Source organism: Macaca thibetana, chromosome 10 (genome assembly GCF_024542745.1).
Source record: "Macaca thibetana thibetana isolate TM-01 chromosome 10, ASM2454274v1, whole genome shotgun sequence".
NCBI classification, from domain to species: domain Eukaryota; kingdom Metazoa; phylum Chordata; class Mammalia; order Primates; family Cercopithecidae; genus Macaca; species Macaca thibetana.
In genome coordinates this window covers 41,530,624-41,818,981 of record NC_065587.1, presented here as the reverse complement: position 1 = coordinate 41,818,981, position 288,358 = coordinate 41,530,624, and the positions used below count along the sequence as shown (strand labels likewise).

At 44.3% G+C, this 288,358-nt stretch overlaps 5 protein-coding genes across 10 annotated transcripts; 2 read left to right on the top strand and 3 right to left on the bottom strand.

Annotated features, from left to right (window-relative positions):
* Window positions 1-43,422: 43,422 nt before the first annotated feature.
* LOC126929375 (60S ribosomal protein L39-like) lies at window positions 43,423-43,588 on the bottom strand. The gene has a single exon (XM_050745625.1). The coding sequence runs from the start codon at window positions 43,586-43,588 to the stop codon at window positions 43,433-43,435; it is 156 nt and encodes a 51-aa protein (XP_050601582.1). The 3' UTR covers window positions 43,423-43,432.
* Window positions 43,589-68,121: 24,533 nt separating this feature from the next.
* Window positions 68,122-78,473, top strand: C10H20orf85 (chromosome 10 C20orf85 homolog). Its single transcript, XM_050745624.1, has 4 exons — window positions 68,122-68,252; window positions 70,791-70,872; window positions 72,643-72,744; window positions 78,006-78,473. Exons 1-4 carry the CDS (start codon window positions 68,185-68,187, stop codon window positions 78,165-78,167), a joined length of 414 nt encoding a protein of 137 aa, XP_050601581.1. The 5' UTR covers window positions 68,122-68,184; the 3' UTR covers window positions 78,168-78,473.
* A 52,632-nt stretch (window positions 78,474-131,105) lies between these two features.
* ANKRD60 (ankyrin repeat domain 60) lies at window positions 131,106-141,628 on the bottom strand. Its single transcript, XM_050745602.1, has 4 exons — window positions 141,199-141,628; window positions 136,502-136,632; window positions 134,783-134,948; window positions 131,106-132,309 (listed from the first exon to the last, which is right to left on the bottom strand). The coding sequence occupies exons 1-4, from the start codon at window positions 141,626-141,628 to the stop codon at window positions 131,999-132,001; spliced, it is 1,038 nt and encodes a 345-aa protein (XP_050601559.1). The 3' UTR covers window positions 131,106-131,998.
* Window positions 141,629-141,900: 272 nt separating this feature from the next.
* Window positions 141,901-228,639, bottom strand: LOC126929359 (serine/threonine-protein phosphatase 4 regulatory subunit 1-like). 5 transcript variants are annotated; one of them, XM_050745585.1, is made up of 20 exons: window positions 228,493-228,639; window positions 227,510-227,554; window positions 197,209-197,341; window positions 183,144-183,250; window positions 181,740-181,882; window positions 176,019-176,165; window positions 164,717-164,824; window positions 163,843-163,908; window positions 161,143-161,301; window positions 160,259-160,443; window positions 158,719-159,188; window positions 156,413-156,606; window positions 153,400-153,495; window positions 152,542-152,727; window positions 152,122-152,283; window positions 151,089-151,189; window positions 149,016-149,136; window positions 148,106-148,240; window positions 145,658-145,799; window positions 141,901-144,855 (listed from the first exon to the last, which is right to left on the bottom strand). In XM_050745585.1, the coding sequence occupies exons 3-20, from the start codon at window positions 197,304-197,306 to the stop codon at window positions 144,698-144,700; spliced, it is 2,778 nt and encodes a 925-aa protein (XP_050601542.1). In that variant the 5' UTR covers window positions 197,307-197,341; window positions 227,510-227,554; window positions 228,493-228,639; the 3' UTR covers window positions 141,901-144,697. The 5 variants fall into 5 exon arrangements, with proteins under 5 accessions (XP_050601542.1, XP_050601546.1, XP_050601545.1 ...); XM_050745589.1 differs by lacking the exon at window positions 228,493-228,639 and adding an exon at window positions 227,703-227,868; XM_050745588.1 differs by lacking the exon at window positions 197,209-197,341 and having other exon boundaries at window positions 228,493-228,638.
* On the top strand, window positions 227,848-287,857 carry RAB22A (RAB22A, member RAS oncogene family). 2 transcript variants are annotated; one of them, XM_050745621.1, is made up of 7 exons: window positions 227,848-228,158; window positions 229,206-229,285; window positions 262,691-262,772; window positions 273,617-273,688; window positions 273,778-273,884; window positions 274,501-274,610; window positions 279,957-287,857. In XM_050745621.1, the coding sequence occupies exons 1-7, from the start codon at window positions 228,123-228,125 to the stop codon at window positions 280,052-280,054; spliced, it is 585 nt and encodes a 194-aa protein (XP_050601578.1). In that variant the 5' UTR covers window positions 227,848-228,122; the 3' UTR covers window positions 280,055-287,857. The 2 variants fall into 2 exon arrangements, with proteins under 2 accessions (XP_050601578.1, XP_050601579.1); XM_050745622.1 differs by lacking the exon at window positions 273,617-273,688 and having other exon boundaries at window positions 227,868-228,158; window positions 279,957-281,020.
* The last annotated feature ends 501 nt before the right edge of the window (window positions 287,858-288,358 follow it).

Genomic DNA, 288,358 nt, shown 5'->3' with positions numbered 1-288,358 from the left:
TGCCATCCCAATAAAATCAATGTTCTACTACTAAAGAAGAAGGATGGAGATGGAACTTGGAAAGCAACTAGAAATCTTTGTGGAGGAGGGGCAAAAAGAAGCCATGTAAATGAGGAAATGATAGTACCATAGGGAAGAAAACTACCCAGCCATTAACAATCAGGTTTTTAGAAAACTCTGACTAGTGCTAGAGAATATCTACGATACAATGTCACCAAAAAAGGTGGGCTCTAAAACTGTGGAAGACCTCTATTTTTGTAAACACATTTCCCAACCACACATACATGCACACCAAAGACTTAAAAGAAATACACCACAAAGTTCATAGTGTTTTCCTCTAATTAGGCAACTACAGGTGGCTTTTATTTTCCTTTTATGCTTCATTTTTCAGAGGTTTTCGACAAACATATGTTGCTTAAAAAACATTTTTTTTTTTTTTTTTTTTTTTTGAGAAGGAGTCTCACTTTGTAGCCCAGGCTGGAGTGCAGTGGCATGATCTCAGCTCTCTGCAATCTCCACCTCCCGGGTTCAAGCAATTCTCCTGCCTCAGCCTCCCGAGTAGCTGGGATTACAGGTGTGCACCACCACACCTGGCTAGTTTTTGTATTTTTAGTAGAGACGGGGTTTTACCATGTTGGCCAGGCTGGTCTCGAACTCCTGACCTCTGGTGATCCATTCTCCTCAGCCTCCCAAATTGTTGGGATTACAGGCGTGAGCCACTACACCTGGCCACTTAAAATTTTAAGTAGCAAGTAGAGTGAGTGGCATCCCCGTTCCTGGTTTAGCTCTGTGCCATCTCACGGTGGGGCAGACCCAGGAGGAAGAAGAGAAGAAAGGAGAGGGAGTAGAGTTGGGAAAAGGCAGAGAGAGGGGAGGGAGGAAAGTGATCAGAACCAGCAGGACGGTCTGGGAGGAGAGGAGAGGGGAGGAGAAAGAAGAGGAAAGAGTCCAGAGAGGCCGTGCTTTCTGCTAGGAAGGGCTGGGAAGGACTTTAAAAGGAGCACAGGAGTTGGGTTTCCTCCAAAAAACCCAGAGTCCTCGCCCACCCCCCACTCTTCCCTGTACCCCACCCCCTGCCTCCCACCACCACCAAGGGCAAACTCTAAGAGGATCTCTGGTGTTTTCTTTGATCACAGAAGCCCAGGGAGCAAACCCCACAGCTGACACTGACTCATGCCTCTTCCATGCCACCCCCTGCCCCTGTGCTCCGGAGCCTCCTTTGGTTCATTTTTGGCAGCCCTTGGTTCCTACAATTCCTGCAGCTGCCTTGATTCAAACTCCCTCCCCAACTCCACCCCAGGCTTAAGGGTGGACTGGATGGGAGCTGCAGGTCTGCAGCGGGGGTTGGGGAGGCATCTCCAGCCAGTTACACCCCAAGGAGATGGAAATCAAAGCCAATAGAAACTCCTGTTGTTCACCAGCCCCTTCAAACATCCTGCTTGGAGCAGATTCAGGCTCTGGAAAAGTTCACAGGAAATCCTGGAGATCAGATGCTTGCTCAGCAACCACAAGCTTTATCTTGTGTCTGAGTCCCAGAAAACAAAGACAAAAGTTTCTTCTAAGACTCCCTTCTCCCTTCGCCAACCGGTAGAGCACCATTTCCAAATAAGGCGGCTCCAAAAGCAATCCTAAAGCAGAGCTTGAAAGTCAAATCACATTCTCAAAGCTCGTGCAGTTAAAACACGGGTAAAATGCCCCCAGAGTTTCCCAACCATAGCAGACAGGGCCCCCCACAGCCCGCCCTCCCACAAGCTGCAGAAAAGCAGCTAGACTTGAGCTGTTCAATTCAGTAGCCATTTAAAGTTTAATAAACTTAAACTTTAAAACTGAACGGCAAAATATTTGTCCATGAAGACAATTTGTTGTTTTGTAGAACTACCTACTGTATTCACTTCCAATTGCTACTGTGACAAATTACCAGAAACCTTGTAAGTTAAAACAACAGGCTGGGTACAGTGGCTCAGGCCTGTAATCCCAGCATTTTGGGAGGCCGTGGTCGGCGGATTACTTGCCTGCAGGAGTTCAAGACCCAACTGGGCAACATGGCGAAACCCCATCTCTATTAAAATTAAGAAAATTAGTTAGGTATGGTGACACGTGCCTATAGTCTCAGCTACTCGGGAGGCTGAGGTGGGAGGATGGCTTGAGCCCAGGAGGTCAAGGCTGCAGTAAGCTGTGCACTCCATACTGGGGGACAGAGTGAGACCCTGTCTCAAAAATAAAATAAAGCAACACACACTTTTTATCTTACAGGTCTGGAGGTGACAAGCTCAAAACGTGGCCTGCGGGCTAAAATGGAGGTGTCAGCAGGGCTGCACTCGTCTCTGGAAGCTACAGGACAGAATCCCTTTGCCTTTTCCAGCTTCTAGAGACCATCCCCATACCTTGGTTCATGGCCCCTTCCTCCTCCGGCAAAGCCAGAAATGTTTAATCTCTCGGAATATCTACCATAGCCACAGCTCCATCTGACCGCAGCCACAAAGGATTCTCTACTTTTCAGGACCACTGTGATTACACTGGGCCACCTGGATCAATGCAGGGTAATCGCCCCACTTCAAGATTGGTCGCTTAGCAACCTTCATTGAATCTGCAACCCGAATTCTCCCTTCTGCAGTATAAAGTCACACATTCACAAGTTCCCAGGATTAAGGCATGGTTGGAGGCCATTATTCTGGCTACTACATTGCAGTTCACTGTAACCTTTGCATTAAATTGGGTATTACTGTGAGTTCTTGTGCGAGTGTCGGGCAAGTGTACCATTTCTAGCATCTCACATAAACACATCACCCACCTAGTTGGTGTCAATGGATTGGTTCCGGTAGGATGATTATTTTTCTATGCACAAATGTAACATTGTAATATGTTTATTTAAATATATTATGCAGAAGTACAAGTTACAGCGATATCTACGTAATTAAATTGAAATTCTTATTATTTTGACTTTGATATAAACTGTTTTTCTAGTTTCAAAAATTAAGTATGGATAAAATTTGAGATTTAAAATACAGGAATGGCACTGATAAGAATCGAATGGAGACGCAGAACTATAAAGAAAATCAGATATACCACAAATTTCATGGTGAGTGGCAATTATAGTTTCTTTCTGCAGGAAGAAAACAAATAGCTTTTTATTTGTTGGATTAAAGATAATAAAGTGAACACTAGTCACAGACATTCTTATCAAATACATAATGAATTTGAAAATACGTTTTCTCTCAATAGTCAGAAAGAATCAACAAAACAAGTCAACTAAAATCGGAAGGAAATGGCCAATAAAAAAATTGTAATGAATTTTCACTTTGTAACTTTGGCCAGCTAGGAAATAGAATGCTTGCTCAGAAGAGGAAAAAACTTTTTTCTTTTTTTTGAGACAGAGTCTCGCTCTGTCGCCCAGCCTGGAGTGCAGTGGTGTGATCTCGGCACACTGCAAACTCTGCCTCCCAGGTTCACGCCATTCTCCTGCCTCAGCCTCTCGAGTAGCTGTGACTACAGGCGCCGCCACCATGCCCGGCTAATTTTTTTGTAGTTTTTAGTAGAGATGGGATTTCACCGTGTTAGCCAGGATGGTCTCGATATCCTGACCTCGTGATCTGCCCGCCTCGGCCTCCCAAAGTGCTGGGATTACAGGCATGAGCCACCGTGCCCGGCCCGAGGAAAAACATTTTTAAATGGAGACTTTAGGAGACTTTAAAAAAAAATTATTTCAATATAAGAATTTTGTTACAGTATAAAGAACAGACTGAAAAAATTTTTCTTGAAAAGTATAAGATCTTCACTTAAACCAACAAATGACCATAGACTCAAAATCTTTCTGAAAATATCAAAAATCAATTGATTGATTATTTGAAAAATTTCAAACACTTTATTTTAGCCTCAGATAGTTGCACTGCCCAATTAACACTCTGAGTAAATTTCGTCTCAAAGGATTTTCAAATTTAAGAGGGAATGTTGTCCATTCACGGCTTAAAATGCTGAACTCGTGGCATAGATAATTTTGTATATTCTATATCTGTCAAAGAAGAATTTCAGCTAGAAATGAGAAAATTAGTTTCTATCACAACAGATCAGCTACCTTAGATCAAAAATCCAGATTTGCTAGAATATTGAAACAAGAGCCTGATATTTCCCTTAATGCTTCATTCCACAGTATGATCCATATTAAAAACATTTGTGTCCAGTCTTCTGAAACAGACTCTAGCAAGTGCCATGGATATAGTGGTTAAAATCATTTAGTATTTATGTGCAAGCGCTATGAATCATCATGACTTTATGGCTGAAAGTAGAAGACAACGAATTTAATGATGTTGTGTTCTTTCTTTGCTCATTGGCTGAGTCATGAAAGAGTTTTACAAAGATTTACTGCGGTGTTGACTTCAATTCAAGATTTCTTTGAAACAAAAGACACACTTGCCAAATATGCAATCAAAGACAAAAAACCCCGCCAGTTTGGTTGAAAGTTTTCTCACTGTTATCACGCACATATGAAAGAGCTAAATTTGAAGCCCCAAAGAATGAAAGAGTTTATCAGTGACCTAGTCAGATGGATAGATGAATTTACGCCGAAATTTGAACCTTTCATATCATAAATCAATAATAATGATTGTCACATTTTCCCAACACAAATCAATATGTAGATTTTCATTGTAATTGACAGCATTATGTAAATTTGCTGCAAAACCTATCGGAAAAAATTGAAGAACACTTGATTAATATTGATAAATTTTGAGTTGCTTTTCAAATTTATGTGATGTCCCCTTTGCATTCAAGGTTAATAATACCGAGTTATCACAAGAGTTAGTTAATTTACTTAACTTGGATAGTTTGGAAACTGATATGCTTTGCTTTCAAAGTCAAATCACCTCTTCTAAAAAACAAGATGAACCAGTTTTGGCAATATGCATGGGAATGTTAAAGGAAAATGGCTTTTTTATGCACAATTCCAAACTTTAAATATGTTTGGAACAACATAAATATGGGAATCCACTTTTTCAATTGTAGATTTCAACTTTACAAAATATAAATATTGGTCAACTATTTCTGATGAAAATGTAGTGGCTAAATTGAAATGTGCTATAACTGTAACATACACCGGATTTCAAAGACAATCAGACAAAAAATATAAACTATGTTATCAATAATCTTTAAATTATTATATATTGAAATGATAATATTTTGGATATAGACAAAATCAATTTTAAAAGTTAATTTCACCTGTTTCTAATTTTTTGCCATGGCTATTAGAAAGTGCAAAATTACATAGTGGCACACATTATATCCCCATTGAACCACGCAGAATTAGACTTTCTTTTCAGAGAAACTGAAGCTTGCAAAAAGATGATCTTTCCTTTGACACTTCATTTCCAATCATGGGTCCAAGTCCATTTTAATAAAGCTTACAAAATGATGACCAAATCTATCAGCAAATTTGGTGTTATCTATGTTAAGTTTAAAAAGGTGTTCATTGTTGGCATAGAAAAATTAAGAAATTATATGAAACATTCAATTCTTGGCCCCCCTTTAAAAAGTCAGGTCTGACCAGCTTGAGCCCATATTTCCAAGCATTGATACCTGCTCAGGGTCCATCAGTCCCTCCCTTGCCCAATGTGGCTGTTTGCAAGCCAATTTATCACAGTTGAGTGTTCAGAGTTTGACAACTTCATAAAATTATTTTAAAGTATTTTCTCTTTTTCAATGGTCTGATAAATTTTAAACAGAATTACCTCTTGTTTGGAGGTTACCTTGAACCTATGTAAAATCAAATTCATTTAAAGGACTTTTTTAAAAAAAATAGATCTTTGATAAACTTTTAAATTTATTCAATGGTTGTTAATCTATTCAGGGATTTCTAAAAATCTTATTGAGTCAATTTTGCCTGTTTATAACATTAGAGAAAGTCATCTACGATCTCCCTAGATTTTTAAATATTTTCTTGTCATTTTAAAATTATTATGCATACCTGTGATGGTAAATCTTTTCCCATTTTTTATGATGCAAGTATTTGTTTTACTCTTTTTATTGTACAAAACTATGAGGTGGTTGTCTATTTTGTCTTTTGAAATAAGCAACTCTTTTGTGTTTGTTTGTTTAGAGACAGAGTCTCACTATGTTGTTTAGGCTGGCCTTGAACTTCTGGGCACAGGCTATCCTTCTGCTTCGGTCTCTTGAGTAGCTGGGGCTACAGACACTCACCACCCTGCTTGGCTTCTGAAATAATCAACTCTTTATCTTACTTATCAACTTTACTATTTTTCCTAATAAATTTCTACTTTACTTTCTAATAACACAACTTGCTGTTTTCTGGTTATAGTGTTTTCTATATGCTTTAGTTCAATTATTAGTCATTCAGATCCCCTCATTCTTGTTTTAATGATAAAAGCATTTTGGGATATAGATTTTCCTCTGAATATGGCTTTGGCTACATCCAAGATGTTGCTGTGATATATCAATATCTTGATAAATAATATTGATATAAAATTTAAGTTTCTATTTTCTCCTCAATTTAAAAATTATTTAGAAGAGTATGCTTTAAAATTTCCCAGTGAAATTATCAATTCAGTAGAGAAAGGACGGTGGTGAATTCATACAAAGGAGTACTATGCAGCCATAAACAATGGTACTGATATACACACAGCATATGTGAATGTCGTCAACACTGTATTGAGTAAAGGAAGCTGACACAATAGACTACAGTCCGTATAATTCCATCTGTGAAAGATTCAAGAACAGACAAAGCTAATCTACAGTGACTGCAGTCGGAATAGTACAGTGGTTGCTTCTCGCGAGGAGGCATTAGCTGCGAAGCAGTGCATGGGAAGCTTCAGGAGGTGTTCCGGGTGGCTGTACATGTGTAAAAACTCACTGAGGTGTATACTTAACACTGTGCACTTTACAGTATAGAAGATATGCTTCCATTTAAAAATCTAGTTTTCTTACAAATATCATACAGCATTATTGGCAGAAAATTTGGCCTGTAAGTTACATCCTTTCCAGACTTTGTTAACATTCTCCTCTTGGCCAGAGTAATGGACTCTGTTGTTCCTATTCAGCATCCTTCTCCCTTTCCTCCTTCTCCTCCCACCCCTGACACTGCTCCAGATCCCCTCTCTCCACGCAGCCCGTGGGGAAGCTGAGCCTGCCCCAGCTCCCCGGGTGGGACTTGAATGGTCTTGGTCAATCATGACGATTCGATCTGTCTTGCCCAGGGGTTCCAGGTGAAACCAATCTGTGCATTCTCTTGGGCAACTCTTCTTGATTCAAGAGTGGGCATTTGATATCGGTAACCCAATCTGACTAAAGAGAAGGATTTTTATTGTGTGGTTGGAGAAGTTCATTTTTTTCTTCCAGTGGAAGAAAACAAGGGAGGCCCTGTCTCAGTTGCTCCACCTCTCCACAGTCAGCCTTAAGAGAGAGGCCAAGGCCCCTGCAGTAGCCCACCCTGGTGCCCACCCTTCCTTGACCTCCTGGACATGGGTTTCTACATTTCCCCATGACTTAAACTGCCTGAGTCAGAGTTTCTGTTTGCGGCAGTAAATAATCTACTCGTGAGCCAAGAACACGACTAATATCAAAACTGTTCCGTGTGCCCAGAAGAATGGGGCTGTTTCTTTGGAACAGAGTTGTATTGATATTTCATAAATCAAGCTTGTTCATTGTGTTGCTCACATTCCTTATCTGCTTATTTGTCCACGTGACCTATCCAATTATGAGAGGGGAAAGTCAAAGTCTATTGCTATGATTGGGGCTTTGTCGAGATCGTGCATTAGAGTCTTTGCGTCCAGTGAAACGCTTGGCAGATTAAGATTTGGGCCCGCTATGTCTGCTTGGTGGATTATAGATTTTGTCAGTAGAAAGTATTCCTCGGCTTACCGTTTCCTGCCTGTGGCCTTCAGTTTTGCTTAATCTCATCGTCGTATTTCATCCCTGCTTTCGGCGTCCCTCGTGCTGTCCCACTTACCCCAGCTCGTTTCGTTATTATGAACGTTTCTGGGTCAGGTTATCTGGGCTGCGTCTTGTAAACAGTTTAGAGTTGGCTTTTGCTTTTTAAGTCAAATCTGATAGACTATATCGCCACCTGTTTAATAATATATATTTACCATCTAATTTTATTTGTTATTTACTGGGTTTTTTTTCCTTTTTTAAAATTGCATTGAAGTTAGTTTTCCTTTTCTCCCTGTTTTCCTCCTGGACCTTGGAAGTTGGATCACTGCTGGCCTTTAAAACTTTCACCAAACGTGTCTAAATCTATGGTTCTCTGTTGTTATCAAAAAAATTTGAAGTTTTATTTCTTTCGTACTGTCCCCCAAGGCAAGCCCTCTGGAAGCTTCCCAAGAAAATTATTTAAAAACGACCCCCTCCTCTCTAGATTGTCACTTCCTACCCTCTTCCCTGATTTATTTTCTCCAAAAAAAACTTAGGGCCAACTGGCCTGCTGTAAGTTACCTTATTTTTTCCTGTTCTTTTAGTTTTTTTTTTTTTAATTTTTCTAGATTTAGGGGCTACAAGTGCGATTGTTACATGGATATATTGCACAGTGGTGATGCCTGGGCTTTTCGTGTACCATACCCAAATAGGTATCCCACAGGTAATTTTTCATCCCTCACCCTTCCCCACTCATCCACCCTCCCCAGTCTCCAGTGTCTGTTATTCTGCTCTGTATGTCTGTGTGCACACATCGCTTAGCTCCCACTTGTAAGTGAGAACATGTGGTTTTTTACTTTCTGCTTCCGGGTCATTTCACATTGGATAATGGACTCCAGTTCCATCCACGTTTCTGCAAAAGACATGATTTCACATTTTTTTTTATCCAGTTGCCTTATTTTGTTTGCTTTCTCTCCACACTAGCTCCATGAGGGTGAGAATATTTATTTTTTTCAGAGCCTGTTATGACCCCAGGGCCCAGCATAATGCCTAGCACATAGTAGGTGTTTTATAAGCACATGTTGAATAACTAAATGCCTTTTCTTCTCTCTTCCCAGGTTATAAGCCATGTGGAATTTCAATCTCAAGATATTAATAATTCTTTCTTTGTTTATGTAACTTATAGGACAAGCTACAAGGTCAGTACAAGTACAATAACCATCCGGTAGATGAGAAAACTTAAACTCAAAAAGGTTACATCATTTCAAGATGGCACAGCTTAGAAATGACCAGGGTGAGACTTGAACTCACATCTGCCCAATACTAAAGTTCACCTTCTTACCCTCCATGTCTGGGTCACACATACACCCCGCATTGTAAATGCTTTCTTGGTATTACTTCCCAGCTCAGGTGGGGAAAACTTGGGGTGAGGCCCCTCAAACCATCCTGACCGACACTACCCCTTCCTCAGAGTCCAACTCAAATGCCTCCTCCTCAGCAATGCTGCTTCAGGTCCCATCAGTGAGAATAAATCTGAACTTGTTACCTTTTCTTTGTTGCCTTCATCAACTTCTGTCTTACATTATAGCTGTGTGCGCATCCTCTGCTCCCCAGCTAAACCGTGTCCTCCATGAGGGGCCCCATCTAATGCCTCTGTCTTGCCCACTGCTCCAGGGGCAGTACCTGGCATACAGTAGGCACTCAAGTAATGCAGGTCAATTGAACTGCTGAGGTGTAATACCAATGGCCCTGGACCATCCAGACCAAGATTCACCTCCTCCAGGGAGCCTTCCTGGACTACTTCTAGCCAAATCCTAGCTCTCTTTATCTGGCCTTTAACTGCTGTGAGATTTGATTCCATGAATTGTAGTGCATGGTTGTTCTTGGATGGAAGAAGAAACACCAACCAAATAAAAGAGTCTGACTGCAAAGCCCCTGGAGAAAGGAACAATGGATGCCTGGGAACATCGTCTCTCAAGTGCTGTCCCCTTGTGGCCAGAGCATGGAATTCCAACCAGCAGGCAACCAGCTCTAAAGTTAATTACTCTGATTTCCTTCCCAGCTAGCCAGCCCAATGTTGGGTCAGTGAATCATTAGACATCGTTACATTCTTTAAAAATCCCTACTACTTTTCACTTGGAGTTCCCCCTGTACTTAGAGCTGCCCAGGTCTGATGCAGCTCAATTGCAAACCAACCAGTGTCTGTAGCATCTGCGGTTGTGACTTCAAATTTGCCACTCATCCTTCAAAGTGCTCTTTGTTTTCTGGAAAATACATTAGTGTGGGGCCAGCTACAGTTCCTGTATCCATGAGATTACATGTTAGTGGGGGATACAGGTACTAAACCAGTAACCCCAGAAGCAAACAAGTTCATTATCATGAGCATGAGGAGACATTCTCAGTGTCCTGTCCAACATCCAGATTCCTTCTTCTTGGAGAACAGATTCCAAGCTGGATTCGGGTAGTAATGGCCCAGCTGAAGTTGTCTCGTTTTTTAATTTATCTGATTTTTCAGCTTTCTCCTGGGCTCCCTGCCCTCAACAAGAATGTAAGGTCTTTGAGGGCAGAAGTTCCACGAACCTGTTTTCTCAGGGCCTAGAACATGGTTTGAAACACAGTCAGTGCTCAATAAATGCTCAACATGTCAATGACTGTTCACATTGGAAAACATGCAAGAAATCTGACTTAAGAAAAGAAAAAAACCTACAATATGCCAGTTACATTTGAATTTCAGATAAACAAATATTTTTAGTATAAGTTTGTGCCATACTTATATTAAATATTTGGGACATCCTTATACTAAAAAAATAAATTGTTGTTGATCTGAAATTGAAGCTTAAATTGGCATCCTGGGTTTTACCTCTGACAACTCTAATCTAATAGAACCATCCATTTTATGCTAAAGAGGAAGTCTCAAAGCTGGCTGAGAAGCTTCAGAGAAAGATCGAGCCCTGGGCTGCACCAGAGGGACTGATCCAGTCTTTGAGTTCGAGTTTATCTGCCTGTGATTCTAATCATTCGCTGAGTTTGGGGATCGTGACGCTGAATCCTCAGAACATACCAACCCAGGGGTAGCACCAGCTCTGAGGAGTGGGGGACTCCCTGCCGATGGGGATAACGTTCCAACACTGGGGGTGTCGGGGGAGCTCTGACTATCGGGGAAACCATGGTCCTCTCTTCCCTCAACAGGGCACAGCAGCTTCAGCCTCATCCAGCCTTGCCTGTCCCAGCGTTGTTCCATAGAGGAGTGTGAAAAGCAGCCCTCAAAAGGCCGTATGCGTGTCCTAACCCCTACAGCTGTGAATGACCGCTGATTTGGAAATAGGCTTTTTGGAGATGTGGCCAACTCTTTGGAGAAGTCCTTTGGATTTAGTGTGTTCTTATAAGAAAAGGGAGATTTGAAACACAGACACAGAGAGAAGAAGGCCATGAGAAGATGCAGAGATTGGCCATCAGCCACTGGGAGAGACTCTGCCTCTGAGATTTCAGAGGGAATTGACCCTGATTTCTAACTTCCAGCTTTCAGGTCTGTGCGAGAATAAATTCTGTTGTTTAAGTCACCCAGTAGCCCTGGAAAACAAACACCTCAACTGCATTAGAAGCAAACTGAGGACACCAACTCCTGCCTTTTTATAAACCACCCTCTCCCAAGCACCTAATATTCTCCAGGGGATGCAAGAAGAGCTGAATAAAGGCCTAAAGGTGAACTGAGTCAAGCTTAGTGCCATTTTCCGTAACACCCTGAGACCTCAGGATTGGGCAAAAGAAAGGCAATGTTGCCATCTTGGTGACCTGGATCACAGCAGGATTTGCTGGAAATTGATCTTTCAGGATCAGGGAGTGATGCCCATGCAGCTAAGCTACCAGGAGGGAGTGGAGTTGTGGTGAGTGCCGCTGTCAGCCTCTCCCGTGAAAGGAAGACTCGGTGAAGTAAGAGGCACTGGGCAGCCTGTTCAGGTGAACAGGTGAGCGTCGGCCTGGGGAAGGGCTTGCAGCTGGGGGTGGGGATGGTGAGCTGAAGTTCTGGCAAGGCTGTGCCAACATGGTACTGGGCAAGTTAGAAGGACACGGTGGCCCTCTCCCCACCATGGGTACGTGGACAGCAGGCTCCTCTCTTTAGAATTGAGGATGGAGAGGAAGCCAGAGCTCAGCAGGCCCAAGGAGAGCAGGGGAGGTAAGACATGGAGTCAACGCCCCTTCCTGGCAAAATCGCCTCCAAGCAGGAGGTGATGGCTGAGCCCATTTGTCAGACAGCTCAGAAATGGTTTATTTGTACACGGCCTTGAAACATGCATCCCAATGCCAGAGGTACCCAAATGATCATCATTCATTGCTAGTGGGGGCTCTCAAACTTGACCTTGCATCCACATCACAGACTCGCCCAGAGGGCTTGTTAAAACATGGATGGCTGAGGCCTAACCCCAGACCTTCTGATCCAGTGGGTTTGGGTGGCACCTACAGATCTCCATATTTTTTTTTTATTTTATTTTTCCTGTTTTCTTCTTTTTTTTTTCTTTTTTTTTTTTTTTTAGTTTTTATTTTTAAGTTTCAGTGTACATGTGCAGGATGTGCAGGTTTGCTACATATGTAAACATGTGCCATGGTGGTTTGCCGCACCTATCTACCCATCACCTAGGTATTAAGCCCCGCATGCATTAGCTCTTTTTTCTAATGTTCTCCCTCCCCAAACCCTACCCACCAACAGGCCCCAGTGTGTGTTGTTCCCCTCGCTGTGTCCATGTGTTCTCATTGATCAGCTCCCACTTATGAGTGAGAACATGCAGTTTTTGGTTTTATGTTCCTGTGTTAGTTTGCTGAGGACAATGGCATCCAGCTTCATCCATGTGCCTGCAAAGAACATGATCTCATTCCTTTTTATGGTTGCATAGTATTCCATGGTGTATACGTACCACATTTTCTTTATCCAGTCTATCATTTGGGTTGATTCCATGTCTTTGCTATTGTGAATAGTGCTTCAGTATTATAAATTAGATTTATATTTATATTTAATATAAATATAAATTATAAATTAGATTTATATTCCTTTGGGTATATACCCAATAATGGGGTTGCTGGGTCAAATGGTATTTCCTATTCTAGAATTTGAGGCCTCACCACACTGTCTTTTGCAGTGGTTGAGCTAATTTACCTTCCCACCAACAGTGTAAAAGCTATTTCTCCGCAACCTCCAGCATCTGTTGTTTCTTGACTTTTTAATAATCACCATGCTGACTGGCATGAGATGGTACCTCATCGTGGTTCTGATTTGCATTTCTCTAGTGGAGATCTCCATTTCTAACAAGATCCCAGGTGGGGCCACTGCTGCCACTCTGGGGACCACACTTTGAGCAGCCCGTATAGGGATTTTGACTGAGCCTCAGGTTGCAGTGAGGCCACGTTTGCTCTGTGTGATCTGCTGCTCAGGAAGATGGGGGCTTCATGCCTCAGTGAGGTGTCCCTCACTCCACAAACCTTGGCTGGACAGTTGCTATGTGCCAGAAACTATGCCCTGCCCTGGGGATGTGGAGATGAGTGCATCCCCTGCTCCCCAGCCTCAGCCTAGGAGGGGCTCCCCGTGACTACTCCTATCCCTCTCAAATCACTCTTGGAGTTGTAAACAGGGTGATCTTTGAAAACACCAAATCCTGCCATGTCACCTGTCCCACTGCCCTCAGCCTAGGAGCTAGGAACTGACCAGTTCCTCCCTGTGCTATAACTCAGAGCACATAGCTCAAATTCCAGACATTTCCTCCAATTACGTCCTCCCCCAACACCTCTGATGTCTTGCCAGGACTCTGAGGGGCTGACAGGCAGCAGAGGAGGTGGGAGGCCCAATGGCAGTGGGGAGCAGAGGCCTTGGCTCCAAAGTGACCTCATTTCAGCACTGAGTCCTCACCTAGGACTCCCCTGGGAAAACTGAGACCCTTGGCCACGCTACCTGGTTCCTCCTACTTCCTGAGTGATTTGGCCTCAGCTTCATGGCCAATAAACAAGAACAGAGAGAGGCATATGGGAGCATTTACACACGTGCTCTGGAGCCACGTCCAAGCTGTGGGACCAGGATGAGCTGCCTGGCTTTTCTGTGTCTCAGTTTCTTCACCTGCAGAATTGGGCGTGACAATAGTTCCTGCCTCAGAGGAGTGCTTTAAGAATTCAATGATAAAATGTATGTAAAAATGCTTTAAACTGGATATGGCAGGTGGTGCATTGGCTATTATAAAATTAATTATTTCTTTAAACATGCATCTAAAACGGCTCAAGCCCTCATTTTTCCAGCAATGAGAATGAAGGAAATTTAAAGTCATTTCAGTTGAATCCCAAAAGAACATCTGCTAATATACTGCTTACAACAAACACTCTTACAGTCAAATACCATGCCCACCAAAGACTGAATATACCAAGATTTGGAAAAAAAGATATGTAAAGATACATGCACGTGTAGTGTGTTGGGTGGGTGGGGGAGAACTCAAAGAAACAGCCATGAAAAAAATGATTGGAAATACTAAGCAATTGAATTCAAGATATAAACATTACAAAGAGGTTTACTTCACATTTACATATACAAGAGCTATCTAGTATTCACAATGATGGTATAATAGTCACGAACCTTTATGCTTTAAGTAATATAGTGCTAAAATATATAAAGCAAATTGATCTGAAATGTCATTAAGCTTAAGTATTTCTTCCTGAAGAAACCCTTCCAGGGTCCCTCACGGACTCTACAGGGGACTCCACTTGTCTTATCACAACATTTATGGTTAGTATTTGTCATCATTCACTTAACCTCTCCACCGCCCTCACTAGAACTGAAGCCCTGAAAGCCTCAGTCTGTCTAGTTTATTTGTTGTGTGTTCTACAACTCACGTGCATTCAATAAATAATTGTTGAATGCATGACAAATAGATATATATTAAATTCTATATCCCTAAAACAGAAAACACACCTTTTTTTCAAATATTCAATGGATGTTTACAAAAATCCATCACATACATTTGGTCAAAGGAAAATTTTAATAAATGTCTAAATGAAGAAACTATACATTACTAAATGTAACAAAAGCAACCAACAAAAAATTCCAACCTGCTGCAATTAAAAATTACTTTGTGAAATAGCTTCAGTCAAACAAGAAATCAAAATCAAAATTATATTATTTATAAAGTAAAATATAAACAACAACAATCCACATAAAAATGTATGAGACGTGGCTAAGTCTACACTTGGAGGAAAAAATGAGAGATTGAAATGTTTTCGTATTTAAAAAACAAATAACTAAACTAAATGAAGGAAGCAGTCAAAGCTAGAACTAAAAAGAACCTAAAAAAGAACAAAATAAACCCCAGCAGGCAGGAATTAATAGAGATAAAATAAAAGTTTAAGAAATTAGAAAACAGAACAAAACATAGAATTTACAAAGATATTCAAGAGCTTGTTTTCTGAAAGGCAAGCAAAGTAGACATGCAAATGGAAATTTTAATTAAATATATAAATAGTCTCATCACAAGTGATTTTTTTACACTTGATCTTATCCAAAAGGCCAAGAAGCGATATAATAGTTTAAAAAAAAAAAACTACAAAATATTTTTAAACTATAAAATAGGAGTAAATTACGGAATAACTCTGAAAATCTACAGTAAAGAAAATTACAAGATTTTACTTAAAAAAAGAACATTCTGGAAGACCTAAATATGCAGAGACAGACTACACTCCTGGATGGGGAGAATTGAGACTTGTAAACATACCAGCCCTTCCCAGATTAATAAGTGAATTTAATATAATTCCAATCACCATACTAATGAGATCTGGGGGCGAGAGAAAGGCAGATTTTAACAACTGAGTATAAAACTGTTCTGAGAAACAAAATGCATGACAATAACTAAGACAGTTCTGAAAAATAGAATAATGAAGAAAGCCAGTGAAATGGGTGAGGATCCTTCACCCAGGCACCCAGGAGCAGGGATCTAGAACCAAGAGAATAGGGACTCATGGTTGTGGGTGCCCTGTCCTCTTCCCCTCGTTCATCCTGACAGCCTGCCTGGCCAGACCAACACCCAGCCGCTCACCCCAACACCCAAGACGCTTAGACCACCCACAGTCCTTCACCAGACAAGGCCAGACTAATACCTAGCCGCTCACCCGAACATCCAAGATGCTTCGACCACCCACAGTCCTTCACCAGACAAGGCCAGACCAACAACCAGCCACTCACCCCAACACCTAAGACGCTTCGACCACCCATAGTCCTTCACCAGACAAGACCAACATCCATTCCCTGGCCCTCACCTGCCTTGGATTTACACCGAAGACTTAAAATTTGGTGCCTGTCTGAGTCCTAATGCTTCAAGATGTGATTCTGTAGCTGTTGCTATGGGACTAAACAGAAGAAAGATAATTATTAAACAAAGTGGGGGCAGGCAGACCCAAAGTAATAAAAGATGGTGTGGTCCTTGCACAGACAATGGACTTAAAGGACAAATAGATGAACGTCAGTGCTAAGCTCATTCAGGACACTGCCATCGGCACAAATGAAGAGGCCAGGATGGTGGCACCGGGCTCTGTGGACAAGGAAAGCTGGCAATGTGTAGTCCAGTGGGCTCCAGGGGTGGGGGTGATGGAGGCCGCCTATGCTGTGACTGTTGAACTTAGGAAGCAGCCTGTGACAACTGAAGAAGGAAAGAGCTTGAAGAACTTGCTCAGACTACAAATGGAAACCAAAAGAAAATTGCACAGCATCATTTCTGGTGTGAGGAGAAAAGGTCAGAAGAAAGACAGCCTTTACAGTCAAGAGTGTAACGTCAAATGACTGATTAGAAATTATTGAAAACACAAAATTCAAGGGACATTTTCCCCTCCATATGTTATTGACATGTACAAAGGTCTGAAGTGTGAATTCCAGGATGCTTGCAGTGAGAAGCAACATTCTAGTGTCCAGTCCCAGAGGAAAGAGCTGTTTCTTCCACAACATCCCTATCAAGAGTCCAGGTTCTGACCTCTCTTTGATCTGAACTTGGTCATGTGCATAGCCCTGAGCCAATTGTAGTGGGTGTGGGTTTAGAATCGAGATTCCTGCTGCAACTGCACCAGACCAATCTGGTTCAACTTCGATGTAGCAAAGTTGTGAGTTGTTTTCCGTTGCCGTGGGCTCCCAGGTTGAAGGTCGCATCATCTGAGCTTGTGACGAACTTTTGACCTCCTCTTTCTTTCAGAATGAACCTTCTGGAGAACATCAGAGATTTCCCAGGACCCCATTTTTAATTCTGAGAAGTGAGCTTGGCACCATCGGGTGTCCAGTTATTCCAAAGCAGTGCTTCCCTTCCCTCCCCTGCCTCACCCTATGGTCACATGGCTTCCAGCTCATCGATCCCTGGAGGAAAGACACATCCCATAGATGTGGGGATCAACAGAGAAAAGCCCTGCTCTGCTGTGGGATCTCAGCTGTCTCTACCCCGCAAGTTGCCGTCAGCAAAGACCCCTTCTTGGGGCACGTCAGCGGGGAAAGGGGTGGGCAGGGGTGCTTGTTCTTGGTGAAGTCAGCATTTCCAGTTATCGTGTAAAAATGCCTTCAGAAAAGACAAGCTGTCCAAGGGAAATAGTCCCAAGGACATTCATTTCTGGAAATGTATCCCCCATTCCCTCCCTTGCAAAGTCCTGAGGGCTGCTCTTTCCAAGACGGTGTGGACCTGGATAGATGTTGGCTAAGGGCTGGCTTGAATGCTCTATGCTGAGGGGATCCAGCTGTCTTCCTCTGGGCCTCCATATCCTGCTTGTCGCAGTAGAAACGAGATCATTGTCCTCAAGACAAAACAATAGTAAGTAGCATTCATATTGCATCTTATATTTTTAAAAACACTTTCATTTCCTTTGCTTCACTTCTGAGTCAGGTACTGTTCGATCCCCATTTTACAGAGGAGGAAACCCAGGCCCACAGAGCTGATGGATCTCAGAGCATCATCTGGAAAGTACTGAAGTATTGCTATCCAGCCCTTGAAGAACATGTGCATGTTGTAATTGCACAAATTCATTGGAAAATAATAGTAATAATAAAGGTAAAATTAAGCACTCGCCACCAATGGTGCAAATCTCATTTCTCTGTTTCAGTGGTCATTTCCTTTTGAGGCTGTGTGGTTATTCATTTAACCAATCCTCTGTTGTTGGCTATCGAGGTTGTGTTCACCTTTCCAATTCAGGCTTTCTGAGGCAGATCCTCAGTCCTTTCCAATGTACTAGGTGGCTCTGCCGTACAGGAAGGGACGGTTTAAAAGTCAGATTGACTTAGAAATCCTTTGCAACTAAGTGGAAAATCATAATTAAAATGACCACCTGCCTGACACGCTTACTGCACTGTCGCACCCCCAAAAGCACAAGAGAAAATGGATGGGATGATACAGTAATGACTCTGAAGACATGGCTGCCCACATTCCCACAGCCTCTTCATTTTCCTGCAGCCAGTGCTGCCCTGCCAGGGCACGGGTAGGCCAGGGATTCCCAGTGGCACGCTGGGAACACTTAACAACAGGGTATCTACAGGAAGGGGAGTCCTGATTTTAGCGTTTGCCAGTTTCCATGGTGTAAATACTCCCACCATATCAAGCTCCCAGTGTGCGTCACTGGACACAGGTTGCTGAGTGTAACGGGATCCCATGAACTAACAGGAGCTGGAAGTACCCATGGGTTGGAATGATACCTTACACACCGAGAGCTCCCCAGCCCAGCTAAGTTCCAGTTCCCACAGCGATGAATTGCTTGGTAACACTTTGCTTCCTTCCTGCGCCTGTCTTACGTCCTGCCTTGCTTACACCCCTGCTGGAGTTGCCTGGGATCAGCTTCAAAATAAACTCTACACTCAGAGCTTGCATCTGGGGGAGACTCACCCTAAGGTGCTCTATAATACAAACTTCACAGCAATGGCAATTTTGAACTTCAAGTCCCAATAAGAAGGCAGGAGTTCAAGGTACGCGTGGGAGTTGTTTCCCACAAACATTCAGCGTCAAGAAAACGCCACTAGAGTAGGCTGCTGCAAGGAGGTGCCTGTGACATTTGGGGTTGGCTGCAGGCTGAGCAAAGAAGCGAATACGTCTCAGCTGAAGCAGAGAGGAGCACTTCCCACGGTTTAGAGCCCAGGGAAGAAGAAAGGATTGCCCGGCCCTGTCCCCTCCTCTGCATCTGCCCAGTTCAAGCCTCCACTGCCTCTCACTTGGACCAGCAGAGGGCCACAGTGGGTCGGTCCCCTCCACCCACCACCCTTGTCACCCCATCTCCCACCCTGAGCCCGGGTGTCTGCTACTGAAACGTATGGCCATGCTCACCTCTTTCTTTCTCTGCTTACAACCCTTCAAAAGCCCCTAAAGATCTCGTCTTCCACACCATGGCCTGTGGAACCTGCCATGATCTGGCCCTGCCTTCCCTCCAGACCAGCCCCAACCCACCCCTGCATTGCTCCCACCTGCTTACCTCTCTTTGTGCTGTGTCCATTGCCTGGAATTCTCTTCCTTCTCCTCTTTGTCCAAATCCTGCTCATCGTCTTAAACTCAGCAAGGAGAGTCTCCTCCTCCAGGAAGCCCTCCCTGACTTCCCCTATCCTGGATTAACTAACATTCACTCCCAGGAGTCCCCGGCATAGCGCCATCACTTCACTCATCCACTGTATTGTGATGACATGTTCATGCCTGTTTCCCCTAGGAGACTGTGACTTCCCTAAAGAATCCTTGTCTGAATCATCTCTGCATTCCTGTAGCTTTGGCATCTTGTTTGGGAAATGGCGGGTGCTTTGTAAGAATGTTAAGGCAATTCATTCATGCATTCATTCGTTCATACACTGCTTCTGGCTGCAGAAATGCCTGCATTCTCTCTGCTATTGATGGCTAAGTTGTGAGGAGTGGTTGGGGGGCAGCAGTTAACCAAATTGATTAGGTATGTATACTAAATAAAGTACTGGTAGGGCTCTGGGTCTTAAGAAGTGGGGTCCCTGACCTCAAGGCACCTACCAGGAGACAGGAGTGCACATCTAATGTGCTGGACCAGGGCACTTCAAATTTTAACCGGACCACAAACCACCTAGGGACCATGTTAAAGTGTAGGTTCTGATTCAGCTGAGCTGGGCTGGGGCCCCAGGGTCTTTATTCGCTTATTTATTTATTTATTTATTTATTTATTTATTTATTTTTGAGACAAAGTCTCACTCTGTCACCCAGGCTGGAGTGCAGTGGTACGTTCTCAGCTCACTGCAACCTCTGTCTCCCAGGTTCAAGTGATGTTCCTGCCTCAGCCTCCTGAGTAGCTGGGATTACAGGCATGTACCACCACGCCGGGCTAATTTTTGTATTTTAAGTAGAGATGGAGTTTCATCATGTTGGTCAGGCTGGTCTAGAACTCCTGACCTCGTGATCTGCCTGCCTTGGCCTCCCAAGGTGCTGAGATTACAGGCGTGAGCCGCCGTGCCTGGCCCAGAGGATCTTCATTTCTAACCAGCTCCCAGGTGACGGTGCCCTGCTGGTCCTGCACCACACTGGGTGCTTACCGGCGATGTGTCTCACTCTGCAACCAAATGGCGCACATCCTTCCCTCCCGCCCCACACACTAGCGTGTTCCTTCAATCAACTCTCACTTTGTTTCCTAAATGTATTTAAAGGTAAATTTTAAATTCTTATCTTAAATGAAAAAGAAACATCAGTTTTGATACACAGAAAATACCCATGAGATAGAGTAAAATGTTCTACACACAGTGGCACATCCTAACCTGAAGGTTCTGAGCCACGTCCAACTCCCTCTCTGTTAAAATCAACTTCAAAATAAACTCCATACTCAGAACTTTCATAGTCAATGGAGATGGTCAAGTTAGCGGGGGTTAAAGGCATATTAGCACTAAGCTGGGACTTTCTCTTTGAGATCACTAGAGGGATTCAGAAGAATGGAAAAAGGGACCAGGCATTGTGGCTCACGCCTGTAATCCCAGCACTTTGGGAGGTCAAGGCTGACGGATAACCTGAGGCCAGGAGTTCAAGACCAGCCTGGCCAATATGGTGAAACCACATCTCTACTGAAAATACTGAAAAATTTAGCCAGGTGTGGTGGTGGGTGCCTGTAGTCCCAGCAACTTGGGAGGCTGAGGCAGGAGAGTCACTGGAACCCAGGAGGCAGAGGTTGCAATGAGCCAAGATCGCACCACTGTATTCCAGGCTGGGCAACAGAGCAAGGCTCCATCTCAAAAAAAAAAAAAAAAAAAAAAAAAAAAAGAAGAAGAAGAAGAAGATGATGACGAATGGAGAAAGGGATGAGCTTCTCAGTTTGTGGTTCTCTGTTACTTGGCACCACACTGTGTGCTGCAGGCAGTGTTTTGGGAGAGCCTGGATTGAGAACTCCAGAGGCCACTCTGTCCAGCCCAGGCGTGCTCTAAGTGCCTGAGGTCACTGGCAAATGACCACAGCTGGGCTCTCTTTGGCTCAAGAATCTCAAGATTCCATGCATTTTCAAGGCCTGGAAAATGCCTCCAGTATTTGAACCCCTTGACAGCTGGCCTCACTATGGCACCATTCCATGGGAGAAGAATCTCACCGCCCTCCACCCTATTATAATCACTTTAGATAAACCCTGCTCACAGGCGGCAAGAAATTTAAAAAAAAAAAAAAATGTGGGAATAGATGTTATTTCACAGGCAGCAGAGATTTAGCTGTGTGGCTTTCTCTTCCTAATTGTGGTTCTGTCCAGGGAGCCCACAGCAGGGGATAAATCACGGTGATGGTTGGCAAGCCACTGTTTCCACACAGCTACCCGAAGAGTTACAATATTATCTGATACTGAAAGGTGGGGACTGGGGAAAAGGGTGAATGGATGACTCAATCACAGATGGAGACGCAGAGATGAAGCCATTCATTCCCACCCACCACCACCACCACAAAAAAGAACATCTGAGCCCCCACCATGAGTCAGGGATGAGCTGGTGCACCTGCCCTCAGGGGCTCAGCCAATAGAAGTTGCACCCCCTACTGATCTGAAGAAACTTGAAATCACAGAGTCATCCTACCCAAAATGCAAACTCAATGGTTTCCTCGCCTACTCAAAACCCTTTAAGGATGCAAAGGACATCTGGTTTTGCTTGCTCCATTCCCATTTTCCCGCTGGTAACAACTTCCGGGGCTTCTTAGAGGAGACCCTCTCCTCCCCATCTTTGGTCTACATGGTCTGGCTGACGTGTGCTCCTCTGTCCCTCCACCTCACTCAGTGGTGGGCAAGCTCCCAGAACCCTGACTACCTAAGGGTGGCATATGACCAAGAGAGAGTCCAGGACAATCCCGGTCTTCAGTTGACACATCCTGAAAAGCAAATCTGCTTCTGCCCTGGGCTTGCCAGGAGTGTCAGTGGGGACTCTGGACCTGCCTCCAGAAAGGGAACAGGATTCGTGATGGTTAACTGGATGGGTCCACCCAAGTGCGCAGGGCTGCCCCAATCAAATGTTGTTCTGGGTGTGTCTGTGAGAGTGTTTCCGGATAAGCTGAGCGTTTCAATTGGCAGACTCGGTAAAGTAGATGGCTCGTCCCCTTGCGGCTGAGCATCTTTCAAACCACTGAGGGGCTGAATAGAACAAAAAGTGCAGGAATGAGAAAGTCACCCTGTTTTCTTCCTGCCCTCCTGCTTGAGCTGGGACATTGGGCTCCTTCTGCCCTGGGGCTGAGGTTTACACCACCGCCTCCCTTGCTGGTCAGGCCTTCGGACTCAGGCTGGAGTCACTCACGGCAGATGGCCGGACTTCTCAGCCTTCATCATCGCATGATCCAAACCCTCCTAATAGATCTTCCTTTACGTAAATATATATAGTGACGATGAAGGTGGTGATGTTGGTAAGAGGATGAAGCTTCCCACCTCCCAGAGCAGAGGAGGCTTTTCGGTGACCAGGCACTCAGAGAGACTCAGTACCTCTGTTCGTTTCTGGCACTTCCAGAATGAGCTTTTAGGATTCATGATGAATCAGACCTCAGCTGGTCATGGGACAAAGTCTTATAAAATGTCCTCAGCGGCTCCTTCCAACCTTCCAGTTCAATCTCACGACGTGTGAGATTCCCACCACTTGCAGATGCGTCACCTGTGGGGAGCCGTTCTGAGAGGCCACATGGCACGGTGGTTGGGAACACACACACCGGAGCCAGACCGCCAGGTTTGAATCCTGGTTCAAATCCCAGTTCTGGCACTTCTCTTTCCAGGTCTCTGTTCAGCTCTGATTCCCATCTATAAAAAAGGATACTGATAACCCCTCTGTCATAGGGCATCTCTAAGGGCTAATGAGGTAATACACGCAAAGTGTGTAAAACGTGAGAAGCTGCTGATATCATGACTTTCACGTGTGCATTTCTTATGGCGTTCAGCTCATCCACTCCTCACAACCAAAGAGTAGAAGTAAAGGAGCACATGTCTTTGGGGAGAGCAAAGCCAGAAATTTGAGGCTTTAAACAGTGATTCCTCTTAACTGGAGACACACACAAGATGTTGATCCAGTGCTAATATTTATGATAGCAAAAATTGAAAACAGCTTAAGAGTTCAACAATAAAGGCTTATCTTTATATACTTGGGTACATCCACATAACAGAATTTCAGAAATCATGTTATAAAATCATGTTACTAACATTTATGTATAGAGAAAGGTATTTATAACTGGATGTTAAATGAAAGAATATACAGGCCTGAGCTGCAGGCAGAGTATGATGCCAACTTTACAAAATACATAGGAAAAAAATGAAAAATACAGCAAAATGTTTACAGAGGTTGTCTTTAGGAGGTGAGATTAATTTGCTTTTCTCTATTTTTCTAGTGGACCCATATTACTCTTAGAATAATAGAAAACCCATGATAAATGTTATCAAAATGTTGAGTGTCAGTTGGAGGAGAACCATGTTTAAAAGAGAGAGGGAAAGATGAGTTTCCTCAGCCAAAGCCCTTGAAAAAATTAAAAACAGCACTTTCTTCATCCGATTACTTCCAATAATTTATTTTAACAAATCAAATTGCCCCCAAATTCAACTTTATTACTCATTTTTTTTTGTCGTTGTAAAAGGAAATCCTCAAGAAGCAACAATCTTCTGCCCTCTGCTTGACTAAGCCATTTGAATCCTGCCCTCCTTGCTCCTTTTATGCCTGCCATGTTAGTTTGAGGAGGTGGGAGCCCCAGCACCACTGCATGGCTTCTCTGAAACATGTAGTTCAGGGATTTGTGCAAGCCACCACTATGCTCCAAGTTCAAGCAGTTAGAAGATTCTTCTCTGCACATGCTCTTCCTGAGACCTTCCCTCTTCTTGGTAATTTCAAATGAGAGAGTAGCCAAGACCATAATGTGAGATGGAGAGCAAAGGATAGCACAAGTTGGCAAGGTGGCACTCTCACCCCAAGTGAGGCTGTCATTCTTTGATATCATGCAAACATGTATTTACAGGACCATCAAGGAGGGTAACATTTTAACAAAGTTGACATAAGCCTCAAAGACTTTGGGGATATTTGTTACCGCAATATACCCCAACCTCTCTGACTGACACACTACTGGCTCCCCTTCTGCCTCACCTCACCTTGACCCTGCCAATAAAACCCACTCCTTTAAAAGCAGCATGTTATTTAAATTCATATGTGACACTGAATCAGGACACATTTCTTACAATAGTGAGGTGAAAGAAATAGAGAGATTAGGATTAGGAACATGGACAGAAAATCACAGTTTGAGATCTCACTTATCAAAACATTCAAGAAAATAAGAATGAAGCCAAATACACATGGGTAAAGCTAATCAAGCTAGAGGCAACACAGGAGACTGAGACAAGCCAAGAGAAATGGAGAGCTGGGGGAAAACCACAGAATCCCTGTAGATTTATATGCAATGTGATTAGGCGTCATTTGCTGCCAGGCACAGAGCCTGGAGTCCACAGGGAAAAGGAAAGGAGTGCCCCTCTGGAGGGCTTCTCTGCCACTCAGATTATTCCCTCACTTGGCAGATGTGTTAACTTGTTAGGGCTGCCACAACCAAGTACCAAACTGGGTGGCTTAGATTCTGGAAATGGATTGTCTCGTGGTTCTAGAGGCCAGAAGTCTGAAATCAAGGTGTCAGCAGGGCCGCTTCCTGCTGTTCCCAGCCTCTCTCCATGGTTTGTCGACTGCCATCTTCATATTCACATGGCTTTCTCCCTGTGTACCTGTCTGTGTTCAAGCTTCCCCTTTTAATCGGGACAGCAATCATCCTGAATTGCGACCCACCCTAGCAACCTCATCTTAACTAGTTTCATCTGTACAACTTTATTTCCAAATAAGGGCACATCCCGAGGTAGTGGGGGTTAGGACTTCAACATACGAATTTAGAAAGACACGATTCAACCCATAATGGAGGGTCTCGTTCTCTGGGTACTGAAGATACACAAGGGTCCCAGGAGCTGCCAGGGGCATGATTAAGAGGCCAAGGAAGGAAAACAGAAGAGCACAAAACGTGGGTGATGGTGTACACAGGCAACAGACGCCAGGGCCAAACAGAAGCCATGCACATCCTAAACAGGAAGCTTCTTAAAATTTGGGGCTCTGCAAAATGCCAAAGTAGAAGCTAAAAAACTAACATCAAGCTCATTTGTGGTCCTCCGATTGCTAATTATGATGGTAGCAATCCCAGTTGTGGGAACCACCAGGACTGCTCATGAGTGTCCTGCCTCACTCTCCTTCCAGGTACAGGCTTTCAGCTAGGTGTGGACACATGACTTGCCTTCCCAAGGTGAACAGAAGTGACGGATGTCTCCTCTGGGTGGAAGCTATAAAAGCCAGTCCTATTTTCTGTCTTCTTCTGCCACGGTGAGAAGCTGCTCTGTTCATCTGGGCCACAGAGAGAGGAGGATCATGGCATGAGTTAGAGTCCCTGCCAGTGGATGGTCCCATTTGAGGAACAAATCAATCACCATTGTCTTAAGCTTTGGAGACTTCAGAGCCATTTGTTACTGCAGCATAACCCAGCCTCCCTGACTGATTCACTTCCATCTCTCCCACTGTTCCCACCCCCCCTTGTCCCTACCAACAGTACCTGAATTTATCTCAGAAGGGTGGACCCATCCCCAGCCCCAGAGATGAATTAAAACCATTTCTTCCTTTATGTGTAAGTGGGTTTTCTCCCTTGGTTTTCTGACTATCATGTCACTTTCCCCAAACCAGAAACTTCCCCTCTTCTTGTCAGCTTGGTCCTGGCTGTGAAGAGGCCCCTCATCCCTTCTCCAGTCCCTTCCAATTTAATCTCCCCAGAACCATCTCTGAAAATGGCCTTGGAGTCCCTCCATTTGGAATCATCCAGTGGCTTCCCTAATACAGCCCGAGAGCCTGGCCTGCCTGGCCGCTGCTGACCCCTTAGCCTCCTGGCCTGGTCTCCCTGCCCAGCTCCATGCACACAGCCTCTGGTGAGCTTCAACTGAGCCCCCTCCCTCCACACGGTGGTGGCACACACTCTTCCCTGCATCTGGGATGTTCTTTACCCTGCCGTCTCTTCTCAAGTCCTTAACTCAACTCTTGCTCAATTTTCTGTCTCTGGTAAACTCCACTCTCCTCAAAAAACAGCTCTCCTATCCCTCTGTCCTCTACAGAGCATCTACCTGCCCCTGCTACCTGGCAAGTCTGATCAGGCAAGGGCTGCAATGGATGGAATGCTTGTGTCCCTTCCAATTTTTCCTATCCCCTAATGTGATGGTTTTAGGAGGCAAGAGGTGATTAGGTCATGAAGGTAGAACCCTTATGAATGGAATTATGTTCTTATTAAAGGAACCCCAGAGAGCTGCCTTGTGCTTTCTTCCACCATGTTAGAGTACAGTGAGAATATGGTCAACAGGAAGAGGGCCCTCACCAGATACTGAATCTGCTGACACCTCGGTTTCAGACTTCCCAGCCTCCTGAACTATGAGAAATAAATTTATGTTGCTTAAGCCACCCAGTTATAGCAGCCCAAACTCATTAGAACAGAAAAATACCAAAAAACAATGTGTTACTGTAACAAATATCTGAAAATACAGACAGCTTTGCAACTGGGTAATGGGTAGAGGCTGGAAGAGTTTTGAGGTGCATGCTAGAAAAAGCCTAGAATTCCATGAAGGGAATTTTGAAGGTGATTCTGATGGGAGTTCAGAAAGATGAGTTTCCATCTTCTTCGAGAATACCTAAGTAATCATGAGTAAAACGTTGAGAGAAACATGGATGGCAAAGGCTATTCTGGTGAAGTCTCAGATGGAAATGAGAACCATGTTATTGGAAACTGGAGGAGAGACCATTCTTGTTATAAAACAGGAAAGAATGTGGCTGAATTTTGTTCATGTTCTAGCGTTTTATGGAAGGTAGAACTTGTGAACAATGAAATTGGATATTTAGCTAAGAAAATTTCTAAGCAAATTGTTAAAGAAGTGTCTTGATTCCTCCTGACTGCTTATAATAAAATGTGTGAAGGAAGAAATAATTTGAAGATGGAATTATTAGGCAAAAAGGAACCAGAATTTAAAGCATTGGGAAATTGTCAACCTATCCCTACTGCAAAAAAATGAGAAAGCTTGTTTGGAGGAGAATGTTAAGAATGTGGCTCAGTGACTACTTGATAAGAAGATTAGTATGGATATGAACCATGGGCTTGATCAACCATCTCAGTAAAAGCCAGGAGCAAAGATGGAATTGTACCAGCAGAAGCACTGCTATCTAGGACTAAAGGAAAAGAGGTAACAGGACAAAATGAAGATTATAGGACTTCTTAGACCCTACAGGACCAGATCATAGAATTCTTCAGATGTGAACATGCAGCTTTCTTCAACACAAGGAAAGAAGGACCCCAAAGGTGATTCCGCGGTCACCAGAGCGGCCACTCCCACTACAGCCCCAGAGTGCATGGCCTCCACCTCGACTGCAAAGGTGGAGAGGGCTGCCTTCATCTTGATTGCAAAGGATAGAACCAACACCCAGTGAAGCCATAGGGGCCCAGCAGGATCCCCCAATCCCAACAGACAGCTGCATCAGGAGGGGGCCCCTCCTGAGAGCCACAGCATGGGAAGCACCCTGCTAAGCTGGTAGGGACAGTGCTGTTGCCACCCCAGTGGGTCTAGAAGGCAAAGCATTGAGCTAACAAAGATTATTCTTGATCTTAAGATCTCATGGAGCTTGCCTTACTAGATTTTGAACTTGCTGAGGACCCATCTGACCCCTTCCTTCTTTGCTATTTCTTTCTCTCTTTTTTTGAATGTGAATGTCTGTCCTATGCCTCACTCACCATTGTATTTTGGAAGTACATAACTTGTTTGGCTTCACAGGCTCACATCTGGTGAGGAATTTTGTCTCGCCATGAGTCATACCTTGAGTCTCACACATATGTGGTTTAGATGCTATTTAGGGAAGACTTTGGACTTTAGACTTGAGTTGATATTGGGACTCTTGGGGCTACTGAGATGTGGTAAATGTATTTTGCATGTGAGAAGGACATGAATTTGGGGGATCCAGGGTGGAATGCTATATATAGACTGAATGTGTGTGTCCCCCTAAAATTCATTATGTTGCGATCTTAACCCCTAGTGTGATGCTATTAGGAGGCGGGGCTTTGGGGAGGTGATTAGGTCATGAGGGTGGGGCTCTCATCAGTGGGATTAGTGCCCTTATAAAGAGACCCTGGAAGTGTTCTCTCTCTCTCACTCTTTTCTGTCATGGGAGAAGACAGCCAACTGGAAGGAGGACGTGGGCCCTCATCAGCCATAAAATCTGCCACCTCCCTTATCTCAGACTTCCCAGCCTCCTGCACTGTGGGGAATATGTGTCTGTTGTTTCAGCCGCCCCATCTGTTATTGCAACAGAAGTGACTAGGACAGGGGCCATGGCTGTTTTCACTTGTACTTGCTGGGGATGCACGGGTACCCCCACGCAGTCACCTCCAGATCTCTTTCTCACCTCTGTGTGCCCACCCCTCACATCCCGAGCTTTGCCAAGGAGACACAAACTTCAGAGGAGTACCCTGTGGGCAACCTGCATGCTGCCCCACCATGCCCACGGTCAGTGACTGACTGGTGAGGTGAGACCAGCAGCACCCACGCTGATTAGGCCAACTCTGGAGGGGGGTAATTTATATGCCAGGGCTCTCCCCAGGATCAGGCAGGAGAATGGGAGTCACTGAAGTCACCCCCTGCTTGGCTTCCTCTCCATCCCTGTTCTGGTTCCCCTCCCTGAGTGGCAACTCCTGGGACATGTCCTAATCCTCACCTCAGAGTCTGCTAGGACAGCACCTGCCCCAAATGCCACTGTAACCCTGGGCCTTGCATGGTGCCAGCACCTGGAAGATGCTGAGCAAACATCTGTTCAGTCAGTAAACATTTCCCAATACCACTTTTTTTTTTTTTTTTTTTTTTGAGATGGAGTCTCGCTCTGTTATCCAGGCCGGAGTGCAATGGCGCCATCTTAGCTCACTCCAACCTCCGCCTCCCTGGTTCAAGCAGTTCTCCTGCCTCTGCCTCCTGAGTAGCTGGGATTACAGGTGTGCACCACCACACCCAGCTAATTTTTGTATTTTTAGTACATACGAGGTTTCACCATGTTGGCCAGGCTGATCTTGAACTTCTGACCTCATGTGATCTGCCTGCCTCGGCCTCCCAAAGTGCTGGGATTACAGGCGTGAGCCACCACGCTCCAACCCCAAAACCACTTTTGTCCCCACTGGCTGAGAGCCCCTGTTGCTACACACTCTGCCCTTCCCTATGGGAAATAGTACTATGTCAAAGCTGTGCTTGGGGCCCTCCCTGGACTGTCAGTGTCCCCTGAGGGTTAACTGGAGTCAGGAAAACTTACAGCCTCTTTTTGATCACTACCAGAAAGGCACATCCTTTAGAAACAAACTAGGACAATATGTTCTCAGTGTTTCTCCAGTTTGTTTTTTTTTCAACCACAATCTTCCCTTTTTCCCTCTTGCTTTTGATTTGGGGTGAAAGGCGTGCATACTGTGGGGCCTAGAACACAATCCAAACCCCAGCCCCCGGCTGCAAAGCATCAACCCTTCAGCCTTTGTTGGCTGATAAATAGAAACTTCTGCCTCTCAAGACAAGCCCGAAATGAAGCGGAACCCTTGTTGCTAAGAAAAATGACACGTGAACGGCTCCCGTTTGAGCTTCCAGAAATGCCCTGGCTTCCCAGGGCTGGCTGCACGTCACGATGCTGGCAGAAGGGGACCGTGGTCTTGGTTGACCCCACAGCGCTAGCAGGAAATGGTTTCTAAACTTCTGCCCAGCTAGCGGCCTCTTTCCTGACCTCTTTCTCCCCTTGAAAGCAAAATAGATCCTAGGAACTGAGATGGAGTTGAAGTTTATGAGTTAGTGTTTCCAGAGAGACAATCAAGACTGGGATTCCTCCTTCTAAGGTTGATTGGGTCACAGTTAAGAAAACTCCATCCATTGCAAACTCAATGGCTTCAGCGGTCAGGTTGGTGACGTCACGGTCAGTGGGCTAGACATGAGAGAAAACAGCAAATGGTGGTAAGCGGTGCAGTGGGGAAGCTCAGGCCCCATCTAAAGTGGAAACTTCTGCCCAGCTCCAGATAACCGTTGCCACATGGAAATACAGCCCAGCACTGTCAGCTCTCTTGATTTTTCAATAGAAGTTAAATGGTTGTCTTCTGGGTTGAAATTTCTCAATGAGGAGACCTATTCGCATTTTTTAAAAAGCACTAGGCAGGTGCCTGGCCCAGTGAGTCTCAGACTCTTCTAAACAAAAGAGTTTGACCAGTGAGATTTGGAAAGCAGGCATTTGTCATCAGAACAGCAGGTGTGGTTGTGCCTAGAGCTCCTTCTGCTTCCCCTTAATTCCAGGGTGGTGAATCAGAGTTATCTCAGTTATTGAAAATATGTATTTCAACAAACAGTGGCTTGACCAATTCATCCTGGCTTGCCTGGGACTGTCCCAATTTTAAAACTTAAAATTCTGCCTCTTGGAGTCCTCCTCAGTCTCAGGAAAACCAGAATAGCTGGTCACCCTCAAGAAGGGATATTTGGTGAGTCATTTAGTTGTGCCCCCTTGGGAGCTCATTAGCTGGAAGAGGAAATGAGCCCTTTGTGAAATAACTGAAAGTAGCAATGGGGACTGTGCCCCTCAGAGTCAAGATCAAACATCCGTTCTCAAGACCTTATCTTGTGAAATCCAAGCTGTGCACAGCCACAGCCGTGCTTTCAGACAAAGCCTGTCCAACTTCCCAGTTTACTACAGACAGTTGCTCTGAGGGCCTGGATCCCTGAATGGCTGCGTGAAGCAGCACCCCTGCCACCACATACTGGGCTGTGATTGTGTTCAGCTCTGAGATTTGGGGGTTGTCTGTCACAGCATTTGGACTCCCCTGACTGGCACACTATTGGACCCTTAACTTTTTGGCCAGCATTGTCTAGCATGAGGCTGGTCTCCTTGTCCTCTCCTAGGAATATGGATGTGGTGTTCAGGGCCTAGATGGTCTCTGTTGGCTGCTTGAAGGTATGTACAAAAGGCACCAGGTTCTCAGAGGAGAGGACAGAACTAGTGTGAGGGGTCAAATTGTGCCCCCCAAATTCTTATGTTGGAGCCCTAATCCCCACTACCCTAGAATGTGACTGTATTAAGGGATAGGGTTTTACAGAGGTAATTAAGTTAAAATGAGTGCATATGTGTGGGCCCAAATTCAATACGACAGGTGGTCCACACAAGAAGAGGAAATCTGGACACAGACACACACACAGAGGGGCAACTATGACAGACACAGCGAGAAGACAGCCACCTACAAGCCAAGGAAAGAAGCCTCGGAAGAAGGCAATCCTGCCGACTGCAAAAAGCAAGGTAATGAATTCTCCCCTAGAGCCCCCAGAAGGAGCACAGCCCTGCTGACACCAGAACTGTAAGACAACACATTTATGTTGTTTTCAGCCACTCAGTTTGTCGTCATTCATTATAACAGAAATAGGAAACTTAACACAACTTTGAATAGTGTATTCTTCATGAACCCCAGCCCTAAATTTGTTTAAATGTCTGCTTTCTTTTCCTCTCAACTATTAATACTGAAGCTGGGTCAGTGAAGGAATGCACCTGAGTTTTGAACTCTGGTTGAGTTCCAAACAATAAGCAATTGATGGAAAGAGCAATTGCACATAGAGCCAAAGTAGTTAAAACCCTCGTGGACGTGTGAATTTTCAAAAGCAAATTGCCACCCCTCCCTCTGCTGCTTTGTGGTTTATTTGATGGAGTGTGTATTTAGCCAGGCAGGGGTAGTGGGGAAAAGCAAGGCTCCGTCCTGATGCTCCCACCCGAGTCATGGACTGCTTAGGGACACCCACTTCAGCAGGGGTAGGGCACGTGCAAGGGACTCCAACCCCAATGCCGGTGAAACAGCGAGAAAACTGTCAGCTTTGCCAATTGCCTATCCTCTGGGGTGTTTCTCATTCTCGTCTCACAGCAGGTCTCATACCCTCCTCCCTTTAAGTGGCATGGTGGGTTAGGAGTGTGGTGCTGCAGGAGAGACGCTGTGCTGGAGAGACAAGTGCTGCCGACACGGTGCTATGGTTGCAGTCACACGCCCCTCAGGCTGGAGAAAGCAGACAGCTGCACCCACGGGCTCACATGTGCCGGCTCCATCTGCGAGATCATTAAAACCGAGCCTTGGCAGAGTCTGCAGAAAAACACATTTGTTTTCTTCGTAAAGAGGAAGAGTAAACTTTCCTGTCGTCCTCATAAGTTTCTGCAATTACTTTAATGTGCAAAGCGCCTTGTACAAAAGCAGGAAGCTGTTACCCAGACTAAGGCGCCAGGATGCATGCTTCCCTTAAATTATACGTGAAATTACACGTTCTCCAGCACTGGTGGCTTACTCGCCATTTAACAGTAATAAGACACACGATTCCAATGCTCACAATGGTGTTCAGGGGCTCGGCAATTTGCTTCTCATGCTGTCACGCATCTAACCAAACCAGGTAGGCTCCAAGATGATCATTCAGAGAAAACAGACTTGAAGATGAGGAGAGGTGTGGTCCTCACAATCCTGGAGTCACCACGAAGAGACTGAGCCCAGGAAATCTGCAAAACAGGAGTGCCCCAGCTTGCGAGTTCAGAGAAGAGCTTTTATGTTCATCCTTTTAATATATGATAGAGATGCTGTCCTAGATTCACACCCCATTACATTCCCAACCCACCTGCACCCACTCCCCAAAATGAAACGGACTGGAGCCATTCAGACAGCCTGAATCTCTGCTCTGTCACTTCATATGTGACTCGCTGAGCCTCAGATTTCTCATCTGTTAAATGGGCATTTGATTACATCTTCTTCTAAAGACCATGCAGATAATTGAGATAGATAATATTATAAAGTACTTGGCACAGTGTTTGTCTTATAATTGTTATTACTGCCAATCATTATTTCTCTGCAACTATTCTATTAAATACTTTCAAAGATTTAGTCACCCCTCCAGTGCAGCCCTTAGCCCTCATCCTAAACCTAGCACTGAGTTCTGTGAGGTTTTGAGCAAGGGATGGCCCAGTTGCAGCTTGCGGGCCAAATTCTGCAAGCCACCTGTGCTTGTGCACTTTTTAAGCTAATACCAGTTTAATGATCAAGGAAAAATCAAAAGAAGCATCAGACGCAGTGGCTCATGCCTGTAATCCCAGCACTTTGGGAGGCCAAGGAGGGCAGATTACTTGAGGCCAGGAGTTCGAGACCAGCCTGGCCAACATGGTGAAACTCCATCTCTACTAAAAATACAAAAATTAATCAGGCATGGTGGTGGGTTCCTGTAATCTCAGCTACTCAGAAGGCTGAGGGAGGAGGTTCACTTGAATGGGGGAGGCAGAGGTTGCAGTGAGCAGAGATCGCACCAAGGCACTCCAGCCTGGACAACAGAGCAAGACTCTGTCTCAAAAAAAAGAAAGAAAGAAATCAAAAGAAGCATATTATTTTGTGATGTGTGGAAATTAAAAGAAATATAAATGTCAGTGTCCATAAATGGTTTTATTGAGTCATAGTCATGCCTATTCATTTACATATTGTCTATGCTTTTGTACCCAACTATGGAGTTCAGTTGCCACAGAGACCATGTGACCCACAACACTGAGGATATTTACTATATATCCTTTACAGAAGTTTGCAGATCTCCATGCCAGGGAATAAAACCAATATCTTTGGAAGCCTTGGCCCAGTCTCACAGTTGATATTGAAAAACCCCAAGATATGACCTGCTAGGCTGGACGTGAGGAGCACCTAGAAAGGTGGTCATTTTTATTCGTTCAGTGGCATCTCAACCAAAGACAATAGTGAGAGCAGCTAGTGGCTTAGATTCATTGGGATGGCCGTGACATTTGAGCCAAGAAAGCCATGTTTAAATCCCAGATTTGTCACTCACGGGCGGTGTGATTTTGGATTTTGAGCTGATGACCCAACCTCGCTGAGCCTCACTGGTCTCTACTATTGGCTGGGGACGTCAGTTTCTCTGGCAGAGAATTGTTAGGACAAATGAAATAAATGTCAGCCCCACCACAGAGGATCAGACACTCCACTGCTGAATAATGTTTGTTCCCTCCCTGAAAATTTGTCTTTGTGGTCTGTAAAAAAAAGAGAGAGAGAGAACACATCAAAAGAGAAAAATCATTCTATGATATGAAAAATACATAAACTTCCAGTTTCAGTTCTGTCACGTAAACAGCTTGGAAGTTGTCACTCCCGTCCATACAACAACAACAACAACAAAAAGCTGGACAAACTGAAAATCAATGACTTTTCATGGACCCATCAGAGAACTGAGTTTTCAAGGTAAATTACCAACCCCAAATCTGGAGAGACAGATGAACCTAGAGAGTAACAGCCAAGCTCCACTTACCCAGAGCAGAAGCTGCTGGAGCCATAACTAGTAGAACAGTTACAGGGCAATTTTGACAAATTGCTAACTGGTGAATATAGACCAGCTCTCAGTGAGAAACTCCCAGGGCTGCAATCTTAGGGGGACTCCACAATTTCATGGGCTTTGCCTCCAGGAATCCCCAAGTTCTCATTGAGAAGATTCTAGAAAGAGCCTCTCCTGGCTCTAACAAGGAGAGGAAGAGTAATTCTTATAACAACAACAACAACAACAAAAAACCACCAGAGCCTTCTCCATAATGAAGGCCCATTCCCCAGGGGAAAGACTGCCCAGCCTTATCCCAGCTTGGGGAAGGGCATTCTCTCACTGCAGCCCCCTCTAGCTTTCCTGTCTCACCTACAGGTCGGAGAAACAGTTGTGAAGGTCACAGGCCAGACACAAGACCCCCTGGAAGGCTGAGATTTAATCTGAAGACTATAGAGAACACTCCCCTTTTCCCACAATTTACCACCTCACCAACAGGGCTCCAGCATAACAGCAGTGAATTCTTAGAATTCTATATCCAGCTAAAGTATCCTTCAAAAGTGAAGGAGAAATAAAGATTCTAATAAACAAAAACTGACGGAATGTGCTGCTCTCGGACCTGCTCTGTGAGAAATTTTCTTCAGTCAGAAGAAAAATGACAGATGTCAGAAAGCTGGATCTATATTTTTTTTAAAATCATCAGAGAGGCCGGGCGCGGTTCAAGCCTGTAATCCCAGCACTTTTGGGTCAGACGAAGAAATCCAGACCATGGCTACAGATGTCAGAAAAAAATTAGCTGGATCTATATTTTTTTGAAACTGCACTCAGCCTGACAGAGAAAAAAAAAAAAAAAAAAAAAAAAATCATCAGAGAAGACAAATGAAAATAAAATCTTTTATTTTTCTTATTCTTCATTAATCTAAATGATAACAGATTGTTTAAAGTAATAATAACATCTTAGTCTGCCTAGGCTACCATGATAAAATACCACAAACTGGGTGTCTTAAACAACAGAAATTTATTTTCCTGTAGTTCTGGAGACTTGAAAGCCCAGCATCAAGGTTCCAGCTGACTCATTTTCTGGTAAGGACTCTTCTTGTTCTTACCAGGAAATGCCAGAGGCAGGAAGTTTCTTGTCCTCACATGACTGGACCTTGGTGCATTCATGTGGAGAAAGAGAAAGGAGAGGAGCTTTCTGGAATTTCTTCTTGTAAGGACACCAGTCCCATCAGATCAGAGACCCATCTTTATGACCTTATTTAAGCTGAATCGCCTCCTTCTAGGCCCTACCTACAAACACAATCACAATGGCGGTTAGGGTTCCAACGTATGAATTTAAGGAGACACAATTTAATAGCAAATAATAACATTGTGTTGGGGGATCATAAGTGAAATGAATGAAAACAATGTCACAAGAGATAGGAGGGAGGACTTAGGAATATTCTGCTGTGAAATAGCTGCATTACACATGAAGTGTAAAGGTATTATTTTAAGGTGAACTTAAATTAGTTAAAAGTGTATATAGCAAACTCTAGGGCAACCACTGAAAACTTTTTTTAAAGAAGCATAATTAATACACTAAGTGAGGAGATAAAATGGAATCATATGAAATGCTAAATTAAAACCAGAGAGGCAGAAAAAATTGTTTCTGGCAACAAATAGAAAGCAGTTACAAACATGGTTGATATTAATCAATGTATATATCAATAAGCACTTTAAATGTGAATGGTCTAATAATACCAATTAAAAGGCAGAGATTATCAGAATGAATAAAAAACAAGACTCAACTACACACTGTCTATTGGAAACAAAGTTTAAATGTAAAGACTCTGATAGGTTAAGAGTAAGGAAGTAGAGAAAAATACACCATGCAAACCAAGAAAGCTGGAGTAGCTGTAATAATTTTAGACAAAGTAGACTTCAGAAGATGGAAAATTATCAGGGATTAAAAATGGATATTGTATAATCATAAAGGGGTCAATTCCTCAAGAAGATATGACAATCCTGAATATGTAGCTAGCAGCAGAGCTTCAAAATACATGAGTCAAAAACAGATAGAAGTGAAAGTAATCACAGACAAATCCAATATTATACCTAGAGATTTCAACACTGTCATGTCAGTCATTGATAGCTCAAGCAGGAGGAAAATCAATGATGTAGTTGACAAAAATAGCACTATCAGTCAACTTGATCTGATTGACATATACATATACAGAATACTCCATCCAATAAAAGCCAAATACAGATTCTTCTCAAGCTTACATGGAACATGTACCAAGATAAAAAATATTCTTGCCCATAACACACCTTAAAAAACTTAAAAGAACATAAATCATACAAAATATGCTTCCACAATGGATTTAAACTGAAAATCCATAGTAGAAAGATAGCCTGAAATTTCCACAAATGTTTGGAACACATGTTGAAGAAGTCACAAGATAAATTAAGAAATATTTTGAGCTAAGTGAAAATGAAAAGTACAACCTATCTAAATTTGTGAGATGCAGCAAAGGTAGTGCTTAAAGGAAAATTTATAGCATTACATGTATATTTTAGAAAAGAAAAAGGATTTGAAATTGATAGCCCAAACTTACACTATGGGAAATTATAGGAAGAATTTAAGCAATTTAGGCCTAAAGCAAACAGAAGAAAAGAAGTAACATAAATTAGGGTCAAAGTCAATGAAAATTTAAATGGAAAAGTAATAGAGAAAAGCAGTGAAACCAAAAGCTGGTTCTTTGAAAAGATGAACAAAATTGATAAATTTCTAACCTAGCTAATCAAGAAAAAAGAGAGAGACATGCACACATAAATTGCCAACGTTAGAAATGAAACAAGGGTCATCCCTACTGACCCCACGGACATTGAAAAGATATTAAAGGAATACTACAAACAACTCTATGTTAATGCAACTCATTTTAATCATTTAGATGAAATAAGCAATTTATGGAAAGACATGGGCTACCAAAATTCCCACAAGTAGAAGTAGACAAGCTAAAAGCCCAATATCTATACAATTAATTGAATCAACAGTTAATAACCTTCTTAAAATGTAATCACCAGGAGCAGATGACTTTACCGATGAATCTTACTAAACATTTAAGGAAGAAAAAATACAAATCGTCTCTGCTGTCATTTAGAAAACAGAATCATCATGCCCATAATCACAGTGCTTTGGAAAGCCAAGGTGGGAGGACTGCTTGAGGCCAGGAGTTTGAGACAGCCTGGGTAACAGAGGAAGACCCCATCTCTACAAAAAAAAAAAAAAAAAAAAAAAAAATTCAATTTAAAAAAATAGAGTAGAAATCAGAGAAAATACTTCTTAACTCATTCTATGAGTCCAGAATTACCCTGACACCAAAACCATAGAAAGATATTAATAAAAGGAAAGATGCAGACCAATCTATCTGATGAATACAGATTAAAATCTTCAATAAAAGCGTCTTTGTTAACAAATGACATAATTATTGATGTATAAAAATTCCAAAAATTGTCCACAAACATTAGAAAATTGAATCCAACAATGTATTTTTAAAATTATGCACCAGGTCCAAGTGGAATTTATTCCAGATATTCAAGGCTGGTTCAACCCTCAAATATCAATTAATGATAATTGATAAAAAATCCACCACCATGACTGGCAAAAGGGGAACAACTATGTAATAATATCAAATGACCCAGAAAAGCATTTGACAATATCCAATGTCCATGATAAAGTTTCTCAGCAACCTAAAAATAGAGGAAAACTTTGTCAACTTAATAAAAAACAGGTGGGCATGGTGGCTCATGCCTGTAGTCCCACCGCTTTGGGAGGCTGAGGCAAGAGGATCCCTTGAGGCAAGGAGTTCAAGACTACCTTCAGCAACATAGCAAGACCCCATCCCTACAAAAAGTAAAAAAACAATTAGCAGGGTGTGGTAGCACAGGCCTATAGTCCTAGCTACTCAGGAGGCTGAGGCAGGAGGGTCACTTTGAGCCCAGAAGCTTGAGGTGACAGTGAGCTATAATCTTGCCACTATACTCCAGGCTGGGCAATAGAGTCAGACCCTAGCTCAGAAAAGAAGAAGAAAGAATAGGAAGAAGAAGGAGAAGGAGAAGAAAAAAGAAGAGCATTTACAAAAACCTACACCTAATATTATACTTAATGATGAGAAGCAGATGCTTTTCCCTTTAGATTGGCAATACGACTGAGATGTCCCTTCTCACCACTCTTATTCACCTCTGTGCCAGAAGTCCTAGGTAGTGCAATAAGACAAGAAAGGGGAATAAAAGATATACCAATTGGGAAGGAAGAAATAAAACTGACCTTGTTCATGGATGACATGATTGTCTATGTAGAAAATACAAAAACATGGTTGGGTACAGTGGCTCACGCCTGTAATCCTAGCACTTTGGGAGGCTGATGCACGTGGATCACGAGGTCAGGAGATTGAGACCATCCTGGCCAACACGGTGAAACCCCGTTTCTTCTAAAAATACAAAAATTAGCTGGGTGTGGTGGCATGTGCCTGTAATCCCAGTACACTCAGGAGGCTGAGGCAGGAGAATGGCTTGAACCAGGAAGTCAGAGGTTGCAGTGAGCTGAAATCATGCCACTGCACTCCAGCCTGGTGACAGAGCAAGATTCGTCTCAAAAAAAAAAAAAAAGATGTTTACCAAAAAATGTATAGAATTAATTAGTGATATCAGGTTTGCACGATACAATATAAATATATAAAAGTTGTTTTCCTATATGCCAACCATAAAGAGTTAGACTTTGGTAATTAAAAGTACACTACCATCTACAATAGTATCAAAAAAAATCTTTAAAAAATTAAAACTCATGGAGAGTGGAATGATGGCTACCAGAGTCTGGGAGGTGAGGAGGGAGGGAGTGGGGAGTTATTAATCAAAGGGTACAAAGTTTCGACTAGACAGAAGGAATAAGTTTTGAGATCTACTGCATAGCAAAATGACTATAGTCAATAATAATGTATATCTTATAATAACTTAGGGAGTAAACTTCAAATGTCTTACCTTAAAAGTGATAGGTAAGTGAGGTGATGAATATGTTAATTAGCTTGATTTAATCATTCCACATTGTATTGTATAAATGTATACAATTATAATTTGTCAATTAAAAATAAAATATATAAATAAAAATGAAAAGATTAGAAGAATTTTTTTAAATAGCACCAAAAAAGTGGGATACTTACGTATAAGTCAAATAAAATATGTACAGGTCCCGTATGTGGAACTAAATATCAAACTCCTAAGTAAATGGACAGATAGTCCATACTCATGCATTGAAAGACTCAATATTGTTAAGATGTCAATTCTTTTGAATTTTTTCCTACAGATTCATTGTAACACTAATTTAAAAAGCAGGAAGCTATTTTCTGAATATCAACAAACTGACTCTAAAGTTTATGTAGAAGCACAAAAGATCCAAAATAGCCAACATGACACTAAAGAAGAGGAGCAGACTTCAAGACTTAAAGCTACAGTAATCAAGACAGCATGATATTGGCAAAAGAATAGGGACACAACTCATTTGAACAGAATAGAGAGACCAGAAATAGAGTCACACAAATATAGTCAACTGATCTTCAGCAAAGAAACAAAAGGCAATTTTAAGGAGAAAGTATAGTCTCTTCAACAAATGGTGCTGGAACAATTGGACATCCATATGCCAAAAAAAAAAAAAAATCTAGACACAAACCTTACATCCTTCACAAAAATTAACTCAAAATGAATCACAGATCTAAGTATAAAATGCAGCACTATAAAACTTCTAGAAGATAACATGGAAGAAAATCTAAGTGACCTTGGGTTTAGCAAAGAGTTTTTAGATACACCAAAAACATAATTCACGAAAGAAAAAAATAATAAATTAGACTCTTTGGTCTAATAATAAATTAACCTCATGCCTGTAATCCCAGCACTTTGGGAGACTGAGGTGGGCGAATCACAAGGTCAGGAGTTCAAGACCAGCCTGACCAACATGGTGAAACCCTGTCTCTACTAAAAATACAAAAATTAGCTGGGCACGGTGGCACACACCAGTTACTCAGGAGGCTGAGGCAGGAGAATTGCTTGAACCCAGGAGGCGGAGGTTGCAGTGAGCTGAGATCGTACCACTGCACTCCAGCCTGGGCGACAGAGTGAGACTCAGTCCCAAAAAGAAAAGAAAAGAAAATTAAAAACCTCTGCTCGGTGAAAGACATTGTTAAAAGAATCAAAGGCAAGCCACAGACAGGGGGAAGATATTATAAAACACTTAGCTGATAAAGGACTTGTATCCAAAACATAGAGTTCTTAAAACAATAAGGAGACAAACCAAATGGGCGAAAGATCTGAAAAGACATCTCATTAACAAAGATATACAGATGGCAAATAAGTATATGAAAAGATGCTCAACATCATATGTCAACAAAGAATTACAAATTAAAACAACAATGAGATACCACTATGCACTATTAGAACAACTAACATCCAAAGCATACTGATAATATTAAATGTTGCTGAGGACACAGGACAACAGGACTCTCATACATTGCTGATGAGCATGCATAATGGTGCAACCATTTTGGAAAATAATTTAGCAGTTTCTCATAAAGGTAAACATAGTCTTGCCATATTATTCAGCAATCATGCTCCTAGGTATTCACCTATTTGATTTTAAAACATCCACAAATTTAAAAAAAACCTGCACACAAATGTTTACAGCATTCAAATGTTTATATCATTTATATTTATAACTGCCAAAAATCAGAAGTGACCAAGATGTCCTTTGATTGGTGAATGAATAAACAAACTATGAACATTTGTAAAATGGAATATTATTCACTGATTTAAAATGTGAACTATTAGGCCATAAAAAGACATAGAGGAACCGTTGGTGTATTTAATAAACAAAAAAGCAAGTCTTTAAAGGCTACATACTGTATTATTCCAATTATATGACATTCTGGAAAATGCAAAAGTGTGAGACAGTAAAATGATTAGTGGTTGCCCAAGAGTTTGGCACTGAAGAGAGGAATGAACAGGTAAAGCACAGGGAATTTGGGGGCGAGTAAAATTATCCTGTATGATGCTATAATGAAGGGTAAATAGTATACACTTGTCAAAACCACAGAGCTTTTCAGCACAAAGAGTAAACCTTAATGTGTAGGAATTTTTTAAAATAACTCATTTAGGATTTCAGAAGATTTTTGGAATGAATGTAGGTTGTGACAAGGGAAACTACCTGTATTACAAATGAAACTACCTCACCGAAGGGAGTAGGGAAATAAGGTGCTGACCTATGTAACGCTGGAAGTAAGTGGAATCTGTAAGATTGTACACTGTACATAATCAGTGTATTCTACTTGATAAAGTTGTTTCCCACTGAGGTACAGGTTAGCAATTCTGATGCTGATATACATGTATTTGTAATTGAACAATTAAGTAAATGAACGGTGAATAGTGAGATCTTGGTTTCCCATTGTTGGTGTGAGAGGTTACAATTAAACAAGAAGAGTAAACTCGAATGATCAATGTGGAAACAACAAGAGTAAATTAGAATGATCAATGCAGTAATGGATTAAATGTGGAGGCATCAACGTGAACTTGTGTTTAGTTTAGTATGGATACAGATGGTTACACACAGAAATATTTATAGATAAGTGTATACACACACATATATCTCCTTGCTCCATCAGCTGAGATGGCCTAGAAGCAATGACAACTCAGTAACAATAAGCAATAATAAGGGAAGGGTAGAGAGAAAATAAACAAGTAAATACACAAAAAGCAATTAATGATATAATTTTTGCATAGACGTATGGTAAGGTAATAAAGTGCTGTGCTAAAAGCAACCAGGGATGAAAGAAGTAGGCTGCACTGACAAGGAAGGCCTCCTTAGGGAGATGATATTTGAACAGAGCTCTGCATAAGACGTAGCCAGATGTGGGAAAATCTGGGTAAGGGGAGGGTAGAACCTTCTAGGAAGAGAGAATAAGACATGCAAAGGCCCTGAAGCAAGTTCCAGTGCTTTCAGTTGAGGATTCAGGGTCAAGTGATTTATTGAAGCTGTGTTGTCAGGAGTTACCAGGAGCAATGGCAGCAACAGAGAAAAGAGGGAGAGCCATCCTGAGGAGTGATTCCAAGTGAAATCCCAGCATAGCCTGGACCCTCAGGGAGCTCTGGGACATAAATTACAACCTAGAGTTTGTTCTGTCTCGAGGTAAAGGAGCTGGATGTTTGTAGTCATACATCAGTCAGTCATTGGCTATGGGACAGAGTTGAAAACAGAGTTCGAGGCAAGTGAAGCAACTACAACCTATGGATCTGGGCATCAGATATATGACAGCTGTGCAGATAGAGGCCCCAGTGCATGCAGTGATGTCTCCTTAGTTGAGGGATAGGCAGTAGGCCATCTGAGGTCTACCAGGTAGTAGATGTTATGTGGTTGAGAGTGGAGATCTATAAGAGGTTGAACAGTACTGGAGATGTAGTTCTGGGCCTCACCGAAGTGGAGAAATCTTATTAACATCTCGTTAACACACTTGGCATCCAGCTGAGAGATCATGTCACTCTTTTTTTTTTTTTTAAATGGAAGGCCTCACGTATTTATTACTGAACCCAGCCAACCAACGCATTCACAATAGATTCAGAGAGGAAAACACGTCAAACTCTCCAGATAGTGGTGACATTTTCAGTTTGATATGGTAATGTGATCGTGACCTTCAGACAGCACAAATATGTGTGCCATCTCATGTGCAATTCCTTATAGACCCAGCTTGGTTCTTCTCCAACGTCTCCTTTTGGAGTTGTACCTGATTTTATTTCCAGTTTTCATCCGAATCCACTGGGGAATGGGACAATTTTGCTTTTGTTTCTTGGCCAGGAATTGCTTAATCCTGAAAGTCTTGTGAGAAGACATGGTGAGAAGCAGAGGCAAGAACACACCACCACGGCGGAGAAACGAAAAGAGGGTGGAGGTGGAGGGGAAGGAGGAGGGGGAGGGGGAAGGGGGGGGGGGGAAGGGGGGAGGGGGAGGGGGAAGGGGGAAGGGGGAAGGGGGGAGGGGGAAGGGGGAGGGGGAAGGGGGAGGGGAAGGGGATGGGGGGGGAGGGGGAAGGGGGAGGGGGGAGGGGAAGGGGATGGGGGGAGGGGAAGGGGGAGGGGGAAGGGGAAGGGGATGGGGGAGGGGGAAGGGGGAGGGGGGAGGGGAAGGGGAAGGGGATGAGGAGGGGAGGGGGAGGGGGGAGGGGCTCGGACATGGCGGGCTGCAGGTACCGAGCCCTGCCCCGCTGGGAGGCAGCTGAGGCCCGGCGAGAACTCGAGCACAGTGCCCTCCCGCCAGCACCCTCTGCAGCTGCTGGCCCGGGTGCTAAGCCCCTCACTGCCCTGGGGCAGTGGTGGTGGCCGGCCGCTCTGTGCGCGGGGCCCGCCGAGCCCACTACCGCACCCGCCGGAACTCCGGCTGGCCCGCAGAGCGCCCGCACACAGCCCTGGTTGTCCCCCACGCCTCTCCCTCCACATCTCCCCGTGAGCAGAGGGAGGCGGCTCGGGCCTCGGCCAGCCCAGACAGGGGCTCCCACAGTGCCGTGGCGGGCTGAAGGGCTCCTCAAACACTGCCAGAGTGGTTGCCGAGGCCCAGGAGGCGCCGAGAGCGAGGGCTGCTAGCACATTGTAACCTCTCAGTAAGGTGAGTCAAAATGTTCATGGAATCTATGGCAGGCCCAGCTGAAATTATAGGAGAATCGGGGTTGGGACTACTATCAGCCCTACTTTGCAAAGGTGAAAATGAATACAAAGAGTGGTTTAGTCATACACCAAGACCCCACAGCTGATAAATGCTAGAGCTGAGTTTAAACTCAATCTGTCTGGCATTTAAGCTCTCAGACATACCCCCACACCGCCTCCTAAGATGCACCGTACACAGTCATTGTCTCACAGGTATACATGGCATGCTCAGACCTCTGCATATACATCCAAGGCCACTGTGTTCACACACACACAGATGTTTCACTGCATGTGCACTGCCATTTTTTTTTTTTTTGAGACAGAGTCTTGCTCTGTCTTGCAGGCTGGAGTGTACTGGTGCAATCTCAGGTCACTGCAACCTCCACCTCCCAGGTTCAAGAGATTCTCCTGCCTCAGCTTCCTGAGTAGCTGGGATTACAGGTGCCTGCCACAACGTCCAGCTAATTTTTGTATTTTTAGTGGAGATGGGGTTTTGCCATATTGGCCAGGCTGGTCTTTAGCTCCTGACCTCAGGTGATCTGCCCGCCTTGGCCTCCCAAAGTGCTGGGATTATAGGTGTGCGCCACCGCACCAGCCTGCCACACTGTTTCTACAGACACACATTCGTGTACACACACACAAAGCCAGGGGCATGTGCATGTCCATATTCAAATCATGCATGAAAATAACAAAAGCATATTAATTAGGGAACCATTCCAGCTTTTTTCTGGCTCTGAAGACAATGTAATTGGGCTTGCCACAGGTGGAAGATGGGAGCTACTCTGCCCGCAGGCAGAAGGCCTCCCCACTCTCTCTTCCTCCCGGCTTGATGTGGTTAGCTAATCACTGCCAAGGATGTTATTCACTTCCCTCGGGGCGGCCCCTCACACAGACCTCTTCTTTGTCTCGCTTACCCCTGGAAATCTGCCCACCTCCACTCTCGGCCTCACATGTGCTTTCCTGAGATCTCCAGCTCTGTCTGTCAGCAGCACAATGGGGATGAAATTCATTATTCTAAACTCTCGAGTCTCAGCCACGCTCTGGCAGCTGGACGGGTGGGGAGGGAAATGCCTTATTGCTGGCTTCATTGTTCACAGAGCTTGGTCATGGCCTCAGAGGTGTAGCCTCTTTTTTCCTGTTGGTTCCACCAAAAAAGGAGCCTCCGCGGGCAGTCCATGTGAGATGGACAAGTGATTGCTCCCAAATTTCCAAAACCCTCCTTTTTCCAATTCTTTGTGAGCTATAGCATGAAGATGGGGGTTTTGTCATGCATTTATTCAATGAACATATCTGAGCATCTACTGTGTAGCAGTCACTGGGGTTCTAGCAGGGTCCATTTATGTTCTTTCATTCCCAGTACCAAGCCCAGTGCCTGGCATATGGTAGGTGCTTAATTTACATTTGTTGGATGGATGGATGGATTGATGACAGACAGATGAATGTATGAATGTGCAGATGGATGGATGGATGGGTAGGTGGGGAGGTGGGTGGATGGATGTGTGGAATAAGCTCTACACAGAAGGGTGTAGGCTTATAAAGAAGATATAGTTGCCATCTCAAAGGTGTCCATTCTCTAGGAAGACTTTGCTTATGCCACCCTAGTTACACAAGCGGTAGAAGCAAGGGATGGGGGTAGGAAGAGAGAGTTAGGGAGGGGGGTGTCACATCTGGCTGGGGCATTTCAGGCAGAACATTGGGGGAAACCCTTCCCAACCACTTCAAGCCCAGTAGGAGGAGCAGTGCCCATCCCGACGCTTCATGAAAATAACCAGCCCAAGCGGCCTTATTAGGGGTGACCACAGGGCCTCAGGGGCCCCTGGGGTGGGAATTGTCATCATCTGGTTAGGCCAAGGTGCCCTCAGAACAGCAGTCCTTCAAGGTGTCCACCGAGGCTGTGGGTCCACTGTGCTTTAGCAAGTCACGGCAGGTGGACACACTTCAGAGTGCCCACTTCATCAGGCCACCCCACTGCAGCATCCTCAGCCCACTGGGCTTCAGCCTCCACACACCGCCTTTCAGCTCATGCACCCTTCTTCCATGTGTGCCCCTCCTTCCCCACCCGCACCCATCCTCAGCAGGGGCACACCAAATCAGGTGCTGTCAGTGCTTAGACCTGCCCAAACCAGATCCAGTACCAGGCCACCCTGGACACAGAAAGCCGGGCCAGATCCACTGCCTTGAAATCCAGTCTGATTTTTAGTAACAGGAACACCGAGGCAGGTGGGTGCCTCCAGGGTCCCCGAGTGTCCCGGTAGAATGGTTGGAGACCGAGTGTCCCCATACATGGACGGCACAGCCACATTCAGCTGAGGATTGGAACCTGCTCAAAATGTTTGTTTCCTGTTTAATCGGTGGGAGTAAAAAGTCATGGATTCCAACCAAAATACGTTCCACTCCTTCAGCCCTGGTTTGTCAAAATTGCTTCTCTCCGAAGCTCAAATCTCAGGGTTGTGGGAGCCTGTGGGTGACTGGCAGGCTGATAGCCCACAATACCGGGTCCGAATCACCCCATTGGCCTCCACCTGCCAACCTTGGAAAGAAATTCAGGGTAAGGACAAGTGAGTCTAAAAATGCAGCTCTTTCTCCCAATCCCTCTCAAAACTCAAGTTTTGACTTCTGAGCTGTGAATAAGGATCTCATTCAGCCAAAGTTCCTAAAGGTTTTTTGCTGCACCCACAGGGGATCGTGTGCCGGCTTAGAAGGTTGCCATGGAACTTCAGCAGCCAACCACGAGGAAGGGAAGGGGAGCTGCCGCCCACGCAGAGGCCCCCACTTCTGGCTGGGGGCCTGCCTGGCCCTCCTCAGCCCTCTCCAGCGCTCTCCTCTCATCTGGCCCATTTCAGGCCTGTGCCACCAGCTGCAGACAGCCTGGCCTCCTGGGGTCCCACTCACCACTCACTCACCTCCATCTCAGAACAGCCCGTCTTGGCGCCACCCCACCTTGTCCCCTGCTCCCATGTTGCCTCCATGACCACATCTTTCCTTTCCTACAACACACAGAGCGCTGCTAGGGCAGGGACTAAGATCTTTTTCCTCTCCCATTGGGGGTAACTGACAAATGTACCTTGGATTTCTAAGCCGATTCCCTGAGGGCTTGTGTCGCCTATATAAATCTGCAGCCAAAATGCCAGTGCCCCCAAACTGTCAGTTTCTTTCTTTTTTTTTTTTTTTTTTAAAGCAAACTAATCTCCCTCTGAGGTCCTGTCTTCGGGAAATCAGACTGCCACCCTTGTCAGAAGTGTCCTGGGATCGGCAGGAGTAAAGAGCCAGGAAAGCTGGCATCTGAGGTGCAGTTCAACCAGCTAGCTGTGGGTCCTCAGGCAAGTCAGTTCACCTCTCTGAGCCTGAGTGTATAAAGTGGGAATTGGTGTGCAAGTATATACACACATGCCCGAGATAATGGGTTACAGTGCTTTGTAGTTTGAGGCAGAGGGTAAGTATGAACTATTGTGCTAATAATTGCAACAGAAAACTGAAGAGTATTTCCACATTTCTGCTTTGGGTTGTGTCTCCTCTGTATTCCCTCCCCCTCCATACGTTTTCTTCTGAAGGTCAGTTCCATGATCAGTTACCAGAAGTGGCTGGCTGCAGGAGCTGTAATGCCAGCTAAGAAGTGGCTGGCCCACGGCTCTGAGTGACGGCTTCACAAACCTCACCACATTCCATTCTGTAACAGTCTCTGAGCTGTGAGCCAGGGCTCTCACCATCCCCATTTCACAGCTGAGCATACTGAGGTTCAGAAGGATGAAAGGACGCGCTCAGGATGCGCCACTGCTAAGCCGCAGATGAAATCGACACTCAGGTCCAGGAAGCGGAAGGGAGGAGCCGCACAGAAAGAAACATAAGCTGCCTTCAGGTTCAAAGCACAGTTGTTTTGTTTTTGTTTTTAGACCTTCTGCGAAATGAGCAAAACTCATCCAGAACAATGTCCACAGGCCCCTGATGGCTTCCCAGGCCTCACTGAAGCAGGGAAGGGTGTGCATCTCAGTCCACTTCCCCTGAGAATCCAAATTCCTCACTGTTTCTTTCCTTTCTTTTTTCTTTGTCTTTACTTATTCCAAATATGTTCAAAATGGAACTATAAAATACCATTATTTTATCCAAATAAGTAATTTTTTAAATTCCATCTTAGAAGAGCTTCTAAACATTTCCAAAGGCCTTTCAAACTTTCTCCCTGTAAGGCTTTGTACCAGGCAACCAAATCCTTCCGGACTTGTTGAATGCAGACAGTGAGAGAGCCAGTGAGTGGATGCTGGCGTTGTCTCTTCGCTTCCTCCTTCCTCCTCCCCGCACTGGCCCCCACCAATCTGTCTGGTGGATGCTGAGTGATCATTTTGCGGATGGCTTTGAACTTGGCTTCTCGAGGGGAAGCTGGTATGAGAAAATGAGAATCTCATTCAGATGGGCTTGCAGTTTTTCTTCCCCTAGCGAATTCTTGTCTTATTTCCATCCCCCTTGATTCCTTTGCAAAAAACTGCAGCCGTCTTTTCTCCCTTCTTTGCCTTAGTTGAATTAACTTAATTAGGGCACTTGCTTTTGACAATGCTGGGAGATTTTTAGATACTGAACTGTCCTCAGGAGACCACAGGAAGGCTGACGCACTGTCTGCAATTATCAGGCTAATCACTCAGAACACACTCGTTTGTTTTATGTATTTATATCTTGGGATATAAACCTTCGTTTCCATTTTTCTTTCATTCTGCTGTGTGTGCCAGGCAGAGTGAGGCACTGTGGGCAAGAGAAGAGCCCTGCCCTTATGGAGAGCAGCTGGCCAGACAGACCTTAAACACATGATAACACACAGAAACATGTAATTACAGGGAGTGAAGAATGCAACAAAGAAATAATACTTTGAAATATTGCCCTCTCTTTCTGGAGTTATTTGGAATACAGCCAATCAGAGCATAGCTCTAAGACCAAGAGTAAGTGATGCCTTTTGAAATATTCTGTTTGAAATCAGAGCCCTTCCCCACTGCAGTCAATTGCGGGCACAAATATTCCTTTTGTTCACAGACCGCATCCTGTGTTCCCCAAAGCCCCACCCTGAGCTGATCCCAGGATGACCTAGAAGAGGCATGTTTTACTGAAATCGTTTCTAAAACTTGCACTAAAGCTACACTACCTGAACACACGGTAAGGACACACATTTTCAAGTTTCTCTTTGGGTCACAGGTGTGCTGCTTTCTACATCAGTTTGTCAGGGAGACAAATCTTTTAGTGTTGGGAAGAAAAGCAGCAAGATGAAAAGGAAAAAAAAAAGATATTTCAAGATCAGATTCTTCATCCTACTTTTCTGACTTGCCAGAAACTAACGACATTTTTCCTAGCAGTGACTGGCAACCACTCCAAAAGCTTCACCAAATTATTACTCCTTCCTTTATTTTTTTGAAAAAACAGGCAAGTGTATTTAGTTGTCATTGGTTACAACCAAATTTCTCTAAATATTTCAGTGCATCTCAAAATACTATATTGATAAGTTCAAGTCATAAAAAACTGCATTGGGAGTTTTGGAAAATTTAGTGGTAGGATTATGCATGTTTTTCTTCCATGTGAGTTCTCCTCTGAAGGCATGTTTATTTAAAGAAAAATTGTGGTATTTGGAAGATTGAAGACTGACTTCTAAACTGTGCTGACTTCAAAAAGACCGACTTGCGGCCAGGCACAGTGGCTCATGCCTGTAATCCCAGCACCTTGGGAGGCTGAGGAGGGAGGATTGCTTGAGCCCAGGAGTTCAAGACCAGCCTGGGTAATACAGCAAGAAAAATTTTAAATTAACTGAGTATGGTGGGTCACTCCTGTAGTCCCAGCTACTTGGAAGGCTGAGACAGGAGAATGGCTTGAGCCAGGGAGGTTGAGGCTGCAGTCAGCTATGATCATGCCCCTGTACTCCAGACTGGGTAGCAGAGTGAGACCCCATCTCAAAAAAAAAGAAGACCTGCTTTTTTCTCCTTCTATGCAGTGCCATCGAATTAGCTGTTCTTGGAAGGGAGGGCACATCCCAAACTGGGGGTCACAAGGTGATTTGGGAGGTACATGTGGCATCAAAACCACAGATACACACACTGACAGAGCCATTCATTTTTAGTCCTTTGCTTGGCCCAGGAGAGTCCCCAGTGGGGACTAGTCAGTTTTCAGCACCTCCACAGTGCTGCCACCACCCTTTTTAATAGAGAGAGTGTGTAGCTACGGCATCAAACTGGAATTTCATAACATCAGCTTTCATTGTTTTTATGACCATTGCCTTCCACATAGGTCGAATGGCACTGGTTTTTCACTGATGGTCATGACTTGACGCTTCCTTTTGAAAATAACTGTATGTTTTCAAAAGTGCATAAATGTAAAAGAAAGGATTAAGTAAATAATGGCACAGATATGGCAGGTGAGATGCAAATGGCAGGTTTGGGGAAAAGGGCAATCAATAAAAATAAAAGTCAGCTTGGCTCTCCCGCTCTCCCAACGCTGCAGCTCAGAGGAAAACTAAAATTAATTCCTTTTGCAGCATGATGGAGAAAAAAGCATCCAGAAGGAAATTCATCAAACCATTAAAAGTGATCTCCCCCGGGGAAGGGGCTTGCAGTCAGGGGGAACACATTCACGTTTCGCTTTAAACACATCTGGATTATTTGAATTTTTGTATTGCATAGAAGTTAACCCTTTGTCTGACATCTTGGTTATAAATGTTGTTCTTGGAATGCCTTTTGTTTATTGCCTTTGTGATCTCTTGGGCAGGCAAAACTTCTCAACTTCATAAAATAAAAAAAAAAAAAGAAAATCCATCTTTTCTTTATAGCGTCTGGGTTTCTAGTCTCAGAGAGGAAGGCCCCTAGATTGGCCCCTAGATTGTAACTACAGTATCACACATTTCTTGCAATACTATTATGGTTATTGTGTTACTTGTAAGTATTTAATTCTTCTAGAATTGATTTCTGTATCCATGGACCATTGGTTCCATTTTCATGTTCTCCCATTTGTCTTGAACATCAGCTCTCTCCATATATACCTTCTGAGTTCTAAGGGCAATTACATATCACTTCCTGCTTCACTAATCTAGTTGCCTGTCATGACACCAATACTGACTTGGTTACAGGACCTTTAGAGCCTGTACTAATACCTGGATAGGTAAATCCTCCATCACTCTTCTTATTTTTCACATTTCCTAGCTATTCTGAAGGCATCTCTTCTTCCATATGAACTCTAAGATTACATTTTTGAGTATGCATTATCTCAATAATTTAAAAAAAATAAAATATTTTATTATTAAAAAGGGGGCCGGGTGTGGTGGCTCATGCTTGTAACCCCAGCACTTTGGGAGGCCGAGGCGGATGGATCTCTTGAAGTCAGGAGTTCGAGACCAGCCTGGCCAACATGGCGAAACTCTGTCTCTACTAAAAATACAAAAATTAGCTGGACATGGTGGCGAGCACCTGTAATTCCAGCTACTCAGGAGGCTGAGGCAAGAGAATCGCTTGAACCTGGGAGGTGGAGGTTGCAGTGAGCCGAGATCGCGCCACTGCACTCCAGCCTGGGTGACAAGAGCAAAACTCCATCTCAAAAAAAAAAAAAAAAAAAGTTGGGGGAGGCGACACCACCAGATACTGGTGAGGACAGGAGCAGCGAGAGCTCTCACTCATGGTTGATGGGAATGCAAAATGGTGCAGCCACTTTGGAAGACGGTTTCACAGCTTCTTGCAAAGCTACACATATTCTTTCCATACCACACAGCAATGGTGCTCCCTGATACTTACCCAGAGGATTTGTTTAGAGCAGCTTTCATCATAATTGCCAAAACTTAGAATTCACCAAGATGTCCTCGGGTTGGTGAATGGATGAACTGTAGTGCGTCCAGGCACTGGAGTATTATTCAGTACTAAGAAAGGAATGAGCTATCAAGATAGGAAAAGATGTGGAGGAAACTGACGGCATATTACTAAGTGAAAGAAGTCAGTCTGAAAAGCACACGCACTGTATGATTCCAGCTCTATGACCACAGTAAGGAGGCACAAAGAGAAGAAAGAAAAGATGCTCAAAAGACACAAACACACACAACTAGGCAGGCGAGTGTCCCGCTGTGGTGGGGGATGTTGATAGTGGGGGAGGCTGTGCCTGCGTGCAGGCAGGGGTTATGGAAAATCCCTGTGCCTTCTACTCAGTGTGGCTGTGAACTTGAAACTGCTCTTAAAAAAATAAGGTCTTTTTTTTTTTTAAGGGAGGGAGGGATCTTTTAAATTATCTCTTTCTTTTATATCAAAAGCTAAGCTATGCCAGCATGTGAAACAGAAAGTGGCTGAGGGTACATCTGTCACTTGGACCTCTTCTGCTCACAACCTCCCTGAACTGGTGGCCAGGGAAGGCAGTGGGAGGGGAGGACCAAGTCTCAAACTCCAGAAGCCCCATCTCCCTGAGGCCAGCTCCTCTGCCAAGCCCCCTCAGGTAAGCCAGCAGGGAGGCGGTGGGGGGCTCTATAAAGTGAGCACTTCTCAGCCAGTTTCCTGGCTAGGAGCCCAGCAATTCTTGCTAGAACCCTGTGGATGTGGTGCCAGTTTGAATAAGAGTCAGCTCTGGCTGATTCCTGCAGACAAAGTGAGGTGGAGCTCTCTCTCTCTGAGGGCTCTACGGCGCACAGGACTGCAGGTGGGAAATCGCTCTCAGGAAGGACAGAGGGAGGAAAATGTTGACAGTACAGATAAAAGGGGTCAAGTTCATGGGACTTTGACCATGTCCCAGGCATTGTGCTGTGCCTGCGCTCCTGTCATCCCCCCATTCTACAGACAGCTATTCAGAGAGATTAATTCTTTCACCCATGACCACCCAGCTTACGGGGGCACTTGGAGCTCACCTGTCCGCTCCAACCCCTTATCACTGCTCAGTGCAAGAGTAAGGCAGTACACCGCCGGCCCCACCCTGGAGGAAAATACTCAGCTGTGAATCTGCACCTCTCCCATGTGGATATTTACAAACAAAAGAACTCAGTGCTTCCAGCCATGAGTGTTGCAAATACATACACAAAAATGACTGAGCATGATTCATCATTTGAGAAGCAAAGGGGATAATGCTGCATTAACTATGAGAGTTTGCATCTTCCAGCAGACAAAACAAAAAATGACAGACACTCTTTCTAAGTGTTTTTGCATCCAACCCAGTTCCGCCCAACTCTTTGCCATTGTTTAAAAGATGTTGAAGCTTCCAAGTGCACAGCTCAGGAAAGTTTTCAGCCCGTCCCATCCTGTGTGTTGCAGCGCAAAGTCCTCGTCCAGAGAAGACAATGGCGAGAAACAAATCCAACATCCTGGGCTGCTTTTCCTTTCCCCACTTTTTAAAAGTTTGGTGTCCAAGTCGCTTGACAAACCCAGACCCTAGCAATGATATTTTGTGCAGAATTCTGGGATCAAAATATAATTTCAAAAATAATATATTTTCTGACATCCCCCACGAAAAAAATTACTGGTTTCTTCCCCCTAAAAGGATTTAGATGGAATAACATCTGTGCTGAGAATATTGTGAATATGTTCAACTGACAGGCAGTCTCTAAGGCACTCCACTCATTAATGTGCTGTGCATAAAATTAAAACTTGAAATATATTTTTAAATCCATTTTGAATCATTTAAGCAATTCTCCTGCAAAGAAACTATTGTGCTGAAATAATATATTTGGAGCAAGGAATATGAAAGCTATTAAAATGTCTTAGACCCCCCCTGCCTTTCATGGGAGAGGAAGAAGGGGGGAAATGCTCTCTCTGATTTGAAACAGGCTCTGCATAAAATATACCCACCCCACCTCACCACCTCCCAAAAGAAAACTCTACTCTGAAGTAGCACTAAGAGTTTGACTTAAATCCACAGGAGCCAAGGAGCAGGAAGTTGGGTCTTTATATTTCTGCTGCTTCCACTGAGCATGGCTGAGCTGGGGAGAAGCTCAGTGAGGGCTGTGAGGGCCCAGATGTGGTGGGCACCTTCCCTGGGTCTGCAGCACTCACAGCTGTGAGCAAGAAACCCTAAAAGACGGAGGAAGGGAAGACAAAGATTCAAAGATAGGGTCTTGTTTTGCTCCTGCCTTGTCCTGATTTCTGCAAACACTTTCAACACTCAGGACGCCAGTCAACTCGTGGGTTCTTTGGAGCCCGCTGGCATGTGTGTGTGCTGGGAACAGCAGCCTGACACTTCCCCAACAACCCCCATTCTCTCACTCATTGTCTCATTCATCTGTCTGTCAAATATTTGCTGAGTGCCAACCAAGAGCCATCACTGTCCTGGACTCTGAGAGTTCCGTGTTGTGAAAACTCAGCTGTGAAAACCCGCTAGGAAGGCACACTGTCAGAAGAGGACAGGGTGGCACAGAAGTGGGGTGAGCGTCTGGCCTGGTCTGGGAAGGCTTCCTGGAGGAAGTGACAGCAGAGTTGTATTCTAAGGGAAGAAGAAGAAACGGAGAGTGTATGCCAGGCATAGGGGTGGCAAGTGCAAAGGCGCTGAGGTGGGAGTTTGCCTGAAGTGTTTCCTAGATGGGAACGAGGCCAGTGTGGCAGGAGCACAGATTGTGAGGAGGGGCTGAGAGAGTGGAAGGGAGAGGCAAGGTAAATGGGTCAGCCCAGGCAGGGCCTGTGTCCACCGTGAGAAACTCCACCTTACCCTAAGAGCAAACATATTGCCCTCAGCAAGCACAGGCAGCTCACGACTGTCCAGCCCTCCCTGCCGGGTGGAGGGCAGTGGAAGGGGTTGTGCAGCCATGCAGGGCCGGGTGGAAGCTGAGCAGGTTGGGGAGGGGGTATGAACTCTCTACTTCCCACCCCAGTGCCTGTGACCATGGTTCCCTCTGCCAGGGCCACCATCCTCCTAGTCGCCATCCTTTGTGTCTCAGATACAGCAGCACGTCCCCTTGACTACTCAGCTGTGCCAGGATAGGGTACATCCTCAAGGAAGCTGTGGGCCCCTCCTTCAATGTCCATGTGGAACTGGACACCACCATCCACCCCACAGGCCAGGAGCCCCTGGAGTCTCAGGGTAGGGCATATGTACCACCATTCCCTCATCACCCCCTGTACCCCTTGGGGCCCACCACCCACTGGGGCTGGCAGAAAGAAAGATTCATAACAATGGGACAATGCTAACTTGCTTGCTGCTGTACATGCACGAGTGACACTCACAAATATTTGTGAATGAATGCATGAATAAATGAAAGGATGAATGAATGAATTTTACTGTGAACTGAACTGGACAAAGCACAGAATTGTGCACCTTTAAAGCTTCCAGAACTGATGACAGCGAGGGTGTCTGACACTTCTCTGGTTAGGAAGCTGAGGTTCTAGGAGGCTGCCAAGTTGCCAGAGCCGCCTGTGATCACCTGACCATACCTGCAACCACAAACACCGAGTGTTCCCTCTCCGTGGCCCAATTCCTCATGCACCTGCTATCACCATCCTCCAATCTCCAGCACCTCCCACGGGGTCTTGTCCTCCATCATCCCCACTCCCCTGCCACTAAGACCCTGAAACTCACTGTCACCACTAGCAGCCCACTGAGAAAGAGATTCAGTCACAGCCCAGGAGGGTGCCCAGAAATTCACCGAGAGATTGCAACAATGTGATCTGGTAGAAGAGCAAAGAGTGGGAGAGATGGGAGGTGCCCTCCTGGGCCAGTGAGGCAACTGGCCAGGGTGGGTGCCTTTATACTTTAGAGACAGGCTGCCTGTCTCACCAGACCTGGGGTGAACTCTTTATTTCACTAATTTTAAAACACACATTATTTCACAATTTAACTTCTCTGAGATTGAGATGCAACTCATGAATGATTGATGGATATTGGGTTTAAAGGCCCGAGTGATGACAGACACCTGGATAGCCTGGGAGGTTCACTTTCTCCCTCTTTTGCGAGGTTAGCAAGGAGGTAGCTCCACAAGACTGAGTTGTCTCCAGGGAGAACAGACTGACACCAGCTGCTGGGCACGAGGCCGCTGCTCTACAAGGTCACTAAGAGTGGATTAGACATCCCTTGGCCTCCATCCCTATGCATGGGTAGAACATTACAGAGCAGGATCCTCTGCCTGAGCCCTTTCTGAGGTGCTCCGTATCCAGCTGTGCCCAGCCCTGAACACCTCCCATGCAGCTGCAAGAGCCTAGGGATCATGTGTGCCTGGCTACTTCTCCACCAAGTCTTCCTGCAGCAAAGTCAACTTTAAGTGCACTGATATGCAAGCCCCCTTTCCATGCCATGGTATTTTTATGGTACATAAGGCAATAGTATCTAATAACCAAAGACATTTTAGATTTCATTATAGGCAGTGATCAGCTGTCCTGGGCCAGTAGCACAGCCATCTTGGGCCTCAGTTTCCTCATCTGCTTTATGGGATAATGTCCACCTTGGATTCATTTTAAAACTCCAGAATATTGCAGGTGCACGATGCTGGCACACAGTAAGTGCCCAACCAATATTGACGATCCTGGATGAAGAACCCTTGGCTCTACTTTAACTTGGGCTGCAGCAACTAAAATTTGCAATCCTGTATAGAAAAGGCCAATGCTTTTTTCTAGTCTTTCCCAGACTAGAATTTTTTTCTGAAATCCCTGTATCCTGGGGAAGCTCTACAGAGAAATAATGTCTGCCATTTTACAAGTAAAATGAATTGCATAAGAGAGCCCAGTGAAAATTGAGATGCTTTCTGCACCAGGCTGGGCAGGTTCCTAGGAAGAGTCGCAACGTTCCAGGCAGATATTTCTGGGAAGATCCCCAAGGCAGGTGAAATCTCACAGTCCTGCTTAATTTCCCCTTGGAAATTAAAGTGGTGCTAGCATTGTGATAATCCCCAAACATCTTCCTACCCAGCATTTCTAAAATCTCCCCAAACCTGTTGAGCAAACAGTCATGCATTTCTCCCCTAACATCTCTATCTTTCAGTCTTTCTATCCTTCCTGTTTCCAATATTTGTACCTTCAGGGAAGACCCATTCATGAAACAGAACCCGTGCACTTCACACACATGAGGCTTGGTGGGGATGTGGCCCTCTCTGCTCGAGAAGATGCTACCACCCTCCCATAGCACAGGTTGGTCTCTGTCCTAAGACATTTCATGCACCGAGTCGCTGGCTCCTCCCTGAGCCCTGAAGTGGGTACCATTATCATGCCCATGTTATGGGGAAAGCCAAGGTTGAAAGAGACTAGGGGGCTGGCCTGAGTGCTCGCAGCCAGGGTCTGGCAGGGCTAGGGTGTGGAGCCAGGTTCGTGAGGCTGAAGGACCCCCCAGTGGAGCCATCAAACCACATTCAGCCCCTCCACGCTGCACCCTCAGCTCCTGGGGGAGGTCAGAGCGTATTGAGCCAGGACCGTTCCAGTCTCAGAGTTTGTCTAACCATTCACAGGCTGGTCACATCCCTCCCAGAGCCTGTTACGCTGAGCATTTGGTTTGTGTGTTTTGTTTGAGGTCTCCTGCCTCAAGGAAGATTTCCTGGATTTAGAAACCTGGACCAGGGGCACCTTCTCACTGTGCCCATGAGATTCTGTCCAGGCACTCAGCAGTCTGTAGTGTGAGTGTTAGTATCCATGTGTGTGCCCCTGAATTGGTTTGCTAGGGCTGCCCTAACAAATTAACACAAACTGGATGGCTCAACACAATTAGCATTGTGATAATCCCCAAACATCTTCCTACCCAGCATTTCTTCCCTCACATTCCTGGGGCTGGAAGTACAAAATCCAGGCATCAGCAGGGCTATGCTCCCTCCATAGGTTCCAGTGGAGGATCCTTCCCAGCCTCTTCCAGCATCTGGGGGTTGCCAGCAATCCTTGGCTTGTGGCAGACTCACTCCAATCTCTGCTTCCATCTGTACATAGCCTTCTTCCCTGTGTGCTTGTGTCTCTGTGTCTGCACATGGTCTCCTCATAAAGACGTGTTACTGGGTTAGGACCCTGATAATCCAGTATGACCTCATTTTAATTTAGCTAATTACATCAGCAAAGATCCTATTTCCAAATAAGATCACACTCACAAGTTCCAGGCGGGAGGAGTTGGGGGAGGGAGCGCCATTCAACCCAGTCCGCCCACTTATAATTGCCTTTTGAGAGCAGAGCCGGTGCTGATTGATCTATGTTGGCTGTCACCAAGTGTTTGATAAATAATTGGATGCATGTGTGCATTGGGCTTAGAAGTGCTGATTCTTACTAGCAAATGTCACAAGACTCTAAACCTGCCCAGCCTGTGAGTGCCTTTAACACCAAGAGAAAATCTTTGCTCCCCTCTTAGGTCTCTTTTTAAGCTGGCAGCAGAAATATCCACCCCCACTCTGGGACTGCTGTGAGTGTTGAATATAACGTGCAAGGGTTCTCAACAGGTTTGGGGAAGAATTTTAGAAATGTTGGGTAGGAAGATGTTTGGGGATTATCACAATGCTAGCACCACTTGGTGTACAAGGGAAAAGGCTTTCCGACAACATACAAGTCAGTCAGGACCCCAAAGCAAAGTCCCCACCCCAAGGACTTGGGAATAACCCACTGGATGTGCCTGTCAGTGAAAATCCTGCTTCAAATTATCTAAGCCTGGAACCACCTTCCCTTTCACATATAAGTACAAGGTCTTCTCACACATAAAAATACACAGTGTTTCCTGTGCCACTTTATTTGGCTTTAGTTTCTCTGAAATAAAACTGCTGGATGCATTCAGTGAAAACCAAGAGTTGTTTCACAAAATCACATCACCAACAGCAATGTCACTGTGGTAGCTGAGTGGCCAATATGCTCTACTCTGAGTCAACGGCGTCTGGGGTGGCACAGTGTCAGGGTGGCACAGTCACGAGGTGGCACAGTCTGGGGATGGCACAGTCAGGGGAATCCCACCCACAGGCCTGGCCACCTGCCCACCCCCCTTGTCTCTTAATGTAGCAAAGCCTGGAGGATTCCATGCCCTTCATTCTATTTTCTTAGTTTATATTACTTCCCTCTTACTTCTCCTTGATTTCCTAGCTAGGGCATTATATTATCTCTGAATGTTATCACAGGACAATGAAGGGGATGATACAGAACATCTGTTCTAAAGCAGGAGTGCCAGCATGGCCAGGGCAGAGAGCCATCTGGACAATGAGTGACAACTGGCAGTCCCCGCCTGGTTCGGCCACAGGGCTCCCGCGGGGGCATCCTGTTTATTTGGGCATCCTGATGAGAGACCAGAGCCAGGAGCAGTGGGACCCAAGGGTCCTCTGAGCCCAGGTCCTTCACTGGGGCCAAAGCAGAACCAAGAAGGTGGAGCTGCCTTCCCTGAGCACACAGTCACATAGAGACAGGAGTGGGGCTCAGGCGGGGCTGCCCCTCCCTTCAAGCAGAGGCCTCAAGGACAACAGGGGACCCTGTGAACTCCAGGAACTCAAGGTCAGTCTTGAAGAGTGAGGACCATGTGGATGTAAAATGGGTTTTGGGAAGAACCAGCAAAGGGCCAGAGGCGGGCCGAGCCTCCCACACTGGATCGGGAGTGGGCTGGACGACTGAGCTGAATGGCCAGGTTGTCTCAGTGCCACCAAGGACAGCCCTGAGCCCAGGTTTCCACAGGCCCCCAGCACAGTGGACTCACCAACAAAACATCTTCTGCATTCAACTCAAAAGAAAAAGATATATATTTTCCTGTAAAACCTGTTCTGATTATGGCCAGCGTGATAAAGCCGATTGTCCCAGGAGATAAAAGCAAAATTGCACTGGGTCACCCTTTTTCCCTGAACAAGGAGCAGTGAACGCATCGTGCTGTGACAGGGTCTTAAATACGAGATAAAGTGGAAGTGACAGCTGAGTTAGAGGCAAACGAGAGTCAGATCATTGCGCATCTATAAATCAGGGAAACCCACCTCAGGTAGAGCCACGGAGCCATTCTGCCTTAATCCAGTCCAAATGTTGTGCTGTCTGCCCCGATCTTCGGGAGGCTCCACTCATGGCATCCAGCCCCAGCCCCTGGTCCCACCTCAGAGCCACCCATGACATAGATTCCACCCCCTCACCCCCGGCCAACGTCCCCAGGCCTCCACACCCCAGCAACACAGGTTTGCCTGCTGCACCTTGGTTGTCTCTTCAGGAACCAACGTGCCTCACTCTGGATCCATGTGGCTGGAGTGGCCGCGGGGCCCCAGTCTGTCCGTCAGCTTCTGTCCTCTGACCATGGTGACCATGGTGGCACAAGACCCACAACAGTGCAGTCAGAGCAAACCCTGAGATGTGCAGAGGAGCAATGGGGAGGACAGCAAACTCCATCCAACTTGGAGACTGGAGCGGCCAGCAGCCACCCCAGAGGGACCTGCCTGAGATGGGCCAGTGCAGGGGAGCACAGAGTCAAGAAGACCTGGTTCTGATGGCATCCCTTGAACCCCTGGATGCAGCCTTACCTGAAGCTTCTGGACTCTTCAAACATGAGAGCTAAATGATTCCCTGTCTTTATGCAAAACTGATTTGAGCTGACTATCTAACCCTTTCAAGTAAGACAGTCCTGGCTGACACATTCTCCTCATTTCTCCCATATCCCCTGTATCTTTCTCTCCAACCCAAATGCTACTTCTCTGGCCTGGGCCTCATCACCACGCATCTAGACATCAGCAAACCCCCATCTAGGCCCCGACCTCCAGTGTTGCTTCCCAGCCCATTTTCCAGGCCAGAGGCACCTATATAGAACAGGTCACAGTGTGCCCCTCCCAGACCAAAGCCATTCAAAGGCACCCAGCTAGGACAAAGGCCCAGCTGATTAGCAGGACAAATGTAGGGTTCTTATATTCAACAGGGGGTCTTTGGGAGACTAGCAGCTGGCTTCCTTTCTTCTTGGAGGTTCCAAATTTCCTCTGATCCAGGAGGACTTGCAACTTCCTTGGGTGAGTCTAGGTAACCCCAAGAGCTTGGAGCTCTGGACCTCTCTTCTATCATGGACAGTGTCAAGGCATCACAAAAATTCATAAACCCAAGAATCTCAACTTGCTCACTCTCTTTTTCTCTCTCTCTCCCAATCACAGAGGGAAAAAAAACCCCACAGGTCAGCGAGGCTGACTGTAGATCACAGCCCCTCAAATCTGTACCTGCTGAAGTCCCCCCACATTCCCATCCCAGCACCCCCGCTAATCCTCTGCAATGATTAGACGGTCAGGAACTGGGAGCCATGGCAGCTGTGATTCTCATTAACTGTGTTTTAAAAGACCTGGCACGTACGGAGCTGCTGTATAATCACAGTGCCAGCAAATCTCTGAAATAATAGATATTTCCAACTTAGCCTTCTGGATTTCATAGAGCCCCCAAGCTTTCATTTAAAATCCATTTTATATGAAGTTATCTGAAAATGAACAATAGGAGTCTCAAAGAGATGTCTCCCCAGACACGGGTGTGAAGGCTGCTGAAAGAGATCAATCCACAAATCCGTTTGCCTTTTAGATGAAACACACAGTGTCTCAGTGGGTCTCGTCTCCACGTCCGTGATAGGAAAAGAGCTCTCCTTGCCATGAAGATGGAGACCACAGTTCTTAACCACTCATGCCATTTCATGTCCTGGGTGAAGTGTCCATCCTCAGAATGGATAGAACAGCCTTCACTGGACAAAGCAGGTACCCACCAAGGGCCCACTATGTGCTGAGCACTCTCCAGGTGGTAGGGCCTGGAGTGAGACTTTGACCCCAGACCACCCACTCGGGGACAGCCTTGCCCATTGTTCACTCTGTATTCTGACCTACACCACACAGGGAGCTAGGCACACAGTAGGCCCTTAACAAATACCCAAAAATTTTCATTTGAAATACCTTTCACTCAAGTCTCAGAGAGAGAGAGTGGGAAAACACAGAAAATAGCAATGCCATTCACTCTCTCTATAATCATTCAAATTGTTGAGACTGTTATTTGGGAAATGACACATTCCTGTCCACTATCCATCTAAGGGGCCTAGACGGATATATTCCAGGCATACCTGAAATTAGTCTTATTGATGACTAAGGGCATCTGGACCTTGGTTTCCATCTTTATAGCTGTGTGACCATGACCAAGTGGCTCAACTTCTCTGATTCCACATCCCCCTCTGCAAAATAAGAATGATCATAGTCTACGTCATTGGGCTATGATGGGGATGAAATGCAATGACGCTTGGGAATTACTTGTTATTGAAAGTGCTTAATAAATTTCAGCTATTACTTCTGCTACTGTGATCATCAGATTGACAGCTCAACCATGTACACAGGAGTACAAATTTCGCTAGTGCCACCCAGTTGAGTAAACGAATGAATGGATTTTGTAATTTTATGGAAAAGAACCTCCTTCCTCCCACTTCTACCCAATGATCCAGTTTTCTTTCCAAACCTTCTGTCTGACCCTCCATGGGCCACAGAGTCCTCCCCATTGCCATCCCAGTTAAGTAAAATGGTCTGGAATCCTAGAAAATTACTGCACTTAAATTCCCAGTCAAGTTCAGTATTTGTGACTGAAACCTACATCTAACTCTTCAGAGGCAAAAGCTCCATTCCCCAACTGTCCACATTTCCAGCCAGGCTCCTTCCCAGGCATGGAAACTTCAGGGCACATGGAAACGGGCTGCCCATTGCCAAAGCTCAGAATACCCTCTCCGCCTTCACCACTAATGGCACCTGAAGAGGGCTCCCGGGCATTTCCCACCTTCAATGGCCAGGACCACAGAGTGGGATTCACACTTGGAAATCTAAGTTGGTTCTTTTCCCCTGGCACCAGCTGACTATCTCTTCACACAGGGGTTGGGCTTTTCTCACCTCCTAAGAGCTGGCTTCAGAGATGTCAGGAGGAGGGAGCAGGATGAAATCCACCCTCAGCTTGGTGTGCAGCCTCTCATTGGGGCAGCATTGGATAATTAGGCCAAATAGAGGGCAGGCTTACGAGGGAACTTCCTGGGTGCAGCAGGAGGGGTGCAGCTTTGTTCTTCTTCAATAAGACCCAGAGAGTGATGCTAATTGTTACTTTAGGTGTGTGAAGTGGAGACTATTTGTGAAGCAGGAGGGGAGTTCGTGGGCTGTGACTAAAGAGGGCATAATGAGTGTGAAAAGAGAAGAAACTCTGGGTCCCTTAAGCTGAAGCTCAGTTAAGCCATCAAATACATTCCCTGCAAATTGGCACTTTCAGCTCCAGCCTCCATGCTTTTGTTGTGCAGTCGAGGTAATGATCACCCGTGCTGTGAGAAAGGCACGCAGGCTGGCAGAAACCACTCACGGCACAAAGCATTCTTTGGTTTAAAAAAAAAAAAATCATGAAATAAAAAAGAAAGCTGTTTAAGCTTAAAAACTAAAAAAGAAGCGGTTGGCTCCAGTTGTCGACATGTTTTATAAAGCAACAGCAAAATGAAAAAAATAAAAAATAAACTGTCCCAGAGAACTGAGAGAGGGCCAAAAATATTAATACATGGGAACATGGCGAACCTTCTGCAAGCTGTAAATATTTTCTTAGTTTCCCACGTGTAGTCAGCAAGTACGGCAGTTCTTTTTCTCTCTCCGCTCTTCCTGTTGGAAATCTATGTGGAATAACAATTTTGCCAGAAAAAAAATATTAGGTTGAAGAAATTGTGTCTGCCAGGGGCTCATGAATTGGTTTCATATATCAGAGGGAGGGGGTTTCAACCCCCAGAGTGAGGAAAATGGAGAAGGTTATACAAAACAAAGAAAAAGACCACCAGAGCTTAAAACTAAAAATAGACTTTGATGTATGTGAATGTCTCAACTTGCTGAGCATGGGGCATGGACCAGTGAAGAAATTCACTGAGGGTGGGGTGGCACCAAAGGTTCAAGATGCCCAGCTCAATTTGAATTTCAGACAAGTGAGTGATTTCTTAGTAGAAGTATAGTACAGCCCCATGCAAACTCGAGTTTAACTGGGCATCTTGTATTTTTATTTGCTGAATCCGGCCCTACCGCCAAGTGGGAGATGTATTTCAGTGGTTGGAAGAGGGGCTCCCGGTGGTTCTGCTAACGAAGGATTAATAACGCACATCCTGATTGGACAGAGCGAGCTTGTGGCTCTGTTCATAGTTGGTTGAAACAAAGGAGTCTCAGGGGAGACCCAGAAGGTGGGCATCTCAGGGTGTCTAGGTCTGTGTGTCAGCTGCAGTGACGTATGGCAGGTTCCAATATGGCCCCACCAGTGCTGCCATAAGGTGAAACTTTGCCTTTTACATAGACACCACCTCAGAAAAAGCTTGACCTGCACTGCTTCCTCAACCCTCACTTACTGCCGAAATTGACAGTCATGCTTCAGCCTTGAAAGTCATCTCGGAAGATAAAGACATCTTCCCTAGTTACCAGAGCGAGGAAGACCCGGAAATGTCGGCTCCCCATCTTCCTCAGGAGTTCTGCCCCTAGGAAGGAAGGAAGAAGGGCTGCCCTCCGAGGCCAGGGTTCCTCACCGAGCCCGTTTTCCCTTCTGCAAAATAGTCACAAAGCCCTCTGCAAGGGGTTGCTGTGACCATCTGTATGAGGTCCTTCTCACATTGCTACAAAGAAATCCCTGAGACTGGGTAATTTATAAAGAAAAGAGGTTTCATTGGCTCACAGTTCTGCAGGCTGTACAAGAAGCACAACGCTGGCATCTGCTTGGCTTCTGGGCAGGCCTCAGGAAGCTGCAATCGAGGCAAAAGAAAAGGGGAGGTAGGTACATCACAGACCGGATCAGGAGCAAGGGCCGGAGGAGGGGCCACACACTTTTAAACATCCAGATCTCGCAAGAACTCACTCACAATAGCAATGACAGTACCCAGGGGATGGTGCTAAACCATTCATGAGAAATTCACCCCTATGATCCAATTACCTCCCATCAGGCCCCACCTCCAACACTGGGGATTAGAATTCAACATGAGATTTGCTGGGAACACAGATCCAGATCCTCTCACCATCAAATCAGAGCAGGCAGGGAAGTGCCCCGCAGGGGCTGGGGAACGCTGGTGCCCTGAGGGTGACCAGGACAGCCTCAGCCTCAGGGCAAAGCCCAGAGGAGCAGTCCCTGGTGAGTGCAGCTCTGTGTCCTCTCTCACCTCTTGAGAAAAAGGGAACCCAGCCTTTGCTGGGGACAGCCTCCAGCCACCAGTCATCCACAGCCTCTCCTTCAACACTGACATGCTCAAGAAGCAAACCCCACTTCCACCCAAAGCCACATTTCCATCTCCCCACATCTTCCCCCAAATCTTAGTGTCTTAGATTGAGGGACCTGCCTGTACCCTGGCGACAAATGTGGTAAACCAGGAGTGAAGCCCTCCATTGTTTGGGAGCCCTACTGTCAGGCTCCTGCAGAGCTCTCTGCCTTTGCTCCTCTCAGCCTCCGCAGATCCCTACAAGTGGGAGGTGTAGTCAGGATCCCCTTTTCCAGATGAGGAAATGGGGGTTCAGAGTTGTTAAGCAATGTGTACAAGGTCATTGAGATGGCACACGGCAAACCCGAGACCTGAGCTATGTTGGATCCCAAAACCTGGCCGTTTATCCAGTACTCTACCCATTTCTAGTCCTGGACTCAGGCTACCCTGTGCAGATATTGCCAAGGAGAATGGAGAAGACCAGCAAACTCTTACTCATCCTTGAAAACGCAACTCATTCATCACCTCCTCTGTCCTCTTCTGTCTCATCTGGGGCTGGCTCTGAATCACATATACCCTACTACATTTCATATATAAGGCTGCGTTATCATTTAGTTGCATTCACATCTGCTTACCTGCTAGATCACACTCCTGGATCGCAGAGTGCTTGCTTCTCCATTTCTGCACCCATTTCATTTCTGTGGAACCCTCCAGCTGCACTGGCCTCGTTTGCATTCTTCAAACACCCCATGCTGGTTCTGCCTGGAGAACTATGCCCTGCACCACCCGCTCTGTGGGAAATTCTTCTGATCTTCCACACCAGATGTGTACCCACATGTCTCCTCCTCAGAGAAACCTTCCCTGACCGCCTGTTTAACACAGCCCCGCAGCCCCTGGCCTGTCCCTGCCCCCGCTGGCCTCATGCCCTGGTGCGACTCTCTTCCTAGCGCATCATGCCTCTCTCCCTGGCACCAGGTCACACGTGCATTTGTTTCCTGGCTTCATTATCTGTCTTCCCACTCGATGTGCCAGCTCCAGGGAAGCAGAGACCTTGCAGGTCTGACTCCCTCCTGGCACCAGACACATCAAAAGCTCTCAACACACATCCATAGGATGAAGGAACCCTCAGTGTCTGGCGCTGTTAATGAATTTAGTCTTAATTAATCATCTTAACAGAAATGTCTCAAAACCTCCCAAGGAGGAAAGCAGAATTTGTTCTTACTACATAATGGATCATTCTTCCTAGCCATCCACTTATTTCCTCCCAGAATATCTTCCCCTCTGTTGTAAGAATGGTGACCTTGGAGAATAGTCCAGGAAGAAAACCCCAGCTTCCTGCCTAGAGATCTGTCCACCCTCTTGCTAGCCCACTAGCTTGCAGTTGGCTCAGCCGTGGGTCTGGGATGTTATATATTCATTAATTAATCAATTCAGCTCCAATGCCAGCCTCTGCTTGCCCACTCACTAATCCAGCTGAGGGACAGTTGGGACCACCCCAATACTGGGCGTAGGCCAGGCATTTCCAACAACCAAGAAAAGCAACATGTGCTATGAGGGAAAACACACCAGCTGAGCCCCCCTCTAAACACCGCACAAAAGTACAAATCTGTTGATAAGGGAAGAGGCCATGGAGATGAACCAGGGAGAGTCTCAGATACCTAAGTGGTGGATACACACACTGGCGTCCTCCCAGACCAGTGCCCTGGTAATTATCTAGGAGGTAACATGTAGCTCAACTGAATCATGCTTCCTCCTCTCTCAGTTCCCCAAGGCAGGCTCTGGATATCTGCTCATCTCATGGCTGCTAAGCCAGAAAAATGTCCCCCTACCTCGTGTAGATGATTCCCCTTGCTGTTGTCTCAGAGCCATTTTCCAGCTCTAGGTCCACAACAATGGGGTATGGCGGAAACCTAGGGGGTCAATGAGTCAATCAACAAACACTGGCTGAGCACCCCAACGATAGAGTGATTACTGCTTATAGGCAGGGAAAAAGAGTGTGGGGTGGTGGAGTCCGGAGGTAACATTATCCATGAATTTCATTTAGGGATTGTTACAAAGAGTGGACGCCAACTAAAATGCATATTTTCTCCAAACACATGTGCTGTAATATTTATAGCAGCACTTTTGTGGTGGCCAAAAACTCAATGCAACGTCCATTAGGAAATACTGTTCAGGAGCAGAAATGAACGCTAGGGCCACTCACAGCAATGGGGATGCTCTGTCAATCATGACATTGGGCAAAGGCAGCCAGGCACAAAGGAGAACATCTGGATGTTTCCACGCACACAAAGTTCAAATCATGGCAAAGCTAATCTTTGCAGAGGGAAATCAATGAGAGCCAGGGAGGACGATGGCTCTGGGGGCCGCTGGGTGAGGCTGGCAATGATTTGTTTTCTAATCTCCAGGTGGTGTTTACAGGCGAGCCTTCTCTTTGACATACTTAATTAAGCTCTGTACACTTGAAAGTTTGTCCACTTCTAGGTGTGCATAATTCCACTGCGGATTTAAATTTTCAAAGAAGGTTAGGGTGTTAGGTCTGAAGGTTTCCCCGAGGTTTTCCGCAGAGGAGCAAACGGGCTGAGAGGTGGACGAAGGGCCCAAACGTGAGCAAAGGATGGCAGCAAGCCCGCACCCAAGCGAGGCAGCGAAAGCACAGCGACCCCACCCTCGCCAGGTGCTGCGCCATCTCCGCCTCCGAGTCCTGCGTTGCCTGGCAACCGGTCTTCCAGGAGACGCGAGACGCTGAGCCCAGGGCCAGAGCTAGCGGGGCGCACGGAGCCCCCAGGCCTCATGGCGCAGAAACCGCTCAGCACAGCGGCCGCTGAACGCATGAACCTTGTGGCTCAGGATGAGATCTGGTAACGCCTGGGATCCGGTAACGCGGTGGGCTCTTGTTCCCACCTGAAGTGTCCACACCTGGGGTCTCAGTTTCCCCACCAAGTCCAGGAGGTGGTCAACCACTAAACTCGAGGGGTGTGCGCTGAGGATGGTCAGGGGCCTTGAGGAAAGGGGTCAGTGTTAGGGACATGAGAGCGACAGGAGTGCCTTTCCTTCTCCCTCTCCTGCTGGGCCCACCAGGAAGACGTGAGAGATTGGCTTTCAACAATCAGCACAGATTTGCTTGTTGAAATCCAACTAAAGTGTTCATGTTTTTTGTTTTCTTTTTTTTTTTTTCTTCAAACCTCAGCATCCAACCAGAATGTGTTCATGTTTTTAGAACTGATTTTTTTTTTTTTTTTTTTTTTTTTTTTTTTTGAGATGGAGTCTTGCTCTGCGGCCCAGGCTGGAGTGCAGTGGCACCATCTCGTCTCGCTGCAAACTCTGCCTTCTGGGTTGAAGCAGTTCTCTGCCTTTGCTTCCCGAGTAGCTGGGATTATAGGCGCCCGCCACCACGCCCTGATAATTTTTTTGTATTTTTATTAGAGACGGGCTTTCACCATCTTGGCCAGGCATGTCTTGAACTCCTGATGTCGTGATCCACCCGCGTTAGCCTCCCAAAGTGCTGGGATTATAGACGGGAGTCACCGTGCCTGGCCAAATTTAAAAAAAAAAAAAAAAAAAAAGCAAAAATCCTAATATTTGTTCAATTTGAATGAAATACATGAAAATTCCCTGATTTTCCTGGGTTTTTAAGTAATATATTTTAACTTTAAAGTACATCCATTTTCTAAAAGATGTATGTCTAGCAGACATTTGTCATGGATATTTTAATTGGCATGTTTTCTGCTACGTATCATTGCATCTCTTTGAAGATTTAACTCATATGGGAAGTTACTGATTTAGATGCAAGTAAGTTGTAGTAACAACAATATATACGTGTTTACCTTCTAAACTTCAGTTATCCTATTTACCCTCTCTATAATTTTTACCATTTCCTTGTAAAACCTATATTAGTCACTTCATATGTGTCTTTCAATTGCTTTCACTTCATAAATTTATTTTATGGAAAACTTTATATCATTCTCATAAATAGAAAAACTTTATCATTTGGCATAAAATGCACACCTATTTTTTACAAAATCTTTATCCAAGCGTCCCAATAGGAGATGCTACCACAGCGAATCTGTTTCCTGTCTGAAATGCCCCTTCCTCTCTTCTTCACCAGACAAACTTCCACTCATCCTCCAAGACCCAAATCTAAATGGCCCTTCCCCTTTCAACAGGGCCCGTGGTTATTGAACACTTAAATTGTAACTGGTCCAAATGGGATTAAACTGTAAGTGTAAATTGCACAACAAATTACAAAGATTTATTTTTAAGAAAAAGATTATTTGAATGACTGTCAGTCGGGTGCCATGGCTCACACCTATAATCCCAGCACTTTGGGAGGCCGAGGCAGGGGGATCACCTGAGGTCAGGAGTTGAAGACCAGCCTGGCCAACATGGCAAAAGCCCATCTCTACTAAAAATACAAAATTATGCAGGCATGGTGGTACACGCCTGTAATCCCAGCTACTCAGGAGGCTGAGGCAGGAGAATTGCTTGAACCTGGGAGGCGGAGGGTGCAGTGAGCTGATCATGCCATTGCACTCCAGCCTGGGCAAAAAAAGGCGAAACTCCATCAAAAAAAAAAAGACTGTCACCTGTTTATTCTTATGTTCTTTTTAATGTAGTTAATAGAACATTTAAAATTGTTTATGCAGCTCATATTTGTGGCTTATGTTACATCTTGATTGAAATAGACTCTGCCTTAGATGCTCATGCCCAGGGCAAAGAGTTGACCAGGGCCTCCAAAACTGGGGGGTGGGGATATGCTGATATTGAATAGAAGAATATCGAATATTCTATTTCTTCCAGAATAGAAGAAACTAGAAAACTCAAAATGACTCAGTGTTTAATTCAATGTTCACAAAATGTGGCACGTAAGCTCGTCAACTGCAATGCCACTCAGCTCGTGGGTAGTTAGATATAAACGACATTAGCATGGAGCAAAAGCAAGGCCAGATCAGGATGGGAAAGTGAGGCACTTGGGCTGCAATATTTAGGGAATGCTCCATGTCAAGGTTATGCAGATGCTGTCTCTGCACTTGCAGGAAGCAGGGAGTGAGCGCCTCCTTTACTTTTGCACCTCCTTAAATTTCATGTCATAAGGGCCTCCAAGATAAGAGGTCTGGTACCTAGAAACCTCCTCAGGCAGAATCGGCCCCAGACCGGCCCTTACCCGGCATACCCTCCCAGCCGTAACAGCCAACCAGCATCTCTCTCTCGTCAGCCGCGTGTCTCCCTTGCTGGCGGGAGGTGCTCGGTGTCAGAGGTTCTCACACTCTCTGGTTCCTCACTCCATTCCTGGTGCAGAACCACTGTCCAGTCAATGTCCGTAGAGAGTGGAAATGTCCCCCACAGAACCCTTGAACCTTTTTCCATGTTGCCCAGCACTCAGAAACTTTCTTTTTCAGGAAATACCGTCTGAAGGCTGAATCGGAAGCACGGCAGAACTGGCCCCAGAAATGGGGGTTTTTAACAACCCCTTTTGAGGAGGTAAACATTTTATGAGCCCCGAGGTTATAGAATCAATCATTTAAAAGAATGAATGATTACAAAGTCTATAATTTGCAAGAATAAAATTAAAGAGCATGTTGTAGGCAAAGATCACTAACTCCGAAACCAGAAGGTTCCTGCCTTTCACAGATTCCTGGGCACTGACCACAGGCCAGGCATGTTCTAGGTGCTTCGGCAGAACCAGCTGATCAAATCTGGACAAGAACCTCGGTGCAGAGACAGGTGCTGTCTTATGCCCATTTACAAATTAGGAAATTGAGCTCCAAGACCTGCAAAGTCACACAACCGATAAGGACCACACTCAGGTGAGAAGCGGCTGGGTCTGACGCCACGGCCACCTGACCTCAGACTTCCCATCTGTAAAGTGGGATGAGAGTCCTCACCTGCCTAACTGAGCGACTGCGAGGTGCAGATACAAGAAGGCCATGGACACCTTGCCCGGCCTGGAAGCCAAGTGACATACGAAGGATTCTTGGGAAAATGCTGTCAGTATTCCCTAAAAATCACAAGTCCAGAAGTCTACAGGGACCAGCTAGGTGACAGAAACAGGAGACAAGGCCAAGCATAATTAATCAGAAGGGGGGGAGACTCAGGCAAAGAGGCCACTGGTCCTGTCCAAAGAGGCAGCCAGCATGAGCCCAGACAAGTGCAACCATATGGGAAGGCCAACTGCATATTCCCATCACTCAAGAGAGTCCAGAAAGCCAGATGTTTACATGAAATCTTCTGAGTCTAGAAATGAAATGCTGCTGTGGGTTCTGGTGGGGTGGTGGCCACCAATCTGCAACCTCTCAAACTTCAGGACAGAACACAAGAGATGCAGAATTAATTAAAATACCGCATCATTCAAAGCATCCATGATTCACAGCAGTGTTAACCCCATTTGTAATTCATCCCACCCGACTAGCTTTGCAATTATGCTGTTCTTAATGAGGTTGTTTTTAATCTTGGAAGGTACCACAATTTGAAATTTTATGCATAGAATGAGTTCTTATTAATATAATATGCATAAAGAGTCTATATTAATATTCTTTATATGTAATTAAATTGGGTTTTCAAAAACTTGACCTTGCTTTAAAAATTAAAAGGGGGAGTGGAGGCTCTCCTCTAATATGTTAAAATTTGGTCCTGAAAACTTTTTGGCATTTTTTGTTTGTTTGTTGTTGTTTGAGACAGTCTGGATCTGTCACCCAGGCTGGAGTGCAGTGGTGTGATCTCAGCTCACTGCAGCATCCACCTCCAGGCTCAAGCCAATCTGCCACCTTGGTCTCCCAAATAGCTGGGACCACAGGCACATGCCACCATGCCCAGCTAATTTTTGTATTTTTTGTAGAGATGGGGTCTTGCTAAGTTGATCAGGCTGGTCTTGAACTCCTGACCTCAAGCAATCCTCCCACCTCTGCCTCCCAAAGTGTTGGGATTACAGGCATTAGCCACTACACTCAACCCTTTTCGGCATTTAAAAATTTGAGTCCATAAATGGTAACATTTTCTCAAATTCCCCCACAGGGGATGTAAATCAGGAGGCTGCAGTGAGCAGCAGGAGGGGACGGAGATGGGTCTCGGCTTTGGGTGCAGCAGGCCTGCATTGAGGTTCCCACCCTACTTTCCTAACTAAGACAAGCCTCTGCCTCCTGTTTCCATGCCTCCCTTCTGTGTCTGTAACATGTGCTTTCTAGGGGAAGCAATGGGGAGGACACTTCCCCCAGCTTCATCTGAGGCTTCCTGTCTCTGGGGATTCTGTTTCAGTTGATCAAGTGTGAAGAAGATCTCCCCACCCCAAAGCCCAAAATCGAGCTTCCTGAGCGTTTCCGCATCCGGCCGGTGACCCCAGTGGAGAAGTACATCAAGGTTCGAAACGTTGTTTTTAAATACTCATTTTCCTAAGTAAGAAATAAGCCCCAAGGGAAACCGATGGCTCCAGATGTACAAAGCCAGTGCTGAAGGTAAGAGCACAGCGGTGCCAGGTGCAGAGTCCAGGTCCACGCCCTTCCCAAACCCAGCCATGGGAAATATTCCAGGCTAAAGTCTACATGTGCGAGTGCCATGACCTCCTGCTCTGCAGAAGCAGAGAGAGGGCAGGAAAACACGGGGTCTTCATGCATCATTTCAGCAAACATTTCCGGGGGGTGGGCAGGAAGGCAGGGCAGGTCCAGGTGGGGGCTCTGGAATCAGACCACCCGATCCCTGTGCTGTTAGGCTGCTCACCTCCTGTGTGGTCTTGGGCAAGTGACTTGACCTCTCTGTGTCTCCCCTGCCTCTCTTATACAATGGAGGTTAATGAAGTACCTACTTCAGGGAGTGCCGCCAGGGTTCAGCGGGGTGCCCAGCATGTTTAGAGAGTGCCGATGACAGTCAGCTATTACTAAGGTGCAATAGCTTGGCTGAGAAAACAGTAATGAACAAGAAGAGAAGACCCCAGCCCACAGGTCTGGGTCTAGAGAACCAACATTAACCAAGAAAATCAACACCATTTGGACATGCTGTGCTAGCACCATGGAGGAAACAGGTCGGTGGTACGTCACAGGATAAGAGAGGGCGAGGTTGTCAGGGAAGGTACCCTTTGAGCTGAGGACTGACGGATGACCAGGCACCCGCCCTAGGAAAAGTATTCTAGGCACAGGGAACAGCATGTATGAAAGCCCTGAGGCAGAACACAGGCTGCTATGTTTCAGAAACAGCAAGGCAAGGTGATGTGGTGGGAGCTTGGGTGGAGGGTGGGGGCAGGAGGAGAAGGTGTGGGCAGAGAAAGGATATGAAGGGATAGGAAGAAATATGAAGGGAGAAGTGGGCAGGCTAGAAGAAGGATTGCAATTGGAGTCCAATTTAGAGCAGAAGCCACTGGAGGGTTGTAAGCAGGATCGTGGAAGGGTGAGACCTGCCTATTGGAAAGATGGCTCCGGTTGCTAAGTGGAGAAAAGATTGTGGGGAGAGGGACAGGAGTGACCGGGCAAACCCAGAGAAGAGAGGTCTTAGACGATGCTCTCACCTGAAGCCTGCACCGTGGTGGACATGGCTCAGATCCCTCTAGAAACTGTTGAGCTCCATATGTCTCATGGGTCTGTCATTTTGGTCGGGGGTTCTACCCTCTGCCCAGCTACGGAGAAGGTGGTTCTGCGTGCTGATGGGGAGAGCAAATGAAAACCCAAGATGAAGGCCGCAAGGCAAGGGGAGCTCAGCTGCAGCCCTTTGCCTGGCGTGCTCGTGGTCTGATGGGGTAGCTGGCAAGCAGTGAGCATTTGGTGGGCAAGCATCTGTGAGCGCCAACGAATGAATGAATGAATGAATGAACGAATGAATGAATGAACGAATGAATGTGCTCCACTGAGTCATGCTGACAGTTTTTCCCCCAAATATAAAGCAATATAGAGCCACTGCTAAAAACTATTTAGAAATACAGCAAAATATAAGATAATTACAACTCCCATATAGATTCTTACCCATGATTAACGTTTTGGGGGTGTTCCTTCCAGAGGTTTTCCTACACGTCCCTCGACCTGTAAGAGTAACCACCTCACCAGCTCAAGCTCTTGTTATTATCTCTTAGCCGCTCACCATGCTGACCGCTTCACATGGGCTGTCTCATCTTATTTCCGCTGCAGCCCCTGATACTATCATCCTCAAACCCATTGTGCAGATGGGAAAACTGAAGCTAAAAAAAAGCTGAATTCCTTTCCCCGGCCACACAGCAAGTGTGTCTGATTCCAGAGCCCTGCTTTTAAATGTTACCCTCAAATATTCCTCAAATGTATGTCCATGTATATGTATGTACACACACTTGTGCACACACACACATATACAAATCAAACTACACAGGCTGCTTTGTAATCTCATTTTTCCACTTAACAACATACCCTGGGCATCTTTCCATGCAGTTAAAAAAAGCACTCTAAATCACTATTATATTAATGGTTGTGTTTTTCTCCACTGTGTGGATCTGTCATCATTGATTTAACCATCCCCCTGTCCCTGGCCATCGAGGTTGTATCCGGCGTGAGATTTGGGAGAATAATCCTGCAAGGAACACCCTTGTAGACACAGCAATTTGCTCTGGGTCTGTCATTTGCTTGGAATTAGTGCCTACAAAGGTGACTGTTCAGATGAAATGCACCCATTTAGGGAGCTCGCTCTCCTGTGGCCTAGAGCACTGGGCTGGCCAGAGAACAGAGGAAGACAGACTGGGATGTAGGTCGGACATTTTTCCAGAGCTAGGCTTTAATTCTGCCAACTCCCTGCCTCCACCTCCATCCCAAGAATATGGTGGGATCTGCTTAGTGTCTATAGTGTCCCTCAGCCACACGCTGTCCCCACAGATCCCTTGCCTGCCCATGAGGCTGGACTTTCCCTGGGCCTGCTCTGCACAACCACAGTTATTCTCTTTCCAAAGAAAGTGCCCCCACCTAGATACCAGAGAGGTGCCCCTCCTGGAGAATGGGAAGCAGGGAGGAACCATTCAGGCACCAAAACAAACCGAAACATGGTTTTTTCCTGTGAGAGACTCCTGTCTAGGAGCAAGGGCCAGCTGTTAAAGCCACACTCACCAGACAGAGCCTGTGGGGTGGCAGGGGTAAGGAAAAGAACTTTGATTCAGGTGAGAAAGGTCCCCAGCCTCTGCTTCCCTCCAAACTTCCTTTCTTGCCCAAGAAATGGTAATGGTGGCCGGACGCAGTGGCTCACGCCTGTAATCCCAGCACTTTGGGAGGCCGAGGCGGGTGGATCACGAGGTCAGGAGATCGAGACCATCCTGGCTAACGCGGTGAAACTCCGTCTCTACTAAAAATACAAAAAATTAGCCGGGCGTGGTGGTGGGTGCCTGTTGTCCCAGCTACTTGGGAGGCTGAGGCAGGAGAATGGCGTGAGGGAGGCGGAGCTGGCGGAGCTGAGATCACCCACTGCACTCCAGCCTGGGCGACAGAGCAAGACTCCATCTTGCAAAAAAAAGGTAACTGGTTTCTTTCTTCCAGCTGAGAATAGTGCTGCAATAAACATACGGGAATCAACCCAAATGCCACAGTGACAGATTGGATTAAGAAAATGTGGCACATGCCATGGAATACTATGCAGCCATGGGCGTTTGAGTCAGTAGGGACATGCAGCTGAATCCATCATTCTCAAAAAAAAAAAAAAAAAACCGCATGTTCTCACTCATAGGTAACTGGTTTCTTTCTTCCACCTTTCTTCACCTTCCCATGGCCAAGTATACATTGGTGACACGTTAGCAGTCCCTACAACTTAAAAACAATATTTATTTTTTTTAATAGGTAACCTTGATACCTAAAAGGCCATTCGATGAGATGCCTCCTTCCCTCTGGACCCCTGGAGCCACTGTCACCCATTTGGCATGCACTCTTGCATAGACAAGGACATCCATGGGCCTCTGGCCTCATTTTCTTATTATATAGCTTGTCCCATACTTTGAATAGTTTCGTGCACCTCTTTTCTCTTAGAAGTTTATCTCATCCTTCTAAACCATTGCATGACACACCACGGTGTGGATGGGCCATAGTGAATGAGCCTCCATGGGTGGATATGCAGCTTATGTCCAATCGTTTGCTATTACAAACAGCTCCACAAGGCATCCCTTGCGCCACCATGGGTGTGTACGTGTGTAGCTATCAGGATATTTTAGAATGAATGCCTCAGGATAGATTTTGGGTCAAAGGGTGTTTGCATCTGCACTTTCAAAAGATAATTGCCAGGCTGGGCGTGGTGGCTCACACCTATAATCCCAACACTTTGGGAGGCCGATGCAGGTGGATCACCTGAGGTCAGGAGCTCGAGACCAACCTGGCCAACATGGTGAAACCCCGTCTCTACTAAAAATATAAAAATTACCTGGGCACGATGACACATGCCTGTAATCACAGCTACTCAGGAGGCTGAGGCAGGAGAATCACTTGAACCCAGGAGGCAGAGGTTGCAGTGAACTGAGATCGTGCCATTGCACTCTAGCCTGGGTGACAGAGCCAGACTCTGCCTCAAAAACGGAAAAAAAAGATAATTGCCGTATCGCCCTTACTCCTATAATGCCTTGTTAACAGTGGCGTTTTCATCTTTTTGCCCCTCTGCTGGGTGAAACATGATGTCTCACAGTGAATTTCAACTGCATTTCTTTTACAAGTTAGATAAAGACTTGGAAGTTAGTCTGTGTGCTCCCAAAGGCCTGGCTGGACAAACAGAATTGAGAGCTGCTTCCCTTCTGAACAATTCTGCTCGTAGCTGGTTCAAAGAAGCTTCTGGCATTCATTGATGACCCACCCTACATGTAGCCTTGCAGGAGACTAATTTTAGGAGTTCATCAAGAGCATATGTTAAGGGTCTTCATCCACAGCAGCAGCCAGCCCACTTGGGACCATCCCTTCCTGCCACCGCCTCACCGGCAGGTTCCATTAGTAAAAGTGAACTCATAACCCCAAGCATAGTAAACCTCTTTATCTCAGTTCTTCTGCTAGAACAAATGTCCCGTACGGTTGCCTTTGTTCAAATCCCCTTATAAGAGCAGAACAGATTATTTCAAAAGAAGGGGAAAACCTGCCTAAACATTTACCCTCATTTTCCAAAAATGTCAAATCTGTCCAAGGAATTGATAAATGAAGTTGTGTTTTTTCATTCCAGATAGAAGCCCATTTTACTTTTGGTTTTTAAAATTAAATTCAATTGCTTTTCATTCCTGTGATCTCTACGGTTTGGAGTGTGTGTGTTTATACAGACGCATATCGTAGAGCCTTCTCATCGAAACAGAGTGATGTACGCCTGCCACAATGCCATCTGACAATAGTGCCATATATTTTATAAAAGGCAGTGAGAACTGTTGTACTTGATATTTCTGCATATTTTTTTTTTGCTTTCTTACCAAATAAAAATTATTTTGCTGGAGGTCATGAATTAAATATGTTAGACATTACACGATAAAGAAACGTGTTTGATGTTCATCACTTCCAGGAAAGATGGGAGCCTCTGAGTCCAGCCGATTGGAATGTGCTTGTTTTCAGTACACATCAGGGAGGCTGGCTTTTCTTTTTGTCTTTTCCACCCCTGCCTCACATGCCGATGCTGGATGCCTCGTGTCTCTGTGGCCCAAAGTCACTAAATCCCCTGCATTTCCATTCCAGGTCCTTCCATCCCCGCCAGTCCCACAGACCACCCAGGGCTTCATCGGCTGGAGATCTGCAGTGCCAGGCCTGAACAAGTGCCTAGAGCTGGACGATGAAATCAGAAGCTGCAAAGGTGCTTTTGCGCGAGAGCTGTGCTGGCCCAAGCAGGGCGTGCACTGAATCCAGGCGGAGCTTCTGCCCAGGGGTGGTGCATGTCGGTCACCAGGCACCAGGGCCATGCCAGGCAAAGGAAGAGCTCCCCTGAATCCCGAGGACACAGTCCCCTGCGTACTTGCCCATGGGATGTTGCAAAGAACACAAAGTGTGCCTTAGACATTCTTAACTCATCAGCGTCTCCCTTCCAGAATGTTCACGTCCACACCCATTCTTGGCTGATATAAGAATAAGGCTTCTCTCATTTGTTTTTGATACCTTGGGAATTTCTGCGCAGGGCTTTTAAAAAAAAAAGTGATTCAACTTTAAAAATATTTGTTTAGGTCCTTCAATGTAGCTTTCCATTGCACCTATCACCATCCTTATTTGTGACAAACTTGTTGATCAGGTGTTTCTCTATCCAGATATCCCTGGGCTTGTTTTTCAGGAAGAATAAAACACTTAGAGAATCTCTTGGCTCTCCTTGCTCAAGAGATCTGCAGTTATTTAACAGCTTTAAAGGCAGGAATGAGCCCAAGGTTTGCCACTGGGCCTAGATTCACAGGAGAAAATGGGCTTCCCAATCCCTCTAAGAAAACCGCTCCTGCTGACCTGTCCCGGCCGCCCCCAGTCCAGCACAGAAAGCTCCGGGCTGCCCAATTGGGCCATTTTCCTGCCCCAAGTACATCAACCCCACAGTTACCATTTTCTTTCTAAACACTGCCTAGCTGTCTCTCTTCTCCTCCTCCTACAAATGGGGGCTGGGGACATGGAGCATCCACCTGGCCAGAAGGAAAAGTCAGCATGTCCTCAGGCCTCATGAACTGGGCCCCAAAAAGTAGGAGAGCAGAGTTTGCAGCAGCCTGTGGGAGCTGGTTTGTGTTTCATTTCCAAGGAGTAGGGGGTTGGCGCACTCTTCAGACCCGGCGCAGACAGGGCGGGAGGGTCTGTGTTCAGTTACCCGCCCTCCATGGAGGCACAGGCCTTCCTCCCCTTTGTTGGTCAGGCCTCGCTGTTCCTGGGATGGATTTCTCCATTTATGTGGCTGATGGGGCCTGAGGGGACTTCCATTGGGTGGGACCCATTTACAAGGCCCATCCACCCAAACATGTCCTGTTCACCTTCCTGTCCAGCCACGGGTGGGTGTGCTGGAGCCAACCCAGGAATCCCTCCGCTAATCCCTGTGAGAACCTAAGTCCTCTAAGCTCTGAACACTGGCTGCCACCCCTCTGGCATGTTCCTAAAGGGACTCCATGATTTGAGGGTCACTAAATACCAGGGGACAGAATTCCTATGAAATCTGGGCCCTCCCCTGCAAGCTCTGGGCTCAGAGCCCCCAAATCTCAGAAGCCCCAGCAGAAGAGCTTCTCTTATTCAGGGACTCTGTTCTCTATAAAAGCTACCTGCCTTCCTCTTTCCAAGGGTCTGGTTGCAGACACCAACTACTCAGTGCTGAGAACACAGCCGCATAGCAGAAGCCTTCTCCCAGTCACCTAGATGGTGCTGTGTCTCCCCACACCCCTCCTCCAACCCCAAAGTGGGAAACTCCTAGGTTGGTATGGGCTGCCCAGCCCAGAAGAGCTGATACCCAAGAGAACAGCCCTTCAAGGAATCTTGTCGTTACCTCTGAGTATGGTGCCCACACACATCGCTGGGCATAGGGGCCACGGCCATCAAGAAACATCATGGCTCTTTAGGTTCTGAGAAAAGGGGAAGCAAGGTATTTGGATGAATTGTGTCCCCCAGAAAGATATGAAGTCCTAGCGTCCAGTACCTGTGGAGGTGAACTTACCTGGAAATAAGGTCATTGCAGATGTGATTAGTTAGATGAAGATGAGGTCTTATAGGAGAGGGGTGGACTCTTCATTCAGTGTGATCGGTGTCCTCATGAGAAGAGGAGAGAGTGACACTCAGGGGGGACACAGCCTATGGAGACACAGACATGCAGGAGAGGGCACCATGCCACGCCAGAGGCAGAAAGGGGAGGGATGTGTCTACCAGCCACAGAATGCCAACATTTGCAGGCAAACCACAAGAAACCACGAAGAGGCGAGGAAGGATTCTATCCCATAGGTTTCAGAGGGAGCATGGCCCTGCCGATGCCTTGACTTCAAACTTCTGGACTCTCAAATGGTGAGAGAACACATTTCCGTTGCTTTATGCCACCCCATTTGGGGTACTGGGTACAGCAGCCCCAGGAAATGAATATAGCCTTGAGCAGATATTACCTCCTCCTCTCCTCCCCTACTCAGAAAACATCCTTCTCTGACCATGTGTCTTTCATTGGTCTTGACCCGGGCTGAGTCTATAACAGACAGATCACGTGGCCCCGCAAACCCCAAAGATGTTTCTAATCACCCAGAGGTTTAGCCTGATGTAGACTAAACAATTGAATGCTTGGCCAAGCCTGTCCCTATTAAATCCTAATGTTTTGGCATCCAAGTCATTGCTGCAGGCAAAGCATCTGCCCTTGGAGGAACATTTGTCCCTTCTTGTGATCAGACACCTCCACCACAGTCAAGCAGTGGCCGGAAAGCAGGGTTGCTTTGTACTGATCTCTGTCTCAGCACTGCCCCATTGCCAGAGCAGAGACAGCACCCGCCTGAGTGGGGAATGAACCTCCAATGGCAGGTTGTTGTTTGTTCTAATTCTTGATCACAAAACAAATCTAGGATTCATCATTCATGTCATCTGCATGCCCACAACAGGTGGCAGCAAAAATCTAGCCCAAAAGGTGGCTCCCTTGACCTGTCCTGACCCCTAGCCTGGACAGGAAATCAACATGTCCATTTTTACCCTTCTGAAACTTAGGGGTGAATTAACTTTCACCCTGGTTTTCACTAACCGGTGTGTGTTGACCAACAGCCCTGACTTTTAGGGAGACTGGTCAGCAGATCTTGCCAGTGGAAATGATTAGAGTGGAGCTGAGCCAGCCATGCCACTGTGTGGACAGCTGAACCTGCAGAAAGCCAGAAATCCCAATGAGGAAGGCCTCTGAGGCTGGCCCTCACCTCCTGGCCACAGCGTACCAGTGGAGGAAATGGATGTGGGTGTACCCATGTTGGATCCATTTAACTTCAGTTCCTTAAGGACAAAAATTCAAGAGACTCAGATCAAAGTCTGAAGATACACATGTTCTCTGGACAATCAGCAATTGAATAGCTTTCAGTATCTCAGAAATTATTTGATGCTTTTTTGCTACCCTTCAATTTAAATGAAGCTCACTCCAAGTTTATGTACATGTGTTTAATGCCCTTTAAAACTATTCCTACTTAAAACATTACAGTGAAGTTTTTTTTAGCCTTTTGTTCTTGTCAATACATAGATGGTTACATATTTTAAACTAACTGACATCTAGGAAGTCTTAGTTGGTGGGGTTTTTTTTCTTCTATCCCAGTAACGTATTCACCAACTAACCACATAAGTGCTTGCATTTAAAGAAATAAAAATGAGGCAACATTTCTGCAGGTATCAAACTCCAATGCCATCGTCCTCCCTACTGACACCCTCCCCCTGGACTCACAGAATGACCTTTTGGCATTAAGCAATTTGGGCTGCACCTGTGAGTTTGTAACAGAGCACAAATGTCCAGTCAACGGCCCCAGCTGAGAATCGAAGTGGACAACATTCAAGGATTCAATTACCCTGGATGGCTTCAAACTTGACATTTAATCTATGGAAATCAACCTCTTTGTGGGTGTCCAAATGGGCCCATAAATGTCACCACACACTGTAAAATACCACAACATTTCCAAGGTCGAGACGAGGCTGGTGAACCTGCGTCCGTGATGCCGAAATACATCACAGCAATGAACCACCAGACGGGCCTCAGTCAAAATGAACCATCTCTGAAATGATGCAAAACATAATTAGGTTGGAGACTCGGAATAGATGCTGTCACAAGCACATTTCAGCCCAAGACAAATTAGAAACTCTTTAAGTTTGAGTTAGAAGAAAATGACATGATCAACTAAACAACAAAATTACTGGAAAACACAGCTCGTCCCTTACACGTTGACCCACACCTCAGTATTACTGTCATGATGGACTCTGGGTTTTCCGTACCCAAAACCTGGGACCAGATTGTTGGGGAATTTACAATTTTGTACATTTTAGAAACTGCATATGCTATATATTATATATAACCCCTCTGGCAAGGTCTGAGGCAGCCCCTTGAAATGAAATCCACTAATATTTTGTAGCAAAACTTAGGAATATTCACACTTTGAAATAAAGACTCAAAGGAGCCACATATGAGTTTGGTTCAGGTTTTGCCAACAAATGTGTCTTGGTGTCAAACTAATGAGAATATTTCTAGGTTTTAGAGCATTTTAGAAATTGAAACTGATAAGAGATTTTGGACATAAAATGTTTCCATCAACAGAAAATACTGTAAGGTTGGTTCTTTTGGATCTGCCTTTAATTATGAACTTGGATCAGGACTCTCTTGGTTGTAAGAGGAAGAAACTGAACCCCTAGTCTAAGTATAAAAGGAACGTTTTGACTTATGTAACTGGAAAACTCAAACGTAGGTCTGGTTTCAGGCACAGCTTGATCAGGGATTCAAACAATATCACCAAGACCCAGGGTTTTCCTGCTCTCTAATTTCCTTCAGGTTGGTCTATCCGACTGCTTTCAGCTGCAAGTAACATGGCTCAGCATTGTTGCAATGATAAGGCAATTTCTTAGATCACAAAGAGGGAGCCCCGAGGTAGGCAGAGCACCAGGGCTAGTCTAGTAACTTAAAGTCCCAAGGATCTGCATGCTTTTAACCACCTCGCTCAGCCATGCCACTCCCAGCACCAGCCTCGTCAAAGGCTGGCTTTCTTCCTGGCTGGGACACTGTCAGCGGCCCAGGTCACACATGCTTTCTTGTTCACCTCTGGCAATAGAAAGAGGGAAGGGCTTCCCACTCATCCCTGCAACTCCTCTGGGGTATCTCACTGGCCAGAAATGAATCGCGTCCTCATTCCTGAGTAAATCATGGCTTTATCTCCCTTGGGCCGAACAAGCCAATCCCTTCCCACACTGCATCATGACTCTGCAGTAGGAGGCAGTGCAACATCCACCGGAACTTCACATGCCTCGTGGTCACAAAGGTGCAGCAGCTCCCCACTTCTCTTGCCTTCAGCATCAAGTAGAACAGGAAGAACACCCAGAGGCTGTTTCCCAGGATTCCCAACAAAAGTGTCATTGACTCCAACTGGGTAACATGTCCCTTCCTGAACCCATCAATGTGGCCCAATACATGAAGTGCACTGATTGGCTTAGTCCTTGGCTCCACCCCTGAGATGGAGTAGGCCACCGCACACAGGGCACATAAGTCAAACCGGAGGAAGACGTCTCCCCAGATGGAAATCTGGAGGTGGTTCCCAAAAGTAGGGGGAATGGAAGCTGCGTGGTAAAGAGAGTTAACAAAACAAGCCCGCTACAGAACCTGAAAATGAAGTTTTCACGACCTCATGGGTGGTTGTAATTATCAGAGAGCTTCAATTCACTTTGGCCAATGTGGCAGGCAGCCTCTGAGATGGTCCCAGGATCCTCACCTCCTGATATTCACACCCGTGGGTAGTCCTTGCCCCTTGAGGGTGGGTAGGATGTAGTGATTCTTTTCTATGAATAGAATATGTCAAAAGTGATAGGCTGTCACTTCCCAGATTAGGTTACAAAAGACTGACTTCCATCTTGCCAGCTTGCTCCTCTCTCTCTCTCTCTCTCTTTCTCTCTCTCCTTTTCCTTCTCTCTCTCTCTGTCTCTCACCATCTCCCTTTCTCTGATTAAGCCACCTGCAGTAGCATGAGAAGCTCAATGGAGATGTTCCCAGGACAAGGGACTGAGAAGACCATGATCCACCAATATATGAGGACCCGATTTTTACTCATAGGTATCAGTAAAAATTATTTAAGTTTCAAAAAATTACAGAAGCTGGATCAGCCTTCCAGGTGACATTTGTCATTTTTAGTTTGGGGACAGAGCCAGAAAAATAATCCACAACCCCTAGCCCCAAGTTGTCACCTAAAAACTATTTGTAGAGGCCCACCAAGGGCTGGAAATGCCTTCTCTTGAATCAGCGGAAAAGGAGGGGCAGCAGAGCGGGTGGGAGGAGGAGACTCAGGAGTAGAGCTGGTCTGCGTTCAAATCCCGACACTCCCCACTCCAGGGGTGTGGCCTTGGGCAGGTGGTTGGACTTCTCAGACTTCTGCCTTCCCCAGCTGTGACACGGGGACCCACGGGGGTGACGGAAGGATGCGTGGGGAAAGGGCTTGGCAGAGAGCAGATGTGCAGACACAATGTTAGTTTCCTCTCTTGCAGCAAAGCAAGAGATTCTTCAGAAACAGAGTAAAGATCAAAAGAGACGCTGGTGGTAAAGTACCTGCTGAAACATCTAGTGTGGCCAAGAGGTTCAACAAAGGCTGGCTGGTGCTACTTTTATTGCTGCTGCTCTTGTTGTTGTTTTTGTTAATGAATGTGATTCTGCCGCCCATAGAGTTAGGCCGTCAGCAGGCTTTTCAATTAAGTGAACTACATTTATTTCAGCACCTATCCGTGTTTAAATCTGGCCGTTGCCAGGGCTCAATAGAATGCTGAGTGCTCCTTCAAAATAACACAAAATAAATTAAACTTCTCTGATATCCACAGAAAAAATACTGTTTAATATCTTTCTGGGACCATTTGTTTAAACTTTAAAAATGGGTCTCAAAATAATTCTGGATTTTATGCTTGCTGAGCCTAATTGCATGACTATGAGGTGACCTGACAGAGCTTTAGTTTTAGACGATGATCGTGTGGTTAATAAGCTGTGTTCTTCATGGGTGGGTAATGATTCTGATTAGATGAAATTCAAATGAGGGCTCTTGGGTAAGCCACAGACCTGGAATCCCAGGCACCCAGAGAGAGCTGCTTGCTCCCCCTGAGAAATTAAACACAAGTGTAAGCAACTGTTGTCTGAGTGTTTGTGCATGGCCATGATTGATTGATTTACTGTTCAGAAAGCTCCCTTTTAATTAGGAAGTAAATCTTGCTTCTCGATGTGTGACTATAACTGTCCTTTGAGAATACACAGGCAGTGTTGACCCAGGAGGGAAGGAGTAGCCACTCGTGCTGTGGGAAGCATGGCGCTATGGGGCAGGGCCGGCCCCACCAGAGGCCCTGGACGTAGGGTGCCCAGCAGGCGGGGTGCACGGCCAGGGCTGAACCTGGGCTGCTGCTGGACGGCCACTGGGGAGGAGGATACAAAAACAATGGCTCACATTTATTGGGTCCTACCAAATGTCCGCGTATTAAAGAGTCTGACCCACTTTTTCATGTCTGCCTGCTGACTCCTTTGAAATCTGTCCCTCTGCCCCACATTTGGGGAAGCTGGTAAGAAAGCCCAGGTGCTCTTCCCTTTGGCATGATGGAGCCGTTCAAGCCATCCTCCAGGCCCACCCCAGCCCCCGTAAACACCCCAACCAGCCTCTTTTCCCTGTACTCTCCAACCGCTTTCAAACCTGCTGGGAAGTCTGCTCTGCTCTCCCCAGGAAGCCTCATGATGCAAGTAATCAACTTTTCCTACCTCCCGGTGTGCGTCCTGTCCCTCTGCATCGGACAAGGTTTTGGGGGGAGGGCGGTCCATCCGGCATCTGCAGACCAGCAGGCTGCTCCCAGCAGCCAAATACTGTGCTAAACTCATTCCACCTTCACGGCAACCCTGCATCCTCCATCCTGTATAAGTGCCCATTTGAGGGGGAGAAACAGAAGCAATATGAGGTGAAGTGACTTGTTCAAGGTCACACAGCAGTGGAGCCAGATCTCAAATCCTCCTCTGCATGACTCCAGAGCCACCACAGAACCACCTGAGCATCACATAAGTTCACAGGGAACCATGCACAGACGAGGCACAGGCTGCTCCCTCTGCCCAGAGCTCACCTTTGTCCTCCAGGGATCTCTCACACACCTACACCTCTTGCCAGGCATGGGAGGTAGAGTTCTAAAAGTGCCCTCACTGCACACCCAACATTCCACATCATCATCCCCAGAAACTGTGACTATGGGGAGATGTCATTGCCATGGTTATGTTAGGGTCTGTGGCATCTTTGACTTTAAGACACGGAGATGAGCCTGGATTATCCAAGTGTAATCACCCAGTGTCATCCTATGAGCTCTTAAGAGTGGAGCATTTTCTCTGGCTGGTGGCAGAAAGGGAAGTCAGAGACATTGAAGCATGAGAGGGGTGTGACCTGTCATTGATACTTTGAGGCTGGAGCAGAGCTCCTGAGGAGGCAGCCACAGCCTCAGGAAGCTGGAAACACCCCTGGCCAACAACCAGCAAGGAAACAGGGCCTCAATCCTGCAGCCACCAGAGCTGTGTTCTGGCAAACACCTGAATGGGAGAGAAGTGGGTTCTCCCCAGAAACTCCAGCTAAGAAGTCAAGGCAGCTGACACCTTGATTGTGGCCTTGTAAGACCCTGAGCAGAGAACAGCAAGGTCCCTCTGGATTTCTGATCCACAGAGCTGTGAGATGATGAATGGGTGCTGTGTTAAGCCCCTGAATTTGTGGTAATTTATTACAGCAGCAATAAAAAAATGAAAACAAATGCACCACGGGTGCCCAGGATGCGAGTCCCTGACTGCTCTTCACCTGGGGCCCTTTTTCAGGGCTGTGTTTGCAGCCAGCATCCTTTAGGGACAAGGCAATGTTTCCCTCCACACAAAGGGCAGGCCTTCTTCCTGCTTGCTATGAAATGGTTGGTTCCCAAGCTCCGCGTTCCTCAACTGTAACACAAACCCACCACGTCGTCCATGGGACTTGAGGGCAAGGGAACACACATGCTGAAGCGCAGGCTACTTATTGTGCTGTGAGTCATGAAGTCCTTTGTCTCTGATCCAGGAGTCTCGTGTCTTCTGCCAGCATCCATGAATCAGTAGCACTCTAACTTACGAGCTTATATGTAAAGCAAAATAAAATCCCAAACCCCACAACAGTTCCTTCTCCTTTTCACCACCACCCTCCCACTCATCTCCAGCTGGTAGCTGGTAGCTGGTAGCCCTTCCTGAGAGCAGCTTTCTCTGCCCTGCCACACCTTCCACACCACTGGAGCAACAAATACCACTCCTTCATAACAGTTTGGCACCCAGAACTTTTGTGTTTTTTGTGTGATATTTTTACAAATATCTGACTCCCTTAGTAATTTGGTATTCCAGGTATCAAGTTTGACTTTTCTCACCATTACATACACAGTGTCTAAGAAAACGCCCAGACCATAGTAGGTGTTCAACATTTATTAAAAGAAGGAAGAAACTGCTGGTGATGGAGTCAGGTCATTAGCCCTTGAGACAGTCAAGTCCCATCGAATCTCCACAATATCGTATTCTAATAAAATTACAGGCCAGGCGCAATGGCTCATGCCTGTAACCCCAACACTTTGAGAGGCTGAGGCAGGAGGATGATTTGAAGTCAGGAATTTGAGACCAGCCTAGGAAACAGTGCGAGACCCTGTCTGGGCAATAAATAAATAAATAGATTAGATAGGTAAGTAGGTAGGTAGGTAGGTAGGTAGGTAGGTAGGTAGGTAGGTAGATAGATAGATAGATAGATAGATAGATAGATAGATAGATAGATAGATAGATGATAGATAGATAGATAAAATTACAATCACCTCCAATGTTCAAATATAATGCTTTGCTAAAAACATGTACAAAGGTTAAGTGTTGAAAATCCTAGCAATCCTCATATATGTCACTAGGGAGCTTCTCTTCTCATAAAGAGAAAACATTTTGACAAAGTTCCTCATTCCCCTTGCCTTAGATGTAATAGTGAGTGCCATGTTTCAGCTCAACACCGTTCTCTAGAGGTGTTGAATCTGAAGACTAAACAAGAAGCCATTGGATTTGCCTCCCTTGAGCATCCACATAGGCCACGGATATGCCATGTTGTGCAATGACATTCATCATGGGAACAATGACAGTGGTGTGAGACACCTTTACTTATCATCTCTGGTTTTAGCAATTTCTTGTTTTCCCTACTCATTTTTATAAAATAATTATTCAAAAATACAAAGCACATTCCAATACTTGCACCAATGAAAGCCAAAGGAACCACTAAGATGGTGCCAGGCCCATCCCGATCTCGGGGGTGCAGAGACCAGGTGGCAGCTGCACTCCCAGGCGTCAGTTCAAATTCATCTGCTGGCTGCTACAGCAGAGGTTATCCTCCAACACACAGCAAGTGCAAGAAAAAAGTATATGCTGTTCTCCTTTCTTTAAAACATGCCTCTCTTGCACTGTTTTTTTCCAACTTTCAGTAGAGACATGAGTATGGAGAAAGAGTCAGGATTTCTCTCTACTACAAGGAAAGTTGAATCCTGAACAAAACAATAAATGGTAACAGACATGCAAATTCAAGGATCCTGCAGGGTGTGGCAGAAACAATGGCAATTGTAGAACCCATGTCCTGTTGAGAGGGCAGCCGCCCCTCAGCTCCACAGGTCACTGCCTGGGGAAGTAGGAGCCAGCACAGCCAGATCTTTCCAGCTTCCAAAGGAAGCCAAACAATTTGGACTTTATAAATGTAAAATCTCCCAATTTTAAAATGTTTTTAAAATGTTTAATGTTTAAATATTATTAAAGCCAAACAATTTGGACTTTATAAATGTAAAATCTCCCAATTTTAAAATGTTTTTAAAATGTTTAATGTTTAAATTATTACTAAGCCAGGTGTGGTGGCTCACGCCTGTAATCCTAACACTTTGGGAGGCTGAGGCAGGAGGATCAGTTGAACCTAGGAGTTTGAGACCAGCCTGGGCAACATAGTGAAACCCCTCTCCACAAAAAAACACCAAAAAAATAGCAGGGTGTGGTGGTGCATACCTGTAATCCCAGCTGCTTGGGAGGCTGAAGTGGGAGGATCGCCTGAGCCCAGGGAGGTCGAGGCTACAGTGAGCTATGATCGTGCCATTGCACTTTAGCCTGGGCAACAGAGCAAGGCCTTGTCTCAATAAATAAATAAATAAATAGTATTCAGTAAATAAATAAATATTATCCAAGTTAAACCAAATAAGCCAGCAGCCCCCAATTGATAATTTCTGAAATAAACTCATATTTCCAACTGCTTTTGTGACTTCTCCACCTGGATCTCTAAAAGGCATCTCAGACTTGACATGTCAGACTTGACATGTCGAAAATGAAACTCTCAATTCCAGCAGGTGTCTCCCCACCCCACCCCCACTCTCCCCACCCCCACTCCAACACACCTCTGCTTCTCGTCACATTCACAGGCAAGTCAGTGACCACAGCATTCATTCACAGCCCAGCCCATGCACAAGTCTCGGCTTCCTCTGCCCCACCCACCTCCCCAACCATCCTTCAGCATAACTCTGCTTCACCCTCCACCAGCACCATCATCTCCGTGAAAGAACAGGCACTGTGACACTGCGATGCACACCTCTGGTAGAGACAGCCGTGATGGCACACAGTGTGGGCCATGGTGGATGCTGTTGTTTGCAGTGCACAACAGCCTGGAAATGCTTCAGCCTGGAGGTGACATGTATTGCTTCTACTCACATCTCATAGCCCAGAGCAAGTCACCTGACCTTGCCTAACATCAAGGGGACAGGAAATCTTCATCAGCACTTGGAATGTCTACCACAGGGACTAGTAACTTCTACCATTGCTAAATTTTGGGTTTTGCTAGTGAAGAACACTTAAAAATATATAGCCACCACTACCATCTATTAGATCAACAGCAGACGAACGATGGCCCAGAGGCCACAGTCGGCCCAAAACCTCTTTGTAAATTCGGGTTTACCAGCACACAGCTCCTCACTTGTTGCATATGGTCTGTGGCTACTACTGCCCTACAACAGCAGCGCTTAGTTGCAACAGACACTTCAGGTCCTGCAAAATGGAAAGTATTTACTTTGGGCCTTTACAGAAAAAGCACCCCTAGACTCACTCATTCACTGTCACAATTATCTCATAAAAGAACATTTGTACCGCGCAAGGTGGGCTCATGCCTGTAATCCCAACACTTTGTGGGGCCAAGGGGGGGCGGATCGTTTGAGCTCTCCTGAACAACATGACGAAACCCCGTCTCTACTAAAAACACAAAAACTAGCTGGGCGTGGTGGTGAGCACCTGTAATTTCAGCTACTCAGGAGGCTGAGGCTGGAGAATTGCTTGAACCCAGGAGGCGGAAGCTTCAGTGTGCCTGGCTCACGCCAGTGCACTCTAGCCTGGGCAACAGAGCAAGACTCCGTCTCAAAAAATAAAATAAAATAAGGAAAAGAAAAAAAAAAAAAGAAGAAGAAGAAGACCATTTTTAACTGAGAAGGTAGAGAAATTGTATCTCCGAATAGAAGCTCACCCTTAAATCAGATCTTGATGGAAAAGACGTTGTGTCTTTATTTTCTCCATATATCTGCAAAAAGAGGAAACGTCAGCAGAGGTTGCTGTGGGGCACACGGGGGACCCCTGGACTGTGAAATTCTCTAGGGGTTAAAACTCAGAGGCTGGGAAGGAAGCAGCAGACAAGTGAATTGGGCCACGTGGGGCCATGGGGTCAGGATCATGGGCAGAGCTCAAGCCCACCTGAGAGGCAGGGCCAGGAAGCTGCAGCCAATGGTTGCCGTGGGGCGGGGCCCCAGTACAACCTGACCTTCTGATTGGCCAAAAGAAAAACAGATTCTCATCTTGTCACATAATTCCCGATTTAAGAAACAAAAACAAAAACACTCTGAAGGACAAATTTCATGACCGTCGTTTCCCGAAGAGATGACGTTGGGGAACAGAAGTGACCCTATAGAAGAGCAGACTCATCGAGTTTACCAATAATGTTGCATTTATTTTTCTAAAAAAAAAAAAAAAAAAATGACAAGAAGCAAAAATGACGGGAAGCCACTAAAAGGAATGAAGTCGTGATACACGCTAAAAAGTGGCCACGCTCGGAAAAGAGGGCCACCTGTTGCATGGTGCAGTTGATATAAATCCAGAAGGAATCAACCCTTAGGAACAGAAAGCAGATTCACGGTTGTCAGGGGCTGGGAAGCGACCAGGAGCTAGACGGAGAGAGAGAGGCGAAGGCTGTACAACATTGTGAATGTGCTGAAGAACCCTGAATCAGGCACTTTAAAATGGCTCATTTTATGTCATGTTAATTTCACCTCAAAAAACATGACTGGAGGTTTACTAAGTTGTCAACTCTGGGTTAAGTGCGTGAAATTATTCTCTTACATATTTTTCCCAATTTCTGATACACATATTGGCATATATTTTACCCACTGTACGGGTGAAATTCAACACAGTGCGGGGCCAGGACAGGCCCTTGAGGCACCAGTTTGCCGCGGTAGATCTCGATCATCCACGGTGCCCATCGGGTCGCCTGGTCGCCACTCCGCCGGCGGTCCCCACCAGGGAGACCTGCTTATCTTTCCAAGCCTCCGGAAAACTGCTCTGGTGGGATCAGAGATAAAAATAAATCTGCAGAATGTTGGGCCAGACACGAAAGAGAACAGGCTGTATGATTCCATTTATATAAAGTGCAGAAACAGACAAATCTGATCAATGCTACAGAAGCCAGGATGGTGGGGTCGCTGTGGGGTGGTGGTTGGGAGGGGCATGAAGGGGGTTGTGCTGGTCACATCCTGTTTCTGAATCTGGATGCCGCTGGCACAGATGTGTTCAGTTTGTGAACGCTCCTGGGGCTGCACATTCACGCATGCACTTTCCTGTATTACTTCAGCTTTAGAGAAGTTTTTAAAGAAATAATAAATGCATAAATCCATCAGATACATTGAATTTCCTGCCAAGCCTTTGAAATGGAGGCCCAGGCCTTGGCTTCAGGTTGCAAGACACCCGAGAGGTGAGTTTGTGGGATGTTGTACAGACGTGGGTCTCAAAGGCTTATTAAAACTTTTTTTGTGCAAACAGAAATTACCCCAGCACATCTGGAGACCAAGCTCCTAAAGCGGGTGTGAGTGCAGGTTGTCACTGTACCTTCACAGCACGGGGAGAGGAGAGTTTGAAACCACAAAGCTCCTTCCTTGTGGATTCTGAGATCAGGAGAAAAAAAATGGAGGATGGGAATGTCATCAGCCCAGACCAAAGCTGCTCTCAGGCTTAGAATCAGGGAAGAAGAAACATAATTGCAGAGGGCGCACACTCCTCTAATTTTTTGGAAAGAATCTGAATGCACTGGTGTGTTATTGAGTCCCTGGGGAAGCTGCTGCCCCTCCCCATAACCTCACTCCCTCCACAAGTTCACAGACACCTCGGAGGGAGCCCAGGAAAGGCTGTGAAAGGACCGCACCCAGAGTGGCCTTCCAGAGCCCCTGCTCCCCTCCCAGGACCCAGCCAGGCCGGCATACCCAGCCCTTTGAAGGGATCCCACAGCAGCAGCCACATTTTCATGGAGTTTGTCCACATCCACAGCAAACAGCAGGCAGGCCGGGGATTATATAAGCTAATTACCCCATTCCTTCCCCTCAGTGCAGAAAAGGTCAGGTCCCCATAGCGGGCAGACTCAGAGCACGAGTACAGCCCCCACCTCCATCCCCCGCCCCAGGGTGTGGGAGGAGAGAGAAATGAAGGAAAAGAGGGAGGGAGGAAGGGACAGAGACAGAGAGGAGAAGGGAAAGAAAAACAGACAAGTAGAGGCAGAAAAGAGGAGAGAGAGAGAGACAGAGAGAAAGGCAGGCAGAAAAAGAAAAGAAAGGGGGAAGACATTGAAAGAACAGGAAGAGAGAGAGAGAAAGCAGGACCAGAAGGGGATGGGAGGGAAGAAAATTTTCCGTTTTCCTTTCTTTTCTTTCTCTGAACTTCAGCTTAGGGAGAATCTGCATTCCCAGGACAGGAGCACCTCTCCCAGCAGCCCTAGTGTGCGCTGGGCAACTGGGCAGAACCGGACTGCATGGGTTCAAGTCCCCACTGGCCACCTGTAGCCACTCCATCCCATTATCCCAGGTGAACGGTTTCCTCCTGAGTGATCAGGGCCTCGTCTGTGTCCTCCCTGTAGTGTGGAGAGGACATGGATGGACTCCACGTTTATGCCCCGGCAGGCACGCCCAATAGGAGCTGTGCCTTGTCCCTGTTCCTCCAACAGCAATCATCACTTGAGAAGGGGCCACAGCCCCATCTACCCAGGAGAGGCCCAGATGACGCCCATATTCCAGGTTAGCATCTGTCCGAGAGAGAAGCATCCTGGTGTGGTCACTTGTTCTGTTCCTAGGTGATGGGATGGGCAAGGCAGGTGGTGGTGGTAGTTCCTATGTTAGTCGCCAGCTGGGACCTGGCTTGGGTTTAGGTCTCACTTCCATCACTTACTTAGGCTGGGCTGGGGCACCAGGTCCTGCCTTGGCTTGCGCCCTAAGTAGAGCTAGTCCTGACAGTGGAGACCCAGTGCCCGAGTGCCCCCTGGGAAGTCAGTGTCCCCATAAGGGCAGTTGAGTTCAATGTGCAGAGGCCCTGAAGGTGGTGATCCTACTTCTAACTCTGGTCCCCTACTCTCCAGCCATGAGTGTTGGGCAGCCCCTGAGGGGGCCCTGACCTATAAAATGGAGGTCTCATAGCTGACTTCAAAAGACCCTGGGGAGACCCACTCAGATGACTCACAGGGTGGGTTCTCCTAGTGGATGCCAGCTGTCCCCACCTTTACCCTTGGAGACCACAAGCCCAATCTGAGGAGCCTCCTACGAGAGGGGGTCATGAGTCTGGGGCTTACTGGGGCTGTCGAGATACTCACTCCCCACTTTCTTCAAACCCCCTAGAAGTGCCTCCAGCCCCCACGCCGCTAGACGGATGAGAAATTCAGTCCCAGTCAAATGGAGGCTGCTATACGCCCACACTTTCTCAAAGCCCCAGAGGCCTAGCATGGAGCCAAACCCTCGGGAAAGCCCCGAACCCTCAGTTCACAATGGTCAGTCATTACTTAAAAGAACAGCAAGGGCAAGTACTTATTGAGCACTTACTGTATGCCAGGCATTGCTCTAAGTGCTTTACGTGTTTAAACAATCCTGACTGCAGACTACAGACGGGCACCATTCCTATCCCAAATTTGCAGATGAGGCTCGCCTAAGGCCACCAGCAAAGTGATTAAGCCTACTTCAAACCTTGAGGTGTGGCTCTGGTCCCTAGGAACTTGATATACACAGACCCTAAGGGTCTCTTGAGGACAGAGGCCAAGAGGTGGGGACAGAGGGGCTTTGCAGAAGCAGGGGCCCGGGCATCCAGGGTCTAACCTGGCAGGAATTCCTGGCGGCCCTACAAGTGCAGACTCTGCCATCTGCCCAGGAGGCTTCGAGACTGGGCTGCGGTCCCCCCAGCCCTAGGACCCCCTCCCAGCTTGGTGGCTCTTTTTCTCACTATCTCAGCCATGCCCCCGACAAGGCATCCTCCTTTTGAAAATAAAAACCAGGAGTGGGCAATTTCGGTCTTCCACTCCATACCACAAAACCCTGATGAAGGAGTTCCACTGCCTTCTGGGAAGAGGAGAAAGGAGAAAACACACACACACACACACACACACACACACACAGACGAGCAAGTCACAAATTCACCTCGCAGCACATCAGGTAGGCACACCCACGTTTCTGCAGACACGCCTGGGCTCAGGAGCCTGCGAAGCCCCAACCAGCCTGTGTCCTGCCGGGATGTATGTCCCACTTCCAGTGACAGTAGGGCCCTGACATTTAATGCTGAAGAGGTGACCCCTCCGACATCTCTGAACTTGGCCTTGACAAATAGCAGTCACTTCTGAATCCATTTCCCCAAAAGGTCACCAGCCAGACGCCGACAAAACCCAGCCATCACCGTCACCTGCCGTCAGTCTTCCCCCACCTCCACCTTCTCCCCCATCTGTCTGGCTTGTGGAATCCTGTTCTGGCAGGAAGGCACTAGCCAAGACCCCCACCTGCCAGGGCCTGTCACCCTCCTGACTCCCAGAATTCCCTCCTTCCCCCTCACCAAGTAGGGGACTCTCATGCCTTTGTCCCCACCCCAGGGAGGACTACCAGGCTAGTGGGCTCGAACCCTCCCCTGCTGCCTGGGATCAGACACAACCGGCTTGAAGCAGAGGGGCCAAGGGTCCTTCCCTACACCTGGAGAAACCAAAGCCCCATGACCAAGTGTTGGCCCCATACCCTGGGAAAGAAAACCGTCCGTGAAAGTATAGCAATCCCAGCTCCCTCCCTAGTGCTGGGCCCTAATCCACCCCAGATACTTGCTCAGTTTGCAACAAAAATCGCTAAGCAGCTCTCACAGGTCTCATCTCCTTCCCCAAGGCAATCCTCGGAGCCTCAGCCATCACTGCCTTGTGGCTCCCTGCACAGGGTGCAGGGTGGGAGGTGTGGTTTCTCCACGGATCTGCTCCAATCAGCCTCTCAAGTCATCGGCTGCATCTTCATTCCAGAAACCACCCTTGACCAAGCATCCTGCCAGGAGCTCCCTTTAGCGACATTTTCCCATCTAACGTGTCCAACTGTGCTTTTATCTGGGAGTCTTACTTTTTTATGGTTTTCTTTTCAAATTATGGAAAGTAATGCACACTTAACTATGGTAGAAAATGAGTGAGATATAAAGCACACAAAGAGGAAAGTAGGGTTCCCCTGACAGACTTGGCCGGGACTGGGAAAGGGACCTGCCCTCTGTGGGGGTGACTCTTGAAAGCCTTGGGATGTGCTCCTGGCTTCCCCAAACATGCCCACATTCCATGATGTCTAGTATCCATCTTAAGCCACTGTCCTGGGAGGAATCCAGGCCCCCATCACTTATTCACTCCCTCATTTCAGACCTGAGTTCGAATCCTAGCAGCCCTGTGACTACCTTGCCAGCTTCCTCATCACAATACAGGGCTGTTGCAAGGATTTGATGAAGTTCACCCCACAAAGCCCTTTCCACAATGTCTGCATACCGTAAGTGCTCAACAAACAGCACCAATGAATGTTAACATCACCACCATCACAGTGGTATCAAGGGTCTCTGCTTAACAGAGGCATGGCCTGAAGTGAGGATTTGAGGGCAGGTAGTTTATTGGGGAGATGGTCCCAGGAAGTCCAAAGAGTAGGCAGGTGAGACTGAGGAGGCTAATCAAGGTGTCATCAAGGCCAGCTGCCACATGGGCCCCAGAGGAGAGGTGCTGGACACCCTCAGGGTTATCTCACCTGTGGGGCAAGGGAGCTGGGGTATTTATCCTCCACTCCCACCATCATTGGCTGGGGGCTGCTTTGGGGGGAACTTAGCTTCCTGGAATGTGGGTCTGTACTGGAATGGGGAGTACAGTGAACTGGGCAGAATCAGTGCAGGTGCTGTTCAGTGCTAGATCTGTGCTTGGAGGTGGGGACATAGACAATTCATGTTCTAGGCTCTCCAGGGACTCCCCCTGGAGACTGGAAGGTGGACCTGGGAATAGAGACTCATATTGCTGCAGCCGTTCACAGAATGCTTCCTCTTATCTCCATCTTTCTCCCTCACTCTTCATTGCCAAAAACAGGACAGGGGCCCCAGGGGCAGGGTCATACACTCCAACGTGGCTCCTGGTCACGCTCCCACCTCGGCAACCCCCCAGGAGTTCAGTGGAGACCCTGCATCCTGGGTCCACACCAGCCTTGTTCACAAGACAAGGTGACAGAGGCCATGCGTTCAGATGTGGCGCAGGGACACTTCAGCATGACTCACCCTTTTACCTGATGGTCCCAGGACCTCGGGAGGAGACCTACTCTGCTGAGCCTCTGCGTCTACTTCTGCAAAGTGAGACTTACAGGCGTGACCGCCTCTTCAGGCTGCGTGAAGAGTCTGGGGATACAGGGAACATTCAAACACGCTGAGTGCCTGTGTCTGCTCATGGTTTCCCAATTCAGATCCAAGAAAAGCACGCTGCTGCCCCCGCAAGACCAGAACACAGAGCCCCTCCCTCCCCAGGAGCCGGGCCTGAGCAGCAGGGGCTTAAAGAGCAATACCCAGGTCTGTCCCTGGGTCAGGGTTGTTTGCAGGAAGGCAAAGCCGCCAAAGAGGGAAGGAAATGCCCCGGGCCCCAGGCGGGGCCTCGAGCGTGCCCACGCCGCCCCCTGCTGGCCACGCGTGGAGTTGCAGGAACCGGGCGCCGGGCGGGACCTCAGCAGCGGCTCCTTGCTGCTCCCGCGCCGGAGGAGAGAAGTGCCCTCCCCGGTCACGCACTGGGGTCTCACAGGGGCCAGGCCGAAGAGCAATGCACGCCTTAAAGACGGGAGGCCGGGCTGGTGCAGGCTGAGGAACACTGATGGACAACCTCCTGCAAAGGAGTGTCCCCAAACAGAGGACAGGGCTCGGGGAAGCGGGACGGCGCCGCGTCTACACCCCCGCGCGCCGTTGGCCCCCGGAACTGTCCACACCCCTGGCTCCCGGGTCAGCTGGTCACTGCCAGATGCCCCACCCCCACCGTCACAGCCAGGATCGGGGATGACATGGGGTAGGAAATTCAAGGGGGAGCCCAAAAAATCGTTCTTCAAGATAAATCGTATTTTGAAAATTCAAAATCAATGCAAGCATATCCAAGAACAAAACATCAAAATTGTAAATGAAGTCAGGATCAGTACTACCGATTTGTCCTTTTGCCTAGGGCTGCGATACGGCTGGGCCCAGCACTGTTACTTATCGGTTGTTATTTAAAGCTTTGATATTAGGCCAGGCGACGTGGCCCATACCTGTAGTCCCAGCACTTTGGGAGGCTGAGGGGGGAGGATCACTTGAGTCCAGGAGTTGGAGACGAGCCTCGGCAACATGCTGAGACCCCATCTCTACAAAAAATACAAAAATTAGCCAGGTGTGGTGGCCCATGGTTGTGGTCCCAGCTACTCAGAAGGCTGAGGGAGGAGGATCACCTGAGTCCAGAGAGGTCAAGACTACAGTGAGCCATGATCATGCCGCCACTGCGCTCCAGTCTGAGCAACACAGTGAGACTCTGTCTCAAAAAAAAAACAAAAACAAAAACAAAAACTTTAATATTTTTTGTATCATGAATTTTTGGCATTGATTTTGATTCTTTCAAAGTCACACTAAAATATCATCTATCTTGATTACAGGGTTTGGGGAGTTGTGCTTTTTTAGCATTTCCTTAAATTTTGCACCCAAGGCAATGGCATCACCTGCCTCACCCTAGCCGCGGCCCCTCCCTCCTGCTTCTTTCTGTGGTCTCTCCCCCGGGGGCTCTGGATCTCTTAACTCCTCAGGCCTCCCCACCAGGCAAGGTTCGCCACCCCTCCTTCCAGCAGCCTCTAGAAGGTGGAACAGGCAAGGAAATGGATTCTGCCCTAGAGTCTCCCGAGGAGAACACAGCTGGCTGGCACCTGGATTTTAGCCCAGGAGACTGTGACGGATGCTGACCTCCAGAGCTGTAGGGTAGCACAATTGCGTTGCCTTACGCTCCTAAATTTGTAATAATTTGTGACAGCAGCCACAGTGCCTTCCAGCATGCTTTTTTTTTTTTTTTTTTTTTTCTGAAATGGAGTCTAGCTCTGTTGCCCAGGCTGGAGTGCAGTGGTGTGATCTCAGCTCACTGCAACCTCCGCCTCCGGGGTTCTCCCACCTCAGCCTCCCAAGTAGCTGGGATTACGGGCACCCACTACCATGCCTGGCTAATTTTTGTATTTTTAGTAGAGATGGGTTTTCACCTTGTTGGCCAGGCTGGTCTCAAACTCCTGAGCTCAGGTGGTCCACCAGCCTCAGCCTCCCAAAGTGCTGGGATTACAGGTGTGAGCCACTGTATCTGGCACCAGCGTGCTTTAAGGAATCCTGGGATGACACAGGAGAGACAGCGGGGCAGGGGAGCAGGTGGGCCTCACTCACACACCACGGACCCTGGATCAGTCTCCTGGGGCTGCCATAACAAATGACCAGAGACTGGGGGGCTTAAAACAGCACAGATTGACTGTCATAGTCTAGAGGCAGAAGTCGGAAATCAAGGTGTCAGCAGGGCCGTGCTCCTTCCAAAGGTTCCAGGATAGGATCCTTTCTGCCTCTTCCAGTTTCTGGTGGCTCCAGGCTTTCCTGCAGTGTCTTGTGGCTACATCGCTCCCAAATCTGCCTCTGCAGTCACATCAAACTCTCCACCTCTGACTCCAATCTCCCTCTGCCTCCCTGTTCTGACACTTGAGATGGCATGACTGCTTACTCTACCTTAACTGGACCTCATTTTCAAGGGACTACAGAAAAGAACAGGATCCCTGGGTCTTACCAGCTGAGACTGCTGGAGCTGAGAGGCAGTGCTCTCTCAAAGAAGCTGGGGAGCTGCTGAGGGCAGAACCCTGGTGCTCATGACTACCCCCAGCTCCTCTCACCTGTCCTTCCTCTGCCAATGGAAAACAAAAGGAATTGACTGAGCTTGCCAAAGAACTTTGACCATAGGGGATCTTTGGAAGGGTGTAGAATCTTGCTCTCTCTTGATACTCCCTTCTCCTTGTGAGAGCTTTTCCTCTTCAGCTGGAATGAGGAATGCAGCGTTCCACTGCCCATCTAAACTGCTTGCTAAGGTCAAAATATAGAAAATGAAAAGGGGAGGTTATCTGCCGTCACCCAGATGATGCTGGATAAATTCCCCATCCCAAGAACCTTGATTTAATCATTAATGAAAAGACATTTTTTCCCAAATAAGATCACATTTACAGGTTCCAGGGATTGGGACCTCATATCTTTGGGGCCCATTTCTCAGCTTCCCAGGGGCCCTGTGACATGCCAGCTGCTCTCTGGGACAGGCGAGGGACAGGCATTTATCCACATGGTTAAGAGCTCAGCTGCCAGACAGACCTGAATGCCCCCGCCAGCTCCACCCTCACTTACTGGGACCCTTGAGACACGTGACATCGACTCTTTGAGCCTCAATTTCCTCCCTTCTATAGTGGAGAGCTGGTCAAGTCTCATGAAGAGTCCTTGGCACCAGGAAGACACTATATCAATGCTAGTGCTGATGACATGATCTCTATCTAGGGAATCCTGACTGGTGGTGGTTGAGAGCATAGGGTCAGACTGCCCTGCCCACTCTTTGTGCTGCCCATAATGAGCTCTGTGGCCTTGAACAAATGGCCTTACATCTCTGAGCCTCAGTTGCCTGGTCTGTGAAATGGGGGGATGGCCGTGCCCATCTGACATGTTCATTGGAAGGATTAGATGAGATGGTGCATGTAGACAGCTTGGTTCCTTGGAGTGGCTGTCTCCACCTGCCTGTGCCCACTGCCTGCAGGAGGAAGCGAGGGGACGTGGCGGGAGTGCTGGTACCCAGGCCTCCTGTCCTTCTTGGAGGGCTTGGCTGCCCCAGCTCCCTGCAACCTCAGGTGCCGCTGTATCATTTAAACATGAGGTGTGTCACATTTTTACATGGTCAGCTGTCATTTCATGTCATTTCTGGTGACAGGAGCTAACCTCCAGGACACCCCACTCATGCTCAGTGGTTTATGATCCCCACAGATGGAATTACAGCTTTATTATGGATAAATGGCCACATATAATCCCATATTTTATTTTTATTTATCATTATTGCTAATTATATGGGCAAACCCTTGTGACTTAGAGGAACACACAAATTCTCTCTAAATCATTCGTGCAGAGTTGATTTCTAAAGAAAAGAGAGTCAACAGGCCCATCCGGGCTGGAGAGCGATGATACATATATATGTTTTACATACAAATATATATTTACTTAGACACACTCCATACATATCCATATATGTCATATATATATCATATTTATTTTTTTCCTGCCACCTTCACTCTCCTAGGATTTGGGGGGCATATGTTCAAAGGAAGACTGTGAAGGACAATTTGAAGGCAATTTGAATTGCTAACCTGCTGAAGCCTCAGTCCTCTTATTCACCTGAATACTCATCTAGGTATTGCTGTGATGGCATTTGGTGGATGTGATTAAAGTCCATGACGTCAGGTAAAGGAGAAATATCTAGGATGTCCCAGGTGGACCTGATCCAATCCATCAGTGGAAAGGGCTTAGAACTGGGCTGGGGCTCCCTGCAGAAGAAGAAATTCCTCCTGTGACAGCGGCCTGAGAGGTGCCTGAGAGACCCAGCCTGTCCTCACCATCTCTCCATGGATTCCAGACTTACCTGGCCAGGCCCTACGGTCACCTAAGCCAACTCCTCCCAATAAATCCCTCAATATCTGCCTCCCATTTGTTTATTCTCTGGTTGAATCCTGACTGATACAAGGACCCCAGAGAATTACTCCTCACGAAACCTGGCCAAGATGCTAATGCTCTAAGAACTGGCACAAAACACCTTAAATGGAATTGTTGGAGTCCTCGGGACCCACACACCCTGGGAGTCCAGGGCAGCCACAGAGAGACTCCAGAGGCCGGCAGCATACTGAAATGTCCTCAGGAGCCTTTAGTCCACCTCTCTGGGGGAAACAAGGCTCAGAAAGGGTGCGTTACCACCTTGAGACTACCCAGGGACACCTAGGTTGCCTGTAGCAGCTCCTGTTCCCCACTGACTGCTCCAAAGCAGGCAGCCTATTCCTTGCTCTCAAAGCACCCTCCCTGCAGCTGGTGATTATACTGTTAGTGGCTTGAAATAAGAGCCTCACGCTTTGTGTGTCAGAAACCTGGGCAGGGCTCAGCTGGGATGGTTCATCTCTGCTCCACACAGTGTCAGCTGGGGTGACTCAGCTAGGGCTAGAGGATCCGAGATGGCTTCACTCCCATGCTTGCTGTCATGGCTGGTGGGGCTGGAAAACTGGGGGCTGGCTGGGCACCCCTCTCTCTCCCCCTACCCTTCAGTGACCTCCCAACTATTCCTCTATCAGAGTTGTCAGATCTCTTTACATGCCACCTCTAAGAATCCAAAATAGTAAAGGCAGAAGCTACCAGGCCTCTCACTGCCTAGCCCAAGACTGGAATAGTGTCAGACAAATCCCAGGCCAGCCCAGATTTAAGAGGAGAGGAAATAGACTCCACTTCCAATGGGAAGAGTGGCATGTGCACACAGGGACAGGAGGAATTGTTGGTAGCTGTGGGAGGCTACATAATGCCCCCAAAACTGTCTAGGTCCAAATCCCTGTTCCCTGTGAATATGTCAGCTTATGTAACAAAAGGGACTTCACAGATGTGCTTAAGAACCTTGAGATGGAGAGATGATCTGGGTTATCTGGGTGGGCCCTAAATGTTCAAGGGTCTTAACAAGAGGTAGCCAGAGGGAGATCTCACAACAGAAAGAAGAAGGCAATGTGATAATGGAAGCAGAGAGAGGCTGGAGGATGCTGTGCTGCTGGCCTGGAAGATGGAATAAGGTGCCACGAGCCAAGGAGTGCAGGCAGCCTTTGGGAGCTGGAAAAGACAGAGAATCGATTCACCCCCAGAGCCTCCAGAAGGGACACAGCCCTGTGGCCACCTTCATTTCATTCAGTGAAACCATTTAGGCCTTCTGGCCTCTGAAACAGGAAGAAAATAAAATGTGTGCTGCTTTAAGCCACTGAACTGTGGCCATTTGTTACAGAAGCTGCAGGAGGTGAATGCAGCTGCCATCTCTGCAGACAATCACTATGAGGACTTTCTACCTCCTTGACCACAATGCCCTCAATGCCTGGCACAGGGTGCTCAATACTTATGTGGGTTGGGGAGAGCCAGCTTCACACCCCCCAGGGCTCTCTCTCCTCCCCATCAGGCTCAAACACAGGAGGCCAGCTGCCTGGAGCTCTCTGCCACCCAAACTCTCCCCTCAGAAGAGACACATCCACCTATCCGTCTCTTGGACCAGTCCTCTTCCACCTCCTCCTCCCCACCTCCCTGGACCCAGGCCTTTCCATTCACCCCTGGGGCAAGCAAAGCCCCAGGCCTCCTCGCCTCCAAGTCTTGCCTCTCCCTTCCCATCTGATTCCTCCTCATTCTAAGGAACCCATGTTTCTCCAACCAACAAAAAGCAGAATCTTTGGAGTAGCACAGGCCTGGGATGGAATCCTGCCTCTGAGATGTGCTTGTTGTGTGAGCATGAATGAGAAGCTGGATTTCTTGAGCCTCAGTTTGCCATCCCGAAGGTGACCACCCCCCTTGTACTTCCCATGTGTCTGCATGTGCATCCACGTATGTGTGCATACCTGTATGAATCACAAGGACACTTAAAAAAGAAAAAGAAACTAAGCAAGCAAGTAATGTTGTAGTTATTAACCCCAAGGAAAATAAAGTCGGGTGGAAAAGCAAGAATTTCACAGTTTATTACATGGCCCAGTACATTTACAAAGTAATAACACTGGAAACATGGAATATTGATCTGGCAACTTTATCTTATGTCACATGGCTCAGAAAGGAGGGCAGACCTGGGTGGCGAGCACGTGTGTAAGGAAAGAGAGGGAAGCCCTTGTTTCTGAGGTAGGAAGTCCACGGGCCACGCCTGCAGTTGCTCCATCCAGAAGGAGCAGGCCAAGCATGTGGTTTAGGTGCAAAGAAAAAACGGCTGAGATAATCAGGTCAAAGTATGGAATCTCCCTGGTCAGGCAGGTGCAATGGATACCACCTTTTTTTCCCCTAACAACCTTTATGGAAATATTTGGCTCTAAGCATAGTAATTACTTTGATTAAAACATAAATTTGAAAATAAGAGTCCCATTTGGTTCTAAACGGTGTTTCATTTAAACTGTGCCAGCACATGGTAAGCACAGAATAAATTAATGACTATTCCGTCCGAAGCCCTCCTCCCAAGCAAAGGCCAGCTTGGCCTCTGGGAGAGTGGAAGGGGCAGGGCCATGCTTGGGCCAGCCCCTCTCATCCACACTCTCTCATCCTTCCCACGCTGGAGCCAGGTGTCATTGGTGAGGGGAAGGCCGGAGCAGCCCATCCTCATGTTGGTGGTCGTGGTCAGTCCCACAGCTTTTCAGTCATTCCGGCTAGTGGCATCTTGCCACACCCCCCCAACACACACGCTTCTGTGCCGCACTGCAGGGATTCCAAGTAGGGTGAAATCCCTGATCCCATTGACCTTTTGTGACACAGCTCTGGGGCATGCAAGATGAGTGAGCTGCATTGCCTGTTCTTCTCAGGACCATGAGCATTGAGGGGTGGTGATACTGGTCACACCAGGACACTTCTCCCCAGCACCCTCGCCTCCACAAGGGAACAGAGCTAAATAAACATCCAATTGGGGAAAGAGGAGTCAACCTCCCATTTTTTTCAGACATCCCCAACCTTCCTGGGCTTCTCCTGAGTTGGTCTTTTTTCTGTAGGAGGAGGAGAACCTACTGAAATTGAATCCCCCAGGGGAAAAAATGGTATTGAAACCCTTTACAAAATTTCTCATGAAATCAGATGTCCTCAAAAATATTTTGACAACGTGGCTGGGCGTGGTGGCTTGTGCCTGTAATCCCAACACTTTGGGAGGCCAAGGCACGCAGATCACCTGAGGTCAGGAGCTTGAGACCAGCCTGGCCAATATGGTGAAACCCCGTCTCTACTGAAAATACAATAATTAGCTGGGCATGGTGGCTCACACCTCAAATCCCAGCTACTCAGGAGGCTGAGGCAGGAGAATTGCTTGAACCCAGGAGGCAGAAGTTGTAGTGAGCTGAGATTGCACCACTGCGCTCCAGCCTGGGTGATAAAGCAAGATTCTATCCCCCGCCAAAAAATAACATATTTTAACAACAAAGTTGTGTTTGAGGAAGGCATCTTATCTTAAAAAGAAGGGTATTTCAATACATGCTACTTTGGGAAGCTTGCCTTGATGTCATCAACAAGACAGAAAAGGCCCATCGACTTGTCATTATCTGGAGAGTATCTTCACAGAGCAATTATTGCTTCCCATTGTAAACGGGCGTGTTAAGCAGAAGGCTGAGGTGAGCCCATGATTCCTGCCTTTGATGTCCGTACCTTTGCTTGGCCCTTTCCCTGGAATGTGAGCGGAATCTGTGACTTGCTTCTAACTGATGGACCGAGGCCAAGGTGACGGCTATCACGCCCGTGATTGTGTTCAATTATATGGCAGAGTTGAAGGAATTTTGCAGATATCATTAAGGTCCCTAATCGGTTGACTTAAAGTTACTCAAAAGGGAGATTATCCCTCGTGGGCCTGACCCAATCTGGTGAGTTCTCTAAAAGAAAGTGAGAAATGAGAGCCTCTCTCTTGCCCCCTCTCTGTTTCTGTCCTCCTGGCCTCGTAGAAGAAGCAAGCTGCCCTGCAGTGAATTCTACAGCCATGGGGAAATGGATTCTGTCAACAGCTTGAGGGAGCTTGGGAGCAAAGTCTTCCCTCCAGATGAGAACACAGCTTTACTGACACTTCATGAGACCGTGGAAGAGACCCCAGATAAGCTGTGCCCAGACTTCTGATCTGAGAACTGGGAAAGGATAAACAACTATTGTGTTAAGCTACTAATTTTGTGCTAATTTGTTACACAGCAATAGAAAACTAATGCAATGAGCCTATTAAAACCTCTTTAAAATGCAATAAAGCAAATGATTACACTGTGAGATCACTGGCTTACACCTACAGGACAAATGGGGAGAGCCATCCGTGCCTTATGATGAAATGGGGAGTGACAGACTTACGGAGGGAACTTGGAAAGTGCTGTGTGTCCCACAACTTGGGTGGGAGTGAAGATGCTGAGCTGTGGAAAGCGTCACTCAGACATCGAGGGGCTGGTGATGGCCAGGAGGCTGGAGGAGGCCCAGCTGAAGAGCTGACATGAAACTTACTCATGAGATGCGCCAGAGGGAACTGGCCATATTTCTTGATTCACACCTCATGTCGTGTAGTATGCGATTTTTTATTTTCTTCTTTGAGACGGAGTCTTGCTCTGTCGCCAGGCTGGAGTGCAGTGGCACGGTCTCGGCTCACTGCAACCTCCGCCTCCCGGGTTCAAGCCATGCTCCTGCCTCAGCCTCCTCAGTAGCTGGGACTACAGGCCTGCGCCACCACACCCAGCTAATTTTTGTATTTTTAGTAGAGATGGGGTTTCACCATGTTGGCCAGGATGGTCTCGATCCCTTGACCTCGTAATCCACCCGCCTCGGCTTCCCAAAGTGCTGGATTACAGGCGTGAGCCACCGTGCCCAGCCTAGTATGTGATTTTTAAAAATCTGAGATAGGTCTCAGTTAATTTAGAAGTTTGTTTTGCCGAGGTTGAGGACGCAAACCATGACCCAGCCTCAGGAGGTCCTGACGACATGTTCCCAAGGTGGTTGGGGCACAGCTTGGTTCTATACATGTTAGGGAGACAGGAGACTTCAATAAATATGTGTGAGATGTACATCGGTTCAGTCTGGAAAAGGGACAACACCAGACGAAGGCGGGACAACTCAAAGCGGGAGGAAGCTTCCAGGTCCTAGGTAGAGAAGAGACACATGGCTGCATTGTTTTGCGTTTCTGATGAGCCTCTCCAAAGGAGGCGATGAGATATGTATTTATCTCGGTGAGCAGAGGTGCCTTGGATAGAATGGGAGGCAGGTTTGCCCTCAGCAGCTCCCAGCTCAACTTTTCCCTTCAGCTGAGTGATTTGGGGGCCCCAAGATTTATTTTCCTTTCACAAAATGTATGTAGATAACTAGTTAAGTAAACATGATAAGTAGGCATTTGGCATCTACATCTCTCTTTGTTTTTAGATCTTTTTAGAAAATCAGGGAGAGTCTGTTTCAGGTCCCCTCAAATGCTATTTGCCGTAAGTGGATTCAGGGGCATCTGTTTCCCAGATAGGGGGTAGAGTCACAGAGCTTGCAAACAGGGGAGCCAGGACACAGAGCAATCACCTCCAACTCAGAGACATCCTTTCAAGACTACATTAGGCAAACACGGAGAGAAGAAAGTTTCCAGGCCTGGAGAACCAGCAGATGACAGGGAAGTCGAGGTAGCCCTGGGGCGTTGTGGAGCCCTCGGAGTTAGCCAAGACCCCTCCACTGGAATCACAGGTGTCCACGGGTAGCAAGCCCCCGTGCCCCTAGACTCCTAGCAAACTTCCCACCTTAGGTGCTAAAACTCACACCTCTTCTCCAACACCTACTTGAAACTCCTCACCTCCCAGAGATAATAACTTGGCTTTCAGGACAATTTCAGTTGTGTTAATGGAAAAAAAAAAAATCCTTGGACTCAGGCTTTTAATAACCAGCCATACCTTTCTCATTCCCCAGCCCACTGGGAAAAGGATCTTGTCCATTTACTCTCCTGCAAAATGATATCTGGGGTAATGTGTTCCAGGAACCTAACTCTCAGGTCTTAATGGCAGAGAAAGCCCATTTGGGGGCCACACTTTGAGTTAATGATACATACTCATTTAGTGCATGGACAGCTAAAAGCTAAAATGCAGTGGCTACAAAATTACTGTCAAACTCTACCTTTTTGTTTTATTTTGTTTTGTTTTAAGTTCCATTTACTACCAAAAGTTCTCAAAGTTAGATAAAAGCTACACATTAAGTTTGGTTTCCAAACTAGGTCTAGGAAAAGAAAAAGATGTTACCTTTTTAATTATAAAATAATGTAATGAGAAGAAATACACATGCTTTCTGCTCAGTACTTTCCTTCGGAAAACCACCTTTCCAACTCCAGTCAGCCTCATTCCTGCAATCATGTGTCAGTCATAGTACTCCACCCCCAACACACGCACGTGCGGAGAACCAGGTTGGTCAGTTAGAATCCTCCACCCTACAGAGCCACAGGGATTGGTTCCAAGATGTGCATGTGACCCAAACTGGCTAATCAGGGACTTCGCTGAGATTTGATGCCAGGAGAGAGAGTTTCTCCTTCTCTCTGAAGTCTTGAGCTATGAAAACCACATACGCTAGAGCTCCTGCCTCCATTGTTCCCTGACACATGGAGGGACCTGTCTGCAGGAAAAGAGAAAGACACAGATAAATGCAGAGACAGTGGAGATAAGAGAGAAAGAGAGAGCAACCTGATTCTATCATCTGACTCCCTGGAGCCCCTAAACCCCGGGGACCCGTGAACTTTTCAGTGTCTTGAGCCAGCAGTGCCCTCTTTGCACTTAAGCCAGTTTGAGCTGATTTTCTGTCAGTTACACCCAGAAATGTCCTGAGTGATACAGAGAATTTCTGTCAGTCATTCACTTACTCAGACAAGAAAGACATAGTCCCTGATCCATGGCCAGCAGAACTGAGCAGAGGTCACAGCCATTAGACAAATAATTGCACAGAGTGTCAGTCAGAGACAGGAGTTATGGGTGCCACAAAAGAGAAACCGGGGTCTTCAGGGGAGTGTGCAAAGGGGATCCCAACCCCAACTGCAGAACTCAGAGGACCTTCACCCAGAAAGTGACCATGAGATCCAACAACAGCTCCTTCATTCCTCAGTTTTGTTTTGTAGGATTTTCCTTTTTGAGTTCAAGTCTTCACTGATACCACTCTGTGGGTGAAAGACGACATGCACGTGCACACGCAGACATATGCACACGCAGACACATGCACACATAAACACGCACACACACCCACAAGCACAGCCCGGCACACACAGACATGGATGTACCCAGACTCGCACGCATGCACGCATTAACACACGGACATATGCACAGAGACACATGCAGAAACACACCCTGGTAGACACATGCACACGTAAACATGCACACATGCCCAGAAGCACCTCCCGGCACACACAGACATGCATGTACCCAGACTCACACGCATGCATGCATTAATGCACGGACATATGCACAGAGACACATGCAGAAACACACCCCAGCACCCAACCACGATTCAGCCATATTCGGATGCACTGGACAAGTCAGATTCAAATTCTGGCTCCCCTGAGCTCCCATGAGCCTCAGGGTCTCTTCCTGTAAAGCGTGGAGATGGCGGTCCCCCTCACAGGTGTGTGAGCACTCAAGGAAGACGGATGTGAAGGTTTTAGCCCCCAGCTGGGCATGGCACTAGAAGTCGCCCTCATCATTAATAATGACGAAAAAGCCATGTCAGAATTCAAGACAGCAGGTCACGTGGGAAATGGCATCCTTCCTAAGCACTCCATAAGAGTCAGCAGTCAGCCCTGCTGGAGACCCTGACAGCATCCCCGGGAAGGTGGGATCTTGCTCACCCCTCACCCGCAACCCATGGATGCGGGACGCTGCAGCAGTGCCCAGGGACACCAGCAGAGGGCAGTGGTGGCCAATAGACAGACCCATTTATGAGCACTTGTGTGACAAACAGGAACCTCCCCAGAAATGCCTGGGATGGAGAGGACATGGGGGCTTTTCTGGGACCCTGGGAAAGTAAGTGACCAGGACATGACTGAGTGACATCTGGACTATCAATGTGGCCCTATTTGTACCCACAGGTTGGTACAAAAGTGCAAAGCACAGGTCCTACCAGTGACATTCATAATTCCTCCGTGCAGAGGGGAACAAACTGGGCCTAGAAAGGAATGAGGTTGGGAGTGGGGATTCAAAGAAACCCCATGAGTGTGCCCCACGCAGGAACAGCATTCCATGCCCGAGGGGGCAGAAGGCGCTCAACAGTCGAAGGAGAGCCACACATGCCACCAAACACATGAAAAGACCTTGGCCCTGCTGCTTCTCACCCGTCCAGTCCTGACCCCGCCAGGCCAGGAGCACAGGTGGAGAAGGTAGCAGAGCAAGGAGGGTGGAAGACAGGCCATCATCCCAATGGCGGGACCCCGGCGTCCAGTTGGCCTGGTCTGGGGACCCTCTCCCAGAAGCTGTGAGCTGGACATGAGCTTTATGTTTTGAGTTCCAGTCACATAGATGTCTTCACAACTGAGTGTGACTGGAGACCTCGAAGTCTGCCAAGGTGTCCCCAGAGGAAGGGGGTATGGCAAGGAAAAGCAAGGCAGGTCCTAGCCCAGTCACTGTCTGCGGACACACCCTGCTCCTGCAAGACGTGGGACGGGGTTCTCAGCCAGGCTCCAAATTTCAGAGACTGGGCCTCCCACCACCAGGCCACCGGCCTCTGCTCGGCTAGTCAGACACAAAGCCAGGAATTAGATTCCTTTGCTGGCCTGGGGACCCTCAAGTACCCTACCTGAGTCTGTGAGCACCCTGTCCTCTGAGCAGAGAGAAACAGAGGCGCAGTCCCGCCTCGGGGACAAGTCCGGAGGGGGAAGACCTTAGTCCTGGCGCAGTGTGCAGAGCCAGCCCCCTCCACGCTCCAGGCATGCTACACACATACCTGGAGCCCCTCCCTTCCCTCCTCTGCCTGACTGGATTCTTCCTATCCAGTAATGGCCCCTTCCTCCAAGGAACCCTCTTGGACTCCTTCTTTGTGTGCTGCTGAACTGCTTCCTAAGTTAGGCTTGGAAATGTCCAATTCTCAGTTGCTTTTGCTTAAAATCCTTGAGTTCTCTGGACTCCATTGCAGGCCCTCTTCTCTCCTTGCTGTGCTCCCTTCCTTGGATCATTGTATCAGTCAGCTACTGCCATCTCATGCTGCATAACAAACTGCAGGGTGTCGGTGGCAGACAACTGCAAGCACATTTGTAGTGTGTGCACTTGTGGGTCACTGAGGGCCAGCTGCTCACAGGGAGGTCTGGCTAGGGCAGTCAGCTCCGGGTACCTCTCAACCCCTTCCTGGGACTAGCAGAAGAGCTGGGGCGGGTTCTTCTCATGGCAATGGCAAAACCACAAGAGGAGGAGTGGAAATGTGGGCTACTCCTTAAGGCCTACACTTGAAACAGGAGATTATCCTTCCTGCCTTGTTCTAGAGGCCAAAGCATGTCTTATGCCAAAACCCAAGTCACATGACTCCTTAAGGCCTAGGTTTGGAATAGACACATTATCTTTCTGCCTTGGTCTAGGGGCCAAAGCAAGTCACATGGCAAAACCTAAAGTCAAGAAGCTGGAAAATATACACCACTCCATCCAGGGAAGGAAACGGCAGAGTTACCGAAGGGTGTGGACACAGGGAGAAGACCAATTGCTGGAGCCAGCTATCTCCTCCAGATCCGTGATGGCGACTCCCCAGCTGTGCCTCTAGCCCCGGCCTCTCTCCAGAGCCTCACGTTCATCTGGCTGATTCCCTACAGGACACAGCAGTGTAACACTCTGTTCATCCCAATAACAAAACATTTGGAAATGGCCAAATATTTAGTAAGCAGCTGGCTAAATAAATTATAGTTTGTGTGCACAATAAAATTGTTGAAAGCAATTGTTTTTTTAAAGAATAAAATTCATGTAAAAAGATGTGCACCATAAAAATTGTAGCACAGAATGTATAGTATAATCTCATTTTGATGGATGGATAGATAGATAGATAGATAGACAGACAGACAGACAGACAGAAAACAGCCTGGAAAGGCATAGACTGTATCAGTTAGGAAGCTCTTGGCTAGAAATAACAAAGAATCCGCTAATGTCACTTTAAAAATTAAGAGTTTGTCTTCTCACATCAGAAAAAGGTGAGTGGCAGCTGCTAACCCTGGCTCAGCAGCTCCACGGATAACAGCTGCAGTCTCTGCGATTTTCTTGGTCTTAATGATGACAAAATGGCTGCTTCATCTCCAGTCATCACAGCTGAATTCAAGGCCAGGAGGAAGAAACAAAAGGCATCTCTAGCCATGCTGTGCTTTTATTAAGTAAGCAAAAGCTTTCTCAGCAACCCTGGCAGACTTCTCATTGGCCAGAACTTGTCACATGGCCACCACCAGCTGCAAGAGAGGCTGGGGAAATAGGGTTATTTCCACCTGTACAGTGAAATCAGGCGATGCAGGAGGAAGCTGGGAGCTGGGTGGAGGCCAGCCGATCTGCCAAGTCTGCCCCAAACGCAGACTCTTCGTGTGATTATCTTCAGTGGGACAAATGAAGCAAAATCTCTACTTTTTATGTTGTCCTTGTCTGTACCACTTGAAGTTCATTAAGAATTAATATTATTATTATTTCTACAGTCCTCTTCCCAGCCAAACTCCTGAGATTTAAAAAAAAAAAAAAAAAAAGAGTCTTGGGCCAGGAACAGTGGCTCACGCCTGTAATCCGAGCCCTTTGGGAGGCTGAGGTGGGAGGATCACTTAAGGTCAGGAGCTTGAGACCAGCCTGGCCAACATGGTGAAACCCCACCTCTATTAAAAATACAAAAATCAGCCAGGTGTGGTGGCAGATGCCTGTAATCCCAGCTACTCGTGAGGCTGAGACAGGAGAATCGCTTAAATCTGAGGTGGAGCTTGCAGTGAGCAAAGATCAAGCCACTCCACTCCAGCCTGGGTGACAGAGTGAGACTCCATCTCTAAATAAATAAATAAATAAATGAGTTCCCACTTCCTGCCTCAGCTTCTCTCTGCCCACCCACCCACCCATTTCTCTATCCCCTCTGCCTCCACCTCCTCTCAACTCCTCTGAATCCCCCTGGGGAGACCTGCTGTGGCTGCCCTGTAGCCCAGCCCAACCCACCTTCCAATCCTCTTCATCCTACGTCACCCATCCTGGTTAGCACCTCTGTTTTGAAATCCTTGCTCTTCTCTCCCTCTGGGATTTGGCATGCCATGCTACTGTGTAAGCCACACAAAGGAAGGGATGTTGTCTATTTTGTTCACTGCTGCTGTGTCTGCCCAGAATAGCACCTGGCACGTAGTAGGTGCTCAAGGACATTTGATGAGTGGTCGAATGAACAAGTGGACAGCAGAAATCCTGCGCCCCCTCTGCTTAGACTGCCACTTCTCAGTCTTGGGCATCATGGCGGCAGCCATGGAAATGTCCCTGAAGATCTCTCACTGCCTGCAGAGGGTGGAACCAGCCTCGGGTGGCCCCAGCTGCCTCCCTATGAAAACATCCTGGCCTTCACGCCTAAGGCACGCTTTGCCCATCACGGGCATGTCCAGGATGCTAATACGGATCCCTTCTGCAGTGCATTCGAAAATACATCCATCCCCTTCCTTCGCTCTCTCCTTACAAGGTTCTCCCAGCGTCCCTGCCTCCTCCCCATTTCCCCATCTCTTGCATGGATGTCTGCTTCTCTGAGGACCCAGACACCCAGTACCTCTCCCCCTCCTGGCTCTCCAGTGCATCCCGTGGGGTTCTCTCCTTGACCCTCCTCTTCTCATGCCACCAGCTTTCCATGTGGCTTCTCATCCACACCCACGCCTGATGCACACACACACACACACACCTTTTTTTCCAAACCTAGGTTTCTAATCCTGATCCTTTGTGCTGCCTCTGGAGTGTCCCACTGGCTTGAAGCTTAGCACAGCCACGCTGAGCTGATCACCTTCACCTCTAGCCCCACAGGCCCATCCATCTTACCACTACCTCAACACCCAGGCCACCTCCTCTGGCCCTCGGCCTCTCCCTCTCTTCTTTTCTCCTTGCTGGGTCAGCAGATCTAGGACGGAGCCAGGCTCGCACTTCTGTGGCGCTGATGCTGTCCCACCAGCCACTGTCGTAAGCATTCACGATCCATGAGGCTGCTTTTCCACAAAGGAGAATCCCCCTTTCTCTTGAACTCTACAACCTTTCATCTGTTCAATATCTGTGGGTGCCTTTTTAAAAAACACCATTCCCATTACCATTAAGATCACCCATTTAAAATGAAAAACTCAATGGGTGTAAAATTCAATGTAAAAATTCACTGGGTTTGGTCGGGCGTGGTGGCTCACATCTATAATCCCAGCACTTTGGGAGGCCAAGGCGGATGGATCACTTAAGCTCAGGAGTTCAAGACCAGCCTGGGCAACATGGATAAACTCCATCTGTACCAAAACTACAAAAATCAGCCCAGGCAGAGTGGCATGTGCCTGTAGTCCCAGCTACTCAGGAGGCTGAGATGAGAGAATCACTTGAGCCCAGAAGGCAGTCAGCCGAGATGGCACCACTGCATTCCAGCCTGGGTGATGAAGCCAGATCCTATCTCAAAAAGAAAAGAAAAGAAAAGAAAAGAAAGATGAGTTTTAGTATTTTTACAGGATTATGCAACCATCACCATTATCTCATTTTAGACTATTTTCATGATCCCAAGAAGACACTCCCCATTCCCCCTAGCCCTAGGCAACCACAAACAGAGATTTTCTGTCTGCACAGATTTGCCTTTGCTGACATTTTGTGTAAATGGAGTCATGCAAGATGTGTTCCTTCGTGATGGCTTCTTCTAGCTCTGATGCTGTGCTTGAGGGGTCTGCCTGTTAGATCCCACTCGTGAAAGGGAAAACAGCACAAGAGCTGACCCTGCTCTCACCCAGCCGGGGAACAACTCAGATACCACACAAGTCATTGCAGAGTCCACTGGAGACGTCTGGGGGCTCTGAGGAATGGGTCAGGGCGAATGATGGGAACGGGCTGGGAAGGCAACAGGGCTTCAGGATGGGGAGGGGGTGTTGGAGACAGCAGGGAGAGGCAAGAAGAGCACTGGGTTGGGGAACAGCATGAGCAAAAGGTCTAATAAGGGAAGGAAATGAAAGGAAGCCACATGCCAGAGACTCAGAGAAAGGAGCGTGGCCTGGAACAAGATCCGCAAAGAAGCCAGAGGGACAGTAGGATCCTTGACCCTTCCATCAGGGGTTTTGACGTTATCTGAATAGCAATGAGAGCCATGGAAAGTCTGAAACAGAGGGGTGATGTGATCATAAATGTTTTTGGAAAGATCACCCAAAATCTTTTTTTGGGGTGGAGAAGGGAAGGTAGCTGTGTGTCCATCTTGGGCTGTAGGGATGAGAGAGAGAGAGGAAGGAGTGGGTGGCACCATTCTGAGATGGGGTGGGACAGAGCCACAGCAGCCCAGGGGCCGGCAGGGGGTGAACACCCTTTGATCAGTATTCTGCAGTTTGGAGCAAGAGCAGCTGGTGACTTTCAGGCCCCAACCTCATTACTCAAGGCAGCTCCACAACGAGTTTGCACAGGCCCCTCATCAGCCCCATCCGCATTGCCCAGATCACTTAGAATGCATCTGGCTGCTCCCGCGAGCGTCTGCCACCTTTTTGCTATTTTATGTCATCAGCAAACTGGCGCCGTCGTGAAATTATGCTCCGCTCCCAGTCAATGCATTAAACTTAAATGTTTTCTATAACCAGTGCGCCCGGTGCCTGCCTTAATTCCCAACTGATTTATCTACCCAATTTATTACCAGGGCTCAATTCAATCAATACTGGCTGGGATTCCACCCGCAGAGGCATCTGATTTATGCATGCAGACATTCCTGGGGTGATTTGAGAGTCCTCTCCTCCACCACGGAGCCTCCCAGGCCCCTGAAATTGATATGCCTGCCTTGCTCCAGGGAGAACCTGCATCACCATCCAAATGACCCAGTCACAGGCCCTTCTGGAGGCCTCAGGCTCCCCCTCCCTGCCCCAGGGGGCCTGCAGTCCTTGCTCTGAGTGCCCTGGGCCGGCCCTGACCTCAGGGCTCCCTGGGAAAGGAAAGTTCCAGAAACCACGAATGCTCAGGGTTAATCTGGGCTTTAGGCTCTGGGGAGAGGGAAGGCATGCATGCCCTGTATGAACTGTGTCTTATTGCACCAAGGGCAGGGTCTAAATCAGATCCTTATCTTTCATTCTGGACACATTAAAAACAGGATGTTGGGGTTTCTTATCCCCAAGGATTTAGCAAACTTTTACTAAGAAAAACCATATATATATATATATATATATACACACACACACATATATAGCACAAAAGATTCCAGACAAGATTTTTTTTCCTTCCCAAAGGAGGATCATGGGGTCTGAAACCGAATATAAAAGGTCAAAGTCTTCCCTCTTGAACTTGTTCTGGCAAAAGTTCAATAGAACGACATCCTCTGGTTCTAATTCTAAACCTCCCTGGGGGACACAGCAGGGGGCCCACTCCATCGTTCTCAAAATAAATCACCAGCGGCTCATGGCAACAGGAGTTATTAAAATACGAAATTCCTTGGTGTCTCCATGTTCTTGACTTCCCCGTCTCTTTGTAGTCAGGAGGCAAAGCCTAAACACTGATGTATTGGCCAATGCCTCGGGGGCCAGGCAAGTTCTGTAAAAGGGTGCAGGGCTGAGCAGAAGTGGCCAGAAAGGAGGACAGGGGCCTGGGGCAAACTCAGGAGGGGGGCAGCTGCTCTTCCGCCCGCAGCAATCATTGCCAGGGAAGGGGAACTCCAGATACCAGGGTTCTTGGCCTTGCCAAAGACGTGTGACCCCAGAACAGGTACCTAGATCCAGTGCTACCAGGCCACATACCAAGTGTGCTGGAACCACCGATAGCTGATCCACAGCGACAATCCCACCCTTCCCGAGACTGACCAAAGCTCAGTCTCCCGCCAGCCCAGAGACACGAGGCTCTGAGTCAACATCTGCATTTGCATCAAAGTCATACTTCCCCATCTTCTTTTTCCCTTCTGACCCCTCTCCTCGTGTGGGAGTCAAGCCATAGTACCACTGCTCTGGGAAGGAGGGGGCTCCAGGAAGCAGAGGAAAACCAAAGTTGGTTCTTGAATTTTAGGTTTCAGAAGCCTCCTTCTTAGAGAAGAGGTGAGAACTCAGGAAGCACAGAGCTGGGGAAGAACTGATGGTGGGTGGAGCTTCCTAGAAAACTTGCCCTCCCACTGGGAGGCACATTCTCTCTCTCTCTTTTTTTTTTTTTTTTTTTGGAAACAGAGTCTCACTCTGTCGCCCAGGTTGGACTGCAATGGCACAATCTTGGCTCACTGCAGCCTCCACCTCCTGGGTCCAAGCCATTCTCCTGCCTCAGCCTGCTGAGTAGCTGGTATAAGGCGCCTGCCACCATGCCCCACTAATTTTTGTTTCAGCAGAGATGGAGTTTCACCATGTTGGCCAGGCTGGTCGCAAAACTCCTGACCTCAAGTGATCCTCCCGACTCAGCCTCCCAAAGTTCTGGGAGGTGCATTCTAACAGGCTCCCGGGTAAAGCAGGTCTGGGGACTCACTTTGAGAACTGAGGTGCTGGATGCTGTGAAAGAAGGACCCTGAAGGAGGATCCGGAATGCATCAGCAGAATCCCAGCAGATCGCCCAGCTGGAGTGAATGCAGGCCAGAGAGTAAACACCAGCCCAGTGGGGGCTTCTGGTTCATTCTCTACCTTGAGAGTAAAGTTAACTTAAAAAAAACGCAAAATTACCATTTTAAAACGTGAGTCCTGTATTCTCAAGTGGGATTGCGATGATGATTGCACAAGTCTGTAAGTTTATGTACATTTAAAATATGTAACATCCCATTGGCCAAATTTGGAATTACCCAAGCATCAAAAATAATAACAATAACAATGACGGTAATGGTGGAAACACACGGAATGCATAAGTACCCGAGCACCTGTAATGATCAAGAACTAAGCATTTTCCTGCCCCTTCAGTTGGAACTGCCTTTCAGGGAAACCGAACAGCTCCAGAGGATGAAGTAAAGCTCTTTTTTTTACAAAGAATGCCAGCTAACGAAATGCAGAAGAAGGGACAGAATTATAAAATCGCCACATTGCAACATCCATGAACTAATTGGCTCGGTCAGAAGTATCAATTTGATCAAGGGTAGCTGGAGACAGACCACAATGAGACACCAATTCCCACTCACTGGGGTGCTCAAACCGAAGACAGACAATGACATGGACTGATAAGGATGTGGAGGAATCCGAACCCTCGTGCACTGCGGGTGGGAATGAAAAAGGTGCGGCTACTTTGGAAAACAGTCTAGCAGTCCTCAAAAGCCTGCACAGAGCTTTCATGTGACCCAGTAGTTCCACTCCTAGGTGTGACCCAAGGGAATTGAAAACACATGTTCTCACAAGACCCTGTACATACATGTTCACAGCAGCATTGTTTATGTAGCCAAAAAGTAGGGGCGGAAGACAAATGACCATCAACTGATGAACAGATGGAGTGGTCCATTCATACAAGGGGTTATTAATAAGCCATAAAAAGACACGAAGTGCTGATCTCTGCTACGGCCTGGACAACTTCGAAGCCATGATGTTGAGTGAAAGAAGGTCAGACACAAAGAGTGAGTGACTCCCTCTATAGTCCCATTTATATGAAATGTCCAGAATAGGTCATTCCATGGTGACAGGAAGTGAATCAGTGGCTGCCAGGAGGTGGAGGGAGGCAGAGGAGGGGAGTTCTCTGGGAATGATGCAAGCCTATTGGAAATACAGAGAGAAGTGATGGCTGTACCACAACCCGGAAACTACTGAACTGAATACTTTTAATGGGCGAATTGTGTAGTATGTGAATTACATCTCAATAGAGTGTGTGTGTGTGTGTGTGTGTGTGTGTGTGTGTGTGTGTTTGTTTGTTTGTTTTTGAGATGGAGTTTAGCTCTTTTCGCTCAGGATGGAGTGCAGTGGTGTGATCTCAGCTCACTGCAACCTCCGCCTACCAGGTTCAAGTGATTCAGCCTTCCAAGTAGCTGGGGTTATAGGCACATACAAACATGCCCACTTGATTTTTTTTTTTTTTTTTTTTTTTTTTTTTGTATTTTTGGTAGAGACGCGGTTTCACCATATTGGCCAGGCTGGTCTCGAACTACCTCAGGTGATCCACCAGCCTCGGCCTCCCAAAGTGCTGGGATGACAGGCATGAGCCACTGCACCCAACCACATGAATGTACTTAATTCCATGGAACTGCTCTGTCAAAACAGTTAAAATAGTAAATGTTATATGTTTACCATCATAGTAAAAAAGGCAGATGAGAAACAGAATACTCACAGGGTGAGAAAGAATCATCCAGAATTACTTGCTACACCCAAAGGAGGGTCTTCCCCATGGAGGGGCAGCTCTCAGAGCCTCAGGCTCGGCAGGCTGGCAGTGGAACCCCTGGTGTCTGCACCCTGTGGGGGAAACCCTGTGGCGTGCATGTCGTCACCCACAGAGTGGTCTGGTGAAGGATGGTCCACCTGAATCAGATTCCACCTGGAGATCCCACTTCCAGTTCCCAGGAAATCAGGGGAGAGGGGGACAAGTAAAGGGCCCCACGTGAATCAGATGCAATCAGGACACAGGGTCTGCCACCAGCCACCCGGGCTGGCCTTCTCAACAGGCCATGTCATGAGGCGAATCACTGCTCTGGGTCGAAAGAGGCTCAAGAGTCAAACAACCAAATGCAACAGCTAAATGAGAGGAAGCCGGTTTGAAGCAGCTGACTTCACAGGCATTTGAAGAGACCTGGGGAGAGTTGACTCCAGACCAGTTAGCGGATACTGTGGAAGGCTGAAAATGGCCCCTCAAAAAAGCTTGCGTCCCAACCCCCAGAACCTGCGAACACGCCACCTTGTGCCGCATAGGGGACTTTGCAGGAGTGATGAAGGACCTGGAGCTGGGAAGATGATCCTTGCCCAATCTAATCAAGGGAAATTCGTGGAGGTGAGAAGCGGTGATACCAGCAACTAAGTTAGATTGGTGTGAGGCTGCTGACTTTGACAGTAGAAGAAAGGGCCGGATCGGAGCCCAGAAACGGGGCTGCTTCCAGACACTGCCAGCAATGGCCAGGAAATAGGTTCCCCCTAGAGCCTCCCAGGAACCAGCCCTGCAGGGTTTAGCCCAGGAAGATCCGTTTCGAGTTTCTGACCCTCAGAACTGTCAGATGACACATTCATGCTGTTTTAAGCCACTAAATCTCTGGTGATTTGGGACAGCAGCCATAAGACACCAATACGGGTGCACTATGGGAGTTCCTATTAACTCAATAGAGTGCGTTTAGTGGGAGAAGGCTCTGATCTTAGAAGACATAGGTGATATGGTTTTGCTGTGTCCCCACCTAAATCTCACCTTGAATTGTAGCTCCCATAATTCCCACGTGTTGTGGGAGGGACCCGGTGGGAGGCAATTGAACCATGGGGGTGGATCTTCCCCATGCTGCTCTTGTGGTAGTGAATAAGCCTCACGAGATCTAATGGTTTTATAAAGGGAGTTCCCCTGCACATGCTCTCTTGCCTGCTGCCATGTAAAATGTGACTTTGCTCCTCATTATCCTTCAGACATGACTGGGAAGCCTCCCCAGCCACACGGAACTCTGAGTCCATTCAACCTCTGCTGACACCTGGATATCAGACTTCTAACCTCCAGAACTGTTTTTAAGTCATTGAGTTTGCAGTAATTTGTGACAGCAGCCACAAGAAGCTCATACAGTGACTCACACAGAGCCCTTAAACTCCACCATAGGTCTTCCCCATCCCCAGGGACTCCTCCTCGGTAAACGAACCACCATTCTCTCTGTCGCTCCATCCACAGAGCAGGCTGCCTGCTGGGATCCCCAGTTTGCTCCAACCCCACACCCGTTTTTCTGGGGTCTGCCCCCTCGGATCCATCTCCCCTGGCAGTCCCTCTGGCCTGGCTGCCAGCCACTCTCACCTGGACTGCAGCATTAGCCCCTGACTGGCCTAATGACCCCAACTCTTGCCTGCTGCCAACCACTCCCTTAAAAACATGGAGAAAATCACATTGTTCCCCTCCTAAGCCCTCCAGTCACTCTCCCCTGCTCCTGAAACAAAATCCAAGTTCGTTTCTAGGGCCTCTGTGGGATTAAGACGTCGGTTCCAATTCTTCACCCTCTCTGCCTCTGCCCCTTGCCATGGCCTCATCGGAGGAAGGCATCGCTCCCTGCCCCTTGACTTTGATCTTGGTCACTAGATGTGCTTGGTTTCCCACCTACAGCCAGGAGTGACGGCATAACAGGTCTGCACCTGAAGACGCCTCCTACGTCCCCGCTCCCCACGTCTGCGCCCGCACCTCAAGACACCTTCCTCGTCCCCGTTCCCAACGTCCCCACATCTGCGCCCACACTTGAAGATGCCTCCTACATCTCCGCTTACCACGTCAGCGCCCACACCTCAAGACGCTTCCCACGTCCCTGCTTGTGGAGCCTGTGCCCCGGCCGACCTGCTGGTGCCAGGACCGTCAGAGAGGCCTGCAGCAGAGCTGCCCAGCTGCACCCAACCTGGACCCCTCAGGCCTCCACAGACCTGCTGGCCTGTGAGTGGAAACACTCAGTTTTGTTTACGCAGCACGACTGGGGCACTAGCTGGCCACGCAGCCCCTGAGGCACTGCCTGACTGGCCTCTGCCCACCTTTCTAACCCCGTCTTTTACCCCTGTGACTCTCTTTGGTAACCATACTCTCATGCCAACAGCTTCTGGAAGGTTCTAAACCTGCCAGATGTTCCCTGTTCCTCAAGTCTCGGTGTCATCTTACCTCCTCTGGGCAGCCACTCCAGCACTGCACCCACCTAATCCCCCTCAGCCACTTCACTCTGTGGATTCCTTCTGGGTACAGCCTAGCCGCGGTCTTCTCTCCGGCTGTCCTATCACTCCAGCGGCTTTGTGAGGGCAGGAGCCGTCTCTTCAGATGTGAAGCGGAACATCACCTGTTTTCTGGCCTTTCAGCTGAAAGCCCACAGCTGAGAACTATCCGTGACTCCAAAGAGAAGCACTTTACTGGGACAACCCCACTTGCCCAGAGAGACCGGAGGCCACTCTGAGATCCACACCCCTCCCCTCCCCCAGCCAGCCACTACTTGCTGGAAGGTTAGAAAGTCAGTGCAGAGAGTGAGGGTTTCTTGGGAGAGGGTTGGCATCCTGCAGGAATCTCTGCACATTTTCTTACCCTCTCCATCACCACCACCAAAAGCCAAGCAAAGGCCATCAGAGACCCCCTCACAGGGACTGTGGTTATCCCACGAAAGCCCACCATTTCACCCTCACCCAGGGGGTTTGCCGTGTGGGTTCCAGAGCAGGTTCTAGGGAGCAGGCCATGCTTCAGAAATTCCGTAGGACAAGAACAAGGACTGTTTTGTCATGGACCAAATGGACACACGGAAGCCAGGCTAGGTGGCAGTCACCAGTGTGAGCATCCCGAATGGGGGTCTCCAAATACCCGCCAAGTGCCCGAGATCCCCCTGACATAAGGCACTGGATGGTCAGGGGAGAGCCACCATTCAGCACCTGCTCAGCTAATGCCCTTCAGCTTCCCACCTTCTTCCTGCATCCCAGGCCCACCCTGAGGAGGTGGGCAAGTGGAGAGGGACAGGGAAAGCCAGCAGAGCTATCCCAGCCCCTCTGCCATCCACAGCCTGGCCCTGAGCTAAGGGAAAAGGGCCACTTTGGAAAAGCAAATACAGCTTTTATTTGGAGCAGGTTGGATGTTTTAAGACCTGCAAAGGATGACTGTTGACGGGCAGCTGTAAACAGTCCTACCCAGATTGCCTTGTGCTCCCAAAGGCAGGTGTGGGGGAACGTCAGCACAGGTGTGCACGGCAGTGGTGGGAACAATTAGACCATTTTCTGATGGCCCCAGGGGAGCTTTCCAGTGCCCAGAGGAGCCGACTAGTCCGCAAGTGCGCAGACAGTTCACTTGCTGAATGAGTGCGTGGGAGTGAGACTCTACCGCGTTCTAGGGCGCTTATTTGTCTCTTCCTGTGAAGTCCAGCTCCACACTGCAGGGCAGGGATCCATTTCTCCTCAAAACCAGGAGTTTTGGTTCTGTCTCTGTCTCCACCTGTGGGGTGGGAAAAGTAATACCTTGCTGGGTCATTACAAGATTGAAATGTGATACTTTATAGCACTGGCAAAACCAGACTGATGAATTTTCTTCTTTATTTAAAAGTAGTTCTTAAATCATATGTGAGATGAGCCAGGTATAAAATACACTGCAGGCCGGGGACGGTGGCTCATGCCTGTAATCCCAACACTTTGAGAGGTCGAGGCGAGTGGATCACCTGAGGTCAGGAGTTTGAGACCAGCCTGGCCAACATGGTGAAACCTCGTCTCTACTAAAAGTACAAAAATTAGTTGGGCGTGGTGGCAGGTGCCTGTAATCTCAGCTACTAGATAGACCGAGGCAGGAGAATTGCTTGAACCTGGGAGGTGGAGGTTGCAGTGAGCTGAGATTGCGCCACTGCACTCCAGCCTGGGCGACAGAGCGAGACTCTATCTCAAAAAAATAAAAATGCACTGCAGTTTGGTGAAAGTTAGAAGTAAATCATGAACTTCTTTGATGATATAATTTGTTTAAAAATAGTAGTTCTGACATGTGCTCACTCATTTTAAATCTCAGCCCTTCCCTGCATGCCACAGATTATACCCTTAGAACGACCTTTCAGTCCACAAGAGACCACATATATGACAGTGGTCCTATAAGATTATAATGGAGCTAAAGCCATTAAATGGAGTTAAAGCCTGTTGCCATAGCCATCATACAGTTGTAGTGCAATTACTTTTTAAACAAATGTAGTGTAACCTAAGTGTGCAGTGCTGATAAAGTCTACAGTAGTGTATGGTGATATCCTCAGCCTTCACATTCACTCACCACCCTCTCACTGACTTACCCAGAACAACGTCCGGTCCTGCAAACTCCATTCATGCATGTGTCCTACACACGTGCACCATTCTGTATCTTTCACACTGTGGTTTTACTGTACCTTTTCTATGTTTAGATATACAAAGACTTACCACTGTGTTACAACCACCTACAGCAGTGGTCCCCAACATTTTTGGCACCAGGGACCCATCTTGTGGAAGTCAATTTTTCCATGGACCAGAGGGGAGTGATGGTTTTGGGATGATTCAAGCGCATTACATTTATTGTGTACTTTATTTCTATTATTATTACATTGTTATATATAATGAAATAATTACACAGTTCACCATCATGTAGAATCAGTGGGAGCCCTGAACTTGTTTTCCTGCAACTACACAGTCCCATCTGGGGGTGCTGGGAGACAGTGACAGATCGTTGGACATTAGATTCTCATCAGGAGCACACAACCTAGATCCCTCACATGAGCAGTTCACAATAGGGTTCACGCTCCTATGAGAATCTAATGCTGCCGCTGATCTGACAGGAGGTGGAGTTCACGATGGGGAGTGCCTGTAAATACAGATGAAGCTTCCCTTGCTAGCTTGCTGTTCACCTGCTGCTGTGTGGCCTGGTTCCTAACAGAACAATACCGCTCTGTGGCCAGGGGTTGCAGACCCCTGGCCTACCACACTCAATACAGCAGCATGCTGCACAGGTTAAGTAACATGGCGTAGGAGCAACTGGCTATATATCCTGGGTGTGTGTGGGCTCTGCCATCTAGTTTGTGTAAGTACTCCCTATGATGTTTGCACAACGGCAAAATTACCCGAGGACACAGTTCTCGGAAAGCACCCCTTTTAAGCGACACATGACTGGTATCTTGCTTGGGGAGAATGATGTTGAGGATCTTGGGCTTGGAAATACCTAGGTCAGCCTAATTCCTTCTTGCTTTTCTTGTTACAGCCCCTCCTGGGCGAATATTAATTAACATGTTCACTAGGATTGAAAGGAAGGTCCTAGACTTTTCTTCCCTTTAGGAGGACAAGTTTTAAAAAATGGAATTTATCTGTAAAGCTGGCTAGCTCTTATCCCTGACTCTAAAAAAATAGTTCGTTAGCCCCCCGCCCCCGCCCCCGCCCCCCGCCCTCACCGGGGAAGACTCTGTGGACTGGAGGACCGTGTTTCTCTCTAAATTCTTACACTATGAATGGCATGTGAAAATACTATCCACGTAGTTACCTATGTTTCAAAATAGTCTCTACTATCCAAAGATCAACACAGCACAAAAGTACCAAGAGTGGAAAATCTTTGGTGTGTAACGGCCTAATGGGAAAGAAGAAAACTGGGGAATGCAACAGGATCTGCAATTCGGGTGGCGGCTGGTGGGGCGGATGGGGGCGGATGCACCGTCCGCCGGGATCCGCGCGACGCTGCGCTCGGGGAGTTGATCAGCGGTCTCGCAGTGACACCTACAGGCCGCCGTGGCCGCGCACCTGCGGCAACCGCGTTCGACAGCGCCACCTGGCGGGAGCCGACCCCGGCCGGCCCGGGGAGGATTTTCTTTGTGTGAATCCAAGACAGAGGAGAGGAAAGTGCTCAGGACCTCTGGGGTGTGTCCTGTGGGCCGCTGGGGCTGGGGCGCAGCCCAGGAGGAAGTGTCCGTGGGGTGTGCGTACCTGCCCGTCCATCCTGTCCTCTGCACTGCCTGACCGTGCTCAGCCCAATGTGCCTTTCCCAGCTGGACTCTGGCTGGGCAGGGCCGTCGATGCTTTGAGAATGAATGCTGGCATTTTCTGCCTTTTACAAGTAGGGAAAGAGGGGAGTTGGAGGAGTAACCAAGGTCGTAGCCTCCACGAAGGCCTCCCGGACAAGCTGACTCCAGAACCAAAATACTGCCCTGCCTGCCTCCCAAAGGTGGTGGAACCTTTACCTTTGCCGCTCAGAACAGTCACATTCGGCTTCATCCCGACAGGGACTAGAAACTACGGCAGAGGGGCAGGCATCCTCACTCTGCCACCTAGGTGCTGTGTGTTGCTGGGCAAGTTGCTAACCTTCTCTGAGCCTCCATTTCTTCCGTGACAAATGGGCATGAAAGAGAACGTGCTCAGTGCTGCTCAGCATCACCTTCCCAGGGAGTTTGTCAGAAATGCAGTCTCAGGCCCTGTCCCAAACACTGAGTCTCGCATCCTTGGGAGGTGGGGCCCAGCAATCTGTGTTTTAACAAAGCCCCCATGCGATTGTGATACTGACTGAGAACGTCCCCCTTCCGGGGTCACTGAAAAGACCAAATGAGATCACGCATGTAGGGTGCCTGGAAAATACTCAACACATGATTGTCGTAATTCTCCACTCTAGACAGCCTGGCATGGGGGTGGGGGGCGGCGGTTTCTCTTTTCCTTCCTTTTTTATATTGGTTATTATTTTTTTAACACAGTATCTCACTGTCACCTAGGCTGGAGGGAAGTGCTGTGATCACAGCTCACTACAGCCTTGACCTCCCCGGCTCAAGCCATCCTCTTGCCTCAGCTTCCTGAGTAGTTGGAACTATAGGTGCATGCCACCAGCTAATTTTTTTTTATTTTTTTGTAGAGATGGGGGTCTCACTATATTGCACAGGCTGGTCTCGAACTCCTGAGCTCAAGCACTCTTCCCACCTCGGCTTCCCAAAGTGTTGGGATTACAGGCATGAGCCTCCACAGCCTGATTTTTTTTTAATTACAAAAGTAAGATACGCTGTTAAACACAGAATTACCATGTGACCCAGCAATTCCCCTCCTAATGTGCACCCAAAAGTTGAATGTAGGAACTCAAACAAATCCTTATACACCAATGCTCATAGCAGAACTACTCACAACAGCCACAAGGTGGAAGCAATCCCAATAGCTACCAGCTAATAAATGGATAAACAAAACATGATATATTCGTACAATGGAATGTCATTCAGCCATAAAAAGAATGAAGTCCTAAGACATACCACAACATGGGTGAACCTCAAAAATGGTATACTAAAAACCAGGTCCAAAAGGCTACATGTGCCTGGGCACAGTGGCTCACATCTGTAGTCCCAGGACTTTGGAAGGCCGAAGTGGGTGGATCACCTGAGGTCAGGAATTCAAGACCAGCCTAGCCAAGATGATGAAACCTGGTCTCTACTAAAAATACAAAAATTAGCCAGACGCAGTGGTACACGCCTGTAATCCCAGCTACTCAGGAGGCTGAGGCTGGAGAATCGCTTGAACTCAGGAGGCAGAGGTTGCAGTGAGCTGAGATCATGCCTCTGTACTCCAGCCTGGATGACAGAGTGGGACTCTGTCTCAAAAAAAAGGGGGGAGGGGACAGATATGGTATGATCTGATTTATATGAAATATTCAGAATATGCAAATGTATAGACAGAAAGTCGATTGGTGGTCATCTAGGACTGGAGGGAGAAGGTATCTGGGATGAACACAAGTGAGTATGGGGTTTGTTTTTGAAATGATGAAAATGTTCTGGAAATAGTGTGATGGTTGCACAACATTGTGAATGTACTAAATGTCACTAAGGATAAATGCTGTGTGTCTTTTGCCACGATAAAAAATAAAAGAAAGGCCAGGCACGATGGCTTATTCCTATAATCCCAGCACTTTGGGAGGCTGAGGCGGACAGATCGCTTGAGCCCAGGAATTTGGCAACATGGTGAAACCCTGTCTCTGTTAAAATATGTATATACAAAAAATTAGCCAGGCATGGTGAGGCGCTCCTGTAGTCCCAGCTACTCAAGAGGCTGAGATGGGAGGATCACTTGAGCCGAGGAGGTCGAGGCTGCAATGAGCTGTGATTGCACCACTGCACTCCAGCCTAGATGATGGAGTGGGACCCTGTCTCAAAAATGGAGACTTGCCGGTTGTAACAACTCAGGGCTGTGTAAAACAGTTCTCTTGCCCTGAAGCAAGCAATGCTAACAGTTTGGAGGTATACCTTTGACATCATTATTTGTGCTCAAATAAACATATATAGACACTGGATTTGCCTCTTTTTAAAATCGTGCTCATAACATTTCTTGGGCAACTTGCTGTTTTCCACTTAATGACACATCCCAGATATCCCTCATGTCTGTCCCCTGGCCTGTACATACAGATCAAGTCACGTTGTCATAGCTGCAAAATGAGCCACCATCCCTCCCCCTTGTGGGCATGTAGAGTGTTTCCAGGCACCTGCCACCATAAACAGCAGTCACGAATATTTGCAAACAGGTCTCATTTTGTACAGGGGTTTCTGCCACCATTAACAGCAGTCACGAACATTTGTGAACAGGTCTCATTTTGTACAGGGGCTTCCTCTCTGTAGGATGGATTTACAGAAGTGAGGCCGCTGTGCTAAGTCATGGGCATTCTGAATATGTATTGTCAGATAGCAATCAATCCTGCAGGAAGATGGGAGTCGACAGGCTCCCCTCTGCAGTGCGGACATGTTTCCCAGGTGCACACACGTGCACACACACACACATACACACACACACACACCACAGCCCCAGATGTTAGGAGTATTTATCATTTTTCCAATTGTAAATTGGTAATGCAAGCCAATCAAATGGGTAAAGCGTGACATTGTACTATGTCGGTTTCGGTTTGATTACTTTGACAATTGCTATGGTTGAATTCCTTGTTATTTGAGCAGGTTTTGGTACCTTGGGGAATGGGTGGTCCACAGACCCTTTCAGGATATAATGGGAGCTATGAAGGTTCTCCCCAGAAAATGTATACAGACATGCACATTTTGCAGACAATTCCAGGGGTTCAGGCACAAAAGCCCATATGTGAGGCCCATTTTCAAAGTGGCGCAGACTGCGGCGTTTCTGACATTTCCAATGAACACAAACACGATTGTTTGTCTAAATGTTAATGGGTTTCTGTGCCCTCTGCTGGAAGCATCTGCAATCAGTGCGGCACTGCGGAGGCAGAGCCCAGTGACTGGAATTTTCCTCTTGCCTTAGAGCTGTTTTCCTCTCCTGCAGAACTGGCCCTGGAGTTTCAAGTTCAGAACGCACTTTTTTCAAGTAGCTAAGAAAGCCCTCTACTTCACACCCAAATCAGCAAACTTAACAGAATTTATTTATCTCCCACTTTGGGGATTATTACTTCTGGACAGAGACTATTACTGTATAAGGTTTGCTGAAAATGTATGAGGTTATCTGGAGACGGGGGCTGGTGGGGGGGCGGTGTATTGATTCCCAGTAAGTAAATATTTTAAACAAATTAAGTGGTTGTAGCAATAATAATAATAATAATAATGGCTACCATTTTTCAAGCGTCTGCTCCGTGCCAGACATTTAATCCCTCCAATGACAGAGGCCAGGTTTTATTACCTGAGTATTACAGAGGAGAAAACTGATGCTCTGAGAGGTGCCATTGCTTGGCCCGATGCCACACAGCTTGTGGTGGAGGAAAATTCTAAACCGGATCTGCCAGACTGCAAGCCCAGGCCCCTCCCACTGCATCTCGGGGTCTCGCTAACAGGGCCTTGGGTCTTGAGGGCACAATCCACATTGGCAGTCTCCTTTCACCAATGCAAACCAGGTTGGGATGCTGGTGACGAGGCCCACGTGACGGATAAAGACCCTGAGGCTCTTGGGAGGTGACCATTTGGTCCAAGGTCACACAACTAGTAAGGAGGAGAGAAAGGGATAGAACCCTGGCCTGCAGTGCACTGAAAACAAGACAGTGCCGTTAAATCCCAGCAAAAGACGGCTACCTAACAAAACACTGCGCTCTGCTGATGTGTTTTTAAGAGGGAGATTGGTGAGGGTCAGGGTGGTGTCGAAGCCATACTAGCACAAAAAGGAAACTTTCTCCTTGTGGATACAGAAAGGACTGACAGCAATGTCAAAAGGGATTGCCTTTCCCACCCAGTGTTTCAGTGTCACTTAATACAGTGTCAGGGACCACCTGAAGTCCCCTGAGGCACCACCAGTGAGATGCCCTCCCCGCTCTCTGGGAACCCCTGGGTTAGTGAATACGCTTCAGGCAAGGGAGTGCCCCAGGTCTGAGACTGAGTGAGGAGATGGTGGCAAGAGTCCAGCAGGCAGCTGAAGGCCCCGCAGAGTCACCTTTGGAGGGAAACCAGTAAGATGCAAGCCGAGATCTGTGCTGACCCCAAAGCCTCTATCCCCACCTCTGCACAGGCAGCTCTTCCCCTCTCGTGACTGCAAGCCCAGCCCTACCTGGGGATGCCAGATGAGGCAAAGGAACTGGATGTCATGGCCTGACAGAGCAGAGATGTGCCTGACCACCATGCCAGACCACCTCCAGGGTCCAACAAAAATGTTTGAGATTGACCCCCTACACACTCAAAAAAAACTTTGTTGTCTCCCAAAATGTGAAAAAAAAAAAAACTCTTCAAAATAAATGTGTAATGAAATATCTACAAAATGTAACGTCTCACCCAATGGCAACTCAATCCTCCTATGGCTCTGGACTCAATCCTCCTATGGCTCTGTATCACTTATTTCATAAGTGATACAGGATGGAGCACTCCCCAGGACCTATGAGTGTTCAGATGACCCTACCACAGACTGAGCAAAATGTCACCATGAAGAGTTTGGGACCTGCCCAATGTCTGGCCAAGTGTTTAATTGAATTGGAGGTAGATGAAGATAGAGTGCCTGCCCCCAGAATTTTACATATAGAAGTCGGGCAGTTGGTTCTCCAAACAATGAAGGCGGCTGGGCAGAGCTCCTGGCAAATGCACGACTCTGAGTGATGCCACTTGTTAAATTAAAAGAGTGCCCGCGTCACCCCCCTAACACCTCATTAGCTAAATGGATTGCCCCATTGGGTTGGGGTTGCTTAATATCTGCCTGTTGACTTTGCAGAACGTCTGCCAAGAACAAGATCTCAGTTTTGACATAGCTGATGCGAGGTATTTTTTTCCTCGGCTATTATTTGTCAAACAGAGTGCTGAGCTGGGTACAGCCACGTACACTGAGTGTAAAACCACATCATTAACACAGATCTTACTTGCTATGACAGCAGGAAATGCAGCCAGTTAATTTAAAAGCTGACTCCAGTTCTTGGGATGGAAGTGGGAAAGGGGGGCCAGGATACAGTGCCATTTCCCATTCCCAGGAAAACTGCAATGGTCACAAGACCATTGCCACACATTTTGATTCCAAAAGTTGCTTAGAAGGTAGGGCTTTAGAGAAACATGAATGGTCTGTGGAAGGTGGGAGAGTGGACCCCATACGCCACCCAGCAAGACCCGTGGCTACTCCCTCACTGTGGCATCAGAGTTTTGGATTGTTCCAGAGAGACTTAGATTGATTCTACCACGTTTCTCCATGAAATGGAGTTTGACAATGAGAGGCAGTCACATGGGTGTGCCCCGCATCTTCTCACTCCTTTTGTAGCAGACCACATTCTTCAAAAATTCAAGCCAAATTTTAAAAATCAAGAGAGATCTGGCCAGGTGCGGTGGCTCATGCCTGTAAATCCAGCACTTTGGGAGGCTGAGGTGGGCAGATCATGAGGTCAGGAGTTCGAGACCAACCTGGCCAACATGGTGAAACCCCGTCTCTACTAAAAATACAAAAATCAGCCAGGCGTGGTGGCGGGTGCCTGCAATCTCAGCTACTCAGGAGGCTGAGGCAGGAGAATCGCTTGAACCTGGGAGGCGGAGGTTGCAGTGAGCCGAGATGGCACCACTGCACTCCAGCCTGGGCAATAGAGCAAGACTCCGTCTCCAAAAAAAAAAAAAAAAAAAAAAAAAGTCAAGAGAGATCCTTTCAAAAAGCCAGATTTCCAGGTCTGGAGCTCTAGAAAGATCTAGCAGCCTCTGCCTTTCATCTCTGCAGGAATGGAGTCTCAGTGCCCTCTTCCTGGCCCCATCCTTATCTTTCCTTCTTGTTTCCCACGCCCAGCTCACTCGTGCACTTGGCAGGCTGGGACCCTGTGGGAACACCAAGCACATCCTGCAGTGTGGTATAAGGTTTTGTAATGCAGAGACCTGAGAGTTGAGATAGACACTCCAAGGTGGTTTGCTCAAAGGAAAGAAGGAAGGGCTATCCCAGTGCTGGCAGGAAAAGGAGAACACTAGCAAGAGGAGATTGCATGGACCCCTGGGGATGAGACAAAGGAGAAGATGTGGCCAGCCTGATTCTCATCTTCTTTTACACTGTTTCCTCCCCATCTAGTGCCAATGTGTTACCTTTCAACAAAAGTAATAAGGCATCCCTTCTGGAGAATGTGTTTGGAGAGCCAAGCTCACCCAGCTTCCCTTCTGCCCCTGACTCAAGAAGCAGACCCCTCAACGATGGCTCAGGAAACCTGGAACATTAACTGTGGGAGCATTTAGTTCCACAGCTTTACAGACTGAAATTCACAGCCCACACCACACACGACCTCCTGACATTTGCTGGCACTTGTTTTGTACAATAACAATAGTGCTATTATCATTATTGTTATTACTCCTATTATGCCAGTGCATTAGACAGTCCCCAGAAGGGAGAGAAGGTAATTGGCTCCCATCACCCTAAGCAGCGCTATTGGGTACAATGTACAAATAGCTTAAAATTAAAGGCTGGCATCAGAGCCTGTTCAGTCTGTAATGGATTACCAAATGAGCACAGACTTACCTCCTGCCATCAACACCCTCCCGAAATCATTTGCAAACAGGACAGATAATTTCATATCTGATTCAGGTTAATTGCCCTGTTTTCCTGCCTCCCTGCTCACCAAGGACCCCCATGGGATTGAACTCTGCAAAGTTGCCCAAACCAGCTTCAACAGGCAAGCGTTCCCACTGGGAGCTAATGAGGGGTCATCATCTTCACCTTAGACCTAAACCCAGACTTGATCCTCTGCAAAGCATTCTTCATGACCAAGTCGTTAAGATCCCGTATCCCTGACTTCGCTATCTGGTGGAGGAGGAACATCTGCCGCTCACTCTGTGTGTGGTTCAGGCGGTGTGCAATGGAGATGGGGGTCTCCCCCTTGGCATCTTTGTCGTGGATGGAGGCCCCGTGCTGGAGCAGAAGGCTTATACAGTCTGACCGACCCATTGCTGCAGCCACATGCAGGGGTGTCCTGCCCAGGGGGGATCTGCTGAGGCAGCTGGCTCCTGTAAAATAAGAACATTGGCCAGAAGGAAGACATGCGGAAGGGGAACACAGGAGGGGTCCAGGGCTGTGAAGGGAGTGCTCCCCAGGGAGGTCCTGCTGCCTGGCCCAGCTCCAGCACTGCCCTGCCTCCAGTATGTTCCCCTGGCAGTAACCAGTGATTTTTCCAGAATGCCCATATCAAACTCCTGCTCAGATCCATCACTGCCATCCCGCCACCTGTGGGTTGATGTTCTAGGTCTTTCCCGCTCACTCTCACCATACTTTCCCATTACTATTCCAGCATTCCCTCCTGCCATACTCTCCTCCCCAACCCCACCACCAAGGCACCAATTATACCTACCTTCCACCTTCATCCCTTAAATACACCCTGCTCTGCCTCCTGCCCCAGGCCCGTTCACAACATTCTCATTTTATTCTGAGCTAACTCTGACTTTCCTTTAGGTTTCATTTCTTTCCTTGGGAAAATCTTCCTTAGTTCTCCCACCCCGTGAAATCTCCTGTATAAGCTCAATAGACACTCTACATCTTCACAACACTGTGTACACCATTGACTATGGAATTATTTGTAATAATCTACTGATTTCCCCTCATAAACTCCAGGAGGGCAGAAAACACACACATCTGGCTCGTTGCTGTTCTCATCCCGAGCACGTAGCTCAGTGCCTGCAGAAGACAGGCACTCGGGAAATGACGCAATGGGCAGCCTGACTCATGGACAGATTTCACTTCGATTAAATTCCTCACTGCCTCCTGCAGATGGATGGGCTAATGACAGGTGTCCAATATGGAATTGTTGAATTGAATCAAATTCTGGATAACAAATATCATGACACAGAAAACAAGGCAATTCAATTAAATTCAGCTGACATTTCGGTAGCCAGTTTTTATGAGCTCCGGCTGGTTGGTGAGGTAAAGTTTTAAATAGGCTCTTAGAACACCAGTGTCGACCATGACACCTCCCCCCAGCAGCTGTCTTCAGAGGACAGAAAACTTCGCAAAGCTGGCTGTAATTTTTTAACTGGTGCCTTCAAATACATCACAGTTCCATCAGAGTGAAAATGACTTTTTATGAGCTTAAGGGACTGCTGGGCTGTGCAAAGCTCATATTTCATTTTACAACAAGCAAAGAGCAGACAGGCAGTGAAGGAAGGAAGGAGAATATTGTTTAGGTAACCTTTACCCATCACAGAGGTTTATACCCCCGATGCATGGCCCAATCATCCGGCCCAGGAAATCCAAGATGTTTTCCACCTTGCTCGGTGTAAGTGGGAAAAATAGCAATGACTGAGCTGAGAGGCTGGAGCCAAGGCTGTGGGTAGGAAAGAAGCTGTTGTCTAATTTGGAGGCAAGCTGATACGGGAGACCCTTGGGAAAGGCCCCTCCTGAGCCCAAACCATTGACCAAACACCACATAACATGTTCTCCCTTTTTCCAAGGAAGCTGGTGGTCTGAGCTGTTACAGCTGTTCTCCATTGTTCTTGAGTGGTCTGCATCTCCATCAGTGGGCATCTTTTCCCAAAAATATCCCACATCCAGGGAGGATAGAGTGTACACCTATGGAATGTTGTGTAAAGCTCTTTAATTTGAAGACAATGTTGTCTTAGGCTTCTGTTTCTATCTATCAAGAGAGCCGGAGAGAGAGAGAGAGAGAGAGAGAGAGAGAGAGAGAGGAAGGAGGCCCTTAAGTGGAGGTGGGGTGAAAAGAGAGTTCAGCATTAATGTCTTGTGAGAAAATAATAACGAGGCTTGGAGAAGGAAGAGTGGTGATCCTGCCATCCACCACAGAGCTGTGCTGGCTGGAGGGTAGACTATTTTGGGGTTTTTTTCTAGTTTTTTTTTTTTTTTTTTTTTTTTTGTGTGTGTTTTTGTTGTATTCTCCTGTCTCAGCTTCCCCAGTAGCTGGGACTACAGGTACATGCCACCACACCCATCTAATTTTTGTATTTTTAGCAGAGATGGGTTTCGCCATGTTGGCCAGGCTGGTTGTGAACTCCTGACCTCATGTGATCTGCCTACCTTGGCCTTCCAAAATGCTGAGATTACAGGTGTGAGCCACCGTGCCTGGCCAGAGGTTAGACCATTTTGGACCGTTGCAGCATCCTAATTTCATGCGAGGCTGGAAATCACGCAGACAGCATGGGAATATTCCCAGCAATATGTCTGGTTGGAAACGAACCAGGAATCCTTTGTAGCTGCCCCCTGTGTCTTGGGTCCTGAAATTTCTGCCTCACTGAACCAGAAAGAATCTTCTTGAGACCTGGTGAAGAGAAGGAGGGCAGCCTCTGACTGGCGTACCCTAAGACACTTGCCTAGACAGGGAGCGAGTGGTCCCATGGGGACCCTGATTGGTGGCTGACAAGACACAGGTCCAGGAAACCACTGCTGGAAGGACCTGGAACACAAGACACTCTGTCCTTTCTACCTGCAAAAAATCCCAACTCATGAATATAGGAAGCTTTCTACCAGAATTACCGTGTTCTAGAAGGTACTGCACAGCATCAGAGTGACCTCTGTGTGAGGCCACATACAACGCCACAAATGCCCTCTGAGACGTCCACTGCTTCCACTTCTCACCCTCAAAATGTTCTGAATTGGCAGTTCGGTAGAAGGAATCTTCAGTAAGCCCTAGACAAGATAGCTGGGCAAGATAAGAGGAGTCTGAGTTATTCTCAAAAGCGTGGCTACATTCTGTTGGATGGCTGATGGGGCATGCTCAGGGGAAGGCCTGCTTGAATGCCAAACTCAGGCTCCTCATGGGAAAAGAGAGGTGGAAAACCTCCAAGAAAAGCTGAGAAACACCCAGGATAGGATGGGGAGGCCATAATTTAATGCCTTATATATGTTCAGGAAATACGAATTCGCCATCAGTCAGGCTCGGAACGCAGGAAGGTCTTCCTGTCGATGTTTTGAAGAGAGAAAATAGCTTTGCCGGGTGTCCACAGGAAGGTGGTTGAAGCCACTGAGGAAGAAAACAGCCAATACAAATGGCCTCCCAGAGGGTGACAGGCATCTCTTGGAGACCAGCTCTGGCCTTCCCATCTATTTGTGTGCCCATTGTCTCCGTTAGGTTTCAGAGCAAGCTGAACACGCACAGGTGAACAGTCCAGTCGTGTAACCGGCTCGTGGTGAATTAAGTCTTTGAGCCTGGGAGGAAGGCTACGGGTTCCCCCAGCGAGGATACTCTGCCCTGATGTGGGAGTCAGGACTGGGGCGGTGGGAGGAGCAGAATCGAGATGAGGATGATGGCAATTCTGACAAACTCAGACAGCAGGGAGGTGACCCCTGCAGCCAGAGCAAGAGTCAGAAAACCAAGCATGGACCACACTGCTGGTGACAAAGGGGAGGGAGACAGAAGGGGCAGAGGAGCGTGCAGAGGAGAAGCGGGAGGGATTGGGAGGAGGTGTGTCAGGCCTGGGTGCCCCTTCCTGCCCACCCTCCCTGCCAAGGCTGCCTCCTGCTGCACCTGCCCCGAGCCCACCCACTCTTCCGAGAATGCCAATCCTAGCCCCTGCTACACTCAGCCTTCCCTGACCCCTTTCTCGGCAAAGAAACTCTGTCTCCTCTTCTCCAGGAGCATATAGCTTTCCATCCGAATTTCTTTTCTAGAAAGAATAGAGCATTGCCCCTCGTGTCGCAGCAATTCATATTCCCTGTTGGGTATACATCTGGTTTCTGTCCTCCTGCCCCCCACTGCCCACCCCTAGAGCCCAGCTGAGAGGCCAGCAGGAGCCCTGGAGGACAGAGCGCCCACTGCTCGCCCCAGGAACAAGGGACCTCCCGCCGCCCCGGAACCAGGCAGCACCTGACGGAGGCCTGTACCACAGCCCTGAGCTCTGAGCTGTGCATTTCCCAGTTATCTGGAGTTCTCCTCTCAGTGTTAAATTAGATTTCCGACCTTATCACTCATACACATGAATAGAAACGTGCTGCCTCGACTCCTTTGCGGGGCGGGGCGGGGCAGGGCAGTAAGTGGGTTATAAATCACAAATTGATAAACCCAGCAAAATGGTAAACCCAAGGAGTGAAGGCAAACCCTCGGTGCAGTATTTCGTAATTATGACACGGCTCATCGTTCTCTCTTCCCTGCTCTGAAACTGTTACTCAGATATCCATATTAAAGACTAATTTTTCCCCCACAATTTACGGTTGCTTCGTAACGTATAATATCCATTTAAAGAAGCATGAAAACACCTTGCTGGGATCCCCTTCCGCAGCCGCCAAAACAAGTTCTGTCCATCCGTCATGACGCCAGATACATAATGAAATAATCCCTCCAGGAACAACATCATGGAACTTCAGGGTAGTGTCATCCATCAAAACTCCTGCAGGGAATCATTTTTTTTCTTTTAAAAAATTGCGTATTAAAGATAAACTACTACATTGGTTAAGTTAAGAGATTATCTGACCTTGAGTGCCACAAAGATAATTTTAGAAATATCGAATACGAATCTCATTTGATGGTGCCGCGTGGGTCTGTCTGTTGTTGGTAATGCTTTTTAGAAAATTAATTTGGTTCAGCTCAGATGGAAGCCGAACAAAATCACAATGCCAACAATTTATAAAATTCTGTAATTATAACTTGTCCTATTGTGAAAAGGCACATGAGTCAGTAAAATCATTTTATGAGGCAAACTCTACAAATAGAACGACTTAAACTTGAAGTAACCAGTCATTAGACACACGGCACAATGTGGTTAAACAAGTCATATAGGGTAAACCAAAATACTCTCTTGGATAATGTCATTACTTGGCTAAAGAGGTGACAATGCAAAAAATTGTTGGACCTTTCAAATTGAAGCCTGGGAGGGATTTTTCCGCCTTGGCACTGCTGACAGTTTAGACTGGGTAACTCCTTGTGGTAGGGGCCCCTCCTCATTGTCAGGTGTTCACAGCTTCCCGGCCTCTACTCACTAGATGCTAGCAGCATGTTCGCCAAATCAAGGCAATCAAAAGTGTCTCCAGGCTCGGTACAGTGGCTCGCACCTGTCATCTCAGTACTTTGGGATGCCGAGGTGGGCAGATCGCCTGAGCCCAGGAGTTCGAGACCAGCCTGGGCAACATGGCAAAAACCCATCTCTACAAAAAATACAAACATTTTCTGGGCCTGATGGCTCGTACCTGTGGTCCCAGCTACTCAGGAGGCTGAGGTGGGAGGATCACCTGAGCAGAGTTGCAGTGAGCCAAGATTGCACCACTGCATTCCAGCCTGGGCAATAGAGTGAAACCCTGTCTCAAAAAAAAAAAAAAAAAAAAGTCTCCAGATATTGCCAAATGGACTCTGGGGGACAAAATCTCCCCAGCTGAGAGCTGATGTGATGTAAGGAGCTAATGCTGACATCCACCCCAGTTTGGACTTGGAGTACCAGAGCTCCTTTGGCCTCATGCTTTCTTTATAAGCAATGCCATCAACATCGAGTCCCAGCTCTGCCCAGGTGAGACGGTCTACATTCCAAGTCAGTGGGATTCATGAGTTTTCTGGTTTCATGATTGACTGCTTTGTGCTTGTATACTAGGTACTTAGTGATTACTTGGTGCCCAGACTGAGTACCTATATTCTTTCATCCTTAGGACAGCTCTCCAAGGTAGGTTTGTTATGTCCATCTGCTGATGAGCAAACGGAGGCTCACACAGCCTTTAAGTAAACAGCCACCCCAGTGCTGACTCCCTCCGGGGCCACTGGCTTCCCACTTTTGGCTCTATGAGCACCAATTTGCTACCAGAAACTCAGGATGGTAGATGTCAACAGGCAATAGTGATCAGCAAATCTGTTCATTAGTGTCCTATTTGTGGTTCAGACACAGAGGATAACCGGTAATTAGTCTAAGTAAGACAACTTGACTCCCTACAACTTTGAAAATATTGAGTAAAGCTGTGTTTTGCTGAGACGTGCAAGAGTACAACTCCCACATGCTGAACAACCCCTATAGAGATCGGAGTACATCCTCTTTTTATAAACAGGCAGCCACTGCCTTGGACTTAGACAAATACTAATTATCACCAGCTAAATAAATTATCAAAGTTGACGACAGACGTGTAAGGGCAACCCTGGCCCATGGATGTGCTCACCCCTTTTAGATTTGTGTATCTCAAGGTTTTCACACATGATCTCATTTGATCTCCCCCCGCCCCAAATTTTGAGGTGGGTAGGAGAGGCCTCAGAGGATTATTTATAGGCAGTAGCCCAAATTTCTTCTAATAATGAGTAGCACTTTCTGTCTTTCTTGTTTACCACCCACGGCAAGGACTGCAACGGCAGAGAGAGGTCGAGCTTCTAACAGTTGCTAAGTGCCTGTTGAGTGATAGCACTGTGACATCAGTGTTAAGTCACCCCCTCTCTCTCGCTCCCTCTTAGCTTTCTTGAATTAATAGCTCAGCACAGCTCATCAGCGAAAATAAATGAACAGAAGGGGTGCCAGGCATTTGTAGCTGAGGATACATAATTTTCAAATTACTTGTTTGGGAACTCTTACTAAGTCCTTCAACAACTCTCCTCACTTTTAATATGTTAAATACAGACTAGGCTGGAAACACATTTCTTTCCAAATAAGACCTCAAAAATGCCCAAGAGCATCTTCCAAATACTCCTATAGGAAAATAATATGTCATGAAAAATGCTTAACCTATTTTAAAGAGAGCAAAGGAAGGTATTTTGGCCTTCACTGTGCATTTTGAGTTTCCTGAGTCATTTCTGTCCATAGGGGGAAACAGCTCTTGAGAATTCTAGAGCTGGTGGCTCTGTGTTATAGATTAGGAAACTGAGCCCAGAAGGGCAGTGTCTGGCAGCACCAAGCCCGTGGAGGCAGGCTGCTTTCAGATCTGTCTGTCTCCATCGTTCCCCAGCCCCTGCAGTACAGCTGCAGTCTCTCTGCAATATCAGCTGTTCACATTCTCTGTGCAGCAGCTCAGAGATTTTTTCTATATCTTCATTTTCTTGAAGTGTGTTGTGTTGATTTCAACCAGGTGGGGAGATGATGGAGCCAGGGACTTTGATCCTGTTCTCATATCCTAAATATTGTAGGGAATCGGGATAGGGAAAGCCACGCCTTCAGGTCAGGGAAGGAGACTGATGGAAAGAGAGATGGGCTCTAGGGTGCCTGGCCTCCGCTGGGTATCTACCACATGAAACTTGTCTGGAGCGGGGCCCTTGGGGTCCTAATTCAGTCACAGGGAACTTTCGGCTCTGGGTTCTGATTCCGGCTGGGCTAGCTTTGAGCTCCCAACGTGAACAAGGACACGGCATGGAATTTGGGGTTCTGATATGTACTAGGTTAGTTCCAGTATTCAGGTTCAAACGTGGATAGCAGCATTTGCTTTGAGACTCACGTTCCTGTGAGGGCAGTTGACTCTGGATTTGGGCTCTGATTAAAGTAAGGTTTGCCGTCTGTTTGGGGGTCCTGATGTGAAAAAGTCTGTTCTGGGATTCGGAGTCCTCATATGGGCAGGACTTGTTTTGGGATGTGGGGATCTGATGTAGCCCCGAGTAGTGTAGCATTTGGAGGGTAGGAATAGAGCACATCTGCCCTGAGATTTGGGGGTCTTCATGGTGATAAAATCTCCTCCAAAATTTGGGCTCCTGCTATATGAAGTGTTTGGTCTGGAATTTGGGGTTCTGGTATAAATAAGGTTGGCTGAAGGATTTGGGTTACACATACAAGAAACGTTTGCTTTGAGTTTTGGGGTACTCATGGAGGCAAGGTTTGGTTTGAACCTTGACTTCCTGATATGGACATGGCTGGCTTCAACCTTGGAGTGCTGATGTAGACATGGTTTCATGTCTGGGGGTGAATTCAGATGTGGGTGGGTTTGACTTGAGCTTTGGGATCCTGTTGTGGACAGAGTTTGTTTTATTCTTTGGAGCCCTCATGAAGACACTTTGAGGGGATTTGGGTTCTGGTATGGTCATGGTGAGCTCAGCTTTGACCTCTTTGCCTGGACACGGTTGTTGGAGGATCTGGAGTTCTGAGTTATGGTTAGCCTGGAGATTAGGGGTTCAGTCTTGGGCTGGTTTGTTGATTTTGGGGTCCTGAGATGGACAGGGTTTGTTTTGATTTGGCGTCCTTGCAAGACAAAAGTGGCTGGAAAATCTGGGGTTCTGAGGTAGTCATGGGTAGCCTGGAGATTTGGGGTTCAGTTGGGCATGGTTGCTTTGGATTTTGGGGTCCTGAAGTGGTTAAGGTTTGTTCAAGCCCTGGCATCCTGGGGTGGATGTGGTAGCTGGAGGATCTGGGGTTCTGAGGTAGTCACGGTTAGCCTGGAGATTTGGGGTCTGGTGTTAGGCAATTTCGTTCTGGGTTTGTGGGTTCTGAGGTCAGCAGGGTTTGTTTCAGGTTTGGCATGCTTGAGTGGACATGGTTGGCTAGAGGATTTGGGGTTCTGATGTTCTCAAGACCAGCATGGCGGAGGACTTGAGGTTTGCTTTGAGTGTGGGGTACTGACATGGGCAGGCTTGCCCTGGGTTTGGGGGTCCTGCTGAGGACAGGTTTTGTTTCAGACAAGTCTTATTGGCTTTGGGACCTGTGTTCCTTATGAAGACATAGGGAGCCTGAGGGTCTGGATTCTGGGAGGTCCTGGCTTGGACACGATTTGCTCAGGGTTGGCAGATGCAGCCCAATCCAGGCAGGACCTGCTTGTGGATTCGGGTCATGTGGACAAGGTTTGCCTTGATTGGGAGTCCAATTTGAATCCCGTGTGTTTGAGATTGGGAAGTCCCTCTGCGGCCAGGACCCCAAGTGGCCCTTCCATCTGGGTTTCAGGGTGGCTGGGTTTCAGGGGTTTCCTTTGCCATCTGGGGTTTCTCACGTAAGCAAGCTTCCCTTTGGGAATCCAGCTTCAGAAGTGGCCAGGGTGCCCTTACATGTGGCCAGGGAAGGGGTCAGGGCAGGAGCCACCTTCGTCGAGGTATTGGAGCCGCTGGAGGTTGAAGGGGATGCCGACCATCAGGTCCAGTTCCTCTTTGAGCTCCCGCACGGTCATGTCGCCGCGGCAATTTGCCACGCGGAATATCTCCCCCGTCTCCTCCAGCCGCACCCGCAGGAAGAAGACGTCAGGGGCCAAGTCGGGCAACGCGCTCGCGGCCTTCGGGTCACCGACGAGCTGCTGGCTCCGGCCGCGGGAACAGGCCCGGGACTGCGCTGGGAGGGGCCGCGAGCCCCCCGAGCCTGCCCTGGACCCGCCGCGCCCCTGCGGTCCGGCCCGCATACCGCCCCTGCGTCCCGCATTGGGGTGCAGGCGAGGGGCGCCCCCCAGCGGCCCCGCCGCCCGCGCTCCGCCCGCCCCCGCCGCCGCCCGCCGCATGGTCCAGTCGCGGCCGCGCGTCATCCGCGGCTCAAGTGAGGCGGCCGCGCGTCATCACCGCCCCCGCCGGGCCCGTGCGCCCCCCGCCCCACTGTGACGCCCAGGCCCTGCCGTGCCCGCCCCCTCCAGACGCACGGCGAGGCCTCTCCCTGCCCGCCGCCCGAGCCCCCAGGGAGACCGACGGGCGGGCGGCGCCCAAAGGTCCCGGAGTCCTTTCCCACTCCGCGATGAACAAAGACGCGGTTTCACGTGGCCGCGGGAGACGATTCTTAAATAATGGAACAGGACGTAGGCCCTTCCCGAAACAACAGGGAGATTTATTGATAAATACAGAGACATCGCCGGGCGGCCACGCTCTGACGACCCAGTCCCGAGCTCAGGCCCGCTCCCCACCTCCTCGAAGCCTCCAGGCTGCTGTTAACGACTGTTCTTTTCACCAGGCAAATGAAAGGGGGCATTCTTACTGCTGTTAGGAAACGGTTACCACTTCTCCGTGTCTGTTTAAAATAGGATCTTTGCAGAAATTGGGATAAATCACCTGGAGGAATTACCCATGAACAAGGCTCCAAATCACCATTGCATGCATGGCCTGCAGAGTTTTAAAGTGCAGACTTCCGTTATAAAAACACTTCTAGTATGAATGAATAAAAAAACAAAAAACAAACATTTCATAAACCCTGCAGCAGATCTGGTCCCGACTTGGGGGGGTGAATCCCAGAAGTGGGAGACAGCCTTCCATGGAAACTTGCAAAACTGCATCAAAATCTATCAATTCTGAAAATGCTCTTGAATTACTGGCGGGAGAAAGATGCCGATAAACACACTTAAGTGGAGAAACGTCCCCTTGACAAAGGCTGGGCTGGCTCTATGAAGACACCTTTGGAGTGAGCTCTGCCTGGGAGAAACCCATCTGTGCTTTTCCATTTATTCACCGGAGATGAGGCTGAGTGTTCAAGTAAACAGGAAGCCTACCTGTGGTGGTCAAATTACAAACACTCAACATCGCACCCATGAATAATTAGAAAATACAAGCGCTGAAGTGATGGGGGCGGGAGCTAGGAGGGCAAGGTGAAACAGAACAATCTTGGAAAAATCTCGGTTGTTGCAAAAAAAGAATAAAATGTAAGCTTAAAAATTATTTTTACAGAGAAATTACAGCCATAAAAAATATCTCTGCATTGGAAAGGCAAATTATAGAAAAATGTTAACACATAAACTAAAATTGTAAAGGTTAGATTATTTACCAGAGTCTCTACAATCTATCCAAGCATGTTGTGATTCAGCATGCAAATTATACACATCACAACACAAACTGAAGCTCATTTTTTTCCTTAATGGAAAATTAAGCTCTGAATAGAATACAAGATTCCAGTTGAATAATTCTACTTGCTGCTAGATCAACAGATTTTAACAAAACAATCTCAATTTGTAGGCAATAAAAAATAAAATAAAAATTGCCAGTTACCAAAGCAAAACAGTATCTCCATTTACTTTAGGCAAGTATTAAACACACGACGGATTGACCGATTTTTGTTTTAAATATGTAGCTTCCGATTTATTAACTCACTTTTTGCCGATGCTGCCTAAATGCTACCCTGGGGTATAATTTGCAGCTTTCACATACGTACTTTATTATTATTTTGGCGTGGTATATATACTCCTATCTTTCTTTTAAAAGAATCAGTTAAATGGAATTTGGAGGTGGGAGTAACATCCTGTATACCAGAAAATTCAATAACATAGCTTCAAAATTTCATTAAAAAATAAAGACAAGACAAACAAGAAAAAGATCAAAGGGCAGAATAGAAAGCTTACAAGCCCTTAGCAGAGCTAGCTCTTGAACCCCAAATGAGCTGTTTCCTCCTTCCTTCTTTATCCTACCTTTGAGAACATAAAAATAGAAACAAGAAAAATGACATGTGCATACATGTATGTAAAATTTGTTCAAATGGTTAGAAAACCTTGATTTAAAAAACCTGGTTAAATTCTAGAGCAGATTTCTCAGTCTAAATTTGAAACGCATGAAATCTAAGTGATGTGTACTTAAGTCAATTTAAAGAGTATATAATTTGACCCCCAAAGTCACAGGTGCGTAGAACTTGTGGGCAGGTTCTGATCAGAACTGGGTTTTCCTTTTTTTTGGTTAAGATTCTAAAGCATTAGATATAAAGCCAATATTCCATGCATCTCAGTTATCAATTTACCTCCCAAGTTTTTAAACATATAACATATCCATATAAAAATGGAAAAACCTCAGTTGTCCACTTCCCTCTCAAGTTCTTAAACATATGAGAGCATATCCATATAAAAATGAAAAATCTTTCAGCTTTATGCCTCTATCAAAGGCCAACACATACCTTCATGGAAACAGTTCCTGTCAGGCGGGGAGGAGTGAGTGCCTGAGGAATGTTCCAAGTAGTTTATGACCAAGGCACAATATTAGAAAGACTGCCATCAATCATTCTTTAGATTTCTTTATCACATTTTTCAAAAGTAAACAAACTGAACTATATTTGTAGCAACTCAAAGTGGAGCATAGATTTAAATGATGTATTTGTTCAGCTCACTGATAGGGGGCAAATACTACATTTATATATTTTCTTCCTGTCAAGAGTTATTTACATATGTACAGTATTTCAGTTAAAAATAAAACATACCAGCAGAAACTATATTTTATAGGAAATCATAAGGGAAGGAAATATGCAGGTCTATTAAAGACTTAAGAGCTTCTAATAAACTACTTGGCAAGGGTTGGGGGGACTTCAGATCATACAGTCTGCCATGGAGAAAATAACTTGCTGGCAGGCAGCCTGGTGGTTCAGAGGCTCCAGTGCCCAGTTAGCTACATGGTCTGCAATCTTTCCACAGACTTCCTGATCAGGCTTGATCAGGATGGCCCAGCCATCCAGAAAAAGCCCCCATCAGGTTCAGTGCCTTCGGGGTACAGATGGAAAAGGTGCCAGTCAGAGTACACAGTATGAAAGGCTCCAGAATCTCCCCCAGCTGGTATAATACAATCAGCTCCCCTTCAAGTTACTTTAAGCCATATGTGCCAAGCATGAAACAATCAGATTGCAACTCATCACGGAGTAGTTAATTCTGTTTTTCTAGTACAGCAGTGTCTATGATATTCCGCCGCTTTGGTTCTAGGGCTGCAAAGAAGGAAACATCTTGGTCCCGGTCTGACTGCAATGCTACGATGGTCTCTTCAATGACTTCAAGATGAGGGTTACCGGCATTTCTAAAATACGCTAAAGAGAGAAACCATGAGTCTGAATTAGGTATGCCATGAACAGTGTTCAAAACACACGTGTTTTTGTTTTTTGTTAGCCACATGTCAGGACAATAAATCATTTTTCACAGAACAAACACAGATATAAGTCCTTTCAAATGATAAAATGCCTTAATCAAAGAGTATTTCTAAAATGTTAAAGATGGACTCCTAACAGTTATGTATATTTTAAAAATTATAGTAACTATCTTTTTTTCCTGCAACACAAAGCAAATGGCAATGTGTGGAACAGGAGCAGGTTGCAGGTAGGGTGGGGCAGGGGGTGAAGTGGCAAGACATGTACATGTAGGGCAGAGTTCAAGATATTTTCTTATATGTGTGGTGTAGAAATAAACTATCCAAGAAACACAAAGCTTTTATTAAGTCCTGTCCAGGTGTAAATAACCCACTAGTTGGGTTATAAATGTTTTCTAACTGACCACAAAACAATACCATTAAAACGTAATAGCAGTTAAGGCTTCATAATCTTTCATGTCATAACTCAAAATTTATCAGTTTCCCTCATTTCTGGAAAGCTATGTAATATTTTGCATTTTAGTATATGTTTATTAAGTGTGAAGACCAAATTACATTCATTTCCTTAGTCATTTTATAAATAACATAAAATGATGCATAAAAGTTAATATATTCATTTACATAATAAATCTTAAGCATGCTGTCACACAACCTGCCTCAGTTTCCTAGAGGAAATCTAGCTGGGGCCTTTAACAACTGCTGGAGTTTACCTGAAATGTGTGAGTTCCGAAAAGTGCTCCACCTACCCTTTGCCAACAGCATCTGCCTTAGGGCCTTGGCTAGCAGAACCCTCACATTGGGCACAGGATCTGACGCGAGGCTCAGGAGGCTGGGAAGCAGGTGCTCCACGAACTGGTCCACGGGGACACACTCCTTGCTCACCACTGCCTGCCCCAATAAAGTCACAGCCAAAGAAGTGATGTTTTCCAGCAGTCTTCCAGAAACATACACTTCTTTAATCTCAAAGAAGTCATTTCAGAATCTGTATGTTTGAGGCGTGTGTGTGAATTTTTAAATCTCAAGCACTGCATTTGGTTAGAAACACAGTTAATACTTTGTTATAATTCACCACCAAGCAGTGGGTTCCAAGTAGGTTAAGATCTGGTGGGCTCTGGAGTCAGAAAAGTCTAGATTCAAAACCTAACTTGGTTTTAGTAGCTATGTGACTTCGGGTTAAGCGGCTTAGCCTTTCTGAGCCTCAGTTTCCTCATCTGTAGGATGACAAGTCTGTTATGCAAAACATCTAGGACAATGTCATTCACAGCAGCCGTGGCTGTCAAGTGACAGTCAAATCCCAAACCATAACCCAAAGCCCAGACCTCTGTAAACGATCAGTAAACGCCAGTCCTGTAGTCATCCCCAGCATGTGCATAGAACTTCTCCACTTACAAGACTTTACATGTATTCTCTCAATCCTCAGGACTAGCTCTGGAATTCAAAATCAGCCTAGTTTTACAGGTGAAAAAAACTTCATTTCCAATGTGGTGGTGACACCCAGAAGTCTTATAACCACCAAGTGGCAGCAGGGTGGGGACTGCAAGCTGAAGTGTGGGTTCTAACTCCTGTGGCTCTTCTACTCCAGGGTAATTTGTGTTGTGGTGGATGGGCATTGCAGTGGCTGCTGCTGTTCCCTAGGTGCCAGGCGCCATGCTGGGTAGCTTAGCTCTATCAGCCCACGGAAGCCCATGACAACACTAGAAGGCAGGCACATATTCCTGGGCCCCTTTAAGCAGTGTACACGGCACCCAATGTGTAGTCTTTTACCCCTCACCCCCTCCCACCCTTCCCCCCAGTCCCAAGAGTCCTTTTGCTTATTTCAGATTTTCTAAATCTCAGATAAAGAATTTAAAAATAAAAGCAAAAAATATCTCCATTAAGCTTTCTCCGCAAATTGACTTGGAACACTGACTCTTCCTTCACAAAAGTCTGTGCCGTGAAGCCTGTGGTTTGTGAGTTTGTTAGTCACTCCGCCATCCACTGCCCTTTCTCAGAGTGGGAGGCCAAAGCACCCCTGTAATGTCCCACTGGTTCAACAGGGGGTGCTGGTGAGTCCTCTGGTGCCCGTGGTCATCAGGGAGAAAAAGGGGGGCTTTGTGGTCTGGGGTCAGGTACGGTCCCAACCATGGCTTTACTGTACTATCAACAAAGCTGGGTGGCGAGTTCACAGAGGTTCATTACACCAATCCCTCTACCTTTGTATATGCTTGAAAACATGAGTAATGAAAAGTTAAAATGTTAAAAACAATACTTTAGCAGAAAAAAAAAAATCATGGGCTTACACTTCCTGTGTGATCTTGAACAAGTGACCTAACCTCTCTGGGCTTCAAATGTTTCACCTAAAAGAGCTGGTCTAAAGGTAAATGGGTATGCCATGCTCAATACACATTATCTCTTTTTCTTTTTTTTTTTCCCTGAGATGGAGTCCCACTCTTTTGCCCAGGCTGGAGTGCAATGCTGCAATCTCAGCTCACTGCAACCTCCTCCTCCTGAGTTCAAGCGATTCTCCTGCCTCAGCCTCCCAAGTAGCTGGGATTAAAGGTGCCCGCCACGACACATTACCTTTTATTAGAGAATTAAATGTGTGATGTGATGCCTGACATACAAGAGGTATTCAAGAAATGGCAGCCATTATCACTGCCATTGCCCCTAGGCAAACATAAATCACACCCTCATTTCCAAGAGGCTGAGTAGAGAGGGCGATCTGAGGAGCTGGACAGGATGATACGAACTCTACACATTTACTCTAAAGAGGTTAAAGTCTGTGTCCTAACCCACTGCCCAATTCTTCATCCCACCTTCCTTCCAAGGCCACTGGCTAAGGTGAGGCGTAGTGGTGGACACAGACCTGGATAGGGCAGGAGTGGACTGTGGGCCTGGCCCTTACCTTACTGGATGGAAGTGTAGGAGAGCAGAAGCTTGTCCACTCTGTCTTTAGCATCTAGAATCTGTCTGGACCATGGCAGGTACTCAATCAATAGCTATGTGGCAAATGAGTAGGCCAGTGGGGTAACCCTGGGCAAGTCCCTTCACCACACTGGGTTGGTCCCCATGTCCTGTGAGATAAGAGGGCTAGGTGAACTAATTCCTCAGTTCCTGGCTAGTGTTCCAGGGCTGAGATTCTCTGTCTGGTGAACTTGCTTTCATCACGTGGCAGATGTATACCCAGGGTGGATCCCTCCCCAGGTCTTGCTAACCTGACAAATGAAAGCGAAAGCTTGCCTTCCAACCCACTTAGAACAGTGCCGGAACCTTATGATGAGTTCATTGATGAAATTTAACCCCAATGCACTTTCACTGTTGGAATAGAACTTCTGCAGAATTGCCACAACCTGTGAAAAATATCAGAAGAGCACATTTAAAATGCTGCCATCTATTTGAATTATGAATACTACTCTACATGGAAACTAGACATTTTTATGCACCCTTCCACTTTTAAAATGAATTTATAAGCACAGGAGAAAGTAATTTTTGTCACGGTCATCATTAGAACACAGAGAAAAAAGATGTTTAAATATATGGCAATACACACACACACATAAAACCCTTCATAAAAATGAAATTTAAAAGGAGACTGACATTAGAAAAATATATTACTAATCTTAAGGTTCCAAATTTTAGAGCATGTCCCCTTGCTTAATAACTAAATCATTACCTTTCAGAACATGCCATTTTTATAAAATTTTAATACCATCCGAGTATCTTAAAATCAATATTGTCCAATGTGATTTTTTCATCAGCATGCAGCTGGTATAAAGCCCACATAAAAAACAGGATCAGCTTTTCTATAGCAGAGCCTTTGCTCACTAAATATTTTTCTACAAAACCAAGCTGTAAATCAACCTATATTTTAAAAACACTAACCTACTGCTTAAAGGGTTTCATATATAAAAGGATTACTCCACAATTTCCGTCACTGAAACATAACAACAAAAAATCTATCTTACAAATTGATAAAACTATAATAAAGTTCCTAATTTCAAATTTTAAAAGCTAGTTTCATAGGTAAGATGACAAATTAAGCCCAGAAAAATTAAGAGTTAAAATGGAAGATACATCAACATTCCTATTGGTAAACATCACAGAGCAAATGCCCTTATTCCTTACTAGTTTGAAGGAGATCCACCGAACTTCAGAAACTTGATCTGCACACAACTTTAAGGCAATGTGCATTAGGTAATCATAAACATCACTGGGACTATAGAGTTCTAGAATCAGTATCAGCTGTCTGAAATTAAAAGGAAAAAAAACAAAAACAAACAAACAAAAAACATTATTTTGGGGCAAAAAAACAACAACAACAACAAACTTACTGATTTATTTTTACTGTCATTTCATCTTATAGATAAAAATACCCAGGCTGGGAAATGAACAGCAAAAGACCCAGCAAGATTTCGGTCTTCAGTAAAATGCCAACAGCAGCAAGCTGAGCAAAATGACCATGCAAAAAAAATGTGAACAAAAGTTTAATTCTTCATCTCACACACATACAAATCAAACAAAAGGAAACAAACTCCGTAAAACAGAGGCTGAGAAATTTATGAATACAGATTTAATATTTCGATTTTAGGTTATCAGTTGAAAAGCACATAAAACTTTAAAAATCAGATAACATAAAAATAGCCAGAATGTTGAAGTTCACAAAGGTCAACAGATCAAGCGAACACTCTGAGATTGCACGACCGCCCCAGCGTTTCTCCAACTGCAAACCGAACCGGATGCTCCTGCTCGCAGCTCTTGGCAGCACGAGGCGGTTTCACTGCAGCGAGGTCCGCTTGGAGAGAACTGGGAGCGCGTGCTCCTTACTCCAAAAGACAAAAGCATGCAGGAGACGGCTGGCTGCGAAAACCCACTACCAAAGCTTTCACTACTTTCTAAATGGGGATGGGGAGAAGGACATGAAAATAAATGGCATTGTTTTCACCCAGGCAACGAAAGGAAATGAAAAAGAGATGGGGAGGAAGTTAGAACCAGAAGCCAGGAGTGCTGGTGAATACTTTCATATCAAAAAACACTGTTTTCAAAAAAATGATACCAATATCATGGGCACGGGAGCACAGAATTCATATCAGTCGCTGTGCCTTCAATAAGCCGGGAGATGGGAGATGGGAGATACGGCGCGCAGCGGGGGAAGATAACGTGGTCAGGCACTGGGGCCGCGCTACCTCCCGGGGCAGCCCTTCTGGGCACCGAGCACGCCCACTTCCCGTGCGCCGCCGCTAGAGGTCGCACTGCTTTCATGGAAAACGTGGGCCTGTTTTTCTCGACTCAGAACAGGATGCTGGGAACATGGTACAATGACTGAAACCTCAATCTCTCAAATTAAGCAGAATGATTAAAGACCACAGCAAAGAGAAAGGCTTTCGGTTTGCCCCTGGCATCAGCCAAATCATATCCTGAATAGCTGCAAAAGCCTGATGAATTTATTCGGGGAAGACAATTATTTGAGAGATTTCTAGTTGTGGATGAGAAAAATGAAAATTAAAGACCCTGAAATGAAAACAAGGTAAAAACTAAAACCCAAACAACAACTGCCACAAACAAATTCCCCCACACCATGAAAGGCACATTAGATACCTTAGGAAGGGGAGTTATTTAAACTGATGCTTCTACCCTTTCATCATCACTAAAGCCTGGAACATTCCTTTTGCCAGCTCAAGACAGAATTAAATAACTCCTTCAGGCACAAAATGATGTGCAGATAGGAGCCACCTTGGGAGACCTTTTTATTTCGTAATCATCTCATCTGGGTTAGACCCCTTCCTGTCTCCCACAGCAGCTAAAGGGCATTAGGCATGCTGTACCCTGCGGAGAGGACCACACTCAGAATGTTCAAGAAAGCTCTGGCAAAAACTGCTCCGATTAATAGGAAAATATTGAAGAGTGGGTGATTCATCTTTTATTTGGTTCAAATAAATTGCCTTCTAGAACAGCAGAACACTCTAATTCGAAAGTGACTCAAGCCCTGTCTTCATCTGAAAATGAATATCTCCCCGGAGATTGTGGTATTTGTAACTTCGGGTTTTTGGAATTCTGTTTATACCTTAATAAAAACATAATCTCTTTATCTAAAAGAACACTATTACTGCTGCTGCTTTAGAAATCAATTATATGGTAAGAAAATGAAGATTTATTCCACCTAGTTTGCCTTCTCATATCCCCAAATATATTTTTACTTACTCTGCTAGTTCATATCGAAACCTCCAATTCCTGCTGTTATCAGTCACTACAAATTCTTGAAGCTGATAAAGATAGTCTCTCCTCTTGTCTTCATGAAGCAACTATTTTTTAAAAATGTATATATAAACAAACATGTATAATCCTTCAAAATGACCCCAAAGGCCCCCTTTTATTCCACTTCCGATTAGATATTTGTCACTGGTAAGAACTTTTGCATTTCCCCTACACCTCGTAGTCTATCACCCAGCATGGCTGTGAATGAACGCTGCCGTATACTGACATCAAATGCATCCCTGAATGCCTCCAACCTTTTCCCCTGGCCAGGACATGTGCTTATTATGTATTTCTGAATGCCCCTGAGGTCTTCCTGCTCTAGTAATTTCCTACCTAAAAACAAACAAACAAAAGCCCAGTCTGTGCGTGTTTGGAAGACAGCACGCCAGTGCCGCTGCCCAGGGAGCGAGGCGGCCGCTCTGCACCAGGAGAGGAGAGACTCGGCTGGAGCAGCGCACACCAGAGTCCATGAAGGGCAGCTCTTGGTCATGTGGATGAGAGTAATTAGTTTCTCTAGGTCATTTTTAAACTCTTATTTTTATATTCATCATTCCTTTAGGGGGTGGAAAAAAGCCAGAAGGGAAGCAGAAGCGCCTTGCAGAAAAAGTGCTTCATGCAGAACAGAGGTTGGACTTCAGCCCAGGCTCTTGCCCTGGGTGACTTCTGGGCAAGTCAGGTCACTACCCGGGGGCCTTGGTTTCTTCTTTTGCAAAAAGTGTGCTAGGCTTTGTGTCTACCATCTTCCACAGAATTAAAACTCTAACGGACAGGAAAATTAGGAGAAAAAAGTTTAAAATATTTACCCATCACTGAAAGAACTCCCACTTAAAGATTATGGATGGTACATTTCAGCTAAAGAAAGCTAAACAACTGCATTGTTTTTTTTTTTTTTTTTTCACTGACACCATATCCATCCAGGGTTTCACAAATTTGATTCAGAGAGGGAGGCTTGTTTTTTGCTTTTAACTCTTCTTCCTACCTTTAGAAAATCATACAGGTGTTTAAGAACTCCTATTCGCACTTCATCCAGATCCTTTAAAAATCCATTGAAGATAGGCACCAGGTCAGCTGCTGTTAACTGATCCCCAAGAATCACAGCCAGCTCGTGAATGGAGAAGGCTAGGGTTCGCCGTACCTTCCACTAGGGGTGCATAGCAGACACACGAATCACGACAAGCAAGTGCAATTCAACCTCTTTCATATCTTACGTGGCATTTTTGGAGCAAAATGAATACTGCCAGGTGTTGGACACTTAAAGCTTTATTTCGAACAGAGACCAGTAAATATGCCAATTTGCATCCACATAAAATTCAGGTCAATAAGCCTTGCTGCAGCTTCCCTTTTCTCCTTAATGAATGACCCACCCTCTTTCTGCACATGCCTCTGAAAAGGCTTTTACCTGTACATCAGAAGCCAGTGTTTCGTATGTATCTTTCAGGCAGTGCCAATTTTGCCTGCCCAGGGTCAGCGCCACCCCTGGGAGGCTGTAGGCACAGTGTTTGGCTATGTCAGTATCAACAGTCTGGGCTCGAGCTGGGTCAGTCATGGACACATACTGATCTAGCAGCGGCTGAGGTATTATATCCTGGGAAATGAGAGAGAAAGGAGGCCATCGTGCATGCAGGAAAATACTCATGGAAAACACGGAGTTTGGAGTTTAGAGGTGAAAACAATAAAGGAGAAATGTGGGAGGAACAGGAGGCCTTCCTGAAGTCAAAGGGCTTCAGATTGCCAACTCTGTTTTCTCCAGAGAGTGGGTTTTCAATTTTGATTGAAGTGAAAGCAACACCCAGAACTCATCTTTTTAAGATTGGCACAATATTTGATATCACAGAGGACAGTCTAGACAGCAATGTCTGCTTAGGCTGGTACATATAGCTCTTGAGAATGGAGACTGGCTTCTCTTTCCTTACAACTGCCCCAAGAACATAGCACCTGAGACCTTATACTCTGATAATCAAGCCTATGTTTGACTGTGTTTGATTGAGATAGAACTCAATCAAATCAGTGTTAGATGTCCTTTTTTTCTCATATTAGTTTGCTTTATCAAAAACACTATTATAGATTGTTCAGAAGCTTAAACACTACCTTACAATTAATTTTTTACAGTTATATTAGCAACACAAAATACAAATTAAAATATGTAATCAATATTGATGGAAGAAAAAAATATTTGGTTCCAAGTCTTAAAGTTAACTTTAAGAAAATATACAGTTTTGAGTTTTTTTGTTGTTGTTGCTGTTTTCAAGAAACAAACCTGTAATTTAGATTTATTCTCTTCAAGTAGGGTGGGATCCCGCCTCTGGTCAGCCTCCAGATGGTCACGGGTTCCATTTCTGGGTTCACCAGGATCCTACAGAGTTGATTGGACATGTTACCAATTTGCTCCAAAGGAAGCAGCTGTCCTGTCACTTCCCCTTCAAAGAGTCCTTTTTCAATGCCAGAAATTACTTCTGTAAGCCAAGGCAAAAGCTTTCCTTGAAGTCAATGGTATCTTTCCAGATGTTAAAAATTACATTTGCACAGTTACATATGATACTGTATAAACCAGTTCTTTTAAGTGCTAAGGAAAATTGATTTCATACATTTTAATACAAGACTGCTGGAGGTCCTTACAGAAATACAAAGGCTAAAGTGAAAGCAGTGAGGAGCAACCCTGTGAGTTTGCATCCACTATTCCTTATGCCCTAGGGACTCCTGGTATGGCTAACCAAGACCTTTAAGTAACATTCACGTGTTTGAGGCACAGACTACTCCAGAAGGGTGAGGTTTGCAAGAAATGGTAGAGCCAGCACCTCCAACATTTCTCGGTAATTACGGATTGCAGCAATGGTGGGTCCCCAAAAGAGGATGGGGGCTGGGAAACCCAATGGATCTGAGAGAAAAGATGTGGCTGATATAGGAGTATTTACTCAGAAAATTGTCCTAGATATTCACATGTACAAACACTCCTAATGTTTGCTGATAAACCTTTACATTAGGTTAACAATTAAAATGAACAAGGACATTCAATGGTGACATATTGGTCTCTGATCATTGATTAACATTAACTGAGATGGACCTGACCTTCTCCTTCAACCATAACATGGATTTCCAACTTGCATTTGAAATGTCATACTGTCTACCAGCTGAACGAAGTCTGACAAATCAGCTCAATATAGGATCCAGGAAAGTTGATTAACACACCGATAGATGCTTCGTTTGCTCTGAGGCGCACTACCAGAACCTTCAATTCCCAAGGTTTCCACTGATAGGTACTGTTTATTTTAACAGAGGACATGATAAAACAGAAATATTTTGGTATAAAAACCTAAGACCTCAATTTCTCCAAGTTAATAAATTCACATATAGTAACAAGATGTGTCATTAGAATCACTATTATCCCTTTAGAAATTAATTTTATTCCAAAGTCTTCAGTGCAAGCATATGTGCAGCACTTTCTCCAGGAGCCAAATCAAGGCTTAAGCAAATCACCACAAGTCATGGCACCCCCAGAAGGTATTGTGAGTTCATTCCCCAAACCCCAGTGGGACACCATGCTGGCTGGCTATCTGTGCACCCACCACTCAGCACCCAGCAGCCTTCTTTCTAGCAGGATGCCGACTCCGTTCGGGGGCTCCCATGTTTCTGTCCGGTTCACCATGTTCAACCCATGAATGCATGCTGTGACTGTGGCCAGCAAGAGAGAGGCAGAAGGAGAGGACAGGAAGGTGGTTCCCCGCCTGGGGTGTCCTTGTTCTTCAAAAGAGACAAGTGGGAAGACACAGGCCCCGCCTTCCACCAGGCATTTCATGCTGACAAGAGCCACCATGGCCGAGGGGAACGGTGGGCAGATCAGCACCAAAGGGATGGAGTCCACCTGCCCAGACGCCACCCAACCACAGCGCTTCTTCCTGTTGTCTTGTGCAAGAGAACATATTCCTCACGGTTCTTGGAGATTTTTGTCTCCTTTCCCTTCTTTTGCGACAGGAAGCATCCTAACTAATCCCACTAGGACCCTGGAGTCAAGCCGCAAATTCAAGGGCTCTGCCCTCCCACATCATAAAACAAAGGCCCCAACTTGAACCCTTTTAAAGCAGCAACTGAAAAGCCCCAGTCTGGAGGAATCTGTTCTTTTTTTTTTTTCCTCCCACCTCTGTCTATGATAAAGAAGTCCAAATACTATCACATCCCCACCAAGGTAAATGTGGTCACATCCTTCTACTTAACACCTGCAACTTCTGCACTCTAGGTAACAAGGTTGACAATAATGAGTTTTCTTGCTATTTTTTTTAGCAACAAACCAGCAGAAGAGGATATCACCTCATTTCTTACTAATCACAGATAACCAACCCCTACACATTTTATGTTTGAGTTTTAAAATGTTTTATTTTGCTTTATTAGAGCAGGCCTAAGGGGTAAGGGGAGTGATAAGTTAATCACTGAAATCCAATTATAAACTGTATGAACAGAGAAACAATTGGTATTTAGGCCCTGAAGACCGTGAGATTGAGGAGATTATCCATTACAGCACATGATAACCACACAGTGCTATCCCAATGACTGTTATGACCACAGACCCCTCCCTCATTTTAACCCTCCATTCTGCCCCCTACCTGTGGAAGAGCCCAACTTAAAGCGGTCTGAGTGGAAGCTCAGTAGAAACTAGGACAGCTCAGGAACCTCCAGCTACAAGAGGCTGACCAAAGCTTCTGGAGAAACCTGAAGAAATAAACCATGGGTCCCCCCTCACTCCAGCTTTGGGGTCGTCGTCTCACAAGGGGCTGGTTCCACCCACAGGAGGAAAGGGGTCACTGGTGCTTTTTCAAAAGCTCTCCTCTGAGAAACAGGGTGCCAGGACCAGCACTGGAGCACCCATGTGTGCCAGAGCGCCTACCAAACGGGGGGCTTGTGTGACGGCTGCTCTCAGAGGCCTCGTCCACTTGAAATTCCAGGAACTGCCTGAATTCACCCTCCACTATTATTAAAAGATGTCAATGTCTGTTAGCAGTGACACAGAGCATTTACATGGTTGATCTCCCCAAAGAACAAGTTCTTGTCATCTCTGGAGAAGAGGGAAGGTACTTTCTGGTACCCACCCATCTTCATGGGAGCACGTCGGCACTATCAATCACCTGATTGATTGGTTGACTAGTTATCCAAAGCATGACCTTAAGAATAAAATGAAATTTGCCATTTATCATCTCTGCTGGGATATATTAATAAGAGAAAATGCTGCTTTGTGATTTCTGTCACATCCTCGGTGGCTGAGGGATAGGGCAAATACTTACTGTGCTTTGTAATATCCTGGCCACAAAGAGCTCATTCTGAGATGATGAGGCCGACAGAGTGATCTGATTGTCAGAGGCAGAGCTGGGATCTGAAATGGACACTTCATTTAGACCTGCTGTTGGCTTGCTCTCGGGTTCATTCACGGAGTCAAGCTGTGCAGCTCTCAGTGCAGCTGATAATACCTGAACTTGAGCTGTAGGAAGAGAAGTTTCAAGAAATTTAACAACTTTATTTGGTTTGTGGGGTTTTATTTCAGAGAAGTCTTCAAAACAACACAGTCTGCACTAAGCTACATGGTGTGGGTGTACTACACTGACACGTATCTGTTCTGAAGTGACAATGCTCTGCAGTCTCAAGACAAGCTCTCAGCAAGGTGGTGATATTTCCGGCCATTAATAATAACTACTCCAACTAAATGCCAGCCACGCACAGAACATCAAACCTGAACTTGAAAAGTCTCAATTCGGAAAAACCCGAGTGACTCCACCACATTTTAGAGAAAGACAGCATGGTATCACTGAACAAGGATGACTGGGAGGTCGCTCAACTCAGTGAAGGGTATCCTGCTCCCCCATTTATAAAGCAGGATGGCTACTCTCTCACATACACATACACACATGTGGACACACACACCCATGCATGAATACATCCATTTACACACAGATGAGTAATGCTCTCACTCACCAAGCCCCAAAGGCTGCCGATTCTTTCTGTCCAGAGTATGACAGTTTGAGATTCTCTGAACAGTAAAGATAACATATTTCACATACCTTTCTGTAAAAACAAACTGGATGTTTTAATGTCCCCAGCCTCCCAAAAGACACACACACACACACATTACTTCCTGCATCCTGCTTCTATTAGTTAAATTTGGTGGACTCCAAGATTCATCAAAACACTGAGAGCTTGTAGCTGGCTCTGTGCTGTGCCCAGGACAGGTTCCACCACTCCAGTGCTACACACCAGGCCCTTCCCAATAGGTCTAGTGACATCTCCTGCCTGCCATGGCCAGTTCACAAATAAAATGCATCACTTATTTCTGGATCTTCTGGGATCATAGATCCCTTTGAGCTCTGAAGAAAAGCTCTATGGGCCTTTTCTTACAAAGAAATTAAGTATGCACAAACATGCAAGATTTTACAAGTAATGATTTTAGGGAACTGAAAGAACCCTCTGAAACTCATCCCCTGACTTCTCTGAATGGTGGGTTCTCAGTCAATCTCTAAAGACCAGGCCAACTGTCACCTGCTATGTGAGGTCTCTCCCAGACATTTCCTCTACACATCACATCCCCTCCGCTCCCAGCCCTCGCCATGCCCCACAGGGTGGCTGCCCGCACAATCCCCTTAACCACGCCACAGGGGCCTCGGGGGCCGATCATCACTGCCCAGCCCCCAGACCAGGTCTCACACCGGGGATTAAGGCAGCTCAGTCGTGTGTTTTCCAAAAACAGGCTTTTGTCTATAGCTATCAGAAGTGATATGTTACATGTGCCCATTCCTTCAGCAAACATTGATTTAGTTTCCTTCATAAATTTAAGGATAAAGAATAATCACACGGCTAACTGAATTTTCACAGTTCCCTTCCTGAAAGCTTCACAAATCTCTGCCCAGCAACAGCAGCAAGTGCTGTTTCTTCCAATTTCTCCAACTCAAGGAAGAATACAAATATAGCACTGTGCAGAGAAGGAAGATCACGATAATGGGATATGGATTGCGAGGTCCGGATCCCTGATCAGATGCTCAGTGGGAGCACGAGTCATAAAATGAAAAATACACCACAGAAGTAGTTGTGCCTTTCCTTCCTGTACAAAGACAAGAACCTTTAAGTTTAGCTAAGGGCTGCGTTAATAGGCTCCAAAAGGAGGCCATCCTTGGCTATTCATAACTAGAAAGGGCATTCTATGTGGGAGATGATGTAACAGCGTGTCTAAGGAGCTAACAAAATTTCCCCTGCTACAGATATGCCCACAAACTACCCACTTTCCTATTAGAACTGACTTCAGACTCTGTGCATGTCCATCTGCAAAATTAGAAAGCAAAATCATTGCATAGGTACCTGCACAGAGGTATTTCTGACTTTTCAAGCTGTACTGAGACTGAACAAGTCTCTCCTCTCAATGTGTACGCAGTGTAAATAAATACAGGTCCACACACACATGCGATACAGGTCCACACACACATGCGATACAGGTCCACACACACACGCGTCAGTACACAGGCCTGGGGAAGAAGGAAGTGGCGAAATGCAACACACGACACAGAAACATCCCATCTTCTCTTTAATGACAATGAACAACATTTACCTTGAACATCCGGATCATTCATCAGATGCTCCTGCAAACTATCAAGGACTTTCTGAATCTCACTCCGGGCCACACAGTTGTTGTGCACAACCCCAGGTCTGCTGCAGTAATCCTCCTGAGGCCCAGCCTCGCTCAGAAGTAGCTCTAAGTCCTTGCTTATGTCAGGGAGAGGAGTTCGCCAATAAAGAAAATGACTGAACACATCCTCAGAGTTCCCTGGGCAGGCCCAGGAATCTGATCCAGGGTAGCTGCTGATGGGGAAGTCGCTATTGTCAGAAAGCTTTGAGAAGGCGCTGGTCTCTGGGGAAAGCCCGGTCAGCTCAGCTCCAGCCGACACACAGCTTTCCACAGGGTTTTCCGCTGGGCCGTCAGGGGAGCTACCCATGTGCGGGAAATTGCTGGTTTTCGCTGAGGTCCCTTCCACGGGTAGCTCTGGCTCCCTCTGCACAGGCTTTGCTGAACTAGTTAAACTGAGGGAAGCAAACTTTTAATACTGTGTAATAGACTGAAAGTCACAGGGAAAAACATGAGAACCACATCCTCACCCAGTCCTCCACTTCCTAGCTGACCACTTGCCCCTCTTTGTGTCTCCTGGTGTCAGCAGACTAAAATCTCACGAAAGGATGAGAGGTTTAGTCAACCCCCACTGCCCCGCCGGGAGTATGATGGGCACTGAAAACACCACCTGAAGGTTCAGCCAGTCTTGCCACTACATTCCAGGGCTAAGCCAGCCTGGACTTCTGCTGCAGCACCTTTGGTACATTTCATCCATTTCCTGCTCATGAGTACTTCCACCAGGGGGCAGGCATTAGAAAATAAAAGGCGCTGAAACTGGTAAGAGCTGGCAATTTGTTAACCACCTTGAGGTCTTGAGGAAGACACTGCCCATGGGCCTGCCATACAGCAGGAGCTCAAGGAACTCTGATAGAAGAGGGATAAAGGGAGGATGGGCCAACCTCAGAAGGATTTGTATTCTGTGAGGCATCAGTTACCCACTCTCACACACCTGCATGCTAGCAACAATGGAGAGACGTTTACAAACAACCTCAACGAGGATGGTTAGTGTATACACATCAGCCTCAGAGGAAAGACATGACAAAGTCAAGATCCAGCGCCATACTAGCAAACACTGCAGGGTCTACCACTGTTGGTCAGGAGTGCCGCCTTTATGTACACGCAACCTAACCTCCAAAAAAGTACATTTGGAAGACTTCACATTTTTCCCTAGGTAAATTACCCAGACAACTTAATTAATCAAAAAGTAAGAGAAAATTTTCTTTATAGGTTTTTTAATCACTAATCTCAATGCGTATTTTATCTAAATTTAGGAGACACAATAGCTTCATTATTTATAACCCAGTAGTCATGTTTCAAAATCATTATTGCAATTACTTTTTGCTTCTTTACATAATTAAAGCTCTAATATTCCATCTTGCCCAGAAGGTCACTACTAAAACTCGAGACAAGATAATTGATGAAATTTTAGGTGGGTGCTTAAGGTACATCGAGGGTCCTGGTGGTGACGCTAGCCAAAGCTTACCTGGCAGGGCAAGTGTTACCACCACTGCTGGGAGCGGGTGAGCCAGAGGCAAAACCAGAGTCGAAATCCTGGGTGAGAGGCCGGATGCTCAGGGCACCATCCTCTCGAAGATAAAGGCCAGCCCTGGAGGGGTTTGCAAAGGTGGAAATGAAGGGGCCGAGGGACTGGAAGGCAGCCTGGCGCACCTGGAACCAGAGAGAACACTGCTGTGAATGAATGCAGCATCGGCCAGCGGTGGTGGCCAGGCCTGAGTCCAGGCTGAAACACGTGGTTGGACATCACACAAGCTACTCTCCAGCACATTACATCTATGGACATTTACTGCTTTCACATTACATCTATGGACATTTACTGCTTTCACATTACATCTATGAAGATTTACTGCTTTCACATTACATCTCTGGAGATTTACTGCTTTCCAAATCATTTCCTAAATTCCAAATACTATTATTCAACAGAAAGTAAGGAAAAATTTAGCCCCATTATACTGTATTCATTCTTCCAGAATATTAATTTTATATAAATAATACATTTTGTATCAAGTATTTGAACAGGCCTTATTAATCATTACAGACACGTTTATGATAGCAACAGAAAAGGTAACAGTTTAGTTACATAGTTTTTTCTTTCTCAATTATGATTTTCATGATATTCATTCACTGTAAATGGTATGGTATACCTCACCTTCTTAATTCACCCCAAGTTTTTGAGATTTTAGTTTCCCTGAGACCTCACACGGTGTAAATGTGATTATGGCAATCAGTAACTGAAGGGACAAAATACAAAGTTACGAGTCCAGAAGTGAATCCCAGCCTGGAAGCCAGACGTAGCTGGACAGTTGGTCAACACAGGCCAGTTGTCTGGACAGGGCTGCTGGCACTCACCCATCGGCAGGGGTCGCTGACAAGTCTGATGAAGAGCGGGGAGAGCTGGGTTCTGCGGACCCCAGGGGAGGAGCTGTGTGACACAGCCGTGAAGCACTCCGCACAGGCTTTCCGCATGCCCCAAACAGCATCAGAGCAGAGCTCAAAGAACTTTGGGATCTGCCAAAACAAACAAAAAGAGTGCTACTCCAATTGGAGGCCCTGAGGAAGAGCAGAACCTGTTTGGGTTGTTTGTTTGTTTGTTTGTTTTTGTGAAACAGAGTCTCGCTCTGTCGCCCAGGCTGGAGTGCAGTGGTGTGATCTCGGCTCACTGCAACCTCTGCCTCCCAGGTTCAAGCGATTCTTCTGCCTCAGCCTCCAGAGTAGCTGGGATTACAGGCATGTGCCACCACATCCGGCTAATTTTTTTTATGTTTAGTAGAGATGGGGTTTCTCCACGTTGGCCAGGCTGGTCTCGAACTCCTGGCCTCAAGTGACCTGCCCGCCTCGGCCTCCCAAAGTGCTGGAACCTATTTTAATGAAGTAGTGAAGGCATATGCAGAAATTAATGACAAGGAAAAGGAAAATACATACTGGTCTAAAAGGAATCATTTGAAACAAACAGATATTATAAGAAGTGGAAATTAACATTTCTTTTACCTCCTAATTTTAGTAAATGACTTGGTTACCTTTAACAGATAATAGAGAAAACCCCAAAAAGGGCAGAATGACTGATATTTGTTATGTAAATTGTAGAGAAGATTGTGAAAGACTCTGAAACAGTAGATGTCCCAACTAACTCACCCATCCAGGTATCACTGTCTTTGACTCACTATTTTACAACTCTGAAGTGATAGAAGGTAAGTTGCTAAAACCTGATAGTAATGCAAATAATTCCTGCCAACAGAAATGCAAATTGTTGTCCAGTGAAATGCAATCAATTATCACCCTGGATATTGACCAGTTTTGAATTCATTTGTAAGTTCACTTCAGTATTCCTTGCTCTGACTATAAATGAGTACTTTGAGTTCTCCATTAAACTGGCTGTAATATCTTACTGGTTTTCCTCACTAATAAATGAGTTAAATAAAATCTCTGAAACACGTTCATTTCATATCTCTGTAAAGGTCATGATTACATCTCCTTTTAAAATGTATCCTTTAAAAAGGCTGTGTTTTTAATATCCTAATGTAAAATAGCCTAAAATGCTTCACAAATGGGAATATGATATAATCATGGCAATATCTGCCTACAAATGATTAGCATGTTACCCACTGCCATTCTTCCATTCTTCATTCAGATATATTAAGTAGAAGATAATGTTCACTGTAGACGGGCGTGGTGGCTCACGCCTGTAATCCCAGCACTTTGGGAAGCCAAGGTGGGTGGATCACCAGGTCAGGAGTTCGAGACCAGCCTGGCCAACATGGTGAAACCCTGTCTCTACTAAAAATACAAAAATTAGCCGGGCGCGGTGGTGCATGCCTGTAATCCCAGCTACTCAGGAGACGAAGGCAGGATCCAGCCTTAGCGTGAACCCGGGAGGCAGAGGTTGCAGTGAGCCGAGATCATACCACTGCATTCTGGCCTACGCGACAGAGCAAGACAGTGTCTCAAAATTTAAAAAGAAAAAAAAAAATCACTATATATTCAAAGCAACAGCCCATTAAAAATTATTCTTGGGTTAGAACTGTGTTGACGTGGCTTATACTTTAAATAAAATAAAATGAGCTTCTGAACTTAAATTTAAAAATCAATTTAAAGATTAAACTTTTTGAGGTCAAAATCTCACCCATACAAGGAGTATATTCTGTCAAATAAAAGTGACAAATGCTTACGGAGCAAGGTTCTCTAGGGGCCGGGGATTGACGGGGTAGGCACCAGGGAAACAAGGATGAACACAATGCAGTCCCTGCCCTCAAGAAGCTCCTCAGCTCCTCTGAACAAATGTCACCAGGACGCTGAGAAGGGAGAAGCTGATTCTCTCTGGCACCGCAGGTAGCTCAGCCTGGGCTGGAAGTGTGGGGAGGGTCCCACCAGGCAGGGAAGATGCTCTTAGTGAGCACAGGCCCAGAGGTGTGAAAGAGCAAGAAGCCTCAAGGATGCTGAAGTCACCTGGCTGCTTAGGGAAGTGGATCTCTACCCTGCTATGCATCAGATCATAGGGGACTTTATCAAAAATGCAGCTGCCTGGGCCCTCCCCAGGCTTCATATATATGGCTAGAGGTGAGATCCACCAAGGCCAGGGTAGTGTTCGGAACTGAGAAAGGGGACTGGAGGTGAGGCAGAAAAGTCATCTATGAAGGGACCTGGAAGGCCCCAGAAGGCTCTAGATTTTAACCTATAAACCAAGAAGAAAATCACCATGGTTTTGAGGCCCAGGAGTGAGGTGGCAGAGTGGTGTTCTAGAAAGAGCTGCAGAGAGAGAGAAGAGAGAGAGCAGCTTGGACAGTGAGAATAAAGCAGGGAAAAGTGACCTATAAGGAGGAGACAGCCAAGCCCACAGGAAAGAAGATGGGAGTTGCTTCCAGCCCATTCCACAGACCAGCTACCTAATGCTTAGGAAAATGTTAGCTTCATAAGTCATGAAATTTGAAATTAACAAATGCAAAATTGAGCTGCCATTCCACAGTAACAGACTCATAAATACAAAACTTAAGTGATTTTGAAAGTGCATTAAGAAGCAAATCAACAATTACAATTGGCCAAAATGTCACATACCAAAAATTTCTCAGTGGCTTCTTGTCCAACAGCATGACAAATATCACCAAAATTTGCAGCACAAACCTTAAAAAGGCAAAAGGCATATCCATTATTCTTATCTTTCTTTTTGTCTTAACAAAAAACAAAGTAAAAACAAAGTAAAAACTAACAAGCGGGAACCTTGAGAGCAATTACCACTCTAGTCAGGCAGCTATCAAGCCTTTCCCAAGCCCATCACCCACAGAGCATTATGCCAGGTGCCTCCACTGCATCAAAAACAGAAGATTTGCAATAAGGTGCCAAATTCTAGGATTTTCTGGCTCCTAATTGATCTTGATACAGAAGGCATGTTAGCAATAAGGCAAAAGAGGCCCCTTAACATTCCCTGCATGGCAAAGGAGACCTGCTGTCCTGCCTGTGTATCATGAACAGAGACCAGAGGGGTGATGGCCAGACAGCAAGGTGCAGGATGAGGCTGTTTAGGGAGGGATAGTAACAGACTTCAAAAGGAAAATTTGACAACCAAATGACAAGTGACTAAATGGGAATTTGGGGTTGGAAGGTATAGCAAAGATAAGAAGGTTCTGGATCAAATCACCACAGATAATCAAAGACCTTGCAAGCCTGGGCATCTAACCATAAACGAGCAAGGTCCCCTGACTCTCACCTGTGTCTGAGAGGAACAGGTCTACCCACACATACTCTTATCTCCAGGTCTCTGCATTTCCTAACTGCAGTAAACACTGGCAACACTGTTCAGACATTTTCCTTACAGAGTTCACACAGGACACATTTTTCCCCCAGACTATGTCTACTGAAGAAGTCCAAAAACTTTACAGAAACCCATTTTGAACTTTCAACTTTAAGAGTTTTGGAATTCTTACATTCCTACCTTCCGAACTTGAAAAAGCTTCCCATCACCACACAGCTCACAGAATCGGGGGAGTAGCAGGCGTTCAACTGTACTCTTACTCAGCATGGAAGCCATTTTGCAGATTATCTATAAATTAAAAAAAAAAAAAAAATCAAATCATTTAAAATGCCAAAGCATTTAAGTCACATATAGCATTAAAGATATATTCCAAAAGCCAATATTCAAAATATTCCCAACATACCTAAGAAGGAAAAATAAAAAACACCTTCTTTTGAGTTTTGTCAACTTATAAGATCAACAGAAGGCCCAACATTTCCCCAGTTTGACTCAGATAACTGTTTGACTCAGATAACTGTTTGTCTGAAGCTCAAGAGTTATCATCTGCCAGGTCCCCACCTTGTACCCAACACACAAACAAACAATATGTATGTGCTTTGGCCTATTTTACCTTCCCAAGAATCCTATGACATGGGTATTCTTTACCCTCATGTTTCCAGATGGGGAAATGCTGCGAGAGGTTAAATAGCATGACTAAACAGAAACAGTGGAGAGGTGAGACATCCAGTGACAGCAGGACATGGTAAGCACTGGAAAATGATCATATTCCAGAGAAACTAAAAAGCAGACCCTTACAAGAAAAAAAAAATGATTAAATTTTGCATTTGTGCTGCTTTTGGCCTGAGGGTACTTCCCGTTCTACATGGCTATGCAGGGTAGCTAGACCTCAAGCAAAAGCAACAGGTAGAAGTCCTAGCCAGAGCAATGAGACAAGAGAAAGAAAAGAAGGCACCCCAACCAGAAAAAAGAAACTACCTCTGCTTGCTGATGATATGATCTCATACCTAGAAAACCCTAGACTCCTCCAAAAGACTCCTAGATTTGATAAATGAATTTAGTAAAGTCTTGGGTTACAAAACCAATGTATACAAATTAGTAGCACTGCTTTATACCAACCATGAGCAAGATGAGAATCAATTCAAGAACTTGATAACTACAAAAAATAAAAATAAAATGCTTATACTTAACCAAGGAGGTAAAAGATCTCTACAAAGAGAACTACAAAACCCTGTCCAAAGAAATCACAGATGACACAAACAAATGTAAATACATTCCATGTTCATGGATTAGAAGAATCAATATCATAAAAATGACCACATTGTCCAAAGTAATCTACAGATTTAATGCAATTCTTATCAAAATATCAATTCATTATTCACAGAATTAGGAAAAAAAATCCTAAAATTCATACGAAATTAAGACTCAGAATAGCCACAGCAACACTAAGCTAAAAGAACAAATCTGGAGGCATCACATTACCCAACTTTGAATTACAGTACAAGGCTACAGTAACCAAAACAGCATGGTAATAGTATAAAAGCAAACCAATGCAACAGAATAGAGAACCCAGAAATAAAGCCAAATACTTACAACCAACTGATCTTTGACAATGCATACAAAACATACACTGGGGAAACGATACTCTATTCAATAAATGGTGCTGGGAAAACTGGCTAGCTACATGGAGAAGAATGAAACTGGATCCTTATCTCTCCCTTTATACAAAAATCTACTCAAGATTTTAAATCTAAGACCTGAAACCATAAAAATTATAGAAGAAAATCTAGGAAAAACTCTTCTGGACACTGGTGTAGGCAAAGAATTTATGACTAAGACCCCCAAAAGCAAATTTAATTAAAACAAATATAAATAAATGGGACCTAATTAAACTAAAAAGCTTCTGCACAGCAAAGAAATAATCATCAAAGAGACAACCCACAGAATGGGAGAAAATATTTGCAAACTATGCATCCAACAAAGGACTGATATCAGAATCTACAAGGAACTCAAATAAGAAGAAAAAAATAAATAATCCCACTAAAAAGTGGGCCAATTATATGAACAGACATTTCTCAAAAGAAGATATACAAATGGTCAACAAGCATATAAAAAAAATTCAACATCACTAATTATCAGACAAATGCAAGCTAAAACCACAATGATATACCATGTTACCCTAGTCAAAATGGTCATTATTAAAAAGTCAAAAAACATAGATGTTGACATGAATGGTGAAAAGGGAACACTTATATACTGCTGGTGGGAATGTAAATTAGTACAACTTCTATGGAAAACATTATGGAGAATTCTCAAAGAACTAAAAAGTAGGTCTACCATTCGATCCAGCAATCCCACTACTGGGTATAAACCCAAAGGAAAGGAAATTATTATATCAAAAAGACATCTGTATGCATATGTTTATTGTAAGACAATTCACAATTGCAAAGATATGGAATCAATCTAAGTGCCCATCAACTGATGAGAAAACGAAGAAAATGTTGTAGTCTGGGCAACACAGTGAGACAAGTCTCTAAAAAAGTAAACAAAATTAGCTGGGTGTAGTGGTACATGCCTGTAGTCCCCGCTACCTGGGAGACTGAGATGGGAGGATCACTTGAGCCGAGGAGGTTGAGGATGCAGTAACCCAAGATTGTACCACTGCACTACAGCCTGGGCAACAGAGCAAGATGCTATCTCAAAAAAAGGAAAAAAAAAAAAAAAATATATATATATATATATACACACACACACACACACACATATATATATATTTTTAATGTGGTATATATATACACTATGGAATATTACTCAGCCATAAAAAAGAACAAAAGAATGTCTTTTGCAGTAACTTGGATGGAACTGCAGGCCATTATTGTAAGTGAAGTAACTCAGGAATGGAAAACCAAATGCCCCATGTTCTCACTTATAAGTGGAAGCTAAGCTATGGGTATGCAAAGGCAAACACAGTCATATAATGGAAACTGGAGACTCAGAAGGGGAGAGGGTCAGAAAGGGGTGATGGATGAAAAACCACCTATTGGTGTTCAATGTACACTACTCAAGTGATGTGTACACTAATATCCTAGACTTCACCACTATACAATTCATCCATGTTGCCAAAAACCACCTGTAACCCTAAAGCTAGTGAAATAAATACATACAGACATATATAAATTTTTTAAAGCTACAGTTTTACTGTGAAGGAAAGAGGGAGCCAAAGAAAGGAAAGCTCCAAAATCCATGGTTAAATCCTACCCTAATCCTTGACTGATCGCTGAACTATGCATGCACAGGGGAGATGATGAGGTTCATAGAGAAACAGTAACTTAAGGATGAAAGAAGTGAGCTGTTTCAGCTGCTGCCTACTACAGGAAAAACAGAATCTGAACTGCTTTCTAGAACAAAGTCAATACTCTCTAGAGGTAAATAACAAAATCCAGTTTCTACAAAATAGAAAATGAAAAATCTATAGACATGAGAAGCAATAAGAAAATGTGACTCATAGTCAAGAAAAGTATCAGTCAGCAGAAAAAAACACCCACAGAAAATCCAGATATTAGAATTAGAAGACTTTAAAAGGAATTTAAAGCAGTTATTACAAATACGCTCAAGTACAAAGAGGAAAATAGGGTCACAATGAATGAACAGATCAGGAATCTTATCAAAGAAATGGAAACTATAAAAAAGAACCAAGACTTCTGGTTAGCACAGTCTAACTTAGACTAACCCTCCTATAGCTAAAAAGCACAAAATCTTGACAAAACATAAAAATAACACCCTTTGAAAGCAGTAGAAAGCAACCAAAAGGCAGGAACTGGAGGACAGGCTACTCTTAAAAGATATACTGCAACAGGAGAGATTTGCAAGTAAGGTCCAAAATCTGTGCATAAAATGTACTTAAATCTTTGGCTGACCGCTAAACTACATATATGTGGGGGAGATCCCAGAGGACCCAGAAAAAAAGCAGCAGTCAGAAATTAAACACACTGTGCACAGATTTCAGCTTCTGGTCACAAGGCAGAAAATTTGGAGTTGGAGATTAATCAAGGTAACTGCCTCCTAGGACAGAAATCCTTTTAGAAAAATATAACAGAATCCAGGGACTCTGCAATGTACCATTTATAATGTCCACTGTCCAGTCAAAAATCACTACTCATGCATTAATAAGAAAAAAGTGATCCATAATATTAGTCAATGAAAACCAACATCAAGATGATCCAAATGTTGCAAGGGCCAGACAAGGACTTTAAAGGAGCTGTTATAAATATACTCAAGAATTACAAGGAAAAAAACACATAAAGAATAGACAGGGACTTTCTATACAATAGAGATATAGAAACTGTAAAGGTCTATAAAAGATCAAAAGGGAAATTCTGGAGCAAAATATACAATAACTGAAATTAAAAATTTGCTGGTTAGGCCTAACAGCAGATTGGAGAGATGTAAAAAAAGAATCAATAAACTTAAAGATAAATAAATAAAAATTATCAAATCTAAACATCAGAGATAAGAAAATGATTAAAGAAAACTGAACAATGCCTCAAAGACCTGTGGGACAATATTAAGGGTCCCAACTTTGTGTTATCTAAGTCACAAACTGAAAGGAGAAAAAGAATACAGAAAAAGGTATTTAAAACAACAATAGCCCAAACTTCCCAAATTAGTTGAAAGGCTTAACACACAAATCCAAGAAGTTCGATGGAGAAAAAACAGTATACTAACTCTGCTAAAATCCAAAGGTAAAGAGAAAAATCTCATGAGCAGAGAAAAAGGGATATTTTATATATACGAGTACAATATAAATGGCAGATGACTTATGAGAAACAAAGAAGGCCAGAAGACAACAGAATGGTATCTTCAAAATGCTAAAAGAAAAGAAACAAAAAACCTTTTTAACTCACAATTCTACATCCAGCAAAACTATCATTCAAAAATAAATGCAAAATAAAGACATTTTCAGATAAACAAAAATTAATAAATTTCATCATCAGCCAACCTGAACTACAAAAGGTACTAAAGGAAGTTCTTCTGGCTTTTAGGGAAAGGATACCAGATGGTAACTCATATCTAGGAAAGGAAAGAACGACAATCACCAAAAATGGTAAAAATGGGCATATAAAAGGCTGCATTTTTTTTTTTTACTACTCTCTTCAAAAGATAAAACTCTTTAAATCAAAAATTAAAATACTGTACCATATGGTTTAAATATACGCCCCCACCAAATCTCAAATTGAACTGTAATCCCCAATATTAGAGATGGGGCCTGGTGGGAGGTATTTGGGTCATGGGGGTGGATCTCTCATTGCTTGGTATTATCTTCATAATAGTGAGTTCTTGCATATCTGGTTATTTAAAGTGTGGCACCTCCCTCCCCACCACTTCCTCTCTTGCTCCTGTTTTCATCATGTGACATGCCTGCTCCCACTTTGCCTTCTGCCATGAGTAAAAGGTTCCTGAGACCTCCTCAGAAGCATATGCTGTCACTACGCTTCCTGTATAGTCTGCAGAACCATGATTCAATTAAACCTCTTTTCTTATAAATTACCCAGTCTCAGGTATTTCTGCATAGCAATCCAAGAATGGCCTAACACAGTGTATTTGCAGGCTCATAATGTAATATACATGAAAACAACAGCACAAAGGATGAAGGCAAGTGAATGCAACCACGCTGTTGCAAAAGGTGATATATTTTTCTTAAATACTCAATAGAGGAATTAAAATGCAATGCTAAAAAACATTCATTAGCCCAAAAGAAAACAGAAAAGAATTAACAACAAAACAGATGAGACAAATGAAAACAGAGAAATGGCAAAAATAAAACCAAACATATCAATAATTACATTAAATATAAATGAACTAAACACACTAATTAAAGAGCAGAAACTATTAGACTGGATATAAAAGCAGGACCCAAACAGATGCTAACAAAAGCAGAAACACTTGAAATGTAAAGACATATAAATTGAGAGTAAAAAAATATAAACAAATAAAATAAGCAATAAGTATAAAATGCTAGAGTGCTTATATTACTATCATAATTGATTATAAAATATGGATTACTCTCAGACATTTCTCAATGATGAAAGGGTTAATATATCACATAGACATTAACATTAAATGTGTAGCTTTAAATGCTTAAAATGGAAAAGAAGGTAGGCTTAAAAACAGTTTCCTCTTTAAAAAGCTAAAAAAAGGACAAGCAAACAACTCGAGAAAGGAGAAGGGTAGAAATAATAAACAGTAGAAATCAATGAAAAAGAAATAAGTGATAAAACCAATGAAGCTGAAAATTGGCTTGAAAACACAAATTTGATAAGCCCCTAGCAAGACTGATCAAGAGAGAAAAAAAGCACAAATTACCAAGATCATAACTGAAAGGGGATAACACTACAGATCTTACAGACATTAAAAAGATAATAAAAGAATATCGTGAACAAGTCAATAAATCTGACAACTTACATGAAATTAATAAATTCCCTGAAATGTACAACTTACCCAGTTACACAGATTAAGAAATCTGAACAGCACCATATCCGAATTAAATCTGTTATGAAAAACCATCTCGCAAAGAAAACTCTAGGACCAGAGGTTCTACTGGAGAATTCTAACAAATGTTTAAGGAAAAAAATAACTCCAATCTTAATCAAAACCTTTCAGAAAATAGAAAAGGAGGGAATACTTCTCAACTCATTTTTTGAAGCCAGAATAATTCTGATTCTAAAATCCAACAAAGACATAATAGGAAAAGACAATTGTTCTCTTGAATATAGATATGAAAATCCTCAAGAAAATGGTGGCAAATTATGGAGAAGGGAGCATAGCAGAATGCCAACCAGAATCATCAATAGACAGCAACGCTAGTGGGTAAAGGTCTGACGGAGAAAAGCATACTTAAATCGTCTCAAGGTAACTCTCCTCATTACTTCCCGAGAGAAAAAAGAACACACTGGAGAAACCTGGCAGATACCACGTCTATCTATTAGGTCATCAAAGTTAACATCACCAATATTAGGACAAGCTGAAGTCTTGTGCCTCCTGCCATGACACACTGGGAATACATCACTCCTGTGATACTCCTGACAGAAAGACAGAGTCTGAATCCAATCACAAGGAAACATCAGGCAAAGCCAAACAGGGAGACACTCTGCAAAAAAAATGTGGCCAGTACTCTTCCAATATTTAAGTGTTACAAAATTCAAAGACAGACGTGGGAATTGTTCCAGATTAATGGAAACCAAAGAGACAGGACAGCTCAGTGCAGCAAGGGACCCTGGACTGGGTCCTGAACAAAGATGATGTTTGCATAGGAACTGTGGCTATAAAATTAGCACTGTATCGGTGTGAAATTTCCTATTTTGATCATTGTACTATGGTTATATAAGAGAATTTCCTTCCTTTTAGGATATATACATTGAAGTATTTAGATGAATGCTGCTGTTTGTCCTTAATAAAAAATTAAATTAAAAAATGATGTATTTAGATGTAAAGAGGGACAATGCCTCCAACTGAGTCTCAAATGACTCAGAAAATAATAAATACAGTAAATATGCATCTGTCTGTATGTGTGGAGAGAGAGGGAGAGATGGAGGGGAAGAGAAAAAAAAGATAAAACAAATGAAACTAAATATAAATTACTAAAGAAGCCAGAGAGAGGTATAGGGGAATTCAGAATACTATTCTTGCAACTTTCTTGCAAGTCTGAAATTGAAACAAGATGAAAAGTTGCCAAAAACAAAATTGTGAAATAATTCTTCCATTCCCCCAACAAAGTAAAAAGAAAGGGAGGAAAGAGCAAAATGAGGAAGGAAGAGGGTAAGGCAGGGGAGTGAAGGACCGAAGTGGGGAGACAAGAAAGGGATGGAGAAAGGCAGGGATGGGGGGAAGAAGGACTTCCTGTCTCTAAAGTCTGTTATTCTCATTATATACACAGCACTGCCTATTTACAGTAGAAAATGGTCTGGGTTAGTAATCTACCCATCATTCTATTTGGAATTTGCATACAGGAAGAGGGGAAAGAAAACCAATGGGGGTGGGGCAAAGGGGAAACTAGCCCATAACACAAATAAGGAAAAGGTTTGTGTCCTCAGAACACAGAGGACACATATTTCTGATGTGATGCTTAGCAGAGTTGTACAAAGTGACAGCTACAATAAATGAGGATATGAGGCTTCCGTATCCAGTGTGATGGGCAACTAAAGCACTCCCAGTATCTCCATCCACCCCTCTCCATCTGCCACACCCGCATGACCTTATTACTATACAGCATAAAACAAATCCAGAGTCATTAGAAGTCAGCACACCAAGTGACAAGAAATTATATTCCCGTGGTCCTGGGAACCACTTGTATGGAATGACGATCTTCACTTAGTTGCTTGGAGCTAACTATTCTTTGTAGCACATAACCACAACATTCTTCTTAAATACATGCACAAATAAAAATGAGCTTAAAAATAGAAATGACAAAAAATGAGGAAGCCTTAATGTGAAAACGTGTTGAGAGAGAAAAATAGGCTTCTGACAATGAGTTATAATCTCGGAATGCTAATGGCGTCCCTGTAAGCAAGAGGAATTATAATTGGTCTCCAGTGGCCTGTTTATCCTGTCTAGATATAATTACAAGATACAGTTCTTGCCGTTTTTACCGATTCATTCATCCAACAAACATTTATTTAGTACTGACTCTGAGCCTGGCACTGTGCTGGGTGCTGATAGTGCAAAGATACCACAGTCCAGTGTTTAAGAAGCTCACCATCTTGAGGGAGAAATAAACAGAATTTCACAACTCAACTGCTAAGTGACAGAAGACAGAGCCGACTCTTCTGACTGCATCAAGGACAGAGTCACTAACATTGCGTAGGGTTTCTAGAAGGGTTTCACAAAGGAAAATGCACGTACATTTCCCTTCCCAGGATTCCATATACCCATGTCCCAACATGGAAGCAGCTGTCCTGCATAACTCAATCTAAAACACCCAGGACACATGCAGTTGGTTCTCTCTGATTTTCCCAATCATATATGCACTAGAGTTGTTAGCATCAGAATCAACTACTTGTAAGTTCTAATGAGAGTGAAAAGTCAAATGAACAGATGTATTTTGTCCATGAAGACGTGCAGTCTCCTTGGGAGTTGAGGTACCTCCTTCAAAATGGCACTGCTCTGAGTAAGCGTGTGTTTATGTACAGTACAGATGTAGCAATATTCACACCATCTGGATGCAAAGAGAGCCCCCAAACACAGAGGGCATCTGACCAGCCCAATTTGCTTCTTTCCTCATCACCCTTTTAGCTGACAGCTCCCTGAATCATCTCCTAATGGATACACACTGGCACCTGCAATGTTTGGGATATCAGCCACAGACCAGCTAAATCAGAACCCTGCCTTCCTAGGGGAGCTCTACAAAGCACACATGTGGCCTTCTCTTCCTTGGATAATGACTACCTACACTGTCATTTACTCTAGCCACATCGTCACTTCCTAGCTAAAAAGAAGAGATTCTGTCTATGTTCCACAGCTCTCTCGTACTCAAGGGGCAAGTCCCCGCCGCACCCCGCCAAGGCCCCTTGGCCTCCAGGGTCTGGGGAAATAACTGGAGCAAAGCACACACGGGCCAGACCAGACATCCCACATTCCACTCCCAACAGATCTCCACGGGAGGAAAAGCAGAGGTCCTGCAGGAACACCTGGAAGAAACAGACAAGCGCAGCCTGGGCCATGGTGGGTAGGAGGTTCAACATCACTTCTGTTCTTGCAGCTACAGTTCAAATCCTATCCATTCAAGTAATGAGACCAGCATCTCGCTTGGAATGAAAAATACAATTTATGTGAACTAATTTGTTCTGCAAGTGATTTGTGCAGATAGCTTTTTGAAGGCTTGTAATATTTTCCAAGTATTTCTACCAAAAACAATGAAGAAGAAGAAGAATATTGCTGACAAGAATGGAGTATTTGGAAAGAAAACAAAATAAAAATCATGCAAAAATGCCTTTAGCATTATTTTTCATGGTATTATCAGTCTTTAGGGATAAGATATTCGGTTGTCAGTCATAACCTTGGAAACTTGCCTAGCCAACTTCCAAATAAAAAAGAAGATCTAGTTGGCAAAGTTCACTGCTCAACTGCCAAATACCCCAACTAAATGACATTATCCAGGTTCATTTTGCAAAACAAATTTAATTTCTTATAGAGAAACTTGAAATTTATAAAAGAACCCTGGAGAATTTGAATTTTAATAATCAATTATTCTTCAGCCTGATTCATCTTATAAACATATGGAATATGCAAAAAATTAAATTAGTTTAAAAGCCAGACCTTTAACACATAGTTGAAGAAAACGTTTACATAAATGAAGAATAATTGCCAAATGTTCTGATGCTATAACACAATTTTTTAGCTCCATGGCATATAATGTTTCTGCACTTTAAAAAAAGAAAATAATTCCTTTCTCTAACGTCATTGTTTCCCAAACAGGAAAACTACTATCTTCTGTATATTTTATTATACTCAGAATTAATGCTTATGATTTTTTACATCCTTTAGGGACAAATTTTTCCTAAAATGCTGGAATAATCCTGGAGCTATGTGCTTCTATAAGGTAAACAGAAAGGGTCATGCCATACAGCATTATTTGCATGGGTCAGTGGAGGAGCAGCAGCTAAAGAAGACAAGATGGCCCACTGCGACCTCCCCTTGAGCCACAAAGGAAAAGGCGCAAGGACAAATGGAGACATCTTGATCTGAGGGCAGGAAAAGCCAGCACTGGATCATCAGCTGCTGGTTTGTGAACAAGGACTCCAGAAGCGAGTAGAAAATCCCGACTGTATAATCATTTAAAAATGGACACAGAATCTTGCAAACCCAAGGATACCAGACTATTAACTAGAAGACACTGAGTATTTATACTATTCCTTTCACTGCACATCTCTGACTGACAGAAGCACAAATACTCTAACACAGCATCTCCCAAATGCCTGTAAATGTTTGGCCACATCTGCATTCTTCACAGTGATTCTTCTTATTTGCTTACATATCTATCTTAGTCTTCTCCTAATCTACAGACACACAAGTCTACTAAATTTTCTTCTTAATTGTCTAAGTACCACCTAAAATTATCTCACATACCATACTAGGGTTCTTACTTTGAGAAGGAAGGCCCATGGTCCAAGTAGGCTCAAGGATTTACCTATAAATCTCAGCATCTTGTCCAACAGAAATCTAAGCCAGCTACTGCTGCTAAGCCCAAATCGTTCTGATTTCTCAAGCCTCTTCTTCTTGAAACAATTGGTGCTATAAGGATGCTTACTTTCAAAACATGCTCAGAGCTGAACTGTGAGCTTTCTCCAACCTAGGTTGAATAACTGGCTACCTTGTTCATGAGAACAGTGCTGACCAAAATCAAACACGTGTGATACTTCAAGTCAGGTATCAGTCAACTTATGGGACAGTGCCCACAGGTGCTGGGCAGTCATTCCCTGGACAGACTTACGCTCACAGCTTCTGCTTTATATTCGTCATCACTGTCTGGGGCAGAGAGCTGCAGCAGAATGGGACACACTTTGTTTTCAATATCATGCTGGAAAATTAGATCTTGTTCCAGAAGAATCAAGAGCACTTCCTGACTTGATTTTCTCACCTACAAGGGAAAAAAAAAGGCAAACGGTGAAGCACAAGTGAGCAGAAGTGCCCTCAGGATATAGACCAACCCCACTGAGCAGGTGTGGCTGAGCCAGCCCCTACCAACCCCCACCCCCATCCCCTAAACACCCTGAAGACCACTAGGTCTTCCTGCCTTCTGCTGCCCCTCCTGCCTGAGGTCTTTGAATAGGCCACTCCCTCTACCTGACCGGCTACCATTCCTCCGCTCCAGCCCAAAGCCCCTCTGCTCCTGGTCCCTGTTGGAACAGGTCCCCAGACAACACTTGACTAGTGCCCTGGAATTTTTCCTCCACAGCTCTTGTTCCAGATTTCTGCATTTACATACATACAAACATATAGAGGATTTTTTTCTGTACGATTTCATAATTGCCACCTATCTCTCCTGCTGCAGAGAGTGAATTCAGAAGGCAGGTACCACATCTGATTTATCCTTTGTCTTCCAGTGCACCCTCAGGACCTGGCAGCCTGTGGCACAAAATTTTGCTTTCTGTAAGGATCTGCTGAATCAATGGATGACTTCGCACCTTTTCTCCTTTGCAGGCAAAGAGACTGGAAAACTCTGCAGCATCCTCCTGAGACTTTGTAAACCCTGGCATGCCACACCTGAGATGGGAATTATGTCTGGTACAACAGAACGCACAGGGAAGGGGCCCAAGAAAGAGCCACTGACAAAGCTGTGTGAAGTTGGCAGCAGAGATTCCAGTGATGTGGCCACAAGCTCAAGAAGCTGGCAACCGCCAGAGACTGGAAGCAGAAGGAAAGATTCTCCCCTAGAGCACCCAGAAGGAACCCATTCTGACAACCCCCTGATGCTGCACTTCCCATCTGTGGAACTGGGAGGAAAGAAACATCTACTGTTTTAAGCTGCACAGTTTGTGGTGCGTTGTTACAGCAGCTCCAGGAAATGAATCCACTGAGCAAGGGTAGGAGGGGAGAAGGCCTTACAGGGCCGGAGAACAAACAGCACGTTCTGAGGTGCAAGGTGATGAACTCTGGGGCAAAATACTCTGAAGAAGTAGGACAAGTTCCAGATGGCAGAATGGGAGGATGAAGGGCAAGCTGAGATCAGGCCAGGAAAAGTGTGCCAGATCCCACTAGGACCTCTGGTGACCACTCCAGGTGTAATGGGAGCCCCCAAGAGTTTAACAGCAGAGAAGCAACACAATCACACTTGGCTTCAGTGAGGGTGACATTCTGGAAACCTAAAGTGGTTCTGACGAGAGAACAGGTGAGGGGCTCCTGGGCCACCACAGGCTTTCATGAGGCATGATGTCAGGGCAGGGGACAGAAAGAAGAGGGCAGGTGTGAGAGACAGTGCTAAAGAGAGCTAAGAATGACTACCCAGGATAATCACAGAAGCCAGAGCAAGATAGAGGATAGAGACACTAGGGCTGGACGCTAGAGTCTCTAAACTCTATGGGATTCACTGGACATCTAGACAGAGCCATCCAGTGGACTGTGGCAATGGAGGGCAGTGATTCACAGACTCCAGAGACCTGGGTGAGAGACAGCAATCTAGTGTTCAGTTGTGTGTGGAGTCTCCCTAGGGCCACAGTAGCAGACGAGACCATGGCGGGAACCCTGATACCATAAGGAAAGGGAGATCAAAGACAATATCCTAGAGAAGAAACAGCAACTCTTAGGGGCAGGTGAGGATCGGGCTAATGATGGAGACTGGGGAAGACACAGACAAGAAGTGCAGGCAGAGGCAGGGAAGAGGCCTGGAGCTCAAGAGCTAACACGGCAGTGGGTACAGGCTACACCTGTGGGGTCTGAATGCTGAGCCCCCATCTGGATCCTCCAAGTGACTAGATGAGTCATCTTGGCCAAGTGACTTGGCCTCTCCCAGCCTCAGTTTCCTATCCATAAAACTGGATAATCATAGTACCTATCTCATAAGCTTGTTGTGGGGATGAAAGGAGTGACAGGCTTCTGATGGTGTCTAGGACATGGCATGCACTGAATGAATACTGGCTGGTACTGTTAGTACAACCATGATTATTGGAAGCCAAAGGAGAGAAATATTTACAGGATCCAAAACTGCATCCTTTCTGACGCTCACTGCATCTACAGCACACACACACACACACACACACACACACACACACACACACGAAACCTGAACGAAATTTAAGTATTCAACAAAATTAAAAATATGACGATTATGAGGAAAGAGTGTTTTACCGCGTCTGTGACGGGGGGCTTTCTGAGGGCAGAAAATCTGTCCTGCTCAGCTCCCCATCCCCAGGCATGAAGCACTGTGCTTGGCTCATAATGGGCACTAAGAAACTGTTCGAATAAATGAATGAATGGGGAAACTATATCACATTATGATTAGACCTATGTGGAAAAGAATGTTAGCACCTAGAGAGGAAAATGCAAAAATCATCAAAATACCAAATGTTAGGACAGCAGAAACAAGAGGACTTTTTTCCTTATCTGAAAACTCCACTTGATGCTGTCACACTGCTTACCAGTTCAAAATGAGGATTTGCTCTTTTTAAAATGCTTGGATCAAGGGAGAAATACAACCCAAAATTTTAGAATCTCTTGAAAATAATGATAATGAAAACATGGTATATCATTAAAAATCAAATAAATTTACCCTTAGTGGAAAACCATCCCCAAATACACTAGCACAAATAGAAATGATGCAAGTCTATTCACTGCAGCAATTTCAAAGTGGCAAAAGACTGGAAATAGCCCAAATGTCCATCAATAAGTTCTGCTCTGTTCCCCTAGTGGGGTACTACACTGCAAAGAAAGGAGTGAAGATGCCACAGATGCTGGGGCCTGCTCTCGGGGTGCTCACAGAGCACACAGCATGGGGCAGCAGGAAGAGGGAGCCCCCCACACCCGAGAAAGGGGCACAGGTCTGCAGAACACAAGAACATCATCTCAGTTGTTCACATGTATGTGCATGCGCGTGTGCGTGTGTGTGTGTGTGTTTTCAGAATCAAAACCAACCAAAAAGCAAAAGAAATAGTTACCTACAGGGGAGGGGAGAAGAAGTGGGGGCCAGGGACAGAAGTCAGACTTCTCTGAACGTGCTTTGTTTTACAGTTTTGACTTTGGAATCAAGTAAACATTTTAAATAATTATAAATCAAAATGTACAAGCTAAAACAATTCCTAAAAATAAAAAAACAAATGAGAATAACTATATATCAAGTTGGTTGCTTAATCACAAAGAGAAGGATTAATGCAAGTGACTTTAAAACACAGTAACATGAACATGACTGGGTACCTCTAGCAGGACGAGGCCTAAAAACAAAAGGAATTACAAAGAAACGTTAAGCTATATTCAGTAATCCCATCATATTGTTAGTAATACTGGGACTTTTATTTTGGATACACAGACATACACATGTATGCTAACGTCATCAAGAAGTAGGATTTATATCACGCAAGTGAAAAAAGACACAAATAAAATCGAAGTAAAAGCGCTATAATGCTAAGTTTGAGTTGGAAATATCAAGATAAACTCGAAGAATTTTTATCTTTAAAAAAATCGTTCTGTCACTAGAAGCAACAAGTGCCCCCAGTACCCACATTCCATTTTCTTATTATTTGCCTCCTAAAGGAACCTGGGCTCTTGGAGAAATGGTTGATCCCAGGTCAAGGTGCACTACCACCGTCTACTGGGTCATGCTGATAAAGATTCTGGAGCCAACTTGAAGGGCTGCAACTCAAAGATGGAACAACTTGATCATCCAAAAGAATAAGTACTGGATAGCATTAGGAGAAATACCTAGTGTAAATGACGAGTTGATGGGTGCAGCAAACCAACATGGCACATGTATACATATGTAACAAACCTGCACATTGTGCATATGTACCCTGCAACTTAAAGTATAATAATAAAAAAAAAAGAATAAGTACTATAACAGTTTGAAAATAACTACTATGTTAAAATGCAAGAGTTCCTAACAATACTTCAGACAAGATGGGGCGCGTTCAGGGTGGTATGGCCGTAGACATCCTAACAATACTTCAAAAAAAATTTTTAAACCTAACCGGTAACCTTTGTAGATTATCAAAACGCCAACGATGATTCTGGAAACTGGTAAATACACAGATAAAATAAAGCATTTATTCTGTCTTTCCTATTCAAACAGGTTTTCAGGTCTATCAAATAGTTGACAGAGGAAGTCTTTACAGAAGAACTCTAGCTATTAAACTAAAAAGAAGTGTTGGAATTAGTGTGTCAGAATTTACAACCTCTAATGAGATACTGGATCAGGGCAACCATCACCAATGGTTTGCCCATATGATAATGGGGAACTTTGTAGAAGTTTGGCCACCTTTATAGAAAAGGTGGCCAAATTCAGCATTAGGAAAAGATAACCATCCAGAGTTTTTCTGCCCTTGATTTGATACAGCAGGAAAACATAAACCATCTACAAAGTATTCTCACTAAAATAAAAAATCTGAGTCTGGCTGAGCTTCCAACTTAGCTACTAGTTTAAAAGAAATGCCGGGAGTGGAGCAACATCTCAACACTACAGAGATGCAATAAACCATATCCCAAATGTGGGAAATTCTATAAAACTAATGACCTGGCTTCCTCAACAAATAAATAGCAAGGGAAAAAAGTGGGGAGGGGCAACATCATAAATTTGAAAAGATCTAAGAGACCTATATCACTTAGATTCAACGTGTGGACTTTGTTTGTATTCTGGTTTGAACAGCCTCTGCGCAAAAACACACACTTATGAGAAAACTGGGAAATTTGACCAATGACTAGGTATTAGATGACGTTAGATAACTACTGATAATTTTTATATTTGCATTAATGATATTATCATTATGTTTTTTTAAAAAGAGTCTATTTCTTAGAGACTAATACTAAAAAGTATTTACAGCTGAGATGAGATGGTGTCTGTGAATTCTTTTGTCTGGATTGGATTTTATCTGGGTAAGATAAAGGAAAAAAGATTAATCAAAACTTTTTTGTTTTTATTTTTTTTGAGACGGAGTCTCACTGTGTCGCCCAGGCTGGAGTGCAGTGGCACGATCTCAGCTCACTGCAATTTCCGCCTCCCAGGTTCAAGCAATTCTGCTGCCTCAGCCTCCCAAGTAGCTGGGACCAAGTAGCATGCACCACCTTGCCTGGCTAATTTTTGTATTTCCAGTAGAGATGGGGTTTCACCAAGTTGGCCAAGCTGCTCTTAAACTCCTGACCTCAGGTAATCCACCTGCTTCAGCCTCCCAAAGTGCTGGGATTACAGGCGTGAGCCACCACACCCGGTCAGGTCAAATGTTAACAACAGTTGATGCTAGGTGTAGGGCATGTGGGTGTTCATTTTCATTTTCTCTCTACTGTTACATGTGTTCGAAAATTTCCATAGGTTAAAGAAAAAAAAGAAATATTTCACGATAAGAATGAGTGCTGTCTATCTTCCCACATGACTAGAGGAACTGGACACCAATAGACCTTTTGTTCTCAAATCACTTAACTCTAAGAAGTTGTTTTTTGAAGTATGAATATCACCTAAAACAAGACTAAAGAGAATTTGCTAAAGAGACCTTAAGGTTATAATTTTTCAAACCTGATTGTTTGGATCTGTGAGGTACCTCACTACAATAGGTATGAGATATTCAGAGAGCACCACTGGAAAATCTGATCTGTTTTCTTGTAAAAAAATGGCAATAGGAGGAATCTGTTCCATCAGCTCAGTCCGCACTGTGGGCTCTGCAGCAATAAAAAATTTAAAAAAAATTATATTAAGAATAAGCCAGGCATCTTATATAGTATATACTGATAGTTTCTAGCTTTTCTTACTAAAATACTTCATCAAGGAAATTAGACAAATGCAGTTTAAAAATCATTTCCCGTTTAGAGTATTTATGCTACAGACAGGCTTAAAAAGCTAATGAGCTATATAGCAATATAAAAACATAAAAACAAGAGAGAATGACAACTCTATTATAACAAGCCATATATAAATTGAGGAAAGAGCAAGAAGTCTGCATGCTGGGCCAGCATCCAAAAGCCATTACAACTAATGGCTTATATGCCAGACCTATGGGTTGTGCTTATTTAAATTCTAGCCAGAATGTATACATTATAAATAATTCTTTCATAAATGCACTAAGCCACAATCCACGCATCCCAATTATTTCTAAGGCAAAGCATTAAACAAAAGAGAGGCTCTAGCTCCAATATACCACATTAAATTTAACACAAATGTATAATTGCTACAGCACTGTAAATGGTGACTCATTTACAAAGAGAATCCATTTAAAGACTCAAAACATCCACTTGGGCCTTTTTAAAGGCATTGTGTTATATTCATATGAATATTTTAAACTAATATGGGAGCTATACGGAAGGCTTATTTTTCTATTTTCAGTTAAAATGATTAAATTCTAAAGCCTGAGAGTCCTGAAACTTTCTGAAACTTCTCATCATTCATTCTGAATGCAGGAAGGAGCGGGCTGTGGCACAGCTGTCAGTACCGGCCAGCCCCACCACTCATTCATCTAACTCATCCTTACTGGGGCGGCGGGGAAGGCACCATCGTCGTGGCAGTCGTACAGCACCGTGCTTTTCTTCCACAATACCAACCATGGAGAGGTAGAATGAGCAAGAAAAATCAAGATTCGCCTTGAGGGAATAATGACTGGGATTTTTGAACCCAAGAGGCTTCTTTTGATTTGGCATTTCTTAGCAACCAGTAGTCTGGCAAAACTCAAGAAACACCAAAGGCCTGACTGCCAAGGCAAATAGCATTCATAGCCATTAATCATTTTAATTTTCTAAATATAAGAAAATTTCAGTCAAAATTCAAATAAGATATATATTCTTCAAGAAAAAATCCATTCATGGTTACAAATTGCTTAAAGGTTATTGACTAACAAACAGGTTTTTTAAAAATTAGCTATTATTGGTTACACATAATTTCTTAGAAATTTATAAGGAAAAAATTAAATTACACAATACTTATACAAACCTGCATCTTCTGACAATCTGACTACAATCTCCATTACCATTAGGAAGTCTTCTTCATTGTTACTGAAGTCCCGGAAGATATCAAGCAGCCCTCTGGCAATAATCTGCCTATGGAGACAAAAACAATGCATATGGTCATTTGGGCCACACTGACTGAAGGACCACAAGGTTCCAGGCAATGTGCTAAGAGCAGGTAAATGCACCTTGGCACAAGACAAAGTGAGCAACCTGTGTTCAGAAGGAGGACGGAGGCTACCCGGGAATGCCCAGCGATGGCCATTCCAATGTGGTCCACAGTCCTACAGGAAAGGAGGCCTGCATCTTCTAGTCAGGTAGTCATCAGAGTTTGAAAATGTCCACTTAAGAATAAGGGAAAACCTTTTTCTTGTGTTCTGACTGGCTCCTCAGGCTTGGAATAAAAGCTCAAGACAGTTGAAGGGAACTAAGGGACCAATAAATATAGAAAAGAAAGGCCCGAAGAGGCATCTGATGGCCTCTTAATGACTGAATGAGGAAGTGCCGACTAGAAATTCTGCAGAAATTCTCTTGGAAAGCCTTGAGATAATTTTTTAAATTCAGATATTTCTCCACATTTATTATTTTTACTCTCCTATCTCCCTGTGCTGATTAACCATAAAATCTGTAAAATGAGAAAGATCTACAGATGTTTATTTTGAGGGGAGTAAGGAAAGGAGGAGGTGGGGAGACTGCATCCCTCTATAGGCAGAACTGGTCAAGAGAACCAAGATAGAGTCAGAAGTGGCAGCTACCAAAAGGAAAGAGAAATCACTGCAGTCCACTGGCCTGAGCAATGTACAGGAGAACAGTTAAATCAGCCCGAGACTGAGGAACAGGCCAAGACTCAACTCAGAAAAGTCCCACCACAAGATGGCAAGCAACAGACAAATGACGTGCACTATGGCATTCTACACAGAGGAAGCTCTAGCCATGGGGGGAGATAATGTGATTGTCATTGCAGGACCAAGTGACGATGTCCCATCATAAGCATGATCTGAGCTAGAGCTACAGAAGGCCTACTGAGGAGAAACGTCAAGATCTCTGCAACAGCTAATTCCATCAGTATACTGATCAGTGGAGCAGGCCAGGTGCGGGGCCTTCCCCAAAGAGTGGACCCACAAGCCCAGGAGGCCATTGTGAACTGTGGACCATCCAAAGACAGGAAATTAAAAATGAATAAAGACTCTCTTAGACATTCAAAAAATCTATCACCAGCAGATCTGAACTATAAGAAATGATAAAGAAAATCCGATGGAAATGTGAATCTGCAGAAAGGAATAAAGAACACCAGAAGTGATAACTACATGCATAGATATATAAATTTTTGTTATTATTTAAATCTCTTTAAGAAATAATTGACTAAGTTAAAAATAACACTTTATTATTATTGTGGATTTATAACATGTATATAATAAAATGCATGACGAAAACAACATAAAGACCAAAAAGCCGGGCGCGGTGGCTCACGCCTGTAATCCCAGCACTTTGGGAGGCCGAGGCGGGCGGATCACAAGGTCAGGAGGTCGAGACCATCCTGGCTAACACGGTGAAACCCCGTCTCTACCAAAAATACAAAAAAATTAGCCGGGTGCGATGGCTCAAGCCTGTAGTCCCAGCTACTCAGGAGGCTGAGGCAGGAGAATGGCGGGATCCCGGGAGGCGGAGCTTGCAGTGAGCGGAGATCGCGCCATTGCACTCCAGCCTGGGGGACAGAGCGAGACTCCGTCTCAAAAAAAAAAAAAAAAAAAAAAAAAGAAAAGACCAAGAAAGGGGAAACGAAGGCATACTATGATAAGGTTCCTTACACTATACATGAAGTGGTAAAATACCACCGGAAGGGCTGGCGCGGTGGCTCATGCCTGTAATCCCAGCACTTTGGGAGGCTGAGGCGGGTGGATCACGAGGTCAGGAGATCGAGACCATCCTAGCTAACATGGTGAAACCCCGTCTCTAAGTAAAAATGCAAAAAAATTAGCCGGGCGTGGTGGCGGGCGCTTGTAGTCCCAGCTACTCAGGAAGCTGAAGCAGGAGAATGGCATGAACCTGGGAGGCGGAGCTTGCAGTGAGCCCAGATTGCACCACTGCACTTCAGCCTGGGCAACAGAGCGAGACTCCATCTCAAAAAAAAAAAAAAAAAAAAACCACTGGAAAGTAGGCCATGATAATGATAAGTTAAATATACATACTATAAATGCTAAGGCAATCACTAAAATAAAAAAACAGTGAATTATAACTAATGAACTATTTAAAAAACAAACTAAAATCATAAAGAAGTTCAATTAACTCAAGAGAAAGCAGATAAAGAACAAAAAGGGAACAAAATAGATGTGGCAAATAGAAAACAGCAAGATGATATACTTAAACTTAACTGCATCAGTAATTACATTAAATGTAAATGGTCTAAACATTCCAATTAGAACAAGATTAAAAGAATGGATTAAAAAAAAAAACAAGACCCAACTACATATTACTTATAAGAAACACATGTTAAATATACAGATGCAAATAAATAATTAAAAAAGAATATATTATGCTAACAATAGTCCAAAGAAAGCTGGAGTAGCTATATTAATATCAGACAAAACAGATTTTGGAGCAAAGAATATCACCAAGGAAAAACAGGTCATTTCATAATGATAAAGGGGCAAACTCATGAAGAAGACATAATTATCTCAAATGTTTATATGCCTAATAACAGAGTTTCAAAATACATGCAGCAAAAAGCAATACAACTGCAAGGAGAAATAGAAAAAAGTCAATGTCAAAGTCCAGAAACAAACCCACGCATATATCTAGTGATTTTTTTTAAAAAAAAGGTGAACAGGAAAAGTCAACAAAAAGTGGTGCTAGAATAAATAGTCATATAGGGGGAAAAAAGAACATTGACTCTTATTTCACAGCATAAACCAAAATTAATTCAAAATGGACCCACAGATCTAATGTAAGAACTAAAACATAAAATTTCTTGAAGAGAAAAGAAAATCTTTGTGATCTTAGGTTAGACAAAGATTTCTGAGGAGCAAAGTATACAAACCATAAAAGAAAAATATTGATAAATGTGACTTCATCAAAATTTAAAACTTTGCTCCCTAAACCACACCATTGGGAAAATAAAAATGATGAGCCACAGACTGGAGAAAATAACTGACCGAAACTGGAATCCAGAATATATAAATAATCCTTGTACTCTTTTTACGAGATGGAGTCTCACTCCATCACCCAGGCTGGAAGGGCAGTGGCGTGATCTTGGCTCACTGCAAGCTCCGCCTCCCGAGTTCACACCATTCTCCTGCCTCAGCCTCCCCAGTAGCTGGGACTACAGGCACCCACCACCACACTGGGCCAACTTTTTGTATTTTTAGTAGAGATGGGGTTTCACCGTGTCAGCCAGGATGGTCTCGATCTCCTGACCTCGTGATCTGCCCGCCTCGGCCTCCCAAAGTGCTGGGATTACAAGCCTGAGCCACCATGCCCGGCAATCCTTGTACTCTTATAACTCAGTAATAAGCAGACAAACAACCCAATTAAAAGAACATGTGTTCATAAATGAGCTCAGCACATTAATACTAATAACCAAAAGATGGAAACAACCTAAGTATCTGTCAACTGATGAGTGAATAATCAAAATACTATGTATCCATTCAATGGAACATTATTAAAGGAACGAGGATACTGATGTGGCTTTTTTTTTTTTTTTTTTTTTTGAAACCCAGGGTCTCACTCTTGTCACCCAGGCTAGAATGCAGTGGCATGATCATAGCTTGCTGTAGCCTTGAACTCCTGGGCTCAAGTGAAACATGGATGAATACTGAAAACAGCATGCTAAGTGAACCAAGTCAGTAACAAAAGACGACACACTGTATGATTACATTTCTATAAAATGCCTGGAATAGGCAAATCAATAAAGACACAAAGTAGATGAGTGGTTGCCTAGGGCTGGGAGATTGGAGAGGAATGGGTAGTGGTTGCTAATGGGAACCACGTTTCTTACTGAGGTGACAAAAATGTTTTAAAATTCATTGTGGCAATGTTGCACAACTCTGTGAATATACTACAAATCATCAACTTGTACGCTTTAAAGTGGTGAAACGGATGACACGTAAACTAAATCTCAATAAAGTTGTTTTATTCTTTTAAAAAGCAAAAGATTTTAACAACTTCACAAAACAAAATGTACAGACAGCCAAGAAATACAAGAAAAAATTCTCAACATCACAAGTCTTCAGAAAACTACAAGTCAGCCAGGCACAGAGGCTAACACCTGTGATCCCAGCACTTTGGGAGGCCAAGGCAGGCAGATTGCTTGAATCCATGAGTTCGAGACCAGCCTAGGCAACATGGTGAAATCCCATCTCTACAAAAAATACAAACCTTAGCCAGGCATAGTAGCACGCACCTGTAGTCCCAGATACTCAGGAGGGTGAGGTGGGAGGATCACTTGAACCCAGAAGGCAGAAGTTGCAGGGAGCTGAGATCGCACCACTGCACTCCAGCCTGGGTGACAGAGCGAGACCCTGTCACAAAAACAAAACAAAACAAAACAGGCCAGGCGCGGTGGCTCACGCCTGTAATCCCAGCACTTTGGGAGGTCGAGGCAGGCAGATCATGAGGTCAGGAGATGGAGACTGTACTGGCTAACATGGTGAAACTCCGTCTCTACTAAAAATACAAAAAATTAGCCGGGCGTGGTGGCGGGCGCTTGTAGTCCCAGCTACTTGGGAGGCTGAGGCAGGAGAATGGCGGGAATCCAGGAGGCAGAGCTTGCAGTGAGCCAAGATTGCGCCACTGCACTTCAGCCTGGGCGACAGAGTGAGACTCCATCTCAAAAACAAAACAAAACAAAAAACAAAACAAAACGAAAAACCTGTCAAGATCCTGAAAGACAAGGATAGAACAAGAAACCGTCACAGATGGAGGAGCCTCAGGAGATATGGCAACTATAAATGTAATGTAGTACCCTGATGGGATCCCGGAGCAGAAAAAGAACATTAATGGAAAAATGCAGAATCCAAGTCAAATCTGTAATTTAGTTAACAGTACACCGATGCCAATGTTACTTTCTTAGTTTTGATCAATGTAACATGCTTATTTAAGCTGTAAACATGAGAGCAGTTTCCTGACCTCAGCATTACTGATACTTTGGAATAGGTCAGTCTTTGTTGGTGGGGGGAGGGGCTGTCTGGTGCACTGCAGGATGTTTAGTAGCATCCCTGGCTTCTACCCACCAGTAGCACCCTCTGTGCCCCAAGATGTGACAACCAAAAATATATCTAGACATTGTATAAGATCCTTTGGGGGCAGAATTACCCATAATTGAAAACCACTGCATTGGAAGTTGGGCAAAGTGTATAAGGGAACCCTCAGTACTGTCTCTGCAACACTCCTATAAACCTAAAATTATTTCAAAATCAAAAGCTTAAAGACAAAACAAAACACAAGGCCAAAAATGCAGAAGCTACAATGAGGTAACACTACAACTACTAGAAGAACTAAAATTATAATGACAATACCAAGTGCTGGCAAAACATGAAATAGGAATCCACAGACGTTGGTAGAAATGCAAAATTGTACAGGTAATTTGGAAAACAGTGTGGCAATTCCTCCAAAAGCTAAACATACCAGTCAACCCAACAATTTCACTCTTAGGCATGTACCCATATGAAATGAAAACCTATGTCCACACAAAGTTGAATGCAAATATTCATATAAGCATTATTTATAACAGTCACGAAATGGAAAACTCCAGTGTTCCCAGAACTGGTGAATGCGATACAAAACAGAGTATCTGTACATACTCAGCAGCAATAAAAAGGAATGAACTATTGATAACAACAGGGATGAATTTCTAATGCATTTTGCTAAGGAAGAGAAGCCAGACATGTAAGAGTGCATCCCATATGACTGAATTTATATGAAATTCTAGAAAAGGCAAAATATTTTGAAAACATCAGAAACAGGGTCAGTGGTTGCCTGGGCCTATGGTGGTCAGGGAGGGAGGGACTGCCAGACAGCCAAGGGGCAAATAAGGGTACTTGTCAGGTGACAAACTTTTGAACTCCATTGTGACAATGGCTGGATTACTGTATACATTTACCACATTCATCCAAGTGAACTATTAAAGTGGGTGAAGTTTATTGCATGTAAAATATGCCTCAATAAAAGCTCTTTAAACAAAGACACTGATGAGGGAAAAAGTGAGGGCCCTCAGCAGTGGCCTGGGGTGATCTGGAGGCCTCCCGTACAAGTAGAGGAACTGCAGCTCCTGAATCTTTCTCTGATCCAGTAGAAAGGGGCCCCTGACTGCTTCTGTCCACTCCTCTGAGCAACAGACCATCCAGGAACAATGAAAGTCATTTCTGGCCAAGCATGCATCAGAAGAATTCACTGAAGCTGAAAACCCACCCTGACTTGCAGGGAAAAAAGGATAGAAATACGGAATTCAAAGGGGCAGTCCTTTGGCCCCGTATACTATAGGAAGAAATCCATCAACTCAAGCCTGTACCCAGGGAGATTTATACCACCCTTGGGATGAAAGATCAAGATCTGGCAGTCAAGAGGTTTGGGAAAGTCAAAATAGGCACTGCAGAGAAAGTCACTAATTACATTTCACTAGACCACATTCATTCAGCTTCCCTTGGGAAATCAAGCAACTAAGATCCCCAATCTGCTTCTAGGGTCACAGAACAGACAGGCAAATCTACATCCAACCTTAAGTGGTCACAAGGGATCTGCCCTCTTAAAGAAAGCGACGAAATGGGTAAGAGAGGACCCCTGAAGCAGAGACAACTCCACAACCAAACAGGAGAGAGGTAAAGACTCAAACAAATTGGGGCTTTGGAACCACCATTTTGGAAAACCTGGCCGCTCTGCAACGACCTGGAGAGCCCACAGTGGATGAGCAGAGTCCTGAAGCCTCGGCCTCAATACTTCTCACTTGTTTGTTAGCTTTGTTAATAAGATGAAAGAAGAAAGTGGCCCTCTGGAGAGAGAAACTCTGCCTGACTCAGAAGAGTGCAGGGGGACTCAGCGACATGACATGTAGCAAGCACAAAGCTGGGTAGTGGCACACCATAAGCCCTCTACAGTGCCAGTCACTAGATTACAAGACAAGGAGCTGCCAACAACAAATGAATAGAGAGAAACTTAAATAAATTATGATCTATCTATACCCTGGCACGCCATGCAACTATTTGTATGGTCTTAGTCCCTCTAGATATGTAGTAAGTTAGAAAGATATCCATGATACATTAAATGGAAAAAGGTGAAAATTTTTGCATATGGTAGGAGCCCATTTCTTTTTTTTCTTTTTTTTTTTTTTTTGAGACGGAGTCTCCCTCTGTCCCCAGGCTGGAGTGCAGTGGTGCGATCTCCGCTTACTACAACCTCTGCCTCTCGGGTTCCTGCCTCAGCCTCCTGAGTAGTTGGGACTACAGGCACATGCCACTACGCTCAACTAATTTTTGTATTTTTAGTAGAGACTGGGTTTCACTATGTTGGCCAGGATGGTCTCGATCTCTGAACCTCGTGATCTGCCTGCCTCGGCCTCCCAAAGTGCTGGGAGTACAAGCATGAGCCACCATGCCCAGTCAAGCCCATTTCTTAATACAAGTTACGTTTAGGTATACATGTGCAATACATGTACCCATAAACACATTCATATGTACATACACTTATTGAGGAAACAATCTAGAAGGGTACTCACCAAACTTCACAGCTCTTTCCAAGGTTGTAGTCGGGGAGGGAGGGAAACTCTATTTAAATTCCTGAAGTTGTTAAATATTTCAATGGGCATATATTATGTTTGTGAAATTTTTTTTTAATATAAAGAGGATGGCTGGGGAGGCCAAGGCAGGCAGATCACTTGAGGTCTGGAGTTCAAGACCAGCCTGACCAACAAGGCGAAACCCCATCTCTACTAAAAATACAAAAATCAGCCATGGTGACGTGTGCCTGTAATCCCAGCTACTCAGGAGGCTGAGGCAAGAGAATCACTTGAACCCGGGAAGCAGAGGTTGCAGTGAGCTGAGATTGTAACACTGCACTCCAGCCTGGGTGACAGAGCAAGACTCTACCTCAAAAACAAAAAAAAAGAGGATGGCTTAATTTTACGTGGCAGTGTAACCAATGTTCCCTGGAAATCCAACCACGGAAGTAGCCCTCTGTGTCTTTGTTCATTCTTTCCCTCACTCCATCACTCAGTTATAATCATGTGTTAAGCCCAACCAACTTTAGACTCAATGCAAGAAGCCTGTGATACCAGGATAAGCAAGGTCCAGGCCCTGCTCTTAGGAGCTTTACAGTCTAGGCCTGGAAGTAAACAAGAAAATTATGAAGACCAGTAGGGACAGGACCCACAGAGAGTGCCCACAGGATATGACAAAAACACAGAAGAATACAGAGGGACTAGCCAGAGAGATGAGGAGTGTGAGGCTGAGAAGTTAGGCAGAGACCTGGGATGTCGGAAGGATGAGGCGAGGACTTTAAGATAAGCATGAACAGCATGGAAGGTCTAGAGGAAACTCGGGACACACTGGGCAGCTATGGAATGCGGGAACTTCCTGTATTTCCCATTCGACTTTTCTATAAATCTAAAATGCCGCCAAAAATAAAACCTATTAAAGAAAGAATGGAAATGAAATGCTTTTTCAGACAAACAAAAGCTGAGATAATTCACTGACAACAGTCTTGTACAAAACAAAAATCGTTAATGGAAGTTCTTGAGGCAAAAGGATACCTGATGGCAATGAGCATTTTACAAAAAGAAACAAAAAACATCAAAAATGGTAAAAAAAAAAAAAAAAAAAGACGGTAAATATTTAAAAATATTTTTCTTATTTGTAATTGCTTTAAGACAGTTGCTATATAAAGCAAAGATATTAAAAAGTTATTCTGAAATTTATGAATTGTGTAGAACTGTAGGAAAATAACAGCACAAAAGACAGAGGGGCAGAGGTGGAAGAACACCGTTGTGAGGCTCTTATGCAACATCTCCAAACTCTACAGCATGCAAAGTGGTATCATTTTGAACATATGTCATGATGAATAAAAGAAGTATACTGTAATCCCTACAAAAATCCATAAAGCCGGGCGCAGTGGCTCACGCCTGTAATCCCAGCACTTTGGGAGGCCGAGGCGGGTGGATCACGAGGTCAGGAGATCAAGACCATCCTGGCCAAAATGGTGAAATCCTGTCTCTACTAAAAATACAAAAAACTAGCCGGGCGAGGTGGCAGGCGCCTGTAGTCCCAGCTACTCGGGAGGCTGAGGCAGGAGAATGGTGTGAACCCAGGAGGCGGAGCTTGCAGTGAGCTGAGATCGCACCACTGCACTCCAGCCTGGGCAACAGAGCGAGACTCTGTCTCAGAAAAAAAAAAGAGAAAAAATACAAAGTATGTTCTCTGACCACAAAATAATTAAACTAGGAATCAATAACAGAAAGATATCTGCAAAATCCTCAAATATCTGGAAATAAAACAACACACTTCTGAATAACTAAATGATCAAAGGAGAAATCATTAACATTAAAAATACTTGTGCTGAGAAATAACAAAAATGTTATATATCAAAACTTGAGGTAACATAGTACTTAAGAGGAAAGTGTACAATATAAAATGCAGATGTTACAAAAGAAAAGCCAAAAAAAAAAAAACTGAACTAAATATCCTTGAAGAAAAGAACAGCAATTAAATCCAAAAGTGAAAAAAAAAAAAGCCAAGGAAAAAATAATACAAATTAGAGCAGATATTACTGAACTATTATAGAAAACAAACATACAACAGAAACAAAGCCAAAACCTGAGTCTTTGAAATAACTAATGAAATTCATAACCTTCTGGTAAGAATTATCTAGGGGGAAAAAAGAAAGAGAGAAGGCACAAATAACAAATAACAGGATGGAAATGGGGACACAACAGATGTCGCAGACAATAAAAAAAAAATTGTCATTTTCCAACACAGAATGAAATAACAGATTTAAGCAATGATTATTTGTGAACCCTGAAATCATCAGAAGAAAGACTGGTGAGGAATTTTATAATGAAAGAATAAAACACCTGAGCCCACTGCTCAATATGAAATCTCTAAAAGTGTGACAACTAGACATTGTTTCCTGGTGTTTTGTAATAAGAACTTCACAAAACAACATATGAAGTATTGCTTTAAAAAAAATTGAAGCAGAATATAATAAATTCTCCAAATGTAATTTTCCGTTTACAGAAAAGACAGGGAAAATGATACCATGAAAATAATGACCACCAAATACAAACTGTGGAAAATTCTCTAAGCTAATGGCCACTTCAACAAATAAATGATACGGAGAAAGATGAAAGAGAGAACCATTCAAGATTAAAAAGCGTTGAAGACCAAAAGGAAAAAAACCTGTAAACAAAAAGAGACTTAACAGACACATCTACCTGATGAAATGTGTAGACTTTATTTGGATCATGATTCAAACAAATCAACCATAAAAAGGTATTTTTTAGATAGGAAAACTGGACATAGAGTGGTAAACTAGAAAGCACTGTTGTTAATTTTGTTAAGTGTGATAATGATATTAGTTAGATTTGTTCTAAGTCCTTAATTGGATAAAATATGATGCCTCAAATTTCCTTTAAAATATACAACCAAAAAAAGCACAAAACCTCTGCAGAGAAAATGATCAGACTCTACTGGGAAACTAAAGAAAACCTAAATAAATGAAAAGATGTACCATGTTTATGGATTGGAAGTCTATACATTGTAAAACGGGCAATACTCTCCAAACTGACCTACAGATTCAAAGCAAACCCAATCAAAATCCTAATAGATGTTCTGCTTTGTTTCATTTTGTTAGAATCTGGTGAGCTGGATTTTAAATTTATATGAGAATACAAAGGAACAAGAATAACAAGTCATGCCAAAGAAGAAAAACAAGATGAGAAGACTTGCTCTATCAAATATCAAGACTCACTATAAATCTATAGTGGTGGTATTGGCTGAGGGGACCACTGGAAGAGAGGGGAGAGTGCAGACAAAGACTGTAAACAGAGGCTGGACTGTAACAGAGGTGGCACTCCAGCGCGGTGGGAAAAGAACATACTTTTGATAAATGACATTGTGACAGGAAAATGAAGCTGGAGCCATTTTTCATATGATAAAGAAAAATTAAGTTCAGGCAGATTGCAGAACTATAGTATATCTATTTCACAGAAAAAAATAAAGGCTTTAAAGCAATATAAAGAAATAGAGGGAAAAAAGCTTCCAAATGCACTATTAAGGATAATGCCAATAAATTTAACCACATTAAAGTCAATAGCTTGTGTGCCTGGTGCAGCGCTCACACCATCAAGGCCAGGACTTTGAAACCAGCCTAGGCAACATAGTGAGACCCTGTCTCTATGCAAAATAAAGTAGCTGGGCATGCTCCTGTCATGGCAGCTACTCAGGAGGCTGAAGCAGGAGGATCTCTTGAGTCCAGGAGTTTGAGACTCCAGCTATGATTACACCACTGCACTTTAGCTGGGTAACAGAACAAGACTTGTGACCTTGTTACCCAAAGTCTCAATCAATCGATCAATCAATCAATAAAAAGAAAAATGAATAGCTTCTGGTCACCAAAAGAACACCATAAAGAGAGTTTAAACACAAGCCACCAGTTGAAGATGTTTATCATACATAATTAATAAAGGTTTGAAATCTAGAATATACACAGAACTCCTACAAATCAATAATAAAAAGACAAACAATCCATCCTCTCCCTACCAATTCAACCAAAGATTTGAACAGGCACTTCACAAAAAAGAAATACAGATGTTCAAGGAACATGAAAAAGTGTTTAAACACATAGTAAGGAAAATAAAAATTTAAATCACAAAGTGATATCGTTATATACACTTCCAAACTACCAGATTGGCTAAAATACAAAAATCTGACAATACCAGTTGGCAGATAAAATGAAGGGCAAAGGTAAGGCCGAGCATAGTGGCTCACACCTGTAATCCCAGCACTTTAGGAAGCCGAGGCAGGTGGATCACCTGAAGTCAGGAGTTTGAGACCAGCCTGGCCAATATGGTGAAACCCTGTCTCTACTAAAAATACAAAACTTAGCCAGGCATGGTAGTATACACCTGAAGTCCCAGCTACTTGAGAGGCCAAGGCGGGAGAATTGCTTGAACCCAGGAGGCAGAGGTTGCAGAGCCAAGATCGCACCACTGCACTCCAGCCTGAGCAATGGAGCAAGACTCCGTCTCAAAAAAAAAAAAAAAAAAAAAAAAAGTAGGGCAAAAGTAGGAGTATAAACTGATACAACCACTTTGGAAAACTGGCGTTATCTATTCAAGCAGAAGATAAGCATACACCATCACGCAGTATTTCTTTCCTGGGTACGTATCCTACAGAAATGTATACTTGTGTGTCCCCAGATACATCTACAAGACTGTTCATAGCAAAACTGTAATAGTCAAAATGCTTTCAGTTCTTTAACAATAGTAGATGGATAAATGTCAGTATATTCAAGAACCCTATTATGAAAAGAACAAATTCAAAATATTAATATATGCGAAATCCATAAAAGTAACGTATCCTGTATGATTTCACATAAAGTCCAGAAACAATAAAATTAAATTACATTATTTGGTGATAGCTAGGTGCCAAAACTTGAAAGACAAAAAAAAGAAAAAAGACATCATTCAGGGTATCACCACTCCCTAGCATCAAAGGAGAATAACGACGGACTCATCCTGCAATATTAAATGGATCCATCCAGCAACATCCTTGTGAGCTTTCTATGAGCATCCTTGTGAGCTTTCTCACAACATCCTTGTGAGCTTTCAAATATAGGCTTAGCTTATACTTGGCATAGAATGTAATTTTTATTTTTTCGTTTTCTTTATTTTATAGAATTTTTTTTTTTTTTTTTTTGAGACCGAGTCTTGCTCTGTCACCAAAGCTGGAGTGCAGTGGCACGATCTCGGCTCACTGCAAGCTCCGCCTCCCAGGTTCACGTCATTCTCCTGCCTCAGCCTCCCGAGTAGCTGGGACTACAGGCGCCTGCTACCGCACCTGGCTAATTTTTTGTACTTTTAGTAGAGACAGGGTTTCACCGTGTGAGCCAGGATGGTCTCGATCTCCTGACCTCGTGATCCATCCGCTCCTGCCTCCCAAAGTGCTGGGGTTACGGGATTGAGCCACCTCACCCGGCCAGAATGTAATTTTTAAAAGTAAGAGCCAGTGAAGATAAGGAAAGAGGCTAGGTGAGTACCATCAATTCTTGGCAAGTGGTGTAGTTAGGGACTACCTGGGGAAGAAACCTCAGAGGATAGTTTAGAACAAGACAAGCCAGGGTTGCAAGTGGGGTGAAAAGGCACCTGTAACAGACCAGGAGACACAGACGACAGAAGGCAAACCTGAGGGGGGTGAGGGATCAGGGACGGAGGGCCCGTCAAAGGGCAGAACAGGAGGAGAGAGACTTTCTGCTGAGAAAGGAGGGGAGAATGCTTTCAGATTCACAGAAGTTTGGGTAGCACATAAATGGAAAGGGAAGCCTTAGTTTCTGCTTTCTTCAAGATATTAAGAATCAAGGTCATCTGCTGAGCCAATGTGGGCCTGGAGTCGAACCCTGCCAACACCGCACACAGTGACAACAGAGCGTGGCATGACACATTGCCACCGCAGTCCCTGATGCACAGTGCAGTCAAAAAACAAAGCGGGCAGACAATGCTTCCAACTGATGCTTCTTGGTGCTTCTCAATTAAGGAATGCATGACTTTTCTGAGTACTGTGTATGTGAAAGAAACCCAGTGAGCAATCCTAATCCCTTAAACACCATGAAATTCATCACCATCTCCTTCCTGGCTTACCAGGTGTTCAGCAAAACAATAGCAACAATAATGCAAAAGCCTAGTAAGATGGTACCATTCAGATAGAAGCCCAGCATCCTGGTGACAATCTGTATCCAACCTACCTCATCATTCATGAAGTCTCCTCGAAGCTGTCACAGAGAAGTGGCCCCAAGTGTCAGCTTAAAGCACACAACAGAGAGTTGTCAACATACACAGGCCTGGTTGGGCTTACCGATTGAAGGTGTTCTCACTGAAAGCATACTTCTCCAGGCGAGTGAGTGGAGGCAGGTTATCCTGGCCTGGAATGTCCAAGAAGGCTGTTACTCTCATGTTGTCACAATCTGGACCATAGTCTTCAAATCCATCTAAAAAGGAAGAGTGGAGTGGGGGGAACCCACACTCAAAAGTGTGTATCAACTGTGACAAGTCACACTTGGGCAAAGACATGGCCTTGTGGCATGCGTTCTGCCTTCACAGCTGAAGTCTCTAAGAATTGCAACGTTGAGAATTCAGCCAAAATGAAATGGTCAGTTGAAGAACCCCATAAGAAAAGTAATAGGTACCAGAGTAACAAAGAACAGCCGAACGCCTTTCTTTTAGTGCAGTCTGTCTAATGCATGAGTGAAGGGAACCACTCCCCTACTGAAGAACTCAGCAAGGGAGCAGATGCTCACCTCTAAGCAAGCCCTGCTGTTTAAGAAGCCCTGCTCACCACGCAGGGCTGTGCAAACAGGTTAAAGCAGTTGAAGGAAAAACAAATCTGTTTGGCCTTGTTAGCAAGACTCTGACAGAAAGTCCACTCCACATCTGTTCTGTTCTAAACGTACTCATGTAGCCTCATAGACGCCATGACATACATTCCCATCCATCCATATCTGTGGCCCCACAACACCCAACCACACCTCTCCACACAGGTATCCAACAAGTTCCTCCAACTCCTTCTGGCCAAAAATGAGCCAATCATCATCCTTCCTCCTCTTCTTCTTTTTTTTTTTTTTTTTTTTTTTCTCTGAGACGGAGTCTCACTTTGCTGCACAGGCTGGAGTGCAGTGGCCCAATCTCAGCTCACTGCAACCTCTGCCTCCCGGGTTCAACTGATTCTCCTGCCTCAGGCTCCCCGAGTAGCTGGGATTACAGGCATGTGCCATCACACCCAGCTAATTTTTTGTATTTTTAGTACAGACAGGGTTTCATCATGTTGGCCAGGCTGGTCTTGAACTCCAGACCTCAGGTAATCCACCTGCCTTGGCCTCCCAAAGTGCTGGGATTACAGGCATGAGTCACCATGCCCAGCCCCTCTTCCTCTCCTGCTCTTTTCCCTCTTGTGCAGTCGGTAGTTGAATTCATGGGCTCTGGAGTCAAACACACCTGGAACGGGATGAATCCCACAACTACTACTCACTGCTGTGTGGCCAGAGTTCGTCACGTCACCTGTCCACACTTCTGTGTTCTCATCTTGAGGGTGGGATGAGACCCCTCCCTTGTGCCATCAGGATGCTGGAGTAAGTGGGACCACGCATGGGAAGACCTGCAGGATCTGGCCGACCTTGACATTGTTTACCTCCCTTCACTTACTCCCATGTTTCACATCCCCCACAGCATTCTGAAGATCTGTTCCCTATCTACTCTCTCCCATTTAGACCTAAGGTCTCAGCTAGGGTGCAGCCTCTTCAGAATGGCTTGCCTTCTCACTCTCCTCACACCTCAAGTGCCCTGGTGATGGCAACCTGTGCCAGCCTCCTGCAACATGAAGTTCACTGTTTATCTGCAAGAAGTCCTTACACAATAAACGCTCCTGAGGGCAAAACTGTGTCCAGTTACTGTTGGATTCTCCAAGCCTAGCACATAGGCTTGGTAAAATGCAGTCTTAAAGTAAATTTATTCATTATATGTTTAATGAGCACCTACTATGTGCCCTGGCACATTACTAAACGCATAATGAGTAAATTCACTTTAAGACTATGCATTTTACCAAGAATGGTCTCCAACACCACCAACCACTGAATTAACTTAATCTTTCCATCCACTCCATAAAACACACTGACTAACCCCAGGGCATAATGAACACTCAGAGCGAAGAGGCTACTCTCTAGGAATAACAGTGGTAAGGGGAGTTGTTGGGATGATATTGATAATAAAAATAATAGCTACATTTTTTGAGTTCTTATAACAGGCCAGGGACAGGGAAGTAGCTTTCACATGTGATTCAGTTCCCACACCAACTCAACCAAGTAAGATTCTTATCCTCATTTTACCGATAAGCAAACCAATACCTAAAGAAGTTAGGCAACTTTTCCTCAGTCACTCTCCCATTTTGCCCTATCCAGAAGGAGGCTCATGCACAGCTATTCCCAACAGGAGTTACCTGCTTACTAAGAGTCAGGTCCTGTGCTATTATTTCTGAATGTTAGTTTGAATTCTTCAGAAAGATTCAATAAAAATGAGTTAATAAAATACAGCTGTCAAATTAGGAGTAGATAAAACAAGCAGAAAATACTGTAAATACACTGTAAAAAATGACAAGGGCTTACATTTGCATTGCCTGACATATAAGTCTTCTCACTCCACGTAAGACAGTGAACCTGGAAATGTAGATGAGGCCTTATGAGCGTGATCTATGGATGAAGGCAGAGGGTCCACGTGCCAAGCAAGGCAAAGCCTTGGCTCAGAACACCAGGTCAGCCTATGAATATTCATTATTTGATTAAAATTAGAAGTTTTAGAAATGTAGCCATCTTGGCCAGGTGCGGTGGCTCACGCCTGCAATCCCAGCACTTTGGGAGGCTGAGGCGGGTGGATCACTTAAGGCCAGGAATTCAAGACCAGCCTGGCCAACATGATGAAACTCCATCTCAACTAAAATACAAAAATTATCCAGGTGTGGTGGCACATGCCTGTAATCCCAGCCACCTGGGAGGCTGAGGCAGAGAATAGCTTGAACCTGGGAGGTAGAGGTTGCAGTGAGGCGAGATCACGCCACTATACCCAGCCTGGGTGATGGAGCAAGACTTCATCTCAAAAATAAAAAAAAAAAAAAAAGAAATATAACCATCTTTTTTTAAGAATCCCTGATATGGCCAACTTTTTCTATTAAGCAGTCATCTTCTCCTCCCATTCCTGCTAGAAAAGAGGCCATCACTGAAAGGATAAGGCAGGGGGGGAACTGCCTGGAGTTGAGAGCTAATTATCAAGAGGACTCTTGCTATTTCAAAGACAGCCTGGCAGAGTTTGTGCCCAGGTAAGAGAAACACACCTGGCAGAGCCCTCCCTTCTCCCACTCCCCCACCTAATCTTTCCATTGCTAACCTAGGAAAATAAACATAAAGAAACAGGCTGCTGAGGACTTCCCTGAGGCTAATTTTGGCAAAATAACAGCCTTAATAGTTAGTTCTAGAAAGGTTAATCGGCACCTGCTCTAGAGGTGGAAATGCATCCCTCCTACCCCTCGCCCTGAAAACTGGTATGAAAAAGTAGAGAAGTGCTACTAGGCAGGTAGAAAAACCAAAGTCAAAGGCAGTAATGGAAAACGGTTCAATCTAGAGATGACAAGTTTGTGCCTAGTACTTACTTTTCTTTGAACATGAACCACATTTTCCCCCTAATTCTTTTAGGCTAACAATATGAGCTTATTAAAAATTTACATTGTATAACAGCTACTCAGAGAATGTTAATAAAGAATTATACAGTTACAGAAAAAATATGTATGACATAATCAAATATGCCATTTCTGTGCACAATAGCTGCCTTGGATGAACAGGTCCACACTGGGTCATAGCCAAGCCCAATGACCAGAGTCACTGCATATGAGCTATTTTCAAGCACCTCAGAGTCCTGAAGGAATAGGCAGCCTCGATCCCACAGATAGTTATACAGCATCTGCAGGCCCAGGCTGGAACGGACTTGAAAACATTAAGTTTAAAGCAGTAGTTCCCAAGCTTTGGGGTAACAAATAGTTTTGGAACCTGAAAATATCTATAGTCTAATACATTCAATACTTTTCATACAGGATCATGGGTTTCAAAAGATCTTCTGAGGACCACTGTGTATTTTATGGGTTGAGAACATGGTGTTTTAAAGTAACAGAAAATAGCCAGACAGTCTTCAAAAAACTGTCTTTAGTCAGACAACTAACAAACTTAGCAATTAGTTCTACCAAAGAATAGATGTTACTGGAGAATATTAATGATCCTACCACATTAACTATATAAAACTACACTATCAACAAGGAAATAAAAGCTATGTATAAGCCATAAAATAATGAATAATAATTTACCCTTCTTGGTTACTTCTATAAAGAAACTGTGCTAAGAGCTTTCTGTGTAGTAGCAGTAGTTTGTTAAATCTTGATAAAAACCATATTAATCCCATTAAAAAAAATAAAAAACAGACCAGGTAAGGTGGCTCATGCCTGTAATCCCAGCACTCTGGGAGGCTGAGATGGGAAGATCGCTTGGGCCCAGAAGTTGGGGATCAGCGTGGGGAAGAAAGCGAGATTTTGCCTCTAAGAAAAATATAAAAACTTAGTGGTTGTGATGGTGTGTGCCCGTGGTCCCAGCTACTCAGGAGGCTGAGGAGGGAGGATCATCTGAGCCCAGGAGGTCAAGGCTGTAGTGAACTATGATCACAGCACGGCATTCCAGCCTGGGTGACAGAGTGAGACTCTGTCTCCAAAAAAAAATTAGAAAAAAAAAAGCTCAGAGAAGTTAGGAAAATTGCTACCCGGAGAGTGGCAGAGTCAGAATTTGAACTTGGTCAGAATCCAGACACTGCATTGATCTATACTGCTAGAGAGGAAACCTACACTTTAATTTCAATTTTCAAAGAAACCCCTCCTAACTGCTGCTCCGAGCCTCAGGTGCAGGGTCCTTCCCTTAGTCCTGCAAATGCACCAAGAACCTTCATCTCGATGACTCTGTACCTGCTGTCCACTGCCTGGGACTCCCACTTCTCACACCCTCCCTCCCACCTGAGCTTGGGTGTCAGTGTCCAAAGCGCCCTCCCCACCCCCCAGGAGGCCGGGTTCCGGACAGCCTCTCCTTCCTTCCAGACCATGTCAGGCCACCTCCCAGCTGCCCTGGGGCTGCGAGAGGCCCTGTGGCCCCAGGGCCCTGTGCTGTCTCAGACCTGCAGCAGGTGCTCCACAGCAAATAGTTAACTAAAGGAATGACCCCACCAAAAGAAACTTCCGTGAATAAAAACAAATATTTTTTAAAAAGAATGTTATAAAACAGAATCACAAAGAAGAAGAAACCTCAGAACATGCCTTGATAAACTCTCATTTTATAGACAGGTAAAGAGACATTACCCCAAAAGACAACAGCATAGCTGGGATTCTTAGAACCTGAAGGTTCTGCATGCCAGGCCAGTGTTCTTTCAACAGACAGGCAGAAAAACCAACTCGGATGAAGGCTACAAGAACAACAAAGCCAAAGGGAAGAGTTATGGTCTCTGAGGTAATTGACGGGAAAAGAGAAAGACTTCAGTTTCCAGCCAAGAGGGCTAAAGAAGGACCTGACATATGTGTAAGTGGAGTCTCAAAAGAAGAAAAAGAGAGAAAGAGAGAGAGAAAACACAAAAGAGATGAGAAGAAGAATCGCTATAATTTTTTAAAATTTGGTAAAACCTATAATCCTACAGATTCAGGAAACTTAACAAATTCAAGCAAAATATACATAATGAACTATCACACAGGGCACATCATAATCAATTGCTAAAAACCAATGATAAAGAAAAATATTTTTAATTGTTTTATTTTTAATTGACAAGTAATAATCATATATGTAAGAAAAAACCCCTTAAAACTGGTCCAAGAAAAAAGACACATTACATAAAAATGCAGAAACAAAGAAAGAATAACAACTTTTCTCATCAAAAACCATGCAATGAAGAAGAAAATGGAAAGATTGTGACGGTTAATACTGAGTGTCGACTTGATTGAAGGATGCAAAGTGTTGATCCTGGGTGTGTCTGTGAGGATGTTGTCAAAGGAGATTAACATTTGAGTCAGTGGGCTGGGGAAGGCAGACCCACCCTTAATCTGGTGGGCACAATCTAATCAGCTCCCACCGAATATAAAGCAGGCAGAAAAACATGAAAAGGCAAGACTGGCCTAGCCTCCCAGCCTACATCTTTCTCCTGTGCTGGACGCTTCCTGCTCTCAAACATCAGACTCCACGTTCTTCAGTTTTGAGACTCAGACACTCAGACTGGCTCTCCTTGCTCCTCAAGCTTGCAGACAGCCTATTGTGGGACCTTGCGATCATGTAGGTTAATACATATACATATGTATGTGTGTGTGTATATATATCTCTCTATATCCTATTAGTTTGGTCCCTCTAGGGAACCTTGACTAATACAGATATGTTTAAAATACTAAAAGAAAAAAACCATTAACCAAGAATTTTTTTTTTTTTTTTTTTTTTTTTTTTTTTTTTTGAGGTAGAGTCTCACTCTGTCCCCCAGGCTGGAGTGCAGTGGCGCTATCTCGGCTCGCTACAAGCTCCGCCTCCCGGGTTCATGCCATTCTCCTGCCTCAGCCTCCCGAGTAGCTGGGACTACAGGTGCCCACCACCACGCCCGGCTAATTTTTTGTATTTTTTTTAGTGGAGATGGGATTTCACCATTTTGGCCAGGATGGTCTCGATCTCCTGACCAAGTGATCCACCCGCCTTGGCCTCCCGAAGTGCTGGGATTACACGGGTGAGCCGCCACTCCTGGCCTGATTTCTTAACACTGTACAATGTCCCTTTTTTTCCCTAGCAATATTCTCCTTTTCCAAAGCTTACCGTGTCTGATGTTAATATATACACTCTAGCTTTCTTTTGAAAAGCTGAAAAAAACACATTGCCAGCAGATATGTACTACAAGTAATGCTAAAGCTAGTTCTTCAGAAAGAACAAATATGATCTGAAGCCACACAAATATAAGAGGAAGACCAGGAATGGCAAATATGTAAATAAATATAAGCAATGCTAGTTTATTTTCTTTTTTTTCATTTAAAAACATCTCTTTAAAAGGTAATTAACTACTAAAATGAAAACAATGGCAATGCAGTGGGGCTAATAGCATATGTAGAAGTAAAATAGCAATAAGGCAAGAAAACAAAATAAAAGGCATTCCAATTAGAAAGGAAAAAGTAAAACTATCTTTATTCACAAACAACATGACTGTCCATATAGAAGATCCCAATGAACTTACAAAATAACTAGAATAAGTGAGCTTTGTAAGATTATAGGATACAAGTAAATACACAAAAAACTGTTGTATACTACCCAAAGCAATCTACAGATTCAATGTAATCCCTATGAAAATAACAATGACATTCTTCCCAGAACCAAAAAAAAAAAAAAAATCCTAAAATGTATATGGAATCAGAAAGACCCAGAATACCCAAAGCAATACTGAGCAAAAAGAAGAAAGCTGGAGGCATCACGTTACCTGACTCAAAATGTACTACAATGCTACTAACCAAAACAGCATGGTACTGTCATAAAAACAGACATATAGACCAATGGAGCAGAATAGAAAACCCAGAAGTAAACCCACACATTTATAGTCAACTAATTTTCAACAAAGGCCCCAAGTACATACACTGGGGAAAGGACAGTCTCTTCAGTAATGGTGCTGGAAAAACTGGAAATCCATATGCAGAAGCATGAAACTAGACCCCTACCTCACCAAACACAAAAATCGAATCAAAAAGGATTAAATACTTAAATCTAAGACCTAAAACAATGAAACTACTAGAAGAAAACACTGGGGAAATGCTCCAGGACACTATTGGTCTGGGCAAAGATTTCTTGAGTAAGACCTCAAAAGCCAGGCAACCACAGCAAAAATGGCCAAAAGGGGTAACATCAAGCTGAAAAGCTTCTAGATGAAAAGGAAACAACAAAGTGAAGAAGACAGCCCACAGAATGGGAGAAAACATTTGCATACTACTCATCTGAAGGGGTTAATAACCAGAATACATAAGGAATTCAAATTCAATGGGAAAATAAACAAATAATCCAATTTTAAAATGGGCAAAAATAGGAACAGACATTTCTCAAAAGAAAACATGAAATTTTAAGGATACCATTTATGATAGCATCAAAAATATGAAATTCTTAGGGATAAATTTAACAAAATCCTATAAGAAAAATCTTAAAAGAATGTTGAAAACAGTTATCCCACTTTCAGAAACCAGAAGACTCAATATTGTTATGTGTATTATCCTCAATTTACATATAAATCCAATGTTACCCCAATCAAAAGCCTAGCACTTAAGTTTGTAGAAATCAAAAAGCTGATTCTAAATTCATATGGAAATTCAAAGGACCTAGAATGCCAAAACAATTTTGAAAAAGAAAAATAAAGCAGAAACATTCACAGTTCTTGACTTCAAGACTTACTATCACGACACTATGATACCAGCTTAAGGATAAACACACGCATTAATGGAACATAAGAGAAAATCCATTAAGAGATCTAAAATCTAAGTTTAATTCATTTTTTACAAAGGTGCCATGGTTATTCAATGGGGAAGGGACAATCTTCCAAAGAGTATTAGAATAACAGAATAAACGTGGGGAAAATGAACCTTGGTCCTTATGTCACATAAAATAATTAACTCAAAATCTGTCATAGACATGAATTCAAAACATAAAACATTAGAACTCACAGAAGAAAACACAGGAAAATATTTGTGCTCTTGAGCAAGGCAAAAATTTCCTAGAGTACACAAAACATAACAGAAGATACTAATGAATCACATTTCATCAAAACTGAAAACTTCTGTTCTTCGAAAGAAGAAAATGGAACACTGAGCCACTGAGAAGAATACGTTTGTAAAACATGTATCTGATAAAGAATTTGCATCCAGAAAACACCAAAAAAATTCTTAGAGTCTGATTTCAATAATAGGTACAAGACTTGAGTCTCACCAAAAAATATATACAAGTGTGTCGTTAAGCACAGGAAAAGATGTACAACATCATTAGTAATTAGGCAAATGTCAAAACCACAATGAGATAACACTACACACCCACTAGGAAGGCTGAATTTTTTTTTTAACTATCAAATATCTCAGCAAGAATATGGAAAAACTGGATGTCTCATACGTTGCTGGGGGAAATGCAAAATGGTATAGCCACTAAAGAGTTTGGCAGTTTCTTTAAAAAATAAATATATTTATATGTGACCCAGTAAATCCCACACTCCATAGGTATTTACCCAAGAGAAATTAAAACATGTTTACACAAGGATTTGTACTTGTATGTTCATAGCAGCTTTATTCACAATAGCCAAAAACTGGAAATAAACAAACCCATCAACTGTTAAGTGGATAAACAAATTGTTATACATCCATATAATGCAATGCTTCTCAGCAATAAAAAGGAATGAATTGCTAACATCTACCAACACAGGTGTATCTCAAAAGCATCATGCCAAATGGAAGAAACTCAACATAAAAGATTTCATACTGCATAATTCTACTAATATTCTACTGTATTCTAGAAAAGACAAAAATACAGTCTGTTTAGCTGATCAGTGGTTTCCTGGGCTCAGGGTGAGGAACATGTGCCGGCAAAGGGGCACAAGGAATTTTTGGAGGGGCTGGGAAAGTATTTTATCCTGATTATGGTTGCATGGTTGTGGTCACACAATCCTATTTGTTAAGACTCAGCTTAACAAATTAAGCTGGTGAATTTCATTGTATGTAAATTATACACCAATAAAAGTGACTCTAAAAAAAACAAAGATGAGCAGAAGTTGTAACAGCTGTCCATTCTTCTACACATTCTGAGCTGGGTTTTGTGGAGGCTACAGTGAATCTACTTGGCAAGTTGCTGGCATTGCTGTGATAAAATCAACCCTTAAGAATATCAAACTCCCTTTGTTCTGATTGAACATTAGGAAGTAACCTTGTGATCTTAATTTCCTTGAAAACCCCAATTAAGATCCAGAGAATGCTAGATAACTCATAACTCTTAACAGCAGTGATGAGACTACAGGGAGCTGCATGGCCTTTAGGGACACCTTCCTTTCACTGTAAAGATGTCCAAGAATATACCTTAAAACTGCCAGAAGATTGATATTTGTCACTGAGGTCCTATTTGCTCCTCAACAGTGCTGGGAAAGCACTGTCAACTTCCTACTCCAGACTTTGTCCAGTGGGATGCTACTGACCTATGAACCTGAACATCAGCCTTCCAGGCAAATATTTATCCCAACCATAACAAATAATAAACTGACATTCTGATTTCTATTCTAACATCAGTCCCCAGTTTCCCTCCCCACGGTCACTACCCTAACCCAGTGTAGTATCCAGGAGGAGCATGGACTTTGGACAACTAGGTTCAAGTCCCAGGGGCTGAGATCTCCAAGAACATGACAGTGGAGTTGAAGAGAATGGAACTCTCTCTCTGTCTCTCAGACACACACACACACACACACACACACACACACACACACAGGAATTGCAACAAATTTTTTTAAAACATAGAAAAGCAGGAAGGCAAGAGGAAGGAAGGACATTCCCAGGGCTAGAAAGGAAGACAGAAATCAGAGTGATATCCGTCGGCAAAGGTTGACACTCTATCGCCAACACTGAAGACCTACATACAGGTCCCTATGACTGGATTTCTGATGCCCACATGGGGAGAAAAGCTACAGAGAGTGATTTGAAATCAAGGCCCCGGTATAAGACAGCTGTGGAAAGGGAACTACAGTGAGGGTGGGAGTAGGAGGGGAGTGGGAATAGGAGAAGGGTGGTCACTTGTGAGAAATCAGAACCACAGGCCTGCACAGCCTGAGTGTAGAGTCCAAATTTACACTACACACAAAGTGCAGGAGCCCCAAGCCAAGGTACTAAGAGGATACCGTCAAGACTCATTAAAATTCCAGGTATCCTAGCAGAAGCAAACAAGAAACTGTTCTAAAGAAACACTTTCACAACCCAAGGCCCATGGAACATCCTAAAACAATCCCTGAAGACAGACAGACAATAAAAAATTTCAAACTACACAAGGCTGCAAACCAGCATCTGAAGAGTTTAGTAGATAAGACAAGAGAATCGCACCCCAAGATTAGAAATATTAGAAAAATCTAAAAACATTATCAAATAATTATGCCTCAAATGAGTATGATTTCTAAAATAGACATCATAATAAAAGGAGAAAAGTGTGGGGGTGGGTTAAGCATGTTTGAAAAAAGAAGTGGAAATGAAAAACAGAGATAATGTAATTAGGATTCCACTAACCAGCTTAAGTAGCAGTTTAGACACAGCTAAGAGAGAGTTAGTGAGCTGGAAGACTGATCTGACAAATTGTCCAGAGTGCTGCACAGAGAAATAAAGAGATGAAAAACATAGGACAGCAATTAGGACACATGAAAAATGGAATACTAAGTCTAAGTTAAATCCAACAGGAATTCCAGAAGGGAAGATTTCTGAAAATAGGAGAGGAGAATATTTAAAGAAATATATCTAATAATTTTGCAGAACTGAAAAAAAGATGAATATTCAATTTGAAGAAGTACAAAATAATTAATAAGAAATCCATATGTGGATGTACTGCAAAATACCAAAGGCAAAGAAAACCGGAAAATTAAAGATTAAGTACCAGATTTCCCACTGAAAAGATATTAGAGGCATAATTGTATAATCAATAGGTGCGTGGGACCTTGAGTCAGAATACCTCATTCTGAAATGTACCACTGCCTCTTATCAGATAAATAACCTTACCTCTTTGACTGTCTTACCTCTTTGACTCTCAATTTCCTCAGCTTAAAGTGGGTATAACAATGCCTACCACAGACGACTGTGATAGTGTAAACTAAACAATGTAAGATAGACAGGCCAGGCGCAGTGGCTCACATCTGTAATCCCAGCACTTTGGGAGGCCAAGGCAGGAGGCTCACTTTAGCCCAGGAGTTCGAGAGCAGCCTGGGCAACATAGTGAGACCTCGTCTTGTCTCTACAAAAAATTTTTTAAAAGCCAGCCATGGTGGTGCACGCCTGTGATCCCAGGTAACCGAGAGGCTGAGATAAGAGGATTGCTTGAGCCTGGGAGGTTGAGGCTGCAGTGAGCCATGATCACACCACTACATTTCAGCCTGGATGAGAAAAAAAAGATAGACAGATACATAGACAGATAGATGTAAAAGCATCTGACACAGATAAGCACTTTGCAAAGACCAGCTGTTGTTATTGTTGTTATTATTATTACTATGATTAAATCATTAGCCGATTCTATTACTAATACTGCTTACGTTTATATCTCCAGAGTACAGGGCAACCAGAGACACTACAGAGTGTGGGGAAGGGCAAAGAGGAGGAATCCCAGAAAGGAAAGAGTCCAACAGGGGAAGCCACTGTATTAAACTCTGCCCAAACCCTGGCTTGAGCCCTAAACCAAGCATTTGTGTGACAGATTCCAATCAGTACAGCTAAGACTTAAAGAACTGAACCAAGATTTGGACTATTATCCACTATAGGGATGATGAGTTAATAGTCTGACCCCAGTCAATGTCAGCGTCTAGTAAAATAAAACAAAAGAAACAAAAAGAATCAATACTCTTTGGAGGCATTTAGCAGAATCTAGAGGTTCCACAACATGTAACATTCACAATATCCAGGTTATACTCCAAAATTACTCAACATATGAAGAAAACAAGAAAACCTGAACCAGTTGAAAGAAAAAAAAAATCATAACAAAGTGACTCTGAGAGGACTCAAATGCTGAAATTACAGACAAGGACTTTAAAGCAACTATTACAATAATGCTTACGGATGGAAAGGAAAACATGCCATGAATGAGAAGGAGCCTCAGCAAAGAAACATTAATATAAAAATGCATCAGATAAAAATTTCAGAACTAAAACAATATGTGAAAAGTAAAAATTCACTAAGTGGACTTAATAGAAGAACGAAGATGACAAAATAATGACCAAAAATTCCGCAAATTTGGTGAAAGACATAAATTTCCAGAATCAAGGATCTTAGTGAATCCCAAGAGTTATTAAATACACAGAAAATTGCATCTGGATGCCTTAGAGGCAAACTGCTAGTAACCAAACATGATCATCGGGACAGCAGCAGAGAAAACAAGTATTATATACATGGAGTCATGGCCTGAATGACCATTGACTCTTGACCAGAAACAGTAGGGGCAGAAGATAGTGAAACCACATCTTTAAAGGACTAAGAGACAAAACTAGCATCTAGAACTTGATATCCAGTGAAAATATCCTCCAGGAATCTGACATTGTCCGATTAAAAAAAAAATGCTAAAAATTTGTTTCTAACACACCCTTTTTAACACAGCCAGCCAACGCAGACTACAAGAAATATTAAAAGATGTTCTGTAGGCTGGAGTGGAGTGATACCATTTGGAAGCTTGTATCTTCAAAAGGAATCAAGAGCATTAGAAATGGTAAATATTTTAAAACTATTATTTTTCTTAACTTAAAAATGCATATGATAGTTTAAATCAAAAATTAAAACCTTGTGCTATGGAATTTATAACATATATAGAGGTTCTATATATTTTAAACTATAACATAAAGCAGGAGCAGTAAATGGAACTATGCAGTTGTCAGGCTTCAACATTTTACATAAAGTGGTACAATATTAAATCCAAGTAGACTGTTTCTTTCTTTCTGTTTTTGGTTTATTTTTGTAGAGACAGGGTCTTGCTATGTTGCCCAGGCTACATTCGAACTCCTGAGAGCCTCCTGCTTCAGCCTCCCAAGTAGCTAGAACTACAGGCACACACCAACAGACCTGGTTTCCCTCTTTTTTTTTTTTTTTTTTTTTTTTTTTTTTTGAGACGGAGTTTTGCTCTTGTTGCTCAGGCTGGAGTGCAATGGCGTGATCTCGGCTCACTACAACCTCCAAATCCTGGGTTCAAGCAATTCTCCTGCTTCAGCCTCCCAAGTAGCTAGGACTACAGGCACACACCACCAGACCTGGTTTCTCTCTCTCTCTCTTTTTTTTTTTTTTTTGAGACGGAGTTTTGCTCTTGTTGCTCAGGCTGGAGTGCAGTGGCGCGATCTTGGCTCACGGCAACCTCTGCCTCCCGAGTTCAAGCAATTCTCCTGCCTCAGCCTCCTGAGTAGCTGAGATTACAGGTATGCACCACCATGCCCAGCTAATTTTGTATGTTTAGCAGAGACGGGGTTTCTCCACGTTGATCAGGCTGGTCTCGAACTCCCAACCTCAGGTGATCCACCCACTTTGGCCTCCCAAAGTGCTGGCATTACAGGCACGAACCACCGCGCCCAGCCCAGATCAGGCTTCTAAGTAGACTGTTTCTATCTCTAGAGCTAGACCCAGAGGTCCTTTAAACACTGGAACTATGTCATATAATGCCTGGCACATATCATATAATGCCTGGCACATCACACAGACACCTAATAAACACTGGTTTCTACAGAAATCACTCTCCCAAGACTTTGACTACCAGAATTCAATTCATGAAAGCCTATCAGCCCCTGAGAAAGCTGAGAAAATCCAGCTTTCACAAAACCAAACCTGAGATGCAGCACCTAGCCTCAAACCATCTGTAGGTGTACCCACAATGTGAGTTGGAAAGCAGCCAAAGACATTAACTAATTTGCTTCTGCTTACAAAATGAGATATCTCAGTCTCAAAAAAAAAAGGTCAAAAACGTAACTGTTAAAGTAAAATTAATGAATTTGCACAGTCAATATAACATACATGAATTAGTCAAAAGTATTCAATCATCTTATTAATGAATTTAGTAGAACAAATTTTGGTAATTCATGTTAAGTATATAAGGAAGGGCGGAGAGAGGAAAGATGTTTAAAATTTATCAGAAATGAGAAGTCTAAATAACAGGCATTTCTGTTTTAAGCAATGGAATTACAATTTTAGTCCTATAAAGAACAAAGAACCAGGCTGTCCAGCTGCTACCACCCTGGGAGAGTTCTGCATTAATAGGCCATTGGTGGCCAATCACAGTCAACGAATCCCACCTCCATTCTCTCACTGGTTGGTTCTATACTATCAGGCACAGCTTTGAGCCCAGCCAGCCATGCTGCAAGTGCACAGCCTGGTCACCTGGCCACAGAGTGCGGACAGCTTGAGACAGCATATCCTCAAGTGTGACACACTGAATGTCATTAAATCACACAGTGGGAAAGTTATTCCCTTCTTCATTTTCCAATTAAATCAAGGAAAGTTTCCTTTTGTTCAGGCATGTCTTGAACACCTCCCTAAGACTGGTAATCTTCCTTTTAATACAAAGCAGGTCTCAGCTCAGAATCTTTTGCAGGCACTGTGCCTATATATCTAGAATTTAATGTTATTTTATTTCTGTTTTATATTTTGGTTAAATTTCATTTAGAGCAACTGATGAAAGTTTTCTAAAATGTGTTTAAATAAAAGAAGTTATTTGATATGAAGAAAAATCCAAATGGTATTATCAAAATAAAAATAGAAAAAAGTGGCACACCAATGACTGATGTCTAAAAAATACTGAATTAGCAAAATTCAAGGAAAATATTCCTACTGATACCATTATATTCATATGTAAAGAATAGTACCTTTCATTCCAAGTACTGACAATCATTTATTTCCCCACATATGCAAACATTTTCCCTGGTGTGGATCAACAGTCTGAACTTCCTCAAAATTAGGAAATCCTACTTGAGTCCAAATTAATAAGATTATCAGTAAGATTATTACTATTTACCTGTGAATGCTGTATTTTTTTTTTTTAACTAATCCTTCAATGCACCAGGGCTTACTAAAATATACATGGAAGCAAGATTTGGCTCTCCTTTCCTCAAAGTGAATGAAAATAGCCAACATTCGCTTCAATATCAACTGTGAAGGCATTCTAACCAGGTAACGTGATGAATAACCTCTTCCCAAGACGTTTTTATGGTTTTCTTCTTTATTAAATCTTAAAAGACAAACTAAATCAATCAACAATTGATGAACTATATAAAGATAACAGAGCAGGATTCCTCAACCTCAGCACTATTGACATTCCGGGCCAGATTATACTTTGTTCTGTGGGCTGTGTACTATGGAAAGTTTAGCAACATGCCTGGCCTCTACCCACCACATGCCAGAAGCACCCCCTCCCGACGTTGTGACGATCAAAACCATCTCCAGCCATTGTGAGACGTCCCCTGGGGGTGGGGGGAAGTAAGGCAAAACCACCCCAGTTAAGAAACACTGTAAAAGAGAAAGACAGGCCGGGCAGTGTTACCTGCGGGTTATCCGGCCAGTGGAAAAGACCTGGCCCACCATTACTTCTCTCCTCTGCCTCCACCCACAGGCCTTGTGACTATTTCCCAGACACTCAGTCGCTTCCCCAGCAGAGGGCCTTTTCACTGGCTGATCCCTCTACAAAGAATTCCCTCTCCTCTTAAAAATCTTTGCTCATTCATCATCCTCTCAGTGCGGTCTTCCCTGACCACCTTATTTTAAAATTCCAAGTCCCTCATCTATAGCCCCCTTATCCTGATCTACTTTCCTGTTTTTCCAGAGAACCGCCTGCCTTCGAACACACAAAACATTTACTTCCTGGGTTTACTGCTTGTCAGTTGTGTCCACTCCTCCCACTCCCACCCTTAAGGTAAGAATCTCTGATTTGACTCACTGATATGTCTAGGCCCCTTAAAGGGTTTGATAAAAGTTGCTGAATGAATGAATGGCATGCATGGTAAAGATCCACCAGGCTAGTTTGCTGTGTCCCTTAACAATGGGAGTAGCACATAAAATGATCCTTTCTCTCAAAAAGAACGTTCTACAGGCCAGTGTGATGGCTCATGCCTATAATCCCAGCACTTTAGAAGGCGAAGGTAGAAGGATGCTTGAGACCGGCCTGGAGGATGTAAGAAGACCTCATCTCAACAAAAAGTAGAAAAAATTAGCAGGGTATGTTGGTGTGCGCTTTAAGTCTCAGCTACAGGGGAGGCTGAGATCCGAGGATCACTTGAGCCTGGAAGGTCAAGGCTGCAGTGATCCATGACTATGCTATTGCACTCCAGCTTGGACTGGGTGAGACCCTGTCTCAAAAAAATAATAATTTTCTAGAATTTACATTTCTAAGGACAGGTGTGGTGGCTCACGCCTGTAATCCCAGCACTTTGGGAGGCCGAGGCAGGTGGATTACTTGAGGTCAGGAGTTTGAGACCAGCCTGGCCAACATGGTGAAACCTTGTCTCTACTAAAAATACAAAAATTAGCCAGGTGTGGTGGTACACACTTGCAACGCCAGCTACTCGGGAGGCTGAGTCAGGAGAACTGCTTGAACCAAGATCATGCCACTGCACTCCAGCCTGGGCAACAGAAAAAGACTCTCTCAAAAAAAGGAAAAAAAAAAGAATTTACATTTCTAGCCATTGCTAAGTTGGCATGTTGTCTGGCAACTGCTGACAGAAACAACGGGCTAAAGTCTACGAGGCAATATTACAAACAATTACTCTGGGACCCAGCAAGTCCAGACCACACATAAACATCAGGAATCTTAAGCATTCACGTTAGAAATGAAATATGAAGTAGCACATCAATAATTCCTAGTTCAAATCTTTTTCATTGTTTTTTTTTTTACATTTGAAAAACAAAAAAGCTACTAACTCCATTTATGAAAGCATCATATGATGCAGAAGAACAAAGCTTTCTGAACAAAATAGTTTCTAATAACAACTTCAAGTTGTTTTGGCCCAGTGTAAAATATGAAATAAAACAGTGTTGATCATGTTTTGACTTCATTTGTCATCTACACTATAATAAGCTTTTAAGCAACAGCTGCTTTCTATGTTTCTGCCGCTTTGTATATTTCTAGGTTTACTGACGAATCGACACGGGACACTACTGGCTCTTTAACAAAAACGATTAATATTTAAAGCTAGCTATGCACAGTAGGAAAAGGGCTTGGAGAAGGGCCAGGGTGATTCACAGGGGTCAGTGGCCTCTCCTACCATCCCGTATGCTCAGCCCCCATCCCCTGGCTCTGCACACACGAGCCACCTTGAACTGTGTGCCCAACACCCCTGCGGCTCTGTTACACCCACAGGCAGCAGCTGTGGCTGCCCCTGGTCCTCCAGGGAGATGTAGAGTTTTAAAATCCACTTTAATAGCTAAGACATAGACAGCTCACCTCTACCATCTAAACCACTTCAGAAGTTAGGACATAGACAGCTTACCTCTACCATCCACTTCAATAGCTAAGACACAGGTAGCTCACCTCTACAGATAGCCTTAGCTCTCAGGGAGGTTGAGGTGGAAGGATCACTTCAGCCTGGGAGGTCGAGGCTGCAGTGAGCCGTGATTGTGCCACTGCTCTCCAGCCTGGGAGACAGAGTGAGACCGTGTCTCAAAAATAATAATAACAATTGTCTAGAATTTACATTTCTAGCCACTGCTAAGTTGGCCAGGGTGGTTCTGAGCTCGCACAACCTAAAACAAGATCAGTTCCTCTTCAGGAAGGTCCTGACCACTTTGCAAAGAATAACAGGGTTTATTATCCTTTGCCCCTGATGTTAGGTGACTACATTTAAGAAAAAAAAAAAAAAAAAAAAAGGAATTCTTCTCTGACTAAAAGGCCCACCAGAGAAAAATATTTCTGGAAACTACAACATTGAGAAAAAAGGATTTACCCTCCTCTATGTTAACTGGTTACTCAAGGGTTATCCAACCCTGTCAGTATCTCTCTCACTTGTTGGGGCATAAAGGAAATCGGATGAGGATGCTGTAGTGAAACACCCCATGGACCCCGAGTCCTCACCTGTGTGTCAATGCTTTTCACCAGACACCAATCTGTCCTAAAGCAGGCCAAGTACGAATTAATATGTTAAGAATAACGTTAGGTGAATGTTCATTGAAGGTTCAACTACAGCAGATATGATCTAATAAACAGAAAAGAAACTTTATGGGTCATTTTACAGCAAAAAAAAAAAAATGGATTAGAAGATCAATACAGAAACAGAAAGCATGCCGAGAGCAGACTCACCTTGAACATGCCCTCCTCCCTCATGGTTCATAGTAGGCAACAACAGTAAATCTAATTCAACAGAGTAGTGGTCCCTGGACACCATAAGCCCCCACGGGAAAAAAGATCATCATGTACATCACCACCCACAATGCCACGGTGGCAAGCACCATGGGACATAAGCACAGACAAACAGGAGGGACACAGCTCCACTTGGAAGAGAGTAAAGAGACGCCAGACAGCTTCCCTAGAACACAGGTGGTATGTGATTTGCGCCTTGAAGATTGAACAGAAATCTGCCACGTGGGAAGAGAGAGAGAATCTGGGAAAGAGAAAAAGAATATTCCAGATGAAGGGAAAAGCAGAGCAAGGTACACTGTCTGCCACCTTCAAGTGGTTCAGGGACACTGAGCCATTTCACACAAAGCCACCAAGCCCCGACTGAGTAGCCACACCATAATCAGCTTTAAGTGGAAAAGGGGAAAAAAATAAACACAATAAAACATACCCAAGGAAATCCGTTTATTGGCCTAGACATAAGCAAAGCTGGAGCTGGAGGCAGAATGTTATGGCATGTTTACCCCAGCAAGCATTTTCATTCAGAGTCTGCTCTCCAGCCATTCCCAATATTTATGATTCTCCATTCAATATGTCACCCTATCATTGTAACTCTACATGATATATGCCACTCTAAGCCAGACCAATTATCCATACAATCCAATATTCTGTTTCTGACATACCACTAGGGGACTCTGAACAGGGAACATGACAGACATGGTACACTATGTCCACGTTTGACTCGAAATATTAGAAGATTGGTTGATGGTGGCCAAGAAGGAGTTTAAGCTTTATTTGCAAAAGTTGTACTTAGAATGAATGTAGAATGTATTCATGCAGAACTTATATAAATAAAAATTAATTCTTTAGGGGGTCACGTTAGCCACTCTTCGACTAACAACTAAATCTTTGCAAGGCGTTAGGTGATTTGGGGGCAACTAGAATACACCACTCCCATAATGTGTTTTTTTTTTTTTTTTTTTTTTTTTTTTTTGAGACAGAGTCTCGCTCTGTCGCCCAGGCTGGAGTGCACTGGCCGGATCTCAGCTCACTGCAAGCTCCGCCTCCCGGGTTCACGCCATTCTCCTGCCTCAGCCTCCCGAGTAGCTGGGACTACAGGCGCCCGCCACCTCGCCCGGCTAAGTTTTTGTATTTTTTTTAGTAGAGACGGGGTTTCACCGTGTCAGCCAGGATGGTCTCGATCTCCTGACCTCGTGATCCGCCCGTCTCGGCCTCCCAAAGTGCTGGGATTACAGGCTTGAGCCACCGCGCCCGGCCCATAATGTGTTATTTGAAGTAGTTTTGCTCTTCTCACTAACAGGCTTGTAAGTACTAATGCAGATTTCTGAATTGGGACTATTTCTAATAGCAAGACTAGACAAGGTTGATCCATTTAACAAAGAACATTCTTGATTCTCCACTGGCTTTTGGTGGGAAGTGACCCCCACACACTTCAGGTCCTTGTTAACTAAATTCAAATGGCAAATTGTGTAAGCAAACTTTCTCTATATAAATGTCATTCTCTAACAAGACCCACACTGATTTACTAGCTCTCATATGAGCAGATCCATCCAATGCATAATGTTTTATATTGCAAATCTTTGAGGGCTACTGATGGTTATTACTAGCACTATGCAATGGGCTGGCTGGAAAGACCAGCCTAAATCATGAGCAGCCATCCTTTCTATGCCATGCCGACATGGAAATTCCTCCTTGATCTGTGGCTTTAATCACGGCTTCCAAAACCCGTCATTATTTATGACTCTTTTATTTACTTTTATTTTGAGATGGAGTTTTGCTCTTGTTGCCCAGGCTGGAGTGCAATGGCGTGATCTTAGCACGCTGCAACCTCCGCCTCCCAGGTTCAAGCGATTCTCCTGCCTCAGCCTCCTGAGTAGCTGGGATTACAGGCGTGTGCCAGCATGCCCGGCTAATTTTTCTCTTTTTTTTTTTTTTTTGTAATTTTAGTAGAGACAGGGTTTAACCATGTTGGCCAGGCTGGTCACGAACTCCTGGCCTCAGGTGATCCACCTGCCTCAGCCTCCCAAAATGCTGAGATAACAGGCGTGAGCCACCATACCCAGGCAACTCTGACTTATAAGTTGATGATCAATGGGAAACATTTACTCAGGTTACCTGATAGGAAAGAACTCTGCAGCTCAAAGCAGTTTGTATGCTCCATTTTAAAGTTACCCATCTCCATTCTCCTGCCAATTTGCCCACTTGAGGGATGGAGTTGGAGAAGATGAGGGTGGTAAAGTCTACATGGCATTAATGAACGAATGGAACAATATTACTTACAAATGCAATGAGTTCTCTAGTCAGACTTGAGGTAGATGCAAAAGAAAAAAATGGTTACAGAAGACAGTCAAAATCTTTGGGATGAGTGTTGGGGTATAGGGTCCTCTATTTTCATACTGTTCGAAACAGTTAAAACAATCAAGCAATGCACTCAGACCAAGCAAGATAACTTTACCAGCATCTCCGAAACCACCTCTTGCTATCTTCCACTTACCACCTCCCGCAACGGGTAGCAACTCTCCTGCCTTCTAACAGCCGAGATTCCCTTTGAATGGTTTTATAGTTCATACAAATAGAACCATGTAGTGTGGACCCTTTTGTGTCTGGCTTTTCAGATGTTTGTGAAATTATCCGTATTACTGATTGAGTTATAGATCATCCATTCTTACAGCTGCATGGTTTTCCATTGTGTGAACATGCCAGAATTTATAATCCTTTGTAGTCATGATGAATAAATTTGAGTAGATTGCAGTTTCCGACTCTTAAGAATCATGTGACTGGCCAGGCATGGTGGCTCACGCCTGTAATCCCAGCACTTTGGGAGGCTGAGGCAGGCAGATCATGAGGTCAAGAGATCTCGAGACCATCCTGGCCAACATGGTGAAACCCCAACTGCACTAAAAATACAAAAATTAGCTGGGCCTGGTGGTGCATGCCTATAGTCCCAGCTACTCGGGGGGGTGAGGCAGGAGAATCGCTTAAACCCGGGAGGCAGAGGCTGCAGTGAGCCAAGATTGCGCCACTGCACTGCAGCCTGGCAATACAGCGAGACTCCATCTCAAAAAAAAAAAAAAAAAAAAAAAAAAAAAAAAAAGAATCATGCGACTATGAACATGTTTTTTGAGAATATATGTCTATGTTTTGTTGGGCATATAACCAGAGAATTGGTGGGTTATTCAAACTCTTAAGGTTCTCAGAGTACACATAAATCATGCAAATGTGTGCTGGAATCTTCCATCCCTGATGAAAAGCCCCTTGAACCCCTCCAGCTGCTGCTTCTTGAAAGGCTGTGCTTTCTCCTGCTGGGCTGTGAGCCCCAAATGCAGTGACCATTCCTCAAAGTGCCCTGTGCCTAGCCACAGCCTGCTGTATTCCTCGCCTTGGCTACCAGGCACTGGACACTTTGACCACTGAGCTACTGGACTCCAGACCACACCGCCTCAACTTCCAAAACTTTCCCAATTAACTCCAATCTGGCTTCCACTTCTTGGCTGTGCTGAACTACTTCTCACTGAGGTGAATGACGACCCCCTAACTGCCAAACTCTGTGGCCTGTCTTCAATCCTCATCTCACCTGACCCTTCTGGGGCAAGCGACATAAATAAATGATTATCCAATCAAAACCCTGGCTCCAAGGCTCTCCTGGTTTCCTACCTCCATGGCTAATTTCTAGAAGCCTCTGCTGCCCAGGGAGTACCCCTTCACCTTCTTCTCCAACATTCCCTCTCATCCTGCTCCCATGGCTCCAGCTACCACTCACCACGAATGACGTTCACGTCTCCTCTCCAGTCCTAACTGTGCTCCAGAACTCTACAAGGCGGCTTTCTGGTGTCCTCGACAATGACACCAGGATTTGTGGCATTGCTTCTCATGTGCTGTCCAGTTCCGTTCACTATGTTAGACCACAGGCACCCAAAGAAGCATAAGACCCATTCTAATGGTCAATGCTATCAATAAATTAGCAAATGTTGCCACAGGAAAATACAGGGCTCAGCAAACACAAAGAAGGGGCGCCCAGCCCAGTCTAGGTGGAAGGGAATGGAGGTGTCAGAAAAGTTCTCCATGAGACCCTGTCTCTGAGTTGACCCTTCCTTCACCACCAGAACTATCTGTCAACCCTATTCCCCACTCCTAGGCTCATCTCCTTGATTGAGACCCCACTCCCCCTGCCTGAACTGCAGGAATACACTGGGCATCCCACCCCAGCTTTTCCTCCACCTGTCTTTCCTTTCTTCAAAGCACAGAGCAGCTCTAGTCACTCCCTGGTTCAGATTCTCCAGTGGCTCCCATGACTCCATGGATAAAACGTCAACACTTTACCTTACAATGGACTTAAGGGCCATGCATGGCCTGGCCCCCATCTCCTCCACTCACCTCCTGTGTCTGTTATCCACTGTTCCAGACACACAAGCCCAGACACACAGGCCTTCCTGCGAGTCCTTGACAAGGAAGAGGTGTACGCAGGAGGCTTTCTCTGGTTCTTCATGCGAGTATCTCCAGCTTGTTACTCAAATCTCAACTCAGAAGCACCTCTCAGGGCTCTGGAGATACCTTCTCTGGCCACTGGACGTTAGCAGCACCAGTATGCATGCAACCACACTGTGCTGGCACCTTTCATCACACTCGCCTGCTATACGTACTTCTGCTTACCTCTTTAGTGTCTTGTTTCTGCTGCTGGACTGAAAGCTTCATATGAGCAAAAACCGGGTTCCTTTTATTCTCTTCTGTGTCCACAATGCCTAACATCATGAATAAATACTAGTTGAATGAATGAATATACCAGTGAATGATGAGTCCTCCAAAGGACAGTGGTTAAGATAAATTCTGCAGCCAGACTTCCTGGTTTAAATTCCACCTCTGTCACTTACTAGCTTTGTTACTTTGCGCAAGTTGCTTAGCCTTTCTGTGCCCGCTGTGAGCCTTGCAATAATAAAACGGGATGAAAAACACCCGGCCCGTGGGCTTTTGTACTTCAGTCACAACAATAACGTGTCACAGCAGAGCTTGACATACTCTTAGTCCTAAGTAAAGGGCAGTGTTTGTACCACTGTCTGGGTTGCATTCCTAAGACAGAAACTCCACAATGCTTAGGGACGCCCTACTGCCTCCCAGGTTAAGCCTAAACCCTGGGCTGGTAAAGCAGATTCTTCACTGACAGCCCCCAGTGCTATCTCCCAGTCTCTCCCACTCCCTCCCTCACACACAGCCCTTGTTCCCAAGTCTCCACCCTTCTCTCTCACCGAGTCCCGAGCAGCAGACCAGGATCATGCAACCCTCTGCCTTTGTACCCACCACCCAAATGCCCATCGCCTTCCTCTGCCTGCCCAAACTCAAACGCCACCTCCCCTTAGAAGCCTTCCCCTCCTACCCTTGTCCTGTCTTCTTTTTTCCCTCTCTTTTGTTTTTTTTCTTTTGAGACGGAGTCTCGCTCTGTTGCCCAGGCTGGAGTGCAGTGGCACAATCTTGGCTCACTGTGGCCTCCATCTCCCAGGTTCAAGCAATCTTCCCACCTCAGACTCCCTAGGAGCTGGCATTACAGGTGCACGCCACCACACTCGGCTAATTTTTGTATTCTTAGTGGAGACAGGGTTTCACCACGTTGGCCAGGCTAGTCTCAAACTCTTGACCCTTAGTGATCTGCCCACCTTGGCTTCCCAAAGTGTTGGGATTACAGGCTTGAGCCACCACACCCAGCCCGGCCCTGTCTTCTTACTGGCCCAGATCTGTGTTCCCTCTTCTGCCTGGACCCTTGAGACACCGCAGGCACCTCCCTGCCAGGCTGTGGGTGTGTCAGGAGTTGAGCCCCAGGCTTCCCCACAACTGTATCCCCAACACTTTTGGGAAGGCTGATACCTTGGAAGACGTGGAGAAACGTTATGTGCATGAATGACTTTCCAAGCATGGAAACTAACATCTGTCCTCACCTCTTATATTTTTCCCATCAGAGTTAAACTAATTGGTATTTTGAAGGTCAAAGCTACTTTCCCTTTTGTTAACTAGGTTTTGTTGCAAAATTTGTTTACAAGAGCTTATTTTGTGATGAAGAAAGCCATTTAAAACTCTTCTTTTTAAACAGAGGCAATTTGTGGGAATTGCTGATGTTCATCTGTTTGCCTCACAGGAAACAGAAAATACAGAGCAACAAAAGTAAAACGCATTACGACGACGGGAAGGGAAGCAAGGTGGATCCGCTCCCACCACTCTGACTCTTTTGTTCCTTGCCATTCTCATACACAAATGGGAAAAATGAGACATGAAGTTTGAGCAACTTGTCAAGGGTTATTCAACAGAGGCTTTTCAACAAAGCTCAGCTCTTCCAACTAAACCTAGTGGGAAAGATACTGATCTGGCTGGCTCAGCTGACCAACAGACCTAGGGGCTTTAATGGAAAAAAATCAACTCTGAGCTAGAGGAGTCAGCAAACCACCTTCCCTAGGCCAAATTCAGCCCGCCACTTGAATTTGTAAATAAAGTTTTATTAGGACACACCCATGCCTACTCATTTACGTGCTATTTATGGCTGCTTTCAGGCTACAACAGCAGAGCAGGGACCTCCCAGCCAGCAAGCCCTAAAATATCTAATCCTTTCCAGAAAAAATTGCCAATCTGATTTAGAGAATAATTTGATCTCTGGGTTTTCTTCTATTTTCCAAGTATTAGATATTGCCGTTCAAATTATTTCAGTTGACAGAGAGATTTTTATTTTACAAAACTGAACATCTTTGACTCAAGCATATATCATAGTTCAGACAAAAAGTTCAATGGTTTGGTTTAGGACTCAGATTAATATAGTTTCTCTGCTTTGGGGGCTTGGTTCTTGTCCTTGAGAAGGTTTTTACAAACATAGAACAAAGTGGGCAGGTAACACAGAATGCCTTTTGCTCTGGAAAATGTCTTTTACTCAAGGTTGAACATACACTGCTCCTCCTAGCATTAAGATTCCATGATTCTCTCTATATTCCATTGGCTTAGCTAATCCTGTTTTCACCAAAGGTCCAGATATCATTTGTTGGCACCTGGCTTTTCCCATAAATAGAAGTATATCCTCTTCCAAGTTCTTTAATAGATACCTCTTCAAAGCTAAACATTTGAAAAGAAATACACTGACCCCCAAACGCTAACGTATTTTATGAGTCAGTCTTTTGAAGCTAAATGTATCTTACAAGAACTCTGCAGTGACTTCAGAATTGGAATCCAACCTTCCAACTCTTCCCACAGATGTTTGATCATATGTGATACTTTCATCTCCCTTCTTTAAACCTTTTACTATGGAAATTTTCAAACATATAAAAAAATAGAGAGACTAGGCCCCAGCAACCAACTTCAACAAGTATCAACATTCTGCCATTTATTTTTCCATCTATCCCTCTCCTTTGTATTTACTGTTTGTTGCAGTATTTGATAGCAGACTTCACACATCAAATGATTTCACCCACGAATGCTTGTTTCTGTTAGATGAGGCCCTTTTCCTTTGAACAAAACCATGACACTATTATCATATCCAACAAAACAATTCTTAATATTATCTAATACCCAGTCCAAACTCAATTTTCCCTGTCTCAGTTATGTATTTTTATAGTTGGTTTGTTCAACTAAAGATCCAAATATGACCATATATTGTATTTTGTTGATAGGTCTCTTAGGTGTCTCCTTATATTTGCAATAGGCTCCCCTCATTTTTTATTCACCCATCACTGACACACCATTTAAATTCTAATTGGCCAAGCAAACCTTACCAACAATAACACCTCTTCAGCCTCCATATGCTATAAGCAAAACCAGACATTCATAGGCTTGTAGATGCTTAGGCACAGACATACAGCTCCACCTTCCACGTGCAATTCAACATGAAAACCAATACACCAGGCCATCCCACATACTTTCTGCCTTCAAGAGAAGAAATTTAGATTGCTTCAGCAAGCCAATTCTCTGAAATCAAATCTCTTCTGTGCTGCAATGGCCTGAAGACTCTGAATGATTTAAAAAACAAGACATCCATTCATTATGGCTCCCTTCTGAAATTAGCCAAACATAATAAAGAATCACAAAGTAAATCAGACAAAAGCCTCGTAATTCATTATCGTTAACATTAACAACATTAACTGAGCACCTAGATCACCCAAGACATCGGATTATAGAAAGGATGACCTGTGTCCCTACCCCAAGGGACCTACAGTCTAAACAGAGAGGCGTCGCATCATTTAGACACAAATGCCCAAGGAGGACCACAGTCACAGTACCACCCAAACTGACATCCATTTCCTATCCCCTAGGTTAAGAATATTTATGAGGTTGATCCATGCGGTGGAATAAAAAGAAAAGAGCAGAAGGAACTGCATTTGACTGAATTCCACCACTCATGAGCTGTGCCACAATGGATAAGTTACTCAACCTGATCCTCAGTTTTCTCATCTGTAAGAGGAATAATCCCACCTACCTCACAGAGTAGCAGCTGGTAACACTGAATCATAAGCTCTTACGTAAAAATCCAGCAAAGATGATGATGATGATAAAAATCACTGAATACAAAGCACTAGACTAGAATGTTTTCTGTCTATCCATCTAACCCTCACACCAGTCCTATGAGACAGCTCCCATTCTCATGCCATTTTCCAAAGAACTGAACAGAATGGGTGAGTGTTTCACCCAACGTAACACGGCTACAGGTGTCAGAGCGCCAGGAGGTAGAGGATAAAACTGCAGGGTTCTTTCTGCCAATAATGGTATGATAATACCTCCCAATACTACCATGGGGAGGTGTAGGGGTAGAAGCAGGGCGGCACGAATGAGCGTGCCCTCGCGTACAGATCAATTATGTTATAAACTCCCAAGGTACAGCATTCCACAGCTCCTACCCTTGCCCAAACAGGAAGCCCCCAGGAGGCTCCTAGAGTTGTCCTACCCAAGGTGTGATTATGTTCAGAGACGTAACGGTGGTTTCCTTCCTTATTGGGGCAAGTCTTCAGCTGTCTGCTAAAGAGTTATTAAGCCTTTTTAATCACAAGTCTCAAACACTAACGTTTGTTCAAAGATTTGTCCAAAGATCATAATTTTTTCCTATATAATCCCTTACTTCCTTTTTTGTACATACATAGGCAAAAAAGGACTGAAGGCAGGCAGTCATCAGAAAAGAGGTGCAACTACCCTGTGGCCACTATACTGTAAGAAGGCTTACCTAGCCTAGGTTCAAGTGGAAAGGGCACCTGACGGAGAACTGAGGTCCTGGCCAATAGTCCTGGCAGATCTCCTAGCCAACAGCCAGGACCTATGCCACCCACGTAAGTGACATCATTCGGACTTCCTCAGATGAAATCACATTAAGCAGAATCACCACCCAGTCTACCCACAGATTTGTGGGAAATCGAATGCTGTTGGTTTAAGCCATTGAGTTTTGGGGTGGTTAGATAACTGAAACAGCTAGAAAATAGCTTTCCAGTCAGACCAAATACCAAATCTATGAATGAGAAGCACCACATGGCAGCTAAACATTGTTTATCAATGGAAATGATACAACTCCTTCAATCTGAGCATGCCTACCAGTTGAAACATGCAGCTCGGTAAACCTGGATCTATACTGTACCGGGCTCAACAGTGTTAAATAACCACTAATAATGACCACATTAATCACAGTAACAGCAGCCAATATTTACCAAGTATTTATTACATAGTAGGCATTGTGCTAAATCCTTTAATCATTTAATTCCTTACAAAAGCCTTTTGAGGTGGGCTGCTATAATGCCCATTTTACTGATGAGGTCGCTGAGGCGTAGAGTGGTACATTGACTTGCCTAGGATCACACTGCTAGTAAACAGTGATACGGGATTTCACTCTTGGCCATTGGATTCCACAGACACCGAGCTCTTAACCGTCAGCTTTTGACCTTTCAAAAGTGTTATGCTACTTGAACAAAACCGCCCCTTGTTTTGTTTTGTTTTTTTGGGACGGAGTCTTGCTCTGTTGCCCAGGCTGGAGTGCAGTGGCGCTCACTGCAACCTCTGCTTCCCAGGTTCAAGCGATTCTCCTGCCTCAGTCTCCCAAGCAGCTGGAATTAGAGACGTGTGCCACCATGCCCGGCTAATTTTTGTATTGTTAGTAGAGACAGGGTTTTATCATGCTGACCAGGCTGGTCTCAAACTCCTTACCTTAAGTGATCTGCCCGTCTCTGCCTCCCAAAGTGCTGGCATTACAGGCCTGAGCCACTGCACCCAGCCAAGACTGCGCCCTCTGAGTTAATGTGTGTCAAGAGTTCAACACTGGGCCGGGCGCGTTGGCTCACGTCTGTAATCCCAGCACTTTGGGAGGCCGAGGTGGGCAGATCACGAGGTCAGGAGATCGAGATCATTCTGGCTAACATGGTGAAACCCCGTCTCTACTAAAAATACAAAATATTAGCCAGGCATGGTGGCGGGCGCCTGTAGTCCCAGCTACTTGGGAGGATGAGGCAGAAGAATGGCGTTAACCCAGGAGGTGGAGCTTGCAGTGAGCCGACATCCTGCCACTGTGCTCCAGCCTGGGCTACAGAGCAAGACTACGCCTCAAAACAAAAGAAAGAGTTTAACGCTGTCTGGTCCATGGTAAGTTTTCAGTACATACCAACTTTTACTATTAGGAAACCTACAGGTATGGAAGGAAAGATGAGAGGAAGTACTGTATATGACTGGCGTACAGTACACCCCCAATTAATGTTAGTTATTTGGATGATTTATATAGGGCTTCTTCACCAGCAGCACTCGGGTGCTTGGTATCTTTCTGTTTCCCACATTCTGTGAGCTCCCTGCGTGTAGAGCTGTTTCCAACACATCCTTGCAGGTCCGGAGCCCAGAGCAAGTAGCTGCTCAATAAATGTTTCTTGACGGGAGAGGAAATGCTTCCTTCCTTCACCACAAATGCGAACTTGGATTTCCAAGATGACACCTCCCCCAGCTACCAGCCCTTAACATGATTTCAAAGAAGAGGGCAAGAAGGGACAAGGGACCCATCCAAGAAATGCGGGGGCCAATGGACTCCATGGGATAAGAGATGGAGCTGGGCTTGTGGCCAGGACACTTGAGAAGTCCGTGAATTCCGTAGCTGGCCACACCGAGAGCGGGACCTCCCCAACCCCCCAGCACTCCTAAAAGTCCCTAGGAAAAGGGCAAGGCCCTGAGAGGGATGTCACCCAACTCCCAGGTGGCGGGCCCCCCGCCCTGAGTCGACTAGGACTTGGAACTACCCCCTCCGCCCATCCCGGGGCAGCTGCAGGCGTAGGAAGAAAAGAAGTGACAGGAAGTCAAAAGTTTCCCCAACAACAAAAATCCTTCCCTCGAGGGAAGGGCTCCCACCCTCAGCCCGCCCCGCCCAGTGGGGAGGGACCGCCCCCAGTGGATCTAGGCAGTTGGGGGTCCCGCTGTTCTGGTCCTGACGAGGAGGGCCTGGCTTGAGAGTTCCCTGCCCCGCGCTTCGTGCACCCTGAATTCTTTGAGAGCGTCCCAGGGAGGGATAGGGGTGCCCCAACTCTTACTTACAGTCGTCTAAGTCATCCTGCAAGTCCACAAAGTACAGGGGGATCTCTGAAAACCAAGAAACACACAAGGAGTTACCAGGGGGCTGCGGCGAGAGAGGACGGGGTCGGGCAGGGGCCCCTCGGCCTCGCGGGGTGGTCACGGGGCGAGAGGGAGGGAAGCACCCCTGGCGTCCCCCGAACCCAACCCCACTCACCCGCCATCTTGGGATGGGCCTGGAGGCGGGACGGACAGGGGTGGGGGAGCCTGTAGACAGGGGCGGGGCCGTAGGTTTCAGGCCCCGCCCCCGGCCCGCGCCGGCCGGTCGGCCCCGCCCTCTCAGTGAAGGTGGCTGCCGAGGTGGGCGGGGAGGTCAGGTGACCCGGCCGGCGTCCCAAGATGGCGGCGGCGGCGGCGCCCGGAAGGCCGCGGCGGCGTCCAGGCTGCTAAGGCGGGCCCCACGCGGCTGGCAGCGGACAGGCAGAACCTAGGGCCGGAGGACGGGCGGCAGCCGCCTCTGCGCGGACCGGGGCTGGGCTGTCTGGCGGCAGCGGCGCCAGGGGATGCTCCTGCTGGGCCCGGCCTCTCCTTTCTCAACTTAGGGCGGCGGCGGGCCCGCGCCCGTGGCTCCCGGGCCATGGCGCTGAGGGAGCTCAAAGTGTGTCTGCTCGGGGTGAGTGGCGGTGGGTCTGGCCGGGAGGGCCACGGGAGGCTGGGCTGGCGGGGACCCCGGATCCCCCATGTCCCCTCATTCTTTCCCCCATCCCCCGTCCAAGACGCTGTCTCCAGCCCCGTGGACCCTCCCTCCAGGTCAGGAGCTGTCCCGCCCACCTCTTGCACCCTCCAGAAGGTCCTGGAGGCCGGAGGGACCCTTCCCCTTCCCCTTCTCCTTCCCCTCCCTGGAGCCCGTGGACTCTTCCCGCCCCTTAAAGAGCAAACAGCCCCGCCTTGCCTCTCCATTGCATCTGGGTTAGGAGAGGCTTTTAAATAGTTTTCTCCCAACTTACCAAGGTATTAGTTGGGAGGGAGTTGGCCGAGTCTTCTCAAGCAAAACCCATAACAGGTCTTTAGGTTTTACAAGCAGCATTAGCCTACTTTGTCTCTTGAGGGTGTTTTTGAACTTGTGGGATACCCCTGCCACTTCTCCAAAGAGTTACTTTGCCAAGTAACTCTTCCCGTGGAGAAAGGGGGTGTTCAAATCAGGAAGCCCCAAAGACTAGTTTGAAGCTTCAGCTTCCTGTCTTGTCAGGAAGGACAAGGTTGGCCATTTCAAAGCCTTCTTTCTGAAATTGATGCTGTCATTCCAGTTTCTGCCTTAAAAGATAGACAGGAACTCCATTAACTAATCTTTATTCCCCCAAAATAGGGTGGGGCTAGGATTCTTCAGGGATTACTCAGAGGTAACCCAGGAGTTCAAAGTTTACTAACATATGTTAGAAAGCAAGTGGACTTGTTACTTTTTACACGAAGCAGAAACTTTGGGTCTTTCAAAAGGTCCTAATCTGTCTTAAAAACTGCAAAAACCTCACTCTTTTAGCACATTTGGAATTTCCTAATTACTCCACTGAATTTTTATGACAATCGCTTTTGTGTTCCTCAGTTTATAAAATTTACACATCTAGGGTGATTTTTCTAAAATCCTGAACTTACGCCACAAAGTAGTTTTTGGTGTCTGCCAAAAGGTAAACTTTTCTCAGTCACATGTCTCATTCTCTTTCAGGATACAGGTGTAGGTAAATCGAGTATTGTGTGGCGGTTTGTGGAAGACAGTTTTGATCCAAACATCAACCCAACAATAGGGTAAGAGATTTTTATTTGATACACATCTAAAGGTGCATTGAAAATCCTTCCAAATACGTAGTGTGTTACAGGTGTAGGCCCTGCACTTTATATTCATTGAATTCTGAGTCGCTGGTTCACATCATCTCTGGAAGACTTGAAGGAGTACAGTGAGGATCTGTGTATTTTAGGAAAATTATCTTCAGACTTGTTGGGAGTGAAAACTTAAAAATGCAAATATGAATTGGAGTTCTGCTAATTATTAGAATAGACACAGAAACTTCAATCTATAAATATCAACAACAATTACACCTTGAAATAAGGCAGATGAAAATAGATCCTGGTGCTATTCTTTCAGGCATATCAAGCAAAACACATTTAGATGCTTTTTGTCCTTCCTGAAAGTAGTAGGCTGAGATCTGAACGCTTACACATGCCTGTACTGGTAGTAATAAGAAATTAATAAATTCGTATTGAAATGGAAGGTTTTTTCAGTTCTCTGGTTCTAGGGACAAGTAAAGTTGATTGTTCATATGTTTTTGACTCTATAAGAAAACTTTTCGTTTTGCAATACTAATCCTTTGACTACATAAGAAGTTGTGTTTTATAGGCTTTAATACTATGTTAGCTTTATAAAACTAAATAGGTGCTATGCTGTAGTTTTATCATCAAACCCTCAAATGCCTTCCAGCATTTAAAGAAAAAATCAATGTTATCCATCGCTAGGATAATATTGGCCTTTGTGCTCTATGCAGATCATTCTTTGACTAATAGAGATATATTTTACAGCCCAGGAGAGAAACTGCCATAAGATTGTACCCTGAGAAATTATGAGCTCCTGTTATCAGAGGTTATTTATTATTTATTTATTTATTTATTATTTATTTATTTATTTTTTGAGACAGAGTTTCACTCTTTTTGCCCAGGCTGCGGTGCAGTGGCGCAATCTCGGCTCACTGCAACCTCCGCCTCCCGGGTTCAAGCAATTCTCCTGCCTCAGCCTGAGTAGCTGGAATTATGGGTGTCCACCACTGTGCCCAGCTAATTTTGTATTTCTAGTAGAGACAAGGTCTCACCATGTTGGCCATGCTGGTCTCAAACTCCTGACCTCAGGTGATCCGCCAACCTCAACCTCCCAAAGTTCTGGGGTTACAGGCATGAGCTGCCACGCCTGGCCTATGTGTTCAATATTTTTTTATCTACTTTTTTTTTTTTCACCCAGGCTGGAGTGCAGTGGCACAGTCATGGCTCATGGCAGCCTCAACCTCCTGGGCTCAAGCCATCCTCCAACCTCAGGTAGCTGAGATCACAGATGCACACTACCACACCTGGCTAATTTTTTGTACTTTTAGTAGAAAAGGAGTTGCACCATGTTACCCAGGCTGGTCTTGAACTCCTGGGCTCAAGTGATCCACCAACCTCAGTCTCCCAAAGTGCTGGAATTACAAGTATGAGCCACCGCACCCAGCCTATCTGCTTTTTTTTTTTTTTTTTTTTTTTTTTTTTTGAGACGGAGTCACCCAGGCTGGAGTGCAGTGGCAGATCTTGGCTCACTGCAAGCTCCGCCTCCCAGGTTCACGCCATTGTCCTGCCTCAGCCTCCCAAGTAACGGGGACTACAGGCGCCCGCCACTACGCCCAGCTAATTTTTTTGTATTTTTAGTAGAGACAGGGTTTCATGTGTTAGCCGGGATGGTCTTGATCTCCTGACCTCGTGATCCGCCCACTTCTGCCTCCCAAAGTGCTGGTGTTACAGGCGTGAGCCACCGCGCCCTGCTACCTCTCTGCTTTTTTAAACTCTGTGGAGTTTACACATTTGAAGGCATGGGGATGAAATTCACCAATAAGTTTCTGCAATTAAAATGCTTTTCCATATCCTTTAAGAAAGAGCTGGGTATGACACATGTAAAACGTGACCCCATCCATCTCAGGGCTTTCCTGTCCCTACCTGCATGGGAGAGTGAAGTGTTGCGAAGTGACAGCAAGTACTGCGGGTGATTCAGCGAGTGACACACTTCACACTGAGTCAGAGCTGAAAACTCAAAACCCACAAGACACCCAGACACCACCTTGGCTAGAAGTGCTCTCTCAAATAAGAAGAGAGAAAAGTGAAGGGTGTAGCTTCATGCCTCTTGGTGAGGCCTGTGGCCCCTTCCTAAGTGTCCACTGTTCCCTTGTTTTGCCAGTGGCTCCCAATCTGCCAGATGCCTGTGGCTGCTGAGCTGCCTCTAGTCCACTCTCCACACCAGGAGATTTGGCTCACATTTTTACAGGGAAAACAACATGCAAGGCTTTCTCCTCATTTTCTTTTTTCTGCCTTTCTTTATTTCTTTTTTCTCAGCTTTAGAAGGTGGCTTCCTCCTTTGTGACCAACCCCAAACATACCCCTGAGCTCTGGATCCCCACCTCTTCATAAGTTACCCTGTTTCTTCCTCAGCCCTATCATCTTGTCATAGCCTGCACACAGGTTCCGAGTCCACCCCACTCCACCACAAGAGCACCCCTCAGACGGTGGAACTCCCGAAAGAAGTTACCACTTCCTCAGCTGCTGCTCACTCCTCAGCCCTCCGTCATCTCAGCGCCACCCACCATGCCACTAAAACCGTCTTCCCCTGGTGCCAGTTTCCATCTAATAGCCAAAGTCAAATGGCCTTTTCTTGGTAGTTTTCTTTATTCATAGACTGCCTGCTGTATGCCAGGTGCTAGACTGGGTGCTGGTGCCTAGACCTGGGGTGGGCAAACTGGTGTCTTTTCGCCCGCCTCCTGTTTTTGTAAATAGTTACTGAAACAGTCACACCCAATTATTTAATTATTGTCTTGCTGCTTTTGGGCTACAATGACCAACTTGATTAATTGCAACTAAGACTTGATGGCCCACAAACCCAAAAATATTTGCTGTCTGGTACTTTTCAGAGCAAGTTTGCTGACCCCTGATTTAGACAAAATGGACTTCTGTCCTCGTAGACCTTACCTACAAGGAGGAGCTACATTATGACTAGTGTGCAGGAAATGATTTATTCTTTTTCTTTTTTTTCTTTGAGACTGAGTCTCTCTCTATCGCCCAGGCTAGATTGTAGTGACACGATCTCGGCTCACTGCAACCTCTGCCTCCCATGTTCAAGCAATTCTCCTGCCTCAGCCTCCCATGTAGTTGGGATTATAGGTGCGCATTTGGGAATCCGCCTGCCACAATGCCGAGCTAATTTTTGTATTTTTAGTAGAGACAGGGTTTTACCATGTTGACCAGACTGGTCTCAAACACCTGACCTCAGGTAATCTGCCTGCCTTAGCCTCCCAAAATGCTGGGATTACAGGTGTGAGCCACTGCGCCCGGCCAGAAATGATTTATTCAGCCTTTTTCTGTGTTACAAAGGAGAAACGTGCAGTACTATGAAAATGTGACGGGGACCTGACCTGGGCCTGTGGGGATAACTGTTTCCTACAGTGATGAGTGGAGGTGTGAAGCACCTAGCAGCACTGGCATTTAAATACTGAAAGATGAATGGATTAGACTTTCAATTCTAAGTTTAAGAATAAAAGTTGGCTGGGTGCGGTGGCTCACACCTGTAATCCCAGCACTTTGGGAGGCCAAGACAGGTGGATCACATGAGGTCAGGAGGTCAGGAGTTCGAGACCAGCCTGGCCAACATAGTGAAACCCCGTCTCTGCTGAAAATGCAAAAATTAGCCAGACGTGATGGTGCATGCCTGTGATCCCAGCTACTTGGGAGGCTGAGACAGGAGAATTACTTGAACCCAGGAGATGGAGTTTGCAGTGAGCCAAGATCGTGCCACTGCACTCCAGCCTGGGTGACAGAGCAAGACTCCATCTCAAAAAAAAAAAAGAAAGAAAAGGGAAAAAAAAGTTTTTGAAGAGTGGAAGTGAACTAGGTGGTGGTGGTGAGGGATGGTGAGTAGAAAAGAGCTGGAATGGGCATGAGGAACAGCAGGGACCGTGAGGCAGGAGGGCAAGGGAGGTTGGAAGAGGGGTCAGGAGGCTGGGGTGGCTGGAGGACCCACAGCAAGAACCAGGACAGACAGCAGGGAGGTTGGTGAGCCAGCAGGGACCAGTCCACAGGGCCCTGGAGACCAGGGGAGGAGCCGACATCACTTACTGCAGGACACATCCCCACTTCTCAGATTGAAGCTCCTCTGTCTTTTCTAGTTCCCTTCCTGCTTCATAATCGTGCTTCCTCACTGCAGTCTCCTGGTCTCTCGTACTGATTTGATAAATGCTGGTCTTCCCCAAGCTGTGTCCTGACTTCCCATGTTTCTCACCTCCCTCCGTCACCTCACCTTCACCTGTGTCATGTGATCTCCAACCCATGCCTCCAACTCATGATTTGGACCTAGTTTCCTACAGAACTCGGTCTTTGTTCCTCCTTCAGTCCTGCATACCTCACGTGGTATCTGTGTTCTTCCCTAAGAGCTCACCTGTGTCGTATCATGTAGGAGAGCATGGGCCTTGAAGAACCATGCTCCCTAGACTTAGGGCCTTGACTGTGTGCTAGCAGGGAGAATATCCGCACAAGTGACAGAGCCACTCTTTCGGAGGTAGGGGGGTCATAGTCCTGCCTACCTTATGGGGGTTTTAGGAGAATTCCGTGACTCCATACACGGAGTGGGCTTAGGAAGTGTGCAGTAAATGGTGGTGGTGTGTAGGGGTACTGTCAACATATCTCTCTTCACCCCACCCCCAGCCCAATCCCCAAACCCCATTCATATCCATTTAAGAAAGGGCCCTCTGGGACCCCCTCCTGAAGGAGAGCTTGGGCCCTCCTTCCCATCCTCACATCTAAGCCCTCATCCTATCTTGCCAGGGCTATTCAGCTGATTTCAGAACCAGTTGCTCTGTGGCCTAGCTCTGCCACTTGGAGTCAGTTCTCCTCATTGTTGCTGTGTGAGCTTCATTGAAGACAAGGTTGATCCCCTCAGTCAAAACCATGGCAGAGGAACCCTTTCCTAGCCTGGGCCGAGCCTCATCTCTCCTGTGCTTTGTCCATGTTTTTGTTGCTCACTTCCTCCCCAGCACACACCAAGCAGCACCCGTCCCACGCCTGTGTTTTTGGCACATGCTGTTCTCTCTCAGGGCCCTTTCTTTTCCTTGTCTCCTTGGCAAATTCCTGATTGTCTGTGCAAACTCAGGTACATGTTAGTGGCCCTAAAAGTTGCAGACTCCAGGGTCAGCAAAGGCCAGGCAAGAATGTAAACAGGGGATGGACCAGGTAGAAAGGCTGGAAGGAGGCTCTCAGGCATGAACTGTCCAGACTCCCTGCCCTCCCTGCACCACATCCCCTCGTTCATCTTCTTACCTCCAGGGACACTTTGCTTTGGTCTCCTTCAGCCTTGTATGTCTAGATCCCACGGTTCTGAGGTAGACTCCTGCCCATTTGCATTTTGTCTCTTCTTGCTTGATGTCATGTAACTCAGGTTGTAACCGTAGCAGAGATTTTCAAAGCTGAGGCTTTTTTTCAGACATATGCATGTCTCTGGTCCCTTTTCCAGGATTCTAGGAACCCCCTTCCTCCACACTACACATGCACTGCAAGAAGAAGAGGCCCCCATTAAAATCACCACCGTAGTGAGCCATTGGGTAATGAGCCTATTGTGTTCCTCAAGTGTGCTGGAGTAGAAGAGTGGCTACCTGCACGTGGGTGAGTCCTACTGCAGCAGCACCAAATTCCCTCTCAAGCTCTAGAACTACAGATTCTGCTCACCATAGAGCCTGTGCCCACAGGTGGCCCATAGACACCTAGGGACTGTCCATGTATGTCCCTGAGCTCGTGAGCTCTCTCTCAGAGGCTTGAATCTCTGCTCCTCTTTCCATGGACCTTGGGGTAGAGGAAAGGACCAACTGTCCTCAGGTACTCAAGCCAGCAACCTCAGCATCCTTCTCAAATCCCTCCTAACTCACCATCTTCTCCCTCCAGCCAGTGGTAAGTTCCTCGCTCCTGTCCAAGCCACCTCCCAAATATCCCTCCCTCTCTATTGCTGTTATGTGACCTCTAGGGCTTCATCTTTCTTCGTGGAGGTGAGACATGGACTGTAGACTCTGATTAAATCGCAGCTCTGCTGCTTGCTGCCTAGTTAACCCTGGGCAGCTTATTTTATTTATTTATTTTTTGAGATGGAGTTTTGCTCTTGTTGCTCAGTCTGGAGGCAGCGGCGCAGTCTTGGCTCACTGCAATCTCCGCCTACCAGGTTCAAGCAATTCTCCTGTCTCAGCCTCCGGAGTAGCAGAGATTATAGGCACCCACCACCACGCCCAGCTAATTTTTGTATTTTTAGTAGAGATGGGGTTTCACCATGTTAGCCAGGCTAGTCTCAAACTCCTTACCTTAGGTGATCCACCAGCCTTGGCCTCCCAAAGTGCTGGGATTGCAGGCATGAGCCACCGTGCCTGGCCAACCCTGGGCAGTTTAATCTCTGATCTGTTTCTTCATGAGCAAGTAAGGATAATGATAGGACCAGCTCCGTATTGTTAGGAGAATTCCAAGAGAGGTGCATTTAAAATGCTTAGGAAAGTACCATGGATACTGGAACTCGATAAATGATAGTTATTATTCTTTTTTAATTTTTTATTTCTGATTTTTAGAGACAGGGTCTTGTTCTGTCACCCAGGCTGAGGGACACTTTGAGCTCACTGCAGCCTCAAACTCCTAAGCTCAAGTAATCTTCCTGGCTCAGCCTCCTGAGTAGCTAGGACAACAATAGCACGAGCGGTACGCACCACCATGCCTTGCTAATTCTTTTTATTTTTTGTAGAGATGGGGTCTCACTGCGTTGCCCAGGCTGGTCTTGAACTCTTCGCCTCAAGCAATCCTCCTGCCTTGGCCTCCCAAAGTGCTAGGATTAGGCATGAGCCACACCTTTTTGCCTATTCTTTTGTAAATGTTTAAATCTTTTGAAGATTTTAAAATTATTTGTATCAAAACAACGTGTATATGGTTTTTAAAACCTGAAATAGTGTTATGAGGCTAAGTATTGTATAACGGTGCTCTACTCTGAGCCATTCCCTGGAGGCTTACTGTTGCCTTCACATTTAGCTATTCTTTCTGATTTTTTGTCCAAATTCTTTCATAACATGCATGCACAGGTTGAGTATCCCATATACAAAATGCTCCAAAATCTAAAACTTTTTGAGCAACAATATGACACTCACAGGAAATGTCCATTGGAGTAATTTGGATTTTTGGATTTGAAATGGTGAACTGGTATAATGCAAATATTTCAGATTCTGAAAAATTCCCAAATCAGAAACACTTTTTTTTTTTTTTTTTTTTTTCCTCCCCAAAATCGGAAACGCTTCTGGTCAGCGTTTCAGATAAGGGATACTCAGCATATACTGGTAGTTTTTGATCCCTCTCTCCTCCCCGCCTCCTGTTTAAGGCAGTATCTACTGATTATTTTTCTTTGGAAGAAGGGAAATTTGCCATCCTCCTCCTCCCACCTCTTTCTGCACATTTGCCCTCCCTCCATCTTTCCATTAAAGTTCTCTCACTGGGAGTCAATGTGCCGTGGTGTTTAGCGCCAGCCTGTCTGCCTTCACCTCCCAGCTCTAGCACTTAGTTGCTCTGTGGCATTGGACAAGTTATTTAACTTCTTTGTGCATACGTTTGCACATTTGGGAATCCTCCTTGGCATCTAATTTGTGGGGTTGTTGTGAAATTGAATTCAAACACATAAAAATTGCTTAGAATGGTGTATGCCATATGGAAAGCATTTGTTATTTCTTAGCAAATGACAAAATTAAATTTTAAAAGGTTATTTTTTAATAATCTCCCACTATGATATTGAACTTTATATAAATGGAATTAGTATACACACACACATACATGTAGTGTGCTTCTAGGATGATTAGACTGACGTATGGCAAAAAAATGATTCTTGTCCCTTACCTCACAAAGTAAACAAGAATAAGTAGAAACAGATCACAGACCAAAATTTAAGACTATAAAAGTTCTAGAACAACATTGGACATATAGGACACACAAAAAAACAAAGCCTAAAAAGAAGCTGGAGTTGATCAAAATTAAACACTTTTGTTGAATTCAGCATTTGTTGAATTAAATCACCTTGGCACCTATGAATTTATATATGTGTATGGGTATATTTCTGGATTCCCTTTTCTGTCCCATTGGTCTGTTTGTCCTTCTGCCAGTACAATATTGTGTTCATTGCTGTAGATGTATAGAAAGTCTTGGATTCAGATAGTATATGTCATCTAGTTCTATTCTTGTTTTTCATATCTGGATCCTCTGGGTCTTTTGCATTTCTGTATAAATTTTAGAATCACAGTGCCCAGTTCCTCAAAAGAGCCAGTTGAAATCTTGATTGGGAACACATTGAATCTCTTGACTAATTTGGGAAGAATTGACATCGGATCAATATTCCATTTTTGATCCAGGAACATGATATATTCACTGTTAATGTAGGTCTTTTACCATTCTTTCAATCTTTTGCCATTCAATTTGATGGCTGTTTATAGGTTTTTTATAAATGCCCATTATCAGGTTGAGGATGTTCCCTTCTATTCCTCAATTAATGAGATTTTTTTGTCATGAATTGTGTTGAATTTTATTAGATGGTATTTTACATGTTTTGAGCTGTTCATATTTTTTTTCTCTGTTAAAATGGTGCATTACAACCATTGAGAATTTAATATTGAAATGTTAAACCAATCTTGCACTCCTAAGATAAATTTCTCTTGGTCAATATACATTATTATTTTTTATATATTGCTGGATTTGATTTACTAAAATTTTGTTAAGGATTTTTATCTCCATGTAGTTTTCTCTTTCTCTAGTTTTGGTGTCAGGACCTCATCAAATGAGTTGAGGAATGTTCTTCTCTTCTGCTTTTTTGGAAGCATTTGTGCAGAATTCAAATCATGTCTTCCTTAAAGGTTTAGTAGAATTCACAAATGAAACCATCTGAGCAGGGACTTCTTTGTCTGAAAATATTTAACTACAGATTCAGTTCCTTCGGTAAATACTGTAAAGGCCTATTCAGGCAACTATTTCTTCCTGAGTAAGTTTTGGTAGTTTGTGTCCTTCAAGGAATTTGTTCATTGTATCTCTGTTTTTTTAATTTATTGGCATAAAGTTGTTTATAATATCCACTTCTTATCCTTTTAATACTTTGGGATCTGTAGCAATACCCCCCTTCCATTTTTGATAGTACTAATTTGAGCCTTTTCCTGAACTGTCCAGCTATAAGTTTATCAATTTTATTCATCTTCTGGAAGAACCAGTTTTTGTTATCTGAGCCTTTAGAACTGTAAATTTCCCTTTAAGTGCTGATTTAGGTGAATTTCACAGATTTTGATATGCTGTGTTTTCATTTTCATTTAGTTGCATCTATCATTTCTCTTGTGACTCCTTTGAGCATTGGTGGCTTAGAAATATATTTTCTAATTTCCAATTATTTGAGTATTTTCCAGAAATTTTTAAATTATCGATTTCTAGTTTAAGTCTATTGCGAGTACAGGCATGGTGGTTCACGCCTGTAATCCTAGCATTTTGGGAGGCCAAAGCGGGTGGATCGCTTGAGGTCAGGAGTTCAAGACCAGCCTGGCTGACGTGGTGAAATCCCGTCTCTTGCTAAAAAATACAAGAATTGGCTGGGCACAGTGGCTCACACCTGTAATCCCAGCACTTTGGGAGGCCGAGGCAGGCAGATCACGAGGTCAAGAGATCAAGACCGTCCTGGCCAACATGTTAAAAACCCCGTCTCTACTAAAAATACAAAAATTAGCTGGGTATAGTGGCACACACATGTAATCCTAGCTATTCAGGAGGCTGAGGCAAGAGAATCGCTTGAACCCTGCAGGTGGAGGTTGCAGTGAGCTGAGACCATGCCAGTGCACTCCAGCCTGGTGACAGAGCAAGACTCCATCTCAAAAAATACAAAAATACAAAAATTAGCTGGGCGTGGTAGTAGGCACCTGTAATCCCAGCTACTCAGGAGGCTGAGGCAGGAGAATTGCTTGAACCCAGGAGGTGGAGGTTGCAGTGAGCCGAGATGGCACCACTGCACTCCAGCCTGGATGACAGAGTGAGAACTCCATGTCAAAAAAAAAAAAAAAATCTATTGTGGTCAGAGAACATACTCAGTATTATTTGAAAACCTTTTACATCTGACATTTGTTTCCTAGCCTAAGATGTGGTCTGTCTTTGTGAATGTTCCATGTGCACTAGTGAAGAATGTGCATTCTGCTTCTGATGTGTGGAGTATTCTGTAAATGCTAGTTACTCATTTAATAGCACTGCTCCTATCTCCTGTGTTTTTACTAACTTTTTTCTCTTATTTGTAGTAAAAGAGTATTTGAAGCAGCCCTAATTAAAGATTTGTCTATTTCTGTTTTTAATCAGGTTTTGCTTCATGTTTCGAAGCTTTTGTTATTGAGTGTATATGCATGTAGCATTGTTTTATGTATATTTTTATATAACATATCATATATGTTTTTATATGTGTATTATATATCATATATATGAATTATATATTTCTTAAATGTATATATGTCATATATATATATAAACAGAGACAAGGTCTTGCTCCACCTGCCAGGCTAGTGTGCAGTGGTGCAATCACAGCTCACTGCAGCCTCAACTTCCCAGACTCCTCATACCTCAGCCTCCTGAGTAATAGGACCATAGGTGTACCTCACCACATCTGGCTGATTTTTTCATTTTTTTATAGAACCAGGGTCACTTTGCTTCCCAGGCTGGTCTCAAACTCCTGGGCTCAAGCCATCCTCCTGCTGTGGCCTCCCAAGGGACTGGGATTACAGGCGTGAGCCACCTCACCTGGCATCATTGTTAGATTTTCTTGATGACCCTTTTACCATCATGAAATGTCTCTCTTTTGTCCCTGGTAAGAGTGCCATTCTGAATTCTACTTTGTCTGATATTAATTTAAGCTCTTCAGCATTCTATTCTAATGTCTCTTCCCATGCATTTACATTTAACCTGCTTATAGTTGTATATTTCAAGTGGCTTTCTTGTAGACAGAATTGTAGGTTCTGCTTTTATATCTAATCTGACAACCTCTGCCTTTTAATTATTTAGACCTCCACTGTCTAGTACAGTTGCTGCTAGCCACATGTTAGAATTAAAAATTCAAATCTTCAGTCATGTTAGCTACATTTCAATCCTTATAACAAATTTCTGTTGTATAACACTGATTTAAATCATTTATTATGACTGTCAATATCATTTGGTTTAAATCTACCATCTTGCTTTATTTTTCTCTTTGCCCCATGTTAATGATTCCATTTTATTTCCACTATTATCTTGTTTACCTGTTTGTTTTTATTATTTTAATGATTTGCTAGAGTTTATGATATCCTTCTTTGATATATCAGTTTGTGTTCAAATAATAACAGTTTCACATGTAAGAACCTCACAAGAGTGTCCTTTTGTTTCCCTTCTCCCAGCCTTTGTGCTGCTGTTGTCATGTTTTACTTCTACATGTTATGAAATCCACAACACACTTATTTTTTTACATTAGTGACCTTTCAAAGATACCATTAGTCTTTTTTTTGTATTCTTGTGCCAATATCACGATTTCTAATTTCTGTATCATACTTAAGTCTTACTGTCCAGTGGTATAAATTTTCTGTGTTGTTCTTCAGTAATGTCTTGGCTGTTCTTGACCTATTTCAATATAAACATTAAAATTATCTTGTCGTTTTTCACACACACCAACACGCTAATCCCTACTCGGGTTTTGATTGGCATTGCATTGAATTTATAAATTGATCTGGAAAGAAATGACATTTTTGTAATGCTGAATCTTCTAATATATGAACATAGATTAGCCTTTCATGTATATTAGGATTCTTTAGTTTCTCTCAGTGTTTTTTCCTACTTCTCTATGTTATGGACTTGGACATCTTTCCAAGGGGTTTGATATGTTTAGTTCTGTTTTATGCTCTTAATATGGTAGATGGCATTGTTTTGAAATTTTCATTTTCTTTTTATTTGTTGATTATATACAGAAATACGACTTTTAAAAATTGAGGTTTTAGCCAGTAACCTTGCTGAATTTATTCATTAATTTATAGAGCTTATATCTATAGATTCTTTCATGTGTTCTCTGTATACTTTTATATCGCCTGGGAAAGAGTTTTTTTCATCTTTATTCTAATTCTTAAACTTTTTATTTTCTTATTCTATAAGATCAGGTAGGATCTCTAGTACAATGTTGAATAGAAATGGTAATACTAGGTATTATCCTAATCTTAGGGGGTAGCTTCTACCATCATACCATTATGTTTGCTATAAGTTTTTTGTACATACTCCTATCACATTACAAAAGTACGCTTTTCTTTTCTTTTCTTTTTTAGGAGACACAGTGTCACTATGTTGTTTGGTGTAGACTTAAACACCTGGGCTCAAGTGATCCTCCTGCCTCAGCCTCCAGAGTAGCTGGGAGGACTGTAGGTGCACACCACCCTGCCCAGCAGAAGCACCGTTATTTTGTTTTGCTGGGATCTTTGATTTTTTTTTTTTACATAGATAATGTTGACTTTATCAAAATATTTTTCTACATGTATTTGGCTGATCACATAATTATACTCTTTTATGTTAATGTGGTAAATTATATCATTTCATTTTCATGGGATAAATACACTTAGGTCAGGACATGTTATTTTTATTAAATACATATCACTGACTTTGGTTATTATTTTTTAGGATTTTTATGTATGTTTATAAATGGAGACTATCATATAAATACTTTTTTTTATAATGTGCATGTCAAATTTGGCATCAAGGCAATGCTTGCCTGATAAAACTGGTTGAGAAACTTCTGTGGAAGAGACTGTATAAAATTGCTCTTATTCCTGCCTTAAGTGATGAGTAAAATTAATCAGTGTTGCCATCTGGGCTTCAGGTTCTTCTTGTATGATAGAGTTTGATTAAGGAGTCAGTTTCTTTCATAGTTGTAAGGTTGTTGATACTCAGATTTTCTTTTTGTTCTTGTACTGGTTTTAATACACTGGGTTTTTGTTTTTGTTTTAAGGATTTTGACTCTGTCATATACTTTTTCCAATTTATTGACATAAAGATCTTAAGATTCTGTACTGAGATCCCGTTTTCATTTCTGGTATTAGTTTTGCCTTTGATCAACTCTACGATATGTCTCTTCCCTGTTTCACTAATTTCTACTCCCATCTTTATTATTTTTGTCCTTGTTCAACATGCTGTTCCTTTTCTAACTTCTTGAGATAGACATTTGTCACTGATTTTCAGTCCTCCTTGGTTGTATTCTTTATACCTTAAAACTTTAGGCCAGGCACGGTGGCTCATGCCTGTAATCCCAGTACTTTGGGAGGCCGAAGCAGGTAGATCAGGAGGTCAAGAGATCAAGACCATCCTGGCCAACATTGTGAAACCCTGTCTCTACTACAAATACAAAAATTAGCTGGGCTTCATGGCACACGCCTGTAGTCCCAGCTACTCGGGAGGCTGAGGCAGGAGAATCACTGGAACCCAGGAGTCAGAGGTTGCAGTGAGCCAAGATTGTGCCACTGCACTTCAGCCTGGTGACAGAGCGAGACTCCATCTCAAAAAAAAAAAAACTTTAGGCCAGGCGCAGTGGCTCACACCTGTAATCCAGCACTTTGGGATGCCAAGGCGGGCGGACCACAAGGTTAGGAGATCAAGACAATCCTGGCCAACATGGTGAAACCCCGTCTCTACTAAAAATACAAAAATTAGCTGAGTATGGCCGCACATCCCTGTAATCCCAGCTACTAGGGAGACTGAGGCAGGAGAATCACTTGAACCCAGGAGGCGGAGGTTGCAGTGAGCCGAGATCGCGCCACTGACTCCAGCCTGGTGACAGAGTAAGACTCTGTTTCAAAAAAAAAAGGACTTCGACTGGCTTTTGCTGGATCCAACAGGTTTTTTTAGTTCATTTTATCATCATTCAGTTCAGAATATTTTCCAGTTTCTATTTTGATTTTATCTTTGATCTAAATACCTTTTCTATGTGTGTCTCTCAGTTTCCAAACAGGGATATCTTCTAGTTAACTTTTTGTTAATGATTATTCACCTAATTGTTTTGAGGTGAGAGAACATATTTTGTATGATATAAATCCTTGGAAATCTGGTACTGTTTGCTATGTGGATCAGCACATAGTCAATTTTGGTAAATGTTCCATGTTTATTTGAAAAAGTTGTATTCTCTACGACTGTTAGTGCTATGTTCTCTGAATGGAATTGGGTCAAGTCATGTTCATTTTTTCTGTTATCTTTGCTGGGTTTTTGGCCTACCTGCCTTTGTAAGTTACTAAGAGGAATGAGTTAAAATCTGTCACTGTGGTTGTAAATTTCTGCTTTTCATTCTATCACTTTTGCTTTATTTTGTGGCTACATTCCATACATACAGATTTAGAATTTTATATCTTACTGATAAAGTGAACCTTGTAACATTGTGAAATATATTCTTTAGTTCTAGGAATGTGTTTTGCCTTGTCAGCATTTGCATGTTGGATCTTTTTCCCTTTTTTTTTTAAACTTTCTGTATGTTTATATTTAAGGTAGGTCTCTTGTAAGCAGCTTATGATTTGATTTTGATAAGGTAGATTCCGTATAAGCACCACCACCCTAATCAAAATGCAGAAATTTCCATTGCCTCAGAAAGTTCCCTCTGTGAATCATACTCTCCATAAGCAACTCCCCATAACCACTGTTGCTTATGGGGAGTTGATTTTAATCAATATAGATAAATTTCCCTATTCTTGAATTTCACATAAATGCAATAATACAGTATATAATCTTTGGTATCTTGATTTCTTTTTCATGAAATAATGTTTTGCGAATTTAACTTTGTTGCATGTCCCAGAGTTTTGTTTTGGTTTTGGTTTTGGTTTTTATTAAACTGGGGAGTGATATTCTCTTATATGGATAGGCCATAATTTGTCTATTCCTCCTCCTGGTTGGGGACATCCAAGTTGTTCCAGTTTTTGGCTATTATGAATATACATGCTATGAACATTCTTTTACAGCTTTTTTTGTGGACATAGGTTTTCATTTCCTTTGGGAACTAGGAGTAGAATTGATAGTTGGTAGTGTAGATGCTTATATAACTTAATATGAAATTACCAGTTATTCAAGATGACTGTGTCATGTACCCTTCCACTGGCAATGTCTAGAGTTCCAGATGCTCTAGTCCCCACCCATGTTTGGTACTGTCTTTTCAGTTATTCTACTGGGTATAAAATGGTATCTTATTGTGATTTTAATTTGCATTTCTCAGATAACTAATTTTAAGTATCCTTACAAGTGCCTGTTTGTCCTTCATATGTCTTTTATGAAGTCACCATTCAAGTCTTTTGCTCATTTTTATTTGTTTTTTGTCATATCTCTTACTGAATAGAAATTTTTAATATATTGTTTATATACTCTTGTTAAATATTTATTGTGAATATTTTCTTCCATTTTATGGTTTACCTTTTCATTTTCTTAGTGATGTCTTCTGATGAAGTTTTAATGTTAAGCCCATGTTATTTTGTCTTTGATTTATACCTTTTTTGTTCTCCCTAAGTAATTTCCGTCTGCCCTAAGGCCTCAAAGATATTCTCCTGCATTTTCTTCTAGAATCTTCATAATTTTAACTTTATATGCAGTTCTTTAATCCATCTCAAATTAATTTTTCTGTATTGTGGGAGGTAGAGGTAAGGTTCATTATATTCCCATGTGTTTATCCAGTTATCTTAGCATTATTTGTTTAAAAAAAAAAACTTTTCCTATTGAGTAGCCTGGCACTTTAAACAAAAATTATAATATTGAGGCCAGGCATGGTGGCTCACATCTGTAATCTCAGCACTTTGGGAGGCCAAGATGGGAGGATCGCTTGAGCCCACGAGTTCAAGAGCAAACTGGGCAACATAACAAAACCCTGTCTCAAAAATTGAAAATGTGTATATATATCTTTAATATTGAGACTTTGATCCATGATCATAGTATATCTCTCTTCATTTACTTAGAACTTCTTTAATTTCACTCTGCATTGTTGTGCAGTTTTTAATGTAGAAGTCTTAAGAGTATATTTGTTAAATTTTTTCTAAATATTTCATGTTTTCTTAGCTAGTATAAATGGAATTGTGTTTTTATTTTTATTTATAATTGTTACCCACATATAGAAATACCACTGATTTTTCTTTATTAAACTTGTATACTTTAATCCTATTAAATTCAACTTTAGTTCTAGTAGCTTATCTTGTAGACTTCTTAGTATTATTTACATACACAATCATGTTGTATGAAAATAAAGATGGATTTACTTCTTCCTTTCCTTCTAGCTTTTTCCATGCCTTGTTGCACAGGCTAGGACCACTGATACCATACTGAATAAGTGGTGAGAGCCAACATCCTTGCCTTTTACCAATGTGAGGGGGAAAACATTCAGTATTGTACTAGTAAGTTCGATATTAGTTATAGGCTGCCCATTTTTAGGATGAGGACGTTTTCTTCTGTTTCTGGTTTGCCGAGAGTTTTTATCAAGAATGGGTCTTGTGGCCGGGCACAGTGGCTTATACCTGTAATCCTAACACTCTGGAAGGCCAGTGTGGGAGGAATGTTTGAGATCAGTGTGGGCAATATAGTGAGACCCTGTCTCCAAAAAAAAAATTGAATGGGTCTTGAATTTTGTCTTGATATTTTTTGCATCTGTTTAGATTATTTTGTTTTTCTGTTATGTTAATATGGTGGCTTACTGTTTTAAATATTGCTGAGTAACAAATCGTCCCAGTATTTACCTGCCTGAAACAACAAACATTTATTATCTCACATTTTTTTATGTATCAGGAATCCAAGGGGCCTAGCTCATATGGTTCTGGCCCACTCTGATGATGTGGCAATCAAGATGTCAGGCCAGGGTGCAGTTATCTGGAGGATCCACTTCCATCAGGGCTCACTCACATGGCTGTTGGCTGGAGGCCTCAGTTCCACAGTTCTTTGCCCTGTGAGCCTGTCCATAGGGCTGCTTGAGTGTCCTCACAACAAAGGAGCTAACTTTCCCCAGAGCAAATGATTCAAGAGAAAGAGCAAGGAAGAATCTGCAGTGCCTTTTATGACCTACTTTTGGGAGTCATCTACCATGGTTTCTGTTCAGAAGGGAGTTACTAAACCAATCCCAAACTCAAGGGAGTAGGGAATAAGCTCCATGCTTGAAAGTAAGACTATCCAAAAAAAAAAAGAGTGAATTTCGTTGATTGAATTTCAAAACTTTAACTTACAGTATTATCTCTATCTAAGCATGAGTAAACATCAGACAAACTCACATTGATAAACGTTTGACAAAACAACTGGCTTACAATCTTCAAAAGTCTCAATGTCTAAAAAATCAAAGAGAGACTGAGAAACTGATCCACATAGAAGGAAACTATAAAGAGTCGTAACAATTAAACTCAACATGTGCTTTTGAACTGGATGTTTTGCCAGAGGGATATTATCAGGACAATTGGCAGAACTCAAATGGGTTCGAGGAATAGATGGTAGTAATATGTCAATATTAAGTTCACAGTTTTGATGATCTTACTCTGCTTACATAAGAAAATAATCTTGCTTGTAATTAATGTACATTAACATTCAAAGGCAATGAGGCAACTCACTATCAAATGGATAAATCCTATACCTGCAACTTTTCTCAACTATTTGAGAAAAAAATGTTATATGTATTTTTTGAGACAAGGTCTCACTTTGTTGCCCAGGTTGGAGTACAGTGGTGTGATCACAGCTCACTGCAGCCACGACCTCCCGGGCTCAAGCAATCCTCCCACCTCAGCCTCTCAAGTAGCTAAGACCACAGGTGCGCACCAACACACCTGGCTAATTTTTTTCATTTTTTGTAGAGACAGAGTCTGGCTCTGTTGCCCAGGCTGGTCTCGAACTCCTGGACTCAAGCAATCCTCCTGCCTTGGCCTCTCAGATTGGATTACAGGTGTGAACCACTGTGTCCAGCTACATTCTTTATATTGTACTTGCAACTTTTCTGAAGTTGGAGATTATTTCAGATTTTTTAAATGATGGCTATTTTACTGTATTCCTCCCCCAACCCCCAACGTCATTAAAAGACAACTGGCTATTTGAGGTTTAAAAAAATATTGTAACATTATGTTGTGGATGCTCACTTCACAGGATCTAGGGTTTTCCCGACCAGCCCCAGCTCACTTTTTCTCCCTATATAGGTAGTCTTTACTTTAGTCAGGCTTTGATACACCACTCTGGGCACCATGGCTCCCTTCCACCCTCCATCCTCAAGAATACCTACCTGCTTGGCCTATGTACTAGCAACTTTTGTACTAAATAATTGTTCAGACCAGGAAGAAAGGAGGAAGAGCAAAAGTAGTTTTATTTTACACACATATTAGCATTACCTTTGCTCTTCATTCCTTCCTGTAGAATTGAGTTTTCATCTGAATGACATTTACCGACAGTCTACAGAATTTCTTTGAGCATTTCATGTATTCAGGGCTGGTGACAAGATTGCCTCGGTATTTGTTTATCTAGAGTAACGTCTGCATTGCATACTCACTTTGGTTTTTGTTGCTGTTATTGTTGTTGTTTTGTTTTGTTTTGAGGCAGAGTCTTGCTCTGTCGCCCAGGCTGGAGTGCAGTGGTACCATCTTGGCTCACTGCAAGCTCCGTTTCCCAGATTCATGCCATTCTCCTGCCTCAGCCTCCTGAGTAGCTGGGACTACAGGTGCCCGCCACCACGCCCAGCTAATTTTTTGTATTTTTAGTAGAAACGGAGTTTCACTGTGTTAGCCAGGATGGTCTCAATCTCCTGACCTTATGAGCCACCCACCTCGGCCTCCCAAAGTGCTGGGATTACAGGCGTGAGCCACCGTGCCCAACTGCATAGTCACTTTTGAGGTATGTTTTTGCTAGATGTAGATTTCAGATATTTTTTCTTTCAGCACTTTCCTGTGTCATTCTGCTCTATCCTAGCCTTCATTGTTTCTGTTGAGTGGCCTGTCATCTTCCTTCACGTTGTTACCCTATATGTAATAATGTCTTTTCATTCTCTGGCTGCTCTTAAGACCTGTTCTTTATCTTTTGTTTTCAGTAATTTACTTTAATATGCTAAATGTGTAATATACTCTGGGTTCACTGAATTTCTTAGATCTGAAATTTGATTATTTTCACAAAATTTGGGACACTTGCAACCATATTGTTTTAAGTATCTGTTCTGCACCATTCTCTTGGTCCTCTTATGGGATTCCAATTGTATGTATGTTAAACTGCTAGATATTATACCACAGGCCATGGAGGCTCTGAGTTTGTGTTCTTTTCCCTATCCCCATCTTTTTTTCTCTATTCTTACGATCACATAATTTCTCTTGATCTGTCTTTATCTTCAGTTGATTTCCTCTACAGTGTCTCCAAAGCTGTTGGCCCTCTTTAGTCATGAGTTTCACATCCATGGGTTCCACCAACCACAGATTGAAAGTACCTGGGGGGGGAAAAGGATGGTTACGTCTGTACTAAACATATACAGACTTTTTTTTTCTTGTCATTATTCCCTAAATGATACAGTAAAGCCACTATTTACATAGCATTTACAGTGTATTAGGTATTGTAAGTAATCTAGAGATTGCTTAAAGTATATGAGAGGATACATGCAGGTTATATGCAAATGCTATATCATTTTATGTAACAGTTGTATTTGCAATTTTTTTTCGGATGACTATTCTTTTCGGTATGTCTAATATTTTTTCCCCCAGTATTTAGATACTGTCCTTAATTCTAGAATTTTCATTTGGTTCTTTAATATATTTTACATGCATAGTTCCCACATCTGCTCACTCAATATGAATTTCGTTAAGTCTAGATTATATTTACAGTAGCTGTTTTTAACATCCATATCTGCTCATTCCAGCATCTGGATCATCTCAGGATCTGTTTCATCTACTGTTTTGTTGTTTTTTTTCTCTTGACCTTGGGTCACATTTTCTTTGGTTATCTAGTAGTTTTTTATTTTGTACTGGACACTGCAGAAGATATGCTGCAAAGATTTTAGATTTTCTTATCTTCCATTGAAGAGTGCTATTTTGTTTTAACGGTACGTTACATTATGGGCTAATCATCTTGAACTTGTGCAAGCTTCATCTTACACCTTGTTCAGACGGTTGTGTTGGGATGTTGCCTTATGGCAAATCCTTATTCTTGGGACACTGTCTCTGCTTCTGAGATATGGCCTACCTCATTATCATTCAAGGTGTCCAGTGGGCCTCTGGATTAGCAGGATTTAAACTCCCAACTTTTCTCCCCTGCAGTTGCAAACAGCTAAAATCTCTGCTCAGCTCTTTTTGGTCTTCCAGCTGTTGCTGTCCATTAAACTCGTTGGCGTCTCCCCAGTTGCATGTGCAATTATAGGAGTCAGCTGTGGCTCTGCGAGGAGTCTGTGTATGGATTTGCAGCTCCTTCTTTTCTAGAACATCCCCTCTCTATTTCCAGCCACACTGGCAGCCCGGAACCTCATCCTCTGTCACTTCCAGCCAGCGCTGGTGGTTTGTCCTCACCTTGATTTTTTATCACTGTCTTCCTCTTACTACATTTCAGCCACATGGCCCTTCTTTTCAAACATTTGGTAGTCTCTCCCGACTCAAGGTGTCTGTGTATACTGTTTCCTCTTTTTGAAATGTTCTCCACCCGCTAAATATTGGAATGGTTGGATCTTCTTACCTTTTACGGTTCATCCAAGTTTTTGCTATCATCCTATCTCAAATTGCCACTCCAGTCACTATCACCACACAGTGTTTTTTTATCTTCATAGTAAATATTGAAATCTATAATCATCTATTTATTTATTGTCAGTTCCTGCCACTTGAATATAAGCTGTATGAGAAGAGGAACCTTGTCTGAAATGATCACAGACAGCTGTATCCTCAGCCCACAATAGACAGCTCAATAAAAAATTATTATTGAAGATTTTCATGATTGTATTCATTTATTGTCTCTATTTAACCAATCTCTTATTGACCATTGACTGTTCTCTTATCAGCTTTTACCCCCATTATTCCATTGAAACACCATTGTTGTAGAGTTTGACTAAATATAAACCACAAATATAAGTCGCTTTTTATTGTATTTGTCCTCTAGAAGTATTTGGCATTATCTTGACTTTTTTTTTTAATCCTTTTGTTTCCTGGGATATGATTCTGATTCTCCTTTCTACGTCTTGGGGCTTCCTCCTTCTTGTGTTTCTTGGCTTCAGTGTCCACCCCTAAAATGTCAAAACAGTGAGAATTTCTTGCATAGTCTGTATGTCTTCCTAGGTGATTTTATTCACACTCACAGCTTTGATGGCCACCTTTCTCCAATGACACCAAGTGACTGGTATTTAAACAGAAACATCTGAGACTCCACATACCTACTATTGAACTCCTCTTTCTACCCGGTCATCCCCAAGTACCTGGTTCTGCCTTGCCATAAGGGAACATTTAACAAGTCCTTCGTGCAACCACTATAAAGAACAACTTGGCAAAAATTTTCAAATATAAGTAGTAATGATAATGATGGGCATATTATATCCTTTAAATGTAATAACTCAGTCCTTTAAGCAATCCACTGTGCTTTCCAACTGGTAAAAAGTCACAAGAGACCATCATCCTCACCCAAACAGCCAAAACAAGCAAGATAAGTTTTTAAAAGCCCATTAGGCAGCTAAGCACACAAAGAAACCTAAATAAACTGAACTTCAGAAAGTGATAGACCATTCAGAAGAGAGCCATAGCTGCTGTCATCCTCTATTGAAACAGGGACAGGGAAACTGCCACAGATGGAAACAGTTGGGCTCTCAACTGTGGAGACTTGAAGTGGGGCAGGTGAGCTCAGAGCAAACTCTCTGCAGGAATTTCTGCTTTTGCTGGCATAGGGTGACAGCAGCCAAGGTGCAGAAATCCATCGGTGGGGCTGCAAAGCAAAGGAATGTCTTTAAAATCTTGATCCAATTCACTGACCCTCTTCCTCTGCTGTGTCCAGTCATCTTATAAAATGTCAGTTTGAAGTCAGATAAGTAGAAAGTATCCAAACTGAAATGCAAAGAGAAGAGAAAGATTTTTTAAGACATCCAAAATCTGTAAGGTGCTGTCAGTTTCACAATTGGCTTCCCTGAAAGAAAAAAGAAGGGGAAAGGAAAAAAATTCAAGAGATAAAAGTTAGAAACTTTCCACAGTTGATGGAAGTGATCAATATATAAATCTGAGAATTTCTGCAAACTCTTGTCGGGATAAATACAAAACAAACCACAACTCCACAACCTGGGTATATCATAGTCAAACTGCTGACAACCAGAAATAAAGAGCAGATCTTAAAAGCAATCAGAAGAGGGATAAAAACATGTTATATACAGGAGGACAGTGATGATAATTATCTCTGACTTTTCAGCACAAACAGTGGAGGCCAGAGTATAATGATACAGCGTCTTTAACATAGTTAAAAAAGAAATAGGCGGGATGTGGTGGCTCACACCTGTAATCCCAGCACTTTTGGAGGCCAAGGTGAGTGGATCACCTGAGGTCAGGAGTTCAAGACCCAGCCTGGCCAATATGGTGAAACCCTGTCTCTACTTAAAATACAAAAATTATCAGGGCGTGGTGGTGGATACCTGTAATGCCAGCTACTCGGGAGGCTGACGCAGGAGAACCACTTGAACCCAGGGGGCGGAGGTTGCAGTGAGCCAAGATCATGCCATTGCACTCCAGCCTGGGTGACGGAGTGAGACTCTGTCATAAATAAATAAATAAATAAATAAAACCTGTCAGCTAATTCTGTATCCAGCAATAATTAATTAATTAAACCTGCGTGAAAACTTTCTTCAAAATTAAGGTGAAGACATTTTCAGACAAAAACTGAATTTGTCTATAGTAGGCCCATATCGAGAAATATTAACAGGAGCCTGGTTCATCCAGCTAAAAACACGATTGGCTTTAAATATATATGTAACAATTATATCATTTGTTTTACTAACATATGAAGAAGTTAAGTATCAGGCAACGGGAGCACAGTGGATGGGAGGGGAATATATGAAGATGAGGAATTCAGCTGGCAGAGTCTTAACATTGTTCATGAAATAGTATAGTATCCTTTGGAAGTAGATTGAAATTTAAAGATGCATAATGTAATCTCTAGAGAAACTATTGAAAAAATAGACACACACAGAGAGGTATAGCTAAAAATCCAATACAAGAAATAAAATCGAGGGTCCAGCGCCATGACTCACACCTGTAATCCCAGTGTTTTGGGAGGCCAAGTTAAGGGATGATATTTGAGGCCAGGTGTTCAAAACCAGCTTGGGCAGTGTAGCAAGACCCTGTCTCTACAAGAAAATGAAAAAATTAGCTGGATTTTATGAGTGGCACCTGTAGTCCTAGCTACTTGGGAGACTGAGGCGGGAGGATCGCTTGAGCCCAGGAGTTCAAGGCTACTGTGAACCAGTATTGTGCCACTACACTTCTTTAAAAAAAATTTTTTTTTTGGCCAGGCACAGTGGCTCACACTTGTAATCCCAGCACTTTGGGAGGCCGAGGCAGGTGGATCACCTGAGGTCAGGAGTTTGAGACCACCCTGGGCAACGTGGTGAAACCATGTCTCTACTAAAAACACAAAAAACGTTAGCTGGGTGTGGTGGCGGGTGCCTGTAATCCCAACTACTTGGGAGTCTGTGGCACGAGAATCGCTTGAACCTGGGAGATAGAGATTGCAGTAAGCAGAGCTGGCACCACTGTACTGCAGCCTGGGCAACAAGAGTGAAACTCCATCTCAAAAAAAAAAAAAATTCTTTTTTTTAAGAAGCAGAATACTGCCCTCAATATTTGATCTATCCAAAGAAGACAGAAAAAGAAGAGCAGAGAAATACCAAAATGGGAAACATTAAACCTGCCGTATAAATTATTATATTGACTGTAAGTTTTTTTATTTTGAGCTTTTTTTCCTTTGTTTCAAATTATAGACTTCATGTTTTGCCTGGGATAGGGACAGGAGTTAACCAGAAATGGGCATGAGGAAACCTTCTGGTCATTGGAGATGTCATGCATCTTATTTTGAGCAGTAGTTACACAAGATTTTTTATGGACTCCATGATATAAAAAATATGATGTCTGTGAATATAATGTCTGACAATTTTACTGTGTTTACCAACTTTGTACTTTTTTTTTTTTTTTGGCCTTATTGTATTGGCTAAACCCTGTAGTCCAATGTTAAATCGAAGTGTGTGAGTAAACATCCGTGCCCTGTTCTTAGGGAATAGCTAAAATTTAAAGAGTAACAACCAAATGTTGGCAAAAATATGGAATCACTAGAACTCCATAAATTTCTAATACAAGTATAAATGGTTTAACTACTTTGAAGGACTCTTTTTATGTTTACAAAAACACTTGTACAAAAATGTTTATAGTAGCCTTGTTCATTATAGCCAAAAACTTGAAACAACTTAAATCCCTCAACATAAGAATGGGCAAAGTGCAAAATATTCACACAGTTGAATAGCATCCAGCAATAAAAAAGAATGAACTACCAAACACTGTAGATGAATTTCAAAACCATTGTTAAGTAAAAGAAGCTAGACACAATAGAGTACATATTTTATGACTCCATTTATTTGAAATCCAAGGACAGTTAAGCCTCACCGCTGAAGTGCAAGTCAGAAACGGCTTGTGTGGGGTGGGGACACTCTTAGTACGCTGTTATGCTGTCGCTTCATTCCCTTTGCCTCAGCAAGCAGTTCTGCTTCTAGATCTTTGTCCTACAGATAAACTCACATCACTTCTAAACCGATTAAAAATTCTCCAAGGTTAACACTTGCAGCATTGTTGATGAGTGGGGGTCTGATTATATCCATTATGGTGCAGGTACTCAATATAATAAAGGAAAAAAGCCATCTTCAGGAAACTTGATATACTTAGGTTGGATGATCTCCTAGGTATAGGATAGAGAAAAAAATCAAAGGTATGTGGTATGTATTGCCATCCGTGTTTAAAAATAAAAGACACAGGGGAAACTGTATATGCATGTGCTTTATCTAACCCTAACGTATTTCTGAAAGGAGGTCTAAGAAACTGCTAAGATTGAGTTTCCAGGGAGAGGAATTCAGTGGCTGGAAAGGAACATGGGAGATGTTTGGGTCTATCCTTGTTTTGTACATTTTGAATATTGAAACATATGAATGTATTACCTATTTAAAAAATTAAAGAATACAGTTACAGTTTGGAAATAACTGAAATAGTTCATCACACACAGAGTTGCCTGAACTGACAGAAGCCTGCTACATAGACTTGCTGAGAACTCCCCCTTTCCCTCACCCCAGTGATACCTTGTGGATTTTGTGTGTTAGTCTTAAGTTGTCCCTTTTGTCCCTTACTGCCCATCCCATCTTTGTCCAGAATCATTTCCGTGGGCCACTCAGCTTGCTTCCCCTCCTTGCTGTTTGTTTTCTTTGTTTGTTTCTTTGTTTTTGAGACAGAGTCCCGCTCTGTCGCCCAGGCTGGAGCGCAGTGGTGCGATCTCAGCTCACTGCAACCTCCATCTCCCGGGTTCAAGCGATTCTCCTGCCTTAGCCTCCTGAGTAGCTGGAATTATAGGTGCCCACCACCATGCCCAGCTAATTTTTTTGTTTTTTTAGTAGAGATAGGGTTTCACCATGTTGGCCAGGCTGATCTCAAACTCCCAACCTCAAGTGATCCACCCGCCTTGGCCTTCCAAAATGCTGGGATTACAGGCATGAGCTACCACACCTGGCCACTGGCTTTTTTTTTAATCATCCAGCCCAAAATGTCAGCCTTGCTGTTCTTTTTGACCCACTTGCCTTCGTCTTGTCTGTGCCCTCACGAGGCTTGCTATTCCCCAATTTTTGCCTACATCATCTGTCTCTACTTCTGTCCTGGAGGATCCTTAAAAGTAGAGACTTTAAGGATACTGCCTGGAATCTGGGGGGATAAAAAGTATTTTATTGTCTCTTAGGAAAAATAAAACTAGTTCATGAAACTAGTAGGTTTTTAATTTTACCAATATTGTTGCTCAGGTAAGGCTCGGTTTAAAAAGAGCGAGTGATTTTTTGAAATATTCAGTAGTAATTGAAACAAAGCAACATAATGCAAATGGTACATAGAAATGTACCATTTTTTGAATATTTTTAGAATATTTCTGAAATATTCACTAGTAATACAAATGGAGCAGCATAAATGGGGTGGCAGAGCTCTGGCCTCCAGGAGATGCTGGCTTATAAGGAACAGGGCCTCACACCAAGGAGGTGCTTGTTACCAACCTTCTCCTGCCTGGAGCCTTCTATGTGGTCACCTAACTGCACTCTGCCCACCGCACCCTCCAAGTCTAACCCTGCAGAGCAGCCAGGCTGCTTCTTGACATTCATGATTCTCTACTTTGATTCCTGCCATTGCTCTTCATTGAATGGGACCCCCCTGGGGGTCCTCGCCCATCTTCTCCCTCAACTTTCTGGCTCAGCCCCATACTTCACCTTTTCTCTGAAGGCTTCCCTGATGTATTTGTTTCCTCTTGCTGCTTTAACACATCACAGCAAACTGAGCAGCTTTTAAAAACACACACTTACTCTTTTATAGTTCTGAAGGTGAGAAGTCCAAAGTCAGTTTCACAGGATTAAAGTCAGAGTATTGACAGAGCTGGTCCTTCTGGAAGTTCTGAGGGGAGAATTCATTTCCATACCTTTTTCAGCTTCCAGCAACTGCCTTGGCTTGTAGCCCCTTCTTTCATCTTCAAGGCCCATCATTCTGTTCTCCATTTCCATCTTCACATCACCTTCTTTTCTGGCTTCACTCCACCTGGTCCCACCTGGGTCCTTTCCCCATCACAAGATCCTTGATTTAATCACATTGGGCAGGTCTCATTTGCCATGTAAGGGAATCTGTTCACAGGTTCTGAGGTTAGGGTGCAGATCCTAGGATGTCATCACCATTCTCCTGCTCACACTCTGTCCATTCTTCACTTACCTCATAGGATAATTAGCTGGTAATTATTCACCTGACTTGAGGGCTGTGATGGGCTCTTTCTATCTTGCCTGCCTGGTGCTCCTGCCATGCTGCCATGTGGTAGAATCCTGGTGTTTGAAGGAGTGAATAGATTGCCCAGTACAGATAGCACTGGAGTTCAGAGCACAGACTGCCTGGCTGTGGATCCTAACTGCACCTCTCACCAGCCCTGTCTACTCTGTGTCCCATCTGCAAAATGGTGATGAAGAATGAAAACCAGCCTGGAGCCCACAGTAGAGGGGTTCAACTGGGTCACATGTGAAATCATTAGAAGAGTGCCTAACAATAAAGTCAAGACAGTTTTGCCATTGTTGTTACTGATTTTGTTTTTCATGTGAAATGGTATATGTTATGTAAATTATTATTGACAAGTTTAGGAAAGGATAGGCTTTTTGCTATTTAGTTATGTTTGTTTATTTATTTTTATTTTATTTTATTTTTATTTTATTTTTTTGAGATGGAGTCTCGCTCTGTCGCACAGACTGGAGTGCACTGGCACTATCTCGGCTCACTGCATCCTCCACGTCCCGGGTTTGAGTGATTCTCCTGCCTCAGCCTCCTGAGTAGCTGGGACTACAGGCGCCCACCACCACACCCGGCTAATTTTTGTATTTTTAGTAGAGACAAGGTTTCACCACGTTGGTCAGACTGGTCTTGAACTCCTGACCTCAAGTGATCATCCTGCCTCAGCCTCTCAAAGTGCTGGGATTACAAGCCTGAGCCACCACACCCAACCTGTTTAAAGAAATCTTTTCCTTGATTTTAAATATTTTCCAAAAAGTTTTTAGACTGTATGATAAGTAAAGGTGATAAAGGATTTGCTTAGGATGACCGTGAACCTGTGGAACAGTCCATTGTGCTCCACTCTTCTTTAAGTGGGTGTCGACTGCTCAGGAGAGATTACTATGCAGAGTTAATCCTTAGATCTCATTAGCTTAAGAGATGGTGGAGATTCCAGGAAAGGTTAAAGGTGTGTGTGACTATGGAATGCACATAATATTTCACTGAATTTATGGATACACTTGAGACTTCCAGCTTTTTGAAGCCACTCTACTGTAAGCCAAATGTGCCCTTAAATTCAGCTAACCCTCACTGAGGACCCATCAAGTTCTTTGCACCATTCTAACAGAGATAACTTTGTGAAGGTCCCTTGATACCTCTGTTAGGAACTTCTAGGTGTCATGTGCCTTTGGTCTTTTTATGTCTCAATCTTGGTATTCAGTGGTGTTTCCATCAGTATACATAATCCAGAAATCCAAGGGTTGTTTGCATGAGATTTCTAGTTTGGGAAGTGAGAGTCCTTTGTTAATTGTAAAATGTGCTGGATTGGTCAGGTGCGGTGGCTCACGCCTGTATTCCCAGCACTTTGGGAGGCCAAGGCAGGTGGATCGCGAGGTCAGGAGATCGAGGCTAACATGGTGAAACCCTGTCTCTACTAAAACTACAAAAAATTAGCCGGGTGTGGTGGCGGGCACCTGCATTCCCAGCTGCTGGAGAGGCTGAGGCAGGAGAATGGTGTGAACCTGGGAGGCGGAGCTTGCAGTGAGCTGAGAATGCGCCGTTGCACTCCAGTCTGGGCGACAGAGCGAGACTCCGTCTCAAAAAACAAACAAAAAAAAAATGTGCGGGATTGTTCATCCTCGGGAGGCACTATATGCCATTATGGGGGTGACAGCCTCCCATATGCCATGCAAAGAAAAAGCCATATCCCAGTAAAGAGAGGTGCTGGAATGTGATGTCAGAGCACACCTGTGTTGCAGGAGAGCTAAACAAGTCTACTGCAGTTAAAGAAATGTTTAAAATACCTTGCAGCAAGTTTTTCATTGAGAGCACGTACTCTGACCAAAGATCGTGACTACTTGGTGTGCGTGAAAGTCATATTTTTAGAATGCCATGAAAAATGGAGAAGTATATGAAAGGCATTCTAGCTTTAGGAAATAATGGTAGTAGGGATTTTAGATTAAAGACATAATAAGATCTGCCTAGGCAGAGTGAAGAGAGACAGTTTAGTAGTGAAAAATAAGGTTATCAGACAAGTAAATGGCAGGCTGGAAGATAAAAATGTATCATTTGAATGGCAGGGAACCATTGCCAGTTTTTCAAAAAGCAAGATATTGAAATACCCTCTTCATCATTTAACTTGATCGTTAAAGGAGTGATCCAAGTGATCCTAGAGTTCTAGTGACAATGGAAGGAAAAATTGTAGTAGTCCCACTTGAAGATTAGGGTCCAATTTATGAATTTATTTCAGGGATTGAGGTTCGAGTGTAGATTAAATATAAAATGAAGAACCAGACAGCTCTACTTCAAAATTGGATGCAAGTAACAAAGGACAAAGAATAGTTGCAGACTCGATTCTGTTCTGTGGAAGGCAGACATAATGTTCTGTGATTGAGATCTTGGAATTTGGGGTGATCGTGGGGGTAGAGTGGAAATAAAGCCCTTTTTTCACCATGTTAGGTAGGAAGGGTGATGAAGTATCTAAATTGTGTAGTTAAACTAAATCAAGCAGATTTGGAAAGGTGCTGTTCTCAACGGATAAAGACCTGACCATAGGAAGGAATCCATTGTTGAGCCCTGCAGGAGGCCTTCTACCTGGGGCTAGCACAGAGCTCTGGAGGAGCCATAGGCAACCACCTCCTCCCGTCTCTCACTCTGAATCCAGGTGTTACCACTACGGAAAAGAATCCAATCCTAATGCTGAGGAGGAAGTGGTTCTTACAGATATGATAGGCCAAGATTTCCACCTCTCAGAAATCAACAGAGTTGCATTGTGGAGTTGAGGGGAGAAAGGTTGGCCACTTGAGCTGTGACCTGGGGGTAGGAAAGAGCTCCTGATTCAAATGTGAGCTAGCAGGAAAGAGACACCCCCTCCCTCCAAAAAGTGATACGACTTCTTTCTTAGCAGAATTCCAGAGCTCTGAGTGAGAGAGGGACATAGTGACTCTTTGCTCTAACTCCTGGATTTTGCTGGTCACCTGTGGGCTAGAAGGAGTTGGAGCTGGTGGCTTGGCAGGAGAAGGCAGGAAGGACATTGCTTGGGCATACTCAGCCCTGTGCTAGTTGAACCACTTCCCGCATACCCTAAAGGCCACATGCCTTGCTATGGTTGCAGAGCCCAAGTCTGCTCTAATCTCAGTGTTTTACCTGCATTTCAATAGTACTTCTCACTTCATGCTTCAGGAAGTGCTTGGCCAAGACACCCTATATCTGTTGGTATAATAGACAGCCACCTAGCATGTAGGCTACATGATAATTGTTTTGTTGGAGTTCTAGGATAGCAAGGAGATGGAGAGATGAGGAAGATACCCATATTACAGAGGAAGAGTTACAGCGAGGCCCCTACGCTCAAAGAACTTAAAATTCTCATGGGTGCGTCAGACACTGAACAGGCAAACTTTTAAAAGAAGAAAACATAAATGGACTACTCAGATGTTGTGAAAGGTGCTCTAAAGACAAAGTGCAGTGGTGAGTTGGGTGGGAGGCTGCCTGGTCGGGTAGATGGCACAGGTGTCTATGGTCATTAACATTTAAGCTGAGACCCAAAGGGTGGGGAGCATCTGGCCAGGGGAGAGCCAGTGGGAAAGCATCCAAGGAAGAAGAGCAGTCAGTGGTCAGTGGGAAGGTGGACGCAGTGACAACTGAAAAGATTTGAGACTTGAGAAGACCAGTTTGATGACTGCAGTGGCCCATGCAGGATGTGCTGGGTCATGCACCAGGGCAGCATTGACACATGACGCAAAGAAAAGACATCTCTGACTCAGCGAAAGTCAGGAAAGTGAAACTCACAGCAAGTATGAGTGGAAATTCTTCTGTTCTCTAGTTGGAAGTGTTGACTGGGGGAGCTTGTTGAGAGTCTTGCTTGGGGCTTATAACCTGTTTTCTCTGAGAAGGCTAAAACAAGCTGTTGTCCTGAAGAGACAGGTAGCTGGAAGTGGTAGGGAGCTAGAAAGGTGGAGAGAGAATGTGGGATAATTGCTGTGTGGAATGGAAAAAGGCCTAAGAAGCATGCCCAGCAGACAAAGCATAGAATCTGCATGCCCGTCCACATAGTGTTGTAATTTTTCCTCCAGCGAGGCCACCACCCAACCTTTGGGTAGAGGAAGCAGGTGGAGAGGCTGTTGGAGCTTTTCTGGGTGGTTGAGACAAGACAGGCAAGGAGGCTAGAGAACTGGTGGTGTGGGCAAGTGATGCTGATGATCAAAGCACAGGAAGCCAACAGACAGAGATTTAGACCCAAGAAGGGAGCTTGAGGTACAAGAAAACCTCAGGGTAGACAGGAAGGAGGCGTGGTGAAAGTGATGAGAGGGAAGAGTAGAAGGGTGGTCCAGGGTCAGACAGGGAGTTAGATTTAATCCTTCAGGGCACTTTCATTACATCATAGCTGCCATTTTGTCTTTTATCTGACTCAGTAATAAGTAATGTTTTCATTAAAGGGAAGTGCTTGGCAGGTAGGTTAAACTTCGTTGAGTTCTGATCCTGTCATAATTATTGTGTATACCTTTCTCAGCTTTTTGTCTACTTGAGACATATTTCTTCTTTTGTCCTTTGAGCAGCCAAAATGGAAGTGTTGGATGTGTTGGCTCTGTTGGTAGGCTCCTGTTGGATGCCTGTTGTCACTCATAAATGTAACACCACAGCCATAATTGATGGAGAGTTGAGTTGCAAGCTTTTAGGACTAATTGCAAAGTCTAAACTAAACCATTTCCTGGCGCTGCCTTTAAATAATAATAATAATACCTTGTATAGATATAGTGCTTTACAATTTACAAAGCACTTCCACATCCATCATCTCATTTAATCTTCACAATAAACAATGCTTTTTGAATGCTTAGATCTTTCCTAAGTGAGAAATCATGTTGCACATCCTGCTTTAATCATAGTGAGTCGCCAAAAGTTCTTGATATAATAACCATTTATGGAGTACCTTCTATGTACGAAGCACTTTACTAAGGATACCAAGGGGTAAATTTTCAGTAAATAAATATCCAGTAAGTAGTACCTATCAGTAAATATGATCTTGCCTCCTAATTTACGTTGCCTTCCTAGTCACAATCACTATTTTGGAGGCTACTTGCTATGCCATAAATTTATATAAATATTGCCAGGAATTCATTGTATCAGAGTTGAAGTTTTAAAACTAAGGATTCTGATACTTGTCTAAGCTAATGATTCGTCAGAAAGCCATCTTGTCTATTTCAACTTGCACTTTTCTTGAAGATTATTACTTGAATCTCAAGAAAAATATTTCAAGGCCTCAGCATATCTGAAAATGCCAGTCATTGAGTTCGGTGTCCTCATTGGAGTGATTTGGGTACAACTTGGCAAAAAAAAAAAAAAAGAGTACAATTTGGCAAAAAAAAAAAAAAAAAGGTATAACTTGGTACTTGGTTCCAGAAGGCTTATTATTCATTAAAATAGAAGACATGCCCATCTCTGGGCTCTACTGGCCAGACTGGGATGCTTTGAGGAGACAGAGGACTTCCTGGGAGGCTGCCCTCTGGGTGAGGGGGAATGGAAGGTCATATTGGAGCTGGGCCCAATCCCAGGGCAAGAATCCTGAACCTGTGTCCTGGAGTCCCCCAAAGGTCCAGGCGTGTCTTCTGGGCCACCATGGCTCTTCAGAGGATACACAGACTTTGATGTCTTATTCAAGATCCTCCAAATGTAGAACCCCCAAAATAATAGGAACCCTGCCATCAATCCCGTGGTCAGAGTAGCTCTGTGAAAGTGAGCGGTGTGACCTGCAAACCATGATTCCTTCTCCCGTCCGGGGCTGGAGGAGGCCCCAAGGTCTGATGTTGAATTTCAGCTGAGAAACCTCTTTTGTTGATGAAACGCAGGTGGTCGTCAGGGGTGCTGATGATGAGTCGGGTCCCCTTGGTGCAGCCGTTACCTCCCCAGCCATCTTCCTGCTCCTTGTTTGACACCTTCATATTATTAATTCGCATGTTAACACTAGCTCTCACTCACCTATTTACATGAGCATGTGGTTTGGGAATTGGGGGAGGACAAAGCCAGATCCTAAATTTTTTTTTTTAACTAGTGTATACATTCTTGGACATAGATTTTTAGGAATATTTTCCCATGATAACATCTTTTTAAATAACAGGTTCTGTGTTTTACGAGGGAGGCTAATGTCTGTATTGCCGAACTCTCTCTTGATTCTTTTGATGCGGAGCTTAGAACTCGTCCTTCTTGGTGTCAGGCAGATGTGCCTAATGCTTTGTTTTGACAGAGGATGTGCGCTCAGCATCTGAGCATCCCATAAATACTCCAGAGAGGAACATAATTAGGATACAGTGTGGTGCTGGGAGATTGAGCGTTGGTTGAGTCTAAGTGATGTTTCCGACTGGGGCTGGAAACGTGCTTTATGTAATTGTATTCTGATCATTGAGGTCTCTCTTTATAGGGCATCTTTTATGACCAAGACTGTCCAGTACCAAAATGAGCTACATAAATTCCTAATCTGGGATACAGCTGGACAAGAACGAGTAAGTCACTCTTTAATTTACTCTGTTTCTCTGAGGCCCAAATGAAAGTTCCAACTAAACTGTCAGCATCCCTGTCATCTCATGTTATTCACTTCTCTTCTGTGCACCGGAAACACATTTATTTCCATTTGCGTAGGCCAGCCTTTGCCTTTGCCTTTTCAATTAGAGCCACAGAGTCCCCCGATGGAGAAAGTGATAATGGGCACTGAAGGCATTTTTATGCCTTATAGTGTCTTAAAGTAAATGCTGACCAACAGGCCTGATAAAATCCCACTCAGAGCACTGTGTATAATTTGGGGCTCCCTCCTCTAGTAAGGATATATAAAGCAATTAGTGATAGGGTAAGTTAAGCACAACTCATTTATCGCTGCCTTTTAAAAGCTAAAGAGGGAACTTTACAGCATATAAAGTGTGAGATTTAAGTGAAAAGGATAAGCTAACACAGTGCCTTGCAGTAGATACTTAATAAATGCCTGATGACAAAATTGGCCACAATGGTTATCTACTTAAGGAAAAGCCTGAACCAGAAGTGGGGCCTGGACATAGCAGCACGGGGTCTAATGGAATTTGGGGAAGCCCACCCAAATCAGAAATGGCCGGGAAGGCAGGGCTGGGGCAGACACTTCCGCCTACTCCCCTTTACTCTGGATTCTAAGACACATCCGCTGCCTCCCCTTTCCTCTGGGTACTAAGACACATCTTCCGCCTCCTCCCCTTTCCTCTGGGTACAGACACTTCTGCCTCCTCCCCTTTCCTCTGGGTACTCCCCGCCTTCCCCTTTCCTCTGGGTACTAAGACACATCTGCCGCGCCTCCCCTTTCCTCTGGGTACTAAGACACATCTGCCGCCTCCCCTTTCCTCTGGGTACTAAGACACATCTGCCGCCTCCTCCCCTTTCCTCTGGGGTACTAAGACACATAAGACACTTCCGCCTCCTCCCCTTTCCTCTCCTCCCCTTTCCTCTGGGTACTAAGACACATCTGCCGCCTCCTCCCCTTTCCTCTGGGTACTAAGACACATCTGCCGCCTCCTCCCCTTTCCTCTGGGTACTAAGACACATCTGCCGCCTCCCCTTTCCTCTGGGTACTAAGACACATCTGCCGCCTCCCCTTTCCTCTGGGTACTAAGACACATCTGCCGCCTCCTCCCCTTTCCTCTGGGTACAGACACATCCGCCTCCTCCCCTTTCCTCTGGGTACTAAGACACATCTGCCGCCTCCTCCCCTTTCCTCTGGGTACTAAGACACATCTGCCGCCTCCTCCCTCCTCCCCTTTCCTCTGGGTACTAAGACACATCTGCCGCCTCCCCCTCCCCTTTCCTCTGGGTACTAAGACACATCTGCCGCCTCCTCCCCTTTCCTCTGGGTACTAAGACACTTCCGCCTCCTCCCCTTTCCTCTGGGTACTAAGACACATCTGCCGCCTCCTCCCCTTTCCTCTGGGTACTAAGACACATCCGCCTCCTCCCCTTTCCTCTGGGTACTAAGACACATCTGCCGCCTCCTCCCCTTTCCTCTGGGTACTAAGTCCAATTTCCCTTCCAGGGTGTCTCTGGCAGCCACCCCATTATTCAGCAGCCGTTTAATTTAGTTTTCAAACAATACGATCCAAACAGCACATCTGATAGATGCACGGTGCTATCTTAAGCTCTTAAAAGTGTACCAGAAGTAATCAGGAAAAATAGTCTGTCATCACAGCCTTATCTAAGACGCCATAGATAGTGTGTGTAGTATGAAATCTGACAAGAATCATCACAGACAAATGGAGGAAAACAAAACAAGCCATTACTGTTGTCCTAGACATAGACTCCATGCATTTGTACACACTTAACGTCTTAAGTTTGCTCTGTTTGGTTTCTTCTGTTTTTAACACTGGATGTTGTTCCTCTGTCCCATTACTCATCTGAGATACTTCTGCTTCCCATCTTCCACTCCCCATTCCTTCTCCTTTGCTCCATCTAGAATAGAGCATTTAGAACAGCCGGACCTTTGCTAACCATCCCTCTTCTGTCCTTCAGAAGTGTGTTGCTTACCAGAATCCTCCTGAATATATCTGTAGACACAGCCCTGGGTTCTTTCCCTCTTAGCCACAAATCCATGTGGCCCTACTAGTAATATATGTACCCTCCACTAAATCCCAAGTTTCAATTACCCCTCACATATATTTGATGATACAGCAAAGCCCTCATCATAAAGAATCATGCTGTAATACAGATTCCATTATGCTTTGAATCAGAGCCTGTCCTGGTATACGCAGTGACGTATAACATCTCTTTTTTTCTGAAACACACAAAAAAATAACACAAGGGTGTTTGCCTCTTTCCCTTTCTGCCAGCATGGTAGCAGAAATCTGTGAAGTTTTATATTTAGCTGGTTTTCCTGCCTCTTGCTTGTCCACTTCTAATTGGTTCTGCAACAGGAGTAGTTGCTCTGAGATGCAAACCTGCCTCCAGCCTGCCTGACACACTATCAGGCAGCCCAGAGCTGCACAGGAGATGCTCATGGGGCCAGGCCACAGGCCAGGGGTGCTGACCAGGAGGCCCTGCATGAAGAAGGCAGGAGAGGAGCACCACCTGATGAGCACTCACTCCAGCCAGTTGTTGCTGGGCATGAGCACATGTCCAGGCTGGCCAAAGTGCAGTGCTAAGGAAAGCCACACACCTGACAGCTACCCACAAATTTTTGAAATGCTGGGAGGATCACACAAGACACATCTTGTAAGCCTGCCTGGGTCAGGGACTGCCTGTTTATCCTGGCAGTGCAGTGAAGGTCCAGAATGTGCCATCCACAGCCAGGATCTATTTTCACCTCCTCCCACCAATCTGTCCTCTAGCACAAACTGCGTGCAGTTCTCCAGCATGCCATAGTTTCACGCCCTCATGCCCTTCCACAACTCTATTCAGCCTTCAGAACCCACCTCTGATGTCACCTAAAGGGGGCTTTCCTGCCATCCCTGCTCTCGGACAAGAAACCACATCGCCACACTGCTGTGTTGCTCAGACCCACATCTGGAGGTGTCACTGGGTTCCTCCCTCGCCCTCAGCGCTGGACACCTGCTCCATCCGGATGTTCTGACAGCTTCATTCTCTAAATGTATCACACTTGGATTCACTTCTCCGTCTCCGCTCCCAGCGCCCTGCTCTCAGCCACCTTGGCCATTCACTGAGTACTTTAGCCTTTTCATGGGTCCCCTGCTTTCCCTCTGTCCATTACATGTCCTCATAGGACCCAGAGGAATGATCTGGAAACAAAAATCAGCCCGTGTTATCAGCCTGCTTAATATCCTTCAGCGACTTCCCGCTGCACATCTCATAACAACCACACTCTGAACAGAGACCTCTCAAGCCCCACGTGACTTGCCCAGACCTCCCTCTGGGCTCCTTTCTTCTCAGGGCCTCCAGCACTCCTTGGCCTCATGCCTCTGGATACACTGTTCCTTCTCACCAAAACTCTCTGTTCCCTCCACTGGAGCCCAGCTGGCTCCTTTCCCGTCTTTTAGTCTCAGGTTAAATGTGACACACTCAGAGTTTTCTCTAAACCCCCTGCATCTAAGCAGGGCCCCAACTTTGTTCTTCATTACTGCCCTTACTTGTTTTCCTCAGAACATGCATTAGAAATTGTCCTTAGATACCTGTCTACCTACCTTCATTGACAGAATCTCCCATCAGACTGTAACTCCAAGAGCTGGGACCACAGTGTCTTGTTCACTGCTGTACCCCAGGGCCAGCATGGTGCCTGACCTAGAGCTGATGTTCAGATATTGGTTGGTTGTTTGAATCAGCACATAAACTCTTTGGAGTATTCCTTTGTATCCTGAAGTCTTTGATTGCACTCATCCATGGGATTGTCACCTATTTCCTTACCTGTCTGCCTTTCATTAGACTGTAAGCTCCTTGAGGGCAAGGACTGCCTTCATGTCTCTGCTCTCAGCCCCTGGCACATGGTATTGATGCCCGTAGGTTTATGTCTACTGATTGCCAGCCCTACTTAGACACAGATAAGGACAGCTCCTCTACCTACTTTTACCATGTGAGTAGTGCATGACTCAAATTATAAATTTCTGGCGTTGTATGTTTATTATTCTTTGTAGTTAGGAGATTTATTATAGAACCAGAATTGTCATAAAATGAAAACCCTTTTGATGAACTGACTATTCAAACACCCTCCGCAACCTCCCCATTTGACATCTCGTACTGCACATAGTTTTGGCAGATGGGTTGTCTTTCTGATGGTCCAGCTACATTTGATTGCAAAGTGATTTCATTAAGTCAATGAAAGTGATTTTGGAGAATTTCTCAAATGTCCTGTGAAGCCCTTGACGGTAGGGATCTTGTTAACTGAAATGAAGAAGAAGAATACTGCTCAGGATGATGATATGAGTGCTTCAGAAGATAATGGTTTGTGTATCAAAGGGTTAAGAGGGGCCTAGGGAAAATTGATGAAGCCCTCAAATATTTTTGTAAAAATTTGTCATTTTTATGATAAGACTATGAAAGTCAAACATGAAATGAAGGATATCGTATTGTGCTAGCATGTAGTTTTATCAGAAAACTCCTAGCCAAGTTATCAATCAAGTTCGACTCGGTGTTCATCCAGAAAATTAACTCCTGGCTGCAACAATAAACCTAAGGTTTTTCAAATACCAGATAAAATTAAACTTGATTTTACGATTTTGAATTTATCTTCTCAAGATAGAGCCTTTGTGAGACCATTTTGTCCCTATTATTTGCTATCTTGAATGAATGCATTTGAAGTCACCCTTTCTCCACCAATGATCCTTCAGTAACAAAGACTCCTGCAGTAGTATTGAGACAGACACAACACATACATTCAGAAGCATCATAAAGACACCATACATGTAGTAAGAACATACCAAATGCTTGCCGTCTGTATGTGATTGTATAAAAGAAAGTTTCTTGGCCAGGCATAGTGGCTCACGCCTATAATCCCAGCATGTTGGGAGGCCAAGGCAGGTGGATCACTTGAGGTCAGGAGTTCAAGACCAGCCTGGCCAACATGGTGAAACCCCATCTCTACTAAAAATATAAAAATTAGCCAGGCATGGTGGCGCACACCTGTGGTCCCAGCTACTCGGAAGGCTGAGGCAGGAGAATCACTTGATCCCGGGAGGCAGAGGTTACAGTGAGCCGAGATCGCACCACTGCACTCCAGCCTGGGCCACAGAGTGAGATTCCATCTCAAAAAAAAAAGCTTCTTAACCGGAGTCTAATAGACATTACATCCAGTCTTGAAAGATTTACATTCCTACATCTTAATGTGGTTTCTCCCAATGACTGTTTTTACGGAGATAAGAACACTAGGAAGACTCGGACTTATTTATTGTCACAGTAGTCATGTGAGGAATTGTTCTCCTGTTTAAAATCAGGAACAAGTGTAGTGGCTTAGTATCATCTAGAATTGGGGCAGACAGTCCCAGAGACCAGAGTCTGCAGTGCATCATCCCCACTGGCCAGTGCTCAGTTACCATCCACTTGAAGAGCAGCAAGACCTGACTCTGTGAGTAGAAGCAAACCCAAAAGTGATCCCATTATTAGAATTTGCAGACAGAATTTACACATATATTTTTGGGCCAAATCCAACCTGCTGCCAGTTTTTGTAAATAAAACTTTCATGGAACGTAGCCAGGCTTGTTTGTTTATTATCTATGGTGGAGATGTCCAGTCTTTTGGCTTCCCTGGGCTACATTGGAAGAAGAATTGTCTCAGGCCGCATAAAAAATACACTAATGATAGCTGATGAGCTTTAAAAAAAGAAAATCACAAAAACAGCTCAATGTTTTAAGGAAGTTTATGGATTTGTGTTGGGCCACATTCAAAGCTGTCCTGGGCCACGTTAGACAAGCTTGGTCTACGGCTACCTTCACTCTACAATAGTAGAGTTGAGTAGTTGCAGCAGAGATTATGTGACACATAAAGCCAGGATATTTACTACCTGGTCTTTACCGGAAAGCGTTTGCCATCACCTGATTGAAAGCCAGGTTTGGAGCAGAAATGTGCTGACGTCCTTTGAGTCTCTTATATGCCTCCACCTTCCTTTGCATCAAAAGGACATGAAAGTTTCCATGTCAGTAATAGCAGAGTGGCTTGCCCTCCCACAGATAACAATTATGTATAAACTCTGGACAAAACATTTAAAAAACAACTGTTTGAAGGCACTGCAGAGCAACCAAATGCAGTCAGGGACTGCAAAGGGGAGCTTTCTTGTGTAAGATCCACATTTTTACAGCTTTTCCCCAGTGGGCACTTCCCAGTTCATGTGGCACAGGGTAGCTAGGACTTAAGCAGAAAGCTTGTGATGAGTGCAGAGTTTAGGACTGCTAGAGCAGCCAGAAAAATAGGAGGCAAATCGCAGAAAAGAGGGATTCAACAAGGAGGGACCCCGTAAAGTCTGTTTATAAATTTCCCTGAAGTTTTTTTGACCCCCAAATTGTGAATTCACAAGAGAGACGGTATAAAATGCAACAGAAACCAGTAGGTAGAATGGGTGACAAGACAGCAGAGATGTCAGCTGCTCTTCATTACGGCAGGGCTAGACTTCAGAGTTTGAATCCAATCCTACTGTGGTACAGGGGATCACTGAACACCTTGGGCATTCCAGTGAAACTTCAGAAGGGCCATGCCTTGGGAGTAGAAACGGTGTCCTAGGACTAAGGGCAAATCCAAAAACCCAAATAGACCCACCCTTACAACATGTAAAACCAATCTCAGGATGAGTCACCAGTAGCTTAATACTCTGCAGAGAAGATTTTAAAAAACCAAGCATCTACAGTGCATCATCCGCACTGTCCAGTGTACAGTCAGTGCTACTACACATATGAAGAAACAGGAAGGTGTGACCCAGTGAGCAGAAGCAAACCCTAAAGTGACCCTTTTCTTGGAATTTGCAGACACAGAATTTAAAGCACATATTTTACATATTTTCAGAGATTTAAAGAAAAATAGGCCAGGCACAGTGGCTCACGCCTGTAATCCCAGCACTTTGGGAGGCCACGACAGGCATATTGTTTGAGTCAAGGAGTTCCAAACCAGCCTGGACAACATGGTGAAAGCCCATCTCTTAAGGGGAGAAAAAAAAAAAAGGAGTGTCAATGACTTAACTGCAAATGGGCAGTCTCACACAGAATGGTAATAAAGAATCACATGAAAATGCTGAAACTGAAAGCTGCAGTATCTAAGATGAAACATCCACTGGAGGGTGATAGAACAAATTCATCAGAAGAATAGGAAAAAAGTAGAAAAATGTGGACAGAGTCTCAGTATTATAGGGACAAATTCAAACAGCCTAACATATGTGTAATTGGAGAACCAGGAGGAGCAAAGAGAGAGATAGGAACAGAAAAAAAAGATTTCAAGAAATAATGGCTGAAAATTTCCCGAATTTGGTGAAATATATCAACTCACAAATTCAAGAAGTTCAACAAATCTCTAAGTACAAAGAAAACCATATCTAAGTAAGTCATAGTCAAACTGCTGAAAAGCAAAGGTAAAGAGAAAATCTTGAATGCAGCCAGAAGTAAAAGACACGTAAACAGGAGGAGAACAATATGACTGACTTTACACATGAACACTGGAGACCAGAAGCCAGAGGAACAGGATTGTTAAACTGCAGAAAGCAAAAACCTATCAATTTGCCAGACTTCGTTTTCAAATCTAAAGTCAAAGTAAGAACATTTTTAGAAAAACAAAAACAGAAATCAACAGCAGCGGTCCCAGAAAGCTTTTCACACTAAAGGAAAATGACAGTGCGTGGTAATTCAGATCCATAGGAAGAAATAGTAACCACTAGAAATGGCAAATAGAAACGTCTGTTTTTTCTTCTTAAATTATTCAAAAGTTAACTGACTAATTCAAAAATTATAACACTGGATTGTATAGTTTATAGCGTATGTAGATTTAGATTATTTGACAGTGGTAGTACAAAGAATGATAAGATAACAGAAATTAGACTTTTGCAAGTCTCTGATATTTTACATTAAAGTGCTACATTTTAAACTCTAAGTAGACTGTAGAAAAACGTGCAGTAGTCCAGACACAGTGGCTCACACCTGTAATCCCAGCACTTTGAAAGGCCAAGACAGGTAGATTTGAGACCAGGAGTTCAAGACCAGCCTGTCCAACATGGCAAAACCCCGTATCTACTAAAAATACAAAAGTTAGCCAGGCATGGTGGCACTTACCTGTAGTCCCAGCTACTTGGGAGACTGAGGCACAAGAATTGCCTGAACCCGGAAGACAGAGGTTGCAGTGAGCCAAGATCACACCACTGCACTCCAGCCGAGGTGACAGAGCAAGACTGTCTCAAAAAAAAATAAAAATGTGCAGTATATATTATAGTTACAAAAACAACAACTTAAAAAATAATACAAGCAAGTACAGTTCAAAAGTCAGTAGAGAAGTTAATATACTAAAATTGAACACTAAGAAAAATTCAAGCAACACAAAACAGGAAAAGAAAGGAGGAGCAGGAATTTTTTAAAAAATGGAACAGATACAGGCCAGGCACGGTGGCTCACGCCTGTAATCCTAGCACTTTGGGAGGCCGAGGCGGGTGGATCACCTGAGGTCAGGAGTTCAAGACAAGCCTGACCAACATGGAGAAACCACGCCTCTACTTTTAAAAAAAAAACACACACACACACAAAAATTAGCTGGACAGAGTGGCACATGCCTGTAATCCCAGCTACTTGGGAGGCTGAGGCAGGAGAATCGCTTGAACCCAGGAGGCAGAGGCTGCAGTGAGCTGAGATCACGCCATTGCACTCCAGCCTGGGCAACAAGAGTGAAACTCCGTCTCAAAAAAAAAAAAAAAGAAAAGAAAAGAAAAGAAAGAGAAATGGAACAGATATAAAACAAAATGATAGACCTAAATCCAAATATATTAGTGAATACATTAAATGTAAAGGAGCTGAACTGCTGAACCTTCCACTTAAAAGGCAAAGGTTGTCAAAAATCAGAACCCAACCATGTGCTGCTTATAAGAGGACTACTATAAATATAAAAACAAAGTTAGAAAATTATAGAATGTAAAAGGATATAGTATGCAAATAAAAAACAAAAGAAACCCATGTGGTTATATAATATCAATAAAATGGACATGAAAACAAAGTGGAAGAAGGACATGGTGAGAAGAATTATTGAGGAACTTTCTGTGTTGATAGAACTGTTTGACATCTTAGTGGATGGTACTCACACAGATGTATGCATTTGTCAGTTTATCAGATTGTACTGTGAAGATCTTTGCTTTTCTCTGTATGAGTTTTACCTTACGAATTTGAAGGAAGAAGGAAAACACGACCCTGTAAAGAACATTGCCAATATAAGTACATCAAAAATGAAAGCTAACACCATAACCTTTATTCCGTCTGTGCACTTCTGTCTCATTTTCTCTTGTGCTGTTGAAGTCAACCCAACACTTTATCTCTTTTTTACTCAGTAGTATAGTTTTCTTTTCTGTGGTGCTTTCTTGCTTACAACCTTTATTTTTGTTTTCTTCTCTCTAAAACTTAATGTCTCCTTTATTGGAAGTTAGTAGGCTTTCACCTCAGAGGCAGGGGTTTCTCACAAAGACTGGTAACAGTTTCTGTGTATGGACAGCGAGGTCTGACACTTAGTTTGACAGCTCCCCACACTCATGCAGTTCTTACTCATTTGTTCACCAATTTTTGATAACCTATAGCATGTCAGATGCTAGGCCCTGAGATAAAATGGCGTGCCCAGCAGACATGCTGACATCCCTCATGGAGCTTACAGTCACAACTTCACTTTCTTTGGTAAAACTCAAATTAATACAAAACTTTAAAAGCCAAAAGGTCAAACTCATTGGATAGGGAGTTCCAGAATCCATAGTTGTGTATGTGGTTTATGTATGTGCACCAAATGCTCGTCTGTGATCATTCCTGCCTGTGTTCAGGGGTAAACCACCATTAACAACAGGATGCAGATACAGTGTCATCAGGTCATAAGTAGGGGTCAGGCTTCAGAGTCAGGGTGTAAGACAAAAATTAAGTATAGGCAAAATTCTTGTCATTAAACATTGGCATCATATTCAGTGGGTGAGATGCTCACACAGGACGTGTGCCCAAGAACCGAGGTTGACTGGGGAAAGAACTTCGCAGCCTCCGTCTCACACTCATCGAAACAGCTCACCGAATCACGCTTGTTGTTCGGATGGTTATTCCTCTCCCTTCTCTTTCCTCCCTGTTGTGTGTCACGGGCGTGGAGGCCAGGGTGATGAATGGGAAGAAGCTGTGTATACAGGGTTAGATTCATGTAAATGAAATGAGATCTGTACCCAGCATTTGGGAATTGCCACATGCATGGAGATATCAAAAAAGCAAGTCTCAAACTCATCCAAGTAGTGAATGTAAATGTGTACTCATTTCTGAAGGACAATCAGTGTTCACATTCCAGGGTTTTCTTTATGACACCCAAATGCAGCCACTTCTCTGGAGAACTATGTATAGCATTATTTTTATCTCCGTGATAGTTAGGGAAGCCAAAGTTTAAAGGACTGTTGAACAAATGAATTTGGGAATTATAACACTGAGTTCAATTAAAAAGCCTTTTGAGCTGAAACAATTGTTTATAGCACCATATTTAAGTCCTATAAAACTGTATTCTAAACTATCTTCTGAGAGACATTTCAGTGTTACGTTGAAAGTTTTTGCCTTTGGTAATTACTGGTTCATTTGCTTTAAAGCAGCATGTCATTTTCTTTGGCTTAAGAGAAAGATTACTTTTTGTGCAGGGATAATGGGCTTGTAAGTCTAGTGTAAAACGTATTTAACCGATTCTCCCAATTTTCTTTATTTTCCCTCCTCTGCAGTTTCGTGCCTTAGCACCAATGTACTATCGAGGGTCGGCTGCAGCTATAATTGTTTATGATATCACAAAAGAAGTAAGACTATATAGCTTTCTTTAGATTGTTTTGAAAACTCTCTTTTGGTTGGTTAGATCTCCAGTTGCTCTCCTTTTTTTGTGTTACAGGAGACATTTTCAACATTAAAGAATTGGGTGAAAGAGCTTCGACAGCATGGCCCACCTAATATTGTAGTTGCCATTGCAGGAAATAAGTGTGATCTTATCGATGTAAGGTAAGTGATTAGAGCAAGAGATTACAATACCTATTATGTGTTCCTTTTCTTAATGAGCAATATCCAGAATAAGAGTCTTGCTTTTATTTTGTCTCTGACATTGAAAAATTCCTTTTGGTTATGTGGTTGGAGTCCTAAAGTTTCAAACTAAAATTAAGATTTCAGGCATTTGGAGCTAATTATATTATATATATAGACAGGTGTGCAATTTACGGAAATACTGGTTGCTTTGCACCCGACATTATCTGAGATCAGAGCAGCCCCCAGGCTCCCATGACTTAGAATACTTGAACGCAGAAAGCATATTTATTGGCAGTTTCTCTGGGCCACTTCCATCATTCCCAGAGCAAGGGCTTTTTGAGAATTGTGGCTGGAGAAAAAACCCTGCCAACCCTAATCATTCCATTAGCTACATTACTAGTGGTACCGAGTTTTGTTTCATTTTGTTTGTTTACCCATGGATGTGAGGTAGTCAGGAAGACCGTGTCTCAGGGCCCAGCCAGCAGCCATTTAGGTCATCCTTTGTCCTCATAAATCTGGTTAACTACTGGGTAGGTGGGGGTACAACTAAGATCTTTGTGGGTAGAATTTCTGATACGTAGTTGTTGCCTTTCAGAGAAGTCATGGAGAGAGATGCAAAGGACTACGCCGACTCTATTCATGCAATTTTTGTAGAGACCAGCGCAAAAAACGCGATAAACATAAATGAACTCTTTATAGAAATTAGTGAGTATCTCTGTGCCTTATCCATTTCCTCTGTAAAAGCAACTTAACACAGAATGATCTTCCTAGTTAGAATTCCCATCTTACTTAGAGCAGTCTAGTCTCTGATACTGCGATCAGTGAAACGAGATTGGAGAAGGTAAGAGTAATGGCCGGTTTTCATATCATGTTACAGTTGCTGAAGAGCTGTTGCCCTTCTGGAAAGAATGTTGCTACTGAATAAATAATGCACAGGGTATTGAGGTCATGAAAGCAGTCCCATTTCTTTCTCTATTTACATTTTTTTAAATTTTTTCCATTAGTCGTCCAAGGTCATTGAAAATGAACAAAATGAATAAAGGAAAATGAAATGCAAGTATACTTGCACTGTAAGAAAACCCTCAAAAATAATACTAGACAAGTGAAAGGCAAGACCTGTTTTCCCTCTTTCCCTTCCCTTTCCAGAAGTGTTAATATGATGATACTAGACAGGAGAGGGGCTGCTGCATGCCTTTGGGATCCTCTGAAGATTGTATCTATGTTTATTCATTTCATTCAAATTCATCAAAATATTTATTGGGAGCTGTTCCAGGCTCAGGGGAAATAGCCATGAAGAAGATAGACGCAGCCCCTGCTCTCCTGGAGTGCACATTCTACAGAGGGAAACAGACAGTGAACACCAAATAAATAGGATCATTTCAGATCATAATAACTGATACGAAGAAAATAATTTAGGATGAAGCGAAGGAATGTCTGCAAGCAATCAGGGAAGGCCTCTCTAAGGAGATGCTATCAGAGCTGAGGTCCAAGGGAGCAGGCCCTGCAGAGGTATGGGGAGTCACATGAACTGAACATGTCAGACTTCCAGGTGGAGAAAAGCAGAACGCCGTGAGAGCAGGGTGGATGTAGCGTTAAGATCCACCATGTGGTTGAGAGCCAAGGGGACTGAAGCAGAGTGGGTCCTTTGCCATTGGGTCAAGGAGGGGCATGCACTCCAGAGCCCACCAAGGCCAGGCAAGGATGACCCATGAGCAGAGCAGGCCCAGGTGAAGCCCTGGGAACCCCACTAAGGCCAGGCCCAGCTCTATCAGCTGGGACCACACTGGAATGTGGGCCCCTGGTTGGTAAGGTTCTTTTCACATTTTTTTTACGTGTCCCATTGTTTAGATCTGGCCAATCATTTAAGTATTTTCAGAGTCCTTTGCAGGCCTAAGGAGCCCATCTGCTGCCAGATATGGCCAGTGAACTACTTACTGCACCCTCTAGGGCAGCGCCTTCATTTCAGTGTTAAAAAGTCATGATGTCCCTGGGCATGGTGGTTGTCACTTATAATCCCAGCTACTCCAGAGGCTGAGGCAGGAGGATCACTTGAGGTCAGGAGTTTAAGACCACCCTGGGCAACAGTATAACCCTATGTCTTAAAAAATAATAAAATAAAAATACTAGGGCATTGTAGCATGCACCTGTAGTCCCAGCCACTTGGGAAGCCGAGGTGGGAGGATGGCTTGAGCCCAGGAATTTGAGGCTGCAATAAGCCATTGATTGCACCACTGCACTCCAGCTTAGGTGACAGAGCAAAACCCTCTCTCCTAAAAAAACAAAAATCATGTTTATTGTTGTCCTAGATGTAAATAGCAGGTACCCAGATGAATTTTTGAAAGGCAACATAAAACCAGTTGGGAATTTTTCACAGCTCAAGCTAAAATACCTAAGTGTGTGGTGTCATGAGTATGTTAAAATTACCGCTATCTTTTTGTGTTCTTTACTTTAGTGGTATTAAAAACAGGAAGGTAGGCCAGACATGGTGGCTCACACCTGTAATCCCAGCACTTCGGGAAGCCAACGTGGGTGGATTACCTGAGGTCAGGAGTTCGAGACCAGCCTGGCCAACATGGTGAAAACCCATCTCTACTAAAAATACAAAATTAGCTAGGTGTGGTGGTGCATGCCTGTAATCCCAGCTACTTGGGAGGCTGCGGCAGGAGAATCGCTTGAACCTAGGGGGTGGAGATTGCAGTGAGCCAAGATCACGCCATTGCACTCCAGCCTGGGCAACAAAAGCAAGACTCCATCTCCAAAAAAAAAAAAAAAAAAAAAAAAAAAGAAGGTAGTAGTAAACCAACAATGAAATTCTTATATAAAAACTAGTATGTACATATTCATTTTAACTGTGAAAAATAAAACCTATATGTTCACAAAGATTAGAAAAATTGAGAGACATGTACATAGACTTTATTGTCCACTGGTTTAGTAAAACTGCATGAGCACAGTGCCTGGCACACTGACTTTGTATTGAAGTGTAGTAGACATACAGAAATGTGCACATATCAGAAGTACAAAGCTCAGTGAATTTTCACAAACTGAATATACTCCAGTGCTTGGCACTCTGGTTGGGACATGGCCATTCCTACACCCAAGGGTAACCGTCCTGATACTAATTCTCAGATTGGTTTATCTGGTTTTGTTTTACATATATTTTGTACTTTCTATTTTTAAAAACATACTCTGTTTCCTCTGTGTATCTGGCTTCTTTCATTCTGCATTACATTTTTAGACCATCCATGTCATTGCATCTAGCTGTGAATGATCCATTCTCATGACTGGTTTGTGCGTGTCAGTGTCCAAGTTGTGGGGATAAGGGGGCAGTGAAGAATACCCACAATATAATTATCCATTCTGCTGTTGCTAGACATTTGGGTAGCTGTTTCCAATTTAGAGTTATTACAAACAGTACTGCTCTAAACATTCTGATCATATTCTTTGGTGAACATCTGTACACATTTTTGTTAGGTGTATTTATACCCACAAGAAAAATTGCTGGTCGTTGAGTATGCATGCATTCAGTACAGCTTTACCGCCAACCAGTTTTCAAAGTGGTAGTTGTACTAGTTGACACCCACACCAGTAGTGTATGAGAAGTCCGGTCACTTTCTGTCTCTGGTGGGTAGGCAGTGATCTCCATTTTCATGACAGTTAATGAAGTTGAGCACATTTCCGAATATTGATTTACATTTGTCATATCTACATATCCTCCTTTGTGAAGGGCCTGTTAAGTCTTTTGCCTGTTTTCCTGTTGGGTTACCTGCCTTCTTCTTAATGTTTTATAGTTCTTTATTTTGGAGATGAGTCACTTATTGACTATGTATATTGGAAATATCTTCTAATGTATGGCTTGCCTTTGTTTTCTTAGTCAACTCCTTCAATGGATTGAAGTTTTTAATCTTCATATAATCTAATTGATCCTTGTTTTCCTTTGTGTTTAGCTGCTTTCGGTTTTTTGGTTGCTGTTTTAGAAATCATTACCTAATCCCAGCTCATGAAAATAGTCTCCTCTTCTTTCTTTTAAAAATATTATTTGTTTAACAATTTTTTGATGTCATACTTCACAGATGTCTCTTAGATACCAGCTATATTTCAATATCCATTTATTGAGAATAATGACAAGAAGCTTGGGTAAAACTTTTAAACGAATTTGTAGTATATTCACAGCGGTGTCTAGTCATTTGAAAAGTAGTTACAAGACACTGGGAGATACTTTCTTAATATGGAAACCATGCTGTGTACTCCCCACACAGATCTGCAGACAGCTCAAAGTGGTGGAGGCTCAAGGCTTGACAGAACCTGAAAGTCAGTGGAGAGGCCATCTTAGCCTTGTTAATGCCAAAAAATGTGCATGTCCATTTATTCCATGTTTATAAAATACTTCTGTGTCAGGTATTGTGCTGATAAGGTACTGGAAACATAAAGATGGGCAAATAGGATCTCTTGCCTAGAAGAGCTTAGGATCTAATGCGAGGGAGATAGTCATGTAAACAGATATGAGATATGTGTTGTAACCTATTTCTGGTGTCCTGATTGATTGTAGTGTCTGAGATGTTAGAGAGTAAGGAAGTGGGAGAATGTCAGGAAAGCCTTTGTACAAGAAGCAACCCTTGAGTTATCAGCCAGGTAGGTAGGTAGGTGATTTAAGGATTCTCTCGAAATTGGCATTATGCTTCACGGAGCAGTGAAGTGAAACCTGTTCATTGTCATGCATTGTTGGTAGGAGAATGTAGTGGCACAGCCTCTTCAGAGAGTAATTTGGCAGCATCTGTCAAAATGTAAATTGCACATTCTTCCTGCGTTTACGCTGGATAGACACTGGAATACAACGTATGTGTCAGACAAACGCCCAGGAGTAGAATGCCGTGACCTGGCTCTTCTGCTCCTGGCATTAATCCTGCATATACACTCGTAAGCTGACAGAGATGCTTCTTGCATCTTTGTTAATAACATCAAAATGTTGGAAACAAACTAAACATCCATCAGTAGAGAAATGGTTAAATGAATGGTGGTCCATCTGCAAATGCAGTATTGTAGAGCTGTTAAAAAGAAGGCAGCAGGCCAGGCACAGTGGCTCACACCAGTAATCCCAGCACTTTGGGAGGCTAAGGCAGGCAGATTGCTTGAAGTCAGGAGTTCGAGACCAGCCTGGCCAACATGGCAAAACCCCGTCTCTACTAAAAATATAAAAATTAGCCGGGCATGGTGGTACATGCCTGTAGTGCCAGCTACTTGGGAGGCTGAGGTGGGAGAATCGCTTGAACCTAGGAAGCTTAGACTGCAGTGAGCCAGATTATGCCACTACACTCCAGCCTAGGTGACAGAGCAGGTAAGCCTGTCTCAAAAAAAAAAAAGTAGGCAGCTCTTTCTCCATGTACTATGATGCCACAATCCCCAGGATGTGTTGAGTCCAAAGTATCATGGTGGAGAATGGTGCCTATGGTTTGCTTTATTTCTTGCCCCATTTGGCCTTGGAAAGGGGAGATGGGTAGGGATGTAGGTGTGCCTGAGTGTTTGTGCATATATGTCTCTGGAAGCCTGTACGAGAAATGGGCCACAGTGGTGGCCTTGTTATGAGACAGAGGGACAGCCATGTTCTGATTGAACTTTTTAAAAATAAATCGTATGTATTACCTACTCAAAACAAAATGTTTTTAATGTGTGGCTTTTTTTAATCAAAAAGCTTTTATTAAGTGCTGTGTGATATCCTTGTTTGGATCCTGGGGCAGAAACACGACATGCGGAAAAACTGATGCTATCTGAAAAAAGTCTGGAGTTAATAGTGATGTGGCAATGTTGAACTCTTCATTTTGACAAATGTCCCATGGTAATATGTCAGCACTGGGGGAAACTGGGTGGGAGGTACCCAGGAGCTCTATCATCTTTGCGACTTTTCTATAAATCTAAAATTATTTGAGTATAAAAAGTTTATTAAACTTTTTTTTTTTTTTTTTTAACTTCAGTGAAACCTGTCAAATTGCATCAGCAAAATTGTTGTGTCTGAGAAAGTTAAAGCTCACTCCCTTCCCTCTTCTCATCTTGGTTTAGGTCGAAGAATTCCATCCACTGACGCCAACCCGCCATCTGGCGGTAAGGGCTTCAAACTCCGAAGACAGCCTTCAGAGCCAAAGCGGAGCTGCTGCTGACCGAACCTCAGCCCCTCAGACTTGATGATGAAGTAGGTGGTCCTGAAAGTTAACAGGAGGACTGGGGTCCCTACCACCAGTTTTCACCTAGCCAGTCTTGAGTCTTCTCCGTACAAAAAGGATTCACAGAAATTGACCAGTTCTGTTCTCCAGAGACTGCAGCAATGATATTTTAGTCTGTGAACTTCTATTATGTAAAGAATCTCTAATGTACAAAGGGACTACATCGTTGGCTTTTGACCTTGCTGAAAAGGAACATATAACTTTATGGATGGTAGGATTAAGTTGTTGAGTAGTTTTGTAATCAAGATTTTTTGTAACATTTGTAAAGGGAAAATTAGCACTTTCGTGGTTCTTAAGGGAAAAAAAAGACCTTGTGGAGATTATAATTTTCTTCGTTTCTGTTACCACTGTTAGAGGGAGTTGTATCATTTAAAATATAGTGGGATAGTTTAAGTGGAGGGAGGACAATTATTATCTGAAGCTAAAATGGGTTATTTATAGGACTGATAGAAATGATTTCATTTCTGCCATCTCTAAAGCACTTTTCATTGAACATGTTAGCCTAGGATACGTACAGTAAATTAACAATGATAGCAGCAGATGCCTAGCTCACCCTGGGTTTCCTTCTGACCTTGTCATGGTGTGTGCCACCAAACACGTTATTGGCACCTTTTTAAATAAGCTCTCATGATCAAGATGGTGATGGTAGAGAAGCTGCCCAGAATAAATTGAATTTCATATGTTCTGAACTGACTAGCAATGGTTTAAAAAGAAAGAAAAGAGGAAGTGAAGAAGGTGGTGTAAATGCTGTCAATTATTTTTTAACCCAAGTATTTTGGTGGGGAAAAGCAAGTATCTGTTGCTTAGCATATGTAAAGTTGTAGTCTATATTTATGAGGCCATTGCTTAAAGATTATAAATTATGTAAATACATTAATAAACTCTAAGTTTCATTTGACATTCCATTGAATCTTGCACCCAGTCTTGCATATGCCTGCCCAGTTTTCAGCCTGTTAACGGGAGACTCAGGCACATTGGTATTGTATAAAGGTATACAGTCTTTAAAGGTTACAGTCTGCCTTCCCTTCTACCCACCCGCCTTCCACCAGATCCCATCTGGAAATGGTAATAAGGACATATGCCACTTTGACAAATCTGACTAGTCCTTACTAGCCTGAGGGTCAAAGATGAAGCTCCAACCCCAAGTCATTTACCTGGTCTTGGTAATAAGTTTCTTTTAGCTTGTACAGCATCCTCAGACCAACTGAGGAGCTTTCCTTGTTAACAATTTAGCTTATCTTTTTGTTTCCTTTATTTTTGCCTGCCTCTGTTAGTGGTTAACACTCTTTCCCCTCAGGGAGCCTAATGAGGTTTTTAATATAATCTAAAAATAAAGCATTGAAGTGAAGTTGGTGAAAATTTGTTCCTGGTCTAATTTGGCACCCTTCCAACCTGAGTATTGTAGGGGAAGGAAATTTACAAGATTTAATAGGAAATGAAACAGCTTGAATTTCAAACTAAATTGTATTTTCAGAGCTATCCTTAAACTGAACAGCTGAAACTTTAAAAAATAATTGTTATTATTTTGTGCCCCCCACTTAATATGGATAGATTTTAATGGGAAGATTATAATTCAGATTAAGTAAAAAACAATTCCCTTTTCCCTGTTGTATATCTTAAGAATTTGGAATTTTTTTTTATCTTCTGAAATCATATAGAAAGAATGTCGTTAGTAAAAATTCTAACTTCGTTTTGTTTAAAAGACACGTGGATGCTCCATCCCCCTAGGATTTTGCTTCCTCCCCAGTGCTAAATTAGCAAGCTCCTAGAGAAGCCATGTGATTCCCAGGGCCAGGCGCTTTACAACTGAAAGTAGTTTGACTTTCTTCTGTATACATCCAGATGGATCCCAGGCATCTGGGCACCGCCCTAGTATGTCCCTAGAATTCCCACTGCTGGGCCTCTATCTCCATGACAACAAAATAAAAACAGGTTGCTTGACTCATTACCGAAGAGGCAAAGCATGTGCGACCCTTTCTGTCTTATTTTACCAAAAGATGGTGCAAATCTATGACCTTCACATTTTTTCCACCAAACCCAGCAGTGGCTGTTGGTGCTTGTATGGTATCTCGGTGCATGGGGAAAGGCAAGGTCTTCTGAGCTCATCTTAACTGGTGAGGCATCTGGATGTCTCTGATATTACTGTGATGTTTTACTGTACCAAGCCCAATGTGGGTCCATCTCATCAGCCCTTTGCTGATTTCATGATTTCTCACACTCCCTCCCATATGCAGGGTGTGATTCTGTTTTATTGTAGCCACGTTTTATTAACAGAATGAGTGATACGAAGCTTGTACTTAATGTATTTTTCGGGCCTCTTCTCTCATTTTCATCAGTCTGTCTAAGAAGTTGACTCAGCACTGTTTCTCATGTAATATCCTTTTAATGCTTAGCAACAACAATAAGAAAAAATTGCTGTCTCAGATCCGTAATCCATACTCCGTGAAAGCAGGAAAAAAATGTTTTTACTTATTTCATTTGCTTCTAAAATGCAAAGATGAATATTAAAGTCAGAAGCAGTATTTTATTTTGAGCACATTTTGGATTATTAACCTGACTAAGCAATGATCTAGTACACATTTCATATTTTCTTTATAATAATTTATTATGGAGAAGAGGCTAGATTTCAAAGGAATTGAGACATATGCCCATCTATAAACATTTTTTGGTTTTCTTACGATACAGGGCCATTTTTTAAAACTCTCAGGACTGAACAGAAGAGAAAAATTATTAATTAGCTGCTACTTTATGTTGATTCTTTTCAGAGAAATTGAAATAAGCTCTTTGCAGGTGTCCAATCCTAGAAACCAATGGTCTCCAGAACTCTCCTTTCACACAAGTGTTTTTCTGATTCTATGATAACTAATTAACTATCATCTGGTGATTAAAAGAACATAAAGTAAGATTATGATTAAGCGTCCGTCACCTGCTTGTCAGCCTCAGTCAGGATACGTTTTACACGAAGCAGCTGAAAGATTTAGTTCTTTTCAAAGTAATTTATTTTCTTGTGACCGTTTATGATGTTGTTTGAAGTGCCTGTTTCCCGTTGTGCACACACTTTCTGGATGTCTGAAAGGATCAGGACTTTTGTGTTAGAGGCTTGCCTCCTCTCTGTGGGCTGGTGTCCTTCTTGAAGTTATCAATTCCTCTTATTCTTAAATATCTAAAGGGAAAGGAAACCACCTTTAATTTCAAAACTTCTCTTTAAGTCTTGTATGTATTTCTTTTCTGTTCTCAAGGAGGAAAATTGGTCTAGGAGGCCTTCCAAATTAAACTCTGGGAAATATAGTAATGAAAATATCCTTTAGCTAACTTTCCTGTAACTGTCAAAACAAAATGTCAGTATTTGTAGGGCACTGTGTTAAAATAAGGGGTTTAGATTCCAATGACACTGCACTAATTGGCATGTCAGCCTCCAGCTCAGAATGGCATTTGCTCATGGTTACAGGCATCTTTTAGATTCTAAGAGTGAGTTACAGAATTCGTTTTGGTACTTTCACTTATTCTTTCAGAATACATCAAGGACGTGATTCATGGGCCCTTAAGAGTATAAGATATAGTTGCACAGTATGTTGCTTAAGTAGCAGATGAGCCCCCCTAAACATCCACATGTCTCTGCAGGAACCTGTGTAAGTATTGCGAAAACCCTTTTCTTCCAGGGAAAAATTACTGGAAATTCCTTAACTGAGGTATACTCGGTACTCGCTCTAGAACATTTGGGAAATGACAGCGCACAAACTCAGGCTGGCTCTCCCCTCTAACCTCACTGGGCTATAAATGTTCCTTCTAACTCTGTAATGAAAGTTAAATGACAATGACAAACTAGATAGCGAACCTGTAAAAGTCATTATTTACATTTGTTTTAAAGGGACAGTTTTACCGTTTGACTTCAAGAGATTTTCTACCTCTTAACAGTTAATATTTTTTAAAGGAAGAAATGGAATGTAGCTTCAGGGGTCAAGCTGTTAACTATATACCTGCCTCCAGTTAGCTTGGTTTATCAAAAGGATTTTTAAATGATTCAAGATGATGTTTAGGATATTTGTTTTAACTCCTACTGTGCTATGATTTTAAAAAAATAGTCTAAGAAACAAATTTATCCATGAGATAAACATTATATTTTATAGTTTTAGAAAAAAGAGCTGGGGGTGGAATTTAGCCTAGAACTTAAAGAAACAACCTCTGCCAATTTCTCTTGACAGTGGAGTTGCTTGTCTTGACTTCTAATAATAGAAATCCAGGCAATTTGATTATCCGGTTTGCAAGAAACTTTAATGGAATTCTGGGGCATTTGTCCTGTTTTATGTGCAAATGAAAGTCTAAAAAATATTAGGATATTACATTTTTCGGGAGCCTCCATTTTTTCAGTCTAAGAGAACGATAAGTGAGAGACCGATTGTGATGAAGTTTCATTAGACATAATGTGGAAAGTGAATAAATAGAACCAAGAATCTTCATATTTCTGTCTTTCAGGATTCTCTTAGCATATAGGAAAATGATTTACTTTCCAAATCTAGGACTTCCAGTAGCATAGATCAAGTTTAATTTGATGGTCTGTACCGTCACAAATAACTAATATCTGTTTTCTTTCCTTTTAGAGTATAATCAATTATTGACAGGCCAGAAAATTTTTGGCTTCAAAACAAAAGGATTCATAAGCTTAAAAAAAATAAAAATTCCCAAACCTTCCGTCTATTCCTTTTATTACGTTGAACATTTTACATAGTAAGAGTAAGATGTATCATTAGTAGATGGTGAAATTAAAACCATGGTGTCTAACAGATTTAACAAAAAATGTTTAATTTACTACAAGTTCATTTTCAGATCTGTATGGTGCCCAGTGCTCCACAAAATGCATGATAATTGCAACAACAAAATTATTTTCATGAACAAGAATTCAAGTGCCAAAGTCCTATCAGCCAATTAAAAGCCATAAGAGAGGAACAATTTTTTTTTTTTTTTTTTTTTTAGATGGAGGCTCACTCTGTCGCCCAGGCTGGTGTGCAGTGGCGCAATCTCAGCTGACTGCAACCTATGTCTCCTGGGTTCAAGCAATTCTCCTGCCTCAGCCTCCTGAGTAGCTGGGATTACAGGCGTGCACCACCACACCCAGCTAATTTTTGTAATTTTAGTAGAGACAGGGTTTCACCATGTTGGCCAGGCTGGTCTCAAACTCCTGACCTCAGGTGATCCACTCGCCTCGGCTTCCCAATGTTCTGGGATTACAGACATGAGCCACCACGCCCAACTAGTAATGATTTTTTTAAAGGGCTTTTCTTAATTGACAGTTTTAAGTTGTAGACATTAATAATCTAACAAACAAAACATGCCAGTTTTACTGATTCCAGTTTTTGCTGGATTGAGGAACTTTTCATTATTTAGGGAAACTTTTGAATGTAGTACTGTGGAGGAAATCATCCTTAAAATAGCATTTCACACATAGGGCCAATAATTTTTACTTAGAACTGAAATTGTCAAGGAAACCCCTGCAGCATGTAACGTCGTATTGTAGAAGAGCTGGGCATACCTCTTCCTCTAGGCCAGTTCAGAGGCCACTGGCGGCCCAAGTAGAGTGGGGCCCACTGGCGTGAGCAGTCCCTGTGCCCATGCCCATGGTGGTGCTTGACTTTGCTTTGGGGCTTAATCCTAGTATCATTTGGCCATTAATTTTTAATTAAGTTTATACTTGAATGATCAGTTTTACTCCTGAAAAATTTTGAAGCCAGCACTTGAATTTGTTTATATTCACTTACTTTGTATATGAACTTAGGACATTAGAGTTTGTAAAACTACCTTAACGTGGCTCATGCATCTGATGTTAGAGGGACTGGTCAGTTCATTACAGGGCGAATTATTGGCAGCTGGCTAGTCAGAGCAACTGATGGGTGGCTTTTTGTGTGTGTGTGTGAGACGGAGTCTCACTCTGTCACCCAGGCTGGAGTTCAGTGGCGCGATCTCGGCTCACTACAACCTCCGCCTCCCGGGTTCAAGCAATTCTTCTGCCTCAGCCTCCTGAACAGCTAGGATTACAGGCGCCTGCCACCACGCCTGGCTAATATTTTTTGTATTTTTAGTAGAGACAGTGGTTCCACCATGTTGGTCAGACTAGTCTGGAACTCCTGACCTCATGATCCGCCTGTATCGGCCTCCCAAAGTGCTGGGATTACAGGCATGAGTGGTGGCTCCATTTTTAAACCATTTGTTATCCTATGTAGACAGAGCTTTATTGCCCTGGAAAAGATTTTTTTTTTTTTTAACTCTCATGCAGTTCAGTCTTTTCATCATTTCACTTTGTGAGTCACTCACATAATTGTCAATCATCCCTCTGACCTTTTTAAGAATTTACATCTTACCATCTCTGATTGAAGCAGCCTTCTCGCTTTATTTCCTTTATGTTCATTTTCCTGTGGGCTCTCCCTTAGAGACACACGGCCGCAGCCACCTCCTCCACATATGTAATACGCCTTCCCCTGCGGCCTTCCGTGGCCACAGCAACAGGGGCTGCTCAACCGCTCCAGCTGGGCTTTTTTAACAAGCACTGTCAGAAATGCACAGGCCCGGGGTGGGGGATGAACAGAAGTTGATTAGTGGGCACAGAAATACAGTTAGATAGAAGGAATAGTTGGAGCATTCGATATTACAGTAGGGAGACTGCATCTAACAATAATTGATTGTGTATTTGAAAATAGCTAGAAGAATCAGAATATTCCCAGAACAAAGAAAAGATAAGCGAGGTGAAGGAAATCCCAGTTACCCTCATTCAGTCCATTACACATTCCATACAGGTCTCAAAATATCACAGGGACCTCAAAGACATGTACAGTTCTTAGTTTAACATTTTTGAAAGAAAAGAAAACCGGCCAGAGCATTAAAACAAATAAAATAAGAAACACAAAGACCAGTGTTAGGTGAAGAACTCCAGTGCTTCAGCTAGCAGCACTCCCTTACCCTGGGAACACGGCCAGTTGACAAAATGGGTTTTGGGTTTTTTGTTTTGTTTACCATTGGTAATAAGATAGTTAACATAAGTGGTCAGAACTTCGCTGAATTTGTAATAAAGCATTTGTTAAGCGTGTAGAAGTCTAAATCAAAAGTCTTGAAGAAAAACAGCTATAGCAATGAGCCTGGACATTTTTCAAAAAAAAAGAAAAAAAGAAAAAAGAAAGCTAAGCCGTCCTACCAGCAGTCTCTTGCTCCTAAGAATGTCATGCCTTTTCAAGACCTGATGCAAGGAATAAGATATTTGTGCCTTTTTATAATAGCATCTATTATGAAAGTAAAATTCAGTTGCTTACAGTTTGGCCGCTTTGTAGCACTATTATAAACAGCCCAAATTTATGGTCTTGGCCATACTGCATGACACATGGCCTGGTTACCTGTAATGGAATGCTGCAGTGGTGGTTTGCCAAGCTTCTGTGGATGTCTGAAGACTTTATTTTTGCAGTCTTAACCTTGGGCTGGACCTAAGTGTATATAAACCATATGATGTCTGTATTGTTTATAGATGCTGACAAAAGAAAACTAGACCTTTTGTTTTTTGTTGTAAGATTTTTGTTTTCATACCTATGCTCATAGGAGATAGTTTGCAAATGAAAGTTGATTTGCCATACTTTTAAATAATATTGTTTTAGCTTGAATATTCTATAATACACTTTTATAGAGTATAACATGCTAAATCACTGTTTTGTTGTAAGAAAGGTGTAAACATTTTGTTAATAAAATGCTATGTTTACAAATATATATATATTTGCCTCCCAAATGGTTTCTCTTTGTGATATTACTCATGATATGTTCTTCTTAACCAAATATTCTGAAGTCGTTTTTAAATGATCTTTGGATACTGAAATACCAGAATTTTGACAGCTGTAGTGTCTGGTGAGCAGCAAGTTATTTGTACCAAGGTATCTGAAGCTTCCCAGCTTCCCATATCCTTATCTTATACAACTCCTCCCTCTCCTTGCTCTTCAGTAGTTAAGATGGGGGTTCTAGAAGCAGGTCAGCAAGGCCACCAGTGAGCATTTAGAGGGAAGTTTGCTGCCCCTGGAAGAAAGGAACAGTGTGGTGCCCTAGATCATAGAAGAAAAGGTCTTCCCTTGTCTTCCATTATTTTGGGGATTTCATCAAAGATGCTAGTCTTTCCATCCAGTGCTGACTTGAACCCTGCACCCCCAGTACCGTTCATTGCCAGCAGAAGCACTGGCTCACACACATCCGTGTTCTCTTTGCTGTTCCTCTTAGGTA

What these genes read in the sequence shown, in the direction of transcription:
- LOC126929375 (XM_050745625.1), bottom strand. Translation starts at nt 43,588, where the DNA reads ATGTCTTCTCACAAGACTTTCAGGATTAAGCAATTCCTGGCCAAGAAA.
- C10H20orf85 (XM_050745624.1), top strand. Translation starts at nt 68,185, where the DNA reads ATGGCGCAGAAACCGCTCAGCACAGCGGCCGCTGAACGCATGAACCTT. An exon ending in GTGGCTCAGGATGAGATCTG is followed by an intron (nt 68,253 to 70,790) that starts GTAACGCCTGGG and finishes TTTCTTTTTCAG; the next exon opens with GAAATACCGTCTGAAGGCTG. An exon ending in TAACAACCCCTTTTGAGGAG is followed by an intron (nt 70,873 to 72,642) that starts GTAAACATTTTA and finishes ATTCTGTTTCAG; the next exon opens with TTGATCAAGTGTGAAGAAGA.
- ANKRD60 (XM_050745602.1), bottom strand. Translation starts at nt 141,628, where the DNA reads ATGACGCGCGGCCGCGACTGGACCATGCGGCGGGCGGCGGCGGGGGCG. An exon ending in GCTCCAATACCTCGACGAAG is followed by an intron (nt 136,633 to 141,198) that starts GTGGCTCCTGCC and finishes GATTCCCTGCAG; the next exon opens with GAGTTTTGATGGATGACACT. An exon ending in GCAGTACCTTCTAGAACACG is followed by an intron (nt 132,310 to 134,782) that starts GTAATTCTGGTA and finishes CTTATTTTACAG; the next exon opens with GAGCCAGCTGCCTCAGCAGA.
- LOC126929359 (XM_050745589.1), bottom strand. An exon ending in GCAGGATGACTTAGACGACT is followed by an intron (nt 197,342 to 227,509) that starts GTAAGTAAGAGT and finishes CTTCCTTTTTAG; the next exon opens with ATGGATTTGAAGACTATGGT. An exon ending in CTTTCGCTTTCATTTGTCAG is followed by an intron (nt 145,800 to 148,105) that starts GTTAGCAAGACC and finishes TTATTGGGGCAG; the next exon opens with GCAGTGGTGAGCAAGGAGTG.
- RAB22A (XM_050745621.1), top strand. Translation starts at nt 228,123, where the DNA reads ATGGCGCTGAGGGAGCTCAAAGTGTGTCTGCTCGGG. An exon ending in ATACAGCTGGACAAGAACGA is followed by an intron (nt 262,773 to 273,616) that starts GTAAGTCACTCT and finishes CCTCCTCTGCAG; the next exon opens with TTTCGTGCCTTAGCACCAAT. An exon ending in TGAACTCTTTATAGAAATTA is followed by an intron (nt 274,611 to 279,956) that starts GTGAGTATCTCT and finishes ATCTTGGTTTAG; the next exon opens with GTCGAAGAATTCCATCCACT.